At 38.2% G+C, this 240,831-nt stretch overlaps 5 protein-coding genes and 2 pseudogenes across 9 annotated transcripts in view; 5 read left to right on the top strand and 2 right to left on the bottom strand.

The window, feature by feature from the left end:
* The first annotated feature begins 17,773 nt into the window (after nt 1-17,773).
* On the top strand, nt 17,774-36,582 carry DNAJC25 (DnaJ heat shock protein family (Hsp40) member C25). Its single transcript, XM_037797428.1, has 4 exons — nt 17,774-18,172; nt 29,890-30,042; nt 33,208-33,678; nt 35,400-36,582. Exons 1-4 carry the CDS (start codon nt 17,852-17,854, stop codon nt 35,520-35,522), a joined length of 1,068 nt encoding a protein of 355 aa, XP_037653356.1. The 5' UTR covers nt 17,774-17,851; the 3' UTR covers nt 35,523-36,582.
* Nucleotides 36,583-51,282: 14,700 nt separating this feature from the next.
* LOC119504849 (guanine nucleotide-binding protein G(I)/G(S)/G(O) subunit gamma-10-like) lies at nt 51,283-57,889 on the top strand. Its single transcript, XM_037797429.1, has 3 exons — nt 51,283-51,549; nt 55,796-55,927; nt 56,963-57,889. Exons 1-2 carry the CDS (start codon nt 51,469-51,471, stop codon nt 55,919-55,921), a joined length of 207 nt encoding a protein of 68 aa, XP_037653357.1. The 5' UTR covers nt 51,283-51,468; the 3' UTR covers nt 55,922-55,927; nt 56,963-57,889.
* Nucleotides 57,890-73,986: 16,097 nt separating this feature from the next.
* On the bottom strand, nt 73,987-189,567 carry SHOC1 (shortage in chiasmata 1). Its single transcript, XM_037797427.1, is given in 28 exon segments — nt 73,987-74,087; nt 79,032-79,261; nt 79,373-80,100; nt 80,739-80,888; nt 82,502-82,633; nt 86,180-86,273; nt 89,313-89,434; nt 91,458-91,569; nt 92,515-92,632; nt 93,762-93,940; nt 95,082-95,151; nt 98,924-98,996; nt 100,047-100,225; nt 103,146-103,250; nt 122,541-122,717; nt 123,684-123,803; nt 126,520-126,933; nt 130,945-131,187; nt 133,026-133,120; nt 139,055-139,160; nt 140,318-140,419; nt 160,980-161,130; nt 162,405-162,519; nt 163,317-163,479; nt 179,817-180,001; nt 183,345-183,432; nt 187,010-187,133; nt 189,523-189,567. Coding segments are annotated over 28 exon segments (4,521 nt in total).
* On the bottom strand, nt 116,297-117,031 carry LOC119505096 (annotated as a pseudogene).
* On the top strand, nt 153,111-153,724 carry LOC119505095 (annotated as a pseudogene).
* A 15,524-nt stretch (nt 189,568-205,091) lies between the features above and the next one.
* LOC119545336 (vegetative cell wall protein gp1-like) lies at nt 205,092-207,264 on the top strand. Its single transcript, XM_037850826.1, has 3 exons — nt 205,092-205,936; nt 206,099-206,220; nt 207,159-207,264. Exons 1-3 carry the CDS (start codon nt 205,226-205,228, stop codon nt 207,262-207,264), a joined length of 939 nt encoding a protein of 312 aa, XP_037706754.1. The 5' UTR covers nt 205,092-205,225.
* Nucleotides 207,265-228,423: 21,159 nt separating this feature from the next.
* The window catches only part of ZFP37 (ZFP37 zinc finger protein), a 17,791-nt gene continuing 5,383 nt past the window's right edge, over nt 228,424-240,831 (top strand). Inside the window, exons 1-3 of one of the 5 annotated variants that reach the window (XM_037798055.1) lie at nt 228,424-228,549; nt 234,714-234,798; nt 235,421-235,552. In XM_037798055.1, the coding sequence (XP_037653983.1) occupies nt 228,517-228,549; nt 234,714-234,798; nt 235,421-235,552 (250 nt within the window). In that variant the 5' untranslated portion in view covers nt 228,424-228,516. Of the gene's footprint in view, nt 228,550-230,965; nt 233,000-234,030; nt 234,799-235,420; nt 235,553-240,831 lie in introns of those variants that run through there. The other 4 variants (XM_037798056.1, XM_037798054.1, XM_037798057.1 and 1 more) reach the window with 4 other exon arrangements.

The raw sequence follows: 240,831 nt of genomic DNA, 5'->3' as shown, positions 1-240,831 counted from the left end.
GTACAAGTGAGCGTTTCTGCTTCTGGGGCACCCCACCTGATGACAGCCCTGCAACATCAAGCCTTCAGGCCTCTGCGAAGACAGATGGAATAAAGTGATGCGCCAAGAAGCCTCTGGTTTTAGCCTGCCTTGGTTGAAGCCTGCACCTGCCACTTTCTCCTGGTGTAGTTTTGAGCAAGTTAGGAAATCTCTCTGCCTCAGTTCACCCATTTGCAAGATGGGGATAGGAATAGTACTTAACCCCAGAGTCATTACAAAAATTAAGTATCTTCTTAAAGAACAAAATGAGTTAATAAATATCAAGTCCTTAGACGAGTACAGGCATGTGGTAAATGCTCAGTAAACGCCAGCTCCCAGCAACAATTTTGTGACCTCTCCACCGGCCCTGGGTCAGACCCAAGAACCCCATGCTGTCTAAATCGGTTGTATACCCCCAATCCCTAGCCTGATCCTTGACAGTCACAGTAAACAGAGAATCAATGCAAAGGTGTATAAAGAATTTATATTTGTATGACTGCATGGTATGTGAATATATCTCAATAAAAATGAATTAAAAAAAAGAATTTATAAACTTTCCCTTAACCTTCTCCATCACCCACTCCTTGAGGTAATCAATGTTACCTCTGCAATATTTACTTTTCCACTTCCTTCTCCATAATCAGTCAGACATAGAGAGGGACTTTTTCCTCTCGTTGTTACAAAAATGGGATCATTCTAAGGATGACACTCTGCATCTTTTTTTTTTCTGGTTTAACATGATGGACCTCTTTCCAAGTAAACAGATATAGATATAACTCATTACTTACCTAGCTGATAGAAAGTATTCCATAATTTGGATAAACAATAATTTATTCCCCAGTGTTGAGGTTGTTTTTAGTTTTGTTTTACTCTGTCACTGTCAACAATGCTACAATAAGTTTCCTTATCTGAGTTGCTTTACATTCTAATGCCTCTATTTCCATAGGCTAGAGTTTCAAAAATGAGATTTTGGGGTCAAAGAGTATGTGTTGTTTTTTTTTTTCTTCCTTTTTTATGCAATTTTATTGAGATATATTCACATCCCATACAATCATCCAAAATGTACAATTGTTCACAGTATCATCATATAGTTGTGAAATCATCACCACAATCAATTTTTGAACATTTTCATTACTCCAAAAAATAAGAATAAAAGAAAAATGAAAGAAAAAAGAACACCCATCCCCTCCTCCCCCTTATTATGCATTTATTTTTTGTCCCCATTTTTTTACTGTCCATACACTGGATAAAGGGAGTGTGAGCCACAAGGTTTTCACAATCACACAGTCACCCCATAAAAGCTATTATGGTTATATGATCATCTTCAAGAATCAAAGATACAGGATTGCAGTTCAACAGTTTCAGTTATTTCCTTCTAGCTATTCTAACACTCTACAAATTAAAAAGGGGTATCTATATAATGCATAAGAATAACCTCCAGAATGATCTCTTGACTATATTTGAAATCTCTCAGTCACTGAAACTTTATTTTGATTCATTTCTCTTCCCACTTTTGGTCCAGAAGTCTTTCTCAATCTTATGATGCCAGGTCCAGGCTCATCCCTGGGACTCATATCCCATGTTGCCAGGTAGAATTACACTCCTGGGAGTCATGTCCGACATAGAGGGGAAGGCAGCAGATCCACCTGCTGAGTTGGCCTGAGAGAGAGGCATATCTGAGCAACAAAAGAGATTCTCTGGGGGTTACTGTTAGGCACAATTATAAGTAGGCTTACCCTCTCTTTTGCAGTAACAAGCTTCATAAGGGCAAGCCCCAAGATCGAGGGCTCAGCCTACTAAACTAGTATTCCCCAATGCTGGCAAGAATATCAGGAATTCCCCAGGTGGGAAAGTTTAATATTTCCAGATTTTTCCCCAGTCCCTCAAGAGGGCTTGCAAATACTTTTTATTCTCTGCCCAAATTACTATGGGATGTATCGGGGCTTCACGCTAACCTGTACAAACCAAATAGATCCTACTTCCTATTCAAGGTTCCATGTAATTAAGGTGTTTGAATAAACTGAACTTACAAGTTAAATTATATAGTGTGCTACAGAAGACGTAGATTTTACACCAAATAAACATCTCTTCCTTTGGTCTCACACAGAAGTTGAAGTTTTAATACACAGTCAATATCATCCTTTATCTTTTAGTCTGATTTACTTTAGTCCTTACCCAGTTCATTTCATTCATATCTCTGATTGAAGTCTGGTCTCTTTTTCAGATTCTTTAACAGTTGCTGTATGGGGTAATACTGACATTCATAGCTTCTGAATTCTGGCTCTGAGTCTCAGGTGTCACACAGATACCTGAAGCTACAGGGAATGACCAGGTTATACACAAACTGCTCAGCATTTCAGAATTTAGAAATAACCATTACAATTCATAAACAGATGTGACTGCTATAAGAGCTCACAGTCTAGGAACCTTAACACTAGAACTTCCCCTGTTAACCTATGCTCTCAAATTCAATTCTCAGAGTTTACACATTATAGCTAGTCCATATTAGTGAGGCATTATAATGTTTGTCTTTTGTTTCTGGCTTATTTCACTCAACATACTGTCCTCAAGGTCCATTCACCTAGTTGCATGCCTCACCACTTCATTCCTTCTTGCCCCCATTCAATATTCCATTTTATGTATACTCTACAGTTCACCATTCCATTTATCAGTCGATGCACCCTTAGGCCACCTCCATCCATTGAAAATCATGAATACTGCTGCCATAAACACCAGTGCACAAACGTCCATTCATATCCCTACTTTGTCTTCCAAGTATATACCCAATAACAGGGTTGCAGGATCACATGGCAACCCCATACCTACCTTCCTGTGGCACCACCATACTGCCCTCCAGATGGGCTGCACCATTCTACTTCTCCACCAACAGTGAATAGATACATCCCTCTTTCCACATTTTCTCCAGCACTTGTATCCCTCTTTTGATTTTTTAAACAGTTTTATTCACACATCATACAATCCATCCTAAGTAAACAATCAATGATTCCTGATATAATCACATAGCTATGCATTTACCACCACGATCTATATGAGGACATTTCCATTTCTTAGTTCTGTGCTGTGATCTCAGCCCTTCCACCCATTCCAGACTGAAGTATGATGTGTGTCTGGTCATGGATGTCCCCCAAACAGTTGTTCCAAATTATTCAGCAGTTGTTCCTGGCTATTTACCAGTTGCTCTAGAGGACTAACTAAATTCCACACCTCCCTACACAACCAACTTGCCCTGTATCCTTCTATATGTGTTTTCAATGTATTAAGTTGAATCATATGAAACTGTTGATATTCAACCACTTTAACCTAAAGAAATGGTAATTTCAGAAGGTTCAATCTAATATATTGTCAGATTACTTTCCAAAAGTATTGTAACAATTTACATTTCTGTCAACGATGTGTGAGAGTTCCTAAGCAAAACTGGTGTTATTGTTTTTACTTTCTGCCAATATGATAAGGGCAAATGATCTTATCCCTGGCCCTGGCCCCGGACTGTGAGGTCTTCAAGAATTGAAACCCAACTTTTTCCAAGTTTGTACCCCTTGCACCCTTGATCAGTGCTCATGAAATATTATTAAGGGAAGGTAGGAAGGAACGGTTTACAAAGGAGTATCTGAGAACAAGAATTCCTATTAATGACCTGGGAAAACACAATGAGTGGTAATCACCTGTACTGGGTTGAAGAGTGTCCCCCCAAAATTCATGTCCACTGGAACCTGTGAATATGGCCTAATTTGGAAATAGGGTATTTGCAGATGTAATAAAGTTAAAATGAAGTCATGCTGGATAAGCAGGGGCCCTAAATCCAATATGACTGGTGTCCTTATTAGAAGAGGTTAAATTTGGATACAGGAATACAGACACACACAAAGAAGAAAGCCACACGAAGGTGAGGCAGAGTTTGGAGTGATGCGTCTACAAGCCAAGGAGCACCAAGGACTGTCGGCAGCCACCAGAAGCGAGGAGCAAGAAGTGGAATGGATTTGCCCTCAGAGCCTTCAGAAGGAACCAGCCCTGCTGACACCTGATTTTGGACTTCTTGCCTCCTACATTTGAGAGAATACATTTCTGTTGTTTTAAGTCATCCAGTTTGGGGTACTTTGTTAGGGCAGTCCTAGAAAACCAAGACATTACTAAATCACTAGAGCCAGATTATCATAATTTCCTGTTAGATTGTATCATGCAACCCACTGCTGTAAACGTTAAGCTAAACTGATTGGCAGAACAAAACTGTATGATCACCAGAGAGCCCAGAGAAAGCTCTGGGGTGGGGACTCCTGGGCACCTTAGTTTCAGACCTCCAGGCCTGTCACGCCTCTGAGAGCATAGCTGACTGACCTCTAGGGGTGGATTGTGATGACCAAAAAATGAACAATCTAGGCAGGAGGTGTGTGTGTGTGTGTGTGTGGGTGTGTGTGTGTGTTTGGGTGTGTGTGTGTGTGTGTGTTGGAAAGACAGAAAACCACAGATTGCATCCACATTTATGAAAAAAAATTATAATGTAAAATCTATTGGAAATTAAGATTTGGTGCTCATTGGTGATTTGTTCTAACTATTCTTCCCTGTTATTTACAAAGATAATAAGTGTTTGCTTAACAACAGGGTCTATCAGTGTTGACTGTTGATGTGTTGGGCAATTAGATGCAATTCCTTTTGCTTGCCTTTCACAACCCCAATGCACATTCATGCGTCTCCTGAGTGAGACTGCCCTGTAGCTGTTGCTACTTGAACCAGCACTGACAGAGCCCACTGAAGCTTTCTCAGGAAGCCAAACAATTGCCACTGAACATGTGGCCTGAAAACAAGTCTAGAAGAGAAGGATCTAGGGCTGGGACTCTGAGACCAGGAATTCCAGTTTTAGCACTTTCACTTTATCAACCACATTCACAGATAAATGACCTGAAAATAAATATTATCAATGGTAGTTCACGTAAAGCTTTATGAACTTTATTAAATGGAAACTTGTGTGACCTTGAACAAATTTACTCACCCCTCTGAGCCTCAGTTTTCTCTCATTTGTAAAATAGGGATAATAATACCTATCTACATCATTTAGGATATTTTTTTCTTGCATGTAGCAGAAGACTCATAGTAGCTTAAACAGTAAAGGAGATTTACTGACTCACATAACTGAAAGTTCCAGAAGTAGGATGGGCTTCAGGGTTGGCCTGAATCAAGACCTGGTATATTTCATTTTCCACGCACTACTTTTCATGGTATCAGCATCATCCTGACTTGCTTCCCTCGTGGTGGCAGAATGGCTGCTGCGGCTCTACTGCCCTAAAGGACAGAAAAATATCCATGTCCCAGATTTCCTAGCAAAAGTCCTCCACCTCTCACTGATTGGGCTGTCCCAAAACTAATCTCTGGGTTCATTAAAAAGCTGAAGAGCTTAGGACTGGGTTACATGAACTGATGATCACTATGTCATCAGAGACAGAATTGCTCTTTTCTCCTGCCCGGCTTTCAATTAATAAGCCTCAGAACTGCAAGAGACAGACTTCTCAGTTTTCTATTTAAGATAATTTTAAGTAATAATGAGATGTTAGCTGTAGAGTATTCTCAGTTTTGCAGTAGATATAGGTTGTCTGTTTATTTGCTTTAAAAGTTTTTGAACAAAAGAGTTGGAAGAAATTGTGGTATCTCTGAAAGATGTAGATGGGTAAAATGTGGTGGATTCACACAGTGGAGTATTAGACAGCATTCAGAAGCACTGGATTAGACGTACATAAAGCAACTTGGAGGTATGCAACTTTAATAAAGTTACTAGTATGCATCAATGAAAATTTATATACCTGTCATCAAATGGAGCATATGGATAATATTTGACCACAATAGATTAAACAGGATGTCTTTCCTCACCATCATGATTAATCACTAATGATCGCAAATATCCAAGTCATGCTGACTAGGCTAAGACATGGTTGTCACACAGAGAGTGTTAGAATATAGAGTAAAGGATCAAGAGAAAAGACTTTCCTTGACTTTGCTCTGCAAAATCTCATTCGATTTGGTCCTCTGACCTTAGTTTTCAATGAGCCCTGATCTGGCTACCTGAAGGTACGCAAATTGGGTAAAGCATTAGTATGCTTCAATGATCATGTATGCACTTCTCATCAAATGGAACAAATGGATGAAATTTGACCCACAGCAGCAGTTTCTCTTTCCCCATCATCATGGGTAATCATTAATGACTGTGAATATCCAAGTCATGCTGACTAGGCTAAGTCAAGGCTGTTATATAATCACACAGTGGGAATTAGAATATAGAGTAAAGGATCAAGAGAAAAGACTTCCCTGTCTTTGTGCCAAAATCTCATTCAATTAGGTCCTCTGACCTGTTTTCAATGAACCCTGATCTGGCTACTTAAAGGAATAATTCACTTAAAAAAGTAAAGTCACACAAGTAATAAAATAATGCATCTTGTCAAATAATTCAGACTACACAGATGTGTGTGATGTAAAAAGTAAAATCATTGTTATCTCTTTGGTGGAATTCCTTCTGGATGTTTTTCTATGGCAAAGCACTTGAAAAATAGACAGACAGACTTGGTTCCCCCTTTCTCCGCTACAACTTCCATTTCATTGGTCTGGTGAGATAATGCTTGAGAAAGTATTATCAGACTGAATTAGTATCTTATTGTGTTCTCATAATTTCAAGAATCCCTTAATACATGTGGGACACTGACATTTGGAGAGAGAACCATCATTATTCTTTCCACGACACACAAGAGATATGGCTGGTACAGCCTCAACCACAGACCTGGCCCTAGAGAAGCCCTTGGCATCAAGTATTTCTGGTCCTCATAGCAACTCAAGGGAAGCATATAACATGATCTTCTTCAGAGAGAAACTAACCTATCCAAGATCACATAGCTAGTCAGTAGCAGAGTTGAGATTTGAATCCCAGGCTGCCTGCTCCAAAGCCCTGCATTTTTCACTGTTCCATTCTGCCCCCACTGGCCCCACAAATCAGAAGGATTGCTCTCTGTGAACTGCTATCAGTACTGTTATTTCTGACACACAAGGATGCTGAACATCTTAGAATATCTATCACTATCTCATCCTGCCTTCCCCTTTTAGTCCCTCCTCCCACCTTCCTGCCCACTTAGTTAATGTCTGATGTGACTTTTTGGCAGGACTTCTTTCTGCTTCATGATTGCTGAGGCTGGGGCAGGGAAAGTCCAAGATGAACCTGAAGCATCTTTTTTGTACCAGTAAGAAAGTGCCCAAAATATAATGGGGACAAAAAAGGACACGAAAGCCATCTTAAAAGAGTTTTCATTGGCCAAATCTAAGACAGTTTGAACACGAATACAAATATTGAAATTAACCTATTATCACTCATACAATTAATAACAAATATGTAAATGAAATTAACATAGTTTTTCACCCATAAAATGTTTCCATGAGTTCATAATGCTATAAAGAAAGGAATAAGTAAATAGAGAGAAGGTAAAGATCTTCCTTACAGTCCAAGTAATAAATGTAGACAGAATGATGGAATTAGAAAGACATCCTTTTGCAACCATTGTATCAATAATTGATTCAGGCAGGGACCATTAATAGAAGCAAAAGTAAGTAGGTGAAAGGTTGATGAGGAGGAGGATATTTACACTGCCTAAATGTATTTCTTCACAGGTTATTTATTAAAGGAGAAAAAGTTAACTTTACAGTGGAAAAACCTGACAGACAAGTGAGTCAACAAAACCAGTAACAGGACAAACAGATATTACCATGTGGTTTCTGATATTTTGCATTGAGAAGAACACAACATCAATTCTGCGGTATTTCTGTCAGAAATGCATTACCTGAATTTAAGCATGAAGAACTTCAGACAAACTTAAATTAAGGAAATTTCTACAAAATAACTAGCTTGTAATCTTCAAAAGCGTCAAAGTCATGGTAGTCATGGAAAGACATGGAAAGGAACTGTTCCAGATTAAATGAGACTAAAGATACATGAAACTAAATGTAGTGCTGAACTTGGATTGGATTGGGGGTAGGAGGATGGCTGTAAAGGACATGCGTGGAACAACTGGGAAATTTGAATATGGACTACAGAATAGGAGTTGGCAAACTGTGAATGACTCTCTGCCCAAATCCAGCCTACTGACTGTTTTTGCATGGCCTGCAAGCTAAGAATAGTTTTTATATTTTTGAGATAGTTGAAAAAAAAATACAAAGAATCATATTTCATGCTACATGAAAATTATATTAAATACGAATTTCAGTGTCCACAAATGAAATTTTGTTGAAACCCAGACATGCTCAATCATTTACAGCTACTTCAGCACTACATTGGCAGAATTGATCAGTTGTGACAGAAATCGTCTGGCAAAGCATAAAATATTTACTATATGGCTCTTTACAGAAAATGTTTGTCAACCCCTGGATTAGATAGTAGCATAGTATCTATGTCAAATATCCTGATTTTGTTAATTATAAAGCGGTTATCAGAAAAAATGTCCTTGTCCTTAGGAAAACACTCTAAAGTGTTCAGGGGTATGAGGGCATGATGAATGCAACTTACTCTGAAATGCTTCATGAAAAAGAAAAATGTGTGCACACACTCATGTGCATACAGATATAAAGAGAGAAAATGCAAATAATAAGCAAATGGGAAAAATATTAATAATGGCTGCATCTAAGTCAATGTACATGGGAGTTCTTTATACTATTTTTGTAACTTTTCTGAAAGTTTAAAATTATACCAGAATAAGATACAAAAAATAATGATTAAATGTTAAAACTTGCCATTTTCAGAGGACCGACAATAGAAGCCTCTAACTGAGCAGCTTTTGGGGGGCTTTTGTAAAACTTTCATTGAAAATGTTGTCCTCCCAAGCAATAATTTTTTATTTGGGTTCAGCAAAATTTGTCTGCAAAGATGTTATGTGTTGATCTTTTTCCTTCCTTCTTTCTTTTTTTGGGGGGCACGGAATGGGTAGACAAGAAAATGAGAACAAAATGAAAAAATAAAACATAACCTGGCATGATTTCCTTCTTTACATCAAAGCCAAGAAACTTTGATTCAAATAATCAAACCAAAAAATAGCTAGTGACATTTCCTCGGCTTCCTGTCGGTCTCTTTCTCTCTTTTTGTAAATCATTGATTGTTCATATTCAATCGATAGGCTTCAATTACTCTTCAAAGTAGGTAGTATTTATATGAACTTGAAATTTTAAAAAATATTCTCCATATAAAAGATGTTTAAACAATGACTACCCAAGGAAAGATTGACTATCAGCTTTATCAGACAGTGAAGGCTTTCATTCCCATCTCTAGTTTATACCAAAATGTCTTTAAGGCAGCCCTGACTGCAAAGGATTAGAAGAGTCCCAAAATGAAAACACAGACAAACAGATTAAGGGACTCGAGAGAAAAGTGCAGGAGCAGCAAACCCAAGTTTCAAATTTTCATTCAAAGAACTAGAAATTATGGATTTTAGATTATTACTATTGTATACATTATTATGGGATGCCTTTCAAAGGAAACCATTGATATATCTACCTGGCTCACAGGAAAACTGGCCCGGAAGTGAGAAAGAGAGAGAAGTAAGGAGTCAGAAAAAGGGGAAAAAAGAAAAGAAATTACTCCGAGTTTTGGAAGGTAGGGAGGCAGGACTCAGAGAAATTTCAAATCTGCCCCTAGCCTTGCACTATCATAAAATGAAATCTGTCCAAAGCTTCTTTAGTTTGTTTTAAACCAAAAGAATTCCGGGTGAAGGCAAATATTTTTAGAATGTTCTTGTTCTTCCAGTTGAAGTTACCAGTGATATAGAACTCTAACATAAATTATATAGTAATAATTTGATTTTTTTCCTATTATAACATTAAAAATAATTTAAGTAGGGAGCAATGGTTAGACATTTGATGAATGAAAGGAAGGTGAATTTAAATTGGAAGCCGCCCTGAAGTTCTAATCAAGTTGAGGCAAAATCTTTCCGAAGCAGTCTCTGACTTGGCAATTTTCTATGAAAGAAATGCATTTAGGGAGTGAATCAGGAATCAGGTTAAGCAAAGATTTTTTGAAACTACCCCTGCCTTCTTTAATTAGATTTTTTTAAAATTTTTATTGGGATTGTTCAGATACCATACAATTATCCAAAGATCCAAAGTGTACAATCAGTTGCCCCGGTACCCTCATACAGCTGTGCATCCATAGCCACGCTTAATTTTTGTTCAATTTTTAGAAGCTTTTCATTACTCCAGACAAGAAATAAAGTAAAAGATGAAAAAAGGAAAAAAGAAAAGGAAACTCGAATCCTCCCATATCCCTAACCAACCCCCCTCAATTGTCGACTCATAGTGTTGGTATAGTATATTTGTTACTGTTTATGAAAAAATGTTGAAATACTACTAACTGTAGTATATAGTTTGCAATAGGTATGTATTTCTTCCCTGTATGTTCCTCTATTATTAACTTCTAATTGTATTGTCATATATTTGTTCTGGTTCATGGAAGAGATTTCTAATATTTGTACAGTTAATCATGGACATTGCCCACCATAGGATTCAGTTTTATGCATTCCCATCTTTTGACCTCCAACTTTCCTTCTGGTGACATATATGACTCTGAGCTTCCCCTTTCCACCTCATTCACACACCATTCGGCACTGTTAGTTATTCTCACATCTTGCTACCGACCACTCTGTTCATTTCCAAACATTTAAGTTCATCCTAGTTGAACATTCTGCTCATACTAAGCAACTGCTCTCCATTCTTAAGCCTCATCCTGTATCTTGGTACCTTATATTTCATGTCTATGAGTTTACATATTATAATTAGTTCCTATCAGTGAGACCCTGCAATATTTGTCCTTATGTGTCTGGCTTATTTCACTCAGTATATTGCCCTTGAGGTTTTGTCATCAACTCGTTTTTTTTTTAATACGGTTTTGTTCACACCCCATACATTCCATCCTAAGTAAATAATTGATGGTTCTGTATGGTCATATATTTATGTGTTCACCACCTACACCACTATCTATATAAGGGCATCTACATTTCTTCCACAAGGCAGGAGGGAGAGTCAAAGAAGGTAGAGAGGCAAAAGAAAGAGGAAGAAAAACGACAGCTAGGAAACAGCAAAAGGAAAAATCACCTTAAATCAAAGCAGAGTAAAGAGTCAGACACCACCACCAATGTCAATTGTCTAACATGCCTCCCCTATCCCCCCTCTTATCTGCATTTACCTTGGTATATCACCTTTGTTACATTAAAGGAAGCATAATATAATGATTCTATTAGTTATAGTCCCTAGTTTATGCTGATTGCATCCCTCCCCCAATGCCTCCCCATTTTTAACACCTTGCAAGGTTGACATTTGCTTGTTCTCCCTCATAAAAGAACATATTTGTACATTTTATCACAATTGTTGAACACTCTAGATTTCACCAAGTTACACAGTCCCATTCTTTATCTTGCCTCCTTTCTTGTGGTGTCTCACATGCTCCCAACCTTCCTCTCTCAACCGTATTCATAGTTACCTTTGTTCAGTGTACTTACATTGCTGTGTCCTGCCTTTTACTTTTGATAAAAAAAAATTGATAAAGGTTTGGGTTGAATTTTGGGTTAATGCTTTAACTTAGCTTGAAGCAACCTTTGAAGGGAACAGGGGCGCTGCACTCTTCTCTTAGCTACTTCCAGCTGGGTGTGGACATAGTTGGGGAAGAGTTGCTTCGAACTAAGTTTTAGCATTATTAGATTGATGTTTGGATATCTTCTGCTGGAACTGGCTGGTAGTGGGGCTTTTGCTGCGGCAGGAGCAGATTTTCAAATTTTTGTTGTAGCAGTAATATGTTCTCGGACTTTTGCTGGTTGGTTACGGCTGCTGCTGACCTATTGATGAATTTAAACATTGTAAGAGGCAAGGAGCAAAAAGAAAAATTAATATAAGGATAATCAATGGCCCAATAAGGGGGAGTAGAATAGCTTGTAGAGGCGTAGAAAAGAATGAAAGAAAATTTGACAGAAAGTTTCCTAACCAAGAGTCGTCTACATTTGCTAGACTATTTTTTATTATGTTCACATTTTGTTTAAGTACTTGTAAGTTTTGTTCAACTTGCCTGGTATTACTGATGTAAAAGCAACAGGTTTCATTTATTATTTCACAAGCTCCTCCTGCTGTTGCAGTTAGGACGTCTAGCGCTCTTCTATTTTGTATGACTACTTGAGCTAAACTGTTTAAGGATTGTTCTTGTTTTTCTAATGCTGCAATAGTGGCATTCCATGTTTGTTGTAGCATTCAAGATATATTTAGAATAGAGGCTTCTAGCATAGGAATACCAACAAACCAAAAAAGACCGCAGTACATAGTGTGACCTAGCCCTGGGTTCTCTAAAATTGGATTGAGGTGTCCTCTATCTGGGTGTAGTGTTTGAGTTTGCACTTTAAGGAGGTCCAATTCCCTACATTTTCTGGCTTTTTTAAAACCTATTTCAAGGAAGGATCCAAATTAGGAATTTGCCCTGAGGATGCCATTGCAGCAGAGGCTAAAATTTGAGTGTTGGGAACTAGTGTGGTAATAGTACAGGTGCCTGTCCACTTTTCTGGGAGTAGCAAGTGTGCTGTATCTCCACATAAGAAGTAATACCCGGTACCTATGAGAGAGAGAGAGAGAGAGAGCTGTCGAAGATCTTTGAAGGCAGATGTACTGAGAGTTAATAGAGAAAAAGACAGTTTGGGGATTTAAGTTTTCATTTCCATTAAACTTTTCATCTATGCGTAGAGGAGAAAAGTGAGGTTTGCAGGGGTCTTGCTGACTGATTTGGCTTTGGCATATCATGTTGCAAAAAAGGAGTTGAAGGAGATTATTTCTCTTTGGTATTTTGGGGAATGAGGTATTGGGAGTTTGGGTTAAGGTTTTTGGGTACAAAATTTTTTGTTTTTAAAGTCCTTGCTGCGGCATTGAAGGTGCTGAGGTCTATGGACATTATTTATTATTTGGAATAGGACTTGAGGAGATTGGTTAGGGGTATGGGCTCCTTTTTGTTGTAAATAATTGAGGAGGATGACTGTGTGTTCTTGTGACAAGGCTTCAGACAGGCTGCATAGCAGGAGGTCGTCTACATACTTGAAGCAGCTTACTGGGATGTAAAGTTAGTGTTTGTAAGTCAGAGGCTAGGGCCTGTCCAAATAGATGTGGGCTGTCTCTAAAGCCTTGTGCAAGACTGTCCATGTTAATTGCTTAGAGGTTCTGGTAAAAGGATCTGTCCAGGTAAAAGCAAACAGTTTTGAGAGTTGGGGTGAAGTGAAATAGTAAAGAAAGCATCTTTAAGGTCTAAGACTGTATAGTGTGTAGTATTTGGGGGAATTTGAGAGAGTATTGAATACAGATTAGGAACTACAGGAGTAATAGGTATTGTAGCTTTGTTAAATGTTCTAAGATCTTGGACTAGCCGTTAAGTGCCGTTTGGTTTCTTTACTGCTAAGATAGGCGTATTGGCTGGGGAGGTGGCTTCTCTAAGGAGCCTGGAGGTTAACAGTCTTTCAGTTATGGGTTTTAGGCCCATAAGGGCTTGGGGGGTGAGAAGATTTTGTGGTTTATTTGGATACTTTCCGGGTTCCTTAAGAGAAACTTGAATAGGATCATGATGCTTAGCGATAGAGGGGGTGGAAGTGTCCCAACTTGAGGATTAGCCTTTTCTAGCCATGATGGCAGAACTGTTTCCTCAGGGGAAGACAGTGTTTCTCCCACTGATAGGAGCAGGATGGCTTGAGGCAATTTATCAACATACTTTATTTCTGATAGTTGAATAGTTGCTTTAAGTTTTTTTAGAATATCTCACCCTAATAAAGGTGTGGGACAACTAGGAATTATTAGGAAGCTATGAGAGAAGTTATAATTTTCTATGCTGCAGGCTAAGGGTAACGTTTTAAGGGGGACTGAGCATTGGCCTGTAACATCTACAACTGAAATAGAGGAGGGAATGAGCTGCCCAAGTGCTCAGGCAGGACTGAGTGTGTTGTGCCCGTGTCTAAAACAAAGGAAATGGGCTTACCTGCCACCTTTAAGGTTACCCTGGGTTCCGTGGCAGTGATGATCATCATCGGGGCAGTGCTGGAGCCCAGGCCCCGTCAGTCGTCTGCAGCTAGTCCAAGGAGATTACTCTGTTCTGGAACTGGTGGCACCTGTTTAGGAAGAGCTGGCCACCCAAACCCCCGGTAAGAGGCCATGGGACAGTCGGCTTTCCAGTGTCCTGTTTGGTGGCACCGTGTGCAAGGGCCTGGCGGTGGGCCTCATGGATGCAGAATTATTTGCTGAGTGCGTTGTTTGGCCCAGTGGCCTGTTTTACTGCAACAAAAGCATGGGTGGAGAGGCACTTTTTCGCCCTCTAAATTTTTACTATCACAGTTTAACCTGGGCTGCCTTAAGGCATTGGCAAGGAGCAAGTAATGGGCATCATCTCTTTCCTGTCTGACGTTTTCTCGAGCTGCCTCCCTTTCTACTTTCTCTCTTCCTTTTTGTTTTTCTTTTCCTTCTTGCCTATATTTATATACCTTAAAGGCTGTTTTCATGAGTTCCTGCTGGGGTGCTTGAGGGCCTTGTTCTATTTTTTGAAGTTTTTTACGAATATCTGGGGCTGACTGGGTAATAAAATGGGTATGGAGAAAAAGGGCTCCTTCTCTTGTGGAAGGATCAATGTTGGTATATTTTAGGATAGCTTCGTTGAGGCAGTTTAAAAAGGCAGCAGGATTTTCATTAGCCTCTCGAGTAATTTCAGAAATTTTATCATAGTTAACAGCTTTAAAACCTGCCTTTCTCATTCCTTCAATAATGCAAGTAAGGAAATGTTGCATTTTCTTTTTGTTGGGGGACTGGTCTTGGTAGTTCAAATTTGGGTCTGCTGTGGGGATGGCATTTGTTCCCTGCATGCTGTGGAGAGAAACAGGGTTCTCTGCAAAAAGTCTATCTGCGTGCACTGTAGCTGCAGCCCAAATATGATCTTTTTCTTCAGGAACTGTGGTGTACGTTATAACAATATAAACATCTGGGTAAATTAAGTCATAGGATTGGGTTAAATATTTAAATTCTTTTGTAAATTTGGCTGGATTGGTTGAGAAAGACCCGAGCTGTTTTTCAATTTGGCTTAAGTCTGAAAGGGAGAAGGGAACATGAACTTTTATTATGCTCTTGCATCCTGCTACTTCTTGTAAGGGAAACAGACCCTTCGTTGGGGGGTCTATTATAGGCGCTGGACCATGGGATCGAGTGAAAGGAGGTGAAGAGGGTTGGGGAGTTTGAGTAGAATCTGGGACAGGGGGACAAAAGGTGGATGGTAGGGTGGAGAGGACTTATCAGGGTCAGGGATAGGTTTAGGAGAAGAAGAAGGGAGAAGGGAAGTGGAAGAGGTTGGAGAGGAATCAGAAGGGGGAGTTTCTGAGGTTGGGGAGCACTTATGGGGGATGGAGGTTGTGCTGGGAAGGGAAGAGGTTGAGAATGAGGGAGGGGGAGCTGAAGGAGTTGGAGAAGAATGGGGAAGTGGAGTTTAGTTGGGAGGGGGATGGTCTGCAGGGTCAAAAGAATAGAAATTATTTAAAGGCTCTTCAAGATTAGAGGGTGTTATGATTTTTTTGGAGGGGGGCAGAGGACTTAGAAGGTTTTTCATGAAGGAGGAGGATTTGATGAGAGGCAACAGAGTGGCACAGAGATGGCCGGGACCGGAGAGTCCAGAAAGCTTGGGAATAAGGAGCTTCAGGCCATTTGCCATTGTGCCGAATAAAATTATCAAGTTCAGTGAGAATTTGGCAATCAAAAGTGCCATTTTCTGGCCAACGCTTTTGTTGTTCTAAAGGATACTGCGGCCAAATTGTATTATAGAAATGAATAAGTTTTTTTGGTTTTATCTCCCCTTCTAATTGTAGTTTATTGAGATTGCGGAGTAAACATCTGAAGGGGGTAGATTTAGGAGGAAATTCAGTTTTGGAGTCACTGAAAAGTGACTGTATATTACCCATGATTATTTAAGAAATTTGAGAGGCTTGTGGCTTGTAAGGGAACTTTGCTCATCAGAGGCTTACGGAGATCGCCCGTGAGAGGCTCATGGTCCCCCTGCTCCTTTAGAGGCTTATAGAGGCCACCCAAAATGTTGCTCAAGTGAGACTAACAGCCCAGATCTGCATGACCTCTCGCAACAACAAAGCAGGCATCCCCGGTTTCTCATTGGGGTTCAGGAAATTGCATGCAGTATTTCACTCAAGGCATCCCCCAAATTACTCTGACTGCTGCAACAGGGAAAGATGCTCCCAGAGCATCGGAGAGTTTTGACTGAGCGCTCAGGTTTTCTTAGGCTTATGAAGCCGGGAGCTGCGTTAAAGCAGGCCAAGGTGCCACACTGGGGCAGGCCAGGGTGTCCATGGGACACCGAACAAAAGTCTCGAGGGGAGGATCTGGGCAGAAAGATGTCACTTACCTAGGGCTGAATTAGTTGTAGATATTTGAGAGCCGTAAGGTTAAGCCGGCATCACGTCAAGGTGGTTTGAGTTGATGGACTCAAGCCGCTGAATGTATGAAGTTTGAACAACTAGGTAATTTGGGGAATGGAGTTGACTGAAAGGCTGCCCCGTTGCCCTGAGGGGCCGGGAAACCCAAACCTCAGTCGGCCCTCCAAATGGGGTTGACCGAGAGGCTGTCCCGTTGCCCCTCAAGGGGCCGGAGACTCAAGCCTCAGTCAAACCTCTGTCCTGGGTTTTGGCACCAGATGTCAGGTTCGGAGTCATTCAAGAATTTACACAATGCAGCGAGTCAAAGTTTAAGTATAAAATTTAAGATTTATTATAGGAAGAAAGCAGGTGGGAGACAATGGAAAAGAAAGAAAATGGCTCTGAGTCCCATCCTGGGAGCCGCATTTTTTAAGGAAAAAAACCCACGTTGGGAAGGGTGTCTGCTGGGTAGTGTCCTGTGCCTTGATTGGGTGAGTGTCTATCAATTTCTGAGCTGATTGGTTGCTAGGGTTCTGATGCACTATTCTTCTTTGAAATGCAGCTGTGTTATCTATCTAGGAAGAGCAGGCCTTTCTGCATGCTTGTGGTTGTTCATCTTATGGACATACCTGACCTTGCTTCATCTGCCTGTTGGGGGTTGAGGTGCCACCGTGGCTGGAACAGCCTTGAACAGCCTTCATCCTTCAGTTTATGGTGCACCTAGTTTCTATGAGATAAGCTGCGGGGTCCCTAGGTCAGAAATTCCTTCTATATATTAGATTCTTTTTTCTGGAATCTGACAATAATGAGGCAGAGAAACCCTAAACTAGATGGCCAAGAACTTGAAGGGTCCCTCGCAGACAGACAGTGCCTAGAATTTCTAAGTTCACCTTTGGTTTGAAAAGGCAGCATAGGGTTAGTGAGAGGAAGGCGTTCATGGCTGGAGACCCCGCTTTAAAACCATGTGCACAAATGTTCACATGGTAATGGGATGACAAGAGTCAGCAGGTTAAGGCAGCCCGTCAAAAGGATCACACGCGAAGGGCATTCTGTGGGGTAAAGCACTCTGCATACACTGGTTAAGCCAGGCAACAACGTCTTGTAGTTCAGGCGTCTCAGACACAGAGACATCCTTCAGGTCCCACTAAGAACAAATTCTGTGACTGCTGGGTCTAGGAAGACTTTCAGTGACACACCGGAAGCGGCAAGGAGGCTGGGGCGTCCTTCTCACCTAGCAACGGTCGTGAAGGAAGTGTTTGCTGTAGCCGTGCCCGTTGCGCCTGCGCCGAGGCGCAAGCTGCTGACGTGGAGGTGGGTCCGGGCGGCCAAGCCCTGCACGCGGTGGAGAGCTGGAAGGCTGCTGAGGTGGCGGAGCAGCGGCTGAGGTCGGGATGGTGGAGCCGCTCGCTCCGCCCCGGGAGGTCGGGGCTGCCGGTCGGCGCTGTTTGGCGCTGTTGCTGGTGCTGCTGCTGGCGCGGCCCGCCGGGGCCCTGGTGGAGGGACTCTATTGCGGCAAGCGCGACTGCTACGAGGTGCTGGGCGTGAGCCGCTCGGCGGGCAAGGCGGAGATCGCGCGGGCCTACCGCCAGCTGGCTCGGCGCTACCATCCCGACCGCTACCGGCCGGAGCCCGGCGACGGGGATCCTGGGTGGACGGCTCAGAGCGCCGAGGAGGTTTTCTTGCTGGTGGTGACCGCTTACGAGACTCTCAAGGTGAGGCATGGGGGTGTGGGAGGGCTGCGAGGACCTGCAGCGGGAAGCGCGTGGCGCCGGGTTCCCGAGGATGCCGCCCCTTTCCCACCCAGCCCGAGGAAAGTGCCGACGTGGCTCACTGACGAGGGTGGCAACCCCGCTCTGGCTCTGGGGGGACCGTATACCCCCTCCTACCGGGGGATGGGGATCGACAAGTGATTTTGCCGCACTGCCTTCCTTGAAAAGATGTTTCCTCCTCTTTTTGTGACAGTCATTGTTATGCAAAGCATGTTAATAGTAAAGCAGGGTGATTATTATTATCAGGATCTGTGATAGAACGAGCACAGGAAAGGTCTCAAATATCGCGCTCATTTCACATGACAGAAATTTGGTTTCTGGGTATAATATTAATTATGATATTCAGCTTGGGTTTAAGGAACTAGAAAAACACTGAAAAGAACAAAGAATGAGTCAGAAGGCCGGATGTTTGGCTCTTGGCTCTGATACCCCTTTGTGACCATGGTTAGGTGACTTAATATGTCAGAGTAGGTATTTCTTCATATGTAAAATTAAGGTCATAAGTCCTCTGCACAGGGTTATGAGGATTAAATAAATGTGAGAAATACCTTGTATAGGATTTGTAATTTAGTAGGTGCTTAATAAATGCTGTGCTAAACATTTGGGGATGAATTCTGAGTTGTAGTGAAAGGCTCTGAAAATTTCTGGTAGGAAATATTTTGTGAATATGTGTTTAGGCTTATGACAAGTTTTATTGAGTTCTGTGGGAAAGGAGAAGGGGAGATTTAGCCTGATGCTGTTGTTTGCAATGCTGCAAAAATAAGACACTATAATAAATGTCATATTTAATGGAGATATTACTACTTCGAGTTGTAAAGTAATTCTATCTGGTCTTTTTTTTTTTTTTTTTGGTAAAGTTCTCCATGTTGCTGTATAGTCTGCTTTTAATGACTGTACTTTGATTAGATGACTGTAATTTAGCCATGGATTAGCTTTCCAGAGGTGAAAATACTGAGTAAAGGAGTTAAAGGCTCTTCATTCCTGCCTTCAAGAGCAGTTGGATAATTTGGAGTCATAAATGAGTGTGCCTAGTTCACTAAATTCTCACTAGCATTAGTGACATTGTAACTTTTATTGGCAATTAAATGAGTGGGTGGGGGCTGAGAAAGAACTGTGGCCAGGAGACTTAGGTTGCCCATTATTTAGGGTCTTTGAGGAAAACCTAAGAAAAATGGGAAAGAAGTCTCTCCAGGGCAGCCCAGCATATGAAGCCCCTACCTGTGTTTTATGCAGTGTGGAAAAATGGTGGTGGAAAGAAGCTGCGAAAGGCCTTAGTGGTGCATGAGAAAACCTTGAATATATGGAAAACTTTGGGAAGAGAGGGCAGCAGAAACACTGGCAATAATTGCCTTCTGCCGGGTTTTGTGGGGTTGAAGATGGGTAGATTTGGCATGAGAATGGTGAACATGTTGGTAAGAACACTGAAAACAAGTGCCAAGGTTAGGGGGTAGGAATAAAGCTAATTGAGAAATTCTTGCTGAGATGACCCCAGGACTCTTAAATATTTTTGCCATTTTCTTCAAGAGCCTTTAGGTGTAGGACTCATCTGTTGGGTCTGTGTAGTTGCCTCAAAGGTTTTTACCCCTAAAGTTTAGCACCGATTTGTCAGCAAATAAAAATCCAGATAAATTAATTTGCTCATTCAAGAAAAAGAACTTTTGGGCAACTAAAAGCTAGTACGTCTAGAGGCACTTTTCCTCTTGACTCCAACAGAAGGTTTGTGGTGGCTACAATTGCCTCTGAACAGGGAGCTAGAGTTGGAGTTGTACTGATGCAGGAGGTGGGGGATTCTGTACCTCCCCATCCCCACCCCTACAGTATTACTGCAAGAGAATGGAAACTATCTGTGAGAGAGAGAAAGGTTGCCAGGATAGTTTGGCCCCTTGAATATCAGATCTAGCTGAGCTCTTATGAAAGCCTCCAGTTTAAAGTTACAGAGATGGACATGGATTCAACTTCATGTGGAGCACCTCCAGAACTCTTTGCATCATTGCGAGTGCTCTCTCCTGGAATAATGAAAAGAACTTTGACTTGCTGTGTGTGGAAGAAATTATTAAAAACAATCGGGATGGTCTGATTTATTTCTGTCATAGTGGAGAATTGTGAGGAAATTGCCAGAGAATATTATTTCTGGGCCACGGAAAGATCTGATGAATTGAGGTGATCCAATTTGGAGGGCCTTAGCCCTCCAAATGACCCCTTTGAGGCAAGGAAGATGTAACCATTGTTTGCTTGGATTATAGTTTCAGGCTGGAAATTGGGTGTGTGAGTATAATAGAGGTCCAGGTGGCTTTTGCTAAGGAAAGATCTGAGAGAATAGTGGGAAAAGTTGCTGAGTTCCAGTGGACCTGAAATAAAACTGGATGCAAGATCCTATCTGGAGTTCCAGATAATCATCACATGGAGGCAGGAACTGCAGACATGGACCACAATTATAAACATTACAGTTTTTTCATTTCTTTCTGTTTGCTATTTTTGTGGTACTGTCTTTCACCATAAAGATTAATAGTAAAACCTTTGAAGAGAGTACTTATCTATAGAGCCAGTGAAATAGATTGCTGGAAAGGATTATTTCCCCTTTGGAACCATTGCTGGTATGTGGGGGTGGGGGTAGGGAGGAGGAGTTGATTTTATATTTTTTTGTGGAATGAATAAATAACTTCCATCTCTTGAACAATGTAACAGAAACCATCTGTTCTTGAAAGTTGAAGTAACTTTGTAAATTCATTGGATCGGATCCAGAAGCCTTTTATTCTCTTATTCTCTCCCTGTGTTTTTTTTTTTTTTTTTTTTTTTGCTAACCTCAATTTCTTTTATTACTGGTCTGTTCAAGTTTTAGTACTTTTTAATGTATATGATCTGAGAAGCTTTGTTATATCCTCATTATAACTTGACAGTAGAGTTCCACCCAAACTTCTAATAATCAAGGATTTCTGAATGTTGATAGTAAATAGTCACCAAAATGGGAACTATATTTACATAAGACATCAGTGGATTTATGACTGAGATTGTCTTGTCTAATAAATGCTCCTTTGAGAGACAGAGAGAGAGACTTTTTTAAATGGTGGTGGTTAAAAGATAAGTACACTAATGGGTGATTTAAATACAGTTGGTAAGATAAGATATTGTCACACTTGGTCATTTCTGTTTTAACAATGAAGATTCTACCTGTGCACAGAGAGGTTGAGGAAAACCAGAAAAAGAAGGATGGGTAATAATGGAAGGAAAGCTTAGATGCTTTCACCAAGTTATGCTTATTCACATTCCCAAATAACTTAGAATTCCAGATCTCAGGAGGACGTCAAACTGTTATGATTTCACACACTGCTTTATATTTGCTTTATAATGTAAGTTAAGACAAGCCGATAATATTTAGTGTATTCAGTACTGGGGATTCAGGGAATTCATGAACTTTAAAAGTCAAGTAAATGACCTCTCACTTGATGTGTCAACGTTGGATCCCAAGGTGTGGAAGAATCTAGTCCCACTTGTGTTTTTTCTGTGGATGTAGCACTTATCACACTGCACTTATCGCCACGAAACTGCTCCTCCCGATTTATTTATTTATTTATTTATTTATTTATTTATTTATTTATTTATTTATTTATATCCTTAGTACCTAGCACAGTGTCTGGCATGTCAGATATTGAATGTTTGTTAAATGAAAACTCTTATCTGGAAACAAATTCAGATAGAATGGAAATTGAAAGTGGATTTCTGGCGATTTGACATCCTTCTATGAAGTCTTGTTGTGGCTACCTCACCCGAAAGAAACTGTGGTCTTGAAGAGTGGTGCAGCTAAAGTAGACTGGATGGGTATGAATGAAAAGTTCCTCTTACATGAGAAAATTTGCTCTTCTACCTTTGAGGAGAAAGTATGTTCTGAGAGTTTTTTAAGTGAGAAAAATTAATCCTTTTTGAATGTAGATAAGAATTGAATGAAACACATGAAATGTGAGAAATGGCATAGAAATAAGCAAGTGAGGAAATAAGTAGAGAGGGTGCATTTAGAAGAACTTTGGTAAAAAAAATGGAAAGTAGTGGAATTTGACTACATTTCGCAAGATCATGAAAGAAAGGCGTAGAAAAAATCTTGGAAATTTTATTGGCACGAAGGTTGTCCAATAAGTTGAATGGATTAGAGCGACCTTTTTCTCTCCAGCCTGGTCTTGGAAGAGAAGTGTCAAAAGAACACTTCAGTTTCTTTTTATCAGTCTGATGGATGTGGCAGCACTTTAACACTTAAGGAGAATGTGGCTAAGAAGGAATTGAGAATCTGATGCCATATTATGTTACTGTTTATTGTTCATTCCTTACTTATTGCTTAAAATATTCTGTTTTCTCACTCAGTTCTTCCTCTATCTGGTACTGACATAGGTGCTGGGGGAGGAAACCATAACAGTGAAAAAGGTACAGTTCCTGGCTTTAAGCTCTTAATATAACAAGGGAGACAGATGCTTATTGTTTAGTTATTTAAGTTATATAATAAAAGTACATGTGAACTGCAGCACTAAAAGGAAGCAATTATTTCATCTTGGGAGGCTGGAGAAGGATATACTCTTTGAGCTGGATCTAGAACAGAGTCACCAGGTTGATGTTGAAAGGACATTTCTGGTAGAGGGAAGACGTGGAGGCATGAATGAGCAAGGCTTATTCCAGAAACAAGGGGTAGTTTGGTAAGGTTTAGTAGAGAGTCAGTATTTTCTCCGCCAAGGGTCACTTTTATCATATTGCTCTTTATTTTGGAGAGAAATAAACCTAACTATACTTATTAATATTACTGTTTTTCTTTTCCAATATCCAAATTTTAATCGGTTGTTTATGATAATTGGGTATTCATAAAAATATCATAAAATGATATACCTTTCTATGACAGTTATGATGCTTATAAACAGCCAAATTAAATAAGCTTATAGACCAAGGTTGGCAAATGGTTGTCATTTCACATGCCAGCTCTGACTGTCATGACTACCTGGAACCCTCCTAAGGATTTTGAGGCTCTTTCTGGGTTTAGTGGAAGAGTGGCATGTTAGATAATGATTTTTTCCCATAGGCCCAGAAGCAGGTTGTGGTAGTGTATGTGCCACATTTGCTATTTCTGTTGTGAGTGTTGTTTATTCTTTACTCGTGCCTTAATTTCGGCTGTTACACCACTAATGGCTATGGCTGATTATACACCAGATGTGTTTAATTCTGGTGCTGTTACTGTCTGACACATGATGTCATCAACAACCAATCAGGGCTCTTGATTAACACACAAACTACTGAGTTGATATAATTCTAGCCAGAAACTGAACTGTTGACATTTGAGTTTAGATTGGGTGGATTTCTCATGGGTAAATGGAATGTTTTGAGCTATTGATAACAGCACAACAACCCTTATTGCATTTTTCATGGACTTTATGGACTTTGCTATTTCTAGGTTAGAAGCCTGAATGTTTCAGGAGACTGTACCATAGTTTGGGATCACATGATGAAGGTACTGTTAAGCTGTGCTCAGGAATTTGAATAGTTACTGGAGGTTTTTAAGGGGAGAAATAACATGATCTAATGTTTGTTTCAGAAAGAAAACTCTGGGAACAATATTGAGGACACATTGGGGAAGGCAGGAATGTATTCTTGACTGAACTCAGGATTTTATTTCCTCAGCTGCCTCTTTTGTAACTTCAGAATCTCTTGGTTCATTTCCCGTTTGCCTAATGTTGCTTTTTTTAAGGCTACTGTCACGTTTTTCTTCTTTCTTCACGATTCACTCTCTATTTCCTCATCTCCTTTTAATTCAAGCTACTGTAAGCGCTGACATGTTCATCAGCTGTTGTAGTGGACCTGTTCTTACTAAGGTGAACAGTGACACATTAATTACCAGTTCCAATGGCTGCTCTTCATTTGTTCTTCCTACTGCAACCCTTTGGTATTTGCTGGTGCTGACCATTTAGTTCTTTAAGCTATCCTTCCTTGACTTACTTGATGTACTTCTCCTGTTTCTCTTATCTCTCTAGCTATTTCTTTTCAGTCTTTATATTCATATTTTCCTTGTCTACATCCCAGAGATTGCTTTTCCTTAGAGTTCTGCCTGTATGTACTCTTCTCTTTTTTATTTCCAAGTTCTCCTTAATGAAACTCAACAACATCCTTGACTTTAACCACTGTGTTGAAACTTAAGCTGACAGCTCTAAAACCTGCATGTTTCCAAGCTCATATTTTCAACTGCTTTCAATCATTTTCAAACTGTAGTAAAGGTACCCTAAATTAAACAAGTCTGAAATCAATCTTGTTATCTTTGTTAAAGAATAAACTTTAAAAGTGGACGTGATCATGACTCTGATATAGATATAAAATGAACACGTGTCAGATTTTATTTAACTCATGAATTAATGAGGGAACCAGTAAGATATTAAAACTGATTCAAAAGAGAACAAAGTGCTGTGCATTTATAGTCAGATAAAGAACCTTGAAATGGATGTAAAACTGGCCAGTATCCACAGAGCAATAAGCAGCTGCATTACACCAGATGTATTTTACCTTTCTGTGAACAGGAATTATTTGCATTGCTATCAGTTTTCTAAAAGTTACTTCTGTCTCTACAGAGTTAAAATAGATTTGTCACATAGGAATAAAGGTGCACCCTACCCCTCCTTACAGTAATAGGTAATCCCTGGAGACTCCAGCATTCCATTGAAAGGATATCCAGTAATTGTTTTTTCCCTCTTTTCAGAATCTTCCACAGTTTCTCCCTGCATCTTCTCCAAACTTGCTGTCTCTTACTCTTTGTCTCTTCATCTCTTCATCTTAGTGAACATGGTCCACACAGTAACTATAATTAGAAACTTCTGTATCATGCCCAGCAGCTCCTTGATTTCTTATGCCCTTTTAATCATCATATCCTATTTATTCTACTTACTCTTCTCTGAAATCTGTCTCTCCCTCCTTCCATTCTTCACCGGACTATCAGAGTTGTCTTTCAAAAAGATATTTCTACTCAGTGCTATTATTATCATACTTTAAAGCATTTCTTTATTGAATAGCATAGACAATATACCTAAACTCCTTAGCATGGCATATAAGAAACTCTACTTCACCAAAGTACCTTCCTAGCCACATTTATATTCCTCTCTTCCTAAATTTCCCCAATACGCAAGCTTCACTGAACCCATTATATGCTTTGATGCTTCTGTACCTTAACACTTGCTCCCTTTGCCTGGGACAAGTTTCACCATATCTTACTTGTTTTTCAAGATCTAGCTGTCATTTAATCTCTTTTCTGAATTCCATTGCTAGTGGTCCCAGACAGAGTTAGTCAGTCTTTTGTGCCATGGCACATTGTATTGTGTTTTCTTTACTTGCTAGCTGTTGCTTCTGGATGGGAGGATTCTTGAGGCCAGGACCTCATTTCATTTGTCTTTATCCTCTTCTGTATTCGGCATAAATTTGGTTTCTGAGCATATGGAATTTGAGATATTTATGTTACATTTAGGAAATGTTCAGGAGATAGCTGGAAATAGGAGGAGGCAAGAAAAGCAGCTGTGAGTACACTAGTGTATTGTAGTTGGGACCATATGTAGAATGAGGAGGGATGAAATATGAGAAGATAGCTGCAATAGTGACTGGTGGGCCAGGGACTTGAAAAGAAATGAAACTGATAGCAATTAATTTCCTTCCTCTTTAGTAGGATATAATGGCCTGGAAGAAATTTTAGGGGAACAGAGTTGTGGGATTTTTGTTTGTTTGTTTGTTTGTTTAAGGATTGTGTATGTGTTTCTTTTAAGAAGTAGTGCTAATATATATTTTTAAGAATAAACAAAATGTTATTAAGGTTCCATGTATTATTGGCTCCTGGCTTTTATTACCCCAAATGGTTTTTCCACTCTGTGCTAAAGGAAATTTTTAACGTAAACCTGGCTGCAATATCAAATTATTGCAATTTCTGTTTATTTAGAGATCAAGCAATTCATTAACTCTTTCACGAGCAAGAACATAATCTACTTTTGCCTCTGGGAAGAGGGGAATGATCATTTTCATAAGAGAAGGAAGGATTCAGTGCTTTCTTTGCTTGCGGGTTTCCTCTTGTTCACTTTTGATCTAGATATTGGTGGTTATGTTCCAGTCCTCCTGCATATGCACAAAAGGATTGGGAGTGGAGTGGACACCAGCAGAAGCACCATTTATTCCTGTAGAGATTAGAAACAAGGAGCTTATTGCCCTGCTTATCAAGGCTCAGGACAGAGAGGAGGAAGAAACAAGTATAAAGGTTTTGTTTTGGAAAGAAGTTGGAATCTCCTGACCCTGGGACCTTAAGATCCACAAAATTGCTGAAAGAAAAAGTACTACCTTATTGAAAGGTAAGATGTTAAACTGTTTTAAGGTTTGGGCTATTTTAGCCACATTAGCATATTTTCATAAGCTGTGAACTCAACTAATCATTTCCACAAAGCCAAAGTTTTTGTGACATAATTAACCATTCAACCTTGCTGGTGAGATGGAGACATGTGTGGCTAAGGGAATGCTTATAGTAAGGAAGAACTTTTACAAAATTTCATTCATTTTTGAAATGACATTTACTGAATGCCAGGCACTGTGCTAGGCTTTGGATATACAGAGATTAATGAGTCACCCTACTTACCTTCTAAAAGTTCTCATTCAAGGAAAAGAAAAAGCTGATGATTACAATGTGATAAGTGCTATAATAAATAGGTACTAAATATAATTGGAACCCATAATAAGAGTGGTCTAACTCTGCCTGAGGTAGCTATGTTGTGTTCTAAAGGATTAATATATAGGAGCACATGAGGTTGGAAAGAAAGGGATGGACACTTGAGTTAGAATTATATGTTCAAAGACATAGGTATGAAAGAGCATGCTGTACTAGGAGAACATACCACATAGCAAAAGTTGGAATCTGAATGTTTGATATGGGCAAAAGAGGGGAGAGTGGTAAGGGATGTTGCTAGTTAGATAGGTTTGGGTCAGTTGTGGAGTTCTTGTCACATGCCAAGGAAATTTTAACTTACCTAATTGGCAGTGGGGAGCATTGAAGATAAAAAACAAACAAACAAAAATTGTTGGGCTATGTTGGTTCCAAGATAAGTGGGAGAAAAAATAAATAAATGGTGTTCAAATCAGAATGTGCATGTATCTTTTTAATTGAGTCCCAGAAAGAAAGATGATCCTTCTAATTCTGTCTTCTTTGCTAGTATTCCTGATATCCTCATACTCTTTCTAGGCTGATTTGAAGTTTTTTAGATTATTAAAGAATAGGATTTTGACTTAGGCTCTTGAGACTTCCTAACTCTGACCAGTTTGTGCCAACTGTGAACACTTTGTAAAGAGTTTTATGAAATGCCTCAGGTAAAGATTGTTTTCCTCATTTTGGAAAGAAAGCTATAAACCCTATAGTGCAGATTCTGGCTTGAATAAATGCTGCTATAACAAGGAGGTGGCCAACCTTCCAGTCTCTTAATCACGACTGAAATGAGGGCATAGATTTATGATTGACTCCAAAGAAAAGGAAAACATTCTAAGAAAAGTCAGACTTGAACCTGAAACCTTTGTGGGAATTAGGTAGTTTGAGGAGTCATAGGTAGGCCCTGAAGAGACCCCAGAGGCTCTGTTTGGAGAAGAGAGACCAGAAACAAGGTATAGATTTTGGAGCTGCTGGTGCTGGAGCATTACTTGACCATCCTGTTAGAGGAGCGGAGCTCAGGACTTGATGAAGTCACAAATCTAGGGACCAGTGGGAAGATGGTGACCCTGGGGGAAGATGGGGGTGAAATGCTTGACTGGGGATATCTGCATTCTGTGGCATGTGACCTTCACTAAGATAAGAACTAGGAAGAAAGGACAGTTATGGGAAGCATGTTATCTGTATACCAGATTTCAGTGACGTTCATGGATCTGGCTGTGTACTTCAATCAGGAGTACAGCTAGGCGGGGCAAGGGGCTTGCATTAATGATGATACTAGAGGATTGTAGGTATCTGATCTCACTGTGGCATATTGTTTCAAAACTACACATAATCTAGTTGGAACATGGAGAAGACTTGTATTTAAAGAAAATCATTTAAAGAGACATTTGCTAAGATTGGGAGGCTGAGTCAAAAGTCAAGGACTTAAGGCCCAAAACAGAGCATTTCTGTAAAATTACACCAGAAAGCAAAAAATGGGTGTGGGTGGACAGATTCTCAAAGAATACTTTAATATACTCAAAACAAGATACATCAGGAGTGTGGATTTTAGTTGTCAGGACTTTCTCTGTGACCACTGTAAAGTTTATTCTGTCTTGGTTAGAAGCTCAGGAATACACTGATGGCTTAAAGAAGAAATAATAGATTTGACAGTTGAGGCATGGGGTAACTGCCACAAGAAAATCCTTCTGACAGAAGAGAACATAAAAGGAGTGAATTTAAAAAGAATATCAGCCTGAGCTCAGCCCTCCTTATGTAACAGGCAATTCTCACATGAAATGGACTCAAGGCAGATAGTGCAATGGAATAGACTTTATATTCATAATTAATTATTTGAGAACTAGTCTACCTAGCATCAGATACTAGTCAGAGAAAAAAAAATTGAGTGTAATGAACATAGGAGGATTTGCTGAGAATGCTTTCACTCAAATTCAAAATTCTTAATAGAAAATATGTAATGTTTTTAATGGCTAGAGGGGAGATTTTGTCATTTGCAAGCTTTTTATTTTAAATCTAAGAAACTACATATTGGAGGACTCAGAAGGAGGCCCTGAAAAGACCCCAGAGCCTCTGTCTGTAGCAGCAAGGCCAGACTCTAGGTATAGATCTTGAAATTCCTTTAGCTACAATCTGCAACTTTATGAATGTTGAATAGTTCATTTTAAAAGGAAACGCTGTAAGTTAAAAAAGATTTTTGTTTTTGTAATGGTTTCCATTGCACTCTTCTAAAGAGAATGACATTTATCCCTGTTAGAGGTTGATTAGAATTAGAGAAGGTTTTAAGAAAGGTTTTGTTTGTGAACATTTCAGAGTAGCATTTCAGAATGCTATAATTCTTCCATCTTGTTTGTATGAGTAAGGAAAGATCTGTGTGTTACCTTACATATGAACTGAGCTGTGACAATGTATTATAAACAGTAAATACTACATATTTGTAATATTTGTATAATTTATAATATGTCATTTGATTTCCAAAACAGCCATGTAAAATTAGAAAAGCATGCATTATTATCTCTATTTTACAAATGAAGAAAAATGAGGCTCAGGCTAAAAATTTTGCCCACGGTCACAAAGCTAGCAAATCAGTGTTTAGACTTGAGCACTGATCTTTTCATTATACCACATTGGTTCCCTCAGTGATTCTTTGAGATGAGCATAATTCAGTTTTGTAGACACAGAGTGGCTTCATCTACTTTTTTGCTGTTTTAATCATTGCTATCAACTGAAAAATGTTCTTCACAAGGCGAACATATGCAACAGAAACATTTTTTTATATCAACAATTACTGAGTGTAGGTATCAGTGTTAAAGTTCTGGGAGCAAGTCTATATGTGTCTTTCAAGAGTGATAAGAAAATTTTGATTTATTTTCTTTCAGTTTACTCAGATCTAATTATAAACTTCTAGATTTAACTAACAGATTCTAAACCAGGGCCATTTTCTGAAATGTCCTATGAAATTGGGTATTTCCGTATTTTACAGGATGAAGAAACACGAAAAGATTATGACTACATGCTGGATCACCCAGAAGAGTACTACAGTCATTTCTATCACTACTATAGCAGGCGCTTAGCCCCGAAAGTGGATGTGAGGGTTGTGATTTTGGTCAGTGTGTGCGCTATTTCAGTGTTTCAGGTATGTATCTGTGCGTATGTGCATGAGTGTACATTGTTAATGCTAGTCATTAAAACTGAATTAGAAGTACCTTTTTGTAAAATTTTGCTACCTATTGAGATTAGTTCATTTATTTAAACAAGGGATAATATTGGAATCTTTGTAGGTGGGAAATGGACAGAATTGATGGTGAATGTTATTATGTAACTGAAAACAGAACAGAGAAGGCTCGGCACTTCACATTCCCCCCTCTAGAGTGTATTCCACATAACAGCCAGTGTGAATGTCATCAGGATCCATTTACCTTTGTAGAACCTTTCAGTGATTTCCTATTAAACTTGGGAAAAATCTGAACTCCTTGAACATGGCCTACTCAGACCTGTATGATCTGGCCCCTACCTGTCTCTCCACTTTCCTCTTGAACTGTTCCTGAGGATGGAGTGTACTCACTGAGCATATCCAGCACAGTGGCCACATTTCCTGTTCCCGAGACACCAGGCTTTCACCTACTCAGAGCCACTCCACTTGCAGTGTCTTCTGCCTGGAATATTCTTCCCACTCACTCTTTGCCTTGCTGGCTGCTTATTTATGCTTTAATCTCAGATTAAAGTCAGTTCCTCAGTGTAGCCTTCCTTTGCTGTTCACTTTAAAAGTCCTCCCTTTTGTTCTTTTTCTTTCATAAAACTTACCACAATCTGTAATTATATACCTTTTTTTTTAAAACTTCTTTTCCCCTCTGTTGTTGCTGTATCACCACCTTGGGCCCAGTGCCTGCACTTAGAATATGTTCAATAAGTATTTATTGAACAAATCCTTGTAAGGAACACTTAGGTGTAGTTTTCTTGTTTGTAAGATTCTGCTAGCAGGAGAGCTCACCCAGACGGTGAATAACTATTTTATTAAAAAGCGTATATTGAATACTTTCTATGGGCAAGGCTCTGAGGAAGTAAAAGGGAAAGAGACAGAGATAGATCGACCATAGTTTAAATGTACTCTAAATCAGTGAGAAAATCTAATCCAAAGCAGTCGTGAGATGAATAAATCAAGTTTTGTAGAGAAAGTAGGGAGAGGATGAAACCATCAGTTCAGGGGACAGCAAGACAGCCAGAAGTTACCTCCTAGGAGTCTGCCAATGCTGCCCAATAGAACTTTCTGTGATGGTAGAAGTGTGCTGTTCAATATGGTAGCCACTTGCCACATGTGGCTTTTCTTTTGAAATGTGGCTAGTGGACTGAGAAACTAGACTTTAAAGTTTATTTAAATTAAATTAATTTAAGTTTAAATACCATATATGGCTAGTGGTTCTGTATTTAGATAGCACAGGACCTTTTAAATTCCAAGTGCATGGGAATGTAAATTGGTGCAGACACTGAGGAAGGCAATATGGTGGTTCCTCAAAAAGTTAAATATAAAATTACCATGTGACCTGGCAATTCCACTTTTAGGTATATACCCAAAGAAAGTCGAAACAGGGTCTTAAACAGGAACTTGCATACCAATGTACATAGCAGCATTATCCGCAATAGCCAAGAGGTGGAAGCAATCTTAAGTGTCCATCAGCTAATGAATGGATAAACAAAATGTGATACATACACATAATAGAATATTATTTGGCCACAAGAAATGAAGTTCTGAGACATGCTGCAACATGGAAGAACCTTGAAAACGTTATACTCATGAAATAAGACACATAAGGACGATTATTGCTTGATGTCACTTATAAGAGATATCTAGAAATAGCAAATTTGCAGGGACAGAAAGTAGATTAGAGGTTGCCAGGGTATAGGGGATAGGGAAGAGGGAATACATATTTGATGGATATGGAGTGTGTGTAAACAAACTTTTTAAAAAAGTTTCGAGTGTAAGAATAATTTGAATATTTCTCAGTAGGAGAGGTTGGGTTTTCAGGACAGGAAAATTCTTCCAAGTGTGGCACTGCCCTGTGCATTGCAGATTTCTTAGCATCCTGGGTCCCATCCACCTAATGCCAGTAGCACTCCCCATTGTTGTGACCACCAGTGAAGCTCCACACATCTCCACCTGGCCCTAAGGACGTTTAGAACCGTTGACATAGGTTAAAAGAGTTACAGTAATTTGTTACTGCTTTTGAAATACCACAAAAATTTAACTTCAGCCTGAAATCAGTTTTCCTTACTATTATTCTCAAACTAACCATGCCTACCGTGTACTTCTTCAGAGGAAAAGAACAAGTCAGATGACTAGAATGAAGCAATTTGCTAGTTTGAAAATTACTTCTCCAGTTTAATTCCCAGGAATGATGTTCAATTTATATGGTAAAAATTCCTATTGAAAACTAAGGTTATATATTTTAAATACGTCAGATTTTATAGAAGTATTGCCCTTTCAAAGGGTAGAGAAATAATTTCAATTTTCTGTTTTAGATAATGTAATACCCTACTAACTTTTTTTTCTTACTGTTCCTAATAGATTTCTGCTATAATATTTGAGGATATTTTTGTGTAACTGCTGTATTCATTCAGTAAGATAGCAACAGAAATGTGTGGAGGGACTGTATGAGGAGCAGGGCTTTTCTGACACTTAATGAAATCCTTTGTGGTTGAATATATTTATGAAGTAAGTTAATGTTTTCCTGCCCAAATAAGTAAAGAGTTCAAACATACTTGAATCTTTAATTTTAGAATATTATGAGCATTACTGTGTTGTATATAGATGCCTTAGAAAGAGATGGGAATGAATATGGTTGTGGGAGGTTGTACCCTGTGATTTTTTGTTTTTGTTTTTTTGTTTTTTGTTTTTTGTTTTTAAATTCCTCACCAGCTAGCTAGTTTTTGCCATTTAATTCTTCCTCTGGTAAGTATTTGCAATCTTGAAAAAATAGAGATTTCTTATTAGTGATCCAGGGAAAAGCCAGATGGTAAAGATGTGATATCACAGGGATAATCTCATTGATCCATCCTTTGAACTTGGGTATCGCCTGTCTGAATCAATGACTTTTGGCTGGGCTCGGGGCTTACCTTACCCACCCAGCCTTGAGAGCCCATTCTAGGACATACCTGGGCATTGTTTAGCTGTATCTTGTACAGCTTTTTAGTTAATCAGAATGGGTTTTTTGAGTGATGGTGTTCACCAAGACTTTACTATTGCTTTATTTTAGATGGATTTTGGTAATAAAACTGATCCATTTTTCTTTATTAAATGTTCCAGTTTTTCAGCTGGTGGAATGGCTACAATAAGGCAATCAGCTACCTGGCCACAGTACCCAAATACCGTATCCAAGCTATGGAAATTGCCAAGCAACAGGGATTGCTCAAAAAAGCCAAAGAAAAAGGCAGAAACAAAAAATCCAAAGAGGAAATTCGTGATGAGGAGGAGAACATCATAAAGAACATTATAAAAAGTAAAATTGATATAAAAGGAGGCTATCAGAAACCCCAAATTCGTGATCTTCTCCTTTTTCAAATTATTTTAGCTCCTTTTCATCTGTGCTCATATATAGTCTGGTATTGCCGATGGGTCTATAATTTTAATATCAAAGGCAAAGAATATGGGGAGGAAGAAAGACTGTATATCATACGTAAATCTATGAAAATGTCAAAGTCTCAGTTTGATAGTCTAGAAGATCATCAGAAAGAAACATTTCTTAAACGGGAGCTCTGGATAAAGGAGAACTATGAGGTGAGTGGCCACTGCTGTGATTTGAGTTTCATCTTCCTTGCCAAGTTAAAACTAGATCTATAATAGGGATCAAAGAAGGGTGTTTACATTTTTTAAATCCAAAAATTAAATGATGAATAAAGACTACTTTTATTTTTATTTTATTTGGTAGTGAGACAATAGATTTTTAATCTGTATTTTGTTTTTTTAAAAGATGAACTTCAGATACACTGACTGAATCTGAAGAAAGTTAATGGTTTAATTTGTTGTGTTAAACTGCAGTGGGATGGGGATATATATTTCTGCAAGGATTCTACACTTACCATTAATTGCACTAATTAAACTTTGGTCCTCACCAGATTGCCTTGAGTCATATGGATGTGAACCTATCTACCGAAATTTTTTAAAAAGGGAGAGAGAACAAGTGATAGAAATTTCGTTGAGATAATTATTCATTTAAAAATAACTTCTGCTTAATAATTAGCATATGCATGAAAAGTTGCATTTAATTTACTTTTAAGTTTAATTTATTTACAGGAATACCTCTAAAATTTGGGCATTTTAATAAATGCTGTATTCTACAATTGCCAGCTATAAAAATTACTTTGAGGTGATTACTTACCCAGAAATAGTGCTAAAGAGAGGGTCTAGCAGTATCATTATCATAATGATATTGTTTTAGGTTCTGAGTAAAATTAATTGGTTAGTGTGTTAAACCTGAGAATAGAGTACAGTGAAACCTTCTTGTAAAATCTGATATATATTAGCTTTTTAAAGTTTTATAGCCATTCCTTTTTTTAAATGTGATATCCTAAATTAAGATTTTTCTGAAAGTAAAAACTTCAGTCTGAATTACATTTAAGTAACTTATGATGAACTGCCAGAATGTTTTGGCAAGGAGATATATTCAGCCTACTTACCAATAGCATAAAAATGGGAGGTAACAAATTGTGTAGTTCCCACACTATTTGAAAATTTTTCTTGTTGAAGTAGGTTAAGTAGCACTATCCACAGAGCTGTGTCTTTCGTAGAGTACTAATAAAAGGCTATTGTATTGTAGTCATTACATCCTAATATTTGGAGATGAAATCAGTTCTTTCTAAAATTTAATGTGGCTATGAAGACTTTTCCATTTAGTTAACACACCCCCTAAAAGTTAGGAACTATAAATACTGTTTGTTCTTAACCTGTGTGGTTTATTTAACCTTCTTTAGAAACTTAAATCAAAAGATAATTTCGACAACCATTAATTGATCTTCGAAGATAAAAGTAGATCTGAAGTTCAGCTTGGAGTCAAAAGTATATGTAAGATCAATTTGTTCCTTGATTAGGTTCAACAAATACTGAAAGTCATCAGTTAAAATTACAGGGTTCCACATTAAAAAAATAAAGTTTTGATTCTTATATTGATATTGGACATTAGTATACAGAGGAAATGTTTAAGCTCTTTAAATTCAGTTTAAATATGATTCAGTGAGGAAAGGAATGTATTCCTAGGGTATGGAATTCACTGACAAAAAATTGCTAGTTACTGTACAAGTCACTCTTTTTAATTTAACATGGACTGTTGAAGTACTTAATTGTAATTGCTTGGTATTTTTAAATGAATGATCTTCAGAAGACAAACCAATACATTCATTGGAAACTTTTACCTAAAGTTACATTTGAGGAATGTAAATATGTAAATATGACAAATGTTCCTCTTTGGATATAAAATCAGTTAGTATTGTTTATATTTATAGGCCTACAAACAAGAGCAAGAGGAAGAACTAAAGAAAAAATTGGCAAATGACCCCAGATGGAAAAGATACAGGAGATGGATGAAGAATGAAGGGCCTGGACGGTTAACATTTGTGGATGACTAAAGATTGCTAGAATGCTACCACGCCAAACCTTAATTGTGACATTATTTTCATAACTGAATTGTCTTAGAAATGTATCAACTGCTCCTGAGCAGTAACTAAAATTCCTGGAGTATTTGATTAGACAGAATGATATTGAAGCTTTCCTTTAAAACTTTACACAAGACATTTATTGTTGTTTAATTTTTATAATCTTTTTGTGGATTTTGTTAAAAGATTAGACATGATTTATTATTTGCCATTTAAAAATTTTATATGTTTAGTTAAAAGAGTTGACATGAAAAATTATTAGATACCATTTAAAATTATGTGTTAAGTGTTTATTCTTCAAGAGTGTTTCCTTGTACTTTGTTACAGTTCTACATTTTTCTGCTCTCATGGCCTCTTATTTTCACAGAACATAAAGTATGACATTTAGTTACGTTAAATTATGAGTGTCTTTATAGACACAAACTTTTTCAGCAGAATGATTCAACTATCATGTCATCTTCACTATAGCCATTATAGGATTGAAATGTGTTTAAAAATAGCTCCATAAGAGAGTCTTCTGCTAGAATTCTTTGTAATATTTCCCCCTCTCCCCAGTCATTATAATATTCTTAATAAGATCAGAAACTCTCCAGGAGAGTGAGTCTACCCTCATGTCCTTGTAGGATGTTCTTGATTACAGTCATTATAGAACTATAACTGTATTCTCAAACATTTCTCCAGAAAAGATCTTGTAAAAAGGTCTTTTTGTACCACAGTATTTTTTTCCATTAAAAGAAAAAAATGGTAGGGCAGAAATAGTGTACTGAAAAGTTGTTCATATATTATGGAGTTCTTGGGTGGTATGAAAAATCCAGTGTATGTGAGTGCATTTACGTGCATTTAAACCATAAAGAAGAGGTGCATAGTTGTGTGCTGTTCTATCGATCAGTGAAATAGAAATGTTTTTATATATGTGGAAGTGAAAGCAATCCACACATAATTTGAGTCAGGCATGATTTCCATGATAGTGAAACAATAGTCCTGTTAAAGGATTTATTCCATTGCTTTATAGTAATAAAATGATTTCAATATATCACAAGTTTGTTGGTATGATATTTTAAGTCAAAGGTTAACATTGTTTTTGTGATATGTAATTTTTAAAAGATGAGTGAAGCATAGGAGATATCCAGAGTTTGTTTCTAGCTAAAATAAGTTTAAGCTAATTCTTTCAAGAGCTTATCCCAAATATGTGAAGTATGCAAAGAGGCAGAAGACTGGAGTTCTGGCCTTGCTAATATAGCCAAAGACCTGAGGCGAGTTGTTTAATCTCTGAAGGTCTCAGTTACCTCAGTTACACAGTTGGGTAGGAGTTCGACCGGAGGATCGCTAGGGTCCTTTTGCAGCTCTAAAATTCTGAAATAATTTGGTTATATTTTCATAAACTTTAGAGTAAAGCTTTGTGTGTGTGTGTGTGTGTGTGTGCGCCCTAATAAAACTTTATTTATAGAAACAGCCAGCCAGCCATGGGCCATAATCTCCCGGCCCCTGAAATAAATAGTTGAGGTCATTCTTAAATTCAGGGGTTTCATGTATCCATTCTTTTATTCAAGGGAGGAGAAAGTGCCAAAAAACAGGTGTTTTTTTTCAAATGCCTAACACTGAACCATAAAACAGGTGTTTTTTCAAATGCCTAACACTGAACCATAGATAAATGCCTTTCAAAGGTGCTGTGATTGTCTAAGTCATCAGCCCCTGTGCATTATCATATAGTTCACACACAATGGCATTTATCATCCAAGAATTCAAGTATGTGCCTTCTGTTAAGAGAACCAAAAAGAAATGTGAGTGTTGCCCTTTCTGTTAACCATTTCAAGGAAATTTCTGATAGACTGTATTTTTTACCTACCTATAAAGAAAATAATAGCACAGATTATGTTGACATTCATAAAGATTGGCTGATGAAAACAATATATCTTTGGATATTCTTCTGCTTATCTGTGAGATTGCTCTTTCTTCCTGCCTTTCTAGAAATCTCATTTCTGGAACTGTCCCTGGCAGCATCCTCACTTTTGTAAAAGTTTTTTGGGTTTTGGAATTGGGTCATTGCATGGGTCAAAATGAATGGACTGTTATAATGGTAGGACTGTGATTCTTTTCTCCCTTCCATCAACAAGATAACTCTATGCTTCAAATTCTTAGAGCTAAGAAAGGGCTATGAGTTCTCACCAGTGTCATTCAAGTGTTGTGGGTATTTTTACTATCTCCATCCTCTGCCCATCCCCCACCAAAAAAATCAAAAGGCTGAGTGGGGACCCTCCATCCCCATTAGTTAGAAAATTCTTGTGTTTTATTTTAATCTTTCTTGACATAGACTATCACCATTTCCTTTAAGCTTGGTGTTCAGGGGTCTAGAGAGCATTGCTGTTCATTGCTGATTGATTAACGTGTCACATAATTGAGATTTGTGCTAAAATTACCTTTATGGTTAAATTCATGTCAAATTTGCTCATTAATTCTAATTCTTTCTCAAAGGCTAACAGGTACCATTACTAACACTTTCTTCATTGGTTTTATTTCTTAAGATTCTCCAAGTTCTACAAATCACAGATCACAGTTTCATAACATGAAACATTGTGACTACTTCTTATTAGGTAGGTACCATGCCTAGAATCTTGGACACTACAGTTTGTATGTAGGATTTTAAAAATATTATGTGAAAAAAATAGTTGAGTTCAGAGAATTGTCAACTATATTAGTACTGTTGTGTTTATGTTTAGAAGATCATAGTCCATTTCTTTCGATATTTTTTTCAGACTGGAAGGGCAGTCAACTTTTAACACCCAAACCTTAGAGATAGTTTGCTTGAGCAGAAGCCAATTGCTAAATAAACATTCAGCTAGTGTTATGAACCAGGCTGTGGCCCCCAAACAAAGTTCTGTGGCAGTAAGAGAGAAATGGCTTTTTTTTAGACATTGGTGTAAATAGAATCTAGCTACATTAAGATGTTCAGTCAGATGTTTTCTCTGTTGAGCTGTAATTGTGCATTTGAGGCAGATAAATGTATTAATGCAAACCAGTTCTGTAAGGACAAATCATAATCTTCTTTGCAAAATGTGATAATTCTTTTCACATTTAAATACAGGCTAAGGCCAAATTTAGAACCTAATGACTAAATAAAATTTGCTGAAAAGTTATGTAACCTTTCTGGTTTCCTCAAATGTGAAATGAGGGAATCTTTATAATTTGAATTTAAAATTCTATCATCTGAGTCTGCAAATTCACAGAGGTTTAGTGTCTGAAATAGATTAGATTGCCTACAGTTGAGTAACGTGGATATTTGCTGGAAGTCTACATAGTGGTAAACTTGAATCGCAATTCTTAAAGGATTTAGAGTATCTTTGACTAAACTTTATACACAGTTCTTAAAGGATTTAGAGTATCTTCAACAGTTGTATATGAAATGGATCATATGGTTTTGGGTCAGTGTCCTGTGGGGTTTCTTAGAGAACTTCCTTTCCAAGTTTTATCAGGGCATAGAGAAGAGTCTCCATTCACCAGTTTTTCCTTTTCTGTCCCCATAGTCAGCAGAACATAGGGGAATGGCTCAGGCTTTGCAGCCATGTAGAGTAAGGTTTGGATTTGGGCTCAGCCATTGACTAACAGTTTGACTTTGGGCAGGTTATATTAACCTTTGAACCTTATTTTCTCATCTTTAATATGGGGATACCAAGTACCTCACAGGATTATTGTAAGAATTAAACAAGATAACACGGTCAAGTGCCTGGCATATATTAAGTGCTCAATAAATGTGAGTTCCTCTGCCTTCAGAGAACAGGACAGTGTTAGTCTCACTTGTTAAATCCATGGTAATAGGAAAGTGTTTTCATGATGATTACAAGCCCATTGTTTCTTTTTTTATTTTTACTTTTTATAGCAGTTGTAAGTTTACAGAAAATCATGCAGAAAGTACCTAGTTTCCATATGCCCCACCCTACCCACATAGTCCCATTGTTTTTTTAGTCTTTTAATAAATATGTCATTTTGTTACCTTGGAAAAGGTACTGCACTGGAGTGAAAAAATGATGCTCCTAAGGGCTGGAGTAGTGTGTTTTAAAAGCAGTTGCCCCTTTTCGCAGTTGGGTGCAAGGGGAAGCAGCTGAGATAACAGCTCAGGAAAGAAAGAAAAACTTTGAGACAACAGAATAATGCGTAACTTGCTAGTCTAAGGCCTACATTTACTGAAAAGACACTTTCAGTGAAAAGGGGGTTATCAAATAACTACGAGTCCTACCACCTCCCAAAGTCTCAAAAATACCTGTGGAAAAGTCTCTCCAGAGAAGGCACTCTGAATCTTCAAACCTGCTAGTGATTCTTTAGCCACTGATTTATTATTCTAAATTCTTAATGTAAGAGATAAAAGGAAGTGAGATAATTTTGCATAATACATTATACTGTTTCAAATCAAATATAGTTACTCATGTGTTTTCCTGTTTTTAATCACTTTAGAAAACTGTAAAAAGGTATATGTTATTGTCATTTTGATATAACTGGTGGACAGAAACCTTTTCTGGAGAGGATTGTGGGAAGAAGGTGGAGTAGGGAGTTCCAAGATTCAGTCCTTCTACAGAAACAATATTAAACAGGCAGGAACTGTCTGAAATGACTGTTTTGAAACTCCGGAGGCCAGCAGAACACTACAGCACCCAGGGAAGAGCAGGAGGAAGAGGCTGGTAAGTCATGGTACAGAACAGAAAGTTGCTCTCTCTGTGAGGTGGCTACTGGCACCCCTCTTGTGCTCTCAGGCCAGGCCACTATGGGGTCCCCCTGGCTAGCTCACTGGTGACAGAAATGGAGTAAAAATCCTCTTCCCCCAGAATGGGGTGGGCACGGCTGACTACTGATCATGGATTTTGATTAGTGAATTCAGAATTGCTGGTGGCTCATTTCAGAGGGCAGCTACTGAACAAAGTTGATGGCAGCCATTATTTCAACCCTTCCCCCAGACGGGTGGTGGCAGTGGAGATTTAAAAATGCTGTGCTTCCTTAGGGCTGTGGGGGACAATTATATTGAAGAGCTGTATTTGCTGGGCAGGCCAGGAAGCTCTTGGTGCCCTTCCTGATCCCTTCCCCAGGGCACCTTGGAGCTGACCTGCACCCCATTCATGGGTCCCTGGCCCTGTTTTGGCTGGAAAAACTGACTTGAGAGAGTACTCTCTGGTATGCCCCTTGTCTCAGAATTTGCCCTCCAGACAAAAGTAGCTTGAGACAACAAGAATGTAAAAAACTGTAGAAGTGGACAGTCTGGGAGAAAGTCTTGCCAGCTTCAAACACCTGGAGAGGGTGGTCTGTCTCTTGGAAAACAGAGGGGTCAACCAAATTCCTGTAAACAGAACTCCAAAACAGCTAACAAGGAAAAACCCAGAACAAGACAGGGCCTAGAAAGACAGGGAAAACACTGCTTGGGGCATTTGCCTTGGGCAGACCTTTGTGATAGAGGCTGAAGAAAATCTCTTATCATATCACCAGATGGTTACAAAATCAAGAAACAGACATCTTGGAATAAATCCCAGAATTAACACTTAACACTAAAATGTGCAGTATGCAACAAAAGAGTACAGGACAAACAAAGAAATAGGAGATGATGGCCCATCCAAAGGAAAAGGTTAAACCTACAGAAAACACCCAGGGAAAGACAAGGATGATGACATATTGAACAAAGCCTTTTAAAAAAAATTATCCTAAAAATGCTCAAGGAGATGAAAAAAAATAGAACTAAGGGATATGAGGAAAACAATGAATGAGCAATACAAAAGTCTTAGTACAGAGACAGAAATTTTAAAAAGGAACCAAACAGAACTACTGGAGTTGAAGACCACAGTTACTGAAATGAAAAATGCCCAGGAGGATTTCAAGAGCAGAATGGAGCTGTTAGAAGAAAGAATCGGTGAACTTGAAGACAAGACACTTGAAATGAGTGAGGCTGAGGAGCAGAAGTAAAAAATACTAAAAGCAAAAATAGCCTAAGACACCTCAGGGATACATCAGCTGCACCAGTATCTGCATTATGGGAGTCCCAGAAGGAGAAGAAAGAATAAAGGGCAGAATAGTCAAAGGAAGAATGACAGATAACTTCCTAAACTTAGTAAAAGACATGAATATGCACATCCATGAAACTCAGAGAACACCAAACACGATAAACAGGAAGAAAAATACACCCCATCATATGGGCACACTATTGAATGCAAAGGACAAGGAGAGGGTTCTTAAAGCTGCATGAGAAAGGCAATGTTACATACAAAGGAGTGCTGATTTCTCATCAGAAACCATGAAGGCAAGAAGGCAGTGGGTTGAAATTCTTAAAATGCTGAAAGAAAAAAACTACCAGCCCCAAATTTTATATCCAGCGACTTTCTTTAAAAAATGAGGGAGAGATTAAGACATTCTCAGATAAGCAAAAGTTGAGGCAGTTCATCACCACTAGGCCTGCCCTACAAGCAGTGCTAAAGGGAATTCGTCAAACTGAAAGGAAAGGACACTAAACAGTGGTTCAAAGCAGCATAAAGAAATAAAGACCTGTGGTAAAGATAACCATTTGAGTAATTATAAATGCCAGTATTATGGTGTTGTGTTGTTTGGTATGTAACACCACTTCTTGCTGCTTAGAGGAGCTAAAATGCACATGCATAAAAAGTAATGATAAATCTTTGGTTTTGGACATACAATGCACAAAGATATAAGTGGTAACAAGTATAAAAAATGTTGGTGGGACAGAGGGATATAGGAAAAGTATATGTGCATATTATTGAAGTTGTTATCAAAGCATGATTGTTACATATTTAGGATGTTAGATTTTCAACCCCATAGTTACCACAAGGAAAATAGATGAAAAATATACCCATGTAGAACTGAGAAGGCACTCAATATGGCATAACACAAAAAATCAAGTATAAAAGTGGGCAATAATGGAAGTGAGGGACAAAAAATGACTGAGAATTACAACGGCTAAATAGCAAAATGGAAGAAGAATGTCCTGTATTAATGTCAGTAGTGACTTTCAATGTAAAGGATTAAACTCTTCAGTAAAAAGGCAAAGATTGGCAGAATGGAAAAAAAGCATGACCTGCCTAAATGCTCTCTGCAAGAGACTTAACCTCAAAACTAGAAGAACTAGAAAAAGAAGAGCAAACTAAGCTTAAATTGAGCAAAAGGAAAGAACAGGTTAGAGTGGAGATGAATGCAATAGAAATCAAACAAATAAACAAACAAAATGCACAATAGCATCAACAAAACCAAAAGTTGGTTCTTTGAAAAGATAAATAAAATTGACAAACCTTTAGCTAGACTAAGAAAGAAAGAGAGGATACAAATAATTAAATCAGAAATGAAAAGGGGGCCATTGCTACCAATCTCATGGAAATAAAAAGGACTATAACAGAGTACTATGAACAACTGTATGCCAATAAATTAGATAACATAGATGAAATGGACAAATTCTTAGAAACACACAAATTACCTACATTGACTCAAGAAAAAATAGAACATCTCCACAACCCAATTACTAGTAAAGAGCTTGAATCAGTAATCAAAAACCACCCAAGGAAGAAAAGCCCAGGACCAGATGGCTTCACAGGGGTGTTCTACAAAACATTAAATTAACTCCAATTCTGCTTGAACTCTTTAAACAAAATTGAGGAGGAGGAACACTCCCTAACACATCCTATGAGGTGGACGTCACCCTCATACCAAAACTAGATAAAGATACCAAAAGAAAAGAAAACTACAGACCAATATCTCTTAGGAATATAGATGTAAAAATCCCCAGGAAAATACTAGCAAACCGAATCCAACAGCTTATTAAAATAATTATACACCATGATTAAGTGGCCTTTGTCCCTGACATTCGAGGTTGATTCAACATAAGAAAATCAATTCATATAATACACCACATTAACAGAATGAAGGAATAAAGCACATGATCATCTCAACTGATGCAGAGAAGTCATTTGACTAAATCCAGCATCCCTTCTTGATAAAAACACTTTGAAAGATAGGAATAGAAGGAAACTTTCTCAACATGATAAAGAGCATTTATGAAAAACCCATAGCTAACAACCTTCTTAATGGTGAAAGACTGAAAATTTTCCCTCTAAAATGAGTAATAAGACAAGGATGCCCACTGTTCTGGTTTGCTAATGCTGCTGGAATGCAAAATACCAGAAATGGATTGGCTTTTATAAAGGGGGTTTATTTGGTTACAAAGTTGCAGTCTTAAGGCCTTAAAGTGTCCAAGGTAAGGCATCAACAACAGTACCTTCACTGAAGGATGCCCAATGGAGTCCAGAAAACCTCTGTTAGCTGGGAAGGCACGTGGCTGGCGTTTGCTCCAGAGTTCTGGTTTCAAAATGGCTTTCTCCCAGGACGTTCCTCTCTAGGCTGCAGCTCCTCTTCAAAATGTCACTCTCAGTTGCTCTTGGTGCATCTGTCCTCTCTTAGTGTCTCACGAGCAAAAGACTGCTTTCAAAGGCCATCTCCAATATGACTCTCTAAGCTGCAGCTCCTCTCTCAGTTCCTGTGCGTTCTTCAAAGTGTCCCTCTTGGCTGAAGCAAGCTCGTTCCTTCTGTCTGAGCTTATATAGTGTCTAGTAAACTAATCAAGGCCCACAATGAATGGGCAGGGCCACACCTCCATGGAAATTATCTAATCAGAGTTATCACCTTCAGTTGGGTGGGTCGCATCTCCATGGAAACACTCAAAGAATTACAATCTAATCAACACTAATACATCTGCCCACACAAGAGTGCATCAAAGATAATGGTGTTTTGGGGGACATAATACATTCAAACCAGTACACCCACTGTCACCATTGTTATTCAACATTGTACTGGAAGTTCTAGCCAGAGCATTAGTAAGAAAAAGAAAGAAAAGACATACAAGTTGGAACAGAAGAAGTAAAACTCTCCTTATTTGCAGATGATATGATCATATATACAGAAAATCCTGAAAAATCCACAACAAAGTTCCTAGAACTAATAAATGAATTCAGCAAAGTGGCGGGGTACAAGTTCAACAGCCACAAATCAGTAGTGTTTTTATACACTAGCAATGAACCATCGGAAGAAGAAATCAAGAACAAAAATTCCATTCACAACAGCAACTAAAAATTGAAGTTGTTATCAAACAAAGTATGAATCAAATATCTAGGAATAAATTTAACCAAGGATGTAAAGAACTTGTAGACAGAAAATGACAAAACATTGCTAAAGAAATCAAAGAAGACCTAAATAAATAGAAGGAACTTCCATGTTCATGAGTTGGAAGACTAAATATTGTTAAGATGTCAGTCCTGCCCAAAGCAATTTATAGACTTAATGCAATCCCAATCAATTCCAATAACCTTTACAGAAATGGAAAGCCAATCATTAAATTTATATGGAAGGGTAAGGGGCCCCAAATAGCTAAAGCCATCTTGAAAAAGAAGAATGAAATTAGAGGACTGACAAGTCCTGATTTTAAAACTTATTACAAAGCCACAGTAATCAAAACAGCATGGTACTCTTTACTTCTTAGCATTTAACACCATTGTTATTTTGTTTACTTGATTAATGTCAGATCCACTAGATTGTAAATTCCATGAGGATAGGAACTGTGTCTTTTGTCATTGTTCAACTTTGTATTCTCCTTGCCCAATACAGTTCTTGGCACATGGTAGGTGCTCAGTAAATTTGTTTAAAGACTAAAATGAATGGATGAGGTAAAACAAAACAAAACAGCATGGTACTGGCACAAGGACAGACATGGAGATCAATGAAAAAGGACACCTATCTCAAATGATATACCAAAATCAACTCAAAATGGACCAAAGAGCTAAATACAAGAGCTAGAACTATCAAACTCCTAGAAGAAAACATAGGGAAGCATCTTCAGGACCTTGTGTTGGAAATGGTTTCTTAGACTTTATACCCAAAGTACAAGCAACAAGAGAAAAAAATACATAAATGGTATCTCATCAAAATAAAAATCACTTGGACCTCAAAGGAAAAAAATATTTGGAAACCACATATCTGATAACATCTAATATCCAGAATACATTTACAAAATCCTTCAACTTACCAACAAAAAGATAAACAGCCCAGTTAAAATTTGGGCAGAAGTCTTGAGTAAACATATCTCCAAAGAAGATATGCAAATGGACACAAAGCACATGAAAAGATGCTCAACATCATTAGCTGTCAGGAAAATACAAATCGAAATCACAATGAGAGAACAATTGGGCAAGATGGCGGCATAGAGAGGAGTGGAAGCTAAGTAGTTCCCCTGGAACAACTACAAAAAACCAGAAACAACTAGTAAATAATCCAGAATAACTGCGGGGGGACAAACGAGACCATCCACTCATCATTACACCAACCTGAATTGGGAGGAATGCCCGAGAACACAGCATAAAATCTGTAAGTAAAACCTGCGGAACCAAGTCGTGAGACCCTGTCCCCCATAGCCCTGAGCTGCAAAGCCTCGTGGTGCCAGAGAGAAGCTCTCTCCCAGCAAGCGAATATAGCTCAGCTGAGCTCCAACTGGGGTTTTAAGTAGTGAGTGTGAACTGCTCACTACAGGTACGCATCCCCAAAAAACAGACAGAGGCTTTGGGTGATGACTGACCTTGGAGAGCTGGAGGGTCACCTTGGACTGGGTCTGAAGGGGTCTATCTGTTTCTTTTTCTGCTCAGTGGAGAAAGCCCCAGTCATTTTCAGTTTCCAGGGCTGTGACTCTGGGAAGGGTGGAGACAGCACAAGCAGAGAGAGAGAGACCATTGAAATGCTAATGACCTCCACCTGAGGGTTCTGTCTTCTCTAGGAGGAAAGGGGTGGGGCCCTTTCCATTCAGAACCAGACCCCAGAGCCTGGGGGAACATGGCCATACCTCCTCACACCAGTCAAGAATTATAGGCTAACAGGCATCACCTGCTGGGCAGAAAAGCACAGTGACCCGACGCATCAAAGGGTGGAGCAATTTTCTAAGACACACCTGCAGGGAAACCAGATACTGAATATTTCTTCCCTCTGGGACCTGAGCCTGTTCTGGTCTGGGAAAACCTGATTTGGATAACCAAGGAAACCATGCCTAGACAACAGAAAATTACAACCTACACTAAGAAAAACAAAGTTATGGCCCAGTCAAAGGAACAAACGTACACTTCAACTGAGATACAGGAATTTAAACAACTAATGCTAAATAAATTCAAAAAGTTTAGAGAAGATATTGCAAAAGAGATAGAGGCTGTAAAGGAAGCACTGGGCATGCATACGGCAGAAATCAAAAGTTCAAAAAAACAACTAGTAGAATCTATGGAAATGAAAGGCACAACACAGGAGATGAAAGACACAATGGAAACATACAACAGCAGATCTCAAGAGGCAGAAGAAAACACTCAGGAACTGGAGAACAAAACACCTGAAAGCCTACACGCAAAGGAGCAGATAGAGAAAAGAATGAAAAAATATGAGCAACATCTCCGGGAACTCAAGGATGAAACAAAGTACAATAATGTATGTATCATTGGTGTCCCAGAAGGAGAAGAGAAGGGAAAGGGGGCAGAAGCAATAATAGAGGAAATAATTAATGAAAATTTCCCATCTCTTATGAAAGACATAAAATTACAGATCCAAGAAGCGCAGCGTACTCCAACAGAAGAGATATGAATAGGCCTATGCCAAGACACTTAATAATCAGATTATCAAATGTCAAAGACAAAGAGAATCCTGAAAGCAGCAAGAGAACAGCGATCCATTACATACAAAGGAAGCTTAATAAGACTATGTGTGGATCTCTCAGCAGAAACCATGGAGGCAAGAAGGAAGTGGTGTGATATATTTAAGATACTGAAAGAGAAAAACCGCCAACCAAGAATCCTGTATCCAGCAAAGCTGTCCTTCAAATATGAGGGAAAGCTCAAAATATTTTCTGACAAACAGACAATGAGAGACTTTGTGAACAAGACACCCGCCCTACAGGAAATACTAAAGGGAGCACTACAGGGTGACAGAAGACAGGAGTGCGTGGTTTGGAACACAATTTTGGGAGATGGTAGCACAATAATGTAAGTACACTGAACAAAGGTAACTATGAATACGGTTGAGAGAGGAAGGTGGGGAGCATGTGAGACACCACAAGAAAGGAGGAAAGATAACGACTGGAACTGTGAATCTAGAGTATTCAACAATTGTGATAAAATGTACAAATATGTTCTTTTACGAGGGAGAACAAGCAAATGTCAACCTTGCAAGGTGTTAGAAATGAGGAGGCATTGGGGGAGGGATGCAATCAGCATAAACTAGAGACTGTAACTAATAGAATCATTGTATTATGCTTCCTTTAATGTAACAAAGGCAATATACCAAGGTAAATGCAGATAAGGGGGGGGATAGGGGAGGCATGTTAGACACTTGACATTGGTGGTATTGTCTGATTCTTTATTCTACTTTGATTTAAGGTTATTTTTCCTTTTGCTGCTTCCTAGCTGTCATTTTTTTTTCCTCTTTCTTTTGCCTCTCTGCCTTCCTTGACTCTCCCTCCTGCCTTGTGGAAGAAATGTAGATGCTCTTATATAGATAGTGGTGAAGGTGTGAACACATAAATGTATGACCATGCAGAAAACCATCGATTATTTACTTGGGATGGAATGTATGGTGAGTGAACAAAACCATATTAAAAAAAATGGGTTGGTGACAAAACCTCAAGGGAAATATACTGAGTGAAATAAGCCAGACACATTAGGACAATTATTGCAGGGTCTCACTGATAGGAACTAATTATAATATGTAAACTCATAGACATGAAATATAAGGTACCAAGATATAGGATGAGGCTTAAGAATGGGGAGTGGTTGCTTAGTATGAGCAGAATGTTCAATTAGGATGAACTTAAATGTTTGGAAATGAACAGGGGTGTCGGTAGCAAGATGTGAGAATAACTAACAGTGCCGAATGGTGTGTGAATGAGGTGGAAAGGGGAAGCTCAGAGTCATATATGTCACCAGAAGGAAAGTTGGAGGTCAAAAGATGGGAATGTATAAAACTGAATCCTATGGTGGGCAATGTCCATGATCAAGTATACAAATATTAGAAATCACTTCCATGAACCAGAACAAATGTATGACAATACAATTAGAAGTTAATAATAGAGGGGCATATAGGGAAGAACTATATACCTATTACAAACTATATACTACAGTTAGTAGTAGTTCAACATTTTTTCATAAACAGTAACAAATGTACTATATCAATACTACGAGTCAACAATTGAGGGGGGTTGGTTAGGGATAGGGGAGGATTAGAGTTTCCTTTTCTTTTTTTCTTTTTTCATCTTTCACTTTATTTCTTGTCTGGAGTAATGAAAAGTTTCTAAAAAATTGAACAAAAATTAAGTGTGATGGATGCACAGCTGTATGAGGGTACCCAGGGGCAAGTGATTGTACACTTTGGATCTTTGGATAATTGTATGGTATCTGAACAATCTCAATAAAAATGAAAAAAAAAAAAAATCACAATGAGAAACCATTTCACACCCATTAGAATGGCTGCTATTTTTTTAATCTTCATTTTATTGAGATGTATTCATATACCATGCAGTCATACAAAACAAATCGTACATTCGATTGTTCACAGTACCATTACATAGTTGCACATTCATCACCTAAATCAATCCCTGACACCTTCATTAGCACACACACAAAAATAACAAGAATAATAATTAAAGTGAAAAAGAGCAATTAAAGTAAAAAAGAACACTGGGTACCTTTGTCTGTTTGCTTGTTTGTTTGTTTTCTTCCCCTATTTTTCTACTCATCCATCCATAAACTAGACAAAGAGGAGTGTGGTCCTTACGGCTTTCCCAATCCCATTGTCACCCCTCATAAGCTACATTTTTATATAATTGTCTTTGAGATTCATGGGTTCTGGGTTGTAGTTTGATAGTTTTAGGTATCTACCACCAGCTACCCCAATTCTTTAGAACTTAAAAAGAGTTGTCTAAATTGTGCATAAGAGTGCCCACCAGAGTGACCTCTCGGCTCCTTTTGGAATCTCTCTGCCACTGAAGCTTATTTCATTTCCTTTCACATCCCCCTTTTGGTCAAGAAGATGTTCTCCATCCCACGATGCCGGGTCTACATTCCTCCCTGGGAGTCATAGAATGGCTGCTATTTAAAAAACAGAAAATATCAAGTGTTTGAGAGGAGGCGGATAAATAAGGACACTCATTCATTGCTGTTGGCAATGTAAAATGGTCCAAACACTGTGGAAGTGGTTCTTTAGAAAGCTAAGTATAGAACTACCATATAACTCAGCAATCCCACTACTAGGTTTTTACCAAAGTAATTGAAAGCAGAGACTTGAACAGCTATTTGCAAACCAGTGTTCATAGCATTATTTACAATTGTCAAAAGATGGAAGTAACCCAAATGTCCATCAACTGATGAATGTATAAATAAAATGTGGTTTATACACACAATGGAATATTATTCAGCCATAAAAAGGAATGAAGTCAATACATGCGACAACATGGATGAACCTTCAAGACATCATGTTGAGTGAAATAAGCCAGACACAAAAGGACAAATATTGCATTATCTCACTGGTATGAAATAATTTGAATAAATAAACGTAGAGTCAGAATCTAGAATATAAGTTACCAGGGGATGGGGTGGGGATAGGCAATGGAATGGCTGAGGGCTGATACTGGGCAGGCATGTGACCTGGGTCTGGCTGAGGGCAACTCCCAGAGAGGGACTCGGTTGAGAAGCATCAGCTACCACCACTTACAGTAGGTGGGGGAATGAATGCCTCACTCCTGAATGGGGAACTTGGGTGTAGGGCTGGCCCAGCCCCTCTTGCTCTTGGTTCAGGCCCAGCTAATCCCAGCATTTTAACTTAAAGTACCCTGCCTTTCAGTAGTGATTGGTCGGGTGGGCACAAGACTCATTACAAGTCGGTGCGAGCCAATATGGGGATCTTTGCTGAAACAACCAGAAGAGAGATGCTCTTAGCCCTGTATTTGCTAGGCTGGGACAATGAGAACATCAGGCCTTCCTTCACAGCACTAGAGAGTCTAGCTATTCTGTTGAAGAAAAAGGAGGCTGAGAGCCCTGAAGCTATTATTTGGACAACTAGATCCGCCAGTTTAAAGTCCCTGAACTTTACAGTTACACAAGTCAATAACCTTCTTGCGTTACTCAGTTTAAATGGGTTCCAACAAAATACAATGGTGTACTAGAACAATATAAAGAAATTTTCATCATACATTAAGTGAAAAAAGATCAACACAATTTTACATAGAATCATCTTAGTTCTGTAAAACGAATGTGAACATCATTTTAAAAATGCAGCAGAATACAAACTGGTTATAGTTAAATGGGTGTGTGAATGTGTGAATTTAATTTTCTTCTCTATGTTCCACAAAAATGTCAGGTCTGGGATTTTACCCTACTTGCAAATTAATAAATGAGCCTGTAACTGTTTCATGGAAACCTTATCATAAGGTCTTTCCATGGTACAGAAGCCTTCGCGTTCTGGCCTCTTATTTCTTCAAATCATTTCAAACCTTGGCTCCAGTTTAAATGGGTTCCAACAAAATACAATGGTGTACTAGAATAATATAAAGAAATTTTCATCATCTAAGCCCCTGCGTAGATGCGGAGCCGGAGCCCCTTGGCGGCCACACCGCGCGGCCGGCCGTCCCCGCCGCCGGTGACAGGGAGAACCGCAGGCCTCGTCTCGCATGGAAGGCAGGGAGAACTGAGACGACGGTGTCAACGCAATTCAGGACCCCACACCGCCCTCGCCGTTGGCTGCCCCCGGCGAAGAGGCGTGCGGGGGCGGCGGGGCGGGCGCAGCTGCTTCCCCGCCCCGCGGAGGCGCCGGCCCGGCCTCGCGGCCCAGCCCCCGCCCGGCGCTCGCAGCCGCGGAGCCCAGCGCCGCCGCCGCCATGTCTTCCGGGGCCAGCGTGAACGCTCTGCAGCGCCTGGTGGAGCAGCTCAAGCTGGAGGCCGGCGTGGAGAGGATGAAGGTGAGACCCGCCGCCGAGCCCTTTTCTGCGGCGGGCGGCGCGGAGACCGCTTGTCCCGCGTCCTGCGCCGCCGGGGAGGAGGAGGCCGGCGGCCCTGGAAGGAACGGCCTGCCGAGGGGCCCGCGCGCCCGGGGCGGCCGGGGTGGGCTGCGGGGCCTGGACCCCGAGACGCCGGGAGCGGAGGGGGACACCGGCCCGAGGGCGAGGAGACCGGATCGGGCGGGCCCCGGGGGCGTTTCCTTCTCCCGGCGCTGACTCGGTCGGAGCAGCACGGACGCCGCGCGAGCGGGAGTGCGGGCCGCAGGCGACTGAATGGAGAGGACTCGGTGAGGGGGGCGGGAGGAGGGTGCTCAGGTTCCCGGCGTGGGGAGCGGGGGGCGGCGCCGGAGGAGGGGGCGACGAGTTCAGCTTTGGACGTGTGGACCTTGAGGAGATAATCCAGTAGGAATTTGGCTCTATGGACCGAATCTCAGGTTAGAGAGCAAGGCTGAAAGGGGTAATTAAAATGTATGAAAGTGAACAACGTGTGTCATGTGAAGAGACTGCAGCATGGAAGCCACAAATCAGTCCAGACGGAGGAGGAGAACCAGAAGGCAGGGTGATGGAAGGAAGGAGGGATTTTCAGACATTTGGGGCTTAACCACGAAGTCCATTGTTTTAGTCAGCTCACTAGAAAGTGTCTTGTGTAATTGTCTTTAGCACCTGGCATATCAGTATTTGTGGAACTGTATGTATGAACGACTCACTATTGTGATATTCTGTGTACCTCAATAGTGCTTTTTCCATGTCTTTTTCTATGTAGGTTCTAGAAATAGGGTGATTCTAGTGGGGAAGATAAATAATAAACACATCTACCAATAAATAATTTCAGATAAAAAGTGCCACGAAGGTTATAGAACAAAGTAAGGGGATCAAGAGTTAAGGAATGCAGAGAAGTTTCAGTTGCATAATGCAGCAGTAGAAGGAGAGTGTAGACCTACTAGGATAGACAGACTTTTTTTAAGGAATCTAGTTCTAAAGGGGAAGAAACTTTTTTAAAAAATGAAAAGCCATTTTTTAGGTCAAAAGGAAGAAACAGATGGAGAAGGGGATTTGAAGGTGATGGAGGCCTGGGACAGGAGGGACACCTTGGGAGACAGGAAGGCAGGGGGTAAGGATATGTGTAAAGACACATTTCTAGATATGGGCTTAATGACTTGTATGATAACGATTTTCTCTGTGAAAAAGGAGGCTAAATTTTCTTCCAGGGCAGGGGAAGAGGAGCTACTGGAGACAAGAGTGGACAAAGTGTTGGGGGTGTACCGCCAGGCACACCCACAGACTCATTGGTTCTGAAGATCCAGTTGGAGACTGATTGGTGACTTTTCTTCCTTCAGCAGCATTTGGCCACCCAGGAACCTGGGTGCTGAAGGAGAATGGTGGTTGATCCAAGTGGTGGGTTAGCAGGGGAAGGATGCCAGTAAGGTGGAGGTGGGGCAGAGGGCAAAAGGTTTGTGCATCTGGCCAGAAAGAGGCTGAACCCAGGCTGGGTAGAGAAAGAATCAGAGCCAGGAGAAGGTGATGGGTGAGACAAAGAGGAGCTGGGCCTAGAAATCTCTGTGAGACCAAAGAGCTGATATAGTGAGAATAAAGGAAACAGCATCCTGGACAGGTAGGAGAAACTGTGATCAGAAAGTATGATATTGGAGCGTAAAATTTCAGAAGTGGAGCAGTTACGAATGGTGGCTGTGGCTAGTGGCATTGATGAGAAGGTTGCCTGAGGAGAGAACATTGGGGAACTGAAACTAGGGTTGCTGAAAATGTTCATGATGATGTTGGGAGCCAAGATAGAAAGAAAAACTGTGAGCCAGGTACCTGCCTACCCTGTGAAGTAGCTAGGGAAGATATTATCTACATTTAAAAATAATTATGTGTGATAAAAATGAGACCCATTTGTTCCAGGTCACACAGATAATGAGCCTCTTTTTCTTTTTTCTTTTTTCCTTCTAATGCAGTGTTATTGCGATATCTTCACACACTATCTGGTCCGTCCAATCCATGGCTCACAGTATCATCATGTAGTTGTGTGTTCATTACCACAAGGGGGGTTACTCATGGCGGTATGGTCTGGGGTGCTTGTTAGGGCTTCTCTCAGGTAGCACCTTAGGGAGCCATGACATTCCAGGGTTTGGACTGAATGCTCTCAGTACACTCTGAGATGTCTCCACTGTGACAGACTAGCTAACTGATAAACCAGGACACCAATTTTCTAGTATATAATGGAGAGTATCCTTTCCCAATGATTGGGATGTTTGAAACCCTTCCAAGGATCCCTCTTTTGGAGAAGCCTCTCAGAAGTTGATGGGTTGAGCATGGCTTGGACCAAGGAAAGTCAGAGAGTTTGAGTGGGGATTATCCCCCCTTCAAAGGCAGGGGACAGGTTGTGCTGCGAGTTTAGGCTTGTGTTCTCCCAGTCCAGAATCCTCTCCCTTGATAACACTGGAGAAATGCTGACCATGTTTGGTCTTCTCTTCTTTTCTCTGCATATTCCCTTGCCTTAACTTTTTGACCATGTTCTTTAGGCTCAGGTCCAGTGAGTCCCATTTCTGCAGGGTTATTGGGAGACAGTCTCCTCCCACCCGCCATCTGTGGAGTCCACCTGCTCCCAGAATGCAGGCCTGATTAGTTCCAAATTTTCTTTTGAATTAAAAGTTTTTTCATCAATACCAATTACAATTTTAACAAGAAAATGTCTGAACTTATTTTGAGGGGAGAGTAAGCTTAAACATTGGTCTGGAAATATTATATTATGTGTTTATATTTACATAATATAAAATAAACTGTAATTAATGAAACCGAAATTCTTTAAAGCATTCCAGGAACTTGGTAGCAACTGTCACATAAGTATTTAATTTTCAAGTTATTTAGAGGCTTATAAAATTAAAACAAACTAGTAGTAATATTTGAATAGCAATTGGAACCATTATTGTACAAAGTAACAGTGAATTTTTATACAAAACACCTTTCAATGCAAGAAAATGAGAAGTGAGGCAAGACTTCAAGTAGAAATAGATATCAAATGGAGTATAAGAATAAAATACAATAATAATATTGTATCAGTTTTTGCTGCCTTACAAAGCACCCCAAAACTTCATGGTTTAAAACAACATTTATTAACTTGCATTTCTTAGGTTGAAAATTGGCTGGATTCAAATGGACGGTTCTGCAGATCTTGGCTGGGCTGTCCTGTGCATCTGCAAGCAGATGCTGGGCTGGTTGGTGGCTGGATGATCTAGGACGGCCTCACTCACGTATCTGGAGATTGGTAGGCTGGCAACTGGGGGCTGGAGGAGTTGTTGTTCTCCACGAGACCTCTGTTACTTAGCTTGGGGCTCATTCAGATGGTGGCCTTTAAGTTCCAACTGCAGCAAGAAAGGTAGCTGCCAGGACTCCTGAGGCCAAGGCTTGGTTTGGAACTTGCCTTTATTTTTGCCACATTGTATTAGTCAAAGCAAGGCACAAGTTCCAGCGCAGACTCTGAGGGGATGAGGAAATCGACTGTACCTCTAGGTGGGAAAAGCTGCAGAATGTGACCCTTTTTGCAGTCTGTTACAGTGTGTTGCTAACGATGTGTCAGCACTATTCTAAGTACTTTACTCCTGCTAACTCACTTCATCCTCATGTCAACCCAGTGAGGTAGGTGCTGTTACAGAATACATTGCACAGATGAGAAAACAGAGGCACTGAGAAGTTAAGTAACTTGCTCAAGGTCACACAGGTAGTAAGTGACAGAGCTGGATTTGAGTCCAGGCAATCTGGTTCCAGAAACTGCATTTTCAACCAGTAAGTTGTACTGCCTCAAAAACATGGTGGAAGAACTTTATCACTTGCTTCAAGCAGACGGATAAGGCTCCAGCCTTGTAAACATTAAAACAGTTTGCTTAGATGACAGACTTGGATATATCCGTGCATGCTTTATGTGAGTGAAAATGTGTTAAAGGAACACTTGAAATGAGCTATTTCTTCACCACGTCAGTCTCAAAACTAGGATTCTAAATGGATCAAAGATAGGGATTTTTCTTACCTTTGTCAAATAAGCAACGAAGCCAAGAATATCCTAAATCAGCGTTCCTCTTTGGAGTTACTAGAACTTTCAGCAAAAAGTGTGCCCGTTATGGAGCCGTGTGATCATTTTCTGAGGATCAAATGGCTGTCGGATGGATCTGGCTGGGAGCAGCAGGGCATGCTGGCCTCCTTGTCATTTCAGGTCTCTCAGGCGGCTGCAGAGCTTCAACAGTACTGTGTGCAGAATGCCTGCAAGGATGGCCTGCTGGTCAGGGTGCCAGCTGGGAGCAACCCCTTCCGGGAGCACAGATCCTGCGCTTTACTCTGAAGATTGGTAAGTGACCATACCCCATGGCATCTTGGGGCTGTCACGGGGCTTCCCACAGGATTTGGGCAGCTGAGTTGAATATCTGCTCTTCTTGGGGGAATTAAAATTAAAACAACAGCAACAACAACAAACCCCAGCAAAATGTACAGCTGTCCCTGAAGGGGCCTCTGGTCTATAGTTACGTGGCCTGTAGAACATATCTGATTAGGAGAGGCTCAGTTCTCTCTGGCACTGACTGACGAGATGTTAACACCTAACTCAGTGTGCTTGAGCTCTTTACCTGCGCCAGCTGGCTGTAAGTTCTTGACCGTAATCCCACCTTCTCTATCCTGCTGCCATCCCAGAATTGATTTTCTACTTGGTGTTATTGACTACTCTTGGGACAAAAGAGTCCCCAGACAGGGAAACTTTTTTCTACTACCAGTTGTGATTTCTTTCTTCAAGGCTTGCAGAATATATCTCTATGTTTTAATGGAGGAGGAAATGTAGCTTCTTGGGGGAAAGTCAGAAGAGGGTTAAACACTTTTAAAAATTGATTATTGTGCTGAAAACACTTTGATGGCATGTTAGAAATTTCAAGGGTTCAAATGCTTTGTATTGGAGTTGCATTTATATTTTCCTTATTATTATTATTTTTTTAAGGGGACATGGGCATAGGTTATTGGAGTCTTTGGGGGCCAACATATTTCAAATCGAGTATATGTTCCCATGGGGTGTTCATTCAGTAAGTCGCCATCTTAGGTTCTTTATCACATAGTTGCAAAAGGAAATTGTTTACATTTTGAAAAAAGAAATAATCCTACTATTGGGTACTATTGTAACTTTTAATGGAAAGTGTCCACATTTATGGTATTAAAATGATCTCATGTTGGCATATCACTTCTTTTTATAAAGCGCTTTCATGGGTGTGGTTTGGTTGTGTTTTGTATTAACCTGTCATGTTCTACTTTGAGACTACTAAAGTGCTCTATGAAATGATACCTAGTTAATTTTATGAATAAATCTTATTAAAGAGAAAAACTACCAAACTCTTTCCAATAGGGAAGAAGTTCTTTGAGGAATGCCTTCAAGTACAAAGTGATGACGACCATCTCCATGTTTCAAGAAAACTTTTCTCTAGCCAAACAACTTTTAGATATTTCAGACCTTCCCTGTGGCCTGGTCCTATAGCCAGAATTCTACAGAAATTGATGTGTTTCTGCTCAAATAAGGAAACTGGGTGGAAGAGTGGATCTTTTAAATAATAATGACCTGGTTCTTTTGGTGAAGTGCTTCATACTGAAACAAAAACCCTACCACCAAATATACCAAAATACATCTCTTTCATAAGTGAATTACCAGTGTTTATGTACCTGGAATACCATGTGTGTTTTGTTTACTGGATGTTTACATTTTAGGAAGGAAAACATTTTTGTTTATTAAAAATTGAATGTTTGTAATTTGTTGTTCCTAAGATTTTTATACTGTAACAAAGTTTGTTCTTATCTCATAAATTTAGTTTCTACATGAAGATAACCCAACGATAAGATTGAGGGGAAGAATAGGCTTTACTAATCAAATGATGTCTTGATTTTTCTAAAAAAGAAGACCTTTTTATTTTTAAACACTAAACACGGGAGCTGTTTCTAACAAACTTTTTTGGGAAAGATAAATGTATTATGTATGAGGTTGCCCCATCCTGCATGTGAAGCAGATTTGATCTTTGTCTTAAGTTCCTGTATTTTATGATTGTGGTTTAACAAATACTACATTATTTCATGTCTTTAATAAATGTTAAAAATGTAATCTACATTCAAATGGTTAAAAACAAAGTAATGTGAAAATATTATAGTCTCAAAGAATTCTTAATTTCACAGTGTTTTATTTTGATGATGTGCCTTCAGTTTGATTTGGGACACTTTTTAAATGGATACTTTGTGTTTGTAATAATCTCTGAAGAGTTTGGAAATAAAATTTCTGCTTCCTTCATTATTTTCTATGGCAAGAAAAGTTTGTTTTAAAGCGTCATGAATTTTTGTTTGCTTGTGAGATTGAGTGCTGGAAGTGGGGAGTGACATTTTGTTTTTTAAGTCTGTGTAGAATTGTGTAAATGCCATTGATTGTATACTGTGGATGGATTGTATGGTGTGTGAATATATCTCAATAAAATTTCATTTGAAAAATAAAACAAAACAAAAACTAGATGTATGTATAACATACAGAAATGCCTCAAAAAGAAACGGCTTGTAGCTGTTGAAGTCAAACCAAACTTCAGGCTCCTAAACTTGCATGTCAGGAAGAAAAATGAGAAGACATTCTAATTCCCAAGGAAGGCATGCTCTTAAGTGGTCTAGGAAAATAACGGATAAGGAAGGACTTCTAATGGGCAGAGCTGGGGTGTCCTGGGGAGCAATGGATCTGGGTTTTCTCCCAGAGTAGAATCAGTCCCTCATTGAGGGACCTCCCCTGACCCCAGGGGGTGCACCTGCACAGTTGCGTGGCTGAATTTCAAAATTGCTACAGACTGATGACTGCTGTGTATCTCTTATCCTTTCCCTTACAAAATGAGAATGTATTTATTGAGGTTATTGTGGCCCTACTCCACTGTTGTGCACCCTATGTTTGTCTGGTTGGGGTGGGAGAGATGGAAATAGATAGCTAAAAAGTTCATACATAACCACACTTTGAGTAGCCACAGCTAGGCCCGAAGGAGAAAAATGAGCATTACTTGGTAATCCTGGGCTTTGGGTTGACTGTGGTGACTGGATGGGACTTGGGTGTGTCTCTCTTGAGGTGGGAGTAAATGTTTTCTGTTCTGTGGGCGCGTGAAAGTGGATACTTGGTGACAAGTTGGTGGGCTGTGGCACACATTCTCTTCACCAAACCTCATTTCTTTTTCTTTCTGGGCACCACTTAGACCACATTTCTCAGCTCCCCTTCTAGCTAGATGAGGCCTTGTGCCTGGGTTGTGATCGGTGGGATGTGGGCAGATAAATCCTCACTTTTTCTCTTCCCTTGTTTGCTGTCTGGCTGGAAGTAAGTGTCCTGGGTAATTGGGAAACATTTGTTGAAGAAGGCAGAGTTTTTGTGTTTGTATGGAGTAGAGAAACCCCTATATCCCAAGCAAGTGATCTTAACTGATCAAGAAATAAATTTCTCAGTGTTAAGCCACTGAGATTTATGGGCTTTTCTGTAATAGCACCTAGCCTTATTGTAACAAATACAACCTGGAAGGATACCCATGGTATATTAAGTATAACATATATATAGTGGAATCCTGTGTTTTTAAAAAAGTAAATAAATAAAACCTCCCCTCCACTTTCTTGTTCTCTATTTGCCCAAGATGATCCACCCTTTACTTTTCCTCGGATCACTAAGGAACTTTCTTAACTATCTCTCTAGGGCAACTACAAACATAGCCTGTGATGTTCATCAGGAGGGAATCAGACATCAGGGGCTCCCAATTTAAGGTAGTTTCCCATAACTCTTGGATTTGACCAAGTGGGTTCTTTCACTTGCCTCTTCTTTAGTTTATTTTAAGATGGTTTCTTATGTATCAGTCAGGCTTTGCTGAGAGAAGCAGAAGCATTAGGAGGGACCAGTAATAAGGGATTTTACATTATACCATTGTGGGAGTGGCTTAACAGTTGATGTGAATTTATGCTTCTGTCTGGTGCTGAGACTTACATCTGGAGGGCTGGTAGTTGTGAAGGAAAGATGGAAAGGAAGTGGTGAAAGAGCAAGGACAAATTGTAGCCTACAAGGACAATACTGATCATGCTGGTGACCTCCAGGAGAAGCTGGAGGGCTAAATATGTATCTGGCCCAGGAGTTAGAGAAGCTGCAAGAAGAGCTCTGGCAGGAACTGGAGCTGCTGTGGCCTGGCTGAGGCCTCTATGCCCAAAGTGAGGCAACACATATGCAACAATGCGGGTGAGCTGCAACAGTGCCTGGTGCCCTGTACTGACTTCCGAAGTGGCTGAGGCCTCTATGCCCAAAGTGAGGCAACACATACGCAACAACGTGGGTGAGCTGCAACAGTGCGAGGTGCCCTGTACTGACTTCCAAAGTGAAAAAGAATATGGTTGCTATTTCACTTCCATCTTCCAAACCCAAGCAAAATGTCTTCTGCAGCCCATGAACTATGCAAGAAAGGGAATTCTGGGAAAAGTAGTTCCAGCTTGATTGAAATGAGTTGACAGGATACAAATCTACTACATATTGTATTTTTGTATGTCCCAAATGTAGAGCAATTGATATTTACAATTTCACAGATGCTGATCAACTATTATCTAGCATCAAATGACTATTTTTTTCCTAGTCCTTCAAATGATGTACATTCTTTTCCATAGTTATGCTAACATTAAACAGACCTAACCATTACATCAGAGTCCCTTATCTAACTTTTTGATTATTAAATTAAGCTGTTTCTTTTCAGGTGGCAGAGGCAAACAAGGATGCTGGGTTGGTTACAGTAATAATTTGGTAATAGCTAGTTGTCAAGTTAAGATGTTGTAAGAAATCATGGGGAAAATCCTCACGTGAGAGTGGAGATTCCACAAATATTGCCATAGAACATTTTTGCCCTTTCATGAGAAACAGGTTGGATTTACTATGATTATTGTTTTTAAGCAAGGTACATTACTTTCTTTCTGCCCCTTCCAAAAATTACAGAGTTTAAAGTCCTTTGTTGAAAATTTGTTTTGGATTATTCTGGATCTAAGAGATCTTTGTTAAAAATCCCTCTAATTATGATTCATCTAGTTATCTAGGAAAAAAACACATTTTTTTTCTTTTTTGGGGGGGTTGCTACTCTAACTTATTGAGGGGTAGCATTCACCCATAAAATCAAATGGGTGCAAAATACTTTATCTACAAGGTGGTTGGAAATCTCATAACAATGGGATTTGCATCCTATTAGGAATAATATAAGATTCCTCTCATAGCCCCCTTAATTCTAAATGTTTACAGGATGTAATGTACTTTTTATATTCTCATTTTTGCAGCACACTTAGTATAACCAGGTAATTCTGTAACTATGCTCTCTCCCCACTTCTTTTGCTGTTTTTTTTATGGTGGTGGGTCCAAACTGGACTCTCAGGCTGGTCCTCTTCTTTATTGGTGTTATATTTGGATTAGTAATAATTTCAAAAATTTTCTCAAAACATATTTTTTCAGCTCTCATTTCAGATCGCTACAGTTTATACTCTTCCATTTCCACCACTCCATTTATGAAAATTGTTGGGCTCCCTTATTTGTAGGTGAGTTGTATCATTTGGGAAGGTTTACCAGGCTCTTCCTGTGAGAGGTGAGGGGGTAGGATATCTGGTGTTCCTCAGTTGTACTCTGAGTCCCAATGGCAAGGGAAGGAGTATCTTACATCCATCCACAATTGGAAGGGACAGCCAGTGTTCTGTTGAGGCCTAGGAGCTTTGGGCTGGGTCTAGGAAAAGCTTTGCAGGGAAATGCTCTCAGAGAAAGAATCTGTTCCCTTTGCAGGAGCTGACCTGGGCAGTTGGGGCTGTTCCAAACACTCCATGGAATGGGTTGTTTGGGAGAGGATCTTGGAGGCCGGACTAAGACCTGCCAGCAGGGCACCCTGCCTTTTGGCCCCTAACAAGAGCTGATCCAGATCTTCAGGTTCCTCCTGTGGGTGAGGCCAACCTGTTGTGACAATGGCTCCATGCAGGTGCTCTGTCGGAGCAGAGCTCACCTACTCTGTCTACTGCTCCCGACATAAGACTTGCCTCCCAATACTACCCCTGATGGGCAGCAGCACGAGAGGCTGCTCCAGGACCAGACGGGATGTGTCCTTAAACAGCAAGCATCATGGAGAAATGCAGTCAGAGACTTCTACTCCAATTGGTGAGGAAACAGGGAAGGGTATTGATAGGTTGGTCCCAGGGCTGGCCTTGGACTTTGGCCTGTGCAGAAACTCCTCCAGAAGTTGATTAAAGATACAATACAGGAGAGCATCGAGCTGGGAAACCTTAACTTTACTACCAAGACTGGGTTTAAAGCTTTTCTTAGTTTAGGGGCAATCCAGCCAAAGCTTTAAGAAAGTGGAAAAGAAACTCCAACTAGATTTCAGAAAGTGATCTCCACACTTCCACATCCAACCAGAAAACATTATTATATTTCTCCTTTCTGTAGCAGGCAATACCCTGCCCTGCCCAGCATTTATGACTGGGAAAAACCATACAACATTGTTGATGTTCTCACTTTAAATTCATGATCACTAACTTTAGAGGTCTCTTAATGTTGTCTAACAATCATATACTCTATTTCCCTGCTCCATTCACTCTTTCATTCTCGTAGGTGGCTATTTCACAACTTCTTCCTTCTTAAACCTCCAATATCTCTGCGCTGGTTTGGATGTATTATGTCCCCCAAAATGCCATTATCTTTGATGCAATCTTGTGTGGGCAGACGTATTAGTGTTAATTAGATTGTAATTCTTTGACTGAGTGTGTCCATGGAGATACGACCCACCCAAATGTGGGTGATAACTCTGATAAGATAATTTCCATGGAGGCGTGGCCCCGCCCTTTCAGCATGGGCCTTGATTAGTTTACTAGAGCACTATATAAGTTCAGACAGAAGGAGCAAGCTTGCTACAGCCAAGAGGGACACTTTGAAGAACGCACAGGAGCTGAGAGAGGAGCTGCAGATGAGAGACAGTTTGAAGACAGCCGTTGAAAGCAGACTGTTGCTCCAGAGAAGCTAAGATAGGACAAACACCCCAAGAGCAACTGAGAGTGACATTTTGGAGAGAATCTGAAGCCTAGAAAGGAACGTCCTGGGAGAAAGCCATTTTGAAACCAGAACTTGGGAGCAGATGCCAGCCATGTGCCTTCCCAGCTAACAGAGGTTTTCCAGACACCATTGGCCATCCTCCAGTGAAGTTACCCCATTGTTGATGTATTTCCTTTGACACTTTATGGCCTTAAGACTGTAACTGTGTAACCAAATAAACACCCTTTTATAAAAGCCAATCCATTTCTGGTATTTTGCAAAAATGCAGCATTAGCAAACCGGAACAATCTCCTTCCTGATCCTCACTTTCAACTTCTTCACTTTCATATCATCAAGGTTGAAAGTGGTGAGACACAGATATGAGTTCCAATTCTTCCTTGTGAGTTCGTTTGTCCTTGCAAGTTCTAGTTGATCTTTTTCTCCCCATTTTGTGCCTAACTCTCCTTTCTGACACCTATCTCAGCTGACCTAAAGTGATTTCAGACTCAAACTGATGAAAAGGCAGCAGTCTTGCGTAGACCCTTTTAAAAAAAATTGTGGCAATGTATATATAATACATATATATAAAACAAAAATTTCCATGTTAACCATTTTTAAATGTACAACTCAGTGGCATTAATTACATTCAACATTCACAATGTTGTGCTACCATCACCACCATCCAATTCCAAAAGTTTTTTTTTCCCACCCCAAACAGAAACTTTGTATACGTTAAGTAATAAACTCTCCCTAGCCCCAGTAACCTCTAATCTATTTTCTGTCTCTATGAATTTGCTCATTCTAGATATTTCCTATAAGTAGAATCATACATTTGTCCTTTTTATCTGGCTTCTTTCACTTAGCATTATGTTTTCGAGGTTCATCCATGTTGTAGTATGTATCAGAACTTCATTCCTTTTAACAGGTGAATAATATTCCACTGTGTATATATATCACATACTTTTTCTTTAAAATTTTTATCGTGGTAACACAAAATTTCCTGTTTTAACTATCATCTGTACAATTTAGTGATATTAATTACATTTGCAATATTGTGCTCCCATCACCACCATCCATTGTCAAACCTTTTTCATCACCTCAAACAAAACTCAAGCAATAACTCCCCATTTCCACCCCACCCCCTGGTAACCTGTAATCTACTCTCTGTCTCTCTGTATTTGCTTATACTAGGTATTCCATGTAAGTGAAACCATACAATTATTTGTCCTTTATATCTGGCTTATATCACTCAACATGATGTCTTCAAGGTTCATCCGTGTTGTAGCAAGTTTCAGAACCATTCCTTTTTAAGGCTGAATAATATTCCACCGTGTGGGTGTACACACACACACACACACACACACACACACATCTCACTTTGCTTATCTGTTGGACACACATGGGTTGTTTCCACTTTTGGCTATTATGAATAATGCTGTTATGAACACTGGTGTACAAGTATCTGTTGAGTCCTTGTTATCACTTCTTTTGAGTATATAGCTAAGAATGGGATTGCCAAGTCATATGGTAATTCTGTGTTTAACTTTTTGAGAAACCACCAAACTGTTTTCCACAGTGTCTGAACCATTGTACATTCCAATGAGCAATGCACAAGAGTTCCAATTTTTCCACATCCTTGCTGACACTTGTCACTTTCCATTTTTAAAATAATAGCCATCCTAGTGGGTGTGAAGTGGTATGCACAGACTTTGAAACTATCTCCCACAATTATGTAATAAATCCTTTATCTATATTGTTCATAGTGGTTCTGCTTCTTTGATCAAACCCTGAGAGAACAGAAAAATTCAGAGGAAAAAACAGACACAATCTGAAGAGAAATTCCATTATCTCCCACCATGTCTGTCTGTATTTGTGCCCATTAACTCACCTTTTCTTTTATTTCTATGGATGAACTCTCTGGGGTCCTAGTCAAGATTAAATCCCTTCTTTTGTGCGTTTTGTCCCATTCCCTCTCACCTACCCCTCTCCAGGAAATCTCTCTTGCTCTTTCTCTGTTTTTTTTCCTCTCTGTTTTCTCTCTGTTTTTTTCCTCTCCTCAGGATTCTTCTTATCAGCCTAAAACCATAGCAAGATCTCTCTATTTCAAGAATACTTTCTCTTGATCTCTTTTTCCTCCTGCTAATACCCCATTTCTCTTGTTTATACATCTCTGGCTACACCTTCTCAGCCTCCTCTCCTTTTTCCTTAATTTCTCTCCGATTTTGTCCCAGGGCTTAGTCCTTGAACTTTTTCTATATTCTCTCTACATTCACTAGTTTGGTGATCTAGTTTCATGGCTTTAAAGATCACGTATACATTTATGACTTCCAGATTTATACCTCCGTATTTATATCTCCAATTTAACTTGAGACACATGTAATCCAAATGCCTACTCACTATCTCCACTTGGAAGCCTAGTCCTTGCCCCAAATCAAGTCCCTAATCTTCCCTCAAAATTATACTTCCCTCATAGTCTTCCCTATTAGTAACTGCCAATATGATTCTTCTAGTATCTCAGGCCAAAACTTTGGCATTATACCTGATTCCTCTTTTTCTCTTATACCATACATCTAAACTATACATCTTTAACTCTCAGCTCTACCTTCAAAATTTATAAAGCAAAGAATGACAATCTTTTTATTTATTCCAACTCAGTATTCCATTGTTAAAAGTTTGGGCTGTATCTGTCCATGTATCTTTCATGCCAAAATGAGAATCAACCTAAATGTCCATTAGTGAGAAAATGGTTAAATAAATTATAGTACATCATATTAAGCAGCTGCTAAAAAGGACATACTTACAGTCAGTGCTGCTATAATGTAATGTATACCTTCCTAAAAATCACCAAGCTATGCAAAATCACACAACAAATCCACAGGGCTTATGAAAAATGGGGTTAGGGACACAACACTTGAAAACTTTGTCAGTGACATAAAAAATAATAAAATGGTACCATCATTTTATACATGTTAAATTGTTTAGAAATATATAAACACTGTAATAAGTATAAGGAGGGTGTGGGGTCACTTGGCCACTGTTATAACTTGTGAGCCACTGGGAGATGATGAAAAGAGAGTTGAGTGAAATCTTTAGAAAGTTGTAACCCCTGATGTGGATGGGTGTGGCTCAAAGTCCTCACAAGGTATGTGATGTATGTATTTTGTGTATTTCTATCTGGCTTCTTTCAGCTGGGTAGAGTTTTGCATTCATACATATAAGACAATGAGAAGTTTCGGTTATACTCAAATAGTTCCCTAATATTTCAGTTGCTTTGGAACAAATTTGCATTTTCAAAGATTTTTTTTTAACAAAAATAGAGTTGTATAATATATATATTTTACTCATCATCTTTGGACATCTTCTTTTGTCAGAGCACACAGATTTCTTTTCTTCCTAATGGTTTCATGGCATTCTATAGTCAAAAGTGTTTAGATGAGGATCCAAGATGGCGGCATAGAGAGGCGTGGAAGCTAAGTAGTCCCCCTGGAACAACTGAAAAAAAACCCAGAAACAATTAGTAAATAATCCAGAATAACTGCAGGGGGACAAACGTGACCATCCAACTCATACACTAACCTGAATTGGGAGGATTGCCCGAGATCACATCATAAAATCTGTAAGAACTGCGGATCCAAATTGGGAGACCCCTCCCCCACAGCCCGAGCTACAAAGCCTTGTGGTGCCAGAAAGCAGCTTTCTCCCAGCAAGCGAATATAGTTCAGCTGAGCTCCAACTGGGGTTTTAATTAGTGAGTGTGAACTGCTCACTACGGGGTACGAATCCCCAACAAGTAGACAGAGGCTTTGGGTGACAACTGACCTTGGAGAGCTGGAGGGTCACCTCGGACTAGCTCTGTTCCTTTTTCGACTCAGTGGAGAAAGCCTCAGCCATTTTCAGTTCCCAGTTCTGTGACCCAGACAGAGGTGTAGCACAGGCAGAGAGAGACCATTGAAATGCTAATGACCTCCCCCTAAGCCATCTATCTTCTCTAAGAGAAAAGGGGTGGGGCCCAGCTCTACTACCTGCCTTTCATTAAGAACTTACACCAGTCAAGAATTATAGGCTAATCTTTGCATCAGGCAGAGAGCACCCCTGCACGGTCTGGTGGCCCGGGGCTTCCCTTGAGGGACAATATGCAGTAGTGACTTAGCACAGCCTTCCCTCAGCAGAGGTCCCGGAAGATCACAGCTGAGAAGGGAGGCCCACTCGGAAAACCCAGGGACGCTGCGTCAATGCTGGTGGTTTGTGGGTCAGCGACAGAGGAAATCTGGGGCAAAACTGAAGTGGAGGCTTAGACTCTTGAAATAGCCTTGAATCTCTGGGAACACCTGGGAGGTCTGAATATTAAAGCGGCCCTGCCTCCCTGACCACCCAGACACACGCACCATGTTCAGGGCGGACAGCTCCAACAACAAACCCAAACTGAGTTCACCAACTGAACCCCACAAAACTCATTTCCCTACACACCACAGAGACAGAATTGGGGAGAACTGACTTGAGGGTTATAGGTGACTCACAGACACCATCTGCTGGTTAGTTGGAGAAAGTGTACGCCACCAACTTGTATTTCTGAAAAATTAGATTGGTATTTTTTTTTTACAACTTGAAAGAACCGGATCAAGCAAAGCAAATGCCAAGAGGCCAAAAACAACAGAAAATCTTAATGCATATGATAAAACCAGACGATATGGAGAACCTGATCCCAAACACCCAAATCAAAATATCAGAAGAGACACAGTACTTGGCACAATTAATCAAACAATTACAATCACGGAATGAAAACATGGCACAGGATATAAAAGACATGAAGAAGACCATGGAACAGGATAAAAGGGACATAAAGAAGACCCTAGAAGAGCATAAAAAAGAAATTGCAAAATTAAATAAAAAAATACAAGATCTTATGGAAATAAAAGAAATTGTTGGCCAAATTAAAAAGACTCTGGATACTCATAATACAAGATTAGAGGAAGCTGAACAATGACTCAGTGTCCTAGAGGTCCACAGAACAGAAAATGAAGGAACAAAAGAAAGAATGGAGAAAAAAAATCAAAAAAATCAAAAAGGATCTCAGGGATATGATAGATAAAATAAAACGTCCAAATTTAAGACTCATTGGTGTCCCAGAAGGGGAAGAGAAGGGTAAAGGTCTAGAAAGAGTATTCAAAGAAATTGTTGGGGAAAACTTCCCAAACCTTCTACACAATATAAATACACAAAGCATAAATGCCCAGCAAACTCCAAAATAGAATAAATCCAAATAAACCCACTCCAAGACATATTCTGATCAGACTGTCAAATACTGAAGAGAAGGAGCAAGTTCTGAAAGCAGCAAGAGAAAAGGAATTCACCACATACAAAGGAAACAACATAAGACTAAGTTGTGACTACTCAGCGGCCACCATGGAGGCAAGAAGGCAGTGGCATGACATATTTAAAATTCTGAGAGAGAAAAATTTCCAACCAAGAATACTTTATCCAGCAAAACTCTCCTTCAAATTTGAGGGAGAGTTAAATTTTTCACAGACAAACAAATGCTGAGAGAGTTTGCCAGTAAAAGACCTGCCCTACTTCAGGTACTAAAGGGAGCCTTACCGACAGAGAAACAAAGAGAGGAGAGAGAGATATAGAGAATTTTAACAGACATATATAGAACCTTACATCCCAAATCACCAGGACACACATTTTTCTCTAGTGATCACAGATCTTTCTCCAGAATGGACTATATGCTGGGACATAAAACAAGCCTCAATAAATTAAAAAACAAACAAACAAACAAAAAAAATACAATCGAACATTTTCAAAGCACAATCTCTGAACACAATGGAATACAAATAGAAGTCAATAATTTTTGAATTGCAACTCCAGTATTTACTTCCTACATCATATAAAATACACAAACGCTAATGAAAAATCAGTGGTTTTGAACTGAATGTAAAATATGTAATTTTTGACAAGAACTATATAAAGGTGGGGGAATGGAGGAATATAGGTACATAGTTTATGTGTCCTATTGAAATTAAGTTGGTATCAAAGAAAAACAAGATTGTTATGGATTTAAGAGTTTAATTTTAAGCCCCACAGTAAACACAAAGAAATTATCAGAGAATATGACCATAGAGATGAAAAGTAGAGTATGGGTTAAGAGAAATGGGGGAAGGGGCAATGGGGAGTTAAGAAATGAGTGTAGGGTTGCTGTTTAAGGTGAAGGGAAATTTCTAGTAATGGATGGTGGGAAGGTGATGGCATTACAACATTCTAAATGTAATTAATCCCACTAATGGAATGCTAGGGAGGGGGTGGAATGGGAAGATTTAGGCTGTATATATGTTTTCACAATTGAAAAAAAAAAAAGTTTAAACAGATGACAATTGAATGCCAAGGATGACCCTGGATGGGATCTGAGGATGGAGGACAGGAGGCTCAAAGGAACACAGCTGAGACATAAGGAAAAGGAAATATAGAATGTAAGCTTTGTATCATTGTTGAATCTCTCGTACTTCTTAGCTGCGCTTAATGGGATTGCGTAAAAGAATGTTCTTGTTCATGGGAATTGTATATGTGACTTATAGTGTTTGTTCAAGGATGTGTGCAGCTAGCTCTCATGTGTTCAGAAGACAGAGCAATAGATGATGGATGATAGGGAGAGAAGGAGGGAGGGAGGAAGGGAGGAAAAGAAATAGCGGTGTGACAACATATTCAAGTTAGTGGATTGGAGTATCGGGGGAGGGGTCAGGGAATGCTGGAGTTCTGTGTATGGGGTTTGTATTATTTTTGCAACTGTTCCTATAACTTTGAATTTATTTCAAAATAAAATGTAAAAAAAAAAAGTGTTTATCTCTTGCTCTACTGATACCTTATTTGTTGTCAACAATTTCTATCTATTACATATTATTCTACAAAATATATAGCATTATGTAATTGACTATTTTTTCAAGACAGATTCCTAAGAATGTTAATTGTTGGGTCAAATGATACATGTGCATATTGCATTTTGGTAGATGTTACAGAAACTGTCCACCAAAAAGTGTACCAACACTGTAAATGCAATTAACACCACTGAATTTTATATTTGAAAGTGGTTAAAAGGGTGAAATTTTAGGTTGTATATGTTACCAGAATAAAAAATTTTAAAAACTGTATAACTGTACAAAACAAATAGTGAATTCTAATGTAAACTATGAACTACAGTTAACAGTATAATTATAATAATGTTTCATCATTTGTAACAAAAGCACCGCATTAATGCAAAGTATTAACAATAGGGCAAACTGTGTATGTGAGGAGGGTCTGTGAGGTATATAGGAACTCTGTATTTTCTGCATGATTTTTTGTAAATCTACAATTTCTCTCTAAAAAAGTTGCACAATATAGGAAAGTGTCCTTTTCTCCAATATGTCAAAACTTTTGCTATTATGAATTAAAAAAATTTTTTCCAATCTGATAGGTGAAAAAACAGTAACATTGTTTTAATTTGCATTTTTCTAAATAGTGAGGTTGAATATTGTTTCAAATGCTTATTAATTATTTTAGTTTCTTTGGTGAAATGTTTATTCATATTTTTTTCCCATTTTCCTATTAGGTTGTTTTTTTCTTATCACTTTGTTGGGATTTGTTCTATATTAGGAATATAAACCTTTTTCTATTACATAGTTTGCAAATATTTTCACTTAGTCATTTGCTTTTCAATTTTTTTCATGGAAGACAACACTTCAAACTGGAAGCTCTCTAACTTTAATTTAACCTTAAGTTTCAACTTTGTTGGTTTTGGAGGGTTGACTGCGATCATCTTCACTTTTTTATTTATTTTTTTTTAATTTTATTTATTTTTTTTTAATTTTATTTTGAAGTAAATTCAAAGTTATAGGAACAGTTGCAAAAACAATACAAACTCCATACACAGAACTCCAGCATACCCTGACCCACCTCCCCCAATACCCCGATCCACCAACTTTAACATCCTGTCACTCCACCATTTCTTTCTTTCCCTCCCTTCCTATCTATCATCCATCATCTATTGCTCTGTCTTCTGAACATGAGAGCAAGCTGCACACATCCTTGAACAAACACTGTAATTCACATATACAATTCCCATGAACAAGAACATTCTTTTATGCAATCCCATTAAGCGCAGCTAAGAAGTTCAAGAAATTCAACATTGATACAAAACTTACATTCTATATTTCCTTTTTTTTTTTTTCTTATGTCTCAACTGTGTCCCTTTGAGCCTCCATCCTCAGATCCCATCCAGGGTCATCCTTGGCATTCAATTGTCATCTATTTAGACTGTCTTTTTTTTTTTTTCAATTGTGGAAACATATATACAGCATAAATCTTCCCATTCCACCCCTTCCCTAGCATTTCATTAGTGGGATTAATCACATTTAGAATGTTGTAATGCCATCACCTTCCCACCATCCATTACTAGAAATTTCCCTTCACCTTAAACAGCAACCCTACACTCATTTCTTAACTCCCCATTGCCCCTTCCCCCATTTCTCATAAACCATAGTCTATTTTTCATCTCTATGGTCATATTCTCTGATAATATATTTGTGTTTACTGTGGGGCTTAAATTTAACCTCTTAAATCCGTAACAATCTTGTTTTTCTTTGATAACAACTTAACTTCAATAGGACACATAAACTATGTTCTATATTCCTCCATTCCCCCACCTTTATATAGTTCTTGTCAAAAATTACATATTTTACATTGAGTCCAGTACCACCGATTTGTCATTAGAGTTTGTGTATTTTATATCATGTAGGAAGTAAATAGTGGAGTTACAAATAAAAAAATATTGATTTCTATTTGTATTCCATTGTGGTCAGAGAATGTGCTTTGAATATATTCAATTTTTTTTTTTAATTTATTGAGGCTTGTTTTATGTCCCAGCATATGGTCTATTATGGAGAAAGATCCATGATTACTAGAGAAAAATGTGTGTCCTGGTGATTTGGGATGTAAGGTTCTATATATGTCTGTTAAAATTCTCTATATCTCTCTCTCCTTTCTTTGTTTCTCTGTCGGTAGGGCTCCCTTTAGTACCTGAAGTAGGGCAGGTCTTTTATTGGCAAAATCTCGCAACATTTGTTTGTCTGTGAAAAATTTAACTCTCCCTCAAATTTGAAGGAGAGTTTTGCTGGATAAAGTATTCTTGGTTGGAAATTTTTCTCTCTCAGAATTTTAAATATGTCATGCCACTGCCTTCTTGCCTCCATGGTGGCCGCTGAGTAGTCACAACTTAGTCTTATGTTGTTTCCTTTGTATGTGGTGAATTCGTTTTCTCTTGCTGCTTTCAGAACTTGCTCCTTCTCTTCAGTATTTGACAGTCTGATCAGAATATGTCTTGGGGTGGGTTTATTTGGATTTATTCTATTTGGAGTTTGCTGGGCATTTATGCTTTGTGTATTTATATTGTGTAGAAGGTTTGGGAAGTTTTCCCCAACAATTTCTTTGAATACTCCTTCTAGACCTTTACCCTTCTCTTCCCCTTCTTGGACACCAATGAGTCTTAAATTTGGACGTTTTATTTTATCTATCATATCCCTGAGATCCATTTCAATTTTTTTCTCCTTTCTTTCTTTTGTTCTTTCATTTTCTGTTCTGTGGACCTCTGGGACACTGAGTCGTTGTTCAGCTTCCTCTAATCTTGTATTATGAGTATCCAGAGTCTTTTTAATTTGGCCAACAATTTCTTTTATTTCCATAAGACCTTCTATTTTTTAATTTATTCTTGCAATTTCTTCTTTATGCTCTTCTAGGGTCTTTTTTATGTCCTTTATATCCTGTGCCATGTTCTTCTTCATGTACTTTATATCCTGTGCCATGCTCTCGTTCTTTGATTGTAGTCCTTTGATTAATTGTGCCAAGTACTGTATCTCTTGGGATATTTTGATTTGGGTGTTTGGGATTCAGTTGTCTATATCGTCTGGTTTTATCATATGCTTTAAGATTTTCTGTTGTTTTTGGCCTCTTGGCATTTGCTTTGCTTGATAGGGTTCTTTCAAGTTATAAAAAATACAACTTGTGGGGCATGTGCGTGGGTGGTTAGGGAGGCAGGGCAGCTTTAATAATCAAATCTCCCTGGTGTTCCTGGAGATTCAAGGCTTTGGCAAGAGTCTAAGCCTTCATTTCAGTTTTGCCCCAGATTTTCTCTGCCGCTGACCCACAAGTCGCTGGCATTGATGTAGTGTCCCTGGGTTTTCCAAGCGGGCCTCCCTTCTCAGCTGTGATCTTCCAGGATCTCTGCTGAAGGAAGGCTGTGCTACGTCACAAGTGTGCGCTGTCCCTCAAGGGAAGCCCCGGGCCGCCAGGCCATGCAGGGGCGCTCCCAGCCTGATGCAAAGATGGCTGAATGGGGCGTTCAACCCTCCCCCCACTTTTCGCACAGATCCATCTTCCCAGCTCCGGGACAACTAGCTGCGTATGCACCCAAGGCCACTGTCCATGGCTGATACTGTGGCATGTGCATGGTACCGTGGGATACACTCCACATCACACGGGGTTTCCTGGCACAGCTCTGGGCTGTGGGTATGGCCCCTGGCAGGAGTGTCTCCAGCCCGCCGGGGAGCTGGCTGTAAGCAGCATAGTTTCTTTCTCCTTTTGGCTCTTCCCTCTGCCCCCCTGGCCCTGAGGGAATCAGCAGTGGTCTATCCTCCATGCCAGCGAGAGGTTGGCACAGCCCGCTCCTGCTATGCTTCACTGCGCGGTTCTCACCATTGTATCTGCAGCGCTCCTGGTTTTTTTTTTTTTTTAAAAAAAAACTAGTCTGTCTCCAAATGCCAACCCCCGGTTTCCCCACACCACAGTGCAGCTGTGGGACTTTCAGCTGGCTTACTCACTTGTTTCAGAATGCAGACTCCCGGTTTCACCAAGTGCACAGTCCCTGTGGTTTTAGCAGACATTGTTCAGCTGGTGCATCACTGAAACTGGTGCTCTGGGTCACTTTCTGGTTTTTATGTAGTATTTTTCACGGAGGTGTTTTTTTGCCCTGTCTCACCTAGCCGCCATCTTAGGTTCTCCCCATCTTCACTTTTTGACTCAATTAGACTGACTTAAAGAGTGTATGATAGAGGCTAATTTAAAAGACTTGTGATGGTTAGGTGAATCCAGAAGACATTTTGAATCTTATGAAAATTACTATGTTAATTAATAAATTATAGTATGTTACTTACAAAGATACAAACTCTGGGACAGAACATGTATTATGGAAATTTAATAAGGAAACACTGAGAACATCTAAGAATAATTTTGTTTTCTGTAATACATCAGCAAATCTAAATAATTTTGTTACTGAGTTGTCATAAAAAGCAGTGGACAATGGCATGTAGCACTGTCCTTTCCCTCTTTCAAAAAAATCTCAGACGAGTTTGTCCATCGACTCTACCAGGGACGTTTTCATATACCAGACGTCGTTTTTTGAATTCTGGTAGGTGTGAGTACGTGAAATCTGTTAAAAGAAGAAATAGCAAATCCATTTTTATTGCTAATATTAATAAAGTGTAGTTATTGTTCTTTAACTTTTTAAGTGGTTCCTGTCTCTTAATCATGTATCTACAAATTGCTAAAATTTCAAAACTGGGATAAAATCATGACTATTTAAAATTTACATTTTTAACATTAATGCACCTGTAATTAATGACCCAGTATAAAATTATTAAATACATATTTTTATAGCTCATGCCTTTTACAAATACTTGCATCTCTCTGAATTTCAATTCACTCTTCTGTGAAATGAGCACGTTACACTGTATGATTTCTAAGGTACCTTCCCATTCTAATATTTTTGAGTAAAACAATCCAAAATGGATTGGAAGGCAACTCCAGCTGGGCTTCCTCATTCCTGAAGGTGTCCAGTAAGTTATCATTAACCAGAACATAAGTTAGAGGCTCACCCTGGCTGATTTTTAGCCTAAAACAAAGACTTATTGCCTCATCTCTGGGTACCATAGGTAGAAGCCTGTGTCTATTTATGTTGTGATGGTGCATGCAATTCTGTCAGTTTCTTTTCTTTTCTTCTTTTTTTTTTTTTAAGTTTGCCCCCCCTATTCGTGATTGTGGCTTTCATTCATGTGGCTTTGGCTATTCTTATTCTCATAACCATATATCCTCTAATTCTGCAGGAGATCATATTCACCAGGGACACATTTCTTTTCAGTGAGGGGTTATGTGTTTAAGAGTCTATCTATAAATGCTGTCTTGAAAATAGATCTTGAACTCCAATTTAGGAATATATTTACATACATGAATAATCGGATAAAACACTGGGGTGTTAATGATGTGGCCCTGGGCCCTTACTGTGAAGCCATGGGAAAGCCTGGACTGGCACCAATAGTGTGCTGGTAAATGTTTAATGGTCAACTCTTCGAGGCTGGGAGGATGGCCTGATGTGTAGTGTTTGCTAATTTTTATGGTGTAACTGCCCCACCAGGGACAATTTCAAGCTACCAATGTGATAACTTGCCACTGCCAATTCTAAAAATTCTTAAAATTCTTAAATTTCTTTTCCTATATCTGCATGGAGGCTGTCCCACAAAATGAATGTATCCTTTGCACCTACTTAATAATACCAATTTATTTGGAAGGGTATCTTTATATTAATCCCAGGTTAATTAATACAAAATGTCCTAAATAGATTTCACAAATAAAACCACTCTTGAAGAGACTTATATGTTTTGGAGGGTATAATAAAAATTTGGGATAGTGGTGATGGTAGCACAAAATTGTGAATGTAATCAACACCACTGAGTTGTATAGTTGAATGTGGTTAAAAGGGGAAATTTTGGTTGTATATATGTTACCAGAATACAAAATTTAAAAAGCCATAAAACTGCACAACACAAACAGTGAACCCTAATGTAAACTATGGACTATGATTAGTAGTATAATTATAATAATATTCTTTCACCAGTTTTTATAAAGTTACCACACTAAGGCAAAGTGTTAACAATAGGGAAAACTGTGTGTGTGAGGGGGTATATATGGGAACTCTTTATATTCTACATGATTTTTCTGTTAACCTAAACTACAACTTTTCTAAAAAAAAAAATCTGTACATTCTTGCCAAGGTGGATAAATATTCATCATGAATAAATGGAAGGAATAAATGATAAACTGACCACAATGCAGTTAAATTAGAAATAGCAAAAGTTCCAAAAAAAATTAGCAATTGAAAAAATTCCACTTCTGGTTCAAATAAAAAATTAAATAACAGATTAATTGAGAATTAAAAAAAAATTAAAATACCATATTAAAATGGTGTTAGGAGCTTCAGCTTTCATTCCACAGCCTTTAATATATACAACCTTAAGATTCTTGTTCTGTAAATTTTCCCTAGATAAGCCTGTTCCTTAATCCATATCCATGATATTGTGGAATTTATCCTGAGCCCTGATGCATAATAGGTGATGATCCTGAAGGGATTCACCGTATATGACCATGGAAGACACACTACCCTGAAATGTCCTAGGATATGGATGCTTATGTAGGTCAACTGATGAAATCAGTAACAACAAACAAACAAAGATAGAAAAATTTTTAAAACGCTTTTAGTGATTATTTCTGGTGATATAACCTCATAACTGCAAGAGTTATATGCTGTTATAAGCAAGTTTAAAAAGCAATATAGAAGGTTGTTATATCATAGAGATCACAAATAACATATACACAGGATGAATGGAAAATTATTTTGAAGTTATGTCAATGGCTTTGGATAAATTTTCTGGAGCTACATCAATATGAATTCAAAATCTGTTAAATCTTAACCTATTTGGAAGTAACAATATGCTATGGAAACCAAAGAAAATCAAAAGTTGCCATAATGATAATAAAGATACTGGAATCAAACATTCACGTTTGTTTGAATAAAACTGTTTTGTGGAATGCAAGAGTGAACAAAAGCAACATTGATAACCTTCTATTTTATAATATGTGATTTAAAATATATATTTATAATTAAATGAATTAAAATGTAAGTAGATATTTCACTACTCCAAATATGCACGTTTAAATATTCAAAGTTGTTAAAAAGCAATTTCTGGGATTTTCTTTTTGAGAAAATTGAGGGATTATCATATATATTGGATGGCCCTAAGTTCAAGAATGCATAGTTGTTTCCATGTGAGACCAAGGGAAGAGACGTCTATTTGGAGCAGGATCTATATTTTCCAAATAGTATAACTCTACAGTCGGTTTGTTCAAACACCACAATTCCATGAAACTTTGAATAGGAAGTGAGATATGGTAGGTTGGTATAGGTTAGAGTGAAATAGTGACACATCCTGAAGTAATTTGCAAGAGAATAAAAGTATATTTACAGGCCCACCCCCCCCACCCCCGCTCCCCGAGGAGCTGGGGGAGAGTGTGGAAGTGTTGGCCTTCCTCACCTGGACTGATGTTGATGTTGTCACAAACATTAGGACTGGTGGTTTGATGTGCTGAGCCTTCTATCATGGGGCTTGCCCTTATGAAGCTCATTACTCCCAAGGAGAGGCTAAACTTGCATATAATTGTGCCTAAGAGTCTCCCCCTGAGTACCTCTTTGTTGCTCAGATGTGGCCCTCTCTCCTCTCTAACTGAGCCACCTAGGCAGGTGAACTCACTGCCCTCCCCCCTACATGGGACCTGACTCCCAGGGGTGTAAATCTCCCTGGCAATGCAGGATGTGACTCCCGGGGATGAACCTGGACCCGGTATCATGGGATTGAGAATATCTTCTTGACCAAAAGGGGGATGCAAAATGAGATGAAATAGTTTCAGTGGCTGAGAGGTTTCAAATAGAGTTGAGAGGTCACTCTGGTGGACATTCTTATGCACTATACAGATAACACCTCTTAGGTTTTAATGTATTGGAATAGCTAGAAGTAAATACCTGAAACTATCAAACCCCAACCCAGTAGTCTGGACTCCTGAAGACGACTGTATAACAATGTGGATTACAAGGACTGACAGTGTGATTGTGAAAACCTTGTGGATCACATTCCCTTTATCTAGTATATGAATGGATGAGTAGAAAAATGGGGACAAAGACTAAATGAAAAATACGGTGGTATGGGGGGATGATTTGGGTGTTCTTTTTTACTTTTATTTTTTATTCTTATTCTGATTCTTTCTGATGTAAGGAAAATGTTCAGAAATAGATTGTGGTGATGAATGCATAACTATATGATAGTACTGTGAATAGTTGATTGTACACCATGGATGACTGTATGGTATGTGAATAAATTTCAATAAAACTGAATTTAATTAAAAAAAAGAATACATAGTTGTAAACATTTTTGATTTGTTTCAGAGTGTAAAAAAGATGGAATTTTCATCCAATTCATTTTATGGTGCTGGTATGACTTTCATGTCAAAATCTGAAAAGGCACGAATAAAGAATACAGTGGACCAATTTCATTAAGAATGTAGGGATGAAAATCATAAATAAATATTAACAACCATATTCAACATCATATTAAAAGAGTCATCCCTGAAAGCTCAATTTGATTTACTATAGAAGAGTAAAGATTACTTACTATTAGTAAACCTTTAAATATAATACTTGATACCAACAGTTCAATGGAGAAAATATGCTTCATTTTCCTGAGTAGACGCTAAAAAGAGTCTGAATAAAATTCAGCATCTATTCCTCACCAAAATTCTTACAAAACTAGGGATAGAATACTTCCCATTAAAATCAGGAACAAAACAAGTTACGACTACTAAATGGGAACAAATCCAGGTTTTGTGCGGACTAGAGTTTCTATAATATGGGAGGCCCTCTTGTTGTTTTTTCAGCCCACCTCATATGGCCATTAGAATTTAATATTTTGTTCCGAATGCACTAGCAATTGCAGTAAAGAAATGACAGAAGGAAAAGGTACAACTATTGGACAGAAGGAAGAAAATAAAATTGTCCTAATTTAAAGTTCAGAAACCTCAAAAACATCAATTATAAAATGGAGCTAATAGTGTCTACTTAATGAGGCTGTTAGAATTAAAATAAACAATCCATACAAAGGGCTTAGAATGGTGCCTGACACATAAAAACTCTCAGTAAATGTTGAATTAATTAAATATTGCTACCTTACAAAAGATTAATTTTCTAATTTATTGATTTCTCTGGTTAATCTTTGCTGATTTTAGCCTTCTGCTTTACTTACATTTGTTCTATGTTATTTTGTTCTTAAGTTGGATGTTAGTTAATTTAAAGCTACAAGGATTTGACATATTCTCTTTTCTTTGTATTTATTTTCTTAATGGTCTATAGTAAAGAGTTTTGATTTCCTTTTGACCCAAAAGTTATTCAGGACAGATTTTTAAGGATGGTAATTAAATCAATATTTTAAAAAAATTTGTACTATATTTTAAAATCAAATTTGATAGTGGTTTTAGCAACTATTGATAGTGTTACCTGAAAATGATTCCTTGTCTCCTGAATTAGATGAAGATTCAAGTTGCCTTTTCTGTCTTAAACATTTTCCAGGTCTTTGGCAGAAATAAAGGCTGTTGAATTCTTTTTGATTTACATTAGAATCAGAAGCACAAAATAAATTTAAACTGGGAATATCTTTCCTGAAAGTTTTTTTAGTCCCAGCATTTGAACTTTCATATGTGAAGCCTTCTATCTCATCTGATTGACATATTTGCTGATTAGTGAATAAAGCATCTTCCTGAGAGTACCATTTGTCAGATGTAGTCTGCTCCATACCATATTGTAAGTTGAATGAGAGATTCTGTTGTTTCAATATGTTTTTCTGCTGATGAGTGAATAAGTTATCTTCCTGAGAGTACCATTTGTCAGATGTAGTCTGCTCTGTACCATATTGTAAGTTGAATGAGTGATTCTGTTGTTTCAATACATTTTTCTTAAAATCCCAATGAAGAGGAGATTGAAAGTTCTCTAATGAAAAGTTAGGGGCAGATACTTCTTCATTTATGAATCTTTTTGCTTCGTGTGATCCCTTTTTCTGATAATTTATAAAATTAGGGGCAATTCTCTTTTGAGTATAAGTTGGTGATATTCTGGTTTCACTATCCATTTGTGTTAGACCCAAACAAAAGACATCTGATTCTGAGTCATCCTGGTTTAGAAAGGAATTACAAGCCACTTTCCTTGAATCCATATTAATTAGAAAAGGATTACTCTGCACAATGTTTGGGTTACAACTGGAGTCTTTCCAGTAGCTGGTTTGATTGTAAGCAGTCACAGGTGGTAAAGTGCATGGCATTTCTCTTAGTTCTAAAAGGGAAGATTTATAATTCGAGGTGGTGTTTGTTCCTTCTTGCACTGTCTCTCCTAAGTTTGAAAATTGGTAACATTCATTATTTTCTTGAATGACACAGTCTGTAGAACCAGAAGCTGAACTCTGAGAAATAAAGGTATTAGTCTGATTCCTGTTTTCCTGAGGAGATGAAATTCGAGGTGATTTTGGTATGGAAGAAGAATGGATCTTGAATAAGGAAGTAATACCACAAAAATGCTAAAAAATTAAAATAATTAATAAAATATAATACAATATAAACATCAATCAAGTAAATATAAATAATAACTATCCACTAGGAAATAAGGCAAAATATAAGTAAGTATTCCATTCATGGTTTTACATTGACCTATATAGAAAGAACATAAATTAGGCTCAATTCGAAGAAAAATTTATTATAATTTGCACATATATTTTCTAATTACTTGCAATAGAATTTTAAGTTATATATGAATAAATTTTTCTTGATATATATGTGTGTGTACATATATGTGTGTGTATATATGTGTGTTGTGTGTATATATATATATACATACACACACAATAAGTCTAAAGTTACCTTGAACTACTATTGTAATAGAAGGGTGTCAGGATTGTTTGGAAGAAATAATGTAAATTACATGTGACTAGGGTGCATAATTGAGTATTTGTGGGCACAATAACATTTCAAAAAGTGTGGTAAAATGACTGTACTTAATTATATTCTATATGAAATTTAGTTCAAGTAAATTGTTTCTTTGCTATGTGAAATCCAAAACAATTAAACTTGGACACTTATTTTGGAAACCCCTTTGGTAAAAAGAGCTACTCAAATGCAAAGGAAATAAACACATATAAGAATATAGACCTCAACTAACCTTTAACACTTTTTCTGGAACTTCAGGTAGAAGTTCCTGAAGTTGACAAAGAGTTGCTAATAATATCCAGTGCAGTGAAGGTCCCTTATTTAACATAAGCTGAGCCACCAGTGGATTAATACATGGAAAATCAAGTAAGTACACTTCTTCCTAGAAAAGAGTTTAAGGAATTCAGTCAGTGGTCTTTTGAAAGTGACCCATTTCATTTTACTCACTCTAGCAGATTAAATCTTTTACCATTGCACCTACCACTGAATTTGGGACATCTGGAAAGAAAATATGGCCAGTAAGGAAAGAAATTTCTTTAAGTAGTAGTAGAGATTTATACAGTCTCAGAATTGGAAAGACCTTCAAGTTCATTAGGTCTAATCACGCATCCATAAATATTTATTACAATTCATCTCTTTCAAATCACAGAGTAATTTTATGTAAAGGTAGATTTTCTAATGAGAAAACTTTTGAGGGGCTTAGTTATATACTTCAAGATTTCTTTATTCTCCCTTTTCTACCTTTGTAGTCCATATGCTATTACTTTTGACTAAAATGAACTAAGTTCATGATATCTAAGCAATGTTATAATTTCAGGAAAGCCTTGTTGTGAAGAGTTTAGGAAGAACTTCTATCAATCAGAACTGACCTTGATAGTCTAAAAATGGCTGTTTCCAAAGAGGCCTTATAAAAGTCTGGAAATATAGCAGCCATTACATGCCACATTTCCCTTTTTTTTCTGGGTTACATTGGTTTTCTGAATCCTCTTTGACTTTATCAAATGAAGAAATGTGAGTAAATTGGACATGCCTTGGTAGCAAGGACACTGTACACACCTACACACCTGTCATAGTTAATTATACTTGCTGACAGTACTATGTTCTGTTTAAGCATATAAAAGTTATGTGATTTAATATCTGTATTTTATTTTATCTATTTTATAATTTTATTTATTTGTTTGATAGGTAAAATAGTCACATGGCTCAAAATTCAAAAGGTACTGAAGGATATACAATAGGTCTCATTCCCACCCCATGTCTCCAGTTCTCTCTGGAGATAACCAATATTATTGTTTCTTATATATTCTTCCAGAAATATTTTATTTGTTTACAAACAAATACATATAAATAGTATTTTCCTTCTATTTTATACAAATAGAAGCAGACTGAATGTTCTGTTCTGCAACCTTCATTTTCCACTTAACAATATATCTTAAAGATCATTCCATGTTAGTACAGGAAGAGCTTCATCTTTTTTTAATACTTCACGATAGGGATATATTTTAAAGTAAAAGAAACAGAAACACTGGGTTAGCATGAGAAGTTGGAAACATTTATACTTACAAAAAAATTTTCTAAAATTAACAATTTTATAAAAACTTAAAACTCTACTTTCAACTTCAGTTATGTAATTGAATTACTAAGAAATCACTGAATGATAGGATTTTGCTAGTTTCTTAATATATTTACTATTTTTGTATGTTTAAATTCAGGGATTAGAAAAAAGTTAAGTTTTAAAAATATTAGATACCGAAGTCAGTAGGTGATCCTATATTAAGCTAAATTTGAATGTCCATTATAAAAGTTCTCATTAAAATTGTTCCATGAAATTGAAAAATACCCATGATTCTGGAAAATAAGTAAATGTTTTTGTGCATAATCTTGTAATGCAAGAATTAGTAGAGCAAACATATGCTATCAGAAAGAACATTTCAAGCACATGTATTTATTTTTGCTTTGCAAAATGTAATATATATATATATTTAGGAAATAAACCTTAGATGGTGAAACTTCCAGCCAGGATTTATCCAACCATTCATGAGGATCTCTTTTTGAGGTCATTAAAATGTGGTCAGCAATTTGTCGAATTATCAGTGCAGTCTCTTCTACTCCTGGTGCAATTGTAATCTAAAATATATACTGTTAAATGTTAGGTTATAGGAAATAATAGGCAGTAAAATGTATCATTCAAACATAGTTTGTAGTTAGAAGAAAAAGTAAAAGGTAAAAAAAAAAACAACTCCAGCTGATTCTGACTTTAAACACTACTTTAGATATAATTTGTTAATTTATCTGAAATCCAGGACATTTTTATTTATGAGAATTACCAATGTTTTCCCCTTTAAATATGATATCCTAGTAGTTTCCAGTTTGGGGTACTAAATTGTTTTTCTTCACTTTCATTTTAAGTACATTTGGCATTTAGTAATAGAGTCTTTTAAAAATATCTTTGCTGTTATATTTCAACTATAATAGAAGAAACAAATTTGAATATCACTCATAATATTTAACTTTTTGCATTTCCTAGGTCTCATCTAAAAGTAAGAATTTAAAAATATAGTGCAAGATTTTTCAGAAACACAGACAAACTAAAAGGAAAGGATATTTATACAATGAGCTTGATGCTGTATACAAAAAGAAATACAAGGTTTTGATTTAGAGTAGTGACCCTCAGTTTTGGGATTTGTTACACCCAGTCTTGTCTTACGTGATTTTAAGACACTCCTGCCAAAATTGTGTGTGTATGTGGGTCTGTATTAAACTTAACTCTAAAAAAGAATTTCCTAATGTCCCCTATTTCCCGTCACTTGTTTTTCCTTCATGCCATTCTCTCCTCTGAAATACCAGCTTTCGCCTTCCCCTCTCACTTCTGTCTTTTCTTCTTCAACTTTTAGAGTTGATAGGAGGGAAGCTAGTTCTTGGTTTAGCAGTTTAATATGGACAGAGAAGTACTGCCTCAAACAATCATATCTTAGAGGTAGAAACATCCTGTCCTATAGTGGAATTTAAGAAACAAAGACTGTACAAAATCTTTTCTATCACAAAAGTAGCAAATACAGAACTGTTAGTACACAATTGCAGAGTATATGTATTCTAAACAATGATTTTCTCTAAATGATATTAAATATTCACAGAGTGTATAGAAATACAGTTTATTTCCGAATTTATTTTATTGCTAAGTTTTGGATGTTTTGAGAAAATTTGATATTTTCATATAAGTACACATTTTATTTTAAAAGTCATGCTTTTATGATAATAGTAATGAATATAACCTCAATTTGTTAGGGCATGGTTTCTCGGGTTCATGATTAGACTTTAGGGGATCCAGAAACTCCCTAGAATTGTTTTCAAAATTTTGCATGTGTGTGTCTATCTATGCATTTTTCTGGAGAGAAGGTTCATATGAAATCCATAAAACTTGTTTTTTGAAATTAGAATAGCATTTGTGTAACACCGTTAGCAGTGTTTTAACTAAAAAAAAAAATGTACTTAGATTTCCTAATATCTCTTCTAGTGTTAAGGTCTTCAGATGCCTGAGAATAAAAAGTGCTAATAATCCATACTGATGCATTCTAAGAGACCAAAACCATATTACTAAATAGAGTAAGTTAAAGCAACAATATATTCTAAAATAACATGAGTCAAGAGAATCCTCTTTAACAAAATAATATCATCATAGAGAATGGGAGGCTTATGGGTAGTGTTGGCATATTGATAGTAGAGTAGAGCAAAGTGACTATAGTTACTTCTCAAATTTAATGGAAAAACTGGTCTACCTTTTAGATTATTGTGTACAAACTTGAAAAGCTTTAGGAACAGTTTGACCTAGGTGAGAGAAAACTTTTATTTGGAATGGATTATACCTGGGAAATACCTCCTATTTCATCCCAGAATGCCTTCCTTGGAACATGTTCTCTCTGAGACATGTCAGTCTATCACTTAATGGTATCACACACTTCGTATGTAGCACAATAAAGAAATAATTCTCTAAAGCACATTTTGAATGTAACTGCTTACCATGAGCTGGGAAGAGAAGAGGCTGATTAAGTGGTGAATCTCACTTGAAGGGATTAATAAGACAAATGTATTTTTGCTCTTCATTTATTTAGATAACTTTTCTAAAAATTTTATTCTTATGTTTAATATGTATCACAGGATCAAAATCCTGATTCTATTTCAAACAGACCATTTGTTGATTTTCTTAACAGGTTGTGCTTTAATTCCCTTTAGCAGATGCTTATTGAATATTTTTGCTTTGTTCAAAGAATGGTACTAGATGCTATAGGTTTTACAAATATAAAGGACTTAGTTCTTACTCTTCTGGGTGGAAGATAAATGAATAAATACTTCATACTATAATAAAGGTACAAATAGCTATCGGGAGAATGGGTGAAGGAGAAATTTATCCTGAGAAGATAAACAGATATTGGGGCCGGTTTCTTGAAAGAGATAGTGTTTGAGCTGGGCCTTGAAAGACAGGTAGAACTCTGATGGCTGGGGGTAGGGGATGCAGGATGGTATTCCCAGGGAAAGGCAGGCCAGAGTTTGCAGTGGCTGAGAGGGGACAGCATGCGACATATTCAGGAACTGGTGAGTAGAATGATGTTAAAGGAAAGAATACTAGGGGCCAAATTCTGGAGGAGTTTGATTTAGCTCAGTTTGAATTCTGTTTTGAATGAAGTAAGAAGCTAAGGAAGATCTTTGAGGAAGGAAATTCAACTCAAATATTTATCAAGAGCATTGTGCCAAGTTCCAGGAATATGAAAAATGAACAAACATGTTCCCTTCCCTTCAGGAGCTTACAGTCTAGGGAGTGAAATAGTCACAGTTCTATTTCAGAAATGTAATTGGTATCAATACATACAATGAACTGGATTCCGAAAAGAGTAGTAGAATCAGGGAGATTCGTTAGGAAGCTTGTGAGAGATGATAAAGGCCTGAATTTAGGACAGACTTCTTCTGGAGACTGCAGAATTCAGATGAGAATTTAGCTACTGATATTACTTTGTTTCAACCCTGAAGACTGGGTTAATAGTGAGGCATAAACTACTCTTGGGAGAGGATGAGAAGTTAATTCAAATCAAATGTAGATTTGAAGCTCCTGTGGGATTTTCATGAGGATATTTCTAATAGACTGCTAGATTATAAGTACAAGCCTTAAGAAAAGTCAGGAAATGTTTAAGAATTATACTCAGAAATGGAAGTTTAATCTGTGGAAATGTCTGAGTTCACTAAGGAAAAAATATAAAGGGAGAATAGAAGACTGTGAGTCCTGAACTTTGGAAGAACATCTAAATTTCAGAGCAGGACATATTTATATGTCATAAGATTTCCATTTCAGAGCAGATAAAAACTTAGTACATCTTTCATAAGTGAACATTTTTTATCAAGTGATATTTTTGTTCATAACCTACCATGTTCCAAAAAACATCTAAGTAGTAATCAAGAGATAAAGCATGATTTTAAATTCATTAAACTAAAAGCTTTTAAAACAGAAGTTGAGGTGGTAAGAACATTTATTAATTATTTATTAATTTATAAACTGTTCTTTATTTGGCATTTAAGCAGATTTTAGTTTACCCATTTAATGTTTCTTCTCAGTGGTCATTTGAGTTTGAGTATAAATTTGATTTATGAAAAATGCTTATGAGAAAACATATAGCAAAAAATTACCTTTACATCCAATTCTTCAGATTTTAGCCCAAATGAAACCAAAGCTGCATAAATCAGCGCAAGGTGATGAAGTGTCTTTTCTGTGAGATGGTACCTGAAAAGAATGATATTACTATACTTCTATTCATTTGACATCTGAGTGTGGTTATTAAAATAAGTTAAGACAGCACTAATGTGGCAGACTAATTTTTTTTAGCCATTCAGCACCCTTTTGAAAAATGTGCCCACCTCCATTCTTTAACAATACTGGGGGCAGTCTAACCATACCCTTCCTAGCCCAGGGGTGAGTCTCTAATGAGTTTCCTTAGTAGACAATATTTTGCACTTGATGTCATAACTTGTTACTGGGGGAATTAAGCACACCCTGTGCACCTCCACTAGGAGAGGACTCCTGGAAGCTTACACCAGGTTTCTTCCAGACTTCACACCATGCTCCCTTTTCTTTGCATCTTTTCATTGTTATAAATCACAGCCATGAGTATGACTACAGGCTGAGTCCTTTCAGTCCTCTTAGCAAACCACAGAACCTTGAGGGGGGTGGTCGTTGGTCATACCTGACACGCTTAGAAACTAATGGCATGAATCACTAAGATAATTCAAACAAGTTCTTTTATATATTCAATTTCCCTCATTTGGAAAGTTAAGATACTTTCTAAATGTTCCATCAACAAAAAATACAGAACTGAGATACCTAAAAGTTAGAAAATAATTATATTTTATTATTTTATTGTGAATAAATGATAAATAACTCTTTGCAGCCTTAACTTAAGACTCTTTCAGAATATTACATAACTTATCTTTTTCATAAAAAAACTGAGTATAAATAAGTTTGAATCTCCTCTTATTCTCTTCTGGCTTCAATTATATCACTAGGAATTGGATAGTAATCCAAAAACAACTTAAAATTTTTTCTAAATTTAGTTATTTATACAAACATTTCCAAAGAGCTTAAAATGCTTTATTGTCTTCATTAATATTCAAAATGAAGGTATTTAGACCTGAATTTTTATAAGTTCTTGTAGAAAACTAGGTTAAATGACTTGCTAGAAGCTATTTACTAATAGAAGAAGGAATAAGAATCAAGGTGTTTAGACTCTTACATTCTAACTTATATTTATCCCAATATGATAACTGTATACAAAGAGCTTGGCACAGTAGGTAAATAAAATTGGAGCCAAACAGGAAAGCCAATGAGGGAAAAATCCCCCAGGTAATGCCAAAGAAGATAAGCTGTGTGTGCTTTACCTAAAAATTAAAGTAAAGAATGTTAAAAAAAAATGAGTAATATATCCATGTGGTATGTGGTACTGTAGGGATAAAAGAAAAAAGATGAGTAAGACTAGTGTGTATTTTGGTAGGAGAGATTCATTCATTTAATCAAGAAATATTTACTAAGCTCCTATCATATGAAAGCAATTTGCTCAGTACTGAAGGACAGATATTCCCAAAAGATGATACAAAACAAAATGCAATAAATGCCCAAGATGAGGAAAAAATAGAGAGCTAAGGACTTTAAAGGATAGAAAGGCCACATCTGAATAGCTATTTCTGTGAATAGGTGTGCTGCTGAGGAAAGGTGGAATAGAAAAGTGATATATGGGGATAGGTCCTGAAGAATAGGCACAATTTTACCAGATGAAATATTGAAGGAAGTAGAAAATAATGCAAGAAGAGAGAAATGCATAAGCAAAAGTGGAAGTGGAAAGCAAGGAGCGTATTTGCAAGCCAATGAGCAGTCTTTCCATGTGAAATGGAAAGCAGTGAAAATTAAGCCTGAAAATATAGGTTGGGATAATATTCTGAATGCTTTGAATTATTTGTATGTATTCAGTAGATAATAGAGAGGTAAGTGAGGATTTTTCAATCAGAGTGGTTTTAGGAATACTAATTGAGTGTATGAAAGATTATAGAAAGGAGAAAGCAGAGACATCTGCACATGAAAAAACAGTTAGTGGTCTGTTATAATTGTCCACATAAAATAATGAGGATCTAAACTAAGATGCTGGTAATATAAATGGAAGGAAGGGGATAGATGGTACAAAAAGTCGAGTCGTTGAATCTACAGGATTTGTTTTCCTGTTTTGTTAACTAAAAAGAAAGGCAATGTCATACATAGTCAAAGGGCAGATAAAAAGAGATACAAGTTTGGAGAGGATAGAGAATATGATGAATTCATATTTGAAGATGTTAAGTGTAAGACTGTGGAATACCAGAGTATAAATAGTTAATAAGAAATTAGAGATGCATGTCAGGAATTCCAAAGAGAGACTGCAGCTGCAGAAATAAATGTAAGAAATACATGCATAGAGATAACTGAAGCTATGGAAGTGGATAAGATTTCTAGTGGATAGAACAGGAGAAAGGAGAGAACTCGTAATAGATATGTTTGGACACTGGGACAAGGAATTGAAGGATGGAGAAGGAGTAGTTAGGTAGAAACATTAAAGTGACGTGGAACTGAAGCGTGTCAAGAAAGAACGCTGCCAACAGCGTTAAACACTTCAGAAGAGTGAAAGATAAAAACATTTTTGGAGACAATTATAAGAAAATTATGAGTGACCTTTGAGAGACAGAGCTCAGTATAGAGGTAGAAAAGCCTGATTTCAAAGAAAGGAAGGAGAAAGTGGAAGCAGTGGGTTCAAAAAGTTTAGAGGTGAGGGAAAGGAGAAACATATAATGATAACATAAGTCAATGTCTTGGCATGGATTTTTTAAAAATTTTAGTTAACTACTTCAATGAAAGAAAGTATAGCAAGATGCTATTTAGTTGTCAAATGTAATAAGATTTTACATGGAAATGATTGAAGAATTACTTCTCTTTTAGCAGACAAGTCCAGAATTATGAAGTAATAACAAGGGAAACATTTAAAGCAGCAATTCTTAATGAGGAGGGAGTAGGGGAGATTGATTTCATAGAATGTCCATGGGACCATATATCATCTCCAGATTCTGGGTTGTTTTCCTGTGGAATTTGTTTTCCTATAGGTATGTCTCCACTTCCTTCAGAATCCTTGAGTTAATTAAAGCAAACTAGATGAGCAAGCAGAAAATATGCATAGCTATTTCTTTTCAAAGAAGACGACTGAATAACTTAAGACATATGGCCATGACTTTGGATGGAGTGTTTACCTACTCTGAATTCAATGTTTCCTTGGTATATAAAATTATCCAACAATAGCTGTATTGGAATGATAATGCCATCAGTCTCATAATGATATCGTCAGATGCCTTCTCATAATTCAACTCTTCTAGGTCCTACCAGAAAACAAAACAAAAAGAGTCATTAATTTGAATAGTTGTTATGAAATTATTATCATATTTCAAGGATTCATAATATGTCAATGACAACTTGAGAAGAGGTCTGCATGTGAGCTTCCATTTCATGGAAAAATTAAAATCACACTGGGAATAGTGGGGGAAAAATCCCTACAGTAGACATAAAACAGCTAATGATAGCTTCAGCAAGGAGGGCTTGTGAATCTCCTAACATCCTAGATTTAAAAGAAAGCAGCCCACAGAGTGTTCTTATTTGAGCAGTATCCTTTGTGGAGAGGGATCTAGCTAGTCCTAGAAAATATGTTTAAAGAACATATGGGTTAACCTGTATTGCATGCCTATTTAAGGGAGATAAAGCAGCAGTTATTGGGACTTCCCATGAATCTCTGCCTAATTGTCTGGAATCCCTTTTTCTCTTTAACCCTGTAACTTTTAAAAACATTTTCACAAATCTATTTTTTTATTAGAGAGGTTGGAAGTTTACAGAAAAATCATGTAGGAAGTACAGAGTTCCCATATATGCACTACCCTCTGCCCCCAACACACACACAGTTTTCCCTATTTTAACACTTTGCATTAGTGTGGTACCTTTGTTACAATTGCTGTAACAATATTTTTATAATTATAATTATACAGATATAATTGTAACTGAAATCTATAGGGTTCGCTATTTGTGTTGTATAGTTCTATGTTTTAAAAATTTTTTTGTATTTTGGTAACATATATAGAACCTACAATTTCCCCTGGTAACCACATTCAAATATATAATTCAGTGGTGTTAATTACTTTTACGATGTTGCGTTACCATCACCACCATTCATTACCAAAACTGTCCATCATCCCCAAACTGAAACTCTGTACAAATTAAGCATTAACACTCCCCATTCTCTACCCTTACCCCAGTCCCTGGAACCCTGTATTCTAGTTTCTGACTGTGAATTTGCTTATTCTAATTATTTCATATCAATAACACAAGTAATTTTTAATAGAATGAATAATTCAGGGAGTAACCTTCCTAAAGTAATAAATTATAACTGTGGATTAAAATAGTTTTGCCAATGGAAAAACAATTTTTTAAGAACTTTAAATATGCAAGTCATGATATCGCCTAAGAACCACTATGTGCTTCCATGTCATTTAATTCCTATATTGTAACATCAAATCAGACTTGCGCATTACCATAATATGTGCCATTAATTTGTACAACATAACATCTAAGCTTGTTGTTGCCCTCCCACTCCTAACCCAGGAAATTTATTTCTTTGCAATTGGTACTCCAAACAAGCAAACATATCAGGGTGTTTCAGTCAAGAACTTACACATCTTAAATTCCAAACTATACAGATTTTTGAAAAGAATTTTTCTCTTTTTAAAATCCAGCTTCCTTAGAGACTCCCTAAGGTCTGTGTAAGACAGGCAAGCATTATTAATCATATCAAGTCCCTTAGAATATCCTGTCTTCAAAATCGGAAGCAATGAACATGACCCTCTTCAGTTGGATAAATGAACTTCCTGTTTGGCCCGCTTCAGAACCCTGCCAGATTCTTGTAACATCATGTACATAAGTATAGTTCCTCAAAATGACTGACACTTATTTTTAATTTTGTTAGTTAACATTTAATTTAATTATCATCTAATTTAATCATATTACTAATCATCAGTTACTATACTATCCCCTTTTAAGAAATCTAGTGGCTGGAATTTGATTTTTAAAGCTTTCAACTTTATAATTATTCTATAAATGTACTTTAAAATAGGTCAATATACAATAAAATATTCCATATTTGCTTTGTCTTCTTAAAATATGTTAAAAATTACAAGGCATCAAAGAAGCTTGGTAATAGTTTTCCAAAGTGATGATTTTAGCACCTGTGGCCCATTTGCAAGGTTTAGGAAGAAATAACTAATAGATTATAGAAACATTAATAATAAAGTATATGACAACAAACACACATATATACTTAGTATATTTAAATTTATATTTTTTAATGTTTAGTTTTACCTGCAAAATTATGGCAGTGTGTTCATCAATTGTCACCACTACATAGCACTCTGTATTTCCAAAGAGTTTTAATGACTCACTGCAGCATCTCTCCACTAGTGTGATATTATAACTGTAAAATTCAATATTCTTTGGTGAAATAATGAAATGGTTAAGAAAAATTCTTCAAGAAAAGCTGTATTGTCCACCTGCCTATTAAATTATTTGAATTACTGTGCTTTTTCCTTTCATACTTGAATTTATCAATGTGAGGGGAATGAAATTATGAGTAATTTAACATATAAAACAAATTAGTTGAGCTGTGTATTGCCCTAGGGATTTTGCTAAATATTGCTGCACATAATACTATTACTAATGTTACTATTACTAGTTTATTCCAGCTCTTTAAATAATTCATGAATTCAATACATTGTGTTATGAGACCAAAACAATTCCTGCATTTATCAGAATTTTTTCTTTCCCTTTAAAATTGGCCTACATCTTAAGTACCTTTTATAAGTTCATAGTTTTCTGAGAATGCCCCTAGCCTTAAGATATAAACAAAAGCATGCAATATACATGTGCATTTTAACTAAGGTCACAGCACGATTATCCTTCCTTGATATGCAGCCCAATGACCAAAGTTCCTGTGACAACTTGTGTATTACTATGTGTTTTATGATGACCTTAGACCTGAAGGTTTTAAAACTTGAGAATTCACTTAGAACATCATAGTCCTCTTTTCCATACAATATTTAAAGTCCTCTAAACAAGAATATCCATTCTCAATATTATCAGTGAACCAAAAATGTGAACATATAATTTGCAGAAAAAAACATAAAATGTTCATATTTGCTAGTAATAAAAGAAATGCAAATAAAATATAAATTTAAACAATAAAATATTTTTTCCATTAACTACTAAATATTGCCAAAAATAATAAACTCTCCAGAAAATTATTTTTATGTGATATAATCCTGGGCTTGAACAGAGACAAATATTGCTACAGATATGGCATAATATTTAGCCTATCAGGATATATTGATACCTTTGCTAAATTATAAAATCAATAACTTACTTGGATTCTAGTAGTTGAAGTATTTCTGGAGTGTTAAGAAGTCCTTCAGATGCAAAAAATACATATGGAATCTGAATTTCCAAAATAAAGCCACCAAAACTATCCAGCAAGGTGGTTCCTAAATAAGAGATAATTTATATTTCCCTTTATTTCTCATACCCCAGTCTCTTTTTAGGTGTATGTTTAAAGAATATAGTATTAAAAAAAAGTACATGTTAATTGTAAAAAAATCAGAAATCAGAATAAAGGTCTTGAAAGAAAATATGAATCATATATGTTATATAACTACCTAGAAATAAAACAGACTTAGCAGTTTACTGTAACTTCCAGACTTCTTTCTATATCCTGTTTGCCTGTCCTCACACATGTAAGCTCATTTAAAAAGAAAAGAAAAAAATAGGATTACATCCTCCCTGAAATGTTAAAGCCTGCTTTATTTCCATAAATATACATTGGATATTTTCTGTGTAAATGTATACTGAATTTTTCAAAATTAAAAATTATGCACAATAACGCATAGGGAGAGCATTTTATAGATCTATAGGAAAAGAATAAATACCTCAATAGAAAAATGGACAAAGGACATAATGGCTATTACAGCTAAAGATGGCTCTACAGGATCAATTCACAAATGAAAAGATATGGATAATCAAAGATATGCAAATTAATACAACTATAAAATATTTCCTGCATATAATTCTGTCAAAGATTTAAAAGATTAATAATACTTATTTATAATAAAGATATGGGGAAAAGGATCCTCATAAATTTTTGCATAAATATAAATTGGAACAGCATTTCTAGAAGGCTATTTGGTGGTTTTAAACTTTTTTCCTAAATATTTGTGGATAATTTTCTGTTGCACATTAAAATTTTTCTGGATCAGTCAATATACTGTTACACAATTTTTTCCTGAAAATCAATCAAAAATACTATTGCATAAAGATGTCAGATTAAGATAGGATATGATTATAATAAAATTGCCCTGGTAGGTGAAATTGACACGTTAGATCTAGGGATGGAGACAAATATAACTAGTAAAGCTCACTTTACAGATGCTGAATATTAGGTAGGAGACAGTTCAAGACTTGCTCAAGATCACACAGTTAGTGGTGGGGTTAGAGCTTAAACTCAAATCTTCTAATGCCATAGCTTATTTTCTTTCCATAGACCATAAAAAGAAAACAGAAAATTTTCATTCAAATGGGGGAAAAAAGAAAAAAAAAGGATTTGGTTCATATCCTTACTCTTTAAAATCCTGTCTGGAAGAATTGCTTTAAAGGCCATGTAAGGAATATTCAACTTTTCACAGTGCTTAGTCCAACAGGAGTTTTCTACATAATTGTATTCCACCACAAATGAGAAATTACTCCAGGGGAAATCTGCTCCAATATATTGATTGTGTACAATTACGCAGGAACATGTACTAAAGATAAAAGAAAGCCAAGAAAATAATTATATTTGGGTCATTATTTACTTGGGAAGCTGAAAGATGATGGTTTCTGACTGTTCCACTATTCTGTGAACAATGCCTACTCATCTTGGAAAGACAATGATGTGTTTTCTGGTGATTTGCTCTCCAATAGTGTTAATCTCCTTTTATCTTTCTTTCTGATATTATACTTAAAAAAACAGGATATAAAAATCTTTCTTTTTGATATTATACACTTGTTTTGTCTATTTTTGTTTTTTTTTTTAAACCAGGGTATAAAAAAACTGTGGACTATCTCACACCCTCAAAGGTAAGGAATTCTAATTTTATTACCTGGGTACTATCAATAACAGACAATCCACCACAAGAATCAGTCTCATTTTCCTACAAATGTAAGGTTTTAATCTTTGAGAATCTGCATAGTAAAGTAATATCTGACAATTTTGAAATTTTTTTCCCTCAATGGGCTTCAGAAATGATTTAATAACAAAAAAGATGGAAAAAATATCATAGTTTATCTTTTCCATCTTCAAATTTCATATAACATAGCACCTACTGTAATTAAAATTCTCTAACACTGCTTTCTATCTAGGGCAATCTAGAAGTTCAAAATACTTATGACCAACTTTTATGAACTTCTATTTGTACCACATCTTTCTTTTTTATTATTTGGATCCTAATATTAGAAAAAAAAACCAAAACAGTTCTAAATATCAGGCAAAGTAAAGACATTTCCAGACAAGTCGAAACTAAGTTTTATCATTAGCAGGTGCTCACTGAAAGTATTTATAAAGGATATACCTCAGGAAGAAAGGAAGGAGATAGTAAAATACAATATGAGCTAAAGAAACCAAAAAACAAAAAACCCTGATAAAAAGGGTAAATCTAAATAGCCACTCCCTGTACAAAATAACAACAATGATAATTGAGAGATACAAAAACAAGATGGAACTAAAATTCTGGACAAGAATCATGTGTAATACACAAGGCAATGATCTGCATTAGAGTCTATATTTTTGGGAGAAGGGTTGAGACATTTTGTCAAAATTTTTTTCAGAGTTAAATTCTAGGAGAAATTTTGCTTTCCCTATGGACTAATATCTTCCCTACCCATAGATGAAGAAACACATTTTACCCATTTAAAACACCTTTAGATGCCAGGAAATCTTTTCTTTCCTTCGAATACAAGACAGTCAATGTTACACCTATTGGAAAAATGAGTAAATACAAAAAAGTTTTCAGTGTTCTTGTTTATGTACATTTTTTGGTGGGTCATATATTTCATTATCATAAAAGTGAATCAAAGATCTGTCAAGGAGGTAACTGCTTAAAATATGATTTCCTGGATTATTTTAGTAAATCTGGGATAACAGAAAGTTTGAACTGTAGGCAATATTTCGGTGGGTGGGCGGGGGGAGGATGTAGAACCTGGAAATCCTGAATTTATATGTAAAATAATAAAATAGATAAGAAATGCAAATTTAAAGTAACCAAATTAAACATTCACCAATTCTGTGCAGGTGATTTTATTTTGCTAAAAATCATGGTGGATTTTACCTTTTTTTTGACTCAGCCCCAAATTTTAGTATATAAACAAACAGCAAAAGGCAGCATTTCATTGTAGTAGGAATGCTTTTTTTTTCTTCTTTCCACTAGGTGTATAGGAAACAGAAGACTTATTGAGCACCATCTGTTCCTTAGATTCACTCCTGCTTCTTAATTATAATTTAAATTTCTTATTTTACTCATTTTAACAGAATATAATAATTCTAAAAAATGTCTGTATTCACACATAACAGTTTACTTTTGGTAGATATCATTAATTTAAAAAGAGCTAATTTTAGTTCAAATAAATAATATTTGTGTACTTTTGTCAACCATAAAGCTCACAAAGGCATGCTATAATAATGACAGTGATGCTTAATAATTTAATGTTCACTTGACATGACAATAGTTTTGGTAACAATGAGAAGGGAGTGAGTACTATTTCTCCTTTACAACTCATAGGTGATTCATGATATTTAAAGCCTGTTTAAACATTAGCTATGATACCAAAGCAGATTAATTACTTGCTGGTACACTAGTAGGATCCTGAGAGCATAACAGAAAGATGAAGTATTTTTACTTTCTAACCTTACAGGAAAAAAGGCCAAACTCCTAGAAACTGATTATAGTTGCCAGTTGATAGAGAGTAAAAACATTTTTCAGTTTATAGATTCAATATTTTTGTGTCAGCAGACTTTGTTGAAATGAAGAAAATAATAATAGTGATGTTATAATCCCAAATACAAAAGAAATAGGGGTGTTAAGCATGAAGCCTAGATAAGAAGAGATACAGAATAATAATTTATCTATTATCTTAAGTGACATCAAAGAAGAAGGTGCCTCATTAGGTAGGTTTAAGTATTCTTCTCCATGGGGCAGGAATATTTCTTCAGCTTCTTCACAAAAATATTCCTTTGGTTACCCAAATCTCTTTGTTTCATAAGATAACATTGCTCAGCCCTTTCCTGATTTTTTTAAATGTTTGCAATTACTTTGATCCTAGACAACTGTGGTGGGTTCAGCCCTATAATTGCTAACTATTGCTCTACATTTTGGTGAGTGTGAATTTGGTGAACATGAACTTATTTCCCCAGGATTAGAAAACTGAATGAAATAATCACTAGAATTCCAAGCTTGGAAATCGGTACTCTGGACACACAATAAATTCATTAAGAAATAGAATCTTATAGGGATCTCCTTGAAGACCTTTCCATTCTTACAATACTATATTTTTAAATATTACTTAAATTTATTAACTGAACTGATAATATTTGTATATATTTATATATCCCAGTTCAAACTTTTTCACTTAGCCAATACTAGGTATATTGGGAGGCATTCATTGGCTCATTCATTAATTCAATAAGCTTTTACTGAGTGCCTTCTACAGTGTAGACCTTTTTCAGGTGCTGGGAATACAAATTAGGGGATGGTCCTTATCCTCCAGAAGCTGAAATTTTAGTGAGTAAAACAGACAAGAGAATCAATTTCTATAGCCCAGGGTGGGAAGTGGTGTGTTAGAAATATTTACATTATTGTCCTTAGACACAGAGAAAAATAATTTATATCAAGGTTTCCTAAACAAATGTTTCAACTAATTTTTAAAGGATGTGTAGGAGTTAGTTTCTTAAAGAAAGGGGAAGAACATTCTAATAGCAAAAACAGGAGGTATAAAGGCATAGAGATATGAAACAGCATGACAAGTCGTTTGGTAGGTCTAGAGTAAAGAAGTATTTCAGGAGATGGAGAAGGCAAAAGATGCAGTTTATAGAGTGAAGGGAAACAGTAACCAAAGAGTAATATAAATTGAGGGTGGTATTTTATTTTACTTTTAAGATTAGGGATTAGTCAATAAGGAAAAATGTCATTAGAAAGAAAGTTTGGGCTAGGAATTTAACTGATGGAACAGAGTGCTTGAGACTGCAGAAGGTGAAACATTGGTCTTAGAAAGGAGAAGACTCACCTCTCCCATAGAGGAAGGAGGAAAGGACAAAAGAATAGAAAGAAATGAAGGGAAGTTTGGAGATGGTAGGGAAGGAAACTGATTATTACTCAACTGAAATTAGGAGGCATAATTCCTTTTTAAATATGAGGGGAGGGCATGGTAGTGCCTTGTTGTATAGCCATTAAGGAATGGAAACTGAATAGGAAAATATAGAACGATTGTTAAGAGGTATTAAGCGCCCCTTCAGAGATCATAGGTTTGTAGTGGCACCGATCTACATGGCTGTGTGGTTTTCTCCAATAGTACTCATCAGCTCAGGTGTAGGAATAGAGAAGTTAAATGTCTTGAATGATTCAGGTCAAGGTTTAAATGGTAAGTACTACAAAAGGACAAGAGTGATTAAAGCGATGGATCACATCACTGAGTTTGAAAAGAGTAGAAAATGAAATGAGAAAGGAGCTCATAGATTATAGAATCTCTAAGATGCTGAAGATAAAGAGAGAGCTGGAGGTAGCTTCAGACAGAGAGTAATGTAGGAGAGTTTAAAATTCAGAGGTAGGGCAGTGCTGCACTATCACAAAATTGATGGCATAGCCAAGGACTAAACTGAAGCTGAATGTTATTTTGTTCAAGAGATCAATGGAACTATAAGGGTAGGGTGCTGAATGAATCCTTCACATTAAAGACATTAAAGACACCTAGGAAGATGGCAGAACTAGAGTGAAGAGAATACCATGATCCGGGTACACACCTGTTAATGGATGATGGGGAATAATTAGGTAGGTAGTAAGTGATAGCAATATGGCATGGTAGAGAAAGGTATGGCAATACGGCACAGCCTAAAAGGATGGAGGAATATTATTTGGGGAATAAAAAACAAGAAATTATTTTCTCATCCCTTATAAGCTATGGGAAGAGAAAATGATCAGCTTCTATATGAGAGGGATATAGGGACAACAGTATCACCTGGGGAAAGTTCGGTTTCAGTTAAGACAAGGACGTGAAGGAGAAAAAGAGATTGCATATAAGCAATGAGTTTCACAGCACACAGTGGAAAGGGCTGGTAGAAGAGAGAGTAGTGGGTAGAAGAGTTAAAGAATGACCTTGAAAAGAGAGACCTAGGTTCAAATCCTGATTCCTTCACTTAATACCTGTGAGCTTTGGTATGTTAATCACCTTTATGAATTTTAGTTTATTTGTAAAACTGAATTACTCATAGAGTTGGTGTAAGTAGCTAGTATTATTTATCAACTAGTTGGCAATCAATAAAAGTGTCAATTTTTAATAATAACAAATACATATAAGCACATTATATTTATATTGTGGGCTTACGGTCCAGAATGATTTAAAAACTGGTTAAAGTGTACACTTTAAAAGAATGAATTTTATAGTATATGAACTATATATTAATTAAAAACGTGGTTGTCAATATATTTTATATGTCCAAGCATTTGTTATCAAATAAAGCATAATTTAAAATCTCCCACCTTCCATTTTGTTAAGGATTTTAATTAGTGAACATTTTTCACCATCTGAATCCATTCTTATTATAATCAGCACCTAGTCAAAAATAAGAATGTTGTATATATGTATATATGCTATATGCTACAACAACAAAATAAAAAACTTAACTGGTTACATGAAACTGATGACAATAAGATAACAAAGTCAATATTTTTGTTTTAAAAGATGTCAATGCTTAATCACAAAGGAATAAATTCTGGTAAGATCAAGCACCAATGAGGAAATCTTTGGGGCAGGCCATTCTTAGCATTTGTCAAGTATTCCCTATTCCCATATAAGGTGATTCTATAAATGCACATGTTGTCTCTGTTTGTATTGTTTTGTCAAATTCAACCTAGATGAGTTTGAATTTGTAGGAGAAAACCAATGATTTGCTGCTATATTGTTCTACTTACTGTTACAGTTTTTTTTTAAGGGTGGGGGATAAGTCAGCTTCAATTTTAAACTTCTTACTCATCAGTTCAACTTATTTTAATGACTTAAGCAAGTTACCCAAGAAATAATAAGGTTGCAGATAAAGATATAGGGGAGGCAGGCAGGAAAAAGAAAAAAAAAACATATGAAAATATGAAATTGTATCCAGATTTTAGTGTAAATTATTTGAAATGACTTTCTGTTTGATAAGATTTTTAAAAACATTTTCACTTAAATCCTCATTAATGCAACTTTACTATCCTTGAAGTAGGATAGGCAAATAATTTCCAATATAATCCAAGGCATAAACTAAGTGCCTTTTTTTTTGTAGAATCATGAGATTCTGGCAAATTATCTGAAAATAAATTATTGTAGTTCTATTATTGTGTATAGTTCAAGGACTTTTAAAAATTTTTGACAACTGTAGCACCAGTCCTTAGAAAACTTTGCTTAATAAAAATTAAATTGAAGCACTTTTTAATTCAAGACATAAATAACAATGCAAATCATCCTTTCTCTGGGTCTGATTCTGTTAACTTTCTTAAGGAGATAATTGTCAAGGAGCCAACTAGTATAGACTGTTTCATAATTTCAAAGTTAAATGCAAAAATTTATCTTATAAATCTAATTCTTAAATGAGTTACTTTCATCTGCTTTATTTCAGAAGTTAACCTTAATTAGCTTTTCAGTTTGCATCCAACTGAGTATCTGATATTGTAATTCTTGTATCTTGTAGTTGGTTTCAGGCTTTTTCTTCCTAATAAACTGTACAATCTCCAGCTGTCTCCAAATGTAATCCAAATAGGAGCCTAAAATGGTTTTGTAGACATCTTTGGCATGTGACAAATATGCTGCCAAAAACAAAAGTAGAAAAAAAATGCATGTCTTTTTGTCCTTTGAGAAACTCCACCAGGAAATGAGTCATAACAGAGACAGTTAAAATTTCCTTTAACACTTTTCTGATTTTGATTAGAGATACTGACTAATGAAAACCTTAAAAGTGAGAGAAGCTGAAAAATATGTCCCAAATGTCTCTATTACATCACATTCAACTAATATACTTAGATACACTCTACATATTCTCTGAATTATCCCATCCTTACCTGCCTCTGTGGCTCTTTGAATGCTACTGAATTCTCCCTAAATCCTAGGGATTATATTTATATAAGATTTATACAAGTCTTATTGAAATGCCAGTTCACTGGAATTTTCTTAGTATTTTATCTATACAACTTTTATAGAATATAAAACTTTGTACTTGATTTCTGGTTATTTATGTATATGACTTATCAACCTCAGTAGTCTATAAGCTCTTTCAGGTTAGAATCCATGATATTTATACATAATTTGTATACCTGCTGAAACAACAGTGCCTAAATTCAGACTCACTAAGGGTAATTTTTAAACATACATATTACTGATTCACATTAATATTCAGTAAACTGAAGATTCATATTGAAGATTCATATTCAGTAAGCCTAGAGTGGAACCCAGGGATTTCTATGTCTAAAAAGCTCTCCAGCTGATTTGGCGGCACAGCAAGTTTTGTGAATTACTGCAATAGAACATGATAATTTATGTAGAACTAGTATTTGATGAATATTTGGGTAAAAAATAAAATAATAAAGTTTAAAGTTAATATTTATATTCTTGTATTCAATGTGCATATTCATTTTAATTTTATATTTGTACTGCTAGACTGATGGGCAATTTGGAGATTGACTTACATTTTTTCTGTCTCCTAATCTCCAAACCTATTACTGATTCTCCATTCTGCCATGGGCAGAAGACAGTCTAAAAGACAAATCTAATCTAGTAGCATAACTGTTTAAATGACTCCATATCATCTACAAGGTAAAGTCCAAATTCTGTTGTTGTGCTTAAAATGTTCTTCATGATTTGGCTCTTGCTTACTTCTCCATGCATAGCTCCTATTGCTTTCCACCTCGTACTCTTAAATCTAAATGCATGGAATTATCTGCAGCCATTGCCAACTGGGCCAGCCCTCTGGGCTCTTAATTCTGCCTAGAATACCCTGTTATACTTTATCTAGTTGACAAAGTCTTTTATTTTTTTTAATATTCAGCTTAAAGGCAACAGTCTCCATCCTTTATAAATGCCAACACTGTGTATCTCTACTATAGTACCCATTATACTATACTGAATTATTTCTGGGTTAAATCCTAGAAAGGAAACTCTAAACTTTGAATATTGAGACTATCTATACCTTGCTACCTTGGGAAAACTAGCAAACTGGAAGCTGGAATAAAATACAAATTTCTGGGAGGGAGCAGGGCAGAGACCTTTCTTGCCCTGCCCTGCTACAATATAGGGAGAACGAAAGGAGGACAAACTAACTTGCTCCTTGATTTGGAGGGGGATGGAGGAGTGAGAAAGTCCTCCACTAAAAATGCTCAAGGCAGCTTTGTGATTCATTATGGGTTGGTATTTAGAGCTTTAGAAGTTAATTTTCCAATAAGGATTTTACTTTTATAGTATTACTCAAGGTAGCTAAATAGTAATGCCAAAGTATGATTTAGTAAATACATTTCTTTGAGGGGCAACAACAATTCAGTCCAAGTATATCGCTCTCGATCTCACTTAATCCTAGGGTAAATTGAAGAGTACTTAAAAGTGAATATCCTTCAAACAATCTTCCATAACTATTATTTTTCCAAGCCAAGGTTTTGATAAGTATTGAACAGCAGTGAGTCATAATTGCACTCCCTCTACATTACTGGGAATTCAGATATTCTATTTTCTGATATTCTACTTATTATTTGCTTCAATAGAGAACTAAGCTGTTGGTAGGACTGATAATCTTCTATGAAAACTGAGAAGTATAATAAAGATAGGTGACTAAATAGAAAGGCATGTGACACCCTTATACTAGTTCCAGGTAAGCTAAGTTAGGACTAGAGCCCCAATCCTTCCTTGTTTGGTGATGGAGATAAGATAACTTAGTCCAGTATCAGCACCCAAGTGGTTTTATTGGAGAAGAAAGGAAAAACACCATGCTGGGCTGTCTAATGAAAGATGAATGTCTGGGTCTTAGATCAGAGGAAAAATATTTGAAAATTTATTGGAAATTTTGAAATAGGTTCTAGAAACTCTAGATTTCAAACATAATCCTAGAAGCATATCATTATCAAACAAGTCTAAATCATCCTGTGATTAGGGGCCTAAAGCAGTAATGTAGTAAGAAATATATTTTAATGATTTTAATAGTTTTGACAAAATTTCCAAAATCTTCAAAATTTCCAATATGTTCAAGATAGTTTGATTTTTGTTATTTGAGTTAATTCATATCCTAATTTGCACATACAACTAAAAAAGAAATTGCAAAAAATCTTACTACTTGTAATCTATGTTTTATCTAGCAAAGATTCAGTCACAAATATTCAATGAACACCTAAAATATACATAGAAAAATGTCAAATCTTACATTAAAAAATTGTGCATAGTAATGATTATATAATCAAATCTGCTTCAAGTCATTAGGACTCTGTAATTCAGAATGAGCTCAGAGAACCCTAATATCTATTTTTCTAGATGATGAGAGTTGCTAAAGATATTTTATAATGAAAATAAGGATAATAAAATATATATTCCATTATAATTATGTCAAAATGTAAATATATTTAATGAACAGAAGTGAAAGAAGATTACATAATTCTTGGAAGGTGCACTTTTACAGAAAACTAAAAGTAGTTTCAGATGAAATACCACAATTGATTAAAAGGTTAGAAATAAAATTCTTTTTCTACCAACCCAATGCTGTGTCCAAGCTACATGTTAAAAGGACATCTCGAGTTGTTACCAGAAGGTGTAAAAGAGCAGCATGCTTGAATGTCATTTCTCTTTCATCATTTATGCCTAAGAAAGCAAAACATATTTAAAAACATAGTATATATATTAGATTTTTAGAATATGCATCAAAATGCTTAATAATAATAGCTAACATTTATTATTGAGTGCTTACTATGTGCCAGGCTGTATATAAGATGGTTATTTCATTGAATCCATACAACAGCACTATCAGGCAAGTTAATATCAACTTCATTTTAAGAATGAGGAAATAGTCTAAACAAGGTTGGATAACTTGCCCAAGGTCAATCAGTGAATAAATGGTGGAGTTGGCATTTAAAGCCAGACAGCTAACTTTGGAACTCAGACCCTTGTTCCTTCCAAAGAATATCCAATTATTTCCATTTTTGGTGGGAAAATGTTCAATAATTTCCCAGTTATAAAACAAACAAAAATAAATTCATAAATTGAGAATGGGTTGAGATAAAATGGAAGTACATAACATAAAGCAATACCTTGAAATGAAGAATCCTAATATCTAAAGATAAGACTCAAACAAGTGTAGTATTTACAGGGACAGGCCAATTGCCTGATTAACGTGTTCCATGTAGTTCCAGAGCTTTTTGAAGATGTTAGATTGGATTTTACTACATATAAAAGTGAGACCAAGAAGACAGGATTCTAGACCAACCGGCCCAGCTGACCCAGAGCAACTCTACTTTTCTCTTGTTTATATATTGAGAAGACCATGGGATATTTATTTGAATGAAGAGTTCAACTAAAAAGTTTGTAAATTGTGGATTTTATGAATGAAGATCAAGGCAAATGTGTAGCAGGCATTGGGAAACAGAGGCAATAGGAGAAAAAATTATGGGTAGTATATGCAACCCCTATAAGGATGTGGGAATGAGAATGAGTAAATCATGACCTAGAAGGGGTGAGAACAAGACAGAGAAACCATATTGGGTAACTGGAATACAAAATGCATGGAAAATGGAGTACAAACTACATTCAGTTTCAAAAGTGGTCTGACTTCTTCTAATCTAGGTTTACTTAATCCTTACTTCTAGGCTCAAGCCTTGCCTCAGTTCTGGGTCCAAGTATATAAAGAAGTATAACAAGTGTCTCACCTGCTCAGGATTAAGACAGTATTGTTCCAATTGGATACCTAAAACCATGCTTTTTTTTCTTGTCTTCCATTATATTTCAGAGATACTCACCACTATATATTTTACAATAATAACCATTCTGCTCAATGGTGTTCAAAACCTTTAGAAGCTCAATCCATGTTCAACTAATTTAAAACCTAAGAATTAAAAGATTCAAACTATATTTTATTTATTTATTTATTTTTTGTAGGTCTTCCTTCTTTCAAAAACACCAACTTGCTATTTTTTTTTTCTATCTAGTATAATTATTACCAGAACACCAATTCTCCCAAGTGTTGGCCTTTATCATTTTAATTGATCTTCACTGCTATGCCCTTCCTGTGGGTCACAGGTATTTTAAGTGGTAAACTATGAACATCTTCGTGTCATTTCCTGTATTCTATATCAGTAATTCTACTGTGCCCCCCAAGGTTCTGGAGACTAAAATATTGCTTCTCCTCAAAAATGACTGAATGCTGTGTATGAAAAAAAGATATATATGACCTTCTTATTGTCTTTTATGATGTTCTGTTTCTTTTAAATAAAGACATACTTTTAAAATACATCAGACATATAAGTTTAATGAAATTAGAAAATTGACTTTAAAACTAAATCAAGTGCACTTTAGAGTTAGATGTTTCTCCCAGTGAATACAAGTATAAATTTTTGACAGAATACATGGAACAGCTATCTGAGGACTATGCAAAGTAAATGTTAACAGGTTGACTGAAGAAGATAAGAAATTGAAATATCATCAAACAAGCACTGAGTTTCCCATTTTTTTCCCTGCTACTATTTTCTTTCCTGGATTCAAAGGCAGACCAAAACCCAAAAGTGCCCCAAAATAAGTCCTGTATTTATGATTAGAGGAGTGGGAAAGGGGATTCTTAAGGTTAGAGAGTAGAGGAAATTCCCTGTTTTATTTATTATTATTTTGTAAAATCTTTTTTCCATTTTTTCTTGTCTCAGGCCTCAGGAAATCCCACTATGGTAGGGTCTCTGGTGGCTGGAATGGCAATGGAAATGGCATCAGGGAGGTGTCTAAAACTGAACTAAGGGAACCCTACTCTCTGACCAGAGGAGATGTGGTCCCAAGGCTGTAGGGTGAATCCCATTGTTTTTCTGTTTTTTTTTTTTTTTTTTTTCTCTGTGTCCTTCTGCCACTTGGCCTCAGAAGCAGATGCAGTTGTGGGAAAACTAAAAACCTGGCTTTCTGGTAAAAGGACAGTCAAGGAGAGCCCAAAGAGTCAGAAAGTTTTGGGGATATTGAAGAGAAGAAATCTCCAGAGAGTGGTTCCAGAATGTATAAGAACTCCTGAGAAAACCTCAGAGCTGCACAAACATGGCTCTGATCCTAAACAGAGTACCAAAGTTTTTGAGAATTGAACTATAGGTTAGACCATTGCCCAGGTCCCAGACAGACCACTGGGTGACACATAGGGAAGAGGTCCAAATAGCACCACAAAGACTCTGAAAACAGAAAGGTTATTGGAATTACAACCCTTAAAAGGCAGTTAGAAACTTGTAGCCTGAACTTAACCAGGATGATGTTGTTCAAGCCTACTATATACCTGCTGATTTCCTACCAAATTGTTCTATCAATTATTGAGAGAAGGGTATTGAATTCTCTGACTGTAATTGTAGATTTGTCTCTCTCCTTGCAGTTGTATCAGATTTGGCTCCATGTATTTTAAAGCTCTGTTATTAGATGAATAAACGTTTAGGATTGTTGTATCTTCTCAATAAATTGACCACTTATTCATTATGAAATGACCTTCTGTATCCCTGGTAATATTATTTGCTCTGAAATTTACTTTGCATGTTATTAATATTGCTACTCTAGTTTTCTTTTGAAAAGTGTGCGCATGGTATACCTTTTCCTATCTTTTTACTCTGCATGTGTATGTCTAGTTGTTCCAGCCCATTTGTTGAAAGGTCTAGTCTTTCTCCATTGAATTGCCTTTGCTCCTTTGTCAAAGATCAGTTGAAAATATTTTTTGTGGGTCTATTTCTGGGCTCTCTAATCTGTTCCATTGATCTTTATGTCTATTCTTTTGCCAGTACCACACTATTTTGAATAATAGCTTTATAGTAAGTCCTGAAATTGGATAGTGTCAGTCCTCCGACTATGTTCTTCTTCAGCACTAGATTGGCTATTCTGAGTCTTCTGTCTTTCCATATAAACCTTAGAAGCAATTTCTCAATATCCATTGCTGCCACACTGATATGGGTTGCAATGAATCTAGAGATCAAGTTGGGAAGAACTGACATCTTAACAATAATGAGTTTTCCTATCAATGAACATGGATTATCTTTCAATTTATTTATTTCATTAGTTTTGTAGTGTTCCTTATAGAGGTCTTGTACATACTTTGTAAGATTTATACTATGTATTTCGTTTTTTTTTTTTGTTCTAATGTAAATTGTATTATGTTTTAAATTTCAAACTCTAATTGTTCATTGCTGGTATATAGGAAAACAATTGACTTTTGCATATTAACTTTCCATCCTGTAACTTTTTAAAAATTTTAATATTTTTTATTGTGGAATATAACATATATATGTAGAAGTGATAACTTTCCAAGTGCAATTTAACAAGTAGAGAGCAAATTTCAAAGAATTTTAAGGGTTACAGTTCCACAGTTTATTTCCTTGCTGTGAAATATAACATATAAGCAAAAAGGAAATCACTTTCAAACTACGATTTAACAAGTAGTTATATAGGAAATTTCCAAAAATGTTATGAGTTAGAGCACCATAGTTTCAGTTATTTCCTTATTGTGAAATATATACAAAAAGTGATAACTTTTAAATTATAATTTAACAAGTAGCTGTAGAACAAATTTCAAAGAATGCTATGAAGTACATTTCCACCATTTCCATTATTTCCTTCTAGCTATTCTAGTATCCTAGCAACCCTAGCAACTAAGAAAAAGAAAATTATATAGAGATTCAGTGTCCATAATCCATTGTTAAATTCCATCTTGCCTGTTGCTACCTTTCCTCTAGTTGAATCACTTTCCCAGTCTTCAGGGATGTTTAGGCACTGACCACCCTAACTTGCTCATGTTGAAAAGGGGTGTTGACATTATGGGAAAAAGGGACACATCTGGTTGATGTTCTTGAAGAGGCTATTGCCTCTGTGTTTTGGGAATTAGCTGGCATAGGAGTTCTCCAGAGGATTTAAGTTTCTGGAGAACAAACCTAGTGAGTGAAACTTTTATAGTCTCAGATAGGGACCCAGGTATTCAGAGCAAATTTCAAAGAATGCTATGAATTACATTTCCACCATTTCCATTTTTTCCTTCTAGCTATTCTAGTATCCTAGCAACCCTAGCAACTAAGAAAATGAAAATTATATAGAGATTCAGTGTCCATAATCCATTGTTAAAGTCCATCTTGCCTGTTGCTACCTTTTCTCTAGTTTAATCACTTTCTCAATCTTCAGGGATGTATAGGCATTGTCCACCCGAACTTGTTCATGTTGAACAAGTTTTTGGGACTACTATTGACTTGGGCTTATCTTACTGTGGCCATTTGGCATATCTAGCTGAAGCTTGCATAGGAGTAATCTCCATGAGAGTCTCTCGACTCTATTTGAATTCTCCTAGCCACTGAAACCTTATTTTGCTGCCTTCCTTTTCCCCTTTTTGGTCAAAAAGTCATTCTCAATCCCTCGATGCCAGAGTCAGGCTCATTCCTGGAATCCATGTCCCACATTGCCAGGGAGACTCATTCACCTGGTGGGGGGGAATCGTTCCTGTCTGGTGCTGGAGGGAGGGTAATGAATTTATTTGCAGAGTTGGGCTTAGAGAGAGAAAGTTCATATTTGAACAACAAAACAGGCTCTCTAGGGGTGACTCCTAGGCATAATTATAGGTGGGCTTAGCTTCCCCTTTACAACCATAAGTTTCACGAGAGCAAGCCTCAAGATCGAGGGCTTGACTTATGAAGTAGGGGGTTCGTAAGTTCACATAGCATATGTTATGTCCATGGTAATGCATACATATCTCACACTATCACCTAGTTGTACAATCCTCATCACTCTCCATTTTAAATACTCTCATGACTGAAAACACCCTATAGTTCCTTTCAGCCCTTAATTATCTGTCCCTATTATTTGTGTAGTACTAGTAAGGTATTCCTGTTAATTACAGTCCCTAGTATGCAATAGGTAGATTTTTCCCATGTACCATTCTGTTGTCAACTTTCTATACTGGTGTCATACCTTAGAAGTATATCATGCAAACACCTATCTATATCTGTAGTGCTGATCTGTGGATATATACCTTTAAACAACCCCTTTCAATCCTATTCACCTTCAGTACAGTTCTGATACTTATAATCCCATCAACAATCATCACTCCTCATCCTGCAACTTTACTATCATAACTTATTAATTCCAAGAGTTTTATTTGTCAGTTATTTGGGATTTTCTACATAGACAATCATGTCACCGGCGAACAAAGACAGCTTTATTTCTTCCTTCCCAATATTCATAACTTTTATTTCCTTTTCTTGCCTATTGTATTAGCTAGGACCTCCAGTACAATGTTGAATAGGAATGGTGAGAGGGAACATCCTTGCCTTGCTCCCAATCTTAGGGGGAAAGCACCCCATTTCTTACCATTAAGTATGATGTTAGCTGTGCATTTTTTGTACATGTTCTTTATTAAGTTGAGGAAATACTCCTGTACCCTTAGTTTGTTTTATCATGAATGGGTGTTGGATTTTGTTAAATGTTTTTTTTTTTTCATCTACTGATATGATCACATGATTTTTCTTCTTTAACCTTCCGATGTGGGAGATTATATTGATTTTTTAAATGCTGTACTTTTTTGACTTGCATACATAGAATAAATCCCACTTATAGTTTTTTTTTTGTAAATTGTTGGATTTGATTTATTAATGTTTTGATGACTTTTGCATTTATGTTTATGAGAGATATTAGTCTGTAGTCTTCCCTTTTTGTAATGTGTTTATCTGATTTGGGTACTTATAGAATGAACTAGGAAATGTTCCCCCTCCTTCTGTTTTCTGGGATATAACTGGCATTTTTCCATAAATGTTTGGTAGAATTCACCAGTGAAAACATCTGGGCCTGGTGCTTTCTTTATTGGAAAGTTATTAATGATCACTTTCTCTAATATATATAGGTCTTATGCAAATCATCTATTTTTCCTGGCATGAATTTTGGTAAATTGTGTCGTTTAAGGAGTTGATCCATTTCATTTAGTTATCAGATTTGTGGAGATAGGGTTGTTCATAATACTCCTTTATTGTCCTTTAAATGTCCGTAAGACCAGTAGCTGTGGTGCCTCTTTGATTTTTGATATTTGTAATTTATGTACTCTTTTTTTGTCTTGATCATCCTGGCTAGAGGTTTATTGATTTTATTGATCTTTTTTAAAGAACCAGCTTTTGGTTTTATTAACTTTCTCTATTGTTTTCCTATTTTCAATTTCATTGGTTTCTGGTCTATTTTTTTTTTTATCTTCATCTTATTGAGATATATTCACATACCACGCAGTCATACAAAACAAATCGTACATTTGATTGTTCACAGTACCATTACATAGTTGTACATTCATCACCTAAATCAATCCCTGACACCTTCATTAGCACACACACAAAAATAATAAGAATAATAATTAGAGTGAAAAAGAGCAATTGAAGTAAAAAAGAACACTGGGTACCTTTGTATGTTTGTTTGTTTCCTTCCCCTATTTTTCTACTCATCCATCCATAAACTAGACAAAGGGGAGTGTGGTCCTTATGGTTTTCCCAATCCCACTGTCACCCCTCATAAGCTACATTTTTATACAATTGTCTTCGAGATTCATGGGTTCTGGGTTGTAGTTTGATAGCTTCAGGTATCCACCAGCTACCCCAATTCTTTAGAACCTAAAGAGGGTTGTCTAAATTGTGCATAAGAGTGCCCACCAGAGTGACCTCTCGGCTCCTTTTGGAATCTCTCTGCTACTGAAGCTTATTTCATTTCCATTCACATCCCCCTTTTGGTCAAGAAGATGTTCTCCGTCCCACGATGCCGGGTCTACATTCCTCCCCGGGAGTCATATTCCACGTTGCCAGGGAGATTCACTCCCCTGGGTGTCTGATCCCACGTAGTGGGGAGGGCAGTGATTTCACCTTTCAAGTTGGCTTAGCTAGAGAGACAGGGCCACATCTGAGCAACAAAGAGGCATTCGGGAGGAGGCTCTTAGGCACAGTTCTAGGGAGGCCTAGCCTCTCCTTTGCAGCAACCGTCTTCCCAAGGGTAAAACCTACGGTAGAGGGCTCAACCCATCAAACCACCAGTTCCCTATGTCTGTGGACATGTTAGCAACCATTGAGGTGGGGTAGGCCAATACCCCTGCATTCTCCACAGGCTCCTCAAGGGGGCACTACATATTTTTTTCCTTGTTTTTTCCTTTTTTTTTTTTAACCTTTTCTTCCTTTTTAAATCAACTGTATGGAAAAAAAAAATTAAAAAAAAAAAAAAAGAAAAAAGAAAAACATACAATAAAAGAACATTTCAAAGAGACCGTAACAAGGGAGTAGGAAAAAGACAACTAACCTAAGATAACTGCTTTACTTCCAACCTGTTCCTACTTTACCCCAAGAAAGTTACATAATTCTGGTCTATTTTTATTGTTTCTTTTCTTCTGCTTGCTTCAGGTTTATATTGCTCCTTTCTCTTGTTTTCTAAGATGGAAGCTTAAATTATTGATTTTAGATCTTTCTTCTTTTCTAATAAATGCATTCAATGCTATAAACTTCCCTGTAAGCACTGCTTTCACTGTATCCCACACATTTTGTTAAGTTTGTAGTTTCATTTCCATTTAGTTCAAAATAATTTTTAATCTCTGTTGAGACTTCTTCTGTGACCCATGTGTTATTTTAGAAATGTGTCATTTAATTATCCAAATATTTTGGGGTTTTCTAGCTATCTTTCTGTTATTGATTTCTAGTTCAATTTCATTGTGGTCTGAAAGCATACTTTTTGCATGATTTCTGCTCTTTTCAACTTGTTCAAGTGTGTTTTTAATTGCCCAGAATGTGGTCTATCTTGGTGAAGTTTCCTTGTGAGTTTGAGAAGAATGTGTATTCTGCTGTTGTTGAGTGAAGAATCCTATAAATATCAATTAAATCCAGTAGACTGATGATGTTGTTCAGTTCAACTATATCCTTATCGATTTTCTGCCTGCTAGATCTGTCAATTACTGTTAAAGAAGTGTTGAAGTCTCCAACAATAATGGTGGGTTCATCTGTATCTCCTGTATTTCTGTCCTTTTTGTTTTATGTACTTGATACTCTGTTAGGTAGACACACATTAAGGATTGTTATGTCTTTCTAGAGAATTGACCCCTTTATCATTATGTAATGCCCCTATTAAGTCTCTTTGTCTGAAATTATAACATAGATTCTCAAACTTTTTTTTAGTGTTAACTTGGTATTTCCTTCTCCATGTCTTTATTATCTATTTGTCCCTTAAATTATAGTTAACTGGGTTTCCTGTAGACAAAATATAGTTGGATCTTTTCTTTAAAAATCTGCTCTGTAAGCCTCTGGTGTATTTGGTGTATTTAGACCATTCCGACATTTAAAGTAATTATTGATATAACGGGACTCATACTTACTATATCTGTAACTGTTTACTACTAATTGCACTTATTCTTTGTTGCTTTTTGTCTTCTCTTTTCCTGCCTTCTTTTTATCTTGAAATGCATTTTAATTTTAGACAACCTACATGACACATTTTTTTTTCTTAAAAATAATGCCTCTACTCCAAATAAATAAAGGTCAAAATAAGAGAAGAGTTCAAGACGACATAAGTTCCATTTTTTAATTCCTGGTGGTGTGTGGAGGAAAATCAGTAGTCAGTTATGACGACAGGTGATAGATCCAAAGCAATTATCGAATTTGTAAACATTTCTCCATTTCTAAATGATCCTGAAAGAAAATCATACTTAGGGTCATTCTATCTTCATGGTAGTGCTGGAGAACAGCCATATCATCTGGATTCCTGTTTTATCCAATTGAGAACTGCAGTTTTTGAAATTAGCAAGGATGTACTTGATTTGTCCTGTAGCCCCTTTCATAAAATGTTTTACTCTTGTCTCCATTCTTCAGGTTTGCCTTTGATTGATTTCATGTACTCTCTGATGTACTTATTGTAGGCTTCTTTTGTGAAGCTAGTTTTCTGCAAGTGATGGTTCATGACGATATCAACACAAGTGAATACTATGCTTTCAGTACTTTCACTCTTGGGGCCTTCTGCACAGGAATTTTCACCAACGAGCAAGCCATCAATTTTACCTCGATCCTATTGACCATCTTCCTCTCTACCTCCAGTTACAACCCATTCCCAATCTTCTGGATCCTGCAAATGTCAGGAACATCTCATCATGGCTGTTGAGGTCCCACTTAGATGATCAGGATGGTGGGTGGAGGGAGGCAATAGCAGCATTAGTTTAGCAGTAGCCCAGAGCTTGGAATAAGTGTGGCACAGTTAGAGCAGCACTCAAGGAAGTGGAGAGCAGGTGAAAAAGCTGCTCTTTCTGGTTTTAATTGAACATTTTATGATTCCATTTTCTTTCCTCTATTAGCACTTCAATTATACTTAGTTTTTAAAATTTTTTAGTGGTTGCCCTAGGGTTTTCAGTAAACATTTACAAGTAATCTAAGTCCACTTTAAAATAACATGGTACTGCTTCATGGATAGTGCAGGTACCTTATAACAGAGTATTCCCAATTCCTCTCCTATGCCTTTCATTCATTTTATTTATCCCTAAGCTATAATCACCCAGTACATAGGTACTATTATTTTGAACAAAACAGCTGTCTATTAGGTCAATTAAGAATAAGAGAAATAAAAGATTTTTTAATCTTTATTTATTCCTTCTCCAGTGCTCTTCCTTTCTTTATTTAGACCTGAGTTTCTGACCTATCTAATTTTCCTGGTCTGAGGAATTTTTTTTAACATTTCTTGCAACCTGATCTACTGGTGACAAATTCCCTAAGTTTTTGCGTATCTGAAAGGACCTTAATTTCTATTTTACTTTTGAAGGATAATTTCACTGGAAACAAAATTATAGTTCTTTTTTCTTTCAACATGTAGTGAATTAAAATAAAACAGGAGCTTTTTATACTGTCATGCTGCCTCAGCATCTCTTACCCTTTTGTTAGTAACATTAGGGACTTCTGCATTGTCATAATGCCTTAGCATCTTGGACCCTCTTGTTAGGTCTCTCAGTGACCATCCCTGACATCTGCTTATTCAAGATAAACAGTTTCTCCTTCTCCTCCCCATTCCTACCTGGGTTCATGACTCCTGAAAGTCAAATACAAACTTTTTAATCCCCACTCTTGTTTGACCAGCGGCTACAGTTCCAACATATAACATTATGAAGGCATAGTCCTCAGGTCCACTGTAACCTTTTGCTTCCCGCTTGCCTGGTTAAGTCTGCACCTTTGATGTGTTTCCCCAGGTGACATTGAAGTGCGCTGTCTCCCTCTGTTCTGGGACCTGTGGCTATTAATAGATTTTTCTTATATAAATCTCCAGTGTCATTTGTCCTTGCCACATCTGATTATCCACATAAAGATCCTACAATACACATTATAAATATTTCACTCCACTCTATTCTTGCTTGCACAATTTCTGACAAGAAGTGTGATGTAATTTTTGTACATCTATTGGTAAAGTGATCCTTCAACCCAGCTTCTTTCATGATTTATTTGTTTTCAGTTTTCTGCAGTTTGAATGTGATATGCCAATGTGTTTTTTTTTTGGTTTGTTTTTTTTTTTTTTATATTTATCCTGCATGGTGTTCTCTGAGCTTCCTGGATCTGTGGTTTGATGTCATTAAATTTTGGAAAATTCTCAGTCATTATTACTTCAAGTATTTCTTCTGTTCCTTTCTTTCTTCTTCTGGTTTTCTCAGTATGTGTACATTACACCTTTTGTAATTGTCCCACATTCTTGGATATTCTGTTCTAAATTTTTCATTCTTTCTTATCTTTGCATTTCAGTTTGGGAAGTTTCTATTGACATCCCTTCAAGCTTACTGATTCTTTCCTTGGTTGTGCATAGCCTATTGTTGAGCCTATCAAAGGCATTCTTCATTTCTGTTAACAGTGCTTTTTGATTTCCAGAATTTCCTTTTGATTATTTCTCAGAGTTTTCACCTCTCTGGTTACATTACCCATCTGTTTTTGCAGTTTCCCACTTTTTCCACTAGAGTCTTAAGAATATTAATCATAGTTGTTTTCAATTCCTGGTCTGGTAATTCTGAAATCTCTATATCTGAGTCTGGCTCTGATGTTTGCTTTGTCTCTTCAGACTGTGTGTTTTCTTGACTTTTAACACGCCTTGTAATTTTTTGTTGAAAGTCAGACATGATGTATTGGATAATAGGAACTGAGGTAAATAGGCTTTTAATGTGAAGTTTTATGTTTATCTGGCTAGGAGTTAGCCTGTGTGAATGTTTGCTGTAGTTGCAGGTGTCAGAGGCTTCAGTTTTTTTCTAGTATCCATGTTTTTGTCTCTCCTATCTTTGGTTTTCTGTATAAACTACTTCTTAAGAGTCTAGGCCTTGAAGTTCTTTCAACCGAAACTCACTGCTACTGTGTTGATGTGGTGATAAGGTATAGGGAGAGTAGAAATGTTCTATAATCCTAAGATTAGTCTCAGTATTTTAGTGGCCTTGTGCCCGTGAGCTGTGATCTTCACAAAGGCTTCTCAGCTTTTATTCCCCCTTAGATGAGACAGAAAGTTAGAGGGGCCTGGAATTGGGTATTTCCCTTCCCTCCAGTCAGATAAATCTCTGGTAATTTCCCTTGAGGGCAGGCCTTCGATATGAAGAGCATTCTGGGCTTATTTCAAATGCTTTCTTTTCCCCTGGATGTATTTCAAAATGGTTACTTTGCTACTTTCCTTAGTCAAACTAGACAAGATTTTTCTCTGATCTTCACCATGAGAATCTGTTGGGGGGGTCCGTCCCTCCTTTGACTGGGCCCACATGAGTTTCTATCAACTAGTACACACTTAGCTTCCAGAAATTCATCAAAGTTAGTGGTTAAGTGTTCCTAAAGTTATTGGTTCCATTAGATTCTGTTCCTGATAAGCTGTGATTCTCTGTATTTCCCTGTCTCTCCAGATTTGGTGGTGGCAGTTTGTTCTGAGACCTCAATTTTCTGATGGATCTAAGACATTGATACTCAGTTTGTTTAGCCTGTTTGTTGTTGTTGTACAGAAAGGAGTAACAACTTCCAAGCTCTTTACATGTTGGAGCTGAAATTGGACCACTTATCTTTTTTTTAATTCAATGTACCAAACACATTAGCATTTATTTTTTAAAGCAAAAGATAAAGACCTAGTTTACCAGCTTTACTTTTTATACACCTAAACTTAACATTACATATTTAAACAATTGTCAAACTTTACTAAGTTGCCAGCATTCATGCACAACTAGAAAACATCCTTAATTTATATTAAACCATAAAGGTATCACCATTATGTATTAATATCTTTCACTACTAAATATTGAAAAGAAATGGAAATTATTTTTGCAGAAGATTCATCCTGGCAATGTTAACTTAACAGCAGACTGAAATTGCTTGCCTCACATTTCAAACAAAACGGAAAGAGCAAGATCCACGCTGGTGTTAGTGTACAATTCTGTCCTAATACTACTAAAGAATCACAGTTCACCTTGGATTAAGTTTAATAAAAAAGCAAAGTGCATACATAAATTTACAACAGTTTTAAAGACAAAAAGAAAAAATGGTCCCATTAATTGTGGTCCCAACAATAAAATCAGAAGTCTATGACAAATAGATGCTACGATGGCTGTTGATAAACACTTTAAATTACAGTTATATTGAAATTAAAGTTTGTTTGAAGGCTTCAAAAAATGTTCCTGTTAATCCTCAAATGGTGCTTATTATAGTTTAACATTTTTGTTAAACGTGTGCCTTGAATTCCTTGTTATCCAGTTGCAGCGGCAGCTCCTTACCATTTGTTGTTAAGGACTTTAACTGATCATCTTCTTCAACTTCTTTCCTGACCATTCTCAGTAATTCTCTTTGTAGTGATTTTTCTGCCATTAACTATTTTAGTAGAAGTTGATATAGATTTGAAGTTGCCCATCCTACTACCACAAAAGGATGTTGAAGAAAACGAAGTAAGGCCCTTGTGCCCCAGTGAACCAAATGAAATAAATCCTGTATCTAAAGAAGAAAATCCACCTCAAAAAAAGATGGAAACCCACTGAAGGCAGAGAAAAAAATCCCTGTTTCTGGTTCCACAGAGGCCTCTTTGATTTCCAAAAAAATTCTCAAATGGGTCTTTGAAGAAGTCAAATGAAAATGGGTCCCTTCCACCAAAAAATTCCCTTAAGACATCATCTGGATTACAGAATGTAAAGCCAAACTCAATGGACTGTAAAATGACTTCTACCTCCACCACCATTTAATTCTTATTTGCTGTATTTGTCATAGGTGTCCTGTTTTTTAGTATCTGATAACCCTTAACCCTTCATATGCCTCAGCTACTTGTTTGAATTTTCTCTCTGGTTCTTCTTTATTCCCAGGATTTTTATCAGGGTGCCACTTCAGTGCCAATTTACTATATACCTTTTTAATATCTTTGGGTGAGGCATGTCACTGCATGCCTTGAACTTCATAGTAATCTACCATGTTTAACAGACTGTTGGAACAAGTCCTGAGGAGGCTGACAGCCAGCAGCATAAAGGAGGAGATAAAGAGATTTAAATATGAAGGAAAATATCTTAGATATTTTCCATGTAGTTACTATTTCTGGTGTCTTCATTCTTTTGGGTAGATCCATATTTCCATTTGGTATCATTTTTCTTCTGCCTGAAGGATACACTTTAACATTTCTTGTAGTGCATGTCTGAGGCTGCTGAATTCTTTTAGCTTTTGTATGTCTGAAAATGTCTTTATTTCACCTGGGATCTTGAAAAATAGTTTTGCCTGGTACAGAAAATCTGGTTGATGATTTTTTTCTTTAAGTATTCTAAAGATGCTACCACAATGTTTTTCCAATTGCATTATTGTGACATAATCTGATGTCATCCTTATCTTTGTTCCCTGAATGTAACATATCTTGTTTTCTCTGGTTGCTTCTAAGATTTTCTTCTTATTACTGGTATTGAGCAATTTGTTATGATGTGCCTTGGTGTGACTATCTTCAAATACTTCTTCTGTCTCTCCCTTTTCTCCTCTTCTCTGGGAACTCCAATTACCAGATGTTTGGTTATTTGAAGCTGTCTCACAGTACACTAATGCTCTTCTCATTCATTTGGATTCTTTTATCTACCTGTGTTTTATTTATTTTTTTGATATTTTTTATTGAGATTGTTCACATACCATACAATTATCCAAAGATCCAAAGTGTACAATCGGTTGCCATGGTATCATCATACAGCTGGGCATTCATCACCACAATTAAATTTTTTTTCAATTTTTAGAACATTTTCATTATTCCAGAAAAGAAATAAAGACAAAAAGAAAAGGAAACTCACATCCTCCCATACTCCTCACCTCACCCTTCCATTACTGATTGATAGTTTTGGTATAGTACATTTGTTACTGTTGATGAAAGAATGTTAAAATACTACTAACTGTAGTATATAGTTTGCAATAGGTATATATATTTTTTCTATATGCCCATGTATTTTAACTGCTAGTTATAGTGTCATACATTTGTTCTAATTCATGAGAGAGATTTCTAATATTTGTACAGTTAATCACGGACATTGTCCACCACAAGATTCACTGTTTTATACATTCCCATCTTTTAACCTCCAAGTTTCCTTCTGGTGACATATGTGACTCTGAGCTTCCCCTTTCCACCACATTCACAGACTATTCAGTACTGTTAGTCATTTTCACAATGTGCTACCATCACCTCTGTCCATTTCCAAAAGCTGAAGTTCACCCTAGTTGAACATTCTGCTCATAATAAGCAACTACTCCCCATTCTTTAGCCTCGTTCTATATCCTGGTAACTTATATTTCATGACTATGAGTTTACATATTATATTTAGTTCATATCAGTGAGGTCCTGCAACATTAGTTCTTATGTTGCTGTCTTATTTCACTCCATATAGGGCCCTCAAGGTTTCTTCATCAACTCATTTTTTTTTTTTTTTTGGTTTTGTTCATACACCATACATTCCATCCTAAGTAAACAATTGATGGTTCCCTGTATAGTAACATATTTGTGTATTTACCACCATTGCCACTATCTCTCTAAGGACATCTCCATTTCTTCCACAAAGAAGGAGGAAGAGTCAAAGAAGGTAGAGAGACAAAAGAAAAAGAAAAAAGAGAGAGAAAAAAACAAAACATGACAGCTAGGAAGCAACAAAAGGAAAGATAGCATTAAACCAAAGTAGAATAAAGAGTCAGACATCATCAATGCCAAGAGTCCCATACCCTTCCCCTATGTCCGCCCCCTCCATATGCATTTAGCTTTGGTATATTGCCTTCGTTATATTAAAGGAAGCAGAGTACAATGTTTTTGTTAATTATAGTCTCTACTTTGCATTGATTGTATTTTCCCCCCAATCCCACCCTACTTTTAACACCTTGCAAGGTTGACATTCATTTATTCTACCTCATGTAAAAACATATTTGTACCTTTTGTCACAATTGTTGAGCACCCTAGGTTTCCCTGAGTTATACAGGCCCAGTCTTAATCTTTCATCTTTCGTTCTGCTGTCCCACATGGTCCTAATCTTCCTCTTTCAAACATACTCACAGTCAACTTTGTTCAGTGTACTTACATTGCTGTGCTACTATCTCCCAAAACTGTTTTCCAAACCTCTCACTCCTGTCTTTTCCTTTCTGTCTGCAGAGTTTCCTTTAATGTTTCCTGTAGAGCAGGTATCTTGTTCACAAACTCTGTCATTGTCTGTTTGTCTGAGAATATTTTAAGCTCTCCCTCATATTTGAAGGACAGTTTTGCCAGATGTAGGATTCTTGGTTAGTGGTTTTTCTCTTTCAGTATCTTAAATATATCACCCCACTTCCTTTTTGCCTCCATGGTTTCTATTGAGAAATCTGCACATAGTCTTATCAAACCTCCTTTGTATGTGATGGATCACTTTTCTCTTCCTGCTGTCAGGATTCTCTCTTTATCTTTGGCCTTTGATAATCTGATTATTAAGTGTCTTGACGCAGGCCTATTCTGTTTGGTGGACGCTGCACTTCTTGGATCCGTAATTTTATGTCTTTATAAGAGATGGAAAATTTTCATTGATTATTTCCTCTACTATTGCTTCTGCCCCTTTTCCCTTCTCTTCTTTTGGGACACCCATGACATGTACATTTCTGCATTTCATGTTGTTATTTAATTCCCAGAGACATTGCTCATACTTTTCTGTTTTCTCTATCTGTTCTTTTGTGTACACACTTTCAGATGTCTTGTTTTCCAGTTCCTGAGTATTTTCTTCTCCCTCTTGAGATCTGCTGTTTTATGTCTCCATTGTGTCCTTCATCTCTTGCATTGTGTCTTTCATTTCCATAGATTCCGCTAGTTGTTTTTTCGAACTTTTGATTTCTACCTTATGTACGCCCAGTGTTTTCATTATACGCTTCATCTCTTTTGCCATATCTTCCCTAAACTTTTTGATTTGATTTAGGATTGGTTGTTTAAAATCCTGTATCTCAGTTGAAATGTAAGCTTATTCCTCTGACTGGGCCATAACTTCGTTTTTTTTTAGTGTAGGTTATAGTTTTCTGTTGTCTAGGCATCTGCTTTCCTTGGTTACCCCAATCAGGTTTTCCAAGACCAGAACGGGCTCAAGTCTCAGAAGGAGGCAATAGTATCACATCTCCCTGAGGGTGTGTCTTTGAAGACTGGTACACCCTGTGAGGCCTCAAGTCACTGTGCTTTTCTGCCCAGCAGCTGGCACCTGTCAGCCTGTAGCTCCAGACTGGTGTAAGGAGGCGTGGACTGTGGCTGTTTTGCCCCAGGCTCTGGGGTCTGGTTAGTAGTAGAACTAGGCCCCACCTCTTTCCTCTTAGGGAAGATACAACCGCTAGGGAGAGGTTATTAGCATTTGAATAGTCTCTCTGCCTGTGCTATCTCCAATCTTGTCTGGGTCAGAGTGCTGGGAACTGAAAATGGCTGAGGCTTTCTCCACTGAACCGAAAAAGGGACAGAAATCCCCCTTTCAGGGCCAGTTCACAGCCATTCTAAATTTCACTTGTTGGTCAGAGATAGCACCCAGAGGTCCTCTGGCTCTCCAAGGTCAGTCATCACCAAAAGCCTCTGCCTGTTTGTTGGAGATTCGTTGCTTGTATTGAGCAGTCCACGTCTGTTAATTAAAACCCCAGATGGAACTCAGCTGAGCTATATTCACTTGCCGGGAGAGTGCTGCTCTCTACCACTGTGAGGCTTTGCAGTTTGCAGTTTGGGCCATGGGGGGCAGGGGAGCACAGCTCAGGTCCACAGTTTTTACTTACAGATTTTATGTGGCGATCTTGGGTATTCTTCCCAATTCAGTTTGGTGTATGATGAGTGGACAGTCACATCCCACCCCCAGCCCCCGCAGTTATTCAAGATTATTTACTAGTTGTTCTTGGTTGTTTATTAGTTGTTCCAGGAGGACTAACTAGCTTCTAAACCTCTCTATGCAGCTATCTTCCTCTCTCCTACCTGTGTTTTATTTTGATTGCTACACCTTCAAGTTCATTGATCTTTTCTTCTGCAATATGTAGTCTGCCACTAATCCCATCCAATGTATTTTTCATTTCAGACACTGTAGTTTAGTCTCTAAAAGTTTGATTTGGTTCTTTTCTACATCTCTAACTTTTTGAACATATCGAACACAGTTATAATTCAGATTTAATGCCCTTATTTTATAATTCCAACATCTGTGTCAGCTCTGAGTTTGTTTTGGTTATTCTCATTATGGGCATGTCTCTTTGTGCATCTTGTAATCTTTCAGACCTTTCGAATTTTACCTTGTTGGTTGAAGGATATTTTTCCATTTTGAAAAATCCTCTTGAGCTTTGTCTTCTTGCATAAAGTTACTAGGAAACAGTTTGATCATTTGGGTTTTACTTTTATGATTTTTTTTAGGTAGGTCCAAAGCAGTGCTAAGTCTAGGGCTCATTATTCCCCACAACTGAGGCAAGACTTTCCTAAGTATTCTACCCAATGCCCCATGAATTACAAGTTTTTCCAATCTAGCTGGTGGGAACAGGCATTATTCTCTGCCCTGTGTGAATGCAGAGTAGTCTTTCCTCTGTTCCTTTTGGATGGCTTGTTTCCCTGACATTGGATATTTTCCTCATATACATGCTCTGATTAGAACTCTGCTGAATATTTGAGGGAGAGCCTCTACACATCTCCAGGATTCTCTCTGTGAAGATCTCTCTCTTTTCTGTAATATTGTATCCTTTGATCTCTAGCTTCCATGGTGCCCCTGGACTCTCAGCTCAATTTCCTCACCTCAGGGAGTCCACTGGTCTCTGCCTCAGGTCCCCCTGTGCCAGGGTTCAGCAACTTTCTTAAGTTAATAAGATAGGGCAATGGTAGGGCATACCTCATTTATTTCCCATCTTTTAGGAATCAGTGTCCTTCATTGCCTGATGTCTAGTGTTTTAAAAACTGGTTTCATGCATTTTGTCTGTGGTTTTCTGTTCATTTTTTGGTACTGAAAGAACAATCCTTTGGTACTGAATCCTTACCTAACCATATAGGTTATTTTAGAGTCAAAATACAAGTATCAAATCTTATTAAATATTTCAGGTAGGAGGATAAATCCAGTCCCCATATGCTTTCTCGGCCAAAAGCAAAAGTCCAGGATTGACTTTAATTAATGTATTTTTTTTACTCCTCCACCCCTTTTTCTTGGAGAGGACTGGGTGAATAAGTTGCTAATAATAATAATAGGATTAACCTGGTTGCTGCAATAGGAATCTGTCAGGTAATATATGTCAACTAGAAGCCTCACTAAGAAGCAATACCTGATAATATGTCTTACCTTTTTCTCCTCACTTAGCTGATCCTTCAGTGTTGGTTTGGTGGGTGCCATATGTTGAATTACAATTATGACTTCATCCATGCATGACTAATTTCTACATCTTCTATGCTAAAGTTTTACTAATTCAAAATAATAATCCTTAAATGTATAGCCATTTAAATAAACTGACTTTTATTTGTACTCACCTTGGTGAATAATATCACTTATTACTTTTTCTTGTTCCTTTAAGAGGAATCTTGTTTGGTCAAAGATAACAGTGGCAAATTTCCAGTTGGCAGCAGGGACAGTACAGAGGCATACAAGTTTTTTTAAAATAGGAGTAGCGGCTGCTTCTAGGAGACAGTATGCTTGGCATTGGCTTTCTGCGAAAATAAAAGCATTAAAGGCAGTGTTCTTCTAATAACTATGGCATTCTTTTTTTGATAAACCAATTAAACATGTTACTTCATGAAAATGTGAACCTCTATCTGAATACCTTTCTGAATTAAAAATCATGAGGTTGTTTAGAGGCTTATTTTAAGATAGATATTTTAAATAGACTTGTACAAACAAAAAGAGCTATAACTTGTATAATTTTATGTCTATCTTGTTCATAAGAAAGGATTTATTCAGTAACTAATTTGACGTGGTAGGTATGAAGAGCCATATAAAGAGTATCAAATAATGTTCCCTCTTCCCTCTACAACTTCAATTAAAACAAATTTATAATAATCACAAAGTGCTTGTAGTTTTGACTAGAATATCATTACTGAAAGATTTGCATAACCATTTAGAGATCATAAATAAAACTCAACCAAAACAATGAAAAGATATCAAAAAACTAGTGTCATATTTCCTTATTGATTTTAATAATAAGCTTGATGCTCTTAAGCAGGCTGTACTTTTAGAGTCCAAGAATATTTTTCTTTATAACAGAACAAAAAAGTTTAGCCAATATAGGAATCAATTGTAACTTATTTACATCACCCAGACTGAGCAAAAAAGAGTAGTAAGAGAGACAATTAGCAGTTTACCTTCCCAAATGGGCAGAAGAGTCTACTGAGTTGTAGTTTGTTTTTCTCTGATGAAGAAGCAGCAGTTTAAAGGAAGAAAGTCACTTAGTGGACTGCGGTAAGGTGATAGGGAGTACAGAGGTAGTGAATAAGGTATTTCAGGTTTGGAAATAACTTGAAAATCAGTATGGAAGGAAGAAATGAAGGTAACTTTGAGTAGATATGTCTGAAACAGGTGAAGAAAATTACATGGAAAATGAGATTATGTCCTCGATACCAAGGAAAGGGCTTTCAAATTAAGTAAATTTGAATGTATTTTAAAAGCATATAACATACCTGATGCTTGGATTTCAATAACATTATCTTCTCCCCTTTCCTGATTTGTTTCCTCTAGTGTTTCATCAGTACAAACATTAGGACTTTTTTCTTGAAGAGTCAAAGAACATTCCTCAATATCTGGAAATTCTAATAAAAAAATATTAATTTGCATTGTTCAGGAGATCCTTAATGTTATTTTACTAAAACTGTTTTTATCTAAAATATAATCACAATTGCTGAAATTCTTCTTTGAAATACATCAGTATTAAATTGAACAAATATTCAGTATCAATGGACCTAAGACTGTGCTGGGTAAGAAAATGAAAGGTATAATGGAAACGGCTTTCAACTTAAGCATCAGATCAGTATTTCTATCTCAGTTTCCTCATAAGTAGAATGCAAATAAATATACCTACTTTGAATACTGTTATAAGGATTAAATAAACACCAAGTATAGTTCTTGACATATAGAAGGAACACACCAGTCTACTTTACTTCTTTGTATATGCTTCTTTCTGCTAGGAATTGTCTCCTCTTCCCCAAGCCCTGTCGCCATCTTTTCTTAACTAGCGTTTAACATTTCTTGTCACATCCTTCAGCTTTCAGGCACCTTCTATAAGAAGACTTATGATTCTGCCCACTCTACTTCTAGGCCAACAAGGTGCCCCTCCTTTTCGTTTCCTCAATATTCTGTGCATGTGTCTCTCCTGGCATTTACCACACTGTAGTGAAACAATCTGTCTGCATATCTAGTCTACTCCAATATACTGTAAGTTTCTAAAGGTCAGAGAGAGTATCATATTTATCTCTAATGTGGAATTTAGTGTCCATCACAAAATATTCAATAAATGCTAGTTTTTTCCCTTTTTTCCTAGTTAACTGGGGAGGATAAAAAATACATATATAAACACACACACACACACATATGTATAAGTCTAGCCACATTAACTAGATAGCAATGGCATCCTATGTGATTATAAGAAAATAATTTTAGAAACTCATTACAGCTTAAAATATTTTAATATGTGAACTTTAAATACAGTTAAATATATAAAAATGGAGTAAATACTCTAAACTAAATTAGTTATGTTATTATTTTCAAATAATACTTTCAATTAACCAAAAAAATTGGAATAGCATGATCTAATATTATGGGAGTTTTTAAGGGGGCCAAACAAGTTGAACATTCTTCTGAGTCAACTGTAAAACAAGGCAAGTGGAATGTATACCACACATTACCTCTGTTACTAAAGGCTAAATTGGAGAATAGAGCTTAGTTTGAAGATCAAATGACTCCGCTAACTACACACCAGAATGAGATGACCAGACCTGGATCTGCTGGATTGGGACAGGATTCCCCATAGTGAGGGAGGAAGGCTGCCCAGAAAAGACAGATGACAGAAAAGCAGAGAATGCCTGTTCCTTCTGGGCAATTCATTCCCACAGATTTATGCCCCATTTATTCTTTGCAGATCTACCATTCAGATTATTTATTCCACCTCCCCTGGGTAGAATGCATAAAGGGGCCAAGAGGTCAGGAATGTAATACTAATTGAGGAAACATAAATACAGAAGCATTCCTCCTAATATTAACATTCAATTAACAGTCGTTTACATTCCTAACATTCATTTCCCACAAGAAAATAGTTTATCTTTTTCACCTTCCTTGCTGCTTTCTCTCATTTTCTGGTATCAACAGACTGTATTATAAGCCATTAGCACCAATACGGCAACCAGAGAAAGATATCAGCGACAATTCTGGAGTGATTTCTTTTTTAACCCCAAAAATAAATAGAAACCAAAAACACTAACAGATCTGAAAACAGTAATAAATCTTTTAAAAATTCCTATTTTTGTATCACACTAAGATAATACTTTACAATTTTACTCATTCTTTTATGCAGAAGTTTGCTCTTAATTATAGTGCAAATATTGGTTAGAAAGGTCTCAGTTACATATGGAATTGTCACCTAACAAGGTAAGTTATAAAGTGGTCAAACTATTACATAAAAAGCAGTTTTATGATGAACATATATAATCATAAAGAGTCACAAAGTTCATGATTCTTCAAATACCATTCTGCATTTTTGTGGAACTGTTCACTGAAAAATGCACTGATTGTCAAATTAATATAATTTTAAGTAAATCTATAAAAGGCTGTCTTATCTTTGGTGATAGTATATGCGAGTATCATGACATTAACGTGTGAAGATCTTACGTACAGTGATAGTATACTGTATAGGACAATAAGACCTAAGTATGCTATAAGTCTCACATGTAAATACTTGTGTATTTATTTCATCAGAGTAACTTATGTCAAACTTATTCTAGACTATTCTTTACCAGAAATAAAGGTTATGACACATTATTCTACAACTGAAGTGGTTATAAAGAATAAAACAATTACATTCTCAAACAGCAACTCTTTGGTAAGGTTAAAAAGAGTTAATAAACAATTAAATGGGCAAAGAAACTCCTTAACTACACATTAAAAATAAGTTAAAATACTGAGATACAAGTGGTATCTAAGAGAAAAAAGAATGGCAGAATGATCAACAAAAGTTAGTAATACTATGAATCTGTATGGCCAAATGGAAGGAAGCAAATTTTACAAATAGTGGTTTTTATTACAAATTCTAATACACCTTTTGATTGTATGGAAAATATATTTCTCTATCTATATATCTATATCTATCTCCATATACACCAAGAATCAAGAACCAATGACATTTTTTTTTGAATATGAAGAATAATTCTTCCCAGAAGAGTTTTATTTCTTTGCATTCTATAATAAATCACATATTTAGTCCGTGAAGCTATCATATCTATGCCAAAATATTACTGAATTACTCACCATCTTTTTTATCACTATTTGTGACTTCAGTCTTTGAGGTGCAAGTTTTATATTTATTTCGTAGCATAATAAAGTCACTCAAGAGGTCTAAATCATTTTCTGTTTTTTTACCATGTTCAAAAGATGCTTTTTCAGTTCTTGAAGAACATGATTCAATAGACGGCTCTTTAATGTCAAGTTCTAAGTGATCTTTATTTTCTTTCTTTTGGATTTTTCTATGAACGAGTTCTGGATCATTCTTTGTTTTTTCTTCTGCTGCTGGTCTTTTAATAGAAGCACATTTATCAGGTAAACACAGATCTGGTACTTCTTTTGCCATAGATGGGTTCTTTTGTGGAAACGATAAATTATCATTTGCAGATTTTTCTTTCATAAGTATAATAGGTGAAGAACAACTTTTATGTTCTAGCCATGCTGAAAACAGAAAATTAAAAAATACTCAAATGACTCCTATGCCGAAATGAGTGTTCCAGTAGGATAACTTAACTGTGGTTTCTTATTAATATAATTTCGCCCTTAGGAGTACTTTGCTGCTTTGAAAATCAATTTTTGGTTCTTATAAAATGATTTTTTAGAAAGGATAAAAATTCACCACCTCTTTTTCTTATTACAGGATGTAGGCTACCAAGAAAAGAAAGAATTTCAGAAAAGCCCTATTTGCCAACAGGCTTACAAGGAATCTTGTCTTGGAGGTAACAGTTATTCCATGAGTCAAAAGCTACATACCAGGCATGCCACAGACCAGGAGAAAATACTCGCAATACATATAACTGACAAAGAACTACATCCGAAATATATAATATATTAGAATTTAATATAAAAAAAGCAACTCAGTTTAAAAACTGGTAAAATATTTGAATAATAGTTCATATAAGAAGATATACGTATGATACAACATGAATGAACCTTGAAACCTGCTAAGTGAAATAAGCCAGTCATGAAAGACTACATATTGTATGATTTCTCTTATATGAAATGTCCATAATAGGCAAATCTATAGATATAGAGAGTAGATTACTGATTACCCTGGGTTGAGGGAATGGGGAGGGACAGCTAACGGGTATAGGGTTTCTTTTCGAGGTGATGAAACTATTCTAAAATTGATTGTGGTGATGGCTGCACAACTCTGTGAATATATTAAAAACCATTGAATTGTATACTTTAAATGAGTGAAGTGTATGGCATAGTTCATTAAAACTATCATATATTTTTAAAAAGAAGGTATACAAATAGCCAATAAGCATGTAAAAAGATGCTCGTCATCATTAGTCACCAGGGAAATGTAAATTAAAACTACGAGATACCACAACACACCCATTAGAATGGCTAAAATTTAAGACTCCCAATACATGTTGGCAAGCATGTAAAGCATCAGACCCCAGAAAAAAAGTGTGTAACATAGAAGGAATGTCTGATCTAGGGGCCCTGCTGCTTATCTCATAGATACAAGGGGTGCCATAAACTAAGGGTTGAAGGCTGTTTTAGAAATCCCAGTCATAGCGGCACCTAGACCCCAGTTGCGGATAAGGCAAGATCAGATAGGTCTATAAGATGAACGACCACAAACAAGCCAAAAGGCCTGCTTCCTTCACATATATAATACAGTGCACATCAAAGAAGAGTAGTGTGTCAGAACCCTAGTAACCAGTCAGCTCAGAAGTTGATAAGCCCTCACCCACTCAAAGCACAGGACACCCTTCCTTCCCCATGTGGTTTTTTCCTTTAAAAAATGCTGCTGTCAGATAGAGAGCTGGAGCCATTTTTCTTTCTTTCTTTTCGCTGGCTCCCACCTGCTTTCTTCTGCTTTCTTCTTCTAATAAACCTTAAACTCTCTACTTAAACCATGACTTGCTGTGTTGTGTGGATTCCTGAACGACTCCAACCTAACATAAAGCAACTCAAAGTTTCATACAAAGCTGGTGAGAATGTAAAAAGGTCCAATGCTTTGGTAAAAAATTTAGCAGTTTCTTATGAAGGTAAACATACACCTACCATAAGACTCAGGAATTCTGCTCCTAGATATTTACCATGATAAATGGTGACATTTGTCTACAAAAACACTTGTACATGAATATTGATAGTAGTTTTATTCACAATAGTCAAAAACTGGGAAAAAATCCAGGGAAGTGGATAAACAAAATGTGGAACATCCATACAATGAAAAATTCCTCAGGAATAAAAAAAAATGAACTACTAATACATACAACATCAGGGATGAATCTCAAAAATGTTATGTGAGTGAAAGAATTCAGACACAAAAGAGTTCATACTGTTTGAAGTCATAAATCAAAGTCTACAACAGGGGAAGCTAATGTATAGTGACAGAAAGTAGACCAGTGGTTGCCTGGTGCCAGGGGGAAAGGTTGGTGGCAGGAAAAAAGAGGAGAGGGATAGAGGGAGAAAGACAGCAAAGTGGAACTTTTTGGTAGGATGGAAATATTCTGTATCTATGGAAATATATATATTTGTCAAACTGTACACTTCAAATGGGTGCATTTTATTATTTGTAAATCATAAATTTGGTTTGAAGAAAACATAAATGCCTACAGGCCCAACTAAATAATGTAAGTGAGCAAAGTACATACCTAATGTTTAAATCATAATATTTGGGCAGATAAATTTGGTATTCTTTTCTTCTGGAATATTGCCTATATATTGTTTGTTTTTGCTTTCATTAGAGATATGTTTATAAGAAACATTTCACTTTTTTCTTAACTCTACAAAATGTAAACAAAAGTGTTAAGAGTAATGAATAATGCCAATTAACACCTAGCCTCAATTTGTGGAGTGCAGGGAATTAGAGTAAATTAGAAATTGCATGCTCTGTTTAAAGTGGTGAGCTGTTATCAGGCCCAGTCAATTATTACCATATGAGTCTAGTTTTTAGAATTTTAAAGATAAGCTCACAATACAGATCATTTATGGGAAGTCTCCCAAATTTTAAATGTTGGTGACTAATTAAAACACCATATGTGCCAATAATTTATGAACTGAACAGGGCCTGGATACTGTCAGTTTGCAATGTCTGAGCTATTCTCTAGAGAAATAGTGGCATGTTTAGCAGGTAAACCAGAAGTGTTTATTATTTTACATCTCTCTGATTATTTTCCTCTACTGTTCTCTACCTGACAAACTGACTATGAGTTCCAGATACAGTTACTGCATTTTAAACTTCAGAATTATATTATCATAATTTTACTGGATATTAAGGTGAATTATGTTTTATTTTAACCTCAAAATAGTTACATATCGTAATAAAAGCTTTACGTAGATTTAATAAATTATCTGGATCTTTAAGGATCCCAAAAAAAGACCCTTTCCCTTTTCTTTGTCAAGCAACCTGACCTAATCTGTTCTGAAGTTTTTATTCTAGAATATATAACCATCTAGGCCTTGGGATAGACTGTAGGTGTGCATTTGCTTGATATAATCTGTTTATTTATTCTCCTTCCTGTCACATTGAAAGCCCTTTATGCCTTCTGCCTTTGAAACACTTCTTGCTGATTATAATTTTCACCCCATTTCCTGAGATGATGACTATTATCTTAGATATCATGGTGCAGAGCAATCTACTTGATTACTTTTTACCCTAAAAAGGGACGGATCTCAATTTATGAAGGAACTAAAGTAGAACAAGTACTTAGTTTATTATTACCTATATTATCAGTTTTATTGTTACTACAATTACACAATATCTCCTTATATCGACCTTCCAACATATATAATGATTTCCCAAATTCACTTTGAAATATATTTATTAATCTATAATAAGCTAAACATAAACATTCCCAAATCCTTTAAGATCTGAATTTGTTATTGCAAAAATTAATTCAGAAACAAACAGATATAATTCCAGCTAAGTATGTTCCATTCATTATAACAGCATATATAGCAACCAAAATAAGTAAAAAAATAGACACTCAAAAGACACTTTGGCCTTCTTAAATTGTATCTAAGTTAATGTTGAATTACTGAACTTTTTCATAACAAAGGAAGAAATTCTATTATTGAAGAATAATTGCTAGATATGTTTGAACACTAAAAGTTCAGCTGTTGGATCAAAAAATAAGTTACCTCAAAATGCTAGTTTGTACCTAGGCTGATGTGAACAGAAACTCCGCCAGCAGTTAATTCATTAAAGGAAACAAAGTTACTTTAACTGAAAATGGCTAGATATTTAAAGACTGAGGCTATAGAAGTTTGGGGCAAAAAATGATTTGAGATAAGCTAGTCAACTTCGTTTTTTAGGAAGTAAATGAGGTCTAGAGAGGTCCAAAGTCATAAATTCTGGCAGAACCAGAGTAAATTTTGAATACTTGTACTTAGTAAGTTATATTTTCCTAATCATCTCGTGTAAACCCAGTATCTAACATTTTCTTATTCAGAAAATGTTCACACAGGTGATAGTTACTGTGAAGAACTTACATTCAAATTGAAGCACTTTTGTAGGTGAAAATATTTCCATTTTAGTATCATCAGAAGGTAGATCATCATGACGCAAATCTGTATTTAGATGTTCCAAAGTTTCTGTCATTATTGGGTTTAGTCCTGCTTGTTTCCAACACTCTGCCGTTAATGGATTAATCACAAGGCTTTCTTCTTCAATAGAAACCTTCTTTCTGAAATCTGTAACTGAATAATGACTGTTAAGCTCTTGAGTTCTTGGCACTAAAAAAAGCAACCCCCCCAAAAAAATAGTCAGAAATAGTCCACAGGGCAAAAGAGACAAAAACATGATAAATAGAACCACACTAGAAGTCCTTAGCATGAAATATACTTTCACACATTAGGAAAAAAAAGTGAAACTTGAAGTTATAACTAATATTTTATCTTCAAGATGTTAATATTTGGAAACATCTAAAATACTGAATCACATAAATGATATTTTCAATCTTTGAAAATGTTGAGAAGTTAAAATTATTCAATATTTAGTAGGAGAAGGAACCATTATTATATTTGACCATTTTTAATTACTAAATTCAAACATTTGATAATATGTTGAAGAATTAATGAAAGATTTAGTAAATCAGAGATTCCAATTTATTATAATAAGCCTAAACAAGAAGATAAATTTGATCAGATTTTATGATGATCATCTTTGATATTGTGGAACAGAGCTTTCTGCATTAGCTGTCTACCCTAAAAAGAGACAAATTGTAATTTATGAAGGAACTGAAGTAGTATAACTATTTAATATTACTTGTATTATCAGTTTTATGATTACTCTCACTATAATAAACACCAATCCAATATTAGGATTATACAGTTTGAAATCAAATGCTTTTTATAGTAGTATAATAATAATAACAATAAAGGTATTAATATTAATAGTTATTATTCACTAAATGATACCTGGCACTGTGCTACATGCTTTATATGCATTATTTTCAATTTATCCCTAAAATAATCCTATGAAATGGACATTATTTTAACAGCTTTATTAAGATATAATTGACATACAAAAGCTGCACATATTTAAAGTGAACCACTTGATAAGTTTTGACATATATATATACACTCATGAAAAAACACTGTCACAATCAAGATAATGAACATACCATCAGGTGGTTTGAATTCAGACTACAATATGGCATGATGGGGAGCTTCTTGTTAAAAATTAAGGGGAGTTTTTTTTCTTTTCCTCTCTTCAGGCACAAAGATAGAAACAGGCAAATTTATTCATTATCACCTTATATGTGGTGGCTTGTTTTTTGTTTGTTCTTGTTTTGATAGCATAGTTTGTTGGACTCCCAGTTTTATATAGGGGTTCTCCTACTAGACTTTCCCACATAGGATAGGTTTTAGGTTTATTTCTTGAGCCTACACCCACAGGGATATCAAAAAGAAGCTCAAGTTCTCCAGTGGTTAACAGAAACTTGGAGTGAAAGCCAGCTTTAGTGTTCTCTTGCCTTCCAGACTTCTCATTTTCACTTTGTTTTTGGCCTCCAAATACAACTCAGTGATTTATTTTAAAAAGTTTTAAAAGAATACTTTATTCAAAGTCTCATTCCTATGGATGAAATAGTTCCAATAACAGAAATGAGTTTAACATATTCAAACTCTGAATATAGACGTGAAATTTACCTTTAACTAAAATTTATTTTGTTAAACTACAAAAAATTTTTTTATTTATATGTTTCTAAATAGCCTCTTTGGAAATCTTAGGAAACCAAGACTCAATTTTAACATAAGTTACGTGGGAAATTTTTTTTTTTTACAACTAACATACTTGGAAATACAAACTAACTGTAGAGACTGTTTTATGCATCGCCTACACTTTTTCTCCATATATAAGAATTACTCCAAAATGAGCAAGTCAAGATCATGTCATATACTCCTGCATTTAGCAGAATAAGCCTTCTGACAGATATCTGGGTATCTTAGCTTTGCAATGTTATATATTTTGTATTAAATGGCCAAAGAAAAATGACATCCCATATTTCTACTGACTGTGTACCCTTTCACCTAAATTTTCTATTTAGTATTCAAAATCAACTACCCTTTACCTGCAAGCAAAAATGGTTTCAAAGAGCTTCTGCAACTTTCTAATTGCCATATCATCCAGTATTTGTTAGCTGATTCTTCAGCTGTAAGCAAATTTCTGAAAAAGAAGAGTTAAAATTTAATATGTTTATAGTATTGGATTTTTTTTGTATATTAAAATTTTGTTTTAGTAAATATTTTTTATTTTTATTTTTATTTTTTTTAAATTTTATTTTCAAATAAATTCAAACTTACAGGAACAGTTGCAAAAACAATACAAACCCCATACACAGAACTCCAGCATACCCCGACCCCCCTCCTCTGAAACCCCGATCCACTAACTTTAACATCCTGTCACACCATTTCTTTCTTTCCCTTCCTTCCTCCCTCCTTCCCTATCATCCATCATCTATTGCTCTGTCTTCTGAAAATATGAGAGCAAGCTGCACACATCCTTGAACAAATAATATAATTCACACATACATTTCCTATGAACAAGAACATTCTTTTATGGAATCCCATTAAGCGCAGCTAAGAAGTTCAAGAAATTCAACATTGATAAAAAGCTTACATTCTATATTTCCTTTTTTTCCTTTCTTATGTCCCAACTGTATCCCTTTGAGCCTCCTCTCCTCCATCCTCAGATCTCATCCAGGATCATCCTTGGGATTTAATTGTCATTATCTATTTAGACTGTCTTTTTTTTTTTCTTTTCAATTGTGGAAACATATATACAGCCTAAATCTTCCCATTCCAACCCCTCCCTAGCATTCCATTAGTGGGATTAATCACATTTAGAATGTTGCAATGCTATCACCTTCCCACCATCCATTACTAGAAATTTCCCTTCACCCCAAACAGAAACCCTACACTCATTTCTTAACTCCCCATTGCCCCTTTCCCCACTTCTCGTAACCCATACTCCACTTTTCATCTCTATAGTCATATTCTCTGATACTTTCTTTGTGTTTACCATGGGGCTTAAATTTAACCTCTTAAGTCTAGAACAATCTTGTTTTTCTTTGACACCAACTTAACTTCAATAGGACACAAACTACATTCCTTTAATTCCTCCATTCCCCCACCTTTATGTAATTCTTGTAAAAAAATTACATGTTTTACATTGAGTCCAAAACCACTGATTTATCATTACAGTTTATGTATTTTAGATCCTGTAGGAAGTAAAGAGTGGAGTTACAAATCAAAAATACAGTAGTATTGGTATTCATATTTACCATGTGATCTTTACTGGAAATCTTCATTTCTTCCTGTGGTTTCAGTCAATTGTTTAGTGTCCTTTCCTTTCAGCCTGTTCAATTCCCTTTGGCATTTCTTATAGGACTGATCTAATGGTGATGAAGTCCCTCAGCTTTTGATTATCTGGGAATGTTTTCATCACCCCCTCATTTTTACTCTCCAGGTGTTTGTGAATTTTCTAAGTCTCTGATGGTTATTGACTTCTATTTGTATTCCACTGTGGTCAGAGAATGTGCTTTGAATATATTCAATTTTTTTAAAAAAAATTTATTGAGACTTGTTTTATGTCCCAGCCTATGGTCTATTCTGGAGAAAGATCTGTGATCACTAGGGAAGAATGTGTGTCCTGGTGATTTGGGATGTAGTGTTCTATATATGTCTGTTAAATTTCCCTCTCTCTCTCTCTCCTTTCTTTGCTTCTCTGTCAGTAGGGCTCCCTTTAGTATCTGAAGTAGGGCAGGTATTTTATTAGCAAAATCTCTGAGCATTTGTTTGTCTGTGAAAAATTTAAGCTCTCCCTCAAATTTGAAGGAGAGTTTTGCTGGATAAAGTATTCTTGGTTGGAAATTTTTCTCTCTCAGAATTTTAAATATGTCATACCACAGCCTTCTTGCCTCCATGGTGGCCACTGAGTAGTCACTACTTAGTCTTATGTTGTTTCCTTTGTATGTGGTGAACTGCTTTTCTCTTGCAGCTTTCAGAACTTGCTCCTTCTGTTCAATATTTGACAGTCTGATCAGAATATGTCTTGGAGTGGGTTTATTTGGATTTATTCTATTTGGAGTTCACTGGGCATTTATGCTTTGTGTATTTATATTGTGTAGAAGGTTTGGGAAGTTTTCCCTAACAATTTATTTGAATACTCTTTCTAGACCTTTACCCTTCTCTTCTCCTTCTGGGACACCAATGAGTCTTAAATTTGGATGTTTTATTTTATCTATTGTATCCCTGAGATCCATGTTGATTTTTTTGATTTTTTCCCCATTGTTTCTTTTGTTGTTCTTTCATTTTCCATTCTGTGGTCCTTGAGGAGGCTGAGTTGTTGTTCAGCTTCCTCTAATCTTGTATTATGAGTATCCAGTGTCTTTTTAATTTGGCCAACAGTTTCTTTAATTTCCATAAGATCTTCTATTTTTTTATTTACTCTTGCAATTTCTTCTTTATGCTCTTCTAGGGTCTTCTTTATGTCCTTTATATCCTGTGCCATGCTCTCACTGTTTGACTTTAGTTCTTTGATTAATTGCGCCAAGTCCTGTGTCTCTTCTGATATTTTGATTTGGGTGTTTGGGGTTGGGTTCTCCATATCGTCTGGTTTTATCATATGCTTGAAGATTTTCTGTTGTTTTTGGCCTCTTGGCATTTGCTTTACTCAATAGGGTTCTTTCAGGGTCTATAAAATACCAATCTCTAATTTGTCAGATCTACAACTTGGTGGTGTACTCTTTAACTAACCAGCAGATGGCATCTGTGAGTCACCTATTCCCCTCAAGTCAGTTCTCCCCAACTTTGTCTTTGTGGTGTGTAGGGGTCTGATTCTTGTGGGGGTTCAATTGGTGCACCAAGTTTGGGTGTGTTGTTTTTGCTGTCCACCCTGAATGTGGGGCATGTGTCTGAGCAGTAGGGAGGCAGGGCAGCTTTAATAATCAAATCTCCTATGTGTTCCTGGAGATTTAAGGCTGTTGCAAGAGCTTAAGTCTTCACCTCAGCCCCACCACAGATCATCTCTGCCGCTGACCCACAAGTCCCTGGCACTGGCGTAGGGTCCCTGGGATTTCCAAGTGGGTCCCCCTTCTCAGCTGTGCTCTTCCAGGACCCCTGCCAAGAGAAGGCTGCACCACGTCACAAGTGCGCACTGGCCCTCCAGGGAAGCCCTGGGCATTCCCAGCCTGCTGTAAAGATGGTTGAATGGAGCATGTTAATTTCTCCCTCATCGCACAGCTCTGCCTTCCCAGCTCAGGGACAACTAGTTATGAGTGCCCTAATGGGCACTGTCCACAGCCGATATTGTAGCATGTGCACGGAGCTGCGAGAAGCTCCCTGTCACACTGGGACCCTTGGTGCAGCTCTGGGCTACACATCCAGCCCCAGGCAGGCACATCCCCAGCCCGCCGGGGAGATGGTTGCAAGGGGTGCAGTTTCTTTCCCTTTTGGCTCCCCTCTGCCCCCCTGGCCCCGAGACAAGCAGTGGGTGTGGGAAGGGCTATCCTCCATGCCAGACACCAAGGCGTTGGGACAGCCTGCTCCTGCCATGCTTCACTGCATGGTTGTCACCGTTGTATCCACAGTTGGTCCCAGGTTTTTTGTTTTAAAAAGAACGAGTCTGTCTCCAAACGCCAAACCACAGTTTCCCCAAACCTCAGCATGGTCACCAGACTTTCAGCCAGCTCACTCACTTGTTTCAGAATGCAGACTCCCAGTTTCACCAAATGAACAGTCCCTATGGATTTAGCAGAACTTGTCCGGCTGGTGCATCGCTGAAACTGGTGTTCTGGGTCACTTTCTGGCTTTTATCTAGTATTTTTCATGGAGGTGTTTTTTTGCCCTGTCTTACCTAGCCGCCACTTTGGGTTCTCCAGGAAAGTACTTTTTAAAGTATTTTTTATACTTAGAAGCAAATGAAATTAACTCTATTTTGTAAATGTGTAACTAAATTAAGAGAATTCTTTAGGCCAAATTTCAAATACTTATTTTCATTTCCCTGGAAAGGTTGGATAATATGTCAGCTGCTTAATTACTCCTGCTTGCCTATAACTTCCTTCTACCCCTACTTCCCTCACTGGAACCTGGAGACAGAGGCGGCTGATATGGGAGACTGCTAACGCTCAACTCTGTGGGGGCTTGGGAGGGGCTTTCTAGGAAGACTAATCTATCTTAGAAAACATTAAATTACATGTATGCCACATGCTACAAGACATCAACTAAAGCTAACTCAGGCTCTGCCAGAGGTTAAGGATGGTAGTTTTTAACCTAAGCAGTTTTGTCTCCTTGTCTTCAAACTAGAACACAATGACTCAGCCCTGCAATACCTATTCTGAGAACACTACAAACCATTTTGTGCAAAAACATCAGACTATTGGACAGATTTGTGAATCAAGTCTTGTTTCAACATATCTGCTTCCTCATGACCAAGATCACATTGACAGAGGTAAACAAGGTCAGTGGATGTCCTCTGCTAGAGGTGGGACATAAAATCCTGCCTGGTACTCATAGACAAGCAAATTGGCCAAAAACTGGTAATCAATCACTGTCCATGCTACTCTGTGATCCTTGGCTATTCCTGGCCAGATATCTATGATAAATCTTCTAGAAGACTGCATAACAACTCTATGAGGTAGTTACTATTATTATCACAATATTATAGACAAGGAAACTGAGGCATAGAGCAGTTACATTCACACAGCTAGTAAGTGATAGAGTCAAGTAGTCTCGCTCTAGTTCAGTGCTCTTGACCACTAAACTTCTTTTCATAGCAGTGAATGAGTGTTCAACAGAGGCAATGCCATTGGCAAGTATTCAGTGGCAGTGTCCAAAGCAGATTGTTCCTGTGCCAGGATCTTTAAAATTTCAAGTTACTTAATTTTAATGGCAATATAATCACATTCAAAATACTAATTGGGTAAAAGAACATATGAAAAATTCCCTACCCATGATCCCAGTTTCCAAGTCCCCTTTGGATACAACCAACATTATTTGTTTCTTGTGTGTCCTTCTAAAGATACTCTATGCATATAAAAACAAATACATAAAAATGTACACATATGTGCATATATCCCCTCCCATCGCTCATTTTTTCCATATTTTTATTGTAGAATTTAACATAGATAAGTAGAAGTGATAATTCTCAAAGTGCAATTTAACAAGCAATTAAAGAGCGAATTTCAAAGAATATCATAGGTCATAGTTCCATAGTTTCAGTCCCTTCCCCATTGTGGAATATAACATATGTACAAAAAGGTAATATCTTTCAAAGTATAATTTAACAAGTAGTTATATAGGAAATTCCCAAAGCTGTTATGAGTTACAGTACCATAGTTTCAGTTATTTCCTTATTGTGAAATATAACATATATCAAAAAGGTGATAGCTTTCAAGTTACAATTTAACAAGTAGCTATAGAACAAATTTCAAAGGATGCCATGGATTATAGTTCCACATTTCAATACTTTCCTTCTAGCTATTCTAATACCCCAGCAACTAAGTAAAAGAAAATTATATAAGATTCAGTATTTATAATCCATTGTTAAATTCCATCTACTGTTGCTACCCCTTCCTTGAGTTTAATCACTTTCCCAATCTTCAGGGATGTCTAGGCAGGGGCCACCCTAATTTGTTCAAGTCGAAGAGGGGTGTCAACATTATGGGAAAAGGGAACACATCTGGTTGATATTCTTGAAGAGGCTATTGCAATAAGAATTGTTTAAAATGGAGAGTGATGAGGATTGTACAACTAAGTGATGATGATATGAGACATGGATGGATTATCATGGACATAACATATGCTGTGTGAACTTAGGAACCTCATACTTCATACGTCAAGCCCTTGATCTTGAGACTTGCTTGGGTGAAATTTATGGTTGTAAAGGGGAGGCTAAGCCCACCTATGATTATGCCTAGGAGTCACCTCCAGAGAACCTCTTTTGTTGCTCAAATGTGGACTTTCTCTCGCTTGTTATAGACACTGTTTTATCTCTTACTTTTTTCACAGTAGGAACCATGGAAGTTGCCTTTATATGAAGATATTTAAAGACTGCTTTTTCTGCATTGCAACTTGGGTTCTAAATATGATCTTCACTTACATTTTACAAACAGGAGAAAATGGAAATGTCTGAAGTCCTGAACATAATGAATCCTCTGAAGAATGTTGGTTTGTTAGGTGTAGATGAGTTAATGGCATTTCTAACTCTCTTGAAATATATAGGTTGCTGAAAACTAAAATTAAAAAATTATATTACATAAACATAGAATGAAATTAAGTATAATTTAGATTTTTTTTAAAGCAACTACTATGATCATTCAGTTACAACAAAAATACTTCAGCAAAAAGAAATTTGGGTTACTTGAGATACAAAAAAACAGTCTTAAACTTCCAGCTATATAAGGAATTACATATACATTAGATGATTTTAAAAAAAATACACTGACAGCTGAAATTTGTTGAGCTTATCTATGTAAGACAATGTTATAAGTGCTTTATGTGTAATAATGCATTTAATTCTGACATCAACCTTATTAGAAAGTACTATTTTTAACTGCATACCAAATATTGGTGATATTAAGCAACTGGTATTAATGGAAATAATTCTTCATCTTAATGAATCTGAACTCTATATTGCCTAGTTCAGAGTTATAGGTTCATATGGTCTGGCTTGAAAAAAACTGATCCTCATTGATTCTGTGACTATCACTTTCAGAAATAAAGCAGTAAACATCCCTAATGGATGATTAATCTGATCCAATTATAAACATAACTAAATAACAGTTTCATCCACACAGTTAAAAAGCAACACTGTTTGGCACTACATTAGAACAAAAGATGACTCTGAAATTCCAAATTTTGTAGAATCATAACATTAACAAAAATAATGAAGCAGAGAATGATAGGATAGCTTTGAGGGATTAAAAAGTTAAATTTTAACAAAAGTGTAACAAGGTCAGTGAGACTGCTAATACTAAGATAAAACATAACATTTATGTTTATTGAGCTATAACATTATGAGATTTCTATTTTTAGTATTAATACTATTTCCTCCATTCTTCCTCCCCAAGCTTTGTAACTTTCCTCTATATATTATTCTGTTTTAGTGTGGGCAGGATTCTGATTTAATGATAATAAAAACATATAAGGTAGCAGATAAGAAAATAAGAAACAATTTGGACTGCAATAATCAATCCACATAGTTAAAAAGCAACACTGTCTGACACTACACTAGAACAAAACACGACTGAAAATTTAAACATGAAAACTGCCTTACAATAGACTGTATATATGAATGTATATCACTTTTACATCATATATATGTAATCCCTGGGAAACTCCATGATTTATTCAAAATTTCTACCTGGTTCACTGCACTCTGCTTCACACTGGCTTTCAATGGTCACAATTTCTGTGGATCTACATTTTATGTCCTCAATGCCAAGTATATGCTTGGAAGTAAGATCTGAAAGAAAAGGAAGAAATGCTATGATCAGCAAAAGTACCAATACATTAGTTTTTTGTAACCTTGTGTTCAGTGGCTTTCTTGTTCTAAAGTGTTTTCATCATTTTATTGTAGATGAATTCCTTTTAGAAAGTAGTAGAGATTTAGACTTCTGAGGAAAATGCTGACTTAAGAAATAGGTGAATAACTCTCCTCCATCTCCTCCATGCACACTCTCTGCTTCTCCCAACTGTCCATCAAAATGACCAAAGGAAAATAAAAATGGGAAAATCTACATCTTCATTGGAAGCTAAGATAGGGTGGGCAATCCATAAGCCACATACTTCAAAGAATGGAACCACTTTGAAAGATTTACTCTTTAGCAGCATAAGATGACTTTCTATGTCCCATTTAATGATTTATGGATGGAATTCTATTAGTGGTAACACTCTTGTTGTCTTTTTGCTTTCAGATGCCTGACACACTTTGCCTATCTCTATTTTTTACCTTTAGGTTTCATTTTTTTAAGGCACAGCTCTTGTGAACAGCATATATGGTAATTCCTTGATCCTAAGACATAGTTTTTCATATTTTGTTTCTGAAATTGTGTTGCATCTTATAATCAGTGTGTACATTTAGAATAGTTATGCTTCCTTTTTCCCTTGTATGTTCTTATTAAGTTGATAATGTGTGTTGCAATTGGTGGGATCTTAGAATCACAGAAATAAGGTAATTGGAATTGCTTTTTAAATTTAATCTTAAAAATCTCTGTCTTTTAATAGAAAACTTTAATTCATTTACATTTATTCAGATAAAGGTAGTAATTTTACAATCTTGTTTTATGCTTCCAGCTCCTCTTTGTTGCTTCGTCTTAAAAATGTTTTTTCATAGAATTTTGTTGTTCCAGCTTTTCCCTCTCTATTGGTTTGGAAGTTATATATCTTATTTTAAGTCCATGCATTATCATTAATTTAAAAATATATACATTTTAATCTTATTTTCACACCAATTAGAAAAAGGTAGAAGCTCAAATCCCCTATTTTTTAAACTTTTTCTTTTTTCTATTTTATCAAAAAACTAAAAAAAAACATAAAAAACAACATTTCAAAGAAAACCACAACAAAGGAGTAAGAAAAACAAATAAATAACCTAAAATAACTACATTGCTTCCAACATGTTTCTACCATACCCCACGAAAATTAACAAACCATAACTGAAAAAAGGAATAAGAAAAACAAATAACCTAAAATAACTACATTGCTTCCAACATCAAATCCCCTATTAACATGAGAAACTTAGCACATTTTTCCACCCAACTTTCCTTCTTTCCCCCAAGATCTCAGCTTTTATTACATTAATCTGTGATTCAAATCAGATGATGACAATTAATTTCTTTCAAAATTATGTTTATGGCTTTTGGCTCAAGATAGCAGAAAACATACATATTAACTCTCCCTTTTCAAATCCTATTAGAATGACAGTAAACTTTTATATAAATGAAGTGAGGATAAGGGGAGGGAAAATTTATCTGGAAACCAGAGTTATTAATAGAATTCTAGGGAATGAAAAGAAGATAAAAAAGTGTTGACATATAATATACAGTGAAGAGAGTTTTGCTCCTTGCAATGGCAACATAGCTCCTATTCTGTAGATAACAACTATAAACTACAAACAAAATATATAAAACAACTATCTGTAGATATTAAAATTGAAAGCAGGCAGAAACTGGAAAGAGTTGACACTGGATGAGTTTCCCATTTTTACAGCTTTTCACCTGAAGGCAGGCCCCAGCTAGTGGTACCCGGGGCAGCCATAACTTGAAAAAAAACCCTGGTTTTACATCTGTAAGAAGGAGAGAGCAGAGTCCAGAGCTACTACAGCAGCTGGAAAGTGAGAGGGTAAATTTAGAAATGTAGATAGCAACAGAAGGACATTCCAAACTCTATGCATAAACTCTACCTGAATCCCTGGCTTACCTCTGAACCTCACATGTGGGGCAGACTCTAAGCATGTCAGTCAAGACTAAAATAACTGAATAGTAATTTCAGCTCCTCACTACCACAGAGGAGACAAAGTCTGCAGTTTGAGTGCAGCTAAGTTAACTGCCTACTCAAAGAAAACCTGGCACTCTACAGAGGGACATAGCAGAATCCCGAGTCCCTATAACATATCAAGTACAATGACCAGGATATAAGCCAAATACATTTATCAATAATAAAAAGTATGAAAATATGACATAGACTCAACAAAAAACAATGGAGATTAACTCTGAGATAACTCAGATTTGGTATTAGTAGACAAATATTTTAAAAGCAGCTATAACTATGCTAAAGGATTTAAAAGTATGCTTATAATGAATGAGCAAATAGCAAATCGCAGCAAAGAGAGACTATAAAAAAGAACCAAATGGAAATTTTAAAACTGAATATCTGAAAAAAAAAATCCATTGCATGGGCTTAATAAATCATATTTGACCAAAAAGTCAGTGAACTTGAGGTTTGAGCAATTTAAATTACCCAATCAGAAAAATAATGAAAAAAATATTGAATAAAAATGGACAGCTTCAGTGATCTGTGTGGCAATATCAAAAGGTCTAGAAAATGTATAATTTGTGTCCCAGAGGGAGATGAAATAATTGGCAAAAAGGATTTAGAGAAACAATGACTGAAACACCCTGAATTTGATGGAAGTCATAAATATAGATTCAAATTTTTTTTTTTTAAAAGAAAGGAAATCACATCTGGGCACCTGATAGTTAAACTGTTGAAAACCAAAGATAGAAAGAAAATTCTGAAAGTAGCCAGAGAAAAATGACAAATTATTTAAAGAAGAACAACCATATGAAAGATTGCTAATGTCTCATTAAAAATAATAGAAGCCAGAAGACAGTGGAATTACACCTTTAAAACAATGAAAGAAAAAAAAAAACTGTCAAATCAGAATTCTATGTCCAACAAAATTTACCTTCCAGAATGACATTGACATTTTCAGTTAAAGAAATTAGAAGAATCTGATGATAGCAGACCTACACTACAAGAAATGCTAAAGGAAGTTCTTCAGGCCAAAGGGAAATGATACCAGATGTATACTCATATCTTTATAAAGGAGTATTAGAAATGGTAAATACAGAGATAAATATAAAAGACTAGTTTTTCTTTATTTAAACTACATATGACTTTTCAAAGCAAAACATATCATTCTAATGTACAGTTTTTAATGTATGCAGCTAAGTGAAACCATATGCTTCATGATTCTTACATTTTTTGTGAAGAGATACAATATTAACTCTAGGTAAACTATGAACAGAAAAGACTGTATATTGAAATTCCTAGTACAATGACCCAAAATACAAAGAGATAGAGCTAAAATGCCAGATAAAATGGAATTCTAAAAAAATTCAAATTGTTCAAAATAATGCAGAAAAGGAGGAAATGTGAGAAACAAAATCAAATGAGACAAATTTACAACTCAATAATAAAAAGAAAAATAACCCAATTCAATCATGAGAAAAGGACTGGGATAGCTATTTCTCCAAAGACTATATAAAAATGGCCAAACACATAAAAAGATATCCAGTATCATTAGCCATCAGTGCTATCCAAATCAAAACCACAATGAGATACCACTTCACAGCCCCCTAGGATAGTTATAATAAAAACGTGAAACAATATCAAGTGTTGGCAAGGATGTTAGGATAATTGGAATACTTGTATAATGCTAGTAGGATTGTAAAATAGTACAGCAACTTTGGAAAACAGTCTGGCAGTTCCTCAAATGGTTAAACCCAGAGTTAAACCATACAACCAAGCAATTCCATTCCTGGCTATATACCCAAGAGAACTGAAAACATGTGTCCATGCACAACTTGTATATAAATGTTCATAGCAGCATTATTCATAATAGCCAAAAGGTGAAACAACCCATGTTCATCAACTGATGAATGGATAAATGAAATGTATATACAAACAATTGAATGCTATTTGGCAATAAAAAGGAATGATGTGCTGATACATACTACAACATGAAAGTACCTTGAAAACATTATGCTAAGTGAAAGAAGTCAGTCACAAAAAAACCATATATTGAGTGATTCCATTTATATGAAATGTCCAGAATAGGCAAATCCATAGACACAGAAAGTAGATTAGTGGTTGCCTAGGGCTGTGGGATGAGAGAGTTGGGCAGTGACAGCTTAAGGAGTATGAAGTTACTTTGGGGGTAGTGGGGGGGGGGTGATGAAATGTTGTAAAATTGATTGTAGTGCTAGGTGCATTAACTGTGAATATACTAAGAACCACTGACACACATCTTAAATGAGGATTTGTAGGTTGTGTTAATTATATCTCAACAAAGCTATAAACAAAATAAAAAACAAACAAAATAGGACAAATAAAAAAAAACATTAAAATCGTGGAAAAAATTTAACCACAGAAAGAATTATTCTAAAAGTAAAACACTAAACCCTCCTTCAAAAGGCAAAGATTGGGGTGGGGCAAGATGGCAGACTGGTGAGCTGTATGTTTTAGTTACTCCTCCAGGAAAGTAGGTAAAAAGCCAGGAACTGCGTGGACTGGACACCACAGAGCAATCTGTCTTTGGGCATACTTCATACAACACTCATGAAAACGTGGAACTGCTGAGATCAGCGAAATCTGTAAGTTTTTGTGGCCAGGGGACCCGCGCCCCTCCCTGCCAGGCTCAGTCCCGGGGGAGGAGGGGCTGTCAGCTCCGGGAAGGAGAAGGGAGAATTGCAGTGGCTGCTCTTATCGGAAACTCATTCTACTGATTCAAACTCCAACCATAGATAGACTGAGACCAGACACCAGAGACTCTGAGAGCAGCCAGCCCAGCAGAGAGGAGACAGGCATAGAAAAAAAACAACACGAAAAACTCCAAAATAAAAGCAGAGGATTTTTGGAGTTCTGGTGAACACAGAAAGGGGAAGGGCGGAGATCAGGCCTTGAGGCGCATATGCAAATCCCGAAGCAAAGCTGATCTCTCTGCCCTGTGCACCTTTCCTTAATGGCCCTGGTTGCTTTGTCTATTAGCATTTCAATAACCCATTAGATCTCTGAAGAGGGCCGTTTTTTTTTTTGTTTTTTTTTTTTTTGTTTTTTTTTAAATCCTTTTTGCTTTTTCTAAAACAATTACTCTAAGAAGCTCAATACAGAAAGCTTCAAAGAATTGAAATTTGGGCACGTCAAGTCAAGAGCAGAACTAAGAGAGCTCTGAGACAAAAGGCAATAATCCAGTGGCTGAGAAAATTCACTAAACAACACAACTTCCCAAGAAAAGGGGGGTGTCCACTCACAGCCACCATCCTGGTGGACAGGAAACACTCCTGCCCATCGCCAGCCCCATAGCCCAGAGCTGCCCCAGACAACCCAGTGTGACGGAAGTGCTTCAAATAACAGGCACACACCACAAAACTGGGCGTGGACATTAGCCTTCCCTGCAACCTCAGCTGAATGTCCCAGAGCTGGGAAGGGGGAGCAGTGTGAATTAACAGAGCCCCATTCAGCCATCATTTGAGCAGACTGGGAGCCTCCCAACACAGCCCAGCAGCCCAGAACTGCCCTGGGGGGACGGCACTCACCTGTGACATAGCACAGTCATCCCTCAACAGAGGACCCGGGGTGCACAGCCTGGAAGAGGGGCCCACATGCAAGTCTCAGGAGCCATACGCCAATACCAAAGGCTTGTGGGTCAGTAGCAGAGACAAACTGGCAGGACTGAACTGAAGGATTAGACTATTGCAGCAGCTTTAAAACTCTAGGATCATCAGGGAGATTTGATTGTTAGGGCCACCCCCCCTCCCCGACTGCCCAGAAACACGCCCCACATACAGGGCAGGCAACACCAACTACACACGCAAGCTTGGTACACCAATTGGGCCCCACAAGACTCACTCCCCCACTCACCAAAAAGGCTAAGCAGGGGAGATCTGGCTTGTGGAGAACAGGTGGCTCGTGGACGCCACCTGCTGGTTAGTTAGAGAAAGTGTACTCCACGAAGCTGTAGATCTGATAAATTAGAGATAAGGACTTCAACTGGTCTACAAACCCTAAAAGAACACTATCAAGTTCAGCAAATGCCACGAGGCCAAAACAACAGAAAATTATAAAGCATATGAAAAAACCAGACGATATGGATAACCCAAGCCCAAGCACCCAAATCAAAAGACCAGAAGAGACACAGCACCTAGAGCAGCTACTCAAAGAACTAAAGATGAACAATGAGACCATAGTACGGGATATGAAGGAAATCAAGAAGACCCTAGAAGAGCATAAAGAAGACATTGCAAGACTAAATAAAAAAATGGATGATCTTATGGAAATTAAAGAAACTGTTGACCAAATTAAAAAGATTCTGGACACTCATAGTACAAGACTAGAGGAAGTTGAACAATGAATCAGTGACCTGGAAGATGACAGAATGGAAAATGAAAGCATAAAAGAAAGAATGGGGAAAAAAATTGAAAAACTCGAAATGGACCTCAGGGATATGATAGATAATATGAAACGTCCGAATATAAGACTCATTGGTGTCCCAGAAGGGGAAGAAAAGGGTAAAGGTCTAGGAAGAGTATTCAAAGAAATTGTTGGGGAAAACTTCCCAAATCTTCTAAACAACATAAATACACAAATCATAAATGCTCAGCGAACTCCAAATAGAATAAATCCAAAAAAACCCACTCCGAGACATATACTGATCACACTGTCAAACATAGAAGAGAAGGAGCAAGTTCTGAAAGCAGCAAGAGAAAAGCAATTCATCACATACAAAGGAAACAGCATAAGACTAAGTAGTGACTACTCAGCAGCCACCATGGAGGCAAGAAGGCAGTGGCACGATATATTTAAAATTCTGAGTGAGAGGAATTTCCAGCCAAGAATACTTTATCCAGCAAAGCTCTCCTTCAAATTTGAGGGAGAGCTTAAATTTTTCACAGACAAACAAATGCTGAGAGAATTTGCTAACAAGAGACCTGCCCTACTGGAGATACTAAAGGGAGCCCTACAGACAGAGAAACAAAGACAGGACAGAGAGACTTGGAGAAAGGTTCAGTACTAAAGAGATTCGGTATGGGTACAATAAAGGATATTAATAGAGAGAGGGAAAAATATGGCAAACATAATCCAAAGGATAAGATGGCCGATTCAAGAAATGCCTTCACGGTTTTAACGTTGAATGTAAATGGATTAAACTCCCCAATTAAAAGATATAGATTCGCAGAATGGATCAAAAAAAATGAGCCATCAATATGTTGCATACAAGAGACTCATCTTAGACACAGGGACACAAAGAAACTGAAAGTGAAAGGATGGAAAAAAATATTTCATGCAAGCTACAGCCAAAAGAAAGCAGGTGTAGCAATATTAATCTCAGATAAAATAGACTTCAAATGCAGGGATGTTTTGAGAGACAAAGAAGGCCACTACATACTAATAAAAGGGGCAATTCAGCAAGAAGAAATAACAATCGTAAATGTCTATGCACCCAATCAAGGTGCCACAAAATACATGAGAGAAACATTGGCAAAACTAAAGGAAGCAATTGATGTTTCCACAATAATTGTGGGAGACTTCAACACATCACTCTCTCCTATAGATAGATCAACCAGACAGAAGACCAATAAGGAAATTGAAAACCTAAACAATCTGATAAATGAATTAGATTTAACAGAAATCTACAGGACATTACATCCCAAATCACCAGGATACACATACTTTTCTAGTGCTCACGGAACTTTCTCCAGAATAGATCATATGCTGGGACATAAAACAAGCCTCAATAAATTTAAAAAGATTGAAATTATTCAAAGCACATTCTCTGACCACAATGGAATACAATTAGAAGTCAATAACCATCAGAGACTTAGAAAATTCACAAATACCTGGAGGTTAAACAACACACTCCTAAACAATCAGTGGGTTAAAGAAGAAATAGCAAGAGAAATTGCTAAATATATAGAGACGAATGAAAATGAGAACACAACATACCAAAACCTATGGGATGCAGCAAAAGCAGTGCTGAGGGGGAAATTTATAGCACTAAACGCATATATTAAAAAGGAAGAAAGAGCCAAAATCAAAGAACTAATGGATCAACTGAAGAAGCTAGAAAATGAACAGCAAACCAATCCTAAACCAAGTACAAGAAAAGAAATAACAAGGATTAAAGCAGAAATAAATGACATAGAGAACAAAAAAACAATAGAAAGGATAAATATCACCAAAAGTTGGTTCTTTGAGAAGATCAACAAGATTGACAAGCCCCTAGCTAGACTGACAAAATCAAAAAGAGAGAAGACCCATATAAACAAAATAATTAATGAAAAAGGTGACATACCTGCAGATCCTGAAGAAATTAAAAAAATTATAAGAGGATATTATGAACAACTGTATGGCAACAAACTGGATAATGTAGAAGAAATGGACAATTTCCTGGAAACATATGAACAACCTAGACTGACCAGAGAAGAAATAGAAGACCTCAACCAACCCATCACAAGCAAAGAGATCCAATCAGTCATCAAAAATCTTCCCACAAATAAATGCCCAGGGCCAGATGGCTTCACAGGGGAATTCTACCAAACTTTCCAGAAAGAACTGACACCAATCTTACTCAAACTCTTTCAAAACATTGAAAAAAATGGAACACTACCTAACTCATTTTATGAAGCTAACATCAATCTAATACCAAAACCAGGCAAAGATGCTACAAAAAAGGAAAACTACCGGCCAATCTCCCTAATGAATATAGATGCAAAAATCCTCAACAAAATACTTGCAAATCGAATCCAAAGACACATTAAAAAAATCATACACCATGACCAAGTGGGGTTCATTCCAGGCATGCAAGGATGGTTCAACATAAGAAAAACAATCAATGTATTACAACACATTAAAAACTCGAAAGGGAAAAATCAATTGATCATCTCAATAGATGCCGAAAAAGCATGTGACAAAATCCAACATCCCTTTTTGATAAAAACACTTCAAAAGGTAGGAATTGAAGGAAACTTCCTCAACATGATAAAGAGCATATATGAAAAACCCACAGCCAGCATAGTACTCAATGGTGAGAGACTGAAAGCCTTCCCTCTAAGATCAGGAACAAGACAAGGATGCCCGCTGTCACCACTGTTATTCAACATTGTGCTGGAAGTGCTAGCCAGGGCAATCCGGCAAGACAAAGAAATAAAAGGCATCCAAATTGGAAAAGAAGAAGTAAAACTGTCATTGTTTGCAGATGATATGATCTTATATCTAGAAAACCCTGAGAAATCAACGATACACCTACTAGAGCTAATAAACAAATTTAGCAAAGTAGCGGGATACAAGATTAATGCACATAAGTCAGTAATGTTTCTATATGCTAGAAATGAACAAACTGAAGAGACACTCAAGAAAAAGATACCATTTTCAATAGCAACTAAAAAAATCAAGTACCTAGGAATAAACTTAACCAAAGATGTAAAAGACCTATACAAAGAAAACTACATAACTCTACTAAAAGAAATAGAAGGGGACCTTAAAAGATGGAAAAATATTCCATGTTCATGGATAGGAAGGCTAAATGTCATTAAGATGTCAATTCTACCCAAACTCATCTACAGATTCAATGCAATCCCAATCAAAATTCCAACAACCTACTTTGCAGACTTGGAAAAGCTAGTTATCAAATTTATTTGGAAAGGGAAGATGCCTCGAATTGCTAAAGACACTCTAAAAAAGAAAAACCAAGTGGGAGGACTTACACTCCCTGACTTTGAAGCTTATTATAAAGCCACAGTTGCCAAAACAGCATGGTACTGGCACAAAGATAGACATATAGATCAATGGAATCGAATTGAGAATTCAGAGACAGACCCTCAGATCTATGGCCGACTGATCTTTGATAAGGCCCCCAAAGTCACCGAACTGAGCCATAATGGTCTTTTCAACAAATGGGGCTGGGAGAGTTGGATATCCATATCCAAAAGAATGAAAGAGGACCCCTACCTCACCCCCTACACAAAAATTAACTCAAAATGGACCAAAGATCTCAATATAAAAGAAAGTACCATAAAACTCCTAGAAGATAATGTAGGAAAACATCTTCAAGACCTTGTATTAGGAGGCCACTTCCTAGACTTTACACCCAAAGCACAAGCAACAAAAGAGAAAATAGATAAATGGGAACTCCTCAAGCTTAGAAGTTTCTGCACCTGAAAGGAATTTCTCAAAAAGGTAAAGAGGCAGCCAACTCAATGGGAAAAAATTTTTGGAAACCATGTATCTGACAAAAGACTGATATCTTGCATATACAAAGAAATCCTACAACTCAATGACAATAGTACAGACAGCCCAATTATAAAATGGGCAAAAGATATGAAAAGACAGTTCTCTGAAGAGGAAATACAAATGGCCAAGAAACACATGAAAAAATGTTCAGCTTCACTAGCTATTAGAGAGATGCAAATTAAGACCACAATGAGATACCATCTAACACCGGTTAGAATGGCTGCCATTAAACAAACAGGAAACTACAAATGCTGGAGGGGATGTGGAGAAATTGGAACTCTTATTCATTGTTGGTGGGACTGTATAATGGTTCAGCCGCTCTGGAAGTCAGTCTGGCAGTTCCTTAGAAAACTAGATATAGAGCTACCATTCGATCCAGCGATTGCACTTCTCGGTATATACCCGGAAGATCGGAAAGCAGTGACACGAACAGATATCTGCACGCCAATGTTCATAGCAGCATTATTCACAATTGCCAAGAGATGGAAACAACCCAAATGTCCTTCAACAGATGAGTGGATAAATAAAATGTGGTATATACACACGATGGAATACTACGCGGCAGTAAGAAGGAACGATCTGGTGAAATATATGACAACATGGATGAACCTTGAAGACATAATGCTGAGCGAAATAAGCCAGGCACAAAAAGAGAAATATTATATGCTACCACTAATGTGAACTTTGAAAAATGTAAAACAAATGGTTTATAATGTAGAATGTAGGGGAACTAGCAGTAGAGAGCAATTAAGGAAGGGGGAACAATAATCCAAGAAGAACAGATAAGCTATTTAACGTTCTGGGGATGCCCAGAAATGACTATGGTCTGTTAATTTCTGATGGATGTAGTAGGACAAGTTCACTGAAATGTTGCTATATTATGTAACTTTCTTGGGGTAAAGTAGGAACATGTTGGAAGTTAAGCAGTTATCTTAGGTTAGTTGTCTTTTTCTTACTCCCTTGTTATGGTCTCTTTGAAATGTTCTTTTATTGTATGTTTGTTTTCTTTTTAACTTTTTTTTTCATACAGTTGATTTAAAAAAGAAGGGAAAGTTAAAAAAAAAAAAAAAAAAGAAAAAAGACAAACAAGGAAAAAAAAAAAAAAAAAAGATGTAGTGCCCCCTTGAGGAGCCTGTGGAGAATGCAGGGGTATTCGCCTACCCCACCTCCATGGTTGCTAACATGACCACAGACATAGGGGACTGGTGGTTTGATGGGTTGAGCCCTCTACCATAAGTTTTACCCTTGGGAAGACGGTTGCTGCAAAGGAGAGGCTAGGCCTCCCTGTATTTGTGCCTAAGAGTCTCCTCCTGAGTGCCTCTTTGTTGCTCAGATGTGGCCCTCTCTCTCTGGCTAAGCCAACTTGAAAGGTGAAATCACTGCCCTCCCCCCTACGTGGGATCAGACACCCAGGGAAGTGAATCTCCCTGGCAACGTGGAATATGACTCCCGGGGAGGAATGTAGACCCGGCATCGTGGGATGGAGAACATCTTCTTGACCAAAAGGGGGATGTGAAAGGAAATGAAATAAGCTTCAGTGGCAGAGAGATTCCAAAACGAGCCGAGAGATCACTCTGGTGGGCACTCTTACGCACACTTTAGACAACCTTTTTTAGGTTCTAAAGAATTGGGGTAGCTGGTGGTGGATACCTGAAACTATTAAACTACAACCCAGAACCCATGAATCTCGTAGACAGTTGTATAAAAATGTAGCTTATGAGGGGTGACAGTGGGATTGGGAATGCCATAAGGACCAAACTCCACTTTGTCTAGTTTATGGATGGATGTGTAGAAAAGTAGGGGAAGCAAACAAACAGACAAAGGTACCCAGTGTTCTTTTTTACTTCAATTGCTCTTTTTCACTCTAATTATTATTCTTGTTATTTTTGTGTGTGTGCTAATGAAGGGGTCAGGGATTGATTTAGGTGATGAATCTACAACTATGTAATGGTACTGTAAACAATCGAAAGTACAATTTGTTTTGTATGACTGCGTGGTATGTGAATATATGTCAATAAAATGATGATTAAAAAAAAAAAAAAAAGGCAAAGATTGGAGATTGTAGGAAGATGGCAGAGTAGGAAGTTCCAGGAATCAGTCCCTCTACCAGAATAATTATTGAACTGGCAGAAATTGTCTGTACTAAAAATTTTGAAAGTCCAGAATCTAGTAGAACACTGTGGAGCATCCAGGGAAGAGTGAGAGGAAGAATGGACAAACTCCTAGAAACACACAAACTACAATGACTCAAGAAAAATAAATCTCAACAGACCAACAGCAAGTAAAGAGATTGAATCAGTAATCAAAAACCTCTCAATACCTGGGACACATGCACAATGGACTTGGGATGGCTTCTGAAGACAGGCCACCTTTTGGTTGGAATAATTTGTGGAGGTGGGGCGGGGAGATGACAAACTCCAAACATGCACTTCTCCAGGAGGATTCTTGAGCTTTCTCTAAAGAAAAGAGTGCATAAACTATAGTGTCTCTGTGAAAGGAGCCTGAGGTCCAGCAACAGCCTAAGTGAACCCCAGCTGAAAGGAATTGTAACAAGGTTATTCAGTCAGCAGGGATATTTCTTGCAGATGCACCCAGATGGGACCATTGACGGAATGAAGGATGAAAACTGTTACTACAACCTCTTCAATCTAATCCCTGTGGGCCTGCGTGTGGTGGCTATCTAAGGGGTGAAGGCTGGCCTCTATGTGGCCATGTATGGTGAAGGCTACCTCTATAGCTCAGATATTTTCACTCCAGAAAGCAAATTTAAGGAATCTGTGTTTGAAAACTACTACTACCATCCGCAAGAATCAGGCCGAGTGTATTTTCTGGGACTCAATAAAGAAGGTCAAATTATGAAGGGAAACAGAGTGAAGAAAACCCAGCCCTCATCACATTTTGTACCAAAACCTACTGAAGTGTGTATGTACAGAGAGACATCATTACATGAAATGGGAGAAATCAAGGGCGTTTGAGGAAAAGTTCTGGAACACCAATCATGATTGGAGGCCAAGTTGTGAATCAACACTCAACATAGCTGAGAACTCTTCTCTACTACCTTCTCTCATCCCTTGCCTTTCTCTTTTCTCCCTTTTACCCATTCCCTTCCAATAAATCCACCCAAGGAGAGGAAAATAAAATAGCAACGTGGGGGTGGGAAAAGGAAACCTCTCAATAAAGTAAAGCCAGGGCCAGATGGCTTCACTGGTGAATTTTACCAAACATTCCAAAAAGAACTAACACCAAAACTGAGCAAACTGTTTCAAAAAACTGAAGTGGAGGGAACATGTCCCAACTCATTCTAAGAGGCTAACCACCATTTCAAAACCAGCTAAGATACCAAAGATATTGCTATTCGGTAAAGATACCAAAGATACTGCTGGAAAAACCAATATCCCTTATGAACATAGATGCAAAAATCTTCAACAAAATACTAGCAAACTGAATCTAACAATATGTATTAGGGTTCTCTAGGGAAACAGAATCAATGAGAGGTGTCCATGGCTATAAAATTTATAAAAGTGACTCACGCAACTGTGGGTATGCATGAGTCCAAATTCTGTGGAGCAGTCAGCAAACTGTCAACTCCCAGGAGGATGTCCGATGAACTCCTCAGGAAACGAACTGGCAACTTCAATGAACTCCTCAGGAAATGAACTGGGATCTTCGATGAGTGTGTTCGATGAACTCCTCAGGAAACAAACCGGCAACTTCGACAAACTCCTCAGGAAACACTTTGCTGGGCAGCCAAAGAAGCAGTGAAGGTCCTCTAACTGTCTCGCTTATAAGTCGTCAACTGATTAATTGGATTAAATCCAGCCAATTGCATTCTCTCATTGTGGAAGACACACCCTTGGTGAGTCATCAGTCACAGCTGCAGTCAATTGACTGATGATTTAATAAACCAGCCTGTTGGTTTATTAACCAGCCACAAACGTCCTCACAGCAATTGTCAGGCCAGTGTTTGCTTGACCAGACAGCTGGGTACTATCACCTGGCCAAGTTGACACATGAACCTAACCATCACACAGTATATTAAAAGAAGAATACACTATGATCAAATAGGATTTATCCCAGGTATGCGAGGATGGTTCAACATAAAATCAATTAATGTAATGCACCACATTAATAGAACAAAGGAAAAAACCCACATGATCACATCAGTTGACACAGAAAAGGCATTTGACACTTAGAAAACTAAGAATAGAAAGTTCCTCAACATAATAAAGAATATATATGAAAAACCCACAGATAAGATCATACTCAGTGTTGAAAGACTGAAAGCTTTCTTTTTAAGATCGGGAATAAGATACAGATACCCAATGTCACCACTGTTATTCAACATTGTATGGAAATTCTACCCAGAGAAATTAGGCAAGAAAAAGAAATAAAGGGCGTCCTAATTGAAAAGGAAGAAGTAGAACTTTCCCTATTTTAAGAAAACATGATCCTAAATACAGAAAATATGTAAAAAAATCTACAACAAAGTTATTAGAGCTAATAAATGAATTCAGCAGTGTGGCAGGGTACAAGGTAAAGCAGCAAAAATCCATAGTATTCCTATACATTAGTAATGAACAATCTGAAAAGAAAATTAGAAAACAAATTCCATTTACAATAGCAACTAAAAGAATCAAATATCTAGGAATAAATTTAAGAATGTAAAGGAGTCATACATGGAAAATTACAAAATATTGCTCAAAGAAATCAAAGAAGACCTAAATAAATGGAAGGACAGTCTGTGTTTGTGGATTGGAAGACTAAACATAGTTAAGATATCAATTCTACCCAAAACAATTTAGAGATCAACGCAATCCCAATCAAAATTCCAACAGCCTTCTTTGCAGAAATGAAAAAGCCAATTATCAAATTTATATGGAAGAGGAAGGGGCCCTGCATAACCAAAAAAACATCTTCAAAAATGAGATCAAATTTGGAGAAGTCACTCTTCCTGATTCTAAAATTTACTACAAAGCTACAGTGGCCAAAACAGCACGGCACTGGCATAGGGACATATTTGTCGACCAATGGAATAGAATTGAGAGTTCAGAAATAGACCCTCACCTCTACTGCCAATAGATTTTTGACAAGGGTGCCATGTCCACTCAACTGGGAAAGAAGAGTCTCTTCAACAAATGGTGCTAGAAAAACTGGATATCCATTTGCAAAAAAATGAACATGGACCCTCACACCATATACAAAAATTAACTCAAAGTGGATTAAAACCTAAATATAAGAACCAAAAGTATAAAACTCCTAGAGTAAAATAAAGAATCATCTTCAGGATCTTGTGTAAGACAATGGATTCTTAGACTTTACACCAAAAGCAAAATCAACAAAAGGAAATAGAGATAAATGACATTTCATCAAAATTGAAAACTTAGTGAATGAAACAACTTCATCATGAAAGTAAAAAGATAAACTACAGAATGGGAGAAAATATTTGGAGACCACATATCTGATAAGGGTTAATCAAAACCACAAAGAGATGCAATTTCACACCCACTAGAAAGATTACTATTAAAAAAAAACAAAAAATAACAGGTGTTGGAGATGATGTGGAGAAATAAGAACACTCATTTATTGTTGGTGAGAATGTAAAACGGTGCAGCCTTTGTGGAAAACAGTTTGGCATTCCTCAGAAAGTTAAGAATAAAATTACCATTTGACCCAGCAATTTCACTTCTACATATATACCCCAAAGAACTGAAAGCAGGGACTTGAACAGATATTTGCATACCGATGTTCATAGTGGCATTATTCACAGTTGCCATAAATTGGAAGTAACCCAAGTGCCTATCAATAGATGGATAAACCAAATGTGGTATATACATACAACAGAATATTATTCAGCCATGAAAAGGTACCAAGGTCTGACACTTGTGATAACATGGATGAACTTGAAGATTCCATGTTATGTGAAAAAAGCCAGACACAAAAGGACAATTATTGTATGACTCACTAATATGAAATAATTAGAATAAGCAAATTCATAGAATTAGAAACTAGAATACAGTTACCAAGGGCCAGGAATGGAGTGGGTGGGAGTAGGAATGAGAATTAATTCTTACTTGGTGTAGAATCTGTTTGGAGTGATGGGCAAGTCTTAGTAATGATGGTAACACAATGTTGTGAATGTAATTAATGCCACTGAATTATATATCTGGAAGTGGTTAAAAGGGGGACATTTTAGATGATATATATGTTGTTAGAACCAAAATTTAAAAACAAATAAAAACAATCATAGGACTGTACAACACAAAGAGTAAACCCAAATGTAAACTATGGACTACAGCTTGAACCCTAATGTAAACTATGGGTGATGGCTAGAAGTACAATATATTATCTCATCAATTGTAACAAAGGTACCACATTAATGCAAAATTTTAAAATGGGGGTGGGTATATGGAAATTCTGTATTTTGTGCAAGATCTTTCTGTACGTCTAGAATCTAATTTTTAAAAAAGAAAAATATTGTCAGAATGGATAAAAGGTCCAGATTCAACAGAATGCAATTTGAGAATAAATATAAAGATAGGTTAAAAGAAAAATGATGGGAAATTATATACCGTGGAAACAGTAAGCACAAGAAGGGTAGGGTGGCTATATTAACATTAGATAAAGTAGGCTTTAAGACAAGAAAAATTATCAGAGATAATTTAGCACATCTCATAATGATTAAAGGATCAATTCCAAATATTGGTAAAGATATGGATCAACCAGAATTCTTATACATTGTTGGTGGGAGTATAAAATGTTTTAACCATTTTGGAAAAACTGTCTGTTGTGTTTTCAAACTAAACATGTATTTACTACATGACCCAGAAATTTAACTTCTAGCTATTTAATTAAGAGAAAATGTCCACCAAAAGAATTGGACAAAATGTTCATAGCAGCTTTATCTACAGTAGCCAAAAGCTGGGAAAAGTTCAGATGTCCATGAACAGGAAAACAGATAAACAAACTGGGATATAGTCATACAATGGAATAATATTCAGCAACAGAAAGGAATAAAATAGTGATTTGCTCAATAACATGGATGAATCTCAAAAACATTACATTGAACAAAAGAATCCTTACACAAAAGAGTACATACTGTATTATTTCATTTATATAAAGTTCTAGAGTAGGCAAAATTAATCCTATTGTGGAAAAATCAGAACAGATATTGCCTCTGACTGGGAAGGGGCATAAGGCAACTTTCTAGAATGATGGTAATGCAGTACATCTTAAAAGGAGTTTGGGTTACACAGGTGTTTTTCAAAACAAATCAAATGGCCCACACTAAAGATTTTCCATTTCATTGTATTTAAACTTTATCTCGGAAAAACAAAAAGAGACTGTACTACGCAGTGAACCCTATTGTAAATGATGGACTATAGTTAATAGTACAACCATTAAAATGCTCTTTCATGAATTGTAACAAATGTACCACACTAATGCAAGGTTTAAAAATAAGGTGGTATATGGGAACTCTGTATTTTGTGCATGATTTTTTACAAACCTACAAATTCTCTAATGAAAGAAAAACAAAATGAACTATAAACAAATACTGAGCTCTAGTTGAAACAGAAGATAAAATTCACTTAAAAGTCACCATTGAAGTGTACAATTCAGTGATTTTAGGTGCATTCACAGTGTTGTGCCACCATCACCACCAATATGAGAACACTTCCATCATCCCCTAAAGAAACCCCATATGTGTGAGCAGTCACTCCCAATTCCTTTCCACTCAGCCCTGGCAACAACTAAGCTACATGCTGTCTCCACAGATTTGCCTGTTCTGGACATTTCATATAAACTGAATCATACAGTATGTGGCCTTTTTGTCTTGTTTCTTTTACTCTGCATGTTTTCAAGTTTCATCTATTTTGTAGCATGAATCAGTACTTCATTTCTTTTTAGTGCCAAATCATATTCCATTGTATGGATATATCACATTTCATTTATCCATTCATGGGTTGATGCAACTTATTTTTAGTTTTCATATTTTTTTTGATTTTAATTTTTATTTTATTTTTGTTCTTTTATTATTACATTTTCAACCTCTTTTTAAATAATCAATGGATGAACAAAGGTATGAATACATGGTTAAATATGTGCTAAAGAAAAATAGCAAAATATTAAGTTTAAACCTAGATGGTATATATAGGTGTTCACTGTATAATTCTTTCATCTTTTCTCTATTATGGTAATTTTTCATAATAAAATGTTGGGAATCCTCCAAGGATAGGCTGCAGCAGATGTAGAAGTCAATCTTCTGAGAAAGATCTCCAAACTAAGGATCAGCAGGTAGAGAGATATTGTGGTTTGGGGAGCAGAAAACAGAGTGATTAATTGAAGGATTATCTATAAAAACAGCAGTTCTAAACAAGAAGTCCTTCTTAGCAAACTTCTATATGAACAGAGAAACTGGCTAGCTTGCCACCTTGCGACCCAAGAGAAATCTTTCAGTAAATTACACTCCACTAATGTATATAGGGTTCTCGGTTAGCTTTCCCCATTTAGGAAAGATACCTGAATGATTCCAGGGATTTTTCCTTGTCTTTTGAATTCCAAGTTTTCACCAAAGCATAGCTTGGTGTGGGTTTCATTTCATTACTTTTCTCCACTTAGAGATTAGATTTGATTTTCTTTTCCTTCAAGAAAATTTATTCCAATTATTTATTGGACTATTGCTTCTTCTCAAATGACTCAAACGACTTCTCAAACCAATTTCTGTTCTAGAGTTTCTGTTATATGTATATTGGATCTCCTAACCTCCATGTCTTTTATCCAAAGTCATCATCTTTATCTCTTCCTTGTCCTCTGATTTTAAGGAAAATTTTATAAGAAATTTATTGAATCAGTTTTCTCCAATATTCGACTGACTGTTAGCTGACCCCCTCGTTTTCTGAATTTTATATATAATAATGTTTTTCATCTGAAAGTAATCTCTCCTGATTTCATTTTTTCACTTTTCACACATACAAATTTAAAAAATAAATCAGTATTATTTAGATAAGATCATTCTGGTTCTATCCCTTGCAGCTTGTTTAAGAATAGTACATTTGGTTCCTTTCTTTTGAATTTTGAATTTCTTATGAACTTTTGATTATTTCTTCATATCTGGCTATTTTTCTTTTATTTATTTATTGTCATAGATGGAGATCTATTTTTGCCATAGTGAGAGCTGAGGCAGATTCTATTAGAGACTGTGCACATCCCTGTTCAAATTTTTTGATCCAAGACAAAGAGAAATTAAAGTTTTATATTTTCTATAGTTTACTTACCATTTAACCATGGGAACTAGGGAAGAAACTATTGCTTGAGATATCCTTGTAGCAGGTAACTTTATTGCTGTAGTAAGCAGTTTTGTTGTTATTGTTGTTACAACCCAAGGATATTGCCCTTTCAATAACTTGCATAATTTTGCTAGTTAGAAGTCCTCTGTGGCAATGACTCTGTTTTATTTCATACACCAACAGAGTCAAGTGAAGGCTGGGAGTGTAATACCACAGTCAATCGGTAAAATCACTGTTGTTCTTCCCATTAGTTGAAATTTGTGTCCTGCCACCAAGCTGACGAGCCAATTGGTAGTTCTGAACTTTGATGTATTTACAATTCTGGTATGGATTTACTCTGGTTGGCTTTTCATTCTCTTGTTTTGAATTGAGGGCTAACCTGGAATTTCCTCAATTTAGTACTGTTTATAACAACCTTCAAGTCTTAAGTCTGTTGATGGCAAGCATCCCTGTTCTCAATGTATATCGCCATCCCCCCTCCTCCCTGAAGTTATATAGTTTTGATCATTAAAACTGGAATTTATGAGAGGGGGTGTTAAACAGTTGGGCTTAAGTTGTCATTGAAAATATTTCAACAATATTTGCTAAGAATAACTAGGATTAATTCATCTAAAATTTACCTTATGACTCTCCCACATATCTGATTCCATAACCTTACCCCTGAGCTTTTCCATAGCTAATTAAAGACAGCATGGAAGTTAATAGTACAATGTCATTTTGTATAAGAAAAAACTCTTTAAAAATGGTATATTTACAGGTGTTTTAGTTTTACTTGTATATTGTAATTATCTTGCAATGGATTAATTTCAGAGTTTTAAGTCTGGAAGCAGTATAAAGAGAACAAGAATAAGAAAAGCATCTCATTTATAATAATTCTGAGATTTAAAAATGTAATTTACAGAGCACTTTTACAAAACTGCAGTTTTAGAAAAAGTTTCAAGAACAAGAATCTGTGTAACAAATATTAAATGGTTTTTTACAAGTAATATATTTTAAATTAATTCTCACCTCTTTTGAAAAGCTTTTCATTTTCATCTACATAATTTATTATTTCTGGCTTTAAGTTTAATAATGTCTTCAGTTCTGAGAATGATGGAATATCAATTTCTTGTTTGATGTTTGTAGGTATTAAGATTTCACACTCAATAAGCATAAGTGGCTGAAATAATATATGGTTAAAAGAAGTTTCTATGGAGGTTTTCCAAAATAAATATTTCTGAATTTATAAATGGATATATTTGCTTAAATGATGTACCAAATTTCAAACTAAACCCACACTCAAAATTCTTTATGCTTTATAAACATTTAAAACACAGAAGTATAAAAGCCAAAATTATATCCTGTATTGTCACTGATTACTGTACAATATCCCTACATGTAGAATTATCTTCTTCTGCGCTAACAGAAATTTTTAAAATTCTAAATTAAAAAAAATAACTGTAGCAGATAGGAGATGGTGAGTAAGGAGAGATTATTTAAAAAGGCAGATACACTGGAATGGATCTGTACTGCACTACATGGAGTGCATTTCTCTTTCTTCCCAACGGAACCAGATTCATTAATAAGTGGGACCATAAATGCACAACTAACTTTCAAAGTTAACAAGCAGGGGTTGGGGAGAGACGGGGCCAATAGGTGGATTAATATTTTTACCATGCATGTTAAAGTACTTTAATTATAAGGAAACCCCTTCATTGCTTAAATCCACTTTATATATGTACTTTGAATGTTTTAAGAGGCCCAAATATACGTTTTCAGTTGTCTTAAAAAATTAAATTAAATTTGTGAATGCATCCAATCTATATGGGCCTATATTTTAAGTTCATTAAACTGCCAAAAATTTTTGCCCTCTCAGTTGTTGGAATTCTTTGCGTACTATTATAATAACCATTTTGTATGCTACTGAAACTGTATGCTAAAAAAGGGGGCTGTCTTTGTGAAGTTTGATCTTCAATATGAAAAGATGCCATCTTCTTTAATATTAACCACCAGTAGCACCTAAAATTCAGTCTTGGATCATTTGTATTCTTATCCCTCATTGAGATAAATTCTTCTATAGTTCAAATAACATTTTGTGCATAATTCTCAAATCAGTATTTCTAGCTCCAGTCCCCAATTTTAAAATTAGACATGATCACTTATATCTTATACCAGGTATATTGACTAGAATCATCTAGAGAGGTTTCGAAATTCCCTGTATATGGGCTACATGTCAGAACAATTAAATCAGAACATATCTGGCTAGGATATTACTTGCTAGGTGATTCCAATGTGTAGCGGAGATTGAGAACCACTGTCTTAGAAGTAAATTTAACTCTTAATTGAAACATATCTTTTTAATCTTACAACTGTAGGTAGTCAAGGTAAATTACTAAAATTTATTAAAGTGTGCTTTATTTCTTTTATAAGAAAATTATTGAAAGCAAGTGTTACAACTTCATTTTAACTTACTGTATCCTCTAGTTTCTCTTGACAAAATTTCTCTTTATCCATGCAAAAATTTTCTTTCTCATAAACTTCCAAATCCTCTTGGTAAGAGAAACATTCCCTTAAAAACAAGTTTAAATTAGCATTTAGTAAAAGCAAGGTATATACTAAATGCTTAATACTCATTTGTTGAATGAATGAATAAATAACCCACATGGTCCTATCATCAGACTGGGCTGTCTACTGGCACATTATAATATGGAGCATGTCAGATAAAATTTTAATTGAAATTCCAAACCATTGAAAACAATTTTTAAAATGTCATTATTTGGGGCATTCTTAGATTACTTTGAGCACCCAGAAATGGCAAACAAAACAAAATGACCTTTAGGGAACTTATATCCCAGTTCTGGCTTTGAAAATACAGTCACTATAATTCTAGTTATATTAAGAGTTAAAAATTACTAATGGAACCTACCTTTATTTCATTGGATTTTGCTGTCTTTGTAACCTATACATCTGGATTATCTGAAGTGAGTAAAAGATAGAGTGATAGTCCAGTATCAAACTATCTGATATTTTATTACAAGATGACAAAATTCAGCTTAAATTCAAGATTGTAAAAGAAATAAATAATGGTATCAAGTAATTGTTGTAGCTGTTTCAACTCAGATACTAGTTTAATTTTTAATAAAATAGAAAACTGACATGTCTTTCTTGCATCTCAATTTTCTAAATTAGCATATCTACATAATGTTTTTACCACATTTACTGGCAAAAATTTGGAGATATGGCCAGGACTGTAGTCAATCAAAGTACATAATGCTTAAATGCAACGGTAAAATATTATTATTGATTAACATCTAAACTTGTGAGCATTCCTCTTAAAAATACTTTCAGTATTGGGAAATTAAGTACCTGAAAAAATTAGCTTCCGTGAAGATTTGTCCTTTGAAATCTAACAGGGGGTCCTTTACCAAAAATAGTTTTAATCTACTCAAGAGAGTATGCAAAGTTGGTAGCTGACTTTTATAGGCCATCAAATTATATGCAAAAATTATTTCTTCATCAATAGACAAATCTGAAAATAAGAAATGTAAAGAAATTAGAAAAAATCTTAAGAGTTGTACAAAGGGATCTCTAGAAAGTTACTATAATCAGTCATTATATACAGTTGGGTTTTCCAAACACATTTTTAACTCTTAGTTTTTCATTGTACTGTACATATAAACCACACAGCATAGTACTAGTACATAAGTAAAAGCTCAATACATTGTAATATAATTTGGTTCACTGAGAAGTAGCCAAAATAGCCTAAAAAAGTGTAAGAACTTCTACTTCATTAACAAAGATTAGTTAAATCAATGGTGGAAAATATCTTGCTCTTGTTGCTTTAGCTTCAAAATAGTCTGAGGTAGCCTAAGAAGCAGCATAATGAAACAAATGGATTTGACTTTTGCATAGTCTTTTCTGCATCATTTTTTTTTTTAAATTCAGTTTTATTGAAATATATTCACAAACCATACAGTCATCCATGGTATACAATCAACTGTTCACAGTATGATCATATAGTTATGCGTTCATCACCACAATCTATTTCTGAACATTTTCCTTACATCAGAAAGAATCAGAATAAGAATAAAAAATAAAAGTGAAAAGAGAATACCCAAACCATCCCCCCATCCCACCCTATTTGTCATTTAGTTTTTACTCCCATTTTTCTACTGATTTTTTTTCAATTTTTTAACTTTGTTTATCAAAAAATTAAAAACAAACAGGCAAACAACAACCAAAAAAACCCCACAACATTTGAAACAAAGCAATGGATTAAGGAAAACAAATAACCTAAAATAACTACTTTGCTTCCAACATGTTCCTACCATACCCCAAGAAAATTAACAACCCCTAAGAAAACAAAGGAATAAGAGAAAAAAAAAACCTAAAATAACTCTATTGCTTCCAACATGATCTTACTATATCCAAGAAAGTTTACAAACCATAATCATTCCTGAGCATTCCCATAACATTGAGATTACCCTCCATAGTTTATCTGTTCTTATTAGATTATCATTCCCCCTCCACTAATTGGTATCTCTAGGTCCCCTACATTCTACAGTATAAAACATTGTACATTTTTCACAGAATTCACATTAGTGGTAACATACAATATCTCTCTTTTTGTGCCTGGCTTATTTTGCTCAGCATTATGTCTTTTTTTTTTTTTTAATCTTCATTTTATTGAGATATATTCATATACCACGCAGTCATACAAAACAAATCGTACTTTCGATTGTTCACAGTACCATTACATAGTTGTACATTCATCACCCAAATCAATCCCTGACACCTTCATTAGCACACACACAAGAATAACAAGAATAATAATTAGAGTGAAAAAGAGCAACTGAAGTAAAAAAGAACACTGGGTACCTTTGTCTGTTTGTTTCCTTCCCCTATTTTTCTACTCATCCATCCATAAACTAGACAAAGTGGAGTGTGGTCCTTATGGCTTTCCCAATCCCCTTGTCACCCCTCATAGGCTACATTTTTATACAACTGTCTTCGAGATTCATGGGTTCTGGGTTGTAGTTTGATAGTTTCAGGTATCCACCACCAGCTACCCCAATTCTTTAGAACCTAAAAAGGGTTGTCTAAAGTGTGCGTAAGAGTGCCCACCAGAGTGACCTCTCGGCTCCTTTTGGATTCTCTCTGCCACTGAAGCTTATTTCATTTCCTTTCACCTCCCCGTTTTGGTCAAGAAGATGTTCTCCATCCCACAATGCCAGGTCTACATTCCTCCCCGGGAGTCATATTCCACGTTGCCAGGGAGATTCACTCCCCTGGGTGTCTGGTCCCACGTAGTGGGGAGGGCAGTGATTTCACCTTTCAAGTTGGCTTAGCCAGAGAGAGAGGACCACATCTGAGCAACAAAGAGGCATTCGGGAGGAGGCTCTTAGGCACAACCATAGGGAGGCCTAGCCTCTCCTTTGCAGCAACCGTCTTCCCAAGGGTAAAACCTGTGGTAGAGGGCTCAACCCATCAAACCACCAGTCCCCTATGTCTGTGGTCATGTTAGCAACCATGGAGGTGGGGTAGGCGAATACCCCTGCATTCTCCACAGGCTCCTCAAGGGGGCACTGCATCTTTTTTTTTTTTCCTTGTTTTTTTTTTTTTTTTTTAACTTTCCCTTCTTTTTTAAATCAACTGTATGAAAAAAAAGTTAAAAAGAAAACAAACATACAATAAAAGAACATTTCAAAGAGACCATAACAAGGGAGTAAGAAAAAGACAACTAACCTAAGATAACTGCTTAACTTCCAACATGTTCCTACTTTACCCCAAGAAAGTTACCTAATATAGCAACATTTCTGTGAACTTGCTCCTACTATATCCATCAGAAATTAACAGACCATAGTCATTCCTGGGCATCCCCAGAACGTTAAATAGCTTATCTGTTCTTCTTGGATTATTGTTCCCCCTTCCTTAATTGCTCTCTATTGCTAGTTCCCCTACATTCTACATTATAAGCCATTTGTTTTACATTTTTCAAAGTTCACATTAGTGGTAGCATATAATATTTCTCTTTTTGTGCCTGGCTTATTTCACTTAGCATTATGTCGTCAAGGTTCATCCATATTGTCATATGTTTCACGAGATCGTTCCTTCTTACTGCAGCGTAGTATTCCATCGTGTGTATATACCACATTTTATTTATCCACTCATCTGTTGAAGGACATTTGGGTTGTTTCCATCTTTTGGCAATTGTGAATAATGCTGCTATGAACATTGGCGTGCAGATATCTGTTCGTGTCACTGCTTTCCGATCTTCCGGGTATATACCGAGAAGTGCAATCGCTGGATCGAATGGTAACTCTATATCTAGTTTTCTAAGGAACTGCCAGACTGTCTTCCAGAGTGGCTGAACCATTATACAGTCCCACCAACAGTGAATAAGAGTTCCAATTTCTCCACATCCCCTCCAGCATTTGTAGTTTCCTGTTTGTTTAATGGCAGCCATTCTAACCGGTGTTAGATGGTATCTCGTGGTCTTAATTTGCATCTCTCTAATAGGTAGTGAAGCTGAACATTTTTTCATGTGTTTCTTGGCCATTTGTATTTCCTCTTCAGAGAACTGTCTTTTCATATCTTTTGCCCATTTTATAATTGGGCCGACTGTACTATTGTCATTGAGTTGTAGGATTTCTTTATATATGCAAGATATCAGTCTTTTGTCAGATACATGGTTTCCAAAAATTTTTTCCCATTGAGTTGGCTGCCTCTTTACCTTTTTGAGAAATGCCTTTGAGGTGCAGAAACTTCTAAGCTTGAGGAGTTCCCATTTATCTATTTTCTCTTTTGTTGCTTGTGCTTTGGGTGTAAAGTCTAGGAAGTGGCTACCTAATACAAGGTCTTGAAGATGTTTTCCTACATTACCTTCTAGGAGTTTTATGGTACTTTCTTTTATATTGAGATCTTTGGTCCATTTTGAGTTAATTTTTGTGAAGGGGGAGAGGCAGGGGTCCTCTTTCATTCTTTTGGATATGGATATCCAACTCTCCCAGCCCCATTTGTTGAAAAGACCATTATGGCTCAGTTCAGTGACTTTGGGGGCCTTATCAAAGATCAGTCGGCCATAGATCTGAGGGTCTATCTCCGAATTCTCAATTCGATTCCATTGATCTATATGTCTATCTTTGTGCCAGTACCATGCTGTTTTGGCAACTGTGGCTTTATAATAAGCTTCAAAGTCAGGGAGTGTAAGTCCTCCCACTTGGTTTTTCTTTTTTAGAGTGTCTTTAGCAATTCGAGGCATCTTCCCTTTCCAAATAATTTTGATAACTAGCTTTTCCAAGTCTGCAAAGTAGGTTGTTGGAATTTTGATTGGGATTGCATTGAATCTGTAGATGAGTTTGGGTAGAATTGACATCTTAATGACATTTAGTCTTCCTATCCATGAACCTGGAATATTTTTCCATCTTTTAAGGTCCCCTTCTATTTCTTTTAGTAGAGTTATGTAGTTTTCTTTGTATAGGTCTTTTACATCTTTGGTTAAGTTTATTCCTAGGTACTTGATTTTTTTAGTTGCTATTGAAAATGGTATCTTTTTCTTGAGTGTCTCTTCAGTTTGTTCATTTCTAGCATATAGAAACATTACTGACTTATGTGCATTAACCTTCTATCCCGCTACTTTGCTAAATTTGTTTATTAGCTCTAGTAGCTGTATCGTCGATTTCTCAGGGTTTTCTAGATATAAGATCATATCATCTGCAAACAATGACACTTTTACTTCTTCTTTTCCAATTTGGATGCCTTTTATTTCTTTGTCTTGCCGGATTGCCCTGGCTAGCACTTCCAGCACAATGTTGAATAACAGTGGTGACAGCGGGCATCCTTGTCTTGTTCCTGATCTTAGAGGGAAGGCTTTCAGTCTCTCACCATTGAGTACTATGCTGGCTGTGGGTTTTTCATATATGCTCTTTATCATGTTGAGGAAGTTTCCTTCAATTCCTACCTTTTGAAGTGTTTTTATCAAAAAGGGATGTTGGATTTTGTCAAATGCTTTTTCAGCATCTATTGAGATGATCAATTGATTTTTCCCTTTTGACTTGTTAATGTGTTGTAATACATTGATTGATTTTCTTATGTTGAACCATCCTTGCATGCCTGGAATAAACCCCACTTGGTCACGGTGTATGATTTTTTTAATGTGTCTTTGGATTCGATTTGCAAGTATTTTCTTGAGGATTTTTGCATCTATATTCATTAGGGAGATTGGCCGGTAGTTTTCCTTTTTTGTAACATCTTTGCCTGGTTTTGGTATTAGATTGATTTTAGCTTCATAAAATGAGTTAGGTAGTGTTCCATTTTCTTCAATGTTTTGAAAGAGTCTGAGTAAGATTGGTGTCAGTTCTTTCTGGAAAGTCTGGTAGAATTCCCCTGTGAAGCCATCTGGCCCTGGGCATTTATTTGTGGGAAGCTTTTTGATGACTGATTGGATCTCTTTGCTTGTGATGGGTTGGTTGAGGTCTTCTATTTCTTCTCTGGTCAGTCTAGGTTGTTCATATGTTTCCAGGAAATTGTCCATTTCCTCTACATTATCCAGTTTGTTGCCATACAGTTGTTCATAGTATCCTCTTATAATTTTTTTAATTTCTTCAGGATCTGCAGGTATGTCACCTTTTTCATTCATTATTTTGTTTATATGGGTCTTCTCTCTTTTTGATTTTGTCAGTCTAGCTAGGGGCTTGTCAATCTTGTTGATCTTCTCAAAGAACCAACTTTTGGTGATATTTATCCTCTCTATTGTTTTTTTGTTCTCTATGTCATTTATTTCTGCTTTAATCCTTGTTATTTCTTTTCTTGTACTTGGTTTAGGATTGGTTTGCTGTTCATTTTCTAGCTTCTTCAGTTGATCCATTAGTTCTTTGATTTTGGCTCTTTCTTCCTTTTTAATATATGCGTTTAGTGCTATAAATTTCCCCCTTAGCACTGCTTTTGCTGCATCCCATAGGTTTTGGTATGTTGTGTTCTCATTTTCATTCGTCTCCATATATTTAGCAATTTCTCTTGCTATTTCTTCTTTAACCCACTGATTGTTTAGGAGTGTGTTGTTTAACCTCCAGGTATTTGTGAATTTTCTAAGTCTCTGATGGTTATTGACTTCTAATTGTATTCCATTGTGGTCAGAGAATGTTCTTTGAATAATTTCAATCTTTTTAAATTTATTGAGGCTTGTTTTATGTCCCAGCATATGATCTATTCTGGAGAAATTTCCATGAGCACTAGAAAAGTATGTGTATCCTGGTGATTTGGGATGTAATGTCCTGTATATGTCTGTTAAATCTAATTCATTTATCAGATTGTTGAGGTTTTCAATTTCCTTATTGGTCTTCTGTCTGGTTGATCTATCTATAGGAGAGAGTGATGTGTTGAAGTCTCCCACAATTATTGTGGAAACATCAATTGCTTCCTTTAGTTTTGCCAGTGTTTCTCTCATGTATTTTGTGGCACCTTGGTTGGGTGCATAGACATTTACGATTGTTATTTCTTCTTGCTGAATTGCCCCTTTTATTAGTATGTAGTGGCCTTCTTTGTCTCTCAAAACATCCCTGCATTTGAAGTCTATTTTATCTGAGATTAATATTGCTACACCTGCTTTCTTTTGGCTGTAGCTTGCATGAAATATTTTTTTCCATCCTTTCACTTTCAGTTTCTTTGTGTCCCTGTGTCTAAGATGAGTCTCTTGTATGCAACATATTGATGGCTCATTTTTTTTGATCCATTCTGCGAATCTATATCTTTTAATTGGGGAGTTTAATCCATTTACATTCAACGTTATAACCGTGAAGGCATTTCTTGAATCAGCCATCTTATCCTTTGGTTTATGTTTGTCATATTTTTCCCCTCTGTCTATTAATATCCTTTATTGTACCCATACCGAATCTCTTTAGTACTGAACCTTTCTCCAGGTCTCTCTGTCCTTTCTTTGTTTCTCTGTCTGTAGGGCTGCCTTTAGTATCTCCAGTAGGGCAGGTCTCTTGTTAGCAAATTCTCTCAGCATTTGTTTGTCTGTGAAAAATTTAAGCTCTCCCTCAAATTTGAAGGAGAGCTTTGCTGGATAAAGTATTCTTGGCTGGAAATTTTTCTCACTCAGAATTTTAAATATATCGTGCCACTGCCTTCTTGCCTCCATGGTGGCTGCTGAGTAGTCACTACTTAGTCTTATGCTGTTTCCTTTGTATGTGGTGAATTGCTTTTCTCTTGCTGCTTTCAGAACTTGCTCCTTCTCTTCTGTGTTTGATAGTGTGATCAGTATATGTCTCGGAGTGGGTTTATTTGGATTTATTCTATTTGGAGTTCGCTGAGCATTTATGATTTGTGTATTTATGTTGTTTAGAAGATTTGGGAAGTTTTCCCCAACAATTTCTTTGAATACTCTTCCTAGACCTTTACCCTTTTCTTCCCCTTCTGGGACACCAATGAGTCTTATATTCGGACGTTTCATATTATCTATCATATCCCTGAGGTCCATTTCGACTTTTTCAATTTTTTTCCCCATTCTTTCTTTTATGCTTTCATTTTCCATTCTGTCATCTTCCAGGTCACTGATTCGTTGTTCAACTTCCTCTAGTCTTGTACTATGAGTGTCCAGAATCTTTTTAATTTGGTCAACAGTTTCTTTAATTTCCATAAGATCATCCATTTTTTTATTTAGTCTTGCAATGTCTTCTTTATGCTCTTCTAGGGTCTTCTTGATTTCCTTTATCTCCCGTACTATGGTCTCATTGTTCATCTTTAGTTCTTTGAGTAGCTGCTCTAGGTTCTGTGTCTCTTCTGGTCTTTTGATTTGGGTGCTTGGGCTTGGGTTATCCATATCGTCTGGTTTTTTCATATGCTTTATAATTTTCTGTTGTTTTTGGCCTCGTGGCATTTGCTGAATTTGATAGGGTTCTTTTAGGATTTGTAGACCAATTGAAGTCCTTATCTCTGATTTATCGGATCTACAGCTTTGTGGAGTACACTTTCTCTAACTAACCAGCAGGTGGCGTCCACGAGCCACCTGTTCTCCACAAGCCAGTTCTCCCCTGCTTAGCCTTTTTGGTGAGTGGGGGAGTGAGTCTTGTGGGGTCCAATTGGTGTACCAAGCTTGCGTGTGTAGTTGGTGTTGCCTGCCCTGTATACGGGGCGTGTTTCTGGGCAGTCAGGGAGGGGGGTTGGCTCTAACAATCAAATCTCCCTGGTGATCCTAGAGTTTTAAAGCTGCTGCAATAGTCTAATCCTTCAGTTCAGTCCTGCCACAGTTTGTCTCTGCCACTGACCCACAAGTCCTTGGTATTGGCGTATGGCTCCAGAGACTTGCAAGTGGGCCCCTCTTCCAGGCCATGCACCCCGGGTCCTCTGTTGAGGGATGACTGTGCTATGTCACAGGTGAGTGCCGTCCCCCCAGGGCAGTTCTGGGCTGCTGGGCTGTGTAGGGAGGCTCCCAGTCTGCTGAAATGATGGCTGAATGGGGCTTTGTTAATTCACACTGCTCTACCTTCCCAACTCTGGGACAATCAGCTGAGGTTGCAGGGAAGGCTAATGTCCATGCCCAGTTTTGTGGTGTGTGCCTGTTATTTGAAGCACTTCCGTCACACTGGGTTGTCTGGGCAGTTCTGGGCTATGGGGCTGGCGATGGGCAGGAGTGTTTCCTGTCCACCAGGATGATGGCTGTGAGCGGACACCCCCCTTTTCTTGAGAAGTTGTGGTGTTTAGTGAATTTTCTCAGCCACTGGATTATTGCGTTTTGTCTCAGAGCTCTCCTAGTTCTGCTCTTGACTTGACCTGCCCAAACAGTAAGTCTTTGAAGCTTTCTGTATTGGCTTCTTAGAGTAATTGTTTTAGAAAAAGAAAAAAGGATTAAAAAAAAAAAAAGAAAAAAAAACGGGCCCTCCTCAGAGATCTAATGGGTTATTGAAATGCTAAGAGACAAAGCAACCAGGGCCATTAAGGAAAGGTCCACAGGGCAGAGAGATCAGCTTTTCTTTGGGATTTGCATATGCGCCTCAGGGCCCTTCCCCTTTCTATGTTCACCAGAACTCCAAAAATCCTCCGCTTTTATTTTGGAGTTTTTCGTGTTGTTTTTTTTCTATGCCTGTCTCCTCTCTGCTGGGCTGGCTGCTCTCAGATTCTCTGGTGTCTGGTCTCAGTCTATCTATGGTTGGATTTTGGATCAGTAGAATGAGTTTCCGATAAGGGCTGCCACTGCACTTCTCCCTTCTCCTTCCTGGAGCTGACAACCCCTCCTCCCACGGGACTGAGCCTGGCAGGGAGGGGCGCGGGTCCCCTGGCCGCAAAAACTTACAGATTTCGCTGATCTCAGCAGTTCCACGTTTTCATGAGTGTTGTATGAAGTATGCCCAAAGTCAGATTGCTCTGTGGTGTCCAGTCCACACAGTTCCTGGCTTTCTACTTACTTTCCTGGAGGAGTAACTAAAACATACAGCTCACCAGTCTGCCATCTTGCCCCGCCTTCTGCATCATTTTAACACTTAAGGTCTTCAATTCATTCCCCAGACTGGCATGTAGGGAATGGAAACAGTCTACAAAACCTACAATGAAACCAACTCTGATTATATCACTATTGTACTACTCATATATAGATGCTGTCAAATTAATTAAAATGAAAGTTATATATCAAAATGTCTACTTGAGAAGTGTGCTATATCTCACATATTAAGAAACACTACTGCTAATAGTTAATCACTGAGATAAATTTCTCCTCTCTAACCTCACGCTACCATGTTTGGGTTATGTCAGTATCTTGGCTAACTGTGTCAGAGTTTGAACAGTTTCTGGACCAAGGAAGGGGTATAAATCCTGACCCCACTGTTGGAGTGGAAAGAATAAAAGGAAGCTGCAAGCAGGATCCCCAAAGCAAAAGCCACCCTGAGAGGGAAGCCAAGGTCTCTTGTTCTGGGCAGTAGCCTTTCAGTTCAGTGATGATAGAATGGCATGGGAAAGTGATAAGCATGGAGTTTTCATGTAGTAGTATCTCCCATGGCCAAGTTCATTATCAGTATGCATGTGCCTAATAAATACGTGGTGTAAGCCAGGCACCCAGTGGCTATCCATTTGCCTGTTGCTAAAGTAAAGCAGCAAAAGAGAACTCCTGATGTAAACCAGCTTTCTATGAGACTGTTTATCTGTATCTGTCAACTTCCTGATTACCTCATGGCCAAGAGCTTCCCATGACACATCAAAGAAATGTGGCCAATAAATTCTATGTCTAAGCAGGGCTTATTTGAGAAAGTTAATGATGGTGCATTCGTATAATCCATCCTGTAAGTATTAATGTTACGTCAAATATTAATGATAAAAACTCAAACAGCTTTACTTAGTAGCCCTATCTCGACCCTCTACCAGCAAACACAGACTCTCCCACCATCTTCCTGTTGTAGAGTCTCTTCCAGGTATTTCTGGGAGTCCATGGGGACAGTACAAGTTAGTTGAGGTCATTTGCCAAACAGTTTTTTGATGGAGCCACTTGAGGGCAGCATTTTACCACAATCAGTGCTCTTCATAAAAGTTCTTGCAAGATTCTTCATAAAATGCTGTAACAAAGATTATCTACTAAGGGAGCTACTTCCTTATATTTTTATGGCTAAACAGCATTTCCTGGAGGTCTTGCTTTATTACAACTATTAGTGTACTACACACATGAGGAGACTGTTTTCCTCTATTTTAAGAAGGGTTTTACATTATCACCAGGAAACAAAAGTTTTGGCTAATTAACTATGAAAAGAAGCAGAAAAGTTGAGGTTTACTGTTTGGAAAAAAGGTTTATTATTTATTACAGACAATACTTCTCCTTACCTAGAAAACCCAAGATATTTAAATAGTCACTAAGTTGTCTGATTAAAAAAATTTATAAAACCAATAGTTTTCCAACATACAAAAACCCAGCCATAAAAATAACAGAGATCAAGGGAAGAGATGTTTATTTCATGCAGGATCTATATTTTCTGTAGCATACTAAATAATTTAACTTGTTTGGTCAGTTTATTCAAACACCATAAGTACATAGAACTTCTAATAGGATGTGAGATTTGATAGATTTTTACAGGTTAGGGTGAAATCCCAATACATCCCAAAGTAATTTGGGCAGAGAATAAAAATGTATTTGCAGGGCCCCCCTGAGGAAATTGGGAAAAATGCAGAAATGTTAGACTGGGCTTTTACTGATAGTCTCACAAACATTGAGGACTACCAATTTAGTAGGCCAAGACTTCGATCTGGGGGCTTTCCCTTATAAAGCTTGTTATTGCAAAGGAGAGGCTAAGCCTAGTTATAATTGTGCCTAAGAGTCTCCTCCAGGGAACCTCTTTGTTGCTCAGATGTGGCTTCTCTCTCTTTAAACCTATGACTTTCAGGGGTGTAAATACCACTGGCAACACAGGACATGACTCCCAGGTATAAGCCTGGATCCAGCATCATGGGATTGAGAAAATCTTCTTGAACAAAAGGGGGAAGAGAAATGAAACAAAATAAAGTTTCAGTGGCTGAGAAATTTCAAATGGAGTTGAGAGGTCACTCTGGAGGGCATTCTTATGCACTATATAGATGTCCCTTTTTAGGTTTTAGAGTGTTGGAATGGCTAGAGGGAAATACCTGAAGCTGTCGAACTTCAACCCAGTAGCCTTGATAAGACGATTGTATAACTATGTAGCTTGCATGGTGTGACTGTGCGATTGCAAAAACCTTGTGGCTCACACTTCCTTTATCCAGTGTATGCACAGATAAGTAGAAAAATGAGGACAAAAATTAAACAAAAAATAGGGTGGAATGGGGGGATAGGATGTTTTGGTGGTTTTTTTCGGTTTTCTTGTTTTTTTACTTTTATTTTTATTTGAGTAAGGAAAATGTTCAAAAATTGATTGTGGTGGTGAATGCACACAACTACATGATGGTACAATTGATTGTACATTGTGGATGACTATAGGGCATGTGAATATATCTCAATGAAAGTGTTTTAAAAATAGGAAAAACCCTCTTCATAATGGCCAACAATATATTAAATATTGAGGAATAAACACAAAAAATGTGTAGCAAGTATATGCAGGAAACTACAGTACTTTATTGAGGACCATTTAAAAAATAAAACCAGTTGAAAAAAAGGCAAGATAATTATGTTCCTGGCTAGAAAAACTAATTATGGTAAAATTTTCAAAGGATCCCACTACCATTTTACTTTCACAAGATGTCTGTTTTGGAACTTGAAAAAGTAATTCCAAAATAAAAATGGAAGATTAAAAGGATGAGGATAGGAAAAAAAAATTTTTTAAGTAATGAGAGGAGACTATTAATACTTGTTATAATTACATATAAAATATTAAACCTGTATGATACTGCTACAATAATAGGCAAATCAATAGAGTATGACAGACAATCCAGAAACAAGGAGCATATGATGTACTTGCCATTTTTAATTAGTGGGGAAAGGAAGCATTATTCCATAAATGATGTTGGGACAACTGCCAAGACATTTATTGAATGTGGTTTCCTCTGGGGAGTAAAAACATAGGGTGGATAAAGAAGCTAGGGGACTGCTGCTCTTTATTATAAACCTTGCAGAATTATTTGACTCACCACTCTAAGTACATACATAACTATATTTTTAAAAAATAAAAATAAAAGCTATATTCAGGCAAGCAAAAGAAATAAAAGGCTTCCAAATTGGACAGAAAGAAGTAAAACTTTCCCCATTTGATAGGCTACTACATACAGAAAATTCTGAAAAATCCACAACAAAGCTCCTAGAGCTAGTAAGTGAATTCAGCAAAGTGGTGGTGTACAAGAACAATATGCAAAAATTGGTAGCGTTTCTATACACTAGTAATGAACAATCAAAGAAGACTAAATAAATGGAAGGACATTCCGTGTTCATGGGTTGGAACACTAAATATTGTTAAAATGTCAATTCTACCCAAAGTGATGTACAAATTCAATGAAACTCCAATGAAAATTCCAAACAACCATCTTTGAAAAATAGAAAAGCCAATCTTTTCCATTATATGGAAGGGTAAGGAGTCCTAAAGAGCTAAGGCCACCTTGAAAAAGAACGAAGTTGGAGGATTCACACTTCCCAGTCTTAAAACTTATTACAGTGAAAGCATAATTATGCATTTGTACTGGGAACAATTGATTGTTCATTTACGATGGATTGCATGGTGTGCGAATAAAACTTTAAAAAATAAACAAAAGATACAAGTGCTGGAGAAGATGTGGAGAGAGAGATATACCTACTGTTGGTAGGGAAGTAGAACAGTGCAGCCCCTCTGAAGGGCAGTGTGGTGGATCCACAGGAGGCTAAGTATAGGGTTGCCATATGATCCTGTAACCTCTTACTAGGTATGTACTCAGAAGAGCTGAAAGCAGGGACATGAATAGGCACTTGTACACTGCTGTTTATGGCAGCAGTAGTCAGGATTTGCAATGGATGGAGGTGGCCTAAGGGTACATCGACAGGTGAATGGAAGGGTGAAGTGTGGCATATACATACAACTTAATACTAAGTAGCTGCAAGAAGAAATGAAGTCATGACACATGCAAATAGGTGAGTGAACCCTTGAGGACATTATGTTGAGTGAAATAAGCCAGAAACAAAAGGACAAATACTGTGAGGCTTCATCAATACAAACTAAATCTAATGAACAAGCACTGAGAATTGAATTGGAGAGTATAGGTACCAGGGAATAGAATGTGGACAGAGATTGACGATGCAGGAGTGTGGAGTGTACAATGATGCTTGTTGTAAAGATTCCTAGATTGTAAGCTCTTACAGCAGTCTCATCTATTCCTGAGTTTTGACTGCTATTTAAGAGATGTTTATTTGGTCCAAAATTTATATTCTCTGTAGCACACTTTCTAATATAAGCTGTATTGTCATTGTCTTTAAACAACATGGATATATGGAACCTAGAAGAGGGAATGAGATGTTATTCTGTACAGCTTAGTGCCATACCCTGAGGCACCCCAGAGTATTTCAGGCAGAAAATAAAAAAGTATTTGCAAAGTTCCCTTGAGGGACTGGGGAAAATGGGGAAATACTAAACTTCCTCTCCTGGAGAATTCCTGATATTCTTGCAAGCATTAGGGAATCCCAATTTAATAAAACAAGCCCTTGATCTTTGGGCTTGCACTTATGAAACTTATTCCTGTAAAGGAGAAGCTAAGCATACTTATAAGTATACCTAACCGCCACCCCCAGAGAACCTCTTTTGTTGCTCAGATGTGGCCTCTCTTTCAGCCAACTCTGCAAATAAACTCACTACCCTCTCCCCTACATGGGACATGACTCCCAGGGGTGTAAGTCTTCTTGGCAATGAGGGACAGGACTCCCAGGAGTGAACCTGGCCCTGGCATTGCGATTGAGAATGCCATCTTGACCAAAAGGGGGAAAAGAAATGAAACAAAATAAAGTTTCAGTGACTGACAGACCTCAGATAGAGTGGAGAGGTCAATCTGTGCATCATATAGATTTTCTTTTTTAGTTTCTAGTGTATTAGAATAGATAGAAGGAAATACCTGAATCTGTTGAATGGTAATCCATTAGACTTGATTCTTGATGATAACTGTATAACTAACTATACAGCTTGTATCATGTGACCATGTGATAATGAAAACTGGGTCACTGACACTCCCTTAACCCAGTGTATGGGCAGATGAGTACTAAAATAATGACCAAAAATGTATATAAATAATAGGGGGGTTGGGGATAAGAGGTATGGGTTGGTTTCATTGTTCTTTCTTTTATTTTTCTCTTTATTTCAGAGAACTGAAAATGTTCTAAAATTGACTGTGGTGATGAATGCACAGCTATATGATGATACTGTGATTGTATACTTTGGATGGATTATATGGTGTGTGAATATATCTTAATAAAATTGTATTAAAAAAACATATTGTATGATCTCACTGATAAGAAATAATTAGAATAAGCAAACTCATAGAGCCAGAATCTAGAATACAGGTTATCAGGGGACAGGGTAGGGTAGGGAACAGGGAGTTAAGACTTAAAATGTACAGAGTTTCTGTCTGGGACAACGGAAAATTTTATGGATGGTAGTGATAGTATCATGACATTTTAAATGTAATTAATAGTACTGCATTATATATTTGAATGTGGTTGCGAAGGATATTTTAGGTTGTGTATATGGTATTAGACTAAATATTTAAAAAGGGACGATCCATGAAAACTGCACAGTATAGGCAGTGAACCCTAAATTGAACCATGGACTGTGAAAAGAAAAAAATATTTAAATTTGTTTATATGTTCCCAGGATATCTGGATGGAGATTCAAGAAACTGGGTACATTTATTAACAAATAATAAAAAAATAAATTATCGGTAATTTTTCTATAATAACAACCAACAAACAATAAAAGGAAATCACCTATAGTTTTTTTATGTACTAAAGAAACATGTATTTTGAGTTTTTTTGTAATTTTTTAATATTCCTAAGTTATAAAAATTCATAGTTATACTTGAATTTCAAAGTATAATATACTCCTTTTGATTTCACAGTGAGATCAAGGTATCCACAAATTTTGCAGCAATCAACATAACTGCAAGGAAACCAAATGAAATTACAAATCTAAATTTATAAAGTAATGGCTAATGACATAGGACCCTTGAGGAAATATAGGATAAGGACAATTGATACATATTTGGGAAATCTAAGCATACTTTCTTTCAGTAAATAGTAATAGTAAAGTAGGAAGACAGTTCAAACAGTCTCTGATTCTAGTTGACAAATGGTATTATGAAATTTTTCAATAGTTTCTAGTTTGCCACACTAATAATAATAGCTGTGTTTGTGTAGCCTGTTACATTTTATAAACCACCATTTTACATATACATATATATTATTTGACCCCAATAAAAATTTTTACAAGAAATTAAAAGAAACTAGAGAAGAAAATTAAAAAAACAGAAAAATTTTAATGATTTTCCAAAAACTGTACCACTTTTTAAGAGTATAGCTGGCCTGACAATTCAAATCTTCTGACTTCAAATGCAGACTCTACTATACCACATTCTGAAGTTTAGTCTTTCATACCATCTCTCTCAAACTGAGAGAAATTTATTTGTTGATATATATCATCACACCTACTTTCTAACACTAAAAATCGTACTCACAATTTATGTATCTATAGAAAAATAGTAAAAGAACAAATTATTTTTCATGCTTTAGGTACAGCACTTTTTAAATGGTAGCAGCAATTATATAATAAAGCCTTAAGTTTTGTAATTTAAAAAGGGACTAGGCTGTAATACACAGAAGAAAGGTTGTTTGCAAAAAGGTTTTATATGGTTGAAAGAATTCAGCACCCTCTGCGATGAGAGATTTGTAATATAAATTTGGAAAAAAAATACTTTTAATCATCATTCCAGTAAGTTTGTAAAACTGGGAGAATCTCCTGGCCTAATACTATCTATCTCTACTTTGAATTATGGCTAAACATAAATTAGATAAGATTGAAAATCTTTAGCATATTTTGAAAAAATAAAATACAACCATCATTTCATAATCTAGTAATTTAACGTTACACTGGATTCCTGTGTTATCAGACCTGTCCATAGATGCTAATATCATTGTAGCATTATGGTGGGAGAACATTAAGATAAAATTTCTATAGGGTATAATGAGGGCCAGCGAACTTAGACTCCAAAAACCAACTAATGTACAAAAAAGGGGATTAATATAAAAGAGTAAATATTTCTCCAATGTTGCAAAGCTTAGAATTTTAATTTACAAGTGAATATCTTTAATAAAATTTAAAAAAATTTAAGTACAATTAAATAAACTCACTGAAGTGAAAAATCTATACATGAGTAAGAAATATCTTATAACAATGGAAATAACAAATGCTTTACCTTGGTTCTGTGCTTGAAATACTGGACACTTTTCTAAACAGCTGACAAGTGTAAAGCCTTCATTATAGTCCTTTTGGGTGTATAAGCTGGCTTCTTCTACTTCAGTTTGGGAGTTTGGGTTTGAACTTGGAACAATTTCCTCAAATTCACAATTAATCAGGATCATCATTCCAGTAATTGTTTTCCTGTGACATTACAAAATTACTGATTTATGTATGTCCTACTCTAAAACATTTTTATTAACAAATAATATGTGTCCATTTTAGAAAAATTATCAAATACCAACAGACAAAAATAGAGGAATATCACCCTTAGCTCCACCACTCCAGAGATAAATATAAAAATTATGTGAATTTCTCAATTGTTCTTGAATAATAAAAAAACAAAAATGGGTTTATGTACATAGTATTCTGTAATCTGTTCTTTCCTGCTAAGCAATGAAGCATGTTTCATGTCAATCAATGCACATTCATATAATTTTTGAATAAATGAATAAAATCCCATTGTACTGGCAAATCATAACTTATTCAAACAGTTCCCTATTGTTGGAACTTTAAGTTTGTTGTACATTCTCTTTTCACCGGTGCCTCCTCCTATGCCTAACCTGTAGATACTAGTGTTTCCCAGGTTTCTGGTTTAGATTGTCTTTGCTTTCTTTCCATAGCATTCTTTTTGGGTAAGTTCATCCACTCATACATTAATTCCTTCACTCAAAATATATTTATTGACTGTCTACAATGTGCTAACATTATTCTGGGCACTGAGATTGGAGTGGCAAATGAAATAAAGTCCATGCCTTCATGGAGCTTTCCTGCTAAAAGAAAAATAGATAAATCAATATACATTATATCAACTGTTGAATAACTGTTATGAATAAAATAAAACATGATATTAGGACATCAAATAACAGCCAGAGGTGTGCTAAGAGTTAGACTTAGAGAAGCAAACTTATTGCATGGTTTTCTCTGATCTTTTTGTATTTTGCCCTTGTCTCCATAACTCAATAGCTTCAACTCCACCTTGTAGTCTATCTATCAAGATATCTTCAGTTTTCTTTGTAAAGTCTTATATTTATTACAATATCTAACAGGTATTTAAGATGTCTTTTACACTCTGCTGGTTGGTTTTTTTTTTTTTTTATTAGAATAGTTATTAGTTATGCTAGTGCTCTGTTGCAAAGTTTCATAACTTTGACTATAAACCTTTTTTCCTGTATGCCTTGTTATTTTTAGCATGTGATTTTGTAGAACATATGGTCTTTTAGGAACACAGCAGAAAATGCTTATACATGTTAAATCACAGTATACCAGTAACTTAGCAAAAGTAAGACTTGAGGCCTTCAAATCAATATTAAGAAATAGCAAAAGGAACAAGAAACAAAGAAATGTGAGGAAGAGCATAAAAGCAAAATTTAGGAAATCTAGGAAGAGCTAATGTTCAGAATATTTATTATAAAGTTCCACTGGGTAACAAAACTCTATTGACTCCTGAATTAATTAGAATTAAATTTTACTGCATGAGAAGAGAACAAAATTAGTCATGACATACCACATAAAATTTTGAGGTCAGCTATTCATGGCTGGTAAGGCAGATCTACAATTTGTCAGGGGCTGAGTCTCCTTTTACCTCTACTCTGCCAAACTTAGATTTAGTTCTTATTAGTATAATCCAAGATGACTGCTTGAGCCAGACATTACATCAGGATTCCAGCAACAGAAAAGAAAAAAGTGAAGAAGAACATGCTTCTTTCCTTTAAGGATGTGCCCCAGAAATCGCTTTCTGCTTATTCCCACTGGGGAGAATTTAGTCACATGGCTATGCTGGGCTACAGGGGAGGCTGAGAAATTTCACTTTTAGTCTGGGTGGTGCCACAGGTTTTACCTTATTTGCCATGGAGAATATCTTGGTACTGCAAAATGAATGGAAGATCAGATATGATACCAAGTCTTCATTCCCTCAGGGCCTCCCATTATTTTCATATATGAATCCTTCATATGAGCCAAACTAGCCTAATCACTGCCTTCATTGCTTAGTCATTGATTATTCCTGCTTCCAAGCCTTGAGATCTGTTGTTTCCTCAGCCTGAAATGTTTTCCTTGGAGTCAGTTTCTCCTTCAATGCACAGCTCAAGCTCAATTACTACTACTTTCTAATGCTGATCTCTCCTGCTTATGAATTCACAGCCATACCACTCCAACTCACAAAGCTAAAAGAGATCTACTACTCAAAGTAGGTCCTTGGCCAGCAGCATCAGAAACATAGAGGGGCATATTAGAAATGCAGAATCTCAGGCCCTATCACAGATCTACTCAATCAGAATCTGCATTTTTAACAAGACCTTCAGGGGATTCATACGTACATTAAAGTTTGAGAAGCACTGATCCATTATTCAGTATACAGTTGAAGAAAATGAGAAGCAGAGAGATAAAATGACTAGTCAAGTAGTTAGTAGCAAGGTCAAGACTTGAAATCTTACATCTTTTCATTCATAGTGCAGAGCTCTTTTTACTATTCCATTCTGTTTCCTTACTCCTCGGAGTTTAGTCATGTGACAGATACTTTGTGCTGGCCTTATACCTTGTGACAAACATTTTGTTGATCATCTTCTATTATTATTTAATTCTAATATTGTTAAACTTTTCCTATGTTTATATATTATCTTCCTAACCTGACTTTTAAATTCATAGATGGTAGAAATGGTATATTGAGCTTCTCAGTATTCAGAATGTGGATAAATTTAAACAGCTATTTGTTTCTTTCAAGAGAAACTAAGGAAAACTTAAATTACTAAAACTTGAAAATGTGAAGAATAACTAAATTCTTTTCTGGGTCTGATCAGCACTTTATGCATAAACTGAAGCAACAAAGTAAGGATCTGCATTTGCACTGAAGTTTTGACATTAACAATGTCGAATGGGTCAGATGTTCTTCATCATATTATGCTCTGTGTACCTATCTCTGTCATTGTACTTTCCACATTGTATTACAATTATTAATTTATTTACTCTCTGTTTGCTTGAGTTCTTTGAGGGTAGAGACTGTGCCTTATTCTTTTTTTGTATCCTGTTTCCAGCACACAGGAGATACTTAATAAATATTTAATGAATGACTTTACTATAATGAATAATATTTTTGGTAACATACATTAGAAAATAGTCTTAAGACTGTATTTACACAATAGGAAATAAGTCTGATTTTAATAAAAAGGACTTTCTATTGACACATTCTACAGAAAGTTTAATTATTGGTTAAAAACAATAATATTTGCTTTATTTCTGCAGGCCTTTGGGACACAAATGCATAGAGAACAGTCAAGATATGATAAATGAGGGAAGGATTAAAAAAAGCATATAAATCACTTCTACTAATCTCTCCTTTAGAGTTCAGATTGGGGCTTTTTTTGTCAGATTAAAGAAGACAATCTGAGAGGAAATAAAGGAAGGCATTTTCACTGTCCATGAATCTGGAGAACTTATTCTTTATCACCTTCTACATGTAAAGGGAAAATTTGAGGTTAAAGACACATACTTTTCAAGGAAATCCTCCACGAAGAGACTTGCTTTCCACTGGTCCAAAACTGAGTTATCTGTCATTCCCCAAACAGAAACAACTGAGACTAGAAAAAGAATGGTAAATATTAGCCTCTAGAATTGTATTTTGTACTTAATACCAGGAAGCCAACCATTCAGCTTTTACATTATGGCATTATCTTTATTTGTTCACAAACAATTTTTTTCAAAGTGATACCTGATTCCAAATATTTAATAGCTCATTCATTATTAACAGAAAAAATCTACTTACAGTCAGAACAATATCACTTGAACATAACACCCTCATTTTTGCAACCTCTCTTTCAATATGGCACTACCCTCCCGGATGGTCCTGTTCAACCACTCATGTTATACCTCACAAAGCCTTTCTTAATCATTTCAGCTCTGATATATTCCCTTTGAAAGTCCATAATGTTATAGCATTCACTCTGGTACTTAATCATACAGAGTCTTATAATGCTATTTAAAAACTGTATGTACCTATAGCTTGTCTCTCAAATTAGACCTTTGGTTCCTTAAGGAGAGAGTTGAAGGTCGTATTAGTGTCAGGGAATAAGCAACTGAGTTAAAAGTCAGAGGACCTATATTCTACCACCAATGTTGCCTTCACTAGTTTTGTTACCTTGAACAAATAAATCACTTAGCATCTGAGTCTGTGCCTCATTAAAAAAAAATATGAAAGTTTAGCAGTTAAAAGTACAGGTTCTGGAGTCACACTGCCTAGATTTAATCCTTGTACTGCCACTTACTAACTTCATGACCTTGAGTTAATCTCTTAACCTCTTTGTACCTCAGTTTCCTTATGTATAAATTAGGAATAATAATAGTAACATTTTACAGAATTGTTGTAAAGATTAAACTGCTTAGAAAAGTGTATGACATATTGTAAACACCCATTAAATTTTGGCTGTTATTGTTATTATTTTAAAAAGAATAAAAGAAATAGGAAAAAACAATAAACTTTTCTTCCTTCTGTTCTTTTACAGAAGCAGTTGGATGAAAGCTATTCTTTATCTTATTTCCAACCTCATGGAGAACATCAATCCTACTCACCCTTCCATTTTCACAATATTAACCATCCTCCCTTACGTCCTCACTTCCTTTCTCATGCAGCTTAGGCTTCACAGCCAGTGTCACCTCTTTCCATTGTACTAATTTAGGAAAACCCCTACCATCAGATTTGTATATGTACACTAGAATAGTTGAGAATTTTGGGGTAAAAAACTCACTCAATCAAGCTGAATGAACTCATTTCAAATTGTGACCATAAGTCTAAGATGGGTACCCAACACTGATAGAGGATACTAGGATATCTTCTTAATGAAATTGACTGTTTCACTCTTTATGACAATGATTTTGCATATTCTCCCCTCAACTCTTCCATTCCCATTCCTTTACCCACTCTCAGTTTGTGGCCTTGCCTTCAAATTGAATAAACAGAGAGAAACTATTTCATCTTCCACCACCAATTCTACCAACCTATTGGCATGAGTACTTAGAAACCCTGACTTCTGTCTATAGAAGTGGAAGAGCTATCCTGGCTCCTAGCTAATACCAACTCCTCCAGTTGTGCTCTCAATCCTATCCCCTTTTATTCCTAAATGATTCTTTCTTTCCTGCATCATTGTTTTCTCTCTTTCCACCAACATCATTTCCACTGGCAAACAAGCATTTTACATTCTCTCTCCTTATCACACATCTTTAAAAAAAACACAGCTAAAAAACCCCAAACTCTCTTTACCCTACTTCTCCATTCATTTAGCACCTCATTCTTCTGCTTTCCTTCACAGCAAAATTCCTCAAAAGAGTTGTCTATATTCAACATCTCACTTCCTTACTTCCCATTTTCTTACCGACAAACACTAATCAAGGTTTTATCAAGGTCTTATATCAAGGTCTTCAGTGACCTTTATTTAGTCAAGTTAATGGTCTTGATCTGATCTTACTTGACCTTCTAACAGGAGCTAAGGCATTTGACTACTTCATCCTTCTTCAAACACTTTAGACTTCTTTAGACTTCTACCACCACACTCATCTGGTTTTCCTACCTCATTTGTCTTAGGTGTTCCTTCTTCTCTATTAGACCTTTCACTGTTGGAATGTTTCAGGACTTTATCCTAGGTTTTCTGGTCTATACTCATGAGCTCAATGACATCATCCAGTTCCATGACTTTAAGTACAATGTATATACTTACAACTCTGATTTGAAACTCCAGCTGTGCTCCAGATTAATAAGCCAATGGGTTCCTTAATATTAAGCATTTAGATGCTTAATAGTAATTTTAATCTGGCCAAAGCAGAATTATCGATCCTTGCCACAAATTGGCTTCCCCATGAGCTTTTCTCTGTCTCAGGAAATGGCACTGCTATCCACCTAGTTGCTCATGTCAAAACCCTAGGAGACATTCTTTATTCCTCTTTTTTTTTTAACCCCCTCACTGCTGGACTTCTAAAATTATCCCAATTTTAGTCACTCTCACATCTCCATTACTATGAGCCTATTCCAAGGCACCATCAAATTTTTTTCTCAAGTTTAGATTAATTGATTAGATTCCAGACCATTACAATGGTTTCCTGATTGATCCCCCTACCTCTACTCTTGCCTCCCAACCACCATCCCTTCTATTCTCCAGAAAACTAGAATGGTTTTTCTAAACCATAAATCAGATTTTGTTACCTATTGCTAAAATTGACCAATCATTTCGACATCAGTCATAATAAAAATAAATAAATAAACAAACTCCATACTACGGTCTACAAGGCCTTCTATCATTCAGCAATTGCTTACTTCTCTGATCTCCCCTTTTCATCATCCCACACCAATGGCCTAATTTTATGGTCCTCATACACATTGAGTTCATTCCTGAGTCAAGAAATTTGCCCTTGCTTGAGAGGCTTTCTCCCCAAATCTTTTCATGGTAGTTTCCTTCTCATCATTCTAGTCTCAATTTGAATGTCTACCTCTTCACAGAAGCATTTCCATAAGCTTCATAGGAAACAGTACTCCCCACTCCTGAATTATATATCATATTACCCTATTGTATCTTCTCTATACATTTATTAATACCAGGTATTAGCTTACATATTTAATTGTTTACTGCTGCATTCCACTTACCAGTCTGAAAACCCATTTCTATTTCTTATTAATAGCTATGACCTCAGCACCTATAACAGACCCCAGCACACAATATATGCTAAATAAATGTTTTTAACTGACTTGACTCCTCTAAGAAGGCTCTCTTCTTTTTGATAAAAGCAAAAAAAAAAATGATATATGGCATATATATATTTAAAAATAATTTTACATTCAGAGTATCATTACAATTTAAAGTAGCTCCTCAACAGTCAAGGCCAAAATCCTATTATAATGCAATAAATGTTTACAGTGTTTTAATATTTAGACTTCATCATCTACATATCTTTTATTTGTTCTATTCAAATTTTAGTGTATCTTTCCAATTCCTAACTTTGCCACCTAAATTCTGCAATTAAAGTATTAACCTATAAATTCCTTGGAATTTTGATATGAATAAATACAAGTTTTATTTAACGAGAAATCATTGCATTTTAAAAATAATTTACTATACTACACTGTGGAATAACTTTTAAAACAGATTTCTGAGAAATAAAACCAAAATATACCTCTTGTCCATGGCTTCCGAAATTTATCATCAGTAACTCCTGCATGAAAATTTTCATCTTGATATAAATATGAAGGAAATCGAAGTAATAAAGTGTCTCTGTGAAACTTCTTTCTAACTATGTTCTATGTAAGAAAGTAAGATTATAAAATCTATTTTTATCAATATTTTTAATAAAAATCTATTTATCAATATTCAGAATATCAGAATTATCTATTTTTTAAATCTGTATTTCCTTTCTTTAAAGGCAATACATGCTCATTATAAAATATCAAATAATCCATAACTATATAATTGATAAAGTCAAGGTTCCCAATAAACCAAGATCTCTGATAATCCCTAGAGATTATCAGTACTAGTTTGATGTATTTTTTTCTAAATCAGGCAAAAATGTGTGTATGTGTGTTTGACAAAAAAAAAGAAAAGGAAAAAAAAGGATCACACACCATTCATATACTATTAAGTAATGTGCTTTTTGATTTAACAGTGTATATGTGGATATCTTAACTTTTGCTTTCTATATCTTTGCAGTATTTCACTTGTTACAACCAGAAACTGTTTTTAATTTAAAAATATATCTAATAATGAAAACTGTTTCTTTAAAAGGCATGTTAAATTGGTTAAGTAAGCTTCTAAATTGGTCAAAGTTCTCTATAACTTATCCCTGCTTTTCCTTCCAACTTTATTCCCATCATTCGTGAACACTCTTTAAATAGGCTAGTATCCTTCCTAACCCCTTTAACATTCAGTGGTCATTCCCTCATCAATACCATGGTCCACGGGGTACCTCTGAAAATGTCCCATTATTCTTTGCTACCTATCAAAATCCTAGTCATCTTTCAAGGTCCATGTCAAACAATATCTATTTTATGAAGTCTTCCCCAGTGACTCTCAGTTTCCCACAGAATTCATTATTCTGATGTATTTGGGCAAATGATAGTTTATTACATCATTCCCCAGAAGTTTTGTTTGCCAAAGGTGTTACAAGCAGTTAAATAAGAAGTCCTCATTATCCAAGAATAAATGGCACAGAGAAAAGATCACTTAAAGTCAATTTACAGAATATGAGGACTAAAATTGGTCATATATTTTGTCATATTGTTTAATCCACACAACATCTAGTCGGTGGTTTGAAATACAATTAATGTGATTATTTCGTTGCAAAACAGGCTGGAGTTCACAAGACTGGTAGAACTGTTTTTCCAGGATAACCACATATGTTAAGTGGTCTTGATATTTCATAACCATATTCATAGTAAATAGGACAGAAGTGTGATTAACACTTTATCTTAAAAAATGAAATGAAAATTTATGAAAATTAAGTTTACATCTAGCAAAATTTAGCTTATAATTATAATTGCTTTTTGTCATAATTTCCTCACAAACTATATTATGTGACAATATGCATAATATATTACTTCACCTTTAAATATAAGGAAGATATTTTTAGAAAATATTTGAAAAACATCTAATTTTGCAAGATTTTCATTTGATAATAATTTTGCCTGTGATTTAAGTATTTCTTCAACACTGTTTTCAAGGACTTTACAAAATCCTGCTTCATTTGGAAGATTTTCCATTGACAAGTAACAAATTTGTATTGCATCATAGGGTGTGTACACCTGACAATCAGCAAGAAAATAAGATACCATGGCCAAAGATAAAAGTTTGAGGGTGTTTAAGTGTAGACTAATTTTGCAAGTGATCAATATATTTGTAAGTATGTTTGTGTCAAGATGACATCTGCTTCCCTACCATGCATATCTATAAAAATACATTTGCTTTCCTCATAACTGAGAAAATAAAACCTGAAGATGCTGTATGTCTTTCTTATTTCTTATAAAATGTAACACAATTTTAGTTATATTGGAGAATTTTTTTCCTGGTAGATGGAGACAAGGTTATGAAGAAAAGCAAAATTTGACTTGTCAATGAAGATCATAAGAACAATGAACTCCTGAGGAGTTGAACTCTACTACCACTACTCCAAATAGTTTCTTAATTTTCCTGGGTTTGAATCTTGGCTGTAACATTTAAACAACCTATCTAACTTCTGGACCTCAGTTTCCTAATCTGTAAAACTGGAATAATAATAGGTATCTACTTCATGGAATAGTTTTGATGATTGAATGATATAATCCATCAAAATACCAAAGTTTTAACCCTAGTAAGTACTCAAAGCCTGCTGTTAGTATTATCATAAAGATAGCTGGAATTTCTTTTTCCCCCACTCCTTTCAAGAAAAATTACCCAAGATTGTAAATAAAAGCACCCCAAACTTGCCAAGAGTTTTAATTTTTTTCTGCTGATAGCTTCAAATCACATTGTGAAGTCAAACTCACTTCTTTCTAAAAGTGGCATTTTAAGGTTTATTAGAAGTTGGAAGTAATTTTAAATGAATCTCAAAGTAACCAGACTCTTTAAGTTGCTGCAAAATTATCATATACTGTATGCAGATAACATTTTTTTATATAAAATTCTTAGTAATAAAGTAGTGAGCCAGTAGAATTCTACCTCATATAAATAGTCTATTGCACAAAATTTGAATGCTGAAAACATCTTCTTTCTTTTACAGGAGTACAAATTTCAACATCTAGAAACATAAAAATTAAAATGAACTGTTGGTAAAATAGCAAAGTCAGGAACAGAAAACCTCTCTTAATCACAATATTCTGGTTCACTTATTATTTTTTAAAAAGTCTGATAAAAATTAACTATAAAAATAGCAATTACTATGATTTTGAATCTAACATGAAAAAAATGTATGTCAATATAAAATTGGTCATATATTTTGTCATACTGTTTAATCCGCACATCTAGTTGGTGGGTTGAAATACAATTAATGTGATTATTTCATTGCAAAACAGGCTGGAGTTCACAAGACTGGTAGAACTGTTTTTCCAGGATAACCACATATGTTAAGTGGTCTTGATACTACATAACCAAGGACAAAATTCTGCTAAAGCAGTGGAATAGGATTTGGGAAATTGTTTCTAGTCTTTCTTACTTATAAAATAAAACCTGATAGCAGAATTGCCTAAGAGCCAGCTCATTCAGAATAAAGCAGCAATGATGTGTTACCTTGGGTCAACAGGTCATTCATTAGATGGTCATTAAAATCCATCTAATGAAGCAATAAATAAAATTTAGAACATTGAATCACTCCAGGATGGTTCTCAGGTGTGAAAATGAGAGGACTTACAGCTTTGAAAAATTACTCTACGACAGAGTCCAGTTTATCAGATAGTTCCTAGTATTTTGATCAGTCAAAATAATGTCTTGGGAAATTCAGAAGGAAGCTAGAAATCAGTAAGTTTTTAGTTAATGAAATGTACATTTTAATGCAGTCTTGACTTAATTTCATTATATTATTTTAAACTTGTTTGGAGCTTACCTTTTTCCTTGCCTATGAAGGTACCAGATCAGAAGACCTGAAGAGCCTACCTAATGGGCTATAAATATATTCCTTTTTGCAATCATCAAGTTAAAATTCTCAACTACTCAACCTCTGAATTTAGCTAAGAACAAACTTCTTAAACAACCCAGAACAAAAATTATTTTATTTGATTAATGATTCTGAAGACTTTTTGGGTATTACAACAAACTTTCCAGTTAAAACAAACCTAAGGAGTTATTTGACTAATCTTTTTTTATTTTAAAATTACTTTATTTATCAAATAAAAAAACATTTCCAAACAAAACAAAGCAAAGCAATGGGAAAAACAAATATCCTGAAATAACTTCATTCCTTCAAATACTCTCCTACTAATCTTTAATTTTGTTAGATTCTGTGGTATCAAATAATGTTACTTAAACAATGTCAACATGGCATTTTCTTACTTGTGATAATTTCTCTGTAAATATTTCCAATCCTTGCACTTCTATACCTTTTCTCTACAGGGTATATAACTGAACTCTGAGGCAAATATTAATTCTAGAATTTCCATTTCTCCATGTAGCTCTTTCAGAAGAAATTATCTGATTATGCCTCATTCTAGAATTCATTTCAAAAAGTTAAAAATAAACCCAAATCTACCTTGTTTGCCCATTCAGTTTCAGGATGTATCTTAAATTTTCCTTTCTTGTGAAGCCTAACATTTCTATCAGCTTCAGTCTCATTCCTCTCATCAAATATCTTGATAATTATTGTAATATTGATGTCAATCATTTAAATTTGTGCTAAATATTAAGTGATTAAACAAGAAACCATAAAATACATACATTCACATTTCTTTCATTTGCCAATTTTATTTCACTGCATTACCTATATTTCAATCCATCTTATAGTGGTGGGAGCACGGGAAGAGACACAAATTGGCCTTGTTTCTAAAATCAAAGACACAGAGAAAACAAAATTGCTGTGTTTAAAAACTATTAACTTTTGAATGGCAGTATTTCTCAAAATTTTTTTCTTACCTGTTCTTAAAGATTTTCTTTCTCTTGTGATACCTGACTGGTATCTATCGGGCTATCTGTCCAAAATGGAAATGTGTACAAAATTAGGTGCACAAAGCTGGGGAAGTAAAGATTCCTAGGATTATTTAAGACATGCAAATTGTGACTCATGTTTGCGCCTGCTTTCCATCTCCTCCCAGGAGCCTAAAGCATCAGGAGACCATCACCCAACCCCCTTCCCCCATAAAAACCACATTTTAACACTGTAATCTCAGAGGAGGGGAGGTTTAACCCGATCCCACTGATCTTTCCGTGCCCTTCACACCGTCTATTGTCTCCTAATTAGCTGGGTCTGGGGTTTTGTTCCCACTGGGCCACATAGGCCATATCTCACAAATCTGTTTGCCAGAGATTTCGCCAGAGATTTTGGAGCGGCCGAACTCTAGTTTCACCTCTACTTTTTCTTTCTCTCAGTTTAAGAAACAGTTGCCACCAGCCTTTCACTACACTCTGAGGTAAAATCGCCTCCTTCCGTTCACTGCGGGGGGAGTTCCCGCCCACAGGACACGTGACCTCTGTCTGAGGCCCCCATTGGCCTTGCTAGGGCCCACCCCAGGCCCGGCCCCGCCCCTCAGGCGCCCATGCTTCCCTGCGCGGGAGCCCACAGGCCTGTGGGGACTAAAAGGCGCGGGTCCTTCTGGGCTAACAGCTTGCCTACCACTGGGCAGAATATGACGGTGGCCGGAAGCTAGAATATGGGCAGAGTGTGAAGGGTTGAGGAGACCTGGCTTAGGAGACCTGGCTTAGGAGTCTGGAGTTCTTTGACACTGGCGGCTCCAGTGTTATTAGCTAGTCCCGTCAAAAGGTAACACAGGGTGAGAGGGAGGGCAAGGGCAGAAGCGTTCCAGAGGTAAAATTGAGAGGAGTCAGCCACCAAAGGGATGCAGGAAAGGGGAAAGCAAAAAGGCGGAAGCAAACATGATTCAAGCATCTAACTAGGTATTGGACATGGCTTAAAAGCGGAAGGTCTTTGGAAGGGGTAGGAAGATAATGAGTTTGAATTGGGACATATGGATTTTCTGTCTTGACTGACAGCCACCCTCTCAGACACCTCATTGAGGAATCACTGAACCCACCTGATGAGGAAGAACTGTGCTTTCTCTGTATTTCTTAACTTCCGTCTTCCTCTCCATGACATGGCTTGGCATTAAACTCCTCAGAAGATTACAAGAAGTATTCACACATTTATTTCACTAAGGGGGGAGGATGTCTTTCAAGTATAAATATAATTATTAATGAAATACTAATTGTGAGACCCCTGTGGGTAAGCCACTATTTTCTTAAGTTACCATCTGTGGTGGTTTGGAATCTGTCAACTCCAGAAAAACACGTTCCTTTGATGAGGTCACTTCACATAAGGTGTGGCCCAAGATGGGTCTTAACGCTGATACTGAAGGCCTTATAGGGAAGGTCACAGAGAGAAGACAAGGCCACGTACAGGGAGGAAGCAGAAGCTGAACGTCAACAGAATCTGGAAGAGAAAGGAGACGCCCGAGTGACCGAGGAGCCTAGGAACAAGGATCACTGGTAGCCAGCCCCCAAACTACCAGTCTTTGGGAGGAAAGCAAAGCCTTTCTTGATTTGGACTTGCCTTGATTTGCCTTTCTTCTAGGCTTAAAACTGTAAGCCAATAAATTCCCATTGTTTAAGCCAACCCATTGCCGGTATTTGCTTCAGCAACCAAGGAATGAAAGCACCACCTTCCTGTTTTGTACGTGGTCTGTGCAGTTTGCTTCAGTGACTGCATTTAACGTTTGGTAATAGTCAATTTTAAAGATGATTATCTGGCATTAAGATACATTAACTATTCATTATTAATAGCTTTTATTAAAACCAATTTTAAATTTAAAAATTTTGTAAAGATTACATAAGTAAGACATACTTTAGTCACCGTAACCATTAAAACCATCTAAGAATGTATACATAAAAAATAATATCTATTACAATTTGAGCACCCAATAACCAATATTAGCATCTGGGGTGTATCTTTGCACACCTTCCTTCATGTTCATACAGACTTATACAGACATGCATACATAAAATTGGTTGGCCATTGATATAACAATGGATAACGTACTTTGCTTACTAAACAGTATATCATGAACAAACTTCCAGAAAAGATATATAGACCTAATCCATTTTTTTTTATTAGAGAAGTAGTACAGTTACAAAATAATCATGCATAAAATACAGGATTCCTATACACCACCACAAACAACTTGTATTGGTATGGAACATTTGCTGCAAGACTTAGCAGTTTTTAAAATAATTGTACTATTTTTTAAACAGTAGTTACCTTTGTTACAATTGATGAAAGTTTATTAAAATACTTCTATCATCCATTATTTAAATTAGATGTATTTCTTTCCCAGATACCTCCCCATTATTACCATCTTGTATTAGTATCATACATTTGTTATAATTCATGAAAATACTTCTTCTATTTCTAATAATATAATATTTACTAATTTCTAATAAGTATAGTCCATAATCTACAATAGGGTTCATTGTGTTGTACTGTCTTAGGTTGATTTTTATTCTAGTAATATATACAACCTAAAGTTTTCCCTTTTAACCACATTCACCTATATATTTCAGTGCTTTTGATTACATTCACAATAATATGCTACCATCACCACCATCCATTTCCAAACCTTTACCATCAGCCTAAATAGAAATTCTGTACAAGTTAAGCATCAGCTCCCCATTCTCTAACCCCAGTCTATGTCCTGGTAACCTATATTCTAGATTCTATGTTTCCTTATTTCAATTAGTTTATAACAGTGGGATCGTGCAGTATTTGTCCTTTTGTGTCACTCAGTATAATGTCCTCAAGGTTCATCCATGTTGTCACCTGCATCAGGACTTCATTCCTCAGGAGGAGGGGGTACTCTGTATCATGTTTCCCTGAAAATGAGACCCCACATGTTGTCAGACTCCCTGTGAAGCCTCTGACTCTATGCTTTTCCCATCCTGTCCAGCAAGTGGCGCTTGTTAGCCCGTAGCCCATCTCCAGCGTAAAGACTTGCTGTGTCTTGAATTCTCAGCAGACCCAGATGTAGCTGACTCAAACTGTTTCTGTTATACAACCCCTGGGGTCTGAGTTCCCTGAATAAGGGTCACCACTTGAGCTGGGCCCTGCACCTTGTCAAGGGAAAGTTACTTCCTTTAGGGTATTATCTCTCCCCCTTGACTTATTGCTTTGTCACTCATAACTATCTTAGCTCCACCTTTGTGTATGTCCAGAGGCCAATTGCAAATATCTGAGGCTTCCTGTAATGAGCTTCTTAGAATAGTTATTTTTATTATTTTTTAAAAGAAATCCCTTTTCAAGAACTTTCCACAGCCCCCAAGTTTTGTCAGTCCCAGTACTGTATAGACTACTAAAGATATGAACTTAGGCTATTATCCCAATTCTATACCTCACCACTCCACCATCTTGCCCCACCCCTTCCAAAATAATCCTGGACATATACACTTGAATGTTGTTGCTGTTCTTTTTCTTTTCTTTTCTTTTCTTTTCTTTTCTTTTCTTTTCTTTTCTTTTCTTTCTTTCTTTCTTTCTTTCTTTCTTTTCTTTCATAACTGGAGAAGTTGTGGGTTTACAGGACCATCATATATAAAATACAGGATTCCCATATACCACCCTAAAATTACACCTTGTATTGGTATGGTACATTTGTTACAATTGATGAAAGCACATTTTTATAGTTGTACAGTTAACTATTGTCCTTGATTTAACTTAAGGTTCATTATCTGTGTTATGCAGATCCATGGACTTTTAAAAAATTTGTATTAAAATATTTTAAAACCTAAGTTTTCCCCTTTAACCACACTCAAATATATAATTTAGTTCTGTTAATTATGTTTACAATGTTTTGCTACCATTACCACCAACCATTACCAAATATTTTCCATCTTTCCAAATAGAAGCTCTGCAAAATTTTAAGCCTTAACTACCTATTCCTAAACCCCACTCCATCCCCTGGTAACCTATATTCTAGATTCACTCTGTGAGTTTGCTTATTCTAATTATTTAACATCAGTAAGATTATGCAATATTTGTCCTTTTTTTATGTCTGGCTTATTTCACTCAACATGATGTCTTCAAGGGTCGTCCAGATTGTTGCATGCTTCAGAACTTCATTCATTTTTAATGCTGAATAATATTCCATTGTGTATATATATCATATTTTCTTTATCCATTCATCAGTTGATGAATACTTGGGTTGCTTCTATCTTTTGGCAATTCTTAATAATGACACTATGAAAATTGACATGTAAATATTTGTTTGAATTCCTGCTTTCAATTCTTTTGTGTATATACCTAGAAGCGGGATTACCAGATCACATGGTAATTCTATACTAAATATTCTGAGAAACTGCCAAACTGTCTTCCACAGCAGCTGCACCATTTTACATTCCCACCAGCAATGAATGGATGTTCCTATTTCTCCATATCCTTCCAACTCTTGTAATTTTCCATTTTTTTAAATAGTAGCCATTCTAGCAGCTATGAAATGGTATTTCTTGTGATTTTGATTTGCATTTCCCTAATGGCTAAATGATGTTGAGCAACTTTTTATGTGCTTTTTGGACATTTGTATACCTTCTTTGAAGAAATGTCTATTCAAGTCTTTCACTCATCTTTAAATTGGATTGTCTTTTTGTTGTTGAGTTGAAGGATTTCTTTATATATTCTGGATATTAAACCCTTATTGGGCATGTGATTTACAAATATTTTCTCCCATTATGTAGGTTTTCATTCTCCGTTTGTTATAAAGTCCTTTCATGCACAAGGTTTTTAATTTTAATGAAGTCCTGTTTCTCTGTTTTTTGTTGTTCTCGTTTGAGCTTTGAGTATAAAATCTAAGAAACCACTGCCTAACACAAGGTCCTGAGAATGCTTCCTTATTTCCTTCTAGGAGTTTTGTAGTTCTGGCTCCTATTTTAGGTGTTTGATCCATATTGAGTTGATTTTTGTATGGTGTGAAGTAGGGGTCCACCCTCATTCTTTTGCAATTGGAGGCCTGGTTTTCCCAGCTCAATTTGTTGAAGACACTATTCTTTTTCAATTGAATGTTCTTTCCCCTTTGTCAAAAAACAGCTGATCATAAAAATGAGGGTTGATTTCTGAGTTGTCAATTTGATAAAATTCGTCTATATGTCTGTTCTTGTGCCAGTGCCATGCTGTGTTGATTACTGTGGCTTTGTAGTCCATTTTAACTAGTAAGTGTGAGTCCTCCAACTTCATTCTTCTTTTTCAAGGTGGCTTTGGCTATTCAGAGCCCTTTGCCCTTCCATATAATGGAAAAGATTAGTTATTCTATTTCTGCAAAGAAGGCTGTTGGAATTTTGACTGGAGTTGTGAGTCTATACATCACTTTGTGTAGAATTGCCATCTTAACAATATTTACTGTTCCAACCTATGAACTTGGAATGTCCTTCCACTTACTTAGTTCTTTGATTTCTTTAGCAATGTTTTATAGTTTTCTGTGTACAAGTCCTTTGCATCCTTGGTTAGACTGATTCCTAGATATTTCATTCTTTTAATTGTTAGTGTAAATGGCATTTTTTCTTGATTTCTTCTTCCAGTTGTTTATTGCTAGTTATTGGAAACAGTACTGATTTTTGGGTGTTGATCTTGTATCCGGTCACTTTGCTGAATTCATTTCTTAGTTCTAGGAGCTTTGTTGTGGATTTTTCAGGATTTTCTGTGTGTAGTATTATGTTGTCTGCAAAAGGGTTAAGTTTTACATCTTCTTTTCTGATTTGGATGCCTTTTATTTCTTTTTCTTGCTTGATTGCTCTGGCTAGAACTTCCAATACAATGTAGAATAACAGTGGTGACAGTGGGCATCATTGTCTTGTTCCTAATCTCAGGGGAGAAGCTTTCTGTCTTTCACCAATTAACAGGATATTAGCATGAGTTTTTCATATCTGCCCTTTACTATGTTGAGGAAATTTCCTTCTATTCCTAGTTTACTAAGTGCTTTTATCAGAAGAGGTGCTGGATTTTCTCAAATGCTTTTTCTGCATTAATTGAGATTATCATGTGGATTTTTAAATTCATTTCATTAATGTGGTGTATTACTTTAATTGATTTTCTAATGTTGAGAGACCCTTGCATAAATCCCACTTGATCATAGGATATAATTCTTTTCCTGTGCTGTTGGATTCAATTTTCTAGTATTTTGTTGAGAATTTTTGCATCTATGCTCATAAGAAATATTTTTCATAATTTTCTTCTAGTGTCTTTTTCTGGTTTTGGTATGATGGTGATTTTGACCTCATGGAATGAATTAGGGAGTTGTGCTGGTTTGAAGCTATATTCTTCAGAAAAGCCCATGTTCTTTTAATCCATCATGGGTCAGGCCTTTTGATAAGGTTGTATCAACTGAGATGTGACCCACCCAATTCAAGGTGAGTCTTAATACTTTATTGGAGTCCTTTAAGAGAGAAACACCTAGAGAGCTTGGAGAGAAAGGCCCTGAAGGTGCTAAGAGGTACCTTACAGAAGCTCAGAGAGAAGGCCAGTGGAACCAGAAGCTGAAAGCAGCAAGACCTGGGAATGAAGGACAGCAGATGGCAGCCATATGCCTTGCTATCTGACAGACGAATCCCGGATGCCAGCAGCCTTTCTTTAGAGAAGGCATCAGTCCTTTTGATGCCTTAATTTGGACACTTTCATGGCCTTAGACTGGCAAATTTGTAAGCTAATAAATTCCCATTGTAATGCCAACCCATTTCTGGTATATTGCATTCTGGCAGCTTTAGGAAACTGAAACAGGAGTTTTCCCTCCTCTTCAATTTTTTGGAAGAGTTTGAGGTGTTTTAGTTTCCTAGGCTGCTGACGCTAACACTGTAAAATGGTTTGGTTTAAACAGTGGGAATTTATTTGCTTCCGGTTTTGAGGCCAGGAAAATGTTCAAATCAAGGCAGTGTCAAGGTGATGCTTTCTTCCCAAAATCTGACTGCCAGTTATCCTTGGCTTCTCTGTTACATGGCAAGACACATGATTGCATCTCCTGTTCTCTCCCTTCTCTTCCGGGTTTGGTAGATGTCCAGCCTCTTGCTTGTGGTTTTCTCTAACTGAATTTCACTCCACTTATAAAGGACCTCAGTAAGGATTAAGACCTATCCTAATTGAAGTGGGTCACACCTTGCCTAAAGCAGCCTCATCAAAAGGTCCTACTCAGATTGGGTTTACATCCACAGGAATGGATTAAATTTAAGAGCATATTTTTCTGGGGTACAAACAGCTTCAAACTGCCACAGAAGAATTGGTGTTAATTTTTCTTGGAATGTTTGGGAAATTGCTCTGTGAAGCTGTGCACTCTAGGGCTTTTCTCTGTTGGGAGGTTTTTAAAGACTGATTTAATCTCTTTACTACTTTTTTTTTTTTTTTTTTTTTTTTGAGATCTTCTATTTCTTCTTGAGTCAGTTTAGGCAGTTGGTTTGTGTCTTGGATTTTTTCCACTCATCTAGGTTATCTAATTTGTTGTTGCACAGTTGTTCATACTATCTTCTTATAGTCCTTTTTTATTTCAGTAGGATCAGTAGTGATGCCCCCCTTTTCATTTCTGATTTTAGTCATTTGTGTCCTCTCTCCTTTTTTCTTCTTCACTCTAGCTAAAGGTTTGTCAATTTTATTGATCATTTCAAAGAATGAACTTATGATTTGTTAATTCTCTTTTTTGAAATTCTCAATTTCATTTATCTTTGTTCTAATATTTATTTCCTTCCTTCTGTTTGCTTTGGGCTTTGTTTGCTCTTCTTTTTCTAATTCTTCCAGTTTTGAAGTTAGGTCTCTGATTTGAAGTCTTTCCTCTTTTTTTAATGTAAGCATTTAGAACTATAAATTCCCCTTTCAGCACTGCCTTTGCTGCATCCCATAAGTTTTGTATGTTGTATTTTCATTTTCATTGTCCTCAAGATATTTCCTAATTTTCCTTGTGATTTCTTGTCTTGACCACATTGGTTGTTTAAAAGTATGTTGTTTAATTTCCACATATTTGTGAATTTTCCATTTCTCCCTCTGTTTTTGGTTTCTAGCTTCAATCCATTGTGGTCACAGGAGATACATTAAATAACTTCTAAAATGTATTGAGACTTGTCTTGCAACCCAAGATACTATCTAACCTGGAGAATGATCCATATGCAAGAAGAATGTGTATTCTGTTTTAGTTGGGTGAAGTGTTCTATAAGTGTGTTAAGTATACTTGGTTTAGAGTATTTTTCAAGTATTATATTTCCTTATTGATCTTCTGTCTAGATGTTCTATCCATTATTGAAAGTGATGTATTAAAGTCTACTATTAATGTAGAACCATCAATTTCTCCCTTCAAATAAGTCAGTACTTGCTTCATATATTTTGGGGCTTTGATGTTTATGCACATATATATTTATAATTCTTACATCTTATTGAATTCACCCCTTTACCAATATATAGTGACTGTCTTTGTCCTGCATAACCACTTTTGACTCAAAGTCTATTGTATCTGATAGTAGTATAGCTACCTCGGCTCCCTTTTGGTTACTACTTGCATGGTATATTTTTCCCATTCTTTCACTTTCAACCTACTTATGTCATTGAATTTAAGATGAGCCTCTGGTAAATAGTATATAGTTGCATCATGCTTTTCCCCCCATTCTGTAAATCTCTGCCTTTTGACTGGAGAGTTTAATACATTTACTTAGAAAGTCACTATTGATAATGCAGGGCTTTCTTTGCCATTTTACTATTAAGCCTTTGTATGTAGGAAGAGGCAGATGGCCCCCATAGCACCCACACTATGCAAGGGAAGACATTGAGGCATGCCTCTTCACCCATGACTGGATACTCAGGGATCTGGGTTTGGGTGGGGTGGCCCTTTGCTCACTAGGCTTCCTCCAGCTCTGAGGCCATCACAACTGAGGCTGTGATGAGGCAGCTAGACTGTGTCCCCTGGATCGGCCTCTTCACCCCCAGCCTCCTCCACACAACATTGTTTGTGTTCTTCTCATACCAGGGTCTCCAGTATGCTGCCTCTACCCTGTGTTGCAGCCACACTGGAAGCTTCTTTACGCTGAGAACAGGCCAAATTTTGGCCCATCTCAAAGCCATGCCCTTCCCACCCTGCATTGCTCTTCCCCTCACCCACCCATCCACATTGGGATCATCTTTGAAATTGTGCCCAGAGAATAGGATGATGTGGTTGAGGAGGATGGGACATTAGGGGTCCTGAGGGGCCTTCATGGAGGCCTTATCTGTTGAGAGGTATCAGTTAAGGGGACCCAAGGAGATGACCTCACTTCCTTGCAGGCAGAGCCAGTAGAACTTGGAACCCTGGTAACCAGGCACCCAGGTTCCACAGACTGCCCCCTGCCCAGCTCACTTAACAGGAGACGCTCGAGAGAGCAACATGTCCTGTTGTTTTGGTTGGTCCCGAGGTTCTCACCTCAAGACACTTGAGAATGAGACCTGTTTCCATAGGTGCAGACATTGGCTCAGCCCTTCTCCACAAAGCCGCTGTCCATTGGCCAGGAGGTTTTCCAAGGTAAGTCAAGTTTTCCAAGGATGCCAGCATTGTCATCCTCCCTCAGCAGCCTCATATCCCCCTTCCTAACACTGTGTAGAAGTTGAGAGGAGTGGGTCCATCTCTGGCAGGGCTGGGAAACCTGGTGGGCCCTCCCTGTTCAAACCTCAGGTCACGGGTGGATGGTGGGAAGGCAAGTGGTGATGGTGAGGCAACTGTCATTCGACATGGTAATCCCAGCTACAAAAGTTGTCATCTCCATTCCAAGTGGGCTGGAGGTCCATGCAGACACCTGTCTGAGTCTGATCTGGATCCCAGAGATAACAAGGGGTGCTCCCCTTGTGGTGATGGCCGGGCAGCCTTCTGACACCTACTGCACAGCTGCTGGGCACTGTGTTTGCAGAGCTCCATGCAGGGGATCAGTGAGGAGCTGCTCATAGGAGTCAGCTACACCGTATCTGCGTGCAACGTGCAGGGGCCTCCTCACCCCAACCCGGGCCAGCAGTATGTGCAGGTGAGAGGATCAGCAGTGGCTTCTCCATTCCAGGGTCTTGAGGCAGCTGTGTCTAACGGGAAAGCTCAGAACCAACAGTGGTGCCTTCCCCAGGCACCCTTCCATGGCTTTGCCCTCCAATTCGCACAAAGTCTCACTCCAAAAGGCATCTGGGCTTCCACCCTCGCCACCCACCAATCTGCACAGTCTTGTTTGTGGCCAGGTGGAGAGACATTTTTCACACATTTGTAGTAGCATCTGAGAAGGGATGACAATACTCTTTCCCTTCTGATTAGGCCATGAGCTCCTTTGCACTTTGCTGCTTTTTTAGTGTCCCTTTCTGAAGCCAGCTGTCCCCTGGAGTAGTCAGTTGGACTGTCCTTCCACACCGTCTCCAAGCCTTACAGATCTTCATGCTCTTGAGGGTGGTTTGACTCAAAAGGAATGGGGCTCACTCCATCACATGATTTCCAGTGCAAACTGAACACTCACATAACACATCCCCTTGATTTCCAGGAGAGGAACTGTGGCCTGAGTCACTTGCATCACATTCCAGAAGGGAGGCTGCATGGAGCAGTGGTTCAGACTCTCACTTTTCTCAGATCTTGAAGGGATTCCTTCCTGGGGTTGTTTCAGCTGGGAGCATCTTCCGTGTGTCTTAACGGACTGCTCCCCCTTTCCAGCTCAAGCATACACTCCCCTGAATGGGATGGCTGGTCACACAGATGCGGAGGGGATTGAATAGCCTGAGCCACTGAACTCCTGGAAGGCCACAGCGGTTCAGTGGCCACCAACAGGCCCCAACCATGGCTGCTTCCCTATGTCCGCTCAGTCTGCCTGTGAACATTCTCTGGCATTTTGGCCAGTCTGGGGTCAGCTGGGCAAATGGATTCACTTTGGTGATTAGATTTGCAACTGCCCTGTGAGAGCTGGAGCCCCATCCCATCATCCAGGGGACATTTGGGTTTGCCCTTGTCTGAGGCTTCTGTTCAGGTCCTCGGATCTGCGGGGGTCTTTCTCCCACCTGGATGCTCCCAGCATTTGTCCCTTTGCCAGAGTAGGGATCACCATGGCTGCAGGTTCTCAGAACACCCTTTAAAGCAAGAGACAGAAAAGTCAGGGAGTGCTTTGAAATCAAAGGTGTTCCCATAATCTGGGCAATCTGTGTCGACTGCCTCCAAAGTGGGGAAGGGATGAGGTTGAGCAGACCCTTTCCCTCCATGTCTGGGGCACACCCACCTCCCAGAGTGTGGAGGGATCATCCCGAGGCCCGAGCATGGATGGTTGTGCTTCTGACCTGAGGGACCTTGAGTTGCCCCTGGGGAATCCCCCATCCCAAGAATGGGGGTGGTTCCTGAGGATTCATGGGATGAAGCTCTTCCTAGGCAGTGATACAGGCAGGTTCTCCTGTGACTCAGCTCCCCGAATGACGGGGAGGGTCCATGACTTCATTACTCCCTCACCTCAATTCTCCTTTGGAGGCTGGGCCCGTTTTCTGCTGGAAGCCCTCCTGCCCCTCTTAATGACCAGGTGTCGGAGGGCCTGGGAGAGGCAGATCTACACCTCCGCCCAGTGCAGCTGCTGACCATCTGCTCCTTCTCTGCCCTTTCCTAGTGTGCAAACACACCGGCCCAGAAGAGGGTGCAGGACAGCCTGGAGTGCACCAACAAGGAACGGGCTTTGGCGAAGCTCATGCAGCAACTGGTGCCGGCCGTGCAGGAGGGTGACCGAGTCTATGTGACCAACTTGCTAATAAATTACTGGGGCTTCCTCTCCATTGAAGAAGTCCTCGACCAGGTTTCCAAAAGGTGGGTGCCTGCCCCTCTTCCATCCCCTGACAGCTCTGCCACCCACGAGCTGTCTGTCTGGGGAAGGTCATTGCAGCCTCTAGCCTCAGTTTCCTCCCCTGGGCAGTGGGGTGGTAGAAGGACCAGGTTCCTGAGGTCACCATCAGGACTCAATGGGAAGGTGCTCACTGTGCTAGGCCTCAGAAAGGGGTGTCAGTGGGGAGGGGCTGTCAGCGTTTAGGAATTTCCTCTCCATGTGGAGAAGCTGTACCTCAAACTGACCTTTGGAAACCTGTATTCCCATTCAAAGGAGGTTTGAGATCCCATCTACATGGACCCTGTCTTCGATGTAGCCTGGGCAGACAATGCTGGGGGCTGGCAGAGGAGCCCCAGGCCCTATCTGAGAAGGTGCCGTTCAGGCCTCATTCATTCCTCAAATATATATGAAGGGTCCACTATGTGCAGGCACTTTTTAAGGCACTTAGTCTACTTCATTGCACAAAGCTGCGAACTTGTTTGCACTTCTAGTTTTCCTTCTAGTAGGGGGGTCAGAGAGCAGCACCAGATACCATCATTAGGAGGTGCAGCCAGAAAGTTACATGTGACACCCTCATGTCCCCTCTAGATATGCAGATTACTGCAGTTTTGATGACAGGAATGGAAGAGGCCAGGAAGGCTTCAAAAAGTGAGTGAACTTGGGGTGAAGAGAGGGGGCTCCTTCTTCACAACCCAGGATGGGTGTGGGGGGCTGGTGGCAGGAGCAACTGGGCAGAAGCCTGGGTCCCTCTCATCATTCCCACACAAGAGCAGAAGCCAGGGCTCCATCTCGTGCAGGAGAACCGGACTCACAGTGACCCGTGGGAGGGTTCCCGGGGCACTGGGTGCAGACACCACCCTGGGTCTCAGAGCCCATCCCAGCTCCACCCCAGCTCTGCTTGTCCCTCCAACACCCTCCAGCCACAGTTCCAGATCAGTGGGTGTGGTGAGAATGCAGCTCACAAATCTGCCTCCATGCTTAGTCCTGCGAGCCTAGCTGCTGGAGGGCTGGGGTGAGCTGTCCCATGCCCTCTGGCGGACAGTGACAGTGCATGAGAGTCCCTCACATGGCTCACAGAGAATGAGGCACGACCTCAGGGCATGAACTCCAGACTGAGGGGCCACGAGGGCCCGGGGCAGCCTGAGGCAGGGGGACAGGCTCTGTTCCTTCATCAGACGGAGACGTTCAGATTTCCTAGTGTGTGCCAGGGCTGTGCCATCAGACAGCAGACACAGCCCTCCCTGTCCTCATGAAGGTTCTGTTCCAGGTGGAGGGGCCCAGGGGACACAGACGGAGAAGTCTGTCTTCTTGTCTGACCCAGGATCCCTGACCCGGGAGGTGGTGGTCAGAGGGCAGTGTGGCCGGAAGGGCCGTTCCCCTCACCCTGCTGCCCACCCGTGCACCCCCAGCTCCATCTCCTGCCTCCTGCTCACCTGGCTGGAAGAGCTACCAGATGATTTCTGCTAGCACCCAGGCGTTCCCTGCCTCAAACAGCTGGTGGCGTTTGCGCAGGTCGCCCTGCCTGGGTCTGCCCTGGAGAGGCGTGCTCAGGACCTCCTCTCTCAGCTGGAGCCCACGGAGCCCAGTGAGACCGAGACAGAGGGTGAGGGCACTGGGGGTGAGGGCACGTGAGTGGGTGGGGAGGGAACGGGCTGGAGCCTCACAAGGAGGAAACTCCAGAGGTCGCCTTTGGGCCCTGAGTAAAAGGGAGCATCAGACCACTCACCTGTGGGATTGCAGTTTGGGAAGGATCCTTGGGGGTGGCGTGCTTGTGTGGGGCTGATGTAGAGGCCGTGCAGTCATTTCTGCCTCCGGAAAGGCCCGTAGATAGCCAGGCCTGTTGTTGCATCTTCCTCCTCTTCCAGCTCCCGTGTCAGACGCAGAGGTGAAAACCAGGGCAGTGCCCCCTCCAGAGCCAGTTCCATCGATGGCAGCAGACATCATGCCAGCTCCAGAGCTGGAGGCACCTGTGGCACTGCCTCCGGTGCCACATGCAGTGGCAGAGCCACTGCAGGCTCGAGAACTCCAGCCTCCTACTCCTGCGACGTTCGTCCCACCTCGGGAGTTGGAGACAACTCTCAAGCCACCTGCTGTCCCACCTCCAGAGGTTGCAACATCACTGGCTGCAGAATCACTGACAGAGCTGCCAGTAGCTCTGAGGCCACCTCTACTGCCAGAGGTTGAGGCATTTATGGCATCTGATGTGGAGCCATCCTCCTCACCAGCAGACCCACCATCGCCAGAGCTGGAGGCTGCTCCGTTGCCACCTCCAGAGGTGCTGCCCTTCCCAACTGAGGAGCTGGAGCCAGTTAACTCAACACCAGTAGCCTCAGTTCCACAGCAGGAAGTGGCTCCTGTGTCACCTGTCCTGCCACTTTCCCACCCAGCACCAGTGCCACCACTGGACATAGTATCTGTTAACTCACCGACTGTGGTCACAGCTGCAGAGCAGGAGGAAATACTCGTGTCACCTGCAGTGCCACTGGCAGAGCTGAATTCAGCACCAGCTCTTGATGCACCACAAGAGCCTCCCTGCTGCTCCCGTGAGAGCCTGGAGCACGGTCTGAAGGAGGTGAAGTCCCCCCTCTCTGAGGACCCTCCCAGGCTGGTGGCTGAACAGATGACACCAATGCAGGTGGTGAGCAGCTGGGCTTGGGTGGACTTGGGAGGAACTTTTCTGGCATCGGTGTCCCTGAACTGCCACTCCTTGACCTGGAGTCCAGTGATCTGGGTCCAAATCCAAGCTCCACCATTTGACAGCCTGGTGACTTCTCCACTCTCACCTTCCCTCTCGCCACAGGAAGACCAGGTCATGCCGAGGATCCAGCACCTCCAGGCAGAATCCAGCGAGACCCACTTTCAACCCCTGGAGCAACTTGGGGCCTGTTTTGGAGATGTGGAACAGCTCCGCGAGGCCGAGTGGTAATGCCAGGGCAGAAAGTGGACAGAACTGGGGGCATCTTCCTACAGGCCAGGTCCAGAGAGCCTGTGGCCCTGACTCTGAGTCCCATTAGACCTGTGGCCTAGGGACCCCTGGGGCACCCAGACTCCTGATCAGACTCTGGGAGGGAGCCCTGAGCTGTGGCTTCTGGTAGCCTCACAGCAGCCATTTGCCCTGTAGCGACCACTGGTCTTGTGAGTTGGAGCCCCCAGCCCTGTTGGCCAGGAACACACCCCAGGCCCCAGACCTCCCAGGGGATCTCAAGCCTGGGAGCACTGAGTGTGTTCCCAATCCAGGGATGCCTCAGGGCTCAGTGTCCCTTTGGGCTAAGGATGGGCTCAGGGTGTTGACTGTTTAGTATTGGGTCCCCTCTCCACACCTGAGCAGGCCTGAGACAGTATTGAGTCCACCATCATTCTGGACCTTGGTGTCCCTCAGTGAAAATAGGAGATGTTGAGTGAATTCTCTGGTTGGTTGAGCCCAGAGTGCAAGGGGAGCATGAGGGTGTAGACTGTGTCCCTGGCAACACCCCAGGTAAGCCACCCTTCCTTTCAGCCCTCAGGAACCCAGTGCCAGGCCCAGCACTAGTGGCAACACACAGTCCAGTGCCCAGCTCCAGAGCGGCCCCGACCTCAGCTGTGGGGACGCAGCTACCTCATTCCCTGGACACGTGGCTGACACCTCGAAGCCAGACCTTGAGATAGGCATGGCCCTTGTCACCAAATGCCCTGATGGCCAGGAGAAACAGGTGCCTACCCACTCCTCCTCCCTGAAGGCCCTTCCCCATATCCCCCTAAACAAGTGGCCAAAGGGTCCCCAGTAAGAAACAGAGCTCCTAGAAGCCCCACTGGAGCCTGCCATTTGCCAGAGGTGTCCTGCAGGCTCCAGGGTTGCTTCTGACCTCACTGTCCCCCCACAGGTTGGGGAGTCAAGCTTCCCGTCATCCCTGGAGTCACCCGGTGTCACCTCAACATCCAGTGGCAATACCTCGTCCTTGGCCCATCCCATGCCCAGGGCCCCTCTGAGAACCCAGATACCCTGTGAATTCCTGCCAATTTATAACAAGATGGTGGACAATGAATGCATCGTCCGAGTTAGAGTGGACATGGATAATGGAAATGTTTACAAAAGCATGATGGTAAGCCGGGTGGGCAGCTGTGCACGGGGCCCCTCACTCGTTCAGACAGTGAATGTGGAAGAACTGACATGTTCCCTCCCTGCCCTCCTGGAGCCCACAAGCTAGCGGGTTGGGAGGGACAGAGATACACGCAGATCCCGCAGGAGCACAGGGGGTGTTCAAGGGCAGTCAGGGCTGAGGACAGTGGATGTGGGTTTGAGGCTTCAGCTTGAGGTTGGACAGCCTGGGATGACCTCAGGGAGGCAGCCCCTGAGGGTGGGGAGGGAGGGGACAGCCTGGAAACGTCCAAGCTTGAAGCATGTCTGCCCCAACTTAGGAGCAGTCAGGAGGTCAGAGGTGAAGGAACAGGGGTCAGGGGGCATGAGTGAGGTGAGGAGGCCTCAGGGGCTGGGTCACATCAGGCCCCGAATGGTGCAGACCCTGGGAAGCCAGTTAGGGGCTGCTGCTGTCACCCAGGAAGGGAGAGGAGGGGCTGCCCCAGGGCAGTGGCCGTGAGGGGACCAGACCCTGGATAGATCTGCTGACTGAGACACCTGAGCCCCCATCCACACAGGCTTGCTCAGGTGCCATGTTACACACCTGCCTTTCTCTGCACTTCCCTTGTCACCTGGGATTCGGGTGGTTGTAACTAAGCTGTCACTTGTGTGACTCTTTGTGTGAGTCTAGTTGGTGCCCAGGCACTCGGGGTGAGGCAGCTGGGGTGTGTCCCCTGAACCAGCACAGGCCTGGTGTGTGGTGGGCCTGTGGGTGTCCGGCTCCCCCTCCTCACTGACACCCAGGCTTGGACTAGATGCCTTTCTCAGAGTTCACTCACACTGTGATCCTGGAGGGGCCTGTTCAGGAGGGCTGGTCCTGGAGTGCAAAGAATAGCTCAGTGTGGTGGGAGGAGCTCACAGAGAGTGTCCACGTCTGTCCCAGCACCATCGTCTATGGAGGCCTCTGTCCCTGGGGCCCTTGAGGTGGAGGAGCTGTGCAGACTGAGGACCCAGAGGGAAGGGGCTCTGTCCTAGGGGAGGGAGCTGTAAGATGGACGTGCATTTCTTGAAGATGATGGGGAAGGAATAATTGGAAAACACCAGCCTCATTTCCTGGAGGTGGTTCAGGGGAACACAGGAAAGCAGTGGGGCCCCTGTCCACCCAGGCTGACTGGAGGCTCAGAGCCCTGTGCTCCCTGGGGGGACAGCTCCAGAGGGACCCTGGCCACTGCCCTTGTGGGAGTTGGCTCCACAGTCTTAGCCCTGAAGGCCTGTCCCCCCGACATGCCCCAGCTGACCTGCCAAGACAGGACATGGGCCTTTATTCGCAAAGCCCTGGAGAAGCATATCCTGGAGGAAGAAGAGCCAGAGGACTACATGCTGGTGCAAATTGTTTCACCAAAAAGAAGTAAGTCAGGTAGCTTTTGAAGAAGTCCTCTGTGAGGGGGACAGCCTCAGCACCCCACTCCCAGCCCCTGGGACCCAGGCCCTCTGCCCAGAAAACCTGTGAAAAGGGAGGTGTTCAGCATCTTGGTGCCCTTGGTGCCTGCGGGGACTGCTCCTGCCGGATCCTTCTCCCGGACATCTGTCCTCCCTGGTGTGTCCAGACAGGGGGTCCTAGTGGAAAGCTGACATCAGTGACATCCAAGAGAAAGACCTCCCCTCCTTGGCCCAGTGGACACTAAGCCAAGTTCACAGTCTCCATTTTGAGGGACCCTCTAGCCAGCATGGGATCAGTTGTGCATTCCAAAGAAACAAGAGGCTGTGCACACCAATTTCAAATATTAAATTTCATAATGAAAAAAATGAACAAACTCCCCTTGATCCCCTTCAGAGGCTCCAGGAATCCACTGAGTCCCCACAGCAGTGACTGAGAGCCAGGCAGCCTGGGGTCTGGGTCCATAGGGCAGTTACTCACGCCCTGTGCCTGTTTCTCATCCCCAACGGGAGAGGAAACCACTCCGTTTGAGAGCACACAGTCTATCCACGCACCATAAAGGGTAACTGTATTTCCTTTTTGGTGAGCTGGTCACACTTTCTCAGCCATCAGCCCAGGGAAAGTCTTCTGACACCCTGGAGGTGGTTTTCTAAATCCCCTCTCATCTTCCAACACCATTTTGGTGAGGTAGGCAGGGTGGGTGGGACCCCGAGTTTCAGAAAAGGAGGAGTGAGGCCTAGAGAGGATGAAGACCTAGAGAAGGAGCCACACAATCGAACCAGGAGCAGGGAGTCCGGCCCAGCCTTGTGTCCCAGCAGGCTCTAGGCCAGAGCAGACAGGTGGAAAAGAGGTTCAGAGAGGAAATCAGTTCTGGCTTAAGGTTCCCTGGGCTTGGGGGCCCCCTGGACCCCTATTCAGGAGGCCTGGGCTTGGCCTGCCCTTCCTTGGTTCTCAGCCACTTGCCCTGGGGAGTGTGGGATTCAGGAGAGATGTCTGCATTCCAGAAGTCTTCCTCCAGCTCCAAGATGCCCAGCAGGGAAGGCATCTAGGATTGGGGAGTGAGTTTTCCAGGTGGAGGAGCCTTTGACAGCTCTCTCCTGAGGTTGACGCTGGTAAAGACAGAGTCCCCTTTTAACAAGATTTGTTGGCTCAGTGCTTCTTCACTTGCTTTTGGGTAGGTGTCATTCAGAGGGGTCCTTGGTGGTCTTAGACTCTTATCTCTTGCACAGGCCTGCCCTTGTGGGGTTCACAAGGGGTGGAGTGGTTTCGGGTCTCCCGAGAGCACAGCTGACCACCTGTGTTTCCCTCCCCACCAGGGATGAAGATTCCAGACAGGGCCAATGTGTTTTATGCCATGGACCCTTCAGGCAATTACGATTTGCTCCTGACTAAGAAAACCTCCGCCAAGGGGAAGAAAGGGAAAAAGGGAGGCCTGTTCACCCTTTTTCAGAGGAAGAAGAAGTGAGGCAGCTTCTCACTGGCCCTGACAGCTGCCAGCCTCAGGGTCATCTTCCCACGTGTAGCTGGTTGGGTGACTTCGCCGTGCCAGGCGGGCACTTCCCTCCCCACCAGCCAGCTGAGCCCTCCCTGCCCTGACTCTAGTTTCAGCTCTGAACCTCTCCTCCTGCTGGCATCTCCCTGCCCCTTGACAGCCTGACCCAGACTCCTGTGGACCACTCGCTGCACCCTCCTCGGGCCATGGGTCCCCACACATGACCTTCCCTGGGGCTCCTGCCCTGTCTCACCCCACTGCAGCGTTCTTCAGGCTGCACCAAGCATTCCACCATCAGGACCTCCCAGGAGTGAGGCTTCTCCTCACACTCATCCCAGGCCCTCATCCCAGGGATTGGAGAGGCCTCTTCACTGCATAAGTCTTCACCCATTGAGGGATGAAGTGCCCAGCTGGGTGCCATAGACCTCAAATCTCAAGCCATGCAAGGGCCAAGCACCACTGCTTCCGGGGGTTTATGAGACTCGTGGAGATGGTGTTAGTGGGCGGGCGTATCGGTGAGGATCAGACAATTATTGAATTTTTGTATATTGGGCAGAAAATATATACCTATTGGAGAGGGGTAATTTTTTTTTTTTGTATATAGGAAATGTTAGGCTTTAATATTAAATCCTGTTTTCTTCAAGCTTGGGAGTTGAGGTTGGTTCTTTCATGTACTGTGTTGAGAAGAATGAGATGCTGGCTCTCATCTGATGATTCAAAGAAGAAGTCATGCAGGGTTGTCAGTTCATTGTCTGTGAGGGAACGGAGAAGGGCCAGTGAACCTTCCGTGGCTTTCTGAAGGATGCACACAAGCCCCCTCTTCCCAGAGCAAATGCCAGAGTCAGTGTCCATTTTGGTGTCAGTCACCTGGCCAGGAGCTGAGTCTGACCATCTGAATTCCCTGGCACTGGAGGTTGAAGGACCTTCCCGATGGCACAGCCACCACCTCAGAAATGTGGGCATCTTTCAAAGTAGCATTTACAAGGACCTCAGTTCCCACCCAGGTCCTTCTTAGGATTGCAACTACATGAAACTTGTGAAAAAGGCAAAACTACAGAAAATAGTAAAAAGATCCTGAGGCTGTCACGGGTCTGGGGGTCAGGCAGGATGAGCAGGTGGAGCCCAGGGTGTGAAAGTGTTCTGGATGCTTCTGTATTGCTGAGTGCCTGACTTCATGCATCTGTCAAGCCATAGAACTGTGCAGGCAAAGAGCGACCTGTAAGGTGCACCGTGGGTTTCCTTTACTAAAGACATATCCACACTGGTTTGTTAATAAAAGATATTAAAGGAAGGAGAAATTCAGGCGGGGAAAGGTTATATGGAAATTCTATATTTTCTCTGCAATTCTTTGCCTTGTAAAGTTAGAAGAGCTTTATAAAGAAGTTTATTATTTAAAACACACCCAAAGAACTTCCTCGAGATTGAATTCCAATCCCTCCACTTTATGGGAAATTGAGGCTCACTGGGGCTTGGTGCTACAGGAGCTGGAGGGCGAATATTTTCTCCTGTGCCAACCTTGCTTCCATCCCTTCTTTCCCCCTCCCCTTGCTCTCTGGGAACAGTACAGGAAGTGTCCGAGGGCCCTGCCCTGCCTCAGAAAGGAGGGAGTATTCACTTAACCAGAGGGCACCTGCAGTGCGGGGCAGAGAATTCTGGAAGGACTCTGCCCCGGGTCCTGGAGGGGGGGAGTGGTTTCGTACAAAGCCCCTGTGCACATGCACCAAAGGGTCCCATTCAGTTCCCGAGCACTGTAAATGAGTCCTGTGGTCTCTTATGGTTTGGCTCCATGTCATCTTGTTTCCCCTCCTATATAATCTCCATGTAAGCTTTGGCACGCTGCAGAGTGCTGCTAGGAGCCCAGCTGCTGCCCTGGACCACGTCTCCTGTATGTAAGCTTCCCTACATCACCATTTGTAGGACTAGTCCTTGTCTTCCACAGACGTTCTTTTGGCTCTGGAACAAGGGCGGTAAAACCCTGGAACCTGAGCCTGTGTTTCTGTAGCATCACAGTATCATATAGAGAGAATGAATATTGGCTGAATGATTGTATGAATGAATGAGTGAATGAATGTTAGAAGTAACACTCTCTATCTTTGCTTCCACAGAAATGGGTTTGATTATATAGTACTTCACCTGAAGGGTCAATGGTCTTATCTAAATAAGTGTTTCATTAATAACAACTATAATTCTGAGATGTATTTGTTCTCAAAAATTTCAAGCAGTGGATTTATACAGTTACTTCTAACTATGTGGATAGCATTTGACTACCTCTTAACTGCCTTGGACATTCTGTCAGATGTGCAAGAACTTCCTGCACAGTAGCCTTGAACTCCCTTTGGGCTGACCTTGTCTTTACTCTAGGTTCCCTCTGGAGATGAGCCCTGAGCATCAGTGGAGGATGTGAACTCAGACCCTCTACTGGTCCTCCCAGGCAGCTCCACAAAGGGGCAGGAGCAGCGGTCCCCAGAGGACAGCTCTGTCAGGGCTGGTGTCCCACCCCTTTCTGCTGGCCCATGTCCCTTCTGTAGGATGGTCCTGCTGATCTGCGCAAGCAGCCCTGAGCCCAGGATGCAACTGATAAACACCCTGGAGAGGCTCACCCCAGACCCACACCACCTTGCAGAAAACAGAAATTGGTAGACATTGAGGAACACTTTCCTGCAAAAGGAAGCCCACCAAGGGCAGCACCTTTTCATCAGGACATGCAGGCTCAGCAGGGAGCTCTGGAGTCCCCCAGGTGCAGGGCCACAGCCTACCCATCGTGTCTCCCAGCCTAGTGAGCTTGTGGGGACCAGGTGCTGACTGCACCCACTGCGCAGCACTGTGGGAAAACCAGCTCAACATGGTTCAGAGAACAACGAGTGCAGGGAAGGGCCAGTGTTGGTTGTGATGGACCGTTTCATGGGATCCTTAGGATCTGGGGTTTTCTGCATGATGAGAAATCTAGGGAGGAAGGAGCTGGTTTTGAGTTTACCACAGAGGATATTTCTCTCCCACTGTCTGCAGCTGCAGTGACCTACAGATGAGAAACTGAGGTTCATGAAGGAGGTGATGCTCTCAAAGCCACATGCTGAGGTCTGCTCCAGATCACAAGCCATCACTTGAGGATTTGACTGATGTCCTGTTTGGCCTCAAGTGACAGCTGGATGTGGTTTAACAAGTTGGGCCTCAACACAAGGAATGGGGTTTCAGGAGTGTCTGAAAATACCATGAGCAACTGAGCAGGACAGGCTCCCCCACAAACTCCCAGTCAGCTGTGGGGAAGTATTGGACCTAGGAGCTGAGAGCAGGGAGGGGCCCAGAGGTCCCCGCATCCTGGGTTTGCATCTCCCAGGAGGCAGGAGAGGGTGTGTGGTGACACAGCAGTGGTACCAGTTAGCCTCGCTCCAAATCCCAGCTGGCCTCTTTCCAGGACAAATGGCTTCAGTGTCCTCTGCCTCTGTTTCCTCATCTGCAAAATGGAAGCTAATGTACGGTCTACCTCCTAGGGTGTTAATACACGCAGAGCACTGGCTCAGTGATGCTACCATTCACTTCATCTTCTGGATGGGTAAACAGGGCTCTTTTGCAAAGCTGCACAGCCAGTCAGTAGCTGATGCAACAGTAGGGCTCAGATTCCATGACTCCTTTAACCAGACTCTCCTGCCTCTCATGTTATCTCCCTAAAACTCATTTTCTCTGCTGTAAAATATATATGTATCCACACACATTCACAGTTATGAGAACAGAATTTATGAAACATCAGTTTTCAATTACTGGACAATAAGCTCTGTAGGACAGGGATCCCTGAGAGAAGGGACACAAATGAAGTCACTGTCCCTAGTGTGTGGCCCGGAAGCTGTTTGCAGGCTCAGTGCAGCCCTGGTGGGCCTGGCGGTGTCCTGAGGTCAGGACATGGTGTTGGGAGCCTGGGAGGAAGGGGCAGCTCCATTTGCAGGCAGAGGACAGGAGGGAGAGGGCTGCACGGGGAGGAAAGAAACTGCAGAGGGAGAACTTCAGAGCTCTGCAGGAGGATTCCCTCAAGTATTTGACTGAATTGAGCCCAGGGTTACCAGGGGTCAATGGAAGGCCTCAGAAGACAGCAGGAGACAGCAATGGGCAGCACAGTCCTCAGCTCACCTGGGACTGGCCGGAGGTCATGTCTGCACTGGGCAGAATGGAAGCAGCTCACACTCGGGGTCCTTGGGCAGAGTGCTCAGGGGGCCGTGCCTCTGTGGGGGTCATTAGCCCTGGACCAAAGGCTGCTCTGGGCACCCATGGCAAAGGTTAAAAGCAAGATTCAGCAGAGTCTTGCTATGTGCTCCACAGAACAAAGCTCAAGAATCTTGAAAGAAATAAAAAAATGGAAAATGGTGTATTACACTGGCAGGGGATGAGGGCTCAGTGCCATAGGGACTGAGAGTTGGAGGATTTCTGTATTTATGCTCATTAAGAAATCACGGAAATAGTCAAGACCATTTTACTTTGCAATTCCATCATGACCAATTTTAACCATTTTTCTCCTACTTTTTAAAAATTTTTTAAATTCAGTTTTATTGAGATATAGTCACATAAACTACAACCATCTGCAGTTTACAATTGATTGTTCACAGCACCATCATATAGTTGTGCTTTCATTACCACAACTTTTGAACATTTTCATTACTATAAAAGAGTAATAAAAACAAGAATAAAAATAAAAGTAAAGAAGAACACCCAAAATATACCATCCCCTCTATTATTTAATTTTTGTACCCATTTTTCAACTCATCTGTCCATACACTGGATAAAGGGAGTATAAGCCACAAGGTTTTTACAATTGCACAGTAATACTGTGTAAACTACATAGTTATACAACCATCTTCAAAAATCAAGGCTATTGTGTTGCAGTTCAACAGTTTCAGGTGTATCCTTCTAACTATTCCAATACACTAAAAACTAGAAAGGGATATCTATATCATGCATAAGAATAACCTCCAGAATGACCCTTCATCTCCACTTGAAATCTCTCAGCCACTAAAACTTTATTTTGTTTCATTTCTCCTCCCCCTATTGGTCAAGAAGACTTTCTCAATTCCATAATGCCAGGCCCAGGTTCATCCCCAGGAGTCATGTTCCACATTTCCAGGGAGATTTACACACCTGGGAGTCATGTCTCATGTAGGGGGGAGGGCAGTGAGTTTATCTGCAGGTTGGCTTAGAGAGAGAGTTCACATCTGAGCAACAAAAGAGGTTCTCCCTGGGTGACTCTTAGGCACAGTTATAAGTATGTTTAGCCTCTCTTTTGCAGTAACAAGCTTCATAAGGACGAACCCCAAGATCAAGGCCTCAGCCTTCTAAATTGGTAGTCCCCAGTGCTTGTGAGAATTATCAGTAATTCCCAGAGTGGAAGTTTAATATTTCCACATTTTCCCCAGTCCCTCAGGAGGGCTTTGCAAATTTTTATTCTCTCCCCAAATTACTTTGGGATGTATCAGGGTTTCACACTAACCTGTACAACAACATCTCAATCTCTATTCAAAGTTCCATGTAATTATGGTGCTTGAGTAAACCGAATGTACAAGTTAAATCATCCAGGGTGCTACAGAAAATAAAGGATTTGCACCAAATAAACATCTCTTCCTTTGGTCTCACACAGAACTTGAAGTTTTAAAACAAGTCAATATCATCCTTTACCCTTTAGTCTGACTTGCCTTAGTTCTAACCAGAGCCACTGCATTCATATCTCTAATAGAATTCCAAACTCTTTTTCAGCTTTTTAAATAGTTGTTGTATGGGATAATATTGACATTCACAGCTGCCAAACTCTAGCTCTGAGTCTCAGGTGTCACATGATACTCAAAGTTCTAGGGAAAGGGTGGGTTATACACAAAGAGCTCAGTATCTCAGAATTTAGAGATAACATTACAATTCAGGAATAGGTATGACTGCTGTAAGAGCTCAGAATCTAGCGAGCTTTAAAATAAGCCTTCACCTGATAATCTGTACTCTAAGATTCAATTCTAATCCTCATAGTTTGCACATTATAGTTAGTCCATATTGGTGAGCTGTTATAATGTTTGTGTCTGTGTTTCTGGCTCATTTCACTCAAAAGGTTGTCCTCAAGATCCATTCATCTAGTTGCATGCCTTACAACTTCATTCCTTCTTGCAGCTGCTCAATATTCTATTGTATGCATACACCACAGTTCATCATTCTGTTCATCAGTCAATGTACCCTTAGGCCACCTCCAACCATTGCAAATCATGAACACTGCCACCATAAACACCAGCGTGCAAATGTCCATTCTTATCCCTGCTCTCACTTCTTTCAAGAATATACCCAATAGTGAGGCTGCAGGATCTTATGGCAACCCCATACTTAGCTTCTTATGGAACCACCACACTGCCCTCCAGAAGGGCTGTTCCATTCTACTTCCCCACCAACAGTGAATAGTTACATCCCTCTCTCCATGTTTTCTCCAACTCTTGTATTCCTCTGTTTTTTTTTTTCCTGCAATTTTATAGAGATATATTCACATACCATATAATCATCCATGGTGTTCAGTTAATTGTTTACAGTATCATATAGTTGTACATTTATCAACACAATCAGCCCTTGAACGTATTCATTACTCAAAAAAAATTAAAATAAGAATAATAAAAAAGGATAAAAGAAAAAATAAAATAAAATAAAAAGTCAGACAAAAACACAACCACCATTTAATTCACCATTTGTTTTTAATTTTTCAAATAGTGACCCTTAGAAAATTTGTAATATGTATGTGGCTTTCATCATATTTCTGTTTGGAAGCAATGGCATAGATGTGCTACCACATATTTGCATTATGCATAGAAAAATTCTGGAAGGATGCACAGGAAAACAATTAACAGTATTCATCTCTGAGATGGCAGACTGGGCCTCAGAGTGGGAGATATTTCTTTGTAACATTTAAAAAATAAATATTTTTTTTTGTAATTTTAAAAAATAAGTGCCTATAATATCTTTCAATAATCCTAAGTAAAAATAAAAAAGATTGGCACCATGCTAGTGCTTAGTTTGTAAAGCACTTTCTCATCCATTATTCCCTTTGCCCCCATAAATCCTGCACAGGATTCAGGGAGACAATTACCTCTCTGTGACAGGTGTGGGAATCAGGTGGCAGATGAGGTAAGTGTCCTTAGCTGTGTCCTGGGCAGGGGGTGTGAGCCTGGCCAGGCATGCAGGCTCCTCACTTCACTTTCCTTTTCTTCCCTGAGTCCCAAGCCTGCCCTCCACCCACATCCACAATGCCCGCTCTGCACCTGGCTTGCCCATGGGTGTCACCAAATTCCAGCAGGGCAGGGGGAGCAGCAGGGTCCACTCCACCCACAGGGCCCAGGGAGTAAGAAGAAGGGAGAGGGAGCAAGGCAGGACTGCCGTGCCATACTGGGGCCCCTTCCCACCAGGACAGTCTTCTCTTGGATGTCATCTGCCAGAGACCAACGTTGGGCGGGCAGATGTGGAGGATGGAAGGGCAGGACGCGCCGGGCAGGTGGGAATTGGCCTTGGGCTTCTTGTGAGTGACAGAGACAGAGAGAGAGAGAGAGAGAGAGAGAGAGAGAGAGAGAGGGAGAGAGAGAGAGAGAATTAAAAAAAGGAATGCATTAGATCCCCAATTCTTGATGTATTGGATTGAGAGTTCAGCAAACCACAGCCCTCAGGCCCAATCTTCTCTGCTTCTTGTTTCTGTAAATAACATTTATTTTGCAACAACTGTCACTCATTTGTTTACTTACGGTCTATGGCTTTTCTATGACAATGGAAATATTGAGTAGTTGTGACAGAAAGTAGATGGCCCATAAAGCTAAAATATTTATATCCTGGGTGTTACAGAAACTTTGTTGATCTCTGGCACATGGTATATACTGATATATCCACAGATGTGCAGCAATTCATAAATGGACAGGAAAGACCAGGAAATACACAAAACTATGATACCATCTTACGAAATATAGATGCAGCTTGACATCATTGCCTGTATATTAAGCCACATGAGCAAAAATGGTCCCTAAATATATGGAGACTTTTAAATACAATTTTATTGAGATATATTTGCACTCTGTGTGCTCCATCCAAAGTATACAATCAATGGCTCACGGTATCATCATGTGGTTGCGCGATCATAACCACAATCGATTTTAGACATTTTCATTACTCCAAAATAAATAAAAATTTAAAAAATAAAAATGAATAAAAAACACCTAAAACACCCCATACCTCTTATCCTTCTCCTATTATTTTTTATTTATTTGTCTTTATTTGATTCCTTATCTTCCCATACACAGGATCCAACATCAGAGCATCTTTTTTTAAATGTAATTTCATTGAAATATATTCACATAGCATACACTCATCCAAAGTGTATAACTGGTCACAGTTTCATCATATAGTTGTCCATTCATCATCACAATCAATTTTTGAACATTTTCGTTACTCCAAAACAAATGAAAATAAGAATAAAAATAAAATAAAAAAGAACACTCAGAACCTCCCCTACCCTTTCTCCCCCTATTATTCATTTACTTTTTGTCCACATTTTTCTACTCATTTTACCATACACTAGGTAAAGGGAGTGTGAGCCATAAGACTTTCACAATCACATGGTCACACCGTATAAGGTATATAGTTATATGATCATAGAGATGGTTTTAATGAGCAAGAAGGGAAGGATAACCCAATCTAATCTAGCAAGAGCCAGTGATGCAATCAAGCAAGGGACTCAAAAGGTTTTTCACTTGAATTGATGCAAACACTTCCACCCATGGATGTCTTCATGGTTCATCTCAAAAAACAAACCTTACAAAGGAGTATTTATTGTACTGCCATTCACTTCATTGGATGGAGGTTGTTTTGAGCATCTTAATTGAGACTATAGTTTGCCTAGGTGTCCTCTTAGGAACCTTCCTGGGATCAAGCCTTAAATTTGCATGATTAAATTGTATTCACTTAGGAATGTAGTAGGTGTTCTGGCAATAAAATTAAAACCGTATATTCTTTGATTCATATGGAAAATGAATTTATTTTTTCTAGGATTATTCTTTTAACTTCTGTTTTTCTTTCCATCAACTATATAGAGATTTAATTTACATACCTAGAAGCCACACCCTTTACCTGTTCACCACTATAAACTTTGAAAAGGCCTCCTCGCCCATGAAACCACCAACCCCATCGAGAGAGAGATTGATTCCATCAGACCCCATTGCAGTCACTACCCATCAACACCCCACATCCCTCGGCCCTGCAGGTTAAGAGATGGAACTCTCACCTCTTCTTTTGAAGGACATCATTTTTACAGTTATAATGAGCTTTACGATCTCATATTCTCAATTTATGGTGCATACTTAAAAATGTTTCTGCTTCCATTGCACACCCCTCCTTCTTTTATCTTATTTCATTTAGTGACATTTTAATAAAATGAATGACCAAATGAAACATTTTTTCTGATGACCAACTCTGTGCTTGGCAGTGACCACATGTCCTTTCTCTTCTTTGCTTTCTCAACCTTGTACAGTAGATGTGTTCCCATCTGACATGGAGAAAACTAGCTCTGAGAGATCACAGACTCACAAAAGGTCTCAGGGAAAGAAGACATGGGATTGAAATCAGGAATTGTAGGCATCCGAAGTCAATGCTCCTTTTTTTTTTTTCTGAGACTCATTCCCATTTGTGAATGGGAATAAGAATGTGTGGTTGTGAGGACCTGCATGACAAATGTCCAAAATAGGACCAGGCCATCAGTGAGTCATAAATGCTTCTTTTATTATCTTAATAGGAGTGAGAGCAAATTAAGGATATGGATTTCCACATCCACACACATTCTGTCTCTCTCCGCCCCCCATAGACACACATGGACATGCACACACACACACACAGCTACCTTCTGGAAAGACCACGTGGCAACTACTGACACTGCTGTGCTGAGGCCTGTGGGAGGGCATCCTGGTGTGGAGAGACCCCAGAGGCTCAGTGGAATCCTGGGGAAAGTGAGACATTGGGATAGTAGCCTGGTGGCTGGAGGGGTCTGGGGAGTACCAAGTGGCCTTTGTCCTCCAGTTCATGCCTTTGTGGTTCCAGCAGCTTCTCCAAGAGAGGAAGCGTGACTCAGTGGTCCATGGTCCTTCAAGACTCTGGGCCCAAATTTTTCCTCTCAGGTGACATCTCCCACTGATGGGAGATCAATTACAGTCAATTGTCTGAAAAATGCTTCATTTCATGTAGACTTGGAAAAGGATGAGTGCAAATGTTGGTGGTGACCTACTCTGTTGCCTACCCCAAAGCCAGGATCAACCATCCTTCAAGGCTGTAAGAGTCTGTGTCTGAATCGTGATTTTTCTAAACCAAGACCTGTCCAGGGATTGGAATATAAGGGTGGAGTGGCAGTCTTCTGGGGATCTTGGAAAGATGATTCTCCCTTCTTAGAATATAGAGAATTGGCATCTATGCCTTAAACATAGCAGCCAGGAGAGGAGTCACCCCACAGAAGAAAGAACCCACCTAGCAAGGGAAAGTTAAAATGGGGACATGCCTGAGACCTGGAGGAAATCATGTAGGCTGTGAATTCATTAGCCCAAGACCAGCTCTATTGTTGCTAGATTCCTTTCTCAGGGAGACCCCAAATCTTCCTGTTTGATGGAGCTATTTTCATAGGGGTCTTCTGTTGCTTGCACCTGCAAGTCTCCTGACCCACAAATCTGATTCTATTTTCCTATTATGATTTTTCATTTAGCTCTGTTCATGGTCATGTCCCACTTTGTGTTCCCATGTTTGAGCATGAAAGCTTACACGTTCTGAAATAGAAAAGGCAATGAACATGGCACAGTGTTGTTGGTATTCCTCACATGCTTATGCCGTCATCGACAGATGCAGTCAAGTGAGAGAAACTGGGAAGTGGAAGATGAGAATAACAAACTCCATTCTTGATGTGCTGGATGGATCAGAGGTGGACAAACTATCGCCCTCCGGTCCAATGTGCTCTGATGCTTGTTTTCGTAAATAATGTTTGCTTTGGGAAAACTCTCACTTATTTCTTCTTTTTAAGGTCTATGGCTGCTACTAGGCCACAATGGTAGAACTGAGTCACTATGACAAAGACTACATGGCCGACAAAGTCTAAAATATTTCCTCTCATGGGGTTTACAGAAAAAGTTTGCAGATCCATCACAGAACATATGCATACTAATATGTATACAGATTGCAGAAATCCGTAAATGCATAGGTAGAAAGCATGAGGAAAAATACAATAAAGCATGATGCAGTCTTTTGAAAAACACATGCAGCATTGCCCACACTGCCCCTGTATCAAGACATATGGGTGAACTCGGTTCCTAAACTCATATATAAAGAGTTGCAACAAGCAAGGAAGAAAGTATTAGGCACCTCAAGGGTGCCTAATCCAGTGAAGCCACAGTCCATGATGAAATCACGCAAGGGCCTCAGAAGGTCATTGGCTTACTTTGGAAACTGACAGGTTCCCCAAGGAACTGGATGGAAAAACGGTCCAGGAGTGATGTTTGAAAAATGTAATCCTAGTGCCTTGGAGGCTCCAGGAGGGACTCTAACCACTTCACTGTCTTCTTTTCAATAACTATTCTGATGAAATGAGATATTAGATCACTAATATTGAAGCATTTGGAAGAGGTTCGGGGGGATATTCTATCCCATGTCAGACTCTTTCACAAGGCCCCCTGCCTATTTACCCTTCCTAACCCTAGAAACCCATGGATTTCCACTTGGATTAGATTGAGCCTGCAGAATCATTGGAACTCTACATTTGTGAGCAATCCTTGGGTGTGGTCCTGTAAGTGTTAACTGGACAACCCAGCAGGGGGTTCTGGAGGACTTATAAGAGACACATCTCTCTATCTGGTCATCTGAGCATCTGCTCCTTAGGTGTCTGGACATGTGGCTCAGGTGGGAGATTTGCATGAAACAGAATAGGCTCCAAGTAGTAGGCATGCAGCCATGAGAACTCAGAGGGGCAAGCTTCCTCCCGTGGGGCTTATGGAGGCATTTGCTCCAAGGGAGACCAGCCCTTTGAAGGCAAGGGAGTGGAGCGTCCCCTCTATTGAGGACAGAAAAAGAAGGGATCCTTGGCACACAGGAGGGCCGTTAGTGAAGACAAGTTAGGGTTCCTGATTCTTCTTGGTGGAGATGATGATTGTGAAGGGTCAGGTTAGCATGGGAAACACAGAGTTTGGGGTGGGGATGGGCAAAGCTGGAGGTTCCAGAGGATGCAATGGCACACCACCAAGGGTGGTGGGGAAAATCCCAGGTTCAGGACAGACTGCATGGGGTCAGTGGCTGGGCCAGTTGAGCCGTCCTCTGGGTGTGTACTTGCAGAAGTGTCTATGGGAGCATGGCAGGAATCCCAGGCCTCTGGAGAGTAGTTCCAATGGCCAGGACCTGGGGAGCTGGGATTGGAGGCTGGAGTTGCTAGAGAAAATCAGGCTCCTGGCAGTGGGACCATTGTGTGCTGCTCCTCCATCTGGAGCCTGTGCGATCAACTCTTCACCAGTCTTCCAGACTAGAGTTGGGTCAGGGAAACTGACTCACTCTCTTCCTCTCCACCCTCAGGCAGCACCTCCAGGCAGAGCAAGGTGGCCAAGGAGGCCAGGGACAAGCAGCAGAGGAGCCCCGACTAATCTCCTTGCAGTCTCCACAGAGTAAATGGAGACCTTGGAGGGAAGCAGAAAGGATGACCATGCTGAGTCAAAGGGAGAGGAAAGGACAAGACTGACCCCACCAGAGCAGGATGCCACCCCCAAGGAGGCAGGTCTCTGGGCTTGGTGCTAGGAGGGCAATGGGGATGCGGGTGCGGGAGGAGAGTGGCTCGCTAAGCACTCAGGTGCCGGATGGCAGAGCCAGGATGCAGACGCTGGCCCTGGGGAGATGCCACAGAGGAAGCATCCAGGGCTTGGCACAGGTTTTCACTGGAGCCAGGGACCAGGCAACTCTGCCAGGGGATGAAGAGTTGGGGGGGGGGGGGATGAGGCGGGAGGAGAGGGGAGGGTTGGTGAGGTTGCAAAGGAAACCTGTGGGGTCTTAGGTTGTCCCAGAGACACCTGTTGCTACTTCTCCTGCAACAGGTTCTAAAGACACCACCCAACGCCTCAAGGATCAGAGGACCAAGCCCACAGAGTCGCTGAAGATCATTTGCAGGGTGCCCAACGAGGAGCCCGGAAGGCCAGGCCCACAGCCCTCAAGCGCCGGAGACAACTGTCACCAGAATCCTGCAAGCTGGTTTCCCACCTGATCTCTGGACTTTTTATCCTCCTGGGTGCCTGGACATGGCCCTGGGTCAGCTACAGGCACCAGGGGGCACATTCTTGTGAGTGCCCAGCACGGGTGCCAAGGAACTCACTACCTCGCAGCGCGCCTGGCTCTCCTGGCACCTGTCGCCCGTGGGGTCTGGGGTGCCCGGGGCGGCCGCGGTGCTGGATGCCCTGCTGGCTGCGCAGACCTGACACGTGCCCCGCACCCCCTCCCAGGCCTCCTGCTCCGGGCTCGCCCGTCTGACCTGGAGGCGAACCGCGCTGGGTGCTCCCCAAGCCCAGTCAGGGCCGCGGGCAGCAGCTGCAGACAAGGCCCCGGGCCTCCCTCTGCAGGCCGGAAAGCCGGATGTCAGCAACATTTCAGATCTGAGGACACATGCGCTCTTTCGAATTCAACTCAGGAAATTGGGCTGTTTGCCCAGGAGACAAGCCCAAGGATGGGCATCCACAGGAGAATCCCTCCATTCTTCTGGGGGCTTGAGTTAACCGGCACTTTCGCCGGTTGAATTCTCTTCACCTATGGATTTTTTCCTGTTTCATCGAAAAACAAGCCTGATAGGTATCTTTCTTGCCTCCTCTTGGACTGCACAGAAAAGTCATCCTTTTCCTGGAGGGTTTACTTAAGACTGTGGTTCCTCTAGGTGTCGGTTTAGAGACCTACCTGGGATGAAGCCTTGGAAGTGAGGGGACTAAACTGTGTTCATTGGTATTCCAGTTTGCTGATGCTGCCTTTTCACAAAACACCAGAGATGGATTGGCTTTTATAAAGGGGGTTTATTTGGTTACACAGTTACAGTCTTAAGGCCGTAAAGTGTCCAAGGTAACACATCGACAATCGGGTACCTTCACTGGAGGATGGCCAATGGCATCTGGAAAACCTGTTAGCTGGGAAGGCACATGGCTGGTGTCTGCTCCAAAGTTCTGGTTTCAAAATGGCTTTCTCCCAGGACATTCCTCTCTATGCCACAGCTTCTCTTCAAAATGTCACACCTCTTGGGGTGTTTGTTCTCTCTTAGCTTCTCCGGAGCAAAAGCTTGCTTTCAAAGGCCATCTCCAAAATGTCTCTGTAAACTGCAGTTCGTCTCTCAGCTCCTGTGCATTCTTCAAAGAGTCCCTCTTGACTGTAGCAAGCTCACTTCTTCTGTCTGAGCTTATATAGTGCTCTAGTAAACTAATCAAGGCCCATGCTGAATGGGTGGGGCCACACCTCCATGGAAAGTAGCCAATCGGAGTTGTCAACTACAGTTGAGTGGGTCACATCTCCATGGAAACACTCAAAGAATTACAATCTAATCAACACTAATTCTGTCCACGCAAGATTGCATCAAAGATAACAGCATTTGGGGGGACATAATACATTCAAACTGGCACAATTGGCAATGAAATTAAAGTTGTGTTTTCTTTGATTCATGAGCAACAGTAAATTTCCTTAAACTTTATCCTTTACTACTATGATTTTATAAATTTCTGGCATACATTCAAATACATGGTGAAATCTTTTGATTCATTTGTTTACTTAATTCTGCTATTTTTAACCTTCTACTTTGTCTTTTTATGAACTTGAGAGCTTACTTTATGTATAAACATTGCACACAATTTAAGTTTTGGCATGACTACAATTTTATAAATGGGTACTCACCCATGGATTCACCAACCCAGTTGCCATATAGAGAATTTCCCTCATGCCCTTTTGCAGTCAATAATTCCAAACCACCCGCAAACACTGAACATGTCTCATCATTTAAAGGACACCATTTTTACAGTGATAGTGAGCTTTGCAATCTCATAATTTCTATCAGCTCTGCTTAGTCGTAAAGTTTTCTACTTTCATTGCACACCACTCTTTCTTGTGTCTTTATTCGATGATACTTGATAATTAAATGATTTCTATAACACTGCATTTTTTTCTCATGTCCAACCATAATCTTATCACAGACACATATTCTCTTCTCTACTTTCTAAACCTGGTTAAACACATCTTCCAATGTTACCAATGGGAAGAACTGATCTGAGAGGTTAACTAAGTGGCTAATGGTTATGGGAATAAGGGAAATGGAGCTTAATCAGGAATTGTTCAAGTCCAAAACATGTGCTTCTTCATAGTTGATTAACAAATTAATGAATGAAAAAGAAAGCATTGATGGAGGGATCATTCAGTTTTTTCACTTTTATGGTAGAGCCTTACACAAGGTCAGTTTGTAGGACATTTACTAGAGTTTACTGTAAGAAATTTCCATTGCAAAGTACTCAGGCACAGGATAAGTTAGGTGACAGAGTTAGAAAATTAGGTATCTAGAATTGTATAGATGCTAAAGTTAGCTTACAATAGAGGAGGTAGTAGAGTTCATAAAAGCAGGGACAATTTGCCACAGATTTCTTTATATGACAATATTTTACTGATCTTTTGAAAAAGTTGTCTTAATCTAAATATATAAAAAAACTCACAGGCAAATACACAAACCACACACTTTGTGGTCTTTACAAAATTGTTTCAATTACAAGATTTCTTCTCTTTCTATTTCTCCTGAAATAGGATATTAACTGACTGTCTTGTGGAGGAATGATGGGTCCTCTTTAATAATAGCATTTCCTCAACACCATGCTCTGTCCTATTCTCACCAACGTCTTTCTTCTCCTTCACTTACATCCATCTTTCTTGTTTCCCTTCCTCCTCTTCAGGGGAGGGGATATGCACTCAGATCTTTCCACAACTTCCCAATTCTCCTCCCCGCCCACCCTCCATTGCCTCCCCCCCACACACACAAACTATCCAAGGAAACCGGTCACTTCCTAGAATCAAAGTAGCTTAGAAAACTATTAAGATATAGAACACCATTTTGTTTAGAAACATGTTGGAATATGTTTGGATTTGTGAGGATATATTGGTTTTGTTAAAGAAAAGACTGGAAAAAAACTGGCCTGCCTCTTCTCTCTCAGATCTAGCTGTGAGGAGATAGACAGGTATTTTTTTTTTTAACTTGAGATATTGGCCTCTATTAGGACTGTAATTCCAGGAACAATCAGAGCCAGAAGTTTATCTGTGGAAGATGGGAAGCAATTGCTCACACCCAGAAAGGTGAGATCAAAGATGCTCTGTCAGGGACACAGGGTGGGAACAGTGTCCTGAGGAGGTGAAGAGGAAGCTCAATCTAGCAATTAATGTCCAAGTCCCTAATACTTGCATTTGTTTTTGGTCACTATCTAACAAATTACCACCAACTTTAAATCAACACACAATAATTGCCTCAGTTTCTGTGGTCAGAGTCCAGCAGTGGGCGGCCAGTTCTCTGCTTAGGGTCTCACAAAGCAGAAGTCAACGTGCTGGCTGCCTGCGAGCTGATCTGGAGGCTTTACGAGGGACACACCCACTTCCAAGCTCCTTCTCTCAGGCTACTGTCAGGGTCATTTCTGTGTGATAATATGACTGAGAGCCTCCTTGTCTTGCTAATTGTTGACCAAAAACTGCTCTTATCTCCTAGAGGCCACCCTCAGGTCCTTGCTACATGGTCCTTTCTATATGACCCCTGCTTTTTCAAATCTCTGACTTCAGGAAGGATCCAGTCCCCTTTACAGGCTCTCCTGATTAGGTCAAGCCCACCCCAGACAACTTCCAATTTGACGAATACTAACACAGTTGACTAGTCACCTACTCAGGCTAGTGATGTCCCATCCAACCACAGATTCCTCCCGCACTCATAGGTAGGGGACCATAAAAGGATGAAACAGCAGGGTTGGAAATAATGGTGCCTTAATAGAATTCTGCCTCTGAAAGTATTTATAACAAACGCACTTTGCCAAGGTGAATGCTAGAAGACTAGGGAAAAGTGCTGTTGGGATTGTTTAAGAATAAATGGGAAGCATATTTGTTGCACAAACAAGATGTTAGGAAAAAAATCAGTATTAAGATGAGGCTAAACAGAAACTGTCCTGATGTCAGGCAGTCTGAGTCTTTCTTATGAGCTCAGTGAAGGAGCACTTAGAATTGTATTCAGACACAAGACTGGGAGGGCAGGGACAGGATGCCACCAAGGCTGGCTGAGATCATTAGTGAGTCATTAGGCTAGGTGGAAGGTGCCACATATTTGGGAGCCACATATTTGGGATAACTTCATCACCTCTGCCCCACTGCAAATTCCACCAGGGCAAGGCTGTGTCTGAGTCTCCACTCTTTCCCCAGGACCTGCCACAGCACAGCAGTTAGTCTGCACATAGTAAAATCTCAACAAATAACTGGTAAATGAGTAACAATAGGACATGAAATAGCGCGTTGAGAAATTATTTCTGCTCCAGTTGCCAAAATATCAACCTGGACTCTCACAGCGTCTTCTGTTACCAAAAATGAAATGTATCATCTATGGAATATCATCTATTTCAAAGTTTAACGTCCTCTCCCTTTCTAACATAGGTATATGTCTTATCAGGCTTTCCTCCTTTCTCCCTCCAATTTCTCTTATTGTCCTGGCCCTCTGAAGCTCGCTTTAAGCATTACGATTCCTATTCTCCCGGCAGCTGGCGACCCTGAGCTATTGGGAAAAGAAACTCCAAATTCCGTGAACATCCTTCATGTGGTAAAACCTTTGAGCTGCCAGGGACGCGGCTTCAGTCTTGTTGCAGTGAATAACCGATCCCCGGTTCCTTTCAGTCCCATGTCACCACTCCAGGACCCTCTAAGTAATTCCAACGCTCCGCTCCGCTCCACCCGGTCGCGCTGGGACACCACCCCCGCCAGGTCTCCAGATCGTCCTAGAGAACCCGTCATCTCCACTGTACGGCGGAACCAGTGTCAAAATGGCCACGCCCGTCGGAGGTTTTTCAAGGGCGCCGCCATTGCAGCGGCCGGCTAGGCACAGGCCATTGCTCCTGGCGGCCGCCATGTTGGTCTCCAGTTGCAGCCCGATCCTGACAGCGCCAGAGAATAGGCACCAGAGTAGGATCCCGGGAACCCGCAAAGAGGCCGCGTGAGATGGCTGAGCTCAAGCCTGGGGGTGGCGCCGCGGTGAGGGCGACCCCGGGGCGGGGACGGTTTGGCGGTCAGAGCTAGTCTAATAGGGGGTCGGGGATTGGAGGGGTGCTGTGGTCTGCGAAATCAGTGATTTAGGAATCCTTGGGGTCGATGCTGATGTGTCTTTAGAGGCTTAACGTTTGAAGGGTAATGTAGAGTAAGGATGGGGGAATCTGTGTGGTCAGGGTGTGCTACAGATTGAGGAAATCGGTATTTAGCGAGATCTGTAGAGAAAGCGATGGGAGGTTGTGACAGTCACTGAGAGGTCAGGATTTGGAAGAATAGGGGCTTTGCGGTTAGTCAGAAATTGGGGAGGTGTGTGGTGGTGGATGATTTGGGATGCCTGGGGGTCAGCAATTATGGGTGCCTGCGATGGTTGGAGGCTGGATTGTCAAGGAGGGCCAGTGTTGGGGGCTGTGGGTTTGGTGATTGGAAGTATCTGTGGGGATCAGAGCTGGAGGCCTGGGGGTCAGTGATGGTGATGTTTGTGGACGTTTGGTTAGCAGTGTCTTTGAGAGTCAGTAATAAGTATACTATTGATACCAATCAAAAGCAGTGGGTCCTCTGCCCGATGCGCTCAAACGACCAATTCCTGACACACTAGGGTTTCAAAGAGAGAAAGAGTTCACTGCTCCGGGAGAAGCTGGAGAGCAGATGGCCCCTTGGCCTAAAAATCTGTCTTCCCAAACGGGTAATTCTGAGTTTTATAATATCAAAAGATGGTCAGGTTTTAGGATAATGAGCAAAATAGCTTGGGATGACGAGGATAGAGATGATTTGGAATTGGGGTAGGTTAGTCCTGGGTGGGCTGACTCAAGGCCTTTCGTTAATAAACATTAGGGCCAGTTTTTAGTTATCATAAGGCTCTAAAGTTGAAAAACAGGATAAGGGGGTATAAGTAAGGGTCAGTCACAAGGTTTTTACAATCACAAGATAAAAGCTATATGGTTATACAATCATTATAAAAGATCAAGAGAGTTACAGTAATTTCAGGTATTTTTCTCTGGCTATTCTTTTTTTTAATACATTTTTATTGTGAAATTTAACATATATACATAACAGTGATAACTTTCAAAGTATTATTTAACAAGTAATTAGAGAGCAAATATCAAAGAATGTTATGGTTTACATTTCCACAGTTTCAGTTATTTCCTTATTGTGAAATATAACATAAATACAGAAAGGTGATAACTTTCAAAGTACAATTTAACAAGTAGTTATATAGGTAATTTCAAAGAATGTCTGGGTTACAGTTCCAAAGTTTCAGTTATTTCCTTATTGTGAAATATAAGATATAAACAGAAACGTAGTAACTTTCAAAGTACAAAAATGAGTAGCTATAGAGCAAATTTCAAAGACTGTTATGGGTTACAGTTCCACCATTTTAGTTATTTCCATCTAGCTATTCTAATACCCTAGCATCTAAAAAGAAATATTTATATAAAGATGCAGTATTCCTAATCCTTTGTTAAATCCTATCTTGGCTGTTGCTAACCCTTCCTCTCATTTAATCCCTTTCTCGATCTTCAGGGGTGTCTAGGCAGTGAACACCCTCACTTTTTCTTCTTCAAATAGGATGTCAACATTATGGGGAAGGAGTATTAATCTACTTTTATATGTTTTGCATATTTCCCATTTTGTCTTTTTTTTTTTTTTTTTTTTTTTACTTAATTCATGGTGTAAATTCTCATACAGAGTGCTATGTAGTAAAATCTGTCATTCTTTTCCCTTATTGCTTCTGGGGCTAATGTCTTGCATAGAAGGGCCTTCCCTAACTCAAAATCACAAAAATATTATTCTGAATTATCTTTAGATATTTACTATTTTTAAAAAAAAAACTTTTTATTTTGAAATACTTTTAGATTTACAGGACAGTTATTCTCAGTAGAGAATAGATCAGTACAGCTGGATTACAGTTGAGTAATTTCAGGTATTTCCCTCTGCTATTCTTTTTTTTTTAATGCAATTTTATTGAGATATAGTCACATACCATACAATCATCCAAAGTGTACAATCAATTGTTCACAATATCATCAGATAGTTGTAGATTCATCACCAGAATCAATTTTGTGAACATTTTCATTACTCCAAAAAATAAAAGTGAAAAAGAACACCTAAAACATCTAATACTCTTTTTATCCCCCTATTATTCATTTCCTTTTTGTCCCCCTTTTTTCTACTAATCTGTCCATACACTGGATAAAGGTTTTCACAATCACACAGTCACACCATATAAGCTATATAGATATATGATCATCTTTAAGAATCAAGGATACTGGATTACAGTTCAACACTTTCAGGTATTTCCTTCTAGCTATTCTAATACACTAAATACTGAAAAGGGATATCTATATAATGTATAAGAATAACCTCCAGAATGACTTCTCGACTCCATTTGAAGTCTTTCAGCCACTGAGGCTTTATTTTGTTTAATTTCTTTCCCCTGCTTTTGGTCAAGAAGGCATTCTCAATCCCACAATGCTGGGTCCAGGCTCATCCAAGTAGAGATGTTGAGTAGCTGTGTGATATATGACTCTGGAACTTAGGAGAGGTCTGGGCTGGGAAATCCATATTTGAAAGGCATCAGCTTCAAGTTGCCATCTGAAGCTGTAAGACTGAAAAAGGTCACCTAGAGAGAGATGACAAATGGGGAAGAGAAGAGAGCCAAGGACAGAGCTGTGAGGCACTCTGACATTTAGAGATCTGGGAGAAGATGAAGAACCAGGAGACTATCAAGTGGCCACTGAGATAGGAGGAAAATTGTGGAAGTGCAATGTCACAACAATATACAGAAAGCTTTTCAAGATAATGGAGGTGATCGTGTCATATGCTCTTGTAAATTCCAGAAGAATGCCTACGGAGAATTTGATTACGGCAAGATGTAGATCAATGGTTATTTGGACTGATATGGATAACAATGGCTTTTTCAGTGCAGTGATGGGGTAAAACTTTGTTGGAGTGCTTTGAAAGAATGGGAGGTAAGGAAGTGGAGACAACTAGTATATCTGTGCTTATGAGGAGTTTTTCTGGTAAAAGTAGCAGAGAAATGGACATTGAGTGGGACATGAGATCAAGAGGAGGGTTTTCTTCAGACGATATTAAGGCAATTTTGTATGTCAGTGGGAATGAACCAGTATCAGTTGAGAAGCAGTTGGGGAGTGATCCAAAAGCACAACTGACTTTACCTGAGAGAAGGAACACTTACTTAATTTAACCAGAAAGGAAGGCAGATTAAATGTTTTTGGAAAGAAGTTTATGGAATTGGTGGCGACAAGACAAGGTAATTCTTGCCTGTTTTCATGTGTTTTTCAAGTATAAGGCAAATTTACCAACCATGAGTTGGGTAGGAGTAGATGTTGGGGATTTCAGGAAAGAGGAGAAAGGTTGAAATAAACATCATGGAAAGAAGAAAAGTGAATTTCCTAGGGATAAGTAGTAGGATTGCTGGCAATGTTGAGTGGCCTTTTAAGATGCATATTATAAATTTGAAGTGGACCGTTACGCAAAATTGCTTGATTTTTATCCTGCAATGCTCAGCTACATAGATGCAGAGGAGAGTCTAACCAAGGTAGAGACTTTACTAGGTGAGTACCATGGAGGAGAGAGGAATAAGGAAGTTAAAGCTGTTTACAAGGATGTGTGTATGGTGCTAGAACAATGAATCTAAATAAGATAGAAAGAAAGTAAAGCTATGTGGGGATGGAGGATTGTGAAAAAATAGTTAGGATTACTGGATCATGAGTTTGGAGGGCTCAATGAATTTGAAGAATTATTGGAGTGGAAGTACTAGAGAAAGTGACCTGGTGGATGTTGAAAGGTGGTCAGATGGTGGAATGTTTTAAATAGAAATTTTAGAGGTGATAATGATGACAAGGATGACATCGCTTGTATGGGTGATAAGTGGGTGGCTGAGTTTGGATGGAAGAAAATTTTGTTACAGTTGGAAAAGAGAGAGGACAGAATATTGAATGGCTCTTCTACATGGATGTAGAGGTAGCGTGGAATGATGGCAAGAGCTGTGGTGGCGAGAAAACTGGTGAATGAGGCAGAGTCACTGCAGGAAAGAGTTAACATAGCAGGCCTGAGACGGCTGTCCTTAGAAAGCCTTGCTCACAAGGGTGACACTTGGCTGATGTCTGGGAATTTTGATTTCTAGATGATTTCCTCCATTCTCAGAATTGATAAAGAGTGGCTCACTAAACAAACAATGTGGTTTACGTTGAACACCTATTTTCCTTCTGGAAGTCTGGAATTTTTGTACATGCTTGGCTGATTGAGCTTATGTGACCAGCACCCAGTAAAAACCTGGGGTCTGAATCTCTAAGGAGCTGCACACATGTTGTCACAACCCATTGGTGTAAGAATTAAGTGAGTGTATCCTATGTGACTCCATTGGGAGAGGACACGTGGAAGCTTGTGCCTGGTTTCTTCCAGACTGCTCCAGGTACCTTTCTCCTTCGCTGATTTCACTTTGTATCCTTATTCTGTAATAAATCACAAGCATAAGTATCACCATGTAGTGAATCCTGTGGGTCCTCCTAGTGAATCCTCGGACCTGGAAGTGGTTTTATAGACCCCCTGACACTGTGACCAAGAAGTTGGTAGACTTTAGCAACCAAGAGAGTTAATGGTTAAAATCTGGTGACACTCTGAACAAGCCAGGGATTTTGAAGAAGAATGGAGAAATGGTAGAAAGTAGTCACTGAACTCATCTTCAGGCCTTGAGGTACATAAGTCCTGGGGTGGGGGAAGACAAACAACCTCCACTTGGGAGCACTGCAAGGAAGCAGGGTTCTCAGGAGACGGATTTCAGTTAAAGCCAGCAGGTGCAGGGAACAGGTGACAAGGGTGAGGGTGCAGTGGAGTCTGCTGGCCTTCTGTAAAGGCCTCTCCTTTTAGTCCTGTTGGTGTCAGTAATTGGTGGTTGATAGGAGAGGGATTTTGAATCACATGGGAGATAGAGATCAATATGTTTTGTGAGTATCAATGGTTGAGGAACCTGTGGAAAGATGTGATTGAAGTGTCTGTGGAGGCAAGTGACTAGGGAGCACGTGTTCTGTTAGTGACTGGAAGGTTTGTGGGGAGCAGTCATTTTAGAATTATGGGGCTCGTGATTAGAGACAGCTGTAATGGCTCAGTGATGGGGAGGCCAGTGAAAGTCAGTGATGGGGGGTTATTGGAAGTCAGGGACTGGAGGACTGTGGGGTAAAGAATTTGTGACACATGCAGGTGGTCTCTGGGGTAAGGGGTTATCTTGACATATTAAACAAATATATTTGAACACATACTGTTGAGTATCAAAATTCTTCAATAGCTGTCTCATCTTCCTCTCATCTACCTGATAAGAAGAGAATTTTCAACACGCTTTAATTTCTCTCCTGTGCCCAACACTTAATTTCTGCTAATTCTTACATTGTACATCTTGCTTTCAAGGATACATTTCTAACAGTTGCTCAAGCACCTTATCAAGTTGCTTAGATATAACTAGACATTTTACTGGTTTTATTACTCATTGATCTCTCTACTATATTTTTAAACCTTCCCAAACTTGGAAATGTTACTCTGATACAATTTTCTTTCTTTTTAAAAATCTCTCCTTTTATCCTTCCCTCATCTTGCTCCACCTCCTTCCCTCCTTCTCCATTTCTCTCTCTCCTTCTCTCTCTTTCTGAAGTATGCAGATAGTATATTTCCTGTATCTTTGCATGCCTCAAATGTCTTTCTTTTGCTCTCAAACATGAATTCTTTTTGACTGGTTAGAAAAGTCAAGGCTCTCAATTCTTCTACCTCAGAACAATAAACACTGCTCCAAAGCCTTTAGCATCCATTGTTATAAAGGATGAGACAGAGATTCATTCTGTTTCCTTTTAATGATAAATCATCTTTTTTCCTAATATTGGAATATTTTTCTTTATCCTCATGCATAAAAATTCAGAATGGGACATTTTTAAATATGATATTTTTCCTCAAAAAGAGCAAAATTGGGTAGAGAATAAGTACCTTACATAACATCTTGGTCCATGTTGAATGTTCAAGGAAAGAACAAATATCTGTCTCCTCCAAATCACTCACTCAATGTGGATAACATTAGACCAAATAGAAATGTGCTATCACAGGGATCAATGACATTCAAAGATGTGATTGTGGTTTTTACTCAGAAGGAATGGGAGCAACTAGATCCTGCTCAGAGGAACCCGTACAAGGGTGTGATGCTGGAGAACTGCACCCACCTATCCTCAATGGGTAAGGACAATTCCTTTGGAATTCCAGTGCGGCCACTATGATATCTTCTCTATGAAGTTCTTAATAGCTTTGCCTTAATTTGAGGGGAGTCAAAGAGTTTTAATCACTTTTGGGGGCTATACAAGATATTTGCGACCCCACCACCAAAATGGAAGGTCTGCTCAGTTGAGGTACATGGGCATCCTCATTGTGAACCTTTAGAAGCCAAATCTGTTTGTTTGTTTTTTTTTTTTTACAGTGAGGAATGTTTTATTTTGTGAATTATTAGGCACATACCCACAACATTGCATATTACTGCTTTGGGTGGTGGTTAAAATATTTAATGCTATTTTGTTTTATAAAACCACTTTTTTCTTTAAGTTTTGAGGTTTTGTTGTTAAGCAGTGTTATTACTAGTTTCTACCATTTTTTAACTTTGATTACAGAAATAATTGTTTTTACAGGCTTTTTACAACTTTTTGTACCTATCTTTCAACCTTGACTACAGAAATAAATTTTCCACTCTACAAGCAGAAGCCAAATCTGTTTTATCCTTTAAAGGTCTTGAAGCTCAAATGTCAGAGCTTGATTTCTGCGATGGTGGTTTCTCTAGCACTCAATTTCTGCCTTTTCCTGTGAGCAGGGTACCAAGCTCCCAAATCAGAAATTATCTCAAAGTTGGAAAAAGAAGAGCCATGTCTGGGGAATGGGAAAAGGCTCAGTCAAGCTCATCTGGGTGAAATAGAGAAACCCAAGGAAATTGAAGCCAATGGAAGTAAGTTCCCAGTTTCTTGGTGGTAACTTTGGAATTCATGTTTAAATTCTTCTTAGAGATCAAGACCCTTCTTTCTGCCAACTGGTAGCAGTGGGAAAATATCAGAATCCCCTGGGGAAAGAAGGGTTCAAACTACAAAGGTTCTCTAACTTTAGAGTTGCTGATATCTGTTCCTTGTTTGAAACTCACCATGCGAGAGGTGCCCTTGGGAGGTTCATGATGGTAGTGAGCCACTGGTACTTATGGGAGTTTGGTTATACCACTTGTATCAGTCAGCTTAGGCTGTTATGCTCCATTAAGAAATGACAGCAATATCTTAATGGCTTATGTGAAGAAAGATTTGTTTCTTGCTCAAGCTACAGCCCTTTGCCATAGTATCTTCATCTAGGGACCTGGGCTTAGGGACAGTTTCTGTCTGGCACATGATCGTCTCATGGCAGAGGGAAAAAAAGGTGAGTGGAATGACATGTGACTTTTAAAATCACTGATTGGAAGTGGTACACATCATTATCTGCTCATATTTTATTGGTCAGAAGAGGTCATTGGGCACTCTTAAGTTCATCAGAGCAGGAGTATATAATCCTTCCACAGAGTGGGTCACTGAAATTCAAATGACCAAGCAATGGGCTGGAATATGTAATCCCTCCACAGGGAAAAACAATTTAGTCTGTCACACCACTCATGTTATGGTAGGAAAGAAAGTGAAGACCGGGGCTCTAAATCATAGTACAAGACCCTCAGAAACCTAATGATTCCCCCATATAGACAATTTTCCTCTTCCATGCTCTCCATTGCTCAGCTTTCAGAAGGAGCAGTAACTTCTTTTAATGGTTCTCTAAATCCCATCTCTGCTTATCTTATCAAAAGCATACTTTTTTGATCACCCCCCCCCCTTTCCTGATATTCTGTTATTCTCTCCTTTCCACCACCCCTATTCCACCCCATGATATCACATTTCTCCTTGTTAGAGTGTCATAAATTAAAAGTTTTACCTTTCTTTCTAAATGAGAGCTTCTTCTCAGCCTCCATATTTTTTTCCAGTTATAGACCTAAAGCCTGTCCAAAAGGGAGTCACTTCATCATTGATCTTTGGCTTCTCTTACTATCCTCTACTCAATTCCTATTTGTTTTCCCTTTCTCAATTTTCATTGACTTCACCCAAAACATATCTAAATTGCTGCAATTTGTAGGTGGATTTCTTAAGTCCATTCTGTTTCCCAATTCATCTTAGATGTTATGACAAGACTTTAAAATAGTCAGTTATTGCTTGGATTCTACAGACCCCAAATTACCAGAATGTCCACAATACCTCTTTAAGTTTCTTCTGAACCTGAATTGTCCAAGATCCCAGGAATTTCCTAAGACCACTCAATTGTGGGTGAGACTTTGGTTAGATTATTTTCATGGAGATGTGACTCACTCATTCAGGGTGGGTTTTGAGAGGTTTACTGGAGTCCTTTAAGAGCTCACAGAGAGAAGGAGCTCAGAGAAGCTGAAAGAGACATTTTGAGGAGAAGCTAAGATACTCCATCCAGAGTTTGCCCCTGGAGAAGCTAAGAGCCAACACAGACCTGGACACTTGGAGATGCAGGCAGAAAGACGTTTGGAGATGCTAAGATAATAGATGAAGCCCAGAGTTTGCCTGAGAGAAGCTAAAAGCAACCCCCAGATGCTTAGAGAGAAGTGCCCTGGGAAAACAAGCAAGAATGCATAGAATCTGAGAGAGAAAATCTAGGAGAGACAGAAGCCCAGGGCCATTTTGGAGAAAGTGATTTGAAACCAGAACCCAGGAGCAAAGGACCAGCAGATTCCAGCCACATGCCTTCCCAGGTGACAGAGATGTTCTGGATGCCATTGGCCTTTCTTCAATGAAAGTATCATTTTGTTGATGCCTTATTTTGGAAACTTTTATGGCCTTAGAACTATAAATTTGTAACCTAATAAATCCCCTTTATAAAGGCCAATCCATTTCTGGTATTTTGCATAAGGGTAGCTTTAGCAAACCAGAACAGATTTTGATACCCGAGAACTGGGTTGCTGCTGAGTTTGCAAATACCAAACATGTTGGAATAGCTTTTTAAATGGATAAGGGGAAGATTCTGAAGAATTCTTTTCTTGATAGAAAAGGCCTAGATTTCTTTGAAGAGACTGTTGGTATAAATATGGACTCTAAAGGTACTTCTGATGAAGACTGAGAAATGATGAATGCATTATTGCAAACTAGAAGAAAGGTGATCCTTGTTTTAAGGTGGCAGAGAATTTGGCAAAATTGATTCCTCATGTCAGATGGAAGGGAGAATTTGAAAGCAATGCCTAGCTGAAGAGATCTCCAAAATAAATTTGGAGAATTCAGCCTGGCTTCTTCTTGCAGCTTATGGTAGAATGCTAGAGGAAAGAGATAAGCTGAGAATTGAACTGGGTACAAGGAAACCAGAAGCTGATAGTTTGGAAAATTCCAAACCTTTAGAAAATGAGACCCAAGAGGCTAGTGGCACACGTGAGGATTTAACGAAAACTGGAAACAGCCAGCCATTTCAGTACAAGCCAGGATTGGATATGGAGTTATCCAGAAAGGATCTGTGGCAAGTCCTATTCTCTGATGGTTTTGACCCTTGTATGCTGCATGCCAAGCCAACAAATTTTTTGCAAGGTCTATATAAACGGAACCACTGCCAGTATGAACTAGTTTGGAGAAGGTACAGATTAAGGGAAGGATAACTTCAAGGGCAGAACCATGGAAGCTAAGGTCTGTAGTCTAGAAACCTTGGGCCAGGAGAGCAGATCCAAGCAAGCAAGTGGATAGGGTGAGTATGAGAGTGCCCAGAGTTTAAGAGTGCTGCTGCCTAAGGGTTCTCAGATGCCTGGGGAATGAGGAGGAGCTTGGCCACTGCATTGTTCAGAAACAGTGTTGGTGCTTCTGGCCTCAGAGAGGGTGGAGCACATTCCGCAGGGAATGGGCAGAATCTGGCAACCACTTCACTGTTCAGAGAGAGAAGACCCTCATCCCTGGAGATGGCGTAGAGTCCAGGTGCTGCTGCGATGCTTGAGGAGGGGGGCTGAGAACAAAATGGTCTCCCCAGTGCGTGGATATGTTGGAGCAATCACCCCAGCATTTGGAGAGAACAAGGCCTTTGTGAAAGCCCTTGCAAAGCGTAGGTCTTCCTCTCTCTGAAGCCCCGAGAATAAAACGTCTTTCTATAAATGACTCTCAGGCTTTGAAATCTAATGGAGTTTGCCCTGCAGGTTTTAGGAACTGTTTTGGTCCAGTGACACCTGTTTTCCTTTCTATTTCTCCCTGTGGCAATGGGAATGTTTATCCTATGACTGTCCCTTTGTATGTTGGAAGCAAAAAACTTGTTCTAAGTTTCACAGCCAGAGGGGAATTTTGCATTAGGACAGACCACACCTGTAACAGATTTTGATAAGACTTTGTATTTATCTATTGTTACTGAAATGATTGAACCTTTTGTGATACTGTGATGGAATGAATGTATTTTGCATTTGGAAAGAGCATGTCTTTTGGGGGTCCAGGGGGTGGAATGTGCCAGTTTGAAACTGTTATGTACCCCAGCAAGGACTATGTTCTTTAATGCAGTCTTGTGGGAGCAAACTTATTATGGGTGGGATCCTTTGATTAGGTTGTTTCCATGGAGATATGGCCCACCCAACTGTGGGTGAGATCTTTAATTAGATTATTTCCATGGAGATATGACCCTACCCATTCAGGGCAGGTATTGATTAGTTTACTGGAGTCTTTTAAGAGCTCATGGAGAGAGGAGCTCAGAGAAGCTGAGAGACATTTTGGAGAGAAGCTAAGATATTCCATCCAGAGTTTGCTCCTGGGAGAAGCTAACAGCCAACACAAATCCGGATGCTTGGAGATGCAGACAGTAAAACAATTGGAGATGCTATGTTAGAGATGAGGCCCAGAGTTTGCCCCAGAGAAGCTAAGAGAGGATCCCCAGATGCTTAGAGAGAAATGCCCTGGGACAACAAGCAAGGATGTATAGGAGCAGAGAGAGAGAAGCTCAGAGACACAGAAGCCCAGGGACATTTTGGAGAAACCGATTTGAAACCAGAACCTGGGAGCAAAGGAGCAGCAGATACCAGCCACATGCCTTTCCAGCTGACAGAGGTGTTCCAAACGCCATTGGCCTTTCTTCAGTGAAGGTATCCTCTTGTTGATGCCTTATTTAAGATACTTTTATGGCCTTAGAACTTTGACTTTGTAACCTAATAAATCCCCTTTATAAAAGCCAATCCTTTTTTGCTATTTTTCATAACAACTGTGTTAACAAACCAGAACAGTGTTATTACTAAAAAATATTCCTCAGTAGTTTGATACATCTTTGTCATGGCTACAGTGATTCTTTTCTTGGCTCAGGTTCTTAATATAGTTCTTGGAGTTTCTTCAAGAAAGGACTATTTTATCCCTTCTAATGATTTGCTGCATCTAGTGGCCTCCATACTTCATTCTGTAGTTACAGTCATTTTAGTGTAACATCCATATATTTAGTAACTTTCTCAGATTCAGGAAAAGAAAGGCATCCTGCCTTAACCACATTCTCTGGAAGATCCAGTTCTCCTTTCATGATCATCTATCTACCCTAGTATTAATACCAATTCACTAGTTGAGATTCTCCTCCTTTCCCTGATGGCAAATTCCTCTTGCACTCTGTATCTTTTCCTATTGTCAGACATCATTTGACCAGTCCAGCCATCCCTTGAGGTCCTCATAATGTTAAATCTCAAGGGGAAAGGGTTACATTTTAATCCCTTTCATTTCACAAGGAAATTTGCCTCCATTCTTCTCAGCATCCTTGGTCCATGGAAGACACATCCTTTGTCATCCTATATAAAAATTCCTGTTATACACTCTTTCTCCCAGGAGAAAAATGACAAAGCAGCTTCTCTGGGCACCGTGTTATATCTATACTCCCTAAAATTGATCTTCTACTCCATGTGAACTAATCCCTTAAATATTCTCCATTAAAGTAATATGTCCTGTCTGTCTATTCAGGTAGCATACCTCTTTTATGTTTGAGTCCAGTTTTCACTTTGCCCATGTAATGTTCCTTTACCACCAAGGCAGCTATTCACTTCCAATGTGTTTCTCTCTTAGGTCAGGGGGCTCATATCTTCTTCTCTCTTGAATCTGTTTAATTCCCACTCTGAAGTTTTTTCTGCTTTTCTCTATACATAGCTAAAAAGATCACCCCAAAATGGCAGCTCCAGATCTCAAGTTTACACGTTTTTACACATGTAGTATCTGTAGCTAG

Source organism: Choloepus didactylus, chromosome 10, assembly GCF_015220235.1.
Source record: "Choloepus didactylus isolate mChoDid1 chromosome 10, mChoDid1.pri, whole genome shotgun sequence".
NCBI lineage: Eukaryota > Metazoa > Chordata > Mammalia > Pilosa > Megalonychidae > Choloepus > Choloepus didactylus.
Note: the sequence above shows the minus strand (reverse complement) of the source record. Positions and strands in the feature narration are given on the sequence as shown.

What these genes read in the sequence shown, in the direction of transcription:
- DNAJC25 (XM_037797428.1), top strand. Translation starts at nt 17,852, where the DNA reads ATGGTGGAGCCGCTCGCTCCGCCCCGGGAGGTCGGGGCTGCCGGTCGG. An exon ending in CCGCTTACGAGACTCTCAAG is followed by an intron (nt 18,173 to 29,889) that starts GTGAGGCATGGG and finishes CGTATTTTACAG; the next exon opens with GATGAAGAAACACGAAAAGA. An exon ending in GCGCTATTTCAGTGTTTCAG is followed by an intron (nt 30,043 to 33,207) that starts GTATGTATCTGT and finishes TAAATGTTCCAG; the next exon opens with TTTTTCAGCTGGTGGAATGG.
- LOC119504849 (XM_037797429.1), top strand. Translation starts at nt 51,469, where the DNA reads ATGTCTTCCGGGGCCAGCGTGAACGCTCTGCAGCGCCTGGTGGAGCAG. An exon ending in CCGGCGTGGAGAGGATGAAG is followed by an intron (nt 51,550 to 55,795) that starts GTGAGACCCGCC and finishes TTGTCATTTCAG; the next exon opens with GTCTCTCAGGCGGCTGCAGA.
- LOC119545336 (XM_037850826.1), top strand. Translation starts at nt 205,226, where the DNA reads ATGGCAGCAGACATCATGCCAGCTCCAGAGCTGGAGGCACCTGTGGCA. An exon ending in AGATGACACCAATGCAGGTG is followed by an intron (nt 205,937 to 206,098) that starts GTGAGCAGCTGG and finishes CTCTCGCCACAG; the next exon opens with GAAGACCAGGTCATGCCGAG. An exon ending in CAGCTCCGCGAGGCCGAGTG is followed by an intron (nt 206,221 to 207,158) that starts GTAATGCCAGGG and finishes GTCCCCCCACAG; the next exon opens with GTTGGGGAGTCAAGCTTCCC.